This window comes from Acomys russatus, chromosome 5 (assembly GCF_903995435.1).
Source record: "Acomys russatus chromosome 5, mAcoRus1.1, whole genome shotgun sequence".
In the NCBI taxonomy this organism is placed as follows: Eukaryota; Metazoa; Chordata; class Mammalia; order Rodentia; family Muridae; genus Acomys; species Acomys russatus.
In genome coordinates this window covers 12,576,330-12,864,687 of record NC_067141.1, presented here as the reverse complement: position 1 = coordinate 12,864,687, position 288,358 = coordinate 12,576,330, and the positions used below count along the sequence as shown (strand labels likewise).

At 47.2% G+C, this 288,358-nt stretch overlaps 3 protein-coding genes across 3 annotated transcripts in view; 2 read left to right on the top strand and 1 right to left on the bottom strand.

Annotated features, from left to right (window-relative positions):
* The first annotated feature begins 4,933 nt into the window (after window positions 1–4,933).
* On the top strand, window positions 4,934–38,755 carry Chst15 (carbohydrate sulfotransferase 15). The gene is made up of 7 exons (XM_051145449.1): window positions 4,934–5,600; window positions 6,403–6,742; window positions 8,905–9,051; window positions 13,406–13,562; window positions 28,548–28,704; window positions 35,995–36,142; window positions 38,296–38,755. The coding sequence occupies exons 1-7, from the start codon at window positions 5,055–5,057 to the stop codon at window positions 38,484–38,486; spliced, it is 1,686 nt and encodes a 561-aa protein (XP_051001406.1). The 5' UTR covers window positions 4,934–5,054; the 3' UTR covers window positions 38,487–38,755.
* Window positions 38,756–118,986: 80,231 nt separating this feature from the next.
* On the top strand, window positions 118,987–230,343 carry Cpxm2 (carboxypeptidase X, M14 family member 2). Its single transcript, XM_051145448.1, has 14 exons — window positions 118,987–119,396; window positions 129,424–129,522; window positions 144,865–144,974; window positions 166,346–166,485; window positions 195,033–195,117; window positions 195,945–196,095; window positions 205,957–206,045; window positions 213,495–213,618; window positions 215,551–215,747; window positions 217,250–217,429; window positions 220,096–220,393; window positions 224,687–224,826; window positions 226,388–226,487; window positions 230,014–230,343. Exons 1-14 carry the CDS (start codon window positions 119,075–119,077, stop codon window positions 230,265–230,267), a joined length of 2,289 nt encoding a protein of 762 aa, XP_051001405.1. The 5' UTR covers window positions 118,987–119,074; the 3' UTR covers window positions 230,268–230,343.
* A 54,424-nt stretch (window positions 230,344–284,767) lies between these two features.
* Gpr26 (G protein-coupled receptor 26) overlaps window positions 284,768–288,358 on the bottom strand; it is a 21,036-nt gene continuing 17,445 nt past the window's right edge. Inside the window, exon 3 of the mRNA XM_051145446.1 lies at window positions 284,768–286,032. Coding sequence (XP_051001403.1) covers window positions 285,801–286,032 — 232 coding nt within the window. The 3' untranslated portion in view covers window positions 284,768–285,800. The remainder of the gene's footprint in view (window positions 286,033–288,358) is intronic.

Genomic DNA, 288,358 nt, shown 5'->3' with positions numbered 1-288,358 from the left:
CCCAAGTACCTTGTTTTACTACATGGAGGAGAGAGAGCATGGAAGGTCCTGTCTAACCTGAGCCGACTGGCACCAAGCCCCTGCATTCCCGCCAGGCCAAGTGCAGGTGGAATGCATTACCTGTTTCTGAAGTAAGAACGCTTGGGTGTAAAGTTTCTGAGTGGCTGCCCATGGGATCACCTGTGGTGTATGGAAAAAGCCAGTTAAGGGGGTGGAGGTGTGATATCAATCCATTTGCCTTCTCCTACAGTCACATGGGTTGGATTTCCCCCTCCCGCCTCCTAGCTGTGTCATTTAATAGCTACAGAGTTCATGGAGAGCCTTGGGAAAGAATATGTAGCGTGCCTCTCTTTATGCACTTGAGGCAGTATTACCGCTAACTCTAGCCTTCAAGACCGTATAGAATCTAATCTCTGCTCGCCCCCACCTTCTCCAAACCAGGACAAGTCCCCAAGGATCTACCCACAGGTAGTTCTCAGCAGCTTTGCCCCTGCCCCTGCCCGATCTTTCCCCCTCTATGGAACTGGTCGTTCTTCCTGTCCCTCTAGCTTTGCTCAGTGGCAACTCTGAAGTCACTCTTTGCTCATTGTATGTTGGATCCACCTGGGGGAGACTAAGGGGACCTTTGCCTATATCTATACCTGGGTTTTCTTGCCCTGTCTCAGGTGAGAGGTACTGCTAGCATCTCGCGGTTGAAGCCAAGGATGCTGCTGAACACCTTGCTGGTCCTACAGCACAGGAACAGCCTGTCCTGTGAGGAATTAGGCAGCCAGGCCCTGCATTGTGGCATGGAACAGTCCACACCCAATGCCTGGAGTCTGAGGGATCATTCCCAGGCTTTAGAGCCACTTAGACCTCTTAGATCCACTTTAGATCCCTGTCAGGAGTGCTGGGTTCCCAACATCCACACTCGCACCTGAATTGACCACATAGGCAAAGGCTCCCAGGGTTTCCTGAGTGGTTGCATCACTCTTTATCAGGAGAATGTTGTTCAGAGCTGGCTAGCACTAGCGGCCAGTCAGGCACGGGGAAGAATGCCAAGGATCCCCCTGTCATGAGCCAGCCAGATCCCTGTGGTTTTGAGTTTGGACAGAGGTCTCATGGCATAGGGGAGATGGCTTATATCCTCTGTCCCCAGGGCTTTGATGTCCAGCTTTTCTTCATCCTACCTGAGAGTTTAAGCTTTAACCCAGCCTTGGTCTTTCTGAAGCTCAGTCTCCATCCAGAAGCTCCTAGCTCCTCTAAGGGTCACCTCATTAACATAACCTCAGGTGTGGTTGAAAGGGGCAGCTCCTTGCAATCAAGAGAGATTCCAAGCTGTGTGCAGGCAGGGAGGAGGGAGGGGGCGTGGAGGCTGAGGCTAACTATCAATTGTAAATGTCTGTGTGCATGTATCGCATGTATCTACATGCTACATTTTATAATAACTTCTGGTCCCTACCCTAGGATGTACGCAGCACAAGGTCAGCCTTGAACTAGTGAATGAATGAATGAGTGAATGAATGAATGAGAACACATTGTATTAGAATGTTTTTGGAGGGTTTTTCTTAGTTTTTTTTTTTTTTTTTTTAATGAGTAGCAAGCCCATCTCAGAGTAGTTTGCCTAACAGGAGGTACAGCTGCTGGGGAGAGGAACACGGGGCATGTTGGAGCCCGTCTTCTGCCTCATCCACACCCATTAAGATTATCAGCCTCTCCAAGTCCTGAGGTTTATTTACTTTGCTTGAAATAAGATAGTTTAGCTTTTGGGTAGGAATGTTCTGCCCATTCTGTTGGGTTCAGATGATGTACATTCTTGTTCTGTGGCTTCAAAGTCCTTGTGTGTTTAAAAAAAAACACAAACAAACAAACAAAAAAACCTAACACTAGGACAGAAGAGTGTGAACACACTCCCACTGAGTCCCAGCTTGGAGCTTCATTTTTAACCCCGCCTTGGCCTTGTCTTTGACAAGTGAAAAAAAAAATATTTTCTTGGCTTCAGGGCTGATGTTTCCAAGGAGGGATCTTGCCCTTTTGTTTCTTTCATCTGGAGAAGTGTTTGTACTAAGCAATGGGTCAGGGGTGACAGAGCAAACTGGAAGCAGAAGCTCCTGATATGCCTTGCCAATTATCCTAAGGGAGGAGAGGGACCCAGCCTGGTCCCAGGGCATCTCCTCCGATACGCCTCAAGTCTGCTCCTTCAGCTCTCTCAGGCTCTGCCTGACTCTCAGCCCCTCAGACCAGTACTTCTCAATCTGGCCTCCTGGTTATAGTGAGAACTCCTTGAACTATTTTGTATGCGTGTGCGCATACACTCGTGTGTGTGTTTGTGTGTGTGTGTGTGTGTGTGTGGTGTGTCTACGTGTGATTTGGGAGCATATGCCATGGTATGCATGAGGAGGTCAGATGACCTCAGAAGTCAGCCTTTGACTTCCACGTTGTTTGAGGCAGTCTCTCTTGTTCATGAGGCATATACCAGGTTACCTAGGCGCCCAGACTTCTGGCAGTTCTGCTTCTGCCTCCCATTTTCCATAAAACAAAGGGCGGGTTAAGGTGTCTGCCTTTTACGTGGGTTCTGGGCATCTGACCTCAGGTCATCATGTTTGCACAGAAAGTGCTCTACCCACCGAGCCGTCTCCCGCAGTCCCGCACAACACAGCTTTTGTTTATTATAATTCCTGGCTGTGGAGTCGCCAGGCTCATTTTCATAGGAAAGATCCACAAAGTGCCGCTGTAATGAACTGTATAGAATTTGTCCAGTTCACCTCTCTTCTAAATATTTAAGCACAAATGCTGGCAGCAGGCAGAACACTCTGTGGGCGGAAGAAATGCTACTGGCTAACTCTTTGCCAGCATATTTCAAGAAAACACGGCTTTGTATCCAAGTGACATGAAGGTTTCCTACTGTAGGGTTGTGACTGTTTAGATCTCTAGCCAACATGTAGAGTCTGTAATGAAGGCTTAGTTACTGCCACTTCTCTGGGGACAGAGGCTTGTTTGAGGTGTACAGTGGATGGATGTGAGTCCACCACCCTTGGGCAGTTGTCAACCTAAGGAAAAAGAATGTGGTTTAGGGTCTCCCATCTGGGATTGTATATCACATGCTTTTAAAACTTGCTGCCAAGTTAAAGATTGTAGTGTGACCGATGATGACACTGTTATCCATGTTGTGTGCGTTTCCTGGGTCACTAAACACATGCCAGGCCTATACAAACTCTTTCCACACGTTAATTAATTTTGTGCCTTAAAGAAAAGTTACTGTTATTATTCTAATTTTACCAGTCCTTGAGGAAGTGAGCAGTCAGAGAAGTTGAATAGCTTAAGGTCACACAGCCAGTGGTGGGCATTGATGGCAGCTAGAAACCTAGTCAGGTTTCTTCATTAGTCATCTATCGCTCCTTTAATGACATCTCCAAAGAAGTGTCATTTGAGGGAAAAAAAAAATACACTTTAGAACCATGGCATTATGTTAATGGATTTTTAAAAATCGGGTCTTCCTTGGGGTGATGAAAGTGAAAAATGACTTGAGGGTCTGAAGTGTTACGTGGCTCGGGGGGAATACTGTACATTGGATTTAATTGCTTAATAACTTAAAGTCAGATGGTTTTTAAAAATATGATACACCTGACTGAAGAAGAGGATCATTTCATTGTTGCTAAGTGTTCATTAACTTTTGCTTCCTAAGCTGTAGCTGAGAGACTACAGAAGCTCTGAGGAGACAGCCTGGTTCCCTGGCTTTCCCTCCCCCCTCCCATCCCTCCTTACCACTCCAGATTTATCATTGAGTTAAAAAATGGTATTTTGATTCCTTCCTCAAACTGGAAGTCACTGATGGTCTTAGTTCTTCCTCCCCTCTTTCTTTCTTTTTCTTTCTTTCTTTCTTTCTTTCTTTCTTTCTTTCTTTCTTTCTTTCTTTCTTCAAACTGACAAAAGCTAAAGTTATGTGGGATGAGACACCTCCATTGAGGAAAGTTCCCCAGCAGGTTGGCCCGTGAGGCATGTCTTTAGAGCAGTTTCTTGTTTAATGATTGACAAGACCCAGCTCACCATGAGCATTGCCACCCTGGGCTGTTGGTCCTGGGTTGTGTTAAGAAAGCAGGCTGAGCAAGCCATGAGGAGCGAGCAGTAGGCAACATTTCTCCATGGCCTCCGCTTCGGTTCCTGCCCTGATTTCTTTCGATGATGGACTGTGAGGTAGAAATGTAAGATGAAATAACCCTTTCCTTGCCAAGTTGCTTTTTGGTCCTGGTGTTTCATCACAGCAGCAGAAACCTAAGTAAGATACTGACCGGGCGTGAACCTGACTGTAGTTGTGTAATCTTGAGATACTAGGGTGCCATAGCTCAGATATGTGAAAGCAGAGGTCTTGCAGGTGCAGGCGTATGCAAATTGTGGGTGTTTGGGGACACATTTGGTGACAGAGCATGAACCCCCAATCCAAGCACAAAGGCCCCAAACATCTCCATTTTGTATGATCTGTGACTTGCGTATGAACAAGTAAGTGTGGCTGAAGTGGCGAGGCGGAAGAGGGGAGATCTATCTGTGCTCTTCTCCGGGGATCAGTTCCTGTGGTACCATAGGCACCACACAAGGCAACAAGACTTACCTTTCTTTATGTTTAGGTCACCTGGAATTCATAAGAATCTCCTCCCCACGGAGAGAAAACATTACGGAGGAATGCCAGTGAGCCTGCCAGCAAGGAGCCCATGATGTCTTCTACTCTCCAGTGTGGCTCCACGCTCTCTACCGATGCCACCCCAACCTTCTTTGGTGCCATGGGAAAAACCTGAAGCTCAGGCAGAATCGCTTCCAAACCTGTGGCCGCTTCAGTGTTGCCCGGCTGGTGTGGAACCCACAGTCGGAATTTGCTTTTTTTGTGTTGTTCTTCATATCCGAACCAAAGAGTGCACCTCATTCTCTTGTGCGTTGGCGTCAGCTCTCTTCTGCACTTGCGCCTGTCGCTGGTGCCTTCCCACTGTCTTCTGTCATCCCAGGGCACCCTTAAAGTTTCTCACCAGACTACCCGAGGGCTGGCCCATGGCTCTCTAAGCCATCTGTCCAAGAGCTCTACTACCATGAGGCACTGCATTAATTGTTGCATACAGTTGTTCCCCGAGGACACACACCAACAGCAAGTTGCCTGCCAGGGAGGCCCCCACCACGGTCATCAGGCCTGTCCGACTTGCAAAGGAGAAAACAAAATTCTGTTCCGCGTGGACAGTAAGCAGATGAACTTGCTTGCTGTTCTCAAAGTAAGGACTGAGAGCAATGAGAACTGGGGTGGGTTCTTGCGCTTCAGGAAGGGGAAGCAATGTAGCCTGGTCTTTGGCTTGATCATAATGACTTTAGTGATGGCTTCTTATATCCTTTCTGGGGCTCATCAGGAGCTTCTGATTTCATCCCCTTTCCATTACGGGGGCTTTCCCAGCAACCCCAACTTAATGGACAGCGAGAACCCTAGTGACGTGAAAGATCATCACTACCAGCCTTCTGTAAATAATATCTCTTATGTGAAGGACTACCCAAGCATTAAACTAATTATCGACAGCATCGCCGCCAGGATTGAGTTCACCACCAGGCAGCTCCCAGACTTACAAGATCTCAAGAGACAAGAGTTGCACGTGAGTAGCAGCCAGTCAGCCAGTCTTGATGATTGGCTTTTTTTTTTTTTTTTTTTTTTTTTTTTGATGATTGGCTTCTTTAAAGAATGGATGCTTTCTTCCCTACCACCATCTTTGGGAACACAGGCGGAACATGACAGGTGTTTCCTAGATGCCTTACAGCAAGGATAATTTGACAAGCCCCGGGCTGAGAAAGCTCTGGAGGCCTCTGCTGTGGGAATGCCAAGGAGGGAATTTGCTGTCCCGAATGGCCCTGGAGATGTTTAAAGATCTTCTCATCTCACCATGGCATTTGGGGACTGCCTGCCTGGGGTCATGGTGGTTCCAGTTGCTTCTGTAGATCACCATCATTTCATAATTAAAAAAAAAAGAGAGAGATTTACGTTAGCCTTGTGTATGCCTGTATAGAGGTATGTGCGTATAAGGGCACATGCCCTCGGAAGCCAGAGTGGAAGTTGAATCCACTGTAGCTAGAGTCACAGGTGCTCGGGAGTTGCCTTATGTGGGTGCTGGGAGCCAAACCCTGATCTTGTGGGAGAGCAGTACGCACTCTCAGCTACTGAGCCACCCCTCCACCCCTATCATTTAGATGATGTTGTTGAGACAGAGTCTCTCTATGTAGCATTGGCTGTCCTGGAACTCAACTGTGTAGGCAAGGCTGGTCTGGAGCTCACAGAGACCCACCTGCCTCTGCTTCCCAGGTGCAAGGATTACAGCTGTGGGTCACCACTCCTGGTTCAGAATGTGTTTTTGCTAATTGCCTTCCTTTGCGCTGTCTGTCTTCTTTTTTCTTTGACTGCAGATGTTTTCGGTCATCCCCAGTAAATTCCTTCCGAGCAGCAAGAGCCCCTGTTGGTATGAGGAATTCTCCGGCAGGAACAACACTGACCCCTACCTGACTAATTCCTATGTGCTCTACTCCAAGCGGTTCCGCTCCACCTTCGACTCTCTGCGAAAGGCATTCTGGGGCCACCTGTCCCATGTGCATGGCAAGCACTTCCGCCTGCGCTGCCTGCCACACTTCTACATCATCGGGCAGCCCAAGTGCGGAACTACTGACCTCTATGACCGCCTTCGGCTGCATCCAGAAGTGAAATTCTCAGCCATCAAGGAGCCCCACTGGTGGACCCGGAAGCGCTTTGGTAAGTGTTGGGTCTCATGTTTTCCTAAGTCATTCTGTGGATGTGTGTTATTGTGTCTGGTGAGCGTTGGGCGTGAGATTCCATGGAGATAGGCAGAGAGAGCCTGGAGAGAAGATACACTGAGATTCAGAGACATGGCACTTGTCATTAGATGGGTACTTTTAGATGGGTACTTTGCTCTGTTTTTGTTTTGTTTTGTTTTGTTTTTAGCAACAACAAAACACCAGTGCTCATTTGGCTCAGGATTCTAGGGGCTAAAGGTTCCAAAAAACCTTTTGTTGATGTCCCGGTGAGAGAGTGTTGGCTACGTCACAAGATGGCAGAGAAAGGAAAGAGTGACTAGCTACACGCAGCAGAGGCCAAGTTCATGGTGGGGCCTGGCTTGTATAGTAACCCACCCTCCCAGGAACAAAGTCACTCCAAGGGACCAGCATTAAGCTTCCATAATCCAGGCTCTTTCCACTGTGCTGTGCTTTTTAAAGGGTTCCATGACCTTTAATGTCCCACTCTGGGTACCAGCCTTGCCAGGCTTCCAGCACACGAGCCTCTGGGGGATACACTCAAACCATAGCAACATTTCAAAGGCAGCGATCCACCTAGTGAGCACTGGTTGAGTGCTAGCTGAGTGCAGGGGAAGGGGGCGAGTGTATGATAGGAACTTCTTGTTGGTGTGTGTGTGTGTGTGTGTGTGTGTGTGTGTGTGTGTGTGTGTGTTACTGAGAGTTACATCCCTAGCTCTTTTAGTTGTCCAGGAGAACTTTAACACCCAACCTTAACAACAATCAATATATGCTAGAAAATGGGGTGGCTGACACCCAGCCCTGGGGTGCTTTACTGAGGTCACCACACCTGGAGGAGACACAGCTATGGGCCCCAGCTGTGTGACCTGCCCTGTCTACATCATGTGTCTCAAGTGCCATGGAAATACATATCACCCCTGGTTAACAAGGTTGGCTGTGGGCCCCGCCTGCCTTGCCCTTCCTCGTAGCCCAGTTTCTGTTCTACCCAGCCCCAGGCACCCTATGGCCCTCGGTCACTGTTTCCTGTCCGTAACCTTTTCTTTGTGCCAGGAGACATTTGGTCACTGAAGCTAATGGGTGATACGTGGCCTGTTGTCTGCCAAAGTCTGGGCGGGCCATGGAGACAGTTTCCATATAAAGGACACAGGACACTAGCAGAGAATCTTCGACGCTTTCCTTAGACTAACTTCTCCTGACAAATGTTTCAGTTCCTCCTTTTTTTTTTTTTTTTTTTTCTCAGTTCATCCTTTTGATGTGCATTCTGGAGTGCTTTAGCGTTAGCCGCTGAGTAGCCAAGGCCTAATGCATTTGGTGTACGTGTCGGAACACGTGCTCTTCCGCCACAGCCTGTGTTTCTCCTAAAGAGAACCAGCTTTCTCCTGGCAGGATGGAGGAAAGGACAGGGCAGGGCGTGCCTCAGCTGCTAAGATTCAATGTCACCTTGAATTTCCTATTATTTTGGCCAGAACTGTTCTTTCTCTACTTTGCAATAACTTTGGTAACTGTAAGTGCTGGGCAGTGTATGTTTTTAAGTGTTTACAAGCTATTTTAAGGCAGGGAGCACATCTCATTTTGTGTGTGTGTGTGTGTGTGTGTGTGTGTGTGTGTGTGTGTGTGTGTTTGATGTCAGAGTCTGTGTCCATCCAATGAGGGCACTGTCAGCTCGCCTTACTGTTCGGACAAGTAGCAGGGTGCTTGAAGGAGCACCTGCTGGCACTATGAGGGTGACAGGATGCTGCTTCCTTGCTGCCTACCTTTTGTCTTTCATATTTGGCATGCCTAGGTGCCACCACTGTGTGTCTGCTTTAATCTCTCTTAGTGAAAATGTTAATCAATTCTCAGCTCTATCCCTCCATGTTTCTCCTTTTTCTACCACTTGAGTAGACATGGCATCTTTTAAGTGGCTGCTACTGGAGGCAATGGTGATGTCTTCCACCCCGTGAGGCGTGTGTGCACTGAAGCAGGCAGGCACTGACCGAGCACTTCATCCCGCACCCACATTGCCTCCTCCAGAAGCTTAGCTGCATCAGTTTTTTGCTGCTAAAGTTCGGTCCCCTTGGACTTTCTCCCTCCTTCTCTGGTCATGGCCACCCCATCAGTGACAATGTTGTCTTCAGTAACTTCACTTCCTGGTTCCTGTAGGAATTGTCCGCCTGAGGGATGGACTACGAGACCGCTACCCTGTGGAAGATTACCTGGACCTCTTTGACTTGGCTGCACACCAGATCCATCAAGGATTGCAGGCTGCCTCTGCAGAGCAGCCAAGCAAGATGAATAAAATCATTATTGGTAGGTACGGCTTCTGGGTAACTTCAGGGGAGCTGGCTGAAGTGGCCTCTTTGGGGTGCTGGTCCATATTCTGGGTTCAGCTGTCTCACCCACAGAGTGAGTCCCTTCCCCATGTGGCTGTCACTCTTAGTCCCAGGTAAAACAGTCACACTGTTTGTACCGTTACTATGAAGTAGAAACACTTACTGAGCTTGCTTATTCTGTGCAGACTCAAAGAGGGCTGAAATGGCTTTTTAAAGAAAGTTGCCATTTCTTTGTTTTCTCCTCACAATGCCCTGATCGGAGTGAGCTTTCTGAGGAGTCACTGATGGGATGCCAGGACTGTGGATTGTTGAAGGGGCGGAGCAGCATCTCCTCTTAGTCCCTGCAGAGCACTGCACACACCCTGGGATGAGTCGCTGTGTAACCCAAGTGCCTTTCAGCATTCAAACTGAAGTTGTTTGAGCAGCACGTGCTCGGGACCTGGAGGCAGGCGAATCTTGAGTTTGAGGCTTTCTTGGGCTCACTAGCAAGACCCTGTCTCAACAAAGCAAAACTAAGCAAAGCCAAACAAGCAAGGCAAAGGAAGATGAAACAAACTGAGATCTCTTGGTTTTAAAAAAAAAACTGCAAGAACGTTTTATTGAGAATTTGAGCCAGATGGTGGTGGCAGCAGTGCACACCTTTGATCCCAGCACTTGGGGGGCAGAGGCAGGTGGATCTCAGTGAGTTGGAGGCCAGCCTGATCTACAGAGTGAGTTCCAGAACACCCAGGGTTACACAGAGAAACCCTGTCTAAAACAAACAAACAAACAAACAAACAAACAACCCCCCCCAAAACACACACACACACACACACACAAGCAACAACAAGAAAAAGGGAAATTTTAAATTTTAGTTGTTTATATTTAGATGTGCACATGTGATACACACACACACACACACACACACACACACACACACACACACACACTGAAATGATTACTTTAGCTAATCAGCTGAGCATATTGGTTTCTCTACAGCTCCTTCCCTTCATCCTTTACACTCTTTCCAATGGTGGTGAGAGGCCCTGCGCCTCTGCTTAGCAAATGACAGCACCCAGTGGGACAGAGCCATCGCTTTGCAAGCTAGACTCATCTCATCCGACAGAGCTCTTCATCAGACTCTGCTCGAGAGGAGGCGTTTATCTCCAACGCCTTCTGAAAAGGAGAAATTGAATCATACATTTCACTTAAACTGGTTCCCGAAGCAATGATCTATTTCATGTTCCTGGATCCATTACATTTTGAATCTCTAAATCAAATAAATCTCTTGGTGAGTAGGAGAGATTGTGACCAGCGAGTTGGATGAAGACCCTATCCCTGACTCAGTGAGGAGATTCTAGCATCTGCCAAAGCCTGGGCAGAGTGTTTTTTTTTAATTCTTAAGTATACTCTCTGGGATCCACTGGGAATGCACTCTACCCACCCTACACCTACAGTATGATTGCCTGTTAGACTTTTTTTTTTTTTAATTTCCAACTCAGGGGTGAAAACACCCCATTTAATAAATCTAATTAATATTTTGCTGAGACTCCCATACCATATGCCTCTGGGGAAATCTCAGAATCTTATGAAAGAGCTAAAAATATTCCACCCAAAGCCAAGAAACAGACTTAGAAAATGAATGAGAAAGGAAAGCCTTCGTTTGGGTTTCTAATTATAGTTACTGCTATATTTCAAAAAGAACAAGAAATAAAATGCCACACGGATACTTTCTCCAAGCCAAGTTTGCTGCTGTCTCTTGTGATGGCCTCTTGGTGTGACAGGCAGTGTGAAAAAGCAGATGACAAACCGGCATCTGGCTCTGCTTGTGTCACCATCCAGCTCTATGCCACACGTTGTCAGGTCATTGTTTTCATCCCAGTCCACAGGTCTATAAGATGGGATGGTTGGACCAGATCAGCACCCCGCTTCTCCCAGCCCCGGAATGGTCCTCAGCCCTTTTCAGCTCTTCCTTCCAATGAAGGCCTTGGCAGAAGTCCTAGGGTCACATGACCTTGGGGGATGGGCCATGGGTCAGAGGAGGCCTTTTCTCTCAGCAGCTGCTGGGAGAAGACACTCAGGGACTCAGGACTGAGGTAGCCAGGTTCTGTGGAGCTGGGGATGCTGACTGGCCCTGCTCCACCTGCAAGGTGCCTTGTCCCTGCCCACTTACATGGTAGCTGATGGCCTTTTGAACTTCTATTTTTGTTTTTTGTTTTTTGGGGGGGAGGGTTCAAGACAGGGTTTCTCTGTGTGTCCTTCTCTGTCTTGGACTCATTTTTGTAGACCAAGCTGGCCTCGAAGTCACAGTGATCCACCTGCCTCTGCCTCCCGAGTGCTGGGATTAAAGGCATACGCCACCGTGCCTGGCCTTCTTGAACTTCTGATTTCCTCTTAGAGGAGACTGTCTATGCCTGTGTTGTTTCCCTCATTGGTCCCCAGTGCCAAGACAATGTGGGACACAAATTAGATGTCAAATGAATGCTTTCTGGATGGATGGGGCCTGGGTGGACAGACTGATGGGAAGATGGAGCCTACATGGTTCTAGAACCATCTCCCTTTTGACATCTGACAGAATTTGTGCCAGTTTTGGTTTAGACACTCCACTTGCATTTCATATCCCGTACTTCATTGTGAGCCTATTTGCCAAAGGATGTCTGGTTGACTTGTCTTTTCTCTCCTTGCTATGTTTAACAAACAAACAAACAAACAAACAAACAAACAAAACTAAGAAAGGCAAGAAGGCTTGGACAGGAGTATTCGCCTGACAGGATCACAAACCGAGCAGGAGAAATGGGGCTGCTCCCTTCACACATAACTGGAACATGCCTATGACTGATCAGTCTCTTTTAGCTCGGCATGCCCCTGGATGAGTGGCATTAGATGTGGCACATGGTCTGTGTCCAGAAATCACCCGTAGGTCTGACAGCCATGTTCATTCCATCCTGAAGGAATAAGCTGGGGGTAGTGCAGCTATGGAAAAGACAGGAACTGTCGTCATCTCCATAGGTCTCCGGAGTCGCCTCCCTTCTACATTTCTTCAGACAGCCATAAAACAGAACAAGATAAATGCGGCCAGGAAGATGGCTTATTTGCAAAGCACTTGTTGCACAAGCCTGAGGACCCGAGTTTCGATTTCTAGTGCCCATGAGAAGGCTAGGCATGGCCATGTGCCTCTGTGGTCCCAGTGGGTACCCGTGAGAAGGCTAGGCATGGCTATGTGCCTCTGTGATCCCAGTGGGTACCCGTGAAAAGGTTAGGCATGGCTATGTGCCCCTGTGGTCCCAGTGGGTACCCGTGAGAAGGCTAGGCATGGCCATGTGCCTCTGTGGTCCCAGTGGGTACCCGTGAGAAGGCTAGGCATGGCTATGTGCCTCTGTGATCCCAGTGGGTACCCGTGAGAAGGCTAGGCATGGCTATGTGCCTCTGTGATCCCAGTGGGCTTGCTGGACAGCCTGTCTAGGGAATTGGCAAGCTCTGGGTTCAGTGAGAGACCCAGAATGAGAAAAGATAGCGCAATAGAGGGAGACATTCCTTGTTGACTTCTGGTCTTTATAAGGAGATGCACGTAGGGATGGATTTCATAGCCTCCTTCCCTACACGTACAACAACAACAACAACAATAATAATAATTAGCGCAGTTATCCAAGAGTCTGTATAGTTGAAGTGCATATGTCTTGTGCTCACCTCTCTCCCCAAAGCTCTACTTCATGCTTTTCATCCTTCTGTGGGGCGGACTCTGATTAAACAGAGTTGGGCCCTGTTCATCCATCCAGCAGGAAGTATTGGCTATATAAAGAGCAGGGGTGAGGTGTGGGTAGTACACAGCTGGCCACGCAGGAAGGTGGGGGCTGAGGCTGAGCCCCCTGTGCTCCTGGCACAGGCTTCCTCTCATTTGGCCCTAGATTGTGCCCGTGACTGAATGTTATGGTTCCAAGGAGAGATAGGCGTGGACTGCATTCAAGTTTCCACTGAGGGTCAGCTTCCCCAATGATTCCTTTCTCTTCCTGACGGCTTTGAGGGAAACCGTCTAGTCTAGCGGATTCTCAGTGGGCCCTTAAAATGCCACAGAGCGATGAGCTGCCAGAAAAGCTAAATATTGTGAAATTGAAGTCCTAGGTGTTAGCGAAGGTTATATTTTTGTTCATCCAGAAGGAAGAAGCTGGGGGTAGGGGTGGGTGACAGTTGTCCTCTCACCAGATGCCTGGAGTCCCATCTGCCAACCATGGCTGATAGGCTTGCCTGTCATGGCTGTTTGAGAGGAAGGCGCAGGAGCCAAGCTTGGCCTCTGGCTCACAGCGGGGGCGGGCCCATACTCTATGGCCTAGCATCTGCTCTGTGTCTGTTTGCAGGAGAGGCCAGCGCCTCTACCATGTGGGATAACAATGCCTGGGGCTTCTTCTATGACAATAGCACAGATGGTGAGCCACCGTTCCTGACCCAAGACTTCATCCATGCCTTTCAGCCTGAAGCCAAGCTCATCGTCATGCTCAGGGACCCTGTGGAGAGGTGAGTGTCTGTCCGGGGCGCCGGTGTGCTTTGCATTTTTGGCGAAAAGAAAAGGCTTTTCGGAGCATGGTGTTTCCATCTCATCATAGACAAGATTTGCCTGTTTAAGAAAAACAATAAACAAGCTTAGCTTGTGATATCACTGCTGTTTCTTAGGTAAATGTTGTTTTGAGGGCAATCCTCCCAAGCATTTAAACAAACTGTGGCCTATTCTCTCAGCAGTGTTGACTGTGGTCTGTGGGTGTTAGCCTCTGGGGTGTCTGACTGAGGGATGCAGGATACAGTGCTGTTGGGGCTTGGGGGATACCCTTAGTGTCAGGGGTGTTGGGATTCTCACTGTGCTCAGACTCCCAGAATTCCTTGTTTCTTTAGTTGGTGAGTCTGCCTCAGCCCTCACTCAGCTCTGAAAATGTACATCCCAGTCCCCATGCCCCGCCCCCCTGCCACCCCTCCTGCCCCCCGTAAGCCAAGGCAGAGGACATGACTGACAGGTTGCTCTGCCTCTGATAAGGCCAGGGCTTGCTCAGGTCTGCATGAAGCTGGGCTGGCGGAGTTGAACAGATAACCTAGGGTGGTGATGCCGTGTGTACTGTAGACTACCAGGACCTTTATGTCACTTAGGCTACTGTGCCTTCTGAAGGAGAGATAAACCTGTTTTTGTTGTGATCCCAAGTGTGGGATCGGAACAGCCTTGTGAGAACAGGTGAAGTTAATCCACTAGAAGACAAACCACCTCATGTGGGAGCTTGATTGTTGCCAGCTGAAAAGATTCCGTGAACAGACTCTGAGAGGAGATATATAAATGAGCCCAGAACTGGAGGCGGGGTCTTTGGAGACTTGGGATAGTTTTGACTGTTCATAGCTCCACTTCGAGATGCTCCTAGAGAGAACCACTCCAGGGAAGGCTTCGGGGCTCTGGCTCCTGCTGAGATTCCAGGTTCTGGTTACTCCAGGTTCCGGCAGAAGAAATCCTACTGGCAACACCAGGAGAATCGTTCCTTGGAACTGATATCCTTACGGTTTTGTTATTCTTTAATCCACTTTTCCTATTGTTTCGGTTAGTTGGGTTATAAGGGATGTGTGCTCGGTTAATAAGTTCGTAATAAAATATATTGGTTAAAAAAACTAAACCTACAGCCCTCCAAATATGCCACCTCAGGAACGAGGGGTCTCCACTCAAGATGGCCAGACTAGGTCAGAACAGCTCAGCTTCCTGTCTGGAGATTAGCTGTCTTTTGTCTACACCTTCTTCCCGTCTATTCTCCTGTAAGCCATACCATCCAATCTGATCATTTCAGACTATGAAAGCTACCTGATGTTTAAAGCAAGGCCTGTGCCCTTTGTGCCTTGTTTTCTATGTTTTCCTAGGGGTTGAATTATGACCCCTTTCCCAAATAAGACATGCTGGGATCCTAAGTCCTGGTAGCTTTATCTGGAAATTGGGCCTTTGGAGATGAATTAAGCAGTTTACCCTGCAAAGAAATTGAAAGATGTGGCCACAAGGCAAGGAATTCCAGGGCTTGTTGCATTCGTTTAAAGCTGGGAGACAGGCATAGAACCTTAGAAAAAGCCAGCCTTGCTAACACCGACATTTTACAAGTCTAGCCTCATGAATGATGGGTGAAGAGTTTCCTGTCATGTGCCAGTAGTGTGTGGCACTTTGTTACCACAGCCTAGGAAAAGCCTATTTGATTTTTTTCCTCAGATGGCATGGCTTCCTGGCCCCACTGTAGCAATGGCTGTGTTTCTTGTAGACATGTTAGGGACTATATCAGAGATGGGCCATGTATGATCTCCCGAGCAGAAAGCTATTAGACTTTCTTGTGTGTATCCTTCCAGACTTCTCGCCTGTCAGATGCACATATGTGCCATGTGTGTGCGTCTGTGAGTACAGGGTTGTGACTATGCAGTCTTGCCTCTAGCATGGCTTCCCGAGAGCACATCCTTGTGCCTCCTACTTGATCAGCTGGATTTCCAAACCCTCAGGAGGCTCCAGAGGGCCTCCGGCTCTTCTTTAGACGATTACTCAATAGAGGGCTGTCTCTCTGGAGCAGCCTGGGACACAGCAGCCTCCTGGGTCTACACCATGGGGCAGCCACTTCATGTGGTCCCCAAGGCAGCCATGTTTGCTTCTCTTTTAGGCAGGAAGTTGACCCCTCCCCCCTTTTTAAAATTTTTTATGGAGTGGGCTGGGTTTTCCTGGTCCAGAACAGCTGAACTGGGGGTACATTCCTGTGGACAGGACTGCATAACTCTGCAAAAGACAGGCTTGAGGAAACTGACCCTCACCACCCGCTGAGGTATTTTGACAGCTGCTTCTCCTTCATCCACCATGCCACCTCAGCCTAAGTTCCCTGCTAGAACATTCTTTCTGATCACCACGCACTTCTCTACTGTTCTTCCCGCTGCTTAATTCTTAGCAAGGACGGCCAGATAGTGGCCAGTTTCAGAGCCTGAGAACCGAGGCTTTGGCAAGCACTTGGGGCAGATGGGGATTTACTGTCTGACTTGCTTCTGTGTGTACCAGTGCTGGGAAGACAGGAACTCCCAGGCTCGCTGGGGAAGGAAACAGGCAGAGTCCCACTGTGTGTCATCATGGTCCTACTAACTACAGCTGGAAGGGAGAGAAAGGGAGCAGCTGCTCCCGGGTTGGGTTTTAAAGGATGAGTAAGGGTTTGCCATAGAGGCAAGGATGGAGGCAATCCAGGGAGATCCACCCTGAACGGGGAAGACATCACATATAGAGACCATATGTCTTCGTGCTGGAGAGCGGAGCGTCCTTTCTTGGGATCGTACCTCCACCTTTGAGGACCAGAGTACTATGTAGTTGAGCCTTGGAACAGCAGGGCAGCCATGCTAGCCAGTCTCAGACTCATGGCTAGAACTAGGACCTGCCCTACCTGCCTTCCTGGCCTGGCTGTGGACCACCCCTTTGCGGAAGGTTCAACTGGCTCACTCTGTGTTTCCTTCTTGCTTTGTTGTTTAAGGAACAAATGGCCTCTGCCAGAAACTGGAGGTGAAAGCTTTTGGCTTAACACAAATGTTTCATCTGTGAAAGTCCCTTGTTGAGCCCTCACTGCGTGCTAGGTGTTAGCTGATGAATGGCAAGCAAGCTATGACAGTGGTCCAGGGCTGTGGGTATTGACTGTGTTGTTACCAGTGTGATCCTGGTGCGGGGGTGGGGAGGGCTGGATGCCCTGCAGTAGCATGGGTTAGGCAGGTGGCTTGCAGCATTAGGTCGCTAGCGGTGTGATGAGCTGCTCCAAGAGGTCACAGCTTCTACTGCCCACTGACTGTCTCAGAGTTTCTGGGGGGAATCAGTGGCCTCAGTGCTTCATTACTGGGTTTTCTGCTTCAGGGTAAAGGTGTCTGTTAGTGTTGGGGTCTCATCCAAGAGCTTGGAAGGGAGGCCAGTCAGCTCTCACACTCACATGGTTGCCACAGAACTGGATTTCTGCGGGGCTGTGGGAGCACAAGCCTCTGTTCTTTACTGACTCAGCTAGAGGTGGCCCTCAATCCCTGGCCACTAGGCTTTTTCAACATGGCTGATGGTGTCATCAAAGCAGCAGAGGAGAGGTTGGCTAGCAGATCACTTGTGAGCAATTGCTGGTTATTTTGTGGGTCACAGACAAATCCCCTGGTTGAGTCACTCTTCTGGGTATTTATTTCCCACCTGGTGCCCATCCTGTAGCCCAGAGAAGAGTAACTTCAACTTGATGACCAGCTTTAGTGCCTGATGGGCCTATCATGTGCATACTTGTGCTGTGAGCTAGTGAGAGCAGCAGCTGTTTTCTTCTTCTTTTCTTCTTCTTCTTCTTCTTCTTCTTCTTCTTCTTCTTCTTCTTCTTCTTCTTCTTCTTCTTCTTCTTCTTCTTCTTCTTCTTCTGTTTTTCAAGACAAGGTTTCTCTGTGTAGCCTTGGCTGTCCTGGATTCACTTTGTAGACCAGGCTGGCCACGAACTGACAGTGATCTGCTTGCCTCTGCCTCCCGAGTGCTGGGATTAAATAGCACACGCCCAGCTGTTTGCTACTTCTTAAACATTACCGAGTGTATGCCACAGTAGGAGTTTCGCCTTTTGAAACCCATATCTCATGGCCTATTTGGAGTGGCCAGCTCAGCTCCTTCCCCAGCTCAGCTGGAAAGAATGATAAATATTGTGTGTTTAGGCTACTCTTGAAGAAACAAACACTACAGCCCAAGTTCCCATTAGTTGAACTGGCTCCAGGGCCTCTGGCCCACTTTAGCTGCTCCCTGGCTTTGACTTCTGCAAGTCGGAGATTCTTTGGGCCTCTCCATGCTAGCTGGATTGGCCCAAGTTGTTCATTTAATTCTACAAGTCAGCCAGGGTGGAGGAGGAGGGGGTCTTTGGAGTTTCTGATTCACAGCTAGCTTTTATTTCTGTTAATTGATTAAAGGCAGAAGGGTCGGACGTGCTAGGATTGGAGGAGGCTAATCCTAATGACTTTTAAGTTCCCAGAGAGAGACTGAAGTAATAAATCCAACCCCCACCCTGGGGGGAAGATAGAGGAATAATAAAAAGAAGTCTGTGGGGTGGTTCGAATGGCAGAAGCCAGCCACGAATTCACGTAAGAGACTGCAACAATTTAGAACTAATGGATTCCTGGCCTAAATTGTCCACTTAATTAAAAAGAAGCCACCAACAGATAAGCAGAAAATTTCTTCACTTCATCCTTCTCTGAAATGGTCCAGTCTCTTCCTCCTCTTCCTCCTCTTCCTCCTCCTCCTCCTTTTAAACTGTATCTCTCATTTGTGTGACCAAGAGAGTTTGCTCTCTAGTTCAGGGCCACTCTATATGAGGAATGGCTCATGAGGAAGATGACAGTTCCCTTGGCCTTGTCACATTTCTCTTCTGTTCAAGGGACATTAGGAGAGGGGCCTTGTACCATATGTTAAGGCTTTTATATGTCTACAGTTTTGTTTTTAACTCTGTGTAGTCATAGCATGAAGCCCAGAAATGACTGTTCAGGAACGATTGCTCTCCACATTTCATCATGGTGATGATGATGATGATGATGGTGGGTCTACAGGGAAGAAGGGCCCCTACTCAGTTAAGTAGATTTCCACCTTGGCCCCAATCCCGTGGGCCTTGAAGTCTGGAGAGCTGTGTTCTTCATCTGCTTATATAACTGATTTTTTTTTTTTTTTTAGCAACCCCCTAGACTGGTTAAGTGATTAATCTGCGTATAAACTGGGAAAGGAAGGAGGCGTTAGAGGAAGCGTGCCTGTTCCTTTGTAGTTGCTCGTGCTCAGGGGAAACACACAATAACAGTGAGGCTAAGCATTTGGATGGGGAGGTAGGCTTGATAGAGTCCCCATAGTCTGCAGACGGTGTGGAGGCGTCCAGGTGGGGAGCAGCTTCTACCACTGAGAGTGTATGCAGATGTGCAAGTGGATGGTGTGCCATAGGGACCCACTCCTGGATCCCCAAACAGCTTGCCTCAGGATCCGAGCTCTGCCACTAAAGGCTTTACCACCTGGGGCAAGTAACTTAAGCCGTCTGTGTCTTATTTCCTCATCAGCGAGACGGGGGAAGTGGGCTGTAACTCAATTAAATGTGCACTGTGAAACATTCGCTCATCAAATATTATTGAGCACCCTTGACGCGCTAAAGGCGCCGTGTACATGTGATGCTAAGCTGTCCATCTGCTTCCTGGGGCCTGTGGCTAGTGGAGGAGCGAGCACAGGCTTTAGTAAAAGCAGCATATCTGCTCTCTTGAGTGCAATGCCACGCCCTGCTCAGACTTGCCACGCCCTGCTCAGACTTGCCACACCCTGCACAAACCTTGCCTCTATGGAGCTTTGTCAGTAAGTGAGAGGGTGAGTGTGAGACGCATGCATGGATGATGTGAATGGCTCACCCGCTTTCTATTCCTTATCTCTTCATGATGAGTAAGTAGTCAGGCTGGGGTTCCATCACACCTGGGTCTCACAGAGCCAAGGACTTCTCCTTTGTGGTGGCTCATTCCTAACACGGGCACTGAAGGCGGCTATTAGATGAAGTCTGCAAACCACCCTGTGAGGAGTGTGAAGACGAGGCTGGCAGAGGAAGGGTGGGTCTCTGATGCATCCCACAGAGCATTGGCTGACTCTGTGGTTTGTTGGGGGCTGTAACAGTCCTTCTGCATTGTCCCTGGTTGGGGGGGTATTTCCCACCCATTAGCTATTGGATGTGAATTCTTTGGGGGAGTTTCCTCTGGGTGAGGTGAGTCTTTCTGTTAAAGTGGGGATGGGCAGTTCTGATGAAAAAGGAAGAGAGATTTTTGGTTTTGCAAAGTTGTGTGAGCAGTAAAGAAGAGGGGATGGGAGACTGAGCCCAGACTGGCCTTGTCCACTTGCCTCTGCTTCCAAGAGAGCCAGGTCTGAACTAGGGAAGGGGCTGGCACCAGTGGACGGGAGCTGGCCTAGGGAAGCCTCCTAGTGGCTGTGGCTGCATCTTCGACCTGAGGTAGGGATGACTTGCTGCTAAAACCCTCCTCCCAGCTGGGCCTCTCCTTGCCTGGGAGCATTGGCTCGAGACCACCGAGCTGGGAGGTGCCATTTGCAGCAGCCACACCACAGAACAGCGGGTATCTTTCAGGGTGCTGTGTGAAGACTATCTGGGGCGACCACCAGGAAATAGGAATACAGACTTTCAGACTTGAATCCTTCAGCTTCCAAGTTGTGTATCTTGAGGGTACATTTATCAGGCCATTGGCCATCCTGCTTATTTCCACAGAGACTGTTTGCAAAGGGCAATTCATGGGGGACAGTGCCGGAGACACCCCGAGGCAAGAGAGTGTTTCTCTACCTGCTGAGATGGGGAGAGAAGGGGTGTTCTAATGGGTTGAGATCTGAGCATGGACTCTGAGTAGCCTGGGGGGACTGCCCAGACTTGTCACACATAAGGCTGCTGAGGCTATGTTGTGGGAAAGGTCAGTGTGCGTCAACCATTGGCTGGATCTGATGTCATAACCATCCCTTTGAAATGAGAGCCTCTGTGCCGGAGACCTAGGCTGGCTTGGAGCCTCTTGATTTTCCCAGCTGCTCAAGCTCTCTGTCTGCCATCAGGATAACAGGTGAGTAGTGAGAGGTGTTGTGCAAGCCCTGCGTCTCAGGGATACCAGGAGTGCTTGTATTGTCACTGGAGGATTTGCCCCCATTCCGTGACCTCTGGTGTGATGGACACACTGGAAGAGGCAGAGGGAGACACAGAACCCACCAGTGTTCAAGGGACCTCAGATGCCATAGAGAGGGAGAGGAAACCCCTGGTCAGGTCCCAGCCAATAAGGCACCTTCCATCACTTAGATGTGGTATATCTCCTACCCAGATGCTCTTAATGGATAACACGAGGCTCCTCTGTGTCACTTGTCTGACTCTAGATGTTTCTCCAACTAGCCCAGCCTGGCTAGTCCTGCCTCCATGTAGCCCATGATGAAATACTCATGGTTTGTAATTCTGGAAGACAGAGGAGCTTCTTTTAAGCTACATGAAATGGCCAGGGTATTGCTTTTTCCTTGTAGGAAAGATATCTGTAATGATTATTGATGCACCAGATCAGAGTCTGGGAAAGCCATTGATCCGTGATTAGAATGTGGGTGCTGGCAAATGGAGAATAATGAGACCAGCTGCTCTGGCGTACATCTCTGTGTCCCATTTATTATGACTGTCACGTGGCCACAGCACTGGGAAATGGGAGTGGAGAGTTATTTGTAAGATACAAGTGTGTCCACCTTTCAGGGGCTCTTGGGTGAGGAGATGCAGCCATTGACATGAGAGGCTGTTGGTCAGTGGGGTGGGGTGGTGGTGGTCACGGGGGGAGAGAGAGAGAGAGAGAGAGAGAGAGAGAGAGAGAGAGAGAGAGAGAGAGAGAGAGAGAGAGAGAGAGAGAGAGAGAGAGTTTTGGGGAGAGCCAGCTTAGGAAGAATCAGTACACCCAATGGTCACTATACTAGTGCTGGCCTAAGACCCTTCCTCAAAATGTATCTCTGAGAAGTCTAGAACTTGGAACAGTCACTAGAAGGAACATACCCAGGTGACACCACCAACTGTTGCACGGTTGCGTTGCACGGTTGCATTTGAGCCTAACGTTGAAGGCTGTGAGTGACTTCTGACATGACTCTTCCTGCTTACTGGGCAATGCACATGTTCTGGAACTGGATGATGTTGATGGTTGCGCAACTCTGAACATAGCCCAAATTAACTCGTCCACTGAATCCTATAGTGCCTGGTTGTATCTGGCTATAAAAGGACTATGAACAAAAACACTGTAAAAAGAGAGAGGTTTCACCAAACCTAGGATCTGGGGCCTGAACCTGCAGAGTGCCCACGTGGAGGGAGGGGCGATGAAGAGATCTGATGTCATTAGGAGCAAACGCTGCTGACAGCTGCTGAATGATGCCAGCACCATTAGCTTGTCCAAGTGACAAGTGGCCACAGCATGTGCCGGTGTACGATGGGCTCCAGAGCACCCATTTGTTGCTGTTGTCATTTTTGTAGACGCTCCATAACACATTGGCTTTTTGTGACAATGGCCAGTACCATTTTTCGTGTCATCTCCATGTTTGTTTGTTCCTCAGTCGCCCATTGTAATTTTCATACCAGTCCCTATGACTTATCAAACAGTTCTAAAACAAAACCAGCTCCTGCCTCCAAATCACCATGCAGCTAAAGTGATAGAGACATCGAACAATATCCTCAAGCCATTGATTCAAACGGCTGGCAGCCATCTTGGTCAGCCACTGGCCTGTCTCCTACCCTAAGTTGGGAGGGGCTATGGGGCCTATGGGCTTTGGGGCTGGGCAGACCTTGGTTTGTTTGTTTCTGTGATGTGTGACCTGGAGTGAGCCTAGGAACTTGTCTTAACTCCACCTTCCTCAGCAATAGGGGTGTGGACCTCATGGGGGTGGTTGTGGGGACAGTGTGAGAACATGCATGCTTTGCCTAGCATGGAACCCTCAGGACCAGCCACAGGTTAGAAATGGAGAGAATTTCAAGGGCTAACCTGACTTGGCCTTTGCAAAGCCCAGGGACTAACAGTTGCTTTACCCTTGGCTCTTCCCGCTCCCAATCCAACCCAGCCCCCCAGCTGTGGAGTGGGCAAAACAGAAAGTTGTACAAGTAGAAGCCAATCAAGTGCTCAGACACTGAGCCACACCCATACCACTATGCTGACTTCTGATTGTGCTAACTCACAGCAGAGCCCCTTAATTGAGCAGCAGTGGCATTGAGCTACCCGTCTAGGTATTATGTGATAAGACACTGCCTGTCTCTGTGGGAATATGTGATCATTTTAAGGGGAGCACTCTTTTGCCCGCAAACACACCCTTCTACCACCTCTCCTGGAGTTCCAGGCTCCTGGGGTTCCTCCGTACTCCACAGAGCCGACAAGGCATGGCTGGCCCTCACACAGGCCCACAGTTACAGATCTGCACCAGCAGGCATCTAAAATAACCACAGCACAGAAGGCCTGGAATGTTCTTGGGCTTATATTTGGAATTGCCGTTGGAAACAGTCTCGGCCAAATGCAACACCCATCTGTTCAGAGTGGTTTGAGCCTGAGGAGATGAGGAGGATCACAGGAAGGCTGGGCAGCCCCGATGCAAGGGGCTAGGGGCGTTTGGACCCCCTGTCCCTCTTGCTACTGTAAAACCTTCATTCCTTCCAGTCTGGGTTGCTGGAGCCGCTGCCTTCACTGGAGAAAATTCCCCTTTTATGAAGCTGAGTTTTCCACCCAGTGGTCTGTCCTTTAGGGGTTCAGAAGAGCAATTGTTGCTAGAGTCTTGATTCTGCTCCGGATGCCATTCTTTTCCCCTCACCACCTGGCACCCAGCAACAGAGGTGGGTGTCTCTTTAGGTCTAGGATTGCCTGTCACTTTCCTGTACCTTCCCCAGACTTTTGTTGCTATCTTTGTTAAGGCACCCCCCAGGTGGCATCGGTGTCCTGATAGTCCTGTGATGATTCATTTCGCTCACGCTGTGTTGCTCTACGTCAACAGTGCTATCGGTGTTACAGCCGGATCTGCGGGTGTTTAGGTCTGTGTCTTTGCATTTTATGTTGCCACGTACCTGCCTGCTCTGTCTCTTTTAGGGCCTCTAGATACATATTCTTGATGTTTGCTGTCATTTACTGTGGGGCTTTAGTCATGCAAGTGGCTTGTCAGTCATCCAAGGTCATTATTAGCCTTGTTGCTGCTTTGTCCTCGCTCCTCAGAGGACTCAGCTCCTGCCTTGCTGTGACTCATCTTGTCTCCTTATGGAAATATGGCCCGTTGGCCAGTTCTTTCTGTAAGTTCAGAGCTGATGTTCAGGGTCTCTGGTGCAGAGTGACACTAAATAAAATAAGCCCTTCATTTTCCTTGGATTACAGTCTGCACCGTTTTTGTAGGGCTGTTCCAATAAATCATCCCACACTCTATGGCTTAAAGCAACAGGCTGCTATTTTTGTTTGTTTGTTTGTTTTGGTTTTGTTTTTGTCCCAGTGTGGAGGCTGGGAATCAGAAATCAGGATGTCACAGATTGGTACCCTGCTAGGTCTGAATCTGTCCTCTGCCTAGCCCTGGCTTGCAGCGTCTGGTGGCTTTCAATGATCTTTGATGTTCTATAATTGGCTACTGGGGTCCAGTCTCTGCCTGAGAAGTCTCCTCTCACCTTGCCATGAAAGTGGCCCTGCAGCTTTAAAATGGTAAAAGATAGTACTTACGAGCTTGCCTCTGGGTACCCCAAACATGTAACTCCATAGCCTCACCTGGGTGGGATGCAGGTTCCTGGAAGGAACATTGCACACATCCCAGTATCCTCCCAACGATTACTTCTCCATCTCTGAAGAAGTTCATGGAATCAGCAGGCATTTTTACTTGGTACCAAAGATTGAGACAGGTTCTAATCATTCTTGTTTTATTTATGAATCAAATGCCTCTAGGAACTGTTATTACCATGGGGGAGGGGAGGGGAAATATCAGAAGAGAGCCTTGGGTCACTGACTGGGTTTTTCTGGGGGACTGTATGTGGGTAGATCTGTGGGCATCCAGAGTAAGGGCCAGGCTTAGGCATATTACATGTGCACCGGGTAAGTCAGAGCACTTGTGATTTTTCCTCTGGCACAGTTTTTTTTTGGGGGGGTGGGGGACAAGCCATACCATTGATTGACAGAGACGCTAAAGATACATGTGAAACGGGAAGGGAACCCCATCATACAGGTTTCTAAGTGGGTCCCTCAGTCTCGGCACATGTGGTTGACCTGTGTGCTGATATCCACGCGACATCTGATTGCTAGCTGTGACCTTGAGCCTTGCAGCGCTTGTTCTGATCCTGAAGAAGGAAGGTATTGAAGTAAACTGGTACCGAGGCACCAGATGGACTAACTTGGGTGGATATATGAACTCTGGGGATCACTCTGCTCCTGTCTCATGAAAAAGCATGGAGCGTCTTGAGGCAAGTCGTTTGAAAGTAGTGTTGTTGTAGTTGTTGTTGTTTTAATTGGCATCATGGTTGTGTGTATGTATGTGTGTGTACATACATAAGACAATGTATGTATGTGAAGGTCATAGGATAATTCTCTAGAGTTGGTTCTCATCTTCTTCCATGTGGGTGGTGGGGGGGGGGGTCTCTGTAATCTCTGCGTCTGGCAGTGGAACAATCCGAGGAAAGGCAAGAATGAAACTCGGTTCAGTATGGCCTTAGTTTGCTGTCACTGATTGAAACTTCTGGAATCTGACACCAGACAGTGTAGTTTAGCCGTATTTAAGCACAGCAACATTTTAGAAAGAAGTTTCCTGATGACATTTAACTCAGTCCCCTGTGTACAGCAAAGATTAAGATGCGCTTATATTGAAGCTCTTTACAAGGTACATATGGCCTCTCCCTTAAAGATAGGTTCTGTTGGCTCAGAAACAATGCTCAAGATAAGGGTCTAGGGACGATGACTGAAGTAAACATAGTGCCTGCAAGAGTCGGATTGGCCTGGCCTAAAGCAACATAGAAGTCACTTAGGTTGTTGAAAATACAAAGGGACATCTCTTATAAGCATGGGTTTTATGAACTGAGAAGCAATGCTCGAGATTTGGTGGGAAAGTTCTGGGATAAACAAATAATATGCTGGAAGATTTCAGTAAAGCCTGGTCCTACAGAGAGCAAAGGATCACTATGTTGTAAACTGCATCCTTTCAAGCATTCCGTGTGAAGGCGGGTAAGTATCTCCTTTGTTTGAAGAGATAAACCTCTGTGTTTAATTTTCCTGGCTTCTTTGGTGCTTACCATATTTTTCAGACTATAAGACGCACCGACCATAAGACACACCCAGTTTTTAGAACAGTAAAACAAAACAAAACAGTAAGAATAACAATCAGACTATAAGGCACACCCTAATCCCCCCACTTTTGGGGGAAAAAGTGTGTCTTATGGTCCAAAAAATATGGTATCTGTGTGCACAAAGACCTCTTACCCACTATATGGGTCCCATGATTGATTGAACTTAGATGGACAGGTTAGGTGGCCATTACCTTTACCTACTGAGCCATCTTGCTGGCCCAAGACAGGGTCTTTTGAAATGTTTGGCTGGCCAAGCTGAAATTAACAAAGCACTCTATTTCAACCCATGTGCTGATTTTGGGCAACCACTGAACAACCCTAAACATCCCGAGACATCCTCTGTGGACCTTGTCTGAGAATGAATGCTCAGGGAGATCTCAAGGACATTGTACCAGGTGGTGGCTGAGGTAAATAAGATCCCTATGAAATGACACATGGAGTGTTATGGTGTTATCAGAGGTAAGAGTGGTGCAAGTGCCCTCCAGCAGTTCTGGCAGGGGTGATGACCTCTGTAGGATGCATGTAGCTCGGTGGAAGCACCGGGCTGATGCTCAGTGCAGACATCCCACCCCTAGATACACAAGGATGAGGAGACTCACTGGAGAGAGAGATATCAGGCTGGAGATTCAGGGCACAAGAAAACACAGAATCCGGAGGAGAGGGCAGCATGCCAAAGAGCCGCAGTCACTTGACAGAGGCTCAGCGTCACCCTTGGTAGAAAATACAGTTAGGGTTTCTGTGAAGGGAACCCTATAGAGCTTCGAGAGCATGGGCAGGTGTTTGCTGGAAGAGTGGAGAGAGAGAGACATCTGGAAAAACAAAACCAAGAGGGGGTGATTCTTACTTCCTCTGCAAGCAGACATGGAGGACAAACAGGGTAGTAGGAAGCACATCCCAGGAGTTCTCAACATGGAGAAATTATCCTAATATCTGCCCAAACACTCAAACAGACTTCATTCCTGCTGTTGCTGGAGGTGTGGCACCGCGGTGCTGGGGCTCTGCTGTAGAGGGGAGCGATCAAGCCCAGCTCGGAATACACCGAGAAATGTGATTTTTATATGCAAGAAGAAGGGCAAAGTGTGGAAAATCACTAAAGGGGAGCATCGAGGATAAGGGGACTCTGGGTAATCTGCTGCACCAGGAGTCTTCCCTCAGCCAATTGGGTAACTAGACATCTGCTGGGCTAGAAGGAGCCCTGTCAGGTCAGAGGTTGGTCAAGGTTTGGGATGGGTTTTATAGCTAAACCAGCTTAGCAATGTTTACAACCAAAGCTTCAACAGATTATTTAGTTGAAGGACCTAATAGCCTTCTATGATTTTTCCTTCCCTTACCCCTTCCCTTCCCCTCTCCTCCCCTCTACTGCCCCCCACTCCTCTGCTTTCCTCCCCTCCCTGCCCCTTTTCTCTTCCAAGCGTCTAGATAAACAGTCAAAAGCTGGCCTTGAACTCACTATGTAGTTCAGATTGTCCTTGAATTTAAGATCTTTCTTCCTCAGCACTCCTGAGTGCTGGGATTATAGGCCTGCACCATAGCACACACCCACCTTCTTAAATGTTCTTTTAACATCAAGATTCTTATTAAAATGGGACGTTACAAACATAACTCCTGTGGAAAATGTGGTTACACGCAAATGCATGTGTGTGGTGTCTGCACAAACATAATGGTCTGCAGGTGTTTCTGTGCAAATGCGTGGGTACTTTTATTTGGTTTTGAGACAGGGTTTTTACATTATAGCCAAAATTGGCCTAATAAGTTGCTACCTATCCCCTATGGGCCTTGAACTTCAGTGATCCACCTACTCAGCCTTATAAGTGTTGGGATTACAATCATGAGCCACCATACATAATTTTCAGTGTCTCTTTAGACATTTAATGTATATTTAGCCTATGAAATAGCAATGGGGGAAAAAGTCAGGGATTTCACAGGGGACTGTGATCCTGCATGGGTGGCAGGTGCCCTGGGTTCCCCTCAAGAGAAGGGAATGGGACAGTACCGAACAGTTTCCTGTCTCCTCTTTGCTGCTGAATGATTTTTGAAACCTGGTTGTGGAAAGAGCCTCCGTCTGAGGCATCTAGAAGGAAGTTTTACTCAGCAAGGTGGAGTAGTGAGGCGTCACAGTGTGTGCCTTCTGCCAAGGCCGACAGCCTGAGTCCAATCCCTGAACACACATGATGGACAGAGACAACGGCTACTACATGTTGTCCTCTGGCCTTCACGTGTGTGCTGTGCTGTGCACACCACCACCCCCGCCCTCCCAGTACATAACTGTTTATTTTTAAGAAGCAAGTGTAGGTGAGGAGACCTAGCAACAGGCCTGCACCCGAGTAAGGGTGGAACGAGAAAACTGACTCCGCAGAGGTGCCCTCTGACCTCCACACTTGTGCTGTGGCATTTGCATGACCTCCCTGTACCCCAGTAATAAATAAAATAAATTTAACAAAAGAGAGAAAGGGTGTTTGGGGCCAGTGTAGACATGTCTGAGTGGGAAGGGTAGGTGCTATGTTATGGGTAGGAGCAAGAAGGGAAGGAGTGAGGGGCTCAACTGAAAGAAAGGGAGGAAAACTGTGGTCTTAATACATCACCAGCTAATGTAATGGCAAGATGATTTTCATTGTCACCCACACGGTGCGATCTCACATTCTCGGTTGGTAAGATTATCCATTTATTTTATTCGCAGGTTGTACTCGGACTATCTCTACTTTGCAAGTTCAAATAAATCTGCAGATGACTTCCACGAAAAAGTGACAGAGGCTCTGCAGCTGTTTGAAAATTGCATGCTGGATTATTCACTGCGCGCCTGTGTCTACAACAACACCCTGAACAACGCTATGCCTGTGCGTATTCACCAAGCCAGCCCAGAAAGAGTGGGGCCTCTCGCGTGCTGTTACGTGCAGGGGGCATTGTGAAGAGGGTTTTAGCGCAGAGATGGGGCTGGGGCGTTTGAATGTGTGAATGATACTGAGCCAGCTGCCTTTGAGCAGTGGCTAATGCGGAAGCAAATGCTCCTGATTGAGAGCGCGAAAGCAGGTGGGGCCTTCCAGCCTGCTGTCTGTGTCCTTCCTCGCCTGTCACCCAGACACTTGGCAGCATGCTTTCCTTCCCTCTACAGTAGAGCTAAGGTGCACTTAGAGGCCCCCCATTCAGGAAGGCTCTGAACTCATGCTCTGAAAGTAGAGCTAGCAGACAGGAGACAACTCAGTCCTCAGAGTGTCTCAGAGCGTCTCTGTAGCATTGGGGTCTTCTGTTGGTTTTCAGAATTACCCACCAGAGACTCTGAATGTGGCAGCAAGGTCTTCACTGAGCAGTGTTCTCTCAACTCCTCGGTTGTTGTCCTCTGAAGGAATACACCTTAAGATCCAGCCTTAGACAAAAATACTTGCTGGTGGTGAATCCAGTCAGCTAGCGGAGGTCTCATCTCCACTCAAGGCACTTCCACAGTGGGCCTCTTGTATCAGGCAGCCACCTGCCCCATGTGTGGCCATGTCACCCATGAAGCTTGGACAGACTGCTATAGATGATTAGATAGTCCCCTGGCCCAGAGCCTAAAGGCTTGGGGGAAAGGCTTCCATCCCTCTGCCTGGCTACTAGGACCATCTTAGGTCAGGGCCAGCAAATAGGACTCTGGGCTGCCTTCCTGCAAGCACTGTAGTTTGCCAAGGAAGAGTCAACATAAATGACCACAGTTTCAGATAGGCAAGTGTTGGAGGCAGACTGTGGTGTGGGTTCCCTCTGGCTTTTTTTGGGGGGGGCTGTATGGCTCTGCATCTCTGTCTTGACCTCTCTGAAACTCAATTGCTTTATTATAGGCTGCTAGAGGGATTCGAGGTTGAGAGATATTTATGTGTGCCTGCATTCACAAATGGTTGGGGCTACATATACCCTGGTATGACCAGTTAGAGCCCATTGAGGAGTGAAAGTGTTCCCACCTGGTTGGAAAGTGATAAACTCTACCAGTGTTGCCTGTGGGCCCTTGATGCAGGCCCTCCTATTGCAGCGGCTTGCTTTTACAAATGGGGGTACCAAGGCTCTGTCTGGTTGCCTTCTGTAGATAGAGGATCAGAGGTGCAAGTCTAGGCTTTGAAACCCAGCTTTCTTTGAGGCTGTGGTGTATATCCAGAATCCCCCCTCCCTGGCTTTTTGTTGTTGTTGTTGATTTTTTTTTTTTTTTTTTTTTTTAGACAGTGTTTCTAGCCTTGGCTGTCCTAGACTCGCTTTGTAGATCAGACTGGCCTCGAACTGACAGTGATCCTCCTGCCTTTGCATCCCAAATCAGAAGTCCATTCTTTAGCAGTTGCTATGCAACAGGCTCTGGATGGTGGGAGAAGGCAAGTAGTCTTTTAGGAGAATTCAGATGTGCCTGGATGCAGCCTGCCCCAGGGTTGCTTCCACCATGGGCCTTCTGGAATTTCCCATTTGTGATGATGGTGTGACACTCTCAGCACAAGCCTGCAAAGTAGGTGGGAAGATGGACAGAGGGAGGCAGGGACAGAGGGAGGCAGGGGTAGGCCACATGAATAGTGAGGGGTGAGGGGTTTGGCTAGCGTGGCTCCCAGAAGAGGCAGGAATACTCTCATTCAAGCAGTCACTACCCAGTTTGGGAGATCTCCTGAGAATTCTGAGAGGGAGGACAGATGTAGGCTCATAACAGCCTAAGTTGGCTGGGTGTCGTGGGCAGAGAGAGGCAGGGTTTTGGGAATCCTGATACAGGCATCGTTGGGTTTAATAGCTGTGAACTGGGCTTCTCCCGCCCTGCCAAAGGGTCAGCATCTGATATAAACAGATCTGGATGTGGTGACATTTTCATTCCCCCCAGAGGAATGCCCTAGGAAGTGCAGAGCCTACACCAGCCAAGCTAGATGCATTCTGGCTGTCTCTAAATAGTCTTCCTGGAGACAGGATATCCTCAGCCACTTCCTCCCACAGAGAAGAGGGGTGTGCCTGGTGTGTTTCCTCTCCGCTTGTGCTCTGCAGGCCAACTGAGCATGGGAGCACCATTGTGACTGGGTAGGAAGTCCATGGGTAGCCGTATGATTCTCCTCACCTCTGGGTGTGCTAGGAACATAACATCCTTATCTAATGTTTGCCAAGTCCATTGGCAAGAGGCAGGAAGTATCTAACTTCAGTTCATTGCTCACTGGTTTTATGTTTAATCATAAGAAGTAAGGATATAAGAAATAAGATGATGGGCAACAGATATGATAGTAGATGAGGAGTTTATTAAATGAGCATGGGGAGAGAAGGGAAGGGGGAGGGGTACCCCAGACAGAGACAGAGACAGAGAGAAAGAGGATAAGAGGTAAGAGGGAGGGGCGAGGTAGCTCTGTCCTTTTATATACTGGGCAGGGCCACGCCCCCATGGCAGGTAGGCAATGACATCACAGGTAGGCAGACTGAAGCAGAATTCTAACATTCCTCCCTTTTCCTGTAATTAAAAAAATGGGGAACATTGGATTGTCTTTTATAGAAAGTAAGTTAAAAATATATAAATGTAGGTTCACTGAAAGCAGTGTTTGGCTGCCATGTGAGAGAGAGAAAGAGAGAGAGAGAGAGAGAGAGAGAGAGAGAGAGAGAGAGAGAGAGAGAGAGAGAGAGAGAAAGAGGAACAGAGAGAGAGACACACACACAGAGAAAGCAGTAGCAACAAAATGTCCAGATTATATAGTGAAGAGGAAGGGAAAGCTCTGCCCTGAAAGTTCAGGGTAGAGAGAGGGGTATGTCAGCATGTCCCACAGCAGATAGAGACCAAGGAGGCCGTGAGAACCTGGAGATGTTTGCCCTGGGCCTGGAGCACACCATTTCAGCCTTTTGTAAATGGACAAGGGACGAAGTAACCATCTTAACTACTTCCTGCTGACAGTAGGGCAGCGACAGGGGGTTAAAAGGCTGAAATGTTGGCCAGGTGCCTGAAGAACAGGCTGTTGATTTGCTGTCCAGGGTCTGAGAACATCTGCAGCTAGGCGGGGCACTGCAGGTCCAGCTGATGCAATCTGTGAGTTTGGACTGGAGCACTTGTGGGTAGCTGCTTTGATGATGTAGGAAATCTGGCAGGATACTGGAACAACTGGGTGCTATCCTACCCTTACGGCCTCATCTACTTCTGAAGTTGCTCCCATTTTACAGATGGGGATGCTGAGGTTCACCAAAGGCGTATTCCCTCTGCAGCTAACACCTGTTCTCCTAGCTTTTGAAGCCTGTCTTCCTTTCCTTGCTCTTCAAAGTGGTTCTGAGACAGCAGGAAGCATGCACGCTACATTTCATTTGTGACACACCAAGCAAGGCAACACCATAGCCTAGCAGGGAGGGAGAGCTCCAGGGCCATGGCAGTGCACACGGTTGCTGAAGTCCAGGAGGGACTCTGCACAGAAAGAGGAGTGGGCAGTTAGGGATTCTGAAGACACTACTTTGGGAAGTGGTTTTCCCCTTGGAATGGGGGATGCAGTCTAGTCTCCTGAGTGCTGGCACTGCAAGTGTGCCCACTACAGCTAGCTAACCCTGTATAATCTATATTAAGGCCTTTATATGGTACCTCACTGCCTGGGGAGTTCTTCCCTTCCTTATAGTCCCCTCCTTCTCCCATTGCTGTGTTATGGCTATACTCTCCCTTATTTGGGTCCTCAGATGGCCTTGGCCTTTGAGGAGGGCTCACAGAGTGAGGTCCCTGAGAACTGGTCAGATACAAGGTTCCTCCTAGATGTCATGTATCAGGTACTGCAGGAGGGCACAGGTGTGGAGGGCACAGGTATGGAGAGCACAGGTGTGGAGGGTACAGGTGTGGGATGCACAGATGTGGCAGGCACAGGTGTGGAGGGCACAGGTATGGAGGGCACAGGTGTGGAGGGTACAGGTGTGGGATGCACAGGTGTGGCGGGCACAGGTGTGGCGGGCACAGGTATGGAGGGCACAGGTGTAGACCCTCATCTAGACCATCAGGGAAGGTGCAGGTAGGAAGACCTTTTGGCCTAACTGTCCTTCTGTGCATGTGCGTGTGCTCAGGTGTGGGAACCACTGGGCTTTGGATTCTTTTCTGCTTTTCTTCTTCTCTCATGATATGCTTCCCCTGCCTGCCCAAGAACTTCTTATCCTTCAGATCTTTCTTTGATCTGACCCACTTTCTTCCCCCTGTCCCCCCTCACCCTGTAACATGTACCACCATTGGTGATGACAGGTGTCTATCCCTTTATCAATTTAGAGGCATCTCTGAGCAGTCAGGGCCATGCCTGCCTTGTGTGGTGCCTGATAAACTGTGAACTCACAGTATTTGCTGAATGAATGAAGAAATGGATGTCTGAGTGGGGAGTTGGGAGAGAGAAGGGAGGCTGGGTGGTGAGTGCCAGCTGGAACTGGGGAAACAGCGAGGATTGGGACACTGCTTGTCTGGGGGCAGAGTTGGGCCTGTGACCATGGTTAGCTCAAAACTGGATCTCCTTAGGTGATTTCTGGACCCCTACAGTGTGTCTTCTGGGATTCCCATGAAATGATCCACAGTGGTCTTTAGACTCCTCAGGGTCCTTCTTAGAACCTGCTGTGCTACTTCTTCTGCCTCCCTAAGATGTCCCTTTGGCTCCCCATAAGGTGCTCCCTGGGTCCCCTGCGGTGCTTCATGGAACCCATAGGTTGCTCACTCTTTACCAGAGCTTCTCTGTGGTGGAACAAATGTCACATCCATGAGGGACTGGACCACATCACTTGCCTTTGTCAGGAGTTAGCAACCGAGTCCCTCCTGGTCTCTGGTTCTTTGCTGGTGACTCACCAGGTAGGCATCCATAAGCTCAAAGGCTTCCCTCAGCTTTGGTGTTTTCTAATTTTAAATCTGTTGGGCCCTCGCCCTGAATATCTTCTCTACATTGGTTCTATTCTGGTCCTCATTCTATTTTGTCTCCCGTCGTATGCTGGGCAGATGTGAGGAAAATGAGACTTTGTGTGGTGCTGTCTCAGGGTCGTCATGGTTCCCACTTACAGTGGTGTTGTTGCATGCGTAGATGTGTCCCTGAAGGACACAGAGCTCTCCCGGGCTGAGGGAGAAGGTTCTGGAAGCAGTGGGTGGGAAGGAAGCTCATTCCTCGGGAGCCAGAGCACACGTTGGGATCCCATGTCCTCCCTCCTTGGGCCAGATCTGCCTGTGAGGAAGGCCTTGTGTGGGTCTTTGTCCTGAGGACAGTAGTAGTCTCTCACCATGATGGCTTCGGAGGATGTTCTGGCACCAGAGCAGATGCGGGAGCAGCATACAGCTACTCTAAAGTACCAGTGTCCTGTCACTAGCAATCACTTTCTTTCCTTCTGGAAAGTTGTCAAGTTACAAAAGGAGTTTCTCTTGAAGAGGTGAACTTATGAGACCACGCTGGTTGCAAACTGGCTGGGAAGAGATGGGAAAACCATATGGGCCCTGATTTAGCATCGTGTTCTTATGCCTATTCTATGTTGGAGGCTACGTGTGCTGTTACTGAACCTGGCCCGTGCTCATTTTTCCAGCGCAGCTTGACGTCTTTATGAGCTGGTGTGTAAGGTAGTACCAAAGCAAGGCTTAGCGATGGCTAATGAATTCTGGAGACAACTTAGCTATTTACTCTAATTGTTTTCCTTCCCCCACATCTTCCTGTCCATAGAGAAATGAAGAATGGAAAAAAGAACAGTGAGAGATGAAGTCAGTTAGCATCTGCATACACTTTGTCAAACGTTTCTTTAGTGTTTTATTAATACGGTGTTTAGCAGTTCCATCAAAGAGCCGACATGAATGCTGACACAGGGCTTTGTGAAAGGTGACTTGATGGCCCTGCCCCCAGGAATCTCAAAGTCAGGTCACTCAGGGAGAAAGATGGAGATTGTTTGCTTTAAAAGAATGAAGGCCCCAAGGAGGAGCCTAGGAGGAAGAGTGAACTGCACAGTGGAGGTAGCTCAGGGCTTTCCCTGAGGCAGGGCCAGCCAGGGTCTGCTCAGGGCTTTACAAAGCACATGCCTTCGACATGTGGAAAGACAAGTGTGCAGACAGGAAGAGACGGGAGGGCCAGCCAAAGGCCCTGTGGGTGGGTGGGTGTCTAGCAGGTGCTGATGGGCGTGGACAAAGAGAGGGGCTGTGAGCAGGGAGCTTGGAGTGATGCCACATTCTGGGGGAAAGTCACCAACCACCTTCAAGTTCGCTATTAGAGAAGGGTACACAGGAGACACCAAAGGCTCCTGTGACCCATCACCACAACTCACAGCATAGGAAGGATTCAAAGTCACATGAGGGCGGGGTGGGGTGGGGCGGTGGGGAGTGAATGGGTGGAGCCTCCAGTCTACTTCTCCTTCCAGAAGATGGTTGGGAGGTGGTTGCCAGCTCCTTCCAGCTGTGACAAATGCATGATAACGTGACCACAGCGAGGGACCTCGACACCTTGAGATGTAATGTCCAGAGTCCTTATTGGGGCTCCATCATATGCTGACCCTCCCAGTTATTCAAGAGATCAGAGCTCATCAGAAATCACCGTGTTCACATTGTAGGGAAATAAAATTGCTCCTGTTGGGCAGTGCAATCCTGGGCCTTAGCAGTCACCTCCCAGGACAGAGGGCAAAAACCAGACCTGTCTCGGAGGGGATGGGCTAGTTCTTTACTCCCAGTCTGAAGTTTGGCATGCGTGAAGGAACAGCGTAGGGACTCAAGACACGCATAGGAGGGAAGGAGGAAGGCTTTCCTGTGCATTGGTTTTATCCCCTTATGGTTACATTCGGAGGACATGACGCATTGTCATGGTCTCGGTTGTCCTTACATCTCACAGCGTCTGGGTTGTCTTCGAGGTGTCTGTGTTTGACTTTTCACAGCCTGTGGTGATTGACAGGCAGCAGGGAGACAGCCGCCCACGGTATGCAAAGAACTTGTGTGCCCTTGACATCTTTCCCATGCTTCTGTCCTCACTTGTGAGGGGAGGTGGGAGCCACCTGCCATGAAGATTAAATGCAACTCTAAGCGTGGGGGTTCTTTGCCCACGTGGCACAGAACGCCTTGGGTTAAGATTTGATTTCAGAAGGTAATCATTTGCTAAGATGAGTCTGGCAGTTTACAGAGAGGCATCCGTCCATCATGATTTGGCAAAGCACCTCCCAGGGCTGGGGGAGTTTTCCCTGCAGTAACACCTCTTCCTCCTTCCTAGGTGAGGCTCCAGGTTGGCCTGTATGCTGTGTACCTTCTAGACTGGCTCACTGTCTTTAGCAAGGAGCAGTTCCTCATTCTGCGTCTGGAAGACCACGCATCCAATGTCAAGTACACCATGCATAAGGTCTTCCAGTTTCTAAACCTCGGTATGTGTCATGCTTCAGACAGTGGGGCCCAGCATGAACTCCAGGGATATGGGTGTACATACATGTGCACATGCATGTGTGTGTGTGTGTGTGTGTGTGTGTGTGTGTGTGTGTTACACACAGGTAAAGTATTAACATCTGGTGTGTTCCTTGAGTATCTCTTTGAACTCAGCTTGCTGTTTTGGTTTAGACGGGCTAGCCAGGGAGTCTCAGGGTCTGCCTGTCTCCTCCTTCCCAGTGTTGGGGTTATAGGCACACACTGCCACACCCAGCTTTTTAGGAGGATGTTGGGGATTTAAACTCGGGTCCTCTTGCTTCCAGAACTAGGACTTACAAGCACTTTGCCCTCTGAGGCAACTCCCCTTCCCCATGGCATGTGGGCTCTTTAGGAGCACTCTAAGTTAAGCGTACAATGGGATGGGATGGGCTCTGTGAGGCCCAGGAACTCGTGAAGAGATGCTGGCTCCATTCCTGTTTACCTAGTGTCCGCTGCGTGGGGCATTGTGCATGGCATGGTGGGCAAGCTCTGCAGAGGAGGCTCCTCTGAGATCTTTGAACATAACAGGAGAAGGAAGCCCAGTCCAACTCACGAAGTGACTGTTTGCATTCCAAGGGGAAGGGAGGTACTGTCACAGTGGGCCTAGAGAAGGTGGGGACCCCCGCTGCTGAGAGACCACAGAGGCATAGGAACAGGAGGAGGATATGGATTGAATTTTGAGGTGGCTGAAGGTCACAGTAGGCGGCTAGGACAGCACTACAGGGGCATGGAATGTGGCAGTCTGGCTACTGTAGCAGTTTTCAACCTTTCTAAAGCTGCGGCCTTTTAATACTGTTCCTTATGTTGTGGTGATCCCTCAACCATAAAATGATTTTTTTTTTTTTTTTTTTTGCTGCTCCTTGGTAACTGTACTTTTGCTACTGTTACAAATCGTAATGTAAATATTTTTGGAGATTTTGCCAAAGAGGTCCCAGCCTCCAGGTTGAGAATAGTTGGGGTATGGCATCATTTAAGGTGCTGCTGGGAAATCTCTGGAGTCAGGGCCTCATGGCCTGCCTTCAGCCTGAGGACACCAGAGGAGAGGGCCGCTCTGCTAACCGGCCATGCCACAGGCTGGCTGCGGCACATACAAAGGCGTCCTTGGTCACCCACTGCCTGTGTGTGGATGAGCACTGCTGAGGCTGGAAATGCCTGGCCACACCCTGCCCCCTTGAGGGACATTTCCTGGAGTTCCATCTAATGACCTGATCTGGGAAGTTTGTTAACTGACTAACACTGGGCTGTGGTCATGATTTTGGTTGGGTCCTACAAGCTTGGGGTGCAGACCGTGAGGAGATGGTCTAGTGATCCGGGCTTGAGCCGGTGAGTAGTTAGCGAGCCAGATATTCGGGATGGAGATGTATAGCTTCATTTGCAGCCCCTGATGGCCTGCCCTGGGGTATCTCCCGACGGATGCAATTGCTACAGCTACCATTTCTCCTACCCTTACAGCCACTTCATAATAAGAAAGAGGAAATAGAATTCACTCAGGCTCAGGCCCTTTTGTGTCACTCAGGAGCCTAAAGCAGAAATGATGGTGGCAGAGTTCAAGGAAACCAAAGCTTTTATACATAGTTACCTATGACAAGTGATGGCCCTGAAAGGCAGCTCATGCAGAGTGGCTGGAGATGAACTTCTGAGGTGGGCCAAAAGGTAAAAGAGCACCATCCCATAATACCAGCAGGGCTCCCCTGAGAGCATGTGTGAGCCTGGGGATTGCTTTGCAGTGTCTAGTGGTTTTCTCCCTTCCTTGTTGTCTCCAAGCAGATCCAAGCAGATCTTAGTATTTTTAATTTTAAAAAAGATTTGTTTTGTTTTATGTGCATACGTGTGTAACACATGTGTGCTTGGTGCCCTTGGAGGTCAGAAGAGGATGTTTGAACCCCTGGATGTGGAGTTATGGATGGTTGAGAGCCCCTTGTAGGTACTAGGACTTGAATCAAGGTCCTCTGCAAGAACAAATGTCATTAACCACTAAGCCATCTTTCCAGTCCAACAGTATCTTCTTACAGGAAAGCCTTGTCTGAGCATGAAGTACAGCTGGGGCTCTTACGAAGTCCTCTTCGTCTTCAGCCACAGCTACAGTCTTACAGGACCATTTTCCTTTTCGTTATAGGGCCGCTAAGTGAGAAGCAAGAAGCTTTGATGACCAAGAGCCCTGCGTCTAACACACGGCGACCTGAGGATCGGAGCCTGGGGCCCATGTGGCCAATCACCCACAAGATTCTGCGGGATTTCTATGGGCCTTTTAACACTAGGCTGGCACAGGTTTTGGATGACGAAGCATTTGCCTGGAAGACAACGTGAGAGCCGAGTCCCTTCTACAGGAGCTAGGCTCACCGACTCTGTCATTGCCAATGACTTTAAAAGTCTCCAGGTGGAGAACTGTCACCCACAGTGTGGAGAAAACCACTGGTGGAGAGCCTCATCCTGAATCCTCCTCCCAAGGCACCTGTTAGTGGAAACTATTTTTGAAAAATGTCTTGCCATATTCAGCAACTCTGCTCTTGATTGCTGGGCTTTTCTGCCCAAAGCCTTGGAAAGTACACTTAGGCTAGTCTTCTGTCTGTTCTGGAGTGCCTTGGAGCTCAGGAGGGCAGGCTGTCACTCAGTGGGTAGAAAGGGGAGGATATGGTAGGCCACACACCAATCTTGCCCTCCTTCCTCCAGGAGAATTTGTCTGGGTATAGAGTTGGACATCTCTGGGATCCAGTTAAGCCCATGATTAAGTAAAGGCCATGCTCTGGGGCCCACCGGAACCACCCTTCGCGTGTTACTTCCAAGTGCCCCTTGGATACATCACTAACCCCATGTGGGCAGAGAACAGAGCTGCTCAGAGGATGGAGGCTCTCATTTTTATTCATATTCCAAAGTCAGCCCTTTGGCGACATCAGAAGTAAGTCCCGCGCCCTTTGCTGTGCTTGGAAGAAAACAAAAATTCAGCTTTGGCAACACGCTCATCTCTCTGGCCTCCTGTTCTGCCCCTGTAGACTTTATTTATGTCCAACATAGAAAAGGAATACTTTAAAAACAAACTGCTTCTTGCATTTGACTGGCTCTGCCTCTCTCTTCTGCTCCTTTGGATGTTTTCTCAAGGAATTCAGTTTATGTTTGGAAAAGGAAGTTTTGCTGTGAATGCTAGAACTGAGCAACCTCGTGGCATCAAACAATTGGCGGAAAAGGAAGCGAAGCCCTCACCATGTGCAGAGGGTCACCAGAGAGTTCAAGGACGCTTCACTTTTTGTTTCTGGCTGTTATGGGCTTCCTGCCCCCCACCTTCCTGTGGGAGGCATCTCTTATCCACATTCTCTGTCATATACCGCCAACATTCCGTAACACACTAAGGGTCTCGAGATACCTGTATCCTCAGAAACATGTCTCACAGACTGTGCTTGGGCTGCATGTGGTGTGTGGTGACTAGGAGATAGATTTGCTCTTTAAGAACCTTCCCTTCCCAGGCCTTTTAGCAGCTTGGTTTGCAATAGATACACTAAGGATCTTGTCATCTCTTGGAAGGCCCCAGGGAATACGAGAGAGAGAGAGAGAGAGAGAGAGAGAGAGAGAGAGAGAGAGAGAGAGAGAGAGAGAGAGAGAGAGAGAGAGAGAGAGAGAGAGAGAGAGAGAGAGAGAGAGAGAGAGCAGCTTACGCCCATTTGGCACACAGGACCAGGTGGGAGTGTCTCAGAGCTATGCGCTGGAGCATTGCTATGGATTGCTGCCTGTGAAGCTGCGTTCTCAGTCCACCCGTGTCAGAAAGTGTGCACACTACATAGACTGTCACTTGAGTGTGTGAGAAAAGCTGGGCTTCGGTGGCAGGAGGATGTGTGAGTCATTCTGCTTTCCGTCCTGGTTGGAGATGGGACTCTCATCCCATTGGAAGGTTTGGAGAGAGCTCTGGACATCAGCATGGACTGCACCAGCTCTGCTGCTCCTGAAGGGGCTGTGTGTCTTGAATTCCAGGATAATCCTCCCCCCGCCTTCTCTCACAGCCACCACTTGGCTCAGCAGCCAGTGGGGGAGTCCAAGGGGGGAGTCCAAGGGGGGGGGAGAGAGAGAGAAAGAGAGAGAGAGAGAGAGAGAGAGAGAGAGAGAGAGAGAGAGAGAGAGAGAGAGAGAGAGAGAGAGAGAGAGAGAGAGAGAGAGAGAGAGTATTTATTTGGAATACAGTGTGTGTGCGTGTGTTTGTGTGTGTGTGTGCTTACACTGAGTGGGTTTCCCTCAGCCAGCTTGCTGATGACACTTCTCCCTCCATTAGATACATGATGCCTTTATGGATTAATTTCTTTACCAGTTAACCTGTCATTTCCAGGACATACCTTACCACCCTACACCAACCATGATTATAAGAGATTTTTTTCTTGCGCACTCCTATGCATGTGAATAACATGTAGAGTAATTCTGCTTCTTACAGAAGTATCACCAAAGGTATTATTTCCAATATTATTTGGTTCATTGCTGATCTTTTGATACATGCAGCCCCTCCCTTTCTGCCACCTGAGGCTGTCCCAGACCCAGTTTTCTCTCTACTGGTCTCTCCTCAGGGGTGACCAGCACTGCCTTTGCTTTTGCTCAGTTGAAGGCCCCTCTTGTTGAGAGCACAGATAGTGTTTTGGGTGATGGCTGTCAGGTCTGTCACCATAAACCAAAGCAAAACACAGACCTGGTACTGAAGACACTCCGTATTCCCAAAGCTCTGTGCCAGGTTGTATGAAACCGTCCCTCCCCCCTTTGTCATGTACAGTATGATATGCAAGTCACATTTATTCTGTTTTTATTCCTATTTAACATAATTAAAGATGGACCCACACAGCGGGTGCTTGCCGAGAGCGGGCCCTCCATCACAAGTTTGTTGGCCGGTTCTTTCCACAGTGTCCTGTGTGTGTGAGCGAGTCCCAGGGAGAGGAGGTCAGCATTTCCCCTGCCTTACTGGAATTCTCACTGAGTACGGATGGGCTGTGAATGGTCACAGCAGAAGAAAACCCCAGAGCAGACACAGGGCCACACCTGGGGCATCACTGAGGAGGCCTGCTGTGGTTGGGGGTCAGGGCAGTCATCCAGCTCCTAGTGGGCATCATGTGGGCTTCGGACATAGGAATCTAAGATTGAGTGACCATTGGCCTTGAAAATGTGAGTTTGAGATCCTTGGTGTCCCTGAGTGTGTCTCATCACTAGGTAGGGAGGGTCCTGCTGGCACTCAAGGAGCATGGGCGAGTCTGGAGGAGGAGAGAGATTATACCCATCAGGGTTGGCCTCTATAGTCAAGTAACACAGGTAGGATGCCTTTCAAACCTTCTTTCAGTGAAACTCCACCCCTTAAAGGTTCCACAACTTCCCTGATCAGCATCAACATCTGAAAACCCAAGTGTGAGGCCACCTGAGCCAATGGGGACATTTCACGGTCAGCTACCAGTGGTCTGTCAGCGCTTGGGTGCAAGTCGGAGCTCAGAGTGCCCATACGCTGGTTTGCCTGGGGCCTCTTCCCATGGCTTCTGAATAGCTGCTCTCTTACCTCCTCTTCACGTGGCCACCGGTGAGACCGGAATGGCCTCATTTAACTTTATTACCTCTTTAAAGGGCTTCTCTTCAAATGCAGTTACACTCAGAGGCGCCACCCATTTGGGACATCAACTCATGAGTTTGGAGAGAGAAACAAATTCCAGCTTATTTCACACTTAGAAGCCTGGGTCATGCTGAGTACAGAATGGCCCATCAGTCAGTCCCACAGTGGCAGGACCTGTCACCCCAGCATTGCTCCGTACTATGGTATGTCGAAAGTGGGGGCTAGACTCAGCACACCCTGGGCCTGGCTTCACTGAGCAGGAATGCTCCTACCTGGAGAGGGTAGAGGATGGTGGGACTTGAGAAGCCAGACAGGCTGGGGCATACTTCTGAAGGGCGCTGTTCCCTCTCCCCGGAGCTCTCCCAGCCTTTGCTGCTAGGAAACAGACCTGCAGCCTCACAGCCTGGGTGGTGCTGTTCAGGATGGTATTTATCTGTTGTGGTAGAGCTGACAATCTGAGGATAGCCTTGGGCCCTGTGGGCAAGGCCAATCCTGTGGAGACTTGCAGGAAAAATTAGCTTTGAGGAGTTTGCTTTTCCTGAACGTTCGGACCAGCTCCCCTGCAGGGCACCAGAGAAGGAATGGAGTGGGGCAGGGACTGCATGACAGAGTTGAGTGATGTTTTTAGCCACTGCTGCAACAAATCATTTCAACTGGAATGCATGGCTATTCCAGAGAGCTTTGAGCAGTATCCCCCTTAGCCCAGGCCTTTGGAAGAGCGCCCTTCAGTCTTGTGAGCATCTATCTCTGTGGTGGCTACAAGCTGGCCTGTCTGCCACGACACCCACCCCTTCCCACTGATCACTAAGGTCATCTTAGTGACTTCACACAGAGTGAGTTTCTTATCATACAGTCAGTCCCCAAGGACAGCAGTCTCATGCCAGGCACCATAGGCTGAAGCGGGGTGTGAGCTAGGCTCTACCTCCTGGGCCTGTAGGGACAAGCTGTGCCCAGGATTTTCCCAGCTTTGAGAGGCTGCCAGGTGCTTTGGCTTGTAGGCTCCTTTCCAGGGTGCCGTATTTAGGCTCTATCTCTGTCTCCCTCTGCTTCCCTGGTCACATGGCCTCTGCTCACCCCCTGCCTCTCATGGGGAATCTTGGAATTACATGAACCAGTCTGTGGTTACAGCCCCATCTCAAGATCTCATCCTCAGTGTCTCCTGCCGTGTTTACAAAGGAATGATACGTCGATAGGTTCTGGACCCTGTGCTGTGGACATCTTCAGAAGACATTATGCAGCTGGCCACAGGAGAGTGGCCTTGGAGCAAGTGGGATGCAGAGGACCAGTGGCTGGTCCTCTGTGGTTTACCGTGGGGGATCTTACCATGGCTTGAGGCGACAGCAGCTTAGTAGAGCCTCTGAGGTGATACCACAATGTTCTGTCAGGGGGCAAGTGGGACAGGAGTCTCAGTTGCAAGCTCTTTGACTTGTGGCTTTTCCCAGGAAGTTCACCTGGCCAACTGCTGTGCACCCTAGACAGGACTACTTTGGCTGTGTGGGGTGTGTCTTTTGAAGCCTTATGGTTGCCTTTGCTTTTTAGTGCTTGTGAGTCTACTCTGGCCATCCTCCAGTCACAGCCACTGGGCAGCTTTGAGTTTCTAAAGTCTAGGCTATTGTAGAGTTCCTCATGCTTGTAAAAGTTACAAAAATAGAATCTTTTTGTAGTTCCCAAGAGAGCTTCAAGCTCACAACCTCCCCGGCCCCAGCTTCTGCAAGGCTGACCTCCAACCCCACTGGCATCCATCTGCATAACGGCTCAGGCTGTCCTGGCCTTCATGACCTCTGCCCCATTGCATTGGCACGGGCCCTGGCCCTGGTCCTCCCAATCTTGGCAGCATCCTTCCTCTCCTATCTCTTCCTTTGCTGCTTATCATAGCCCAGGCAGAAGGACTATCCCACGGGAAGTTGTGGGGTCCTTGGAACTGCAGGTTGCTGTTCCAGGAGGAATGACATGGGATCAGTGATGGAAGACTTTCAGGTGACTGTGCCAAGCAGGGATGTGGGCTGGAGAGGAGCAACAATGTACCTTAGTTACCACCTGTACCTGGGTATGTCCTGTTCTGGCATCTTCAGGGCAGCGGAAAGAGAAATGGACTCTGTTGGGCAGCACGTGATAGGAGCCCTGTGATGGGGCACAATCAAGGGCATGAAAGGAACCTTCTATTTCACCATGTAGAACCCCTTGGTGGGGCAGCAGCTTGGGCATGTGGAGGGGTATCAAGGCTACTTCTGGGCTTCTCAGTGAGGAGGTCACCCCAGGGCCCTACCAGCTTTCTGGAGGTGCATAAGAAGCTTAGCTTTGAAAGGCCTCAAGATAGCCAGGCCCTAGTCATGTCTAGAACCATGTGCGTCTCAGTTAAGGATGAGGTATGGGACACAAGTACACTTATGGCTTACCCAAGGCAGAATAGTGAGGTGACCATGAAGACTGAACTTGGCAGTTCCCTGGAGAATCTCTTCCTGGCTAAGCAGAGAAAGGCTGGGCCTTGGGAATGGAGGTGAGGAGGTAACACCTCCCTGGATCTTAGCTATTCTTTACCAAAAAAAATGCTCCAGTTGGCACCCTCAAATTCCACTCTCAGAGAAGGATAGCATGGAAGAAGAGGGCAAGCGGTAGCTCTAAAGGCCAGGGTTCCAGCAGATGCAGTTTATAACCCCGGAGAGACTACGGTTCTCTTGTCCTCATGAGTGGGTGTCTTTGTTAATAAGTACGAACAGTATCCGAGAAACCGCACACTTGCCTGCAGTCACAAAGTACAGGTCCCTAGAAAGAGCTTGCACAATGCCAACTTGAAGTTTTTAATCTTTTACTTCCGGGTCAACCCTTTCAGCCCCTGTACTATACTGTATGACCTCAGCAACTTGGTGCTCCTTCTACCCTGAGCTGTCTGAACTGAGTCTCAGAACTCACTTTGTCTTCAGGCTTCATTTCAAATGCCCTCAGCTGTTCCTGGGGTCACCTGGGCTCAGGGGTGGGGGGTGGGGGTCTGGATGGTGACAAACTTCTTCATGGGAACCAAAGGACATTAAATACACCTGCTCTACTTAAAGGCTTGCTGTGTTGAGCCTTGCCTGACAGAGGGGCCCTCTCTTTCCTGCCCGACACTGGCTGGCTCATGGGGCTAAGCCTCCCACACAGACAGGCTACAGGGGGTTGGCCTATGGTGGGGGAGGTGTCCCCCAAGACCTGAGTCACAGCCTGAAGAGGATGGCTCCACCCTCTGGCCTCATGCCTGCCTGGGCGGCACCAATGTACACACCCTAGCTAGAACTTGTTCAAAGAAGTAACATTTCATTTTCTCAGTAAATATTTTCTGAACATCTACTTCGGACAAGGCGCCAGGCCAGGCAATGGGGTGGGGTTGGCCTGTCGTGCATGTGCTCAATCACCCATCCTTTCTGTTTTTAGGAAGTATTGGCAGGTCATCCGTGTGTGCTTGGTATCTGAGAGGCAGCAGAGCAAACCCCAGCCCCATGGAGTCTGGTGCCGAGGACAAGGATTGATCACTTACCCAAAGTATCACAGAACTCAGGCAGCTATGAAGAGCGGTGATGGGGACAGTGAGACCTTCCAGCTGAGCCTTCCACACCCTTCTTAGCCTCTGTACTTTGTCACTTCCCTTTGTGATCGCCCCCTAGACCAAGCCTGACAGCATGGCTGGAAACAGTGACCTGGATTTCCCCAGGCAGGGTAAAATGGCTCCTCCTCCAACTCCCCCCATGCCTGGGCCCTGCTGGAGCCCATACTGACCAGGTCACTCCAGGGTCCTGGGCTCCTGCTCTGGCTTTCCACTCTTATCTTCCATGAGAGTCACTGCACACACCCCACCCACCCTCATCAGGCACCTTCTTGCTCTAAAAGGCCAATTGGTCAGGAAGTACCCAAGATACCCAAATATTACCACAGTCGTTTTGCATAGGGGGTATATCAGAGGTTGACTGGAAGGAACCAGAGGCTCCCAATGAAAGGTTGGGGGGCAAGAGGGTGGGTAAGAGAAGAGGAGCATCATCAGCTCTGGAGAGATCAGGCCCTGGCAGACTGTGGAAAGGCCATTTGAGTAGGAGAGCAGTAACCTGGTCTAGTGCGGCCCACCTGCTGCAGGCTTGAAAAGACTAGGAGGAGGCATGGTCACCATGGTGGGTGGTAGACGGCTGGCAAGGAGTTAGCATTTCAGAAGAAGAAAGCTGTTAGAGAGGCCTGTGGGGCTAAGAGGCTGAGCCAGAGAAGGCACCTGTGGGGGTGGGGCACCTGCCATCCACCTGAGAGGCTGTGCCAGCTTTGCTAGGCTAAATGTCACACACACCAGAAGGAATCCCTACCAAGCAGACATGCTGAATTCCTGCATTTTGAACCCCACCAGCGTCACTAGAGAGCATTCCTTTTTGCCCTGTTAAATTAGTACCTAATGGTTTCCTGTTTGCTTCTGGGACCTTGGCAGGCGGGGCAATCCCCAGAGTGTCTGGGCTGCACTGAGAGTCACTCATACTCAAGGAGTGCAAAGCCCAGGAAATCCCTCCTTACCGATTTTTAAGCGGCCTCTCTCTCTCTCCCTCCTCATCACCTAGGGCAGAGATGGGTGCCAGACAACCAATGCACATCCTGTACCCTGACACCCCATATAAAACTCGACTCAGTGGCACTTCACCCTCTCACTGGATTGTCCCCAGTTCTTCTCCCAGGGGAAGGACAGCCAAGGTTCTTACTTCCCTTCTCTCTCTCCCTCCTGGCACACCCTGGGTGGCATGGTGTAGGGTGGCCCAGCTGTATGGTGGAACTGTGACTGACAAGCTCTCTTTCTAAGGGACTCCTGGTGAACTGGCCTCACCAAACCTTGAGGGCTTAGGACACACTTGACTCCCTTTCCCAGTGGAGTAACCAGAGCCCCACGTGGCTCTCAGAGACCCATTGCCATCCACCCCTGCACTCCGCTAACTGTGCAGCTCTCCTCTTTGGAGGCCTGGGATCTTCAGCTCCTGCAGGATTGGAGTGTGAAGACCTGTCGCTCTCGCCATCCAGTTGTTCCTTTGAACTCAGACTTCAGCTTCTCCATCTCTTCCTCAGTTCAGCTTTAGCTGTTGCCCTCTCTGCGGCCCTCAGTGCTCCAGGCTCTCTTGCCTCACACACCTTTTCCAGGTCTTTGGGGTCCCACAGAGAGACCTGGTGGTTGCCGTGTGTGTGTGTGTGTGTGTGTGTGTGTGTGTGTGTGTGTGTGTGTGTGTGTCCTAGCCTTGGACATTGGGTTATGTTAAATGCATTTACCACATAACTGTCACCTGAAATGTGTCACCTGTATCCTGTTGCTGCTGTGGTCCCTCCAGGTACCAGAACCATCAACTACTTTAGGTGGAAGATCTTTCTGTCCATAGGCATGTCACTGGGGCCCAGACTCAGCAAATCTTAGGGCAAAGAAATGCAAAATGGTGTCCCCAGGCTGTGAACTGGAGAGGCATGGCCTTGGGGTTCTTCTGGAGTCGGGGATGAGTCCTCAGAAACTGGCCGGGAGATGGGAAGACCCAGGTCTCAGGTCTCCAAGAACCAAGGCTGGAATCAGGACACATGGACTGACCCCCATTGGGTTGTATGTGTGGCTCCACACAGGGGAACGCGCTGCCTCTGCCTTCTTCCCTGCAGGATGTTATCTGCTTACTCTCTAGCCACAGAAAGATTTATGTCTGGGCAGCTACATCCCTGTAAAGAAATGTCAGCTACGTGTTTAGGAGGTAGGCTCGATCAGAGAGGCGAGGCCTCCAAAAGCCAGAGGGCTGGGCAAATGGGTGTTGTGCTGAGCCTCCCATTTGAGACTCTCTGAGCAGGGAACCACTCCATCAGAGCAGAGCTCTGGGTCATCATTGAGGACACGTAAAAGAGCTGGAGGAGAGGCTGAGGTTACGGCCTGTGACCGTCCTGGTAACAGGTCACAGAGGTGGGGATAGAGTCGAGTGGATGTGTGAGGACCATCTCCGAAGTGTTAGTGGGATGGGACATCAACAGTGGCAGCACCAGAAAAACTGGCTGTTGTTGGGAGTGAGAATCTGTACTGAGGAGGACGCTGGGGCTCAGAGAGATCTGGTGGCTTCTTTAAAGTCATGCAGAAACCAGTGTTCAAGTCCACAAGGCTAGCTTCTGATGAATAAAGTGGCAAACAATTGGGGGAAGGGTCCAAGGCAAGGCGGAAAGGAAAAATGAACCAAGGCTTGGATGAGACTTGGAGCTGGTGTAGAGGAGGGACATTTGTCATGGTGGGAGGGGCCCTGGTTTGGTCATCATCTGTAATCAGTGTCCGTTTGGAGGTTTGGCTAGTCTTAATTGTCAACTTGACATAACCTAGCGTCATTTGAGAGAAGCCTCAACGGAGATCTTTCTTAGATCATATTGGTCTGTGTGCATGTCTGTGAGGAACTGCCGTGATTAACGACCAATGTAGGAGGGCCCAGCCACTGTGGGTACCACCTTGCCTAGGCCGGTGCTCCCAAGCTATATAACAAAAGCTGAGCACGAGGCAGGGAGCGAGACAGTGAGCATTGTCCCCCTATGCTTTCTGCTTCACTCCCTGCTTGAGTCCCTATCCTGACTTCCCTTAATGATGGGCTGTGATCTAGAAATGTAAGTCACCCCCAACACACACACACACACACACACACACACACACACCACAAGTTGCATTCAGTTGGTGCTTTACCATAGCAACTGAGTGAAACTAGAACATTAGGCAGCCTGGATAGGTTGGCAAATCCTACCTAACATACAGGTCATTTCTTAACACGTAAACTATTTTCTGGTGCTGGGAATTGAACCCAGGGCCATGCAAGGCTACTAAACACGCCATTTTTACTTAAGAAATTTAAAGTATACCTACTTGTCTGTCTCTTGGTAAAGGGCCAGAGCCTTTTCTTAGCCTAGGTCTACACATAGTGTTACCTAAGTTGCAGAAACCACACATAAAGAGTCAGTTCCAGTTTCCAGTTTCAGTTTTTCTAATGGGGCATGGGAACCAGGCGGGTGTTTGAAAGGCTATTGGGAGCAGCTACTCTTGTTTTCTATAGTGATGTTTCCCCTTCATGTCTGTGTGACTTTCTGAAGCTGTCAGCCTGGTTTTCAGCAAGCAGTTTACTTACACACTGGTATCTTTTGCCTGTGCCAAGTGTGTCAGGTTTGTGTGCACGTATGCACATGCTTGTGGAGACCCAGAGGTTGGCTTCTGGTTTCTTTCCCTTTTTGTGTGTTTTGTTTTGTTTTTCAAGAGAGGGTTTCTCTGTGTAGTTCTGGCTGTCCTGGATTTGCTTTGGAGCCCAGGCTGGCCTTGAACTGACAGAGATCCATGTGCCTCTGCCTCCCAATGCTGGGATTATAGGCGTGCACCACCACGCCCAGCTCTGGTTTCTTTCTTAATCACCACCACTTTCATTTTTCTTTTCCTATTTTTATGTGTGTGTGTGGAGGAGGGGGAGGAGGGAGACAGAGACAGAGATACAGAGATACAGAGAAACACAGACACAGACACACACACAGACACACACAGACACACACAGAGAGAGAGAGAGAGAGAGAGGGAGAGAGAGAGAGGGAGAGAGAGAGAGAGAGAGAGAGAGAGAGAGAGAGAGAGAGAGAGAGAGAGAGAGAGAATACATGTTGCTTCTTGTGATCTTGAGTGATGTTAAGACTGTAAAAGCTCCTGGGACTAGCCAGTTTGAAAACAGCTGATTTATCTAATATTTAATTAAATAGCATATTTATAATGTCCAAAACAACTGGCATAGAGAGCCTTGGGAACAGATATAATTGAATTGTGGTGACTAAAAAAAAAATTGACTGGAGCATTATGCAGAATGGCCTAAAAACTAGGGGAGCCAAAGCAAGCCCCAAGCATCATCTGGGATGTTTCCTGACATGATAAAAAGCCTGTCACCATAGAGACCAGATGTGAAGCATCTGTGGTGAGAGGGGCAAGAGCAGCCACGCTGCTCACGTGGCAGGCACCAGGGCCCCTGAAAGGGCATCTGAGTTTCTCACGGGACTCTCCCTCAACCTTTGGGGAAGGTCCTGTCTGTACTTTGGTTTCAGTATGAAGGCCAGAGAACAGATACACAGAGAGGGCCAACGAACATACCGAGGTCCTGAGGCCATCTTGAGAAGCAGAGCTGGGCCTTGCACTTAGGTTTGTTGTCCCAGAGGCAGTCCTAACTGCAGCTTCTCAAATCAGAGTCCGTGAAAATGTTCCTGCCGGGCGTGGTGGCACACGCCTTTAATCCCAGCATGCAGGAGGCAGAGGCTGGCGGGTCGCTGTGAGTTCGAGGCCAGCCTGGTCTACAAAGTCCAGGACAGCCAAGGCTACTCAAAGAAACTCTGTCTCGAAAAACCAAAAACCAAATCAAACCAAACCAAACCAAACCAAGCAAACAAAAAACCCAAAACAACAACAACAAAACAGAAAAGATTCCTAAGGAGAAGGGCTGGGAGGCCAGGTAGCTCTAAAAGTAGAGTGCTAGGCAGGCAGAGAGGGCTGAGGTCAGGCCTGGTGGCATCTTGAATGCCATCCACTATTGAAAGTCCTAGGGTCAGCCAATGGGACCCCTCTTGGCTCCAACCCAGTATTGTCCCCATGGAAGGGCCACAGTAGTCTCATGTCGCTTGCTACATCCCTTCTGCGCCCTCCCTGCACCCGGATAATGGGCTCTGTGTGTTGTGCTGTGGATCCTGTGCATGAATGACCAGACATGGCATCTGTACCTCTCAGGTGAGGCCATGGCAAAGGGTAGGGACCCTGGGCTGCCACAGCCGCCAGTTCTTACGTTAGTTTCAGGCCTTTGTGGTCAGCAGTTTGGGCTGCTGTGGGTTCGAATCATGGTGGAGGAATGAATGAGGTTGATTTCTTCCAGGGCTGCCCTCCAGCCCACAGAGGGGCCCTTGAACCTCTCCACAGTGGTCATAGCGACTGCTTGTTTACTCCTGTCTCCACATGAGATAATCTGGGGGACTGCTGCCATGGACAGCACTTTGAGCAAAATGGAATTCTGGAAATTTCCGACATGAGCCAGCAGTTATTCGAAAGGCAGAGACTCCAGCAGCCTGCAAGGGCTCAGCTTAGGTCAACGTCTGATCTCTGTTTCACCCCTACTTCCCTGCACACATGTTCCATGCTCTCTGTCTCTGTTGCTCCACAGAGTGAGTTTCTTATTTTACCCCAAGACCAACTTTAAGGGTTATTGCTTCTTCTACAAGGGCTGGCTGGATTGTCCCATCCCCAGAGACACAGCAGTGCAGCAATGTTTCTAAGAATGGGCGATTGGACAGAGTGCTAAACTCCTGTCCAGAGAGAGCTGGACATCCGTCCATCTCCTAGCTTCTGATTGGTGTGGAATCTAGAAGCTTTCAAAGGGGCCTCTTCAGATTTGCCTCTTTCCTGACTTTGAAAACAATCTACTTGCTCCAACCACTAACTTCTACAATATTATTTTGCAGAAGTGTGTGAAGGAGAGGGTGGGGGACAGAGGCAGGGATGCAGTCCCCCCCCCCCAGCGCCCCCACCCCCCTCACCCCGGCCCAGCGCCTTGGGATTCTGCAGCTAGCTACCAGAAAGACCGAAAGGCCCGAAAGGTAGCCCTGCGCTGCTCTCTTGTGGCCAACGTTGGTATCGCACCAGAAAGGCCTTCCCTAGTAAGTAACACTACCAAGGTAGGAGAACCACTTTAAACTGTAGGGATCACTTTTGACCTGGGCAAGGGCTAACCTCTCGCAAAGGGGTATTTGAAAGACATGTCTGAGACCAGCCATTGGATTGTGGTTCTAAGGAGATCCAGCAGTAATTGTGGGCCCCCACCCCCCAGTAGGGAGTCCCACATACTACTTGCTCCCAGCAGAGGTGACAGAAGGTCCTCTAAAGCATGCCAAAAAACACCCTCAGGAAAGTGAGGCTTGACAAAGGTGCACAGATGTTGGCCTGGGCTCTATCCACTGATGTCCATCTCGGGCCCAGAGCACAGCCAGGCTGAGAGATACTGCCCCTGCAAAGGCCTTTGTAGCTAGTAGTGGCCAGACCCTCCCTCCTCGACTTTCCCTTTACCCAGTCCTTCTACCTTTAGGATGACTTCCTCTTCCCATCTTTTCCCAGACACCATGTCTTGAGCCAGCCCTTCTGCATCTCTCCATGACTGTGGACACCAAAGGGATTGCCCCTCTGCCAGGGAACCATAGGAGGAGGGAGGGTCTGTGACAGCATCAGGTTCTACCTAGAGGTCAGCAAGACTCTCCTCCTCTCCCTCCCCCTCCCCCTTCTCTTCCTCCCCCTCCTCCTCTCCCATCTCCTCCCCTTCCCCCTCCTCCTCCTCAGCTCTGCCCTAATACACTCATTTCCCCCACTTCTTCCAAACTTTCCCTCTGCTCTGGATTCTCCTCTCTCCTCCCCCCTGCAGAATGGCTTTCTCGTTCCAGGCAACTTCTTCTGCACCTCTGACCCCTTAGTCTTTGCTGTTACGCTCTTTCTTTCCAGCCCTCAGACAGCTGGAGAGAGATGCAGCAGGCCCAGGGAGCTGTGACTCACCTACTCCGGCCCCCTTTCCACGTTAGTGCGTCATCCATGCAGCCGAGTTTAGATGCACAAGTCCAGGACTACCATCTCGACACTAGACTCTCTATCTGGTTTGCAGTGACCAAGTGGGGCAAGCCTGTCCATCTCTGCTGCCTGCTTTTGGGTTCTTCCATCCCATGACCCCTTGCTGCCCCTCCAGCTGTGATGAAGTTCTCTTGGCTAGACTGGGTTGGAGTGTTGGCTGGCTTTCTCATCCTTGGCCGGAATCCCTGACACAAACGACTTAAGGAGGAGTTTACTTTGGTCCACAGACTCCGAGGATTTAGTCTACCGTGGCAGGGAGGGCAGTTTGTGCCATGGTGACTAGGAAGAGGAGAGAGAGAGAGAGAGAGAGAGAGAGAGAGAGAGAGAGAGAGAGAGAGAGAGAGAGAGAGAGAGAGAACTGTGGTCTCTTTCTATGTCCTCTATTTTATTTTACTTGGGCCTCCTATTGGGACTTCTGCGGGGCACTCAGGGCAGGTCTCCCATCTGTCTCTTCCAGTTGCTCTCTGACAGACACACAGCACAGCAGAAGAATGCTGTTCCAGTCTCCTGGTTACTTCTCTAGTTACCTCAGCTTGTCTCCATTCAGGTTGACGATCAAGATTACACATTACAGATGACCTTGGCTTTGGGGTACCCCAGAGCTGAGAAGCTAGAGAAGCCACAACAGCCCAGACCCAGGGGTACCCACAGCTTCTACCAGAAGCCAAGCCAAGCCACGGCCACCCCAACCTGATCCCAGCTGCCAGGAAATTGGGTGAACACTGACTGAACTCGGAGCAGTTTTTGGAAGGTCTAGTTTGTGACCATGGACTTAAATCCTTGCGTCTGCCCGTCTAGCTATCCAGGGCCTTTCACCTTCAGCGCTGCCTCTCAGCTCAGCTCAGCATCTCACAAGAACCTGTGTAGCCTCCACTGACAAGTGCCTCAGACCGAGTTAGACATGTGCTAAGTGTCCAGAGGACAGGCTGTGCCCATCCCAGCATGGAGGAACACATATCCAGGTCCCTACTGTGGTCAGAATCCTCGTGTTCCTGATGTCCCCTCCTCCCCCCTCCCCCATGCCCATATACCTCTTGTGGTTTGTCTCCCTGCCCTCCTATCTGCACAGCCTCCACAAAGTCCCATGTACTTACCTTCCAGGTCACTAATGCCTATTATGTGTCTATACCATCGACTGAGCTACAAAACTATTAAATTTTAAATGATTTGGGGAGGAATTATATTCAGTTCCCATTTTCAAGTCTGGCTGCTATTTTGTTTTCATAGGATATTGTTCTTTCAATATACTTTTTATGCATCTAATCTTTTTAAACATTAGGTTTATAATTTGATGGGTAGCATGACTAGCAAGTGCCGCGGGACCCAATTATCCTGGCTGTTGTATCTACTTACTTCCCCTGTTTTGAGTGGGAAGCGAGGCCTATAACTTTAAAGAAATGATATGAAAATGGAATGGAGATGCTGGGAGGTAGAAGGGCCTTCGGGAGATTGGGGTATAGGAGAGGAGCAGGCAGGAAACGCTGTAAAGAAACCTATTACTTTATATGCAAACTGAAAAAAAAAAATAAGTAAATACATAATAAAGAAGTGCTGGTTTTTCTTGAATGATCTTGACATTTTCCCAAAGGCCATTCATATGTCCCTGTGGAGCTGAATTGATCCCCTGCCATAAAAACAGCAACTTCTTTGGAAGTGGGGAGCGATTTGGGGACGTTGGTGGGATGTGACGGCTAGGTTCCACTTTTGACTGAATGCTCTTGCTTGATGGAACCTGCCCATCCCCTGCCCTCGTCCCCCCAAACACACATGAGGGAAGCTCTTTCCTCTGCTATGCTGAACTGAGTCACCCCCAGGTTCTGGTGCCCAGAACCAAGTGGACATGGACTGAAATCTCAAAGACCAGGAGCCGAAATAAGCCTTTCTACCGTTAACTTATTTATTGTGGGTATTTGCCACAGAGACTAAAAGGGCAGCTAGCTCAAGGGCACAGAATTAGAGGTTAGTTTTCTTCTTTCAGGGCTCTAAGTGCACTTTCTCCGTGGAAAAGCCTGTTTCAGCATTTAGTTCCACGGGCTGGTCTCACTGTGTATTCCTATCTGGTCTGGAACTTGTAGCATAGACATGGGTGGTGTTGAACTTACAGAAATCTGCTTGTCCCTGCCTCCCCAGTGCTGGGATCAAAGGTATGCACTACCATGCCAAGCTTCTGTAGCACCTTAAAAAATATCTTTATATATGATTTTATCAGTTTAAGTATGACAAGGTCTGGTTTCTTTTGCATTTATCTTGCTTAGGTCACAGAGCAATTTTTTTTTCACACAGAGTTTCTCTGTGTAGCCTTGGCTGTCCTGGACTCACTTTGTAGACTAGGCTGTCCTCAAACTCAGAAAGATCTGCCTGCCTCTGCCTCCCCAAGTGCTGGGATTACAGGCATGCGCCACCATGTCCCATCACACACAATGGTTTTTAATTTGTGCATTTATGTTTCCAGAGTTTGGGAAGGTTGTCAGTTATTAACCTTTGTATTCGTTTATTTTAAAAATTACTGTACAAAATGCTGGTTCTATTATGACACATTTATTTGCATATATTATTATACTTGACTCACATTTATTTCCCCATCACTCCCCCCCACCCCCCGCCGCCCCTTTCCTCCTTCTATGTACCTGTGTGTGCACATTTACAGTCTAGGTATTGCATATGATAGAATATGCAATATTTGTCTTTTTGAGTTTGCCTTATTTTCCTGCAAAGAACATAGTTTTGCTCTTCTCTGTGGGTTAATGAAGCTGTGCTGGGTATATACTCCTTATCTTCTTTAGCTACTCGTCTGTTGACAGACACCTAGGCTGCTTCCACACCTTGGGTCTGTGGATAGTGTTCAGTAAACACTCATGTGCAAGTTTCTCTGTGGGGCACTGACTTTACTTCCTTTGGACATATGCCCAGGTATGGTGTATCGAGATCATATGGTAGGTCTATTTTTAGTTCTTTCTGAGGCATGTCCTTGCTGATTTCCAGAGTGGCTGGAATTCATATTCCTGTGCTCAGAGTATAAATAGTCGTCCCACCCACATCTTCACCAGCATTTGTGGAAACTTGGCCTTCCCGTCCTGGGGCCTCTCAGGCTCTCCAGAGCCTCCGAAAAGTACATTTATGCTCTTGTCCTCTCTAGGAAGGATGTTCTCTGAAAGTGGAACTCTTCCCAGCTGCATCTGGAGACGGTTTGGAATGGAGGGAGCCTAAAAGGAGACACTGGCCTTAACAACAGATGCATCCTTAGACCAGCCTATCGGAAGCTTGTCTCAACGCCTGATGCTCACCTGAGAGGCAAAGGTAGATAGAGCTCAGTGAGGACCACTCCAAGGGTTAAAGGCCCCAACAACCTTGAGCCACAGCCCCTCATCTCAGAGGAACTCAAACCTTAGGAGTAGCTCTCAGCTCACCTCCATTAACAGAAACAATGACTTTAAACAGAAGGCTTACAAAGAAGGTAGTGCAAATTGGGCCTCAAATGTGAGAACAGCAGAGCTGGCAAGAGCTAGTCAGAGCCTACAGCACCTAAGCCTGGAATTGAGTTTGCAGGGCTGAATCTGAACAGCAAAGACAAGTTTACATCATTAAGAATGAGATGGCTCAAGTCGGGCATGGTGGTGCATGCCTTTAATCCCAGCACTTGGGAGGCAGAGGCAGGTGGATCGCTGTAGAGCGAGGCCAGCCTGGTCTACAAAGCGAGTCCAGGACTGCCAAGTCTATCACAGAGAGATGCTGTCTTGAAAAAACAAAAAACAAACAAACAAAACAAAACAAAAACAAAAAGAAAAGAAAAGAAAGAATGAGATGGCTCAGAGGTTAGGAACACTGTCTGCTCTTCCAGAAGTCCTGAGTTCAATTCCCAGCTACCACATGGTGGCTTACAACCATCTATAATGAGATCTGGTGCCCTCTTTTGGCTGGAAGTCACACATGCCGGCAGAATATTTTATATATAATAAATCTTAAAAAAAAAAAAAAAAAAAAAAAAAAAAAAAGAATGGGATAGCAGCGGGGAATGGTGGTGCACACCTGTAATCCCAGCACTTGGGAGATAGAGGCAGGAGGATATATGTGAGTTCAAGGCCAGCCTGGCCTACAAAGTGAGTTCAGGACAGCCAAGGCTACACAGGGAAACCCTGTCTCCAAAAAAACAAAACAAATAAACAAACAAGAATGGGACAGCCATGCTTCCCACTGCTCCACAAAGGTCAGGGACAATTGCAGTTGATGGGGTAGGACTCATACTGTGTCATCCCACATTATGACATGTTATCATGTCATGTCAACCATATTATCTTTTATGTCATGTCATATGCCATCACATGAACACTTCTACACATTGCTCAAAGAAACATACATACAGACACAAAGTAAATGTAGCACAGACTGTATTCCTTGGAACATTCAATTAATCTCACTGTACCTCAGTTTCCTCATATGCAAAACATCTCCATATTACAGAGATGTGGTAAAAATTTAATGAGCTATATCCAAACAAAATTCTTCTTCTTCTTCTTCTTCTTCTTCTTCTTCTTCTTCTTCTTCTTCTCCTCTTCCTCCTCCTCCTCCTTTTCTGAGACAGAGTTTCTCTGTGTAGCCTTGGCTGTCCTGTAGTTGCTTTGTAGACCAGGCTGGCCTTGACCTCACAGAGATCCATCTGCCTCTGCCTCCCTGAGTGCTGTGGTACAGGCATGCACCGCCACCATGCCTAGCTTAAACAAAGTTCTTAACATCACCCCAGACACACAATTGTTCCACATACTGTGGCTTTCAGACTCACTAGCTGTAATGACCACTCTGAGATGAGACAACCCAACACAAGAAGATGTATGCAACCACCACAGACATAGCTCACTCAATAAAGCACTAGTTGTACATGCATGGGGACTTGAGTTCAATCCCCAGGACCACAATACAGAAGTTGGGCATGGTAGCAAGCTTGAATGTAATTCCAGTACTGTTGGCATATAGAGACAAGAGGATGTCTGTGGCTAGCTAGCTAGGCCATCAGTGAGCCTCAGATGAGTAAAAGACCTCCTCTCAGAAAACAAGATGGGCAGCTCCTGAGGAAGGACAGCCAGTGTTGACCTCTGACCTCCACATGTTTGTGTCCCCCTTCCCAGTACACCTGTATGCACATCTACTCAACACATGTACTCACACTAGCTCACACACCCTCAAACCTCAACACCTCCAGACAAAAACAAACAACCCTCCCACCACCGTGACATCCTAATGTCACAGTATTAACTGTAACTAGGGTCAGTGGGTGAGGGACTTGGGCAGGCTCAGCTGGGCAGTTCTCCTGGTTTTTGGTTGGGTTTCTTGGCCTGCCTGCCAGCTAGGAGGGATGTGGCAGGAAATTCTGGGGTCACCTGGCTCTGCCTCATGCTGCTTGTCCTCCAGGAACAAGAGATGGGAATATACAAGTGCTGCTTCTAGCTCTGCTGTGCCGTACTTGGCCAAAGCAAGTCACACTGGAGAGTCAAGAGAGGGAACAGAATCACACACACACACACACACACACACACACAAAGAGGGTGTTGACATCTCACAATCAGGGCAGGGTATTAGGACACTTAGTCTGTTTTGTAAGCTGGAAAGCATCCAGGACGTCAGGCCAGGCAGAGCCACCTGTGTCATCCTGCAACAGGACGTAGGAAAGACAAAAGCTACTAGCTTCCTTCTTTTTGGAGAGAGGGTCCTAGGCATCTCAGGCCAGCCTTGAACTTGCTGTGCAACCTTTGTACTTCTGATCCTCCTGCCTCTACTTTCCCAAGTGCTAGGTTCACAAGTGTTCACCATCACACCCAGTTTATGCAGTGTTGGGAACAGAGCACAGGGCTTTGTGCATGTGAGACAAGTGTTCTACCAACTGAGATTTATCCACAGCTCTGCACAGACTTTAATTTCCACGAAGACTTCAGTTGTTTTTGGAGTGGGAGAAAAATCCATACTAACTACTGTAGGATAGACCAATACTAAAACGAAAGGTTAAGGCTACCTAGCTTTCAAGTTCAAGACTCTTGTTCCAGGAACAAGCAGAGGATTCAGAAAGATAAGAAAATATTTCTCCCTTTATCAACAGTCACTACTTTTTCTGACTAGGGCCAGCAGATGGCAAGGGACACACCTGCTTCTAGAACGAAAATGGGCCAAACATCAGAGCACGGAAGAGCCCAGCACAACTCAGAGCAGTGTGGGCCCAGGAGCTCAGCACATTAGCTGCACCTGGATCGTCAGCAAAAGGCTGAAAACAAGAGGCAACCAGAGAATACTCAAGAGAAGGCAAGACCTGGAATGTTCAAAGAAGTGCAGCTCAGGGCTTGTCAAAACCCTTGGAGAAAGTGCCAGGCCTCATTGTCCTGCAGGCTCCGCAGAGCGGTGAACTCCAAGAGTTGGAGAGGGCTGGTACTCTGCTGAGCCCAGATTAGGAATTCATAAATAACTGTGGGAGTTTGAGAAAGCAAAGGCGTATTCCTGCCCCAGCTGAACATGCCAAGTCCAAGTACAGACATATGGTATAAGCAAGAGGAATAAACCTACTCGTCCTTGGGGAGGGGCAAGGACCATGGACCCTGCACATCCTTGGGGGAAGAAGCAGATGAGGGGCCTTCCTCCCAGGAGGCTTCCTCTCTTGGTTAGTACTGTTGGGTGACTATTATCACTCCAGAGTGTCTGGCCTAGGGGTGTCTGGCTTATCCTTGGTTATCTAGAAGCTCTGTGACCTCAGCACAGAAGTCCCTTATTCCAGGAAGCCTCATCAGGGCCAGTCACCTTAGTTGAAGGCCCATATAGGGATGTGAGAGCCAGGCCTCCCTCCCTCTTCCCCTGATTCCCCAAACAGGGTCTGGGAGCAGGGTCACTGGACTCTGAGAATTCTCTGCTGATGGCCATGGGCCTTTGAAATATGAGAGAGAGAGAGAGAGAGAGAGAGAAGAGAGAGAGAGAGAGAGAGAGAGAGAGAGAGAGAGAGAGAGAGAGAGAGAAAGGAATGAACTTCTTTCTTGCTGCCTGCATGCTGACATCCCATCATTGCTATACCTGAAAGAAAACCTTCATGACACTGAGTGTATTCAAAGAAGCAAGGACTTGGTGGAAATTTCTAGCACAAGTTGCGGTTCAGACTATGCACATACTTCTCTCCTAATGATGCACTTAGAAACCTAGGACATGCCTACCTGCATTGAGCTGCACAAACAACACAGGACAAGCTATTTCTTCCTAGCAACCTTTAGGAACTCCTTGATTTGTATTTGGCTTCCATATCTAGTGCAGGAGGTAGGGGCTGATGGGTCCTGAACTGGTTTGGAGTGCTTGGGCAATACGGCAAACCTAGCTTCCTGTTTGTCATTCGTGCTGCTTGGATTTTGTCAACTTGACACAGACTTTGATGCATCCAGGAAGAAGAAATCTAAATTGAGAAAGTGCTTCCAGAAGATCAATATGGGAGGGCCCAGCTCACTATGTGCAATACCCCCCCCCCCCCCCCCCCCCCCCGAGCAGGGGAGCCTAGCCTGTACAAGAAAGCAAGCTGAGGAACCCACGAAGACCAAGTCAGTAATCAGCACTTCCTATGCCCCTGCGTCAACTCCTGCCTCCAGGTTCTTGTTTTGAGTTTTTGCCTGGACTTCCCTGGATGATGGTTTGCAAGATGAACTAAATCCTTTCCTCCCATGCTTTTTGCCATGGTGTTGATCACAGGAATAGAAACCCAACTAAGACATCATCTTATGCCTGTGCACAGTTGGGTATACCTATGGTTAAAATAAAATGTATCATAGGAAAGGATGCACACAGGTAGCTAAGGGGTACAGAATTCAAATCTGCCAATCAGAACAGAGATCCACCCATGGTATGCACCTTAGTAACTAACTCTTTCTCCATCTGGAACATGTACAAGTAAAAAGTCCCGAACAATAACTAATGCGAGTGAGTACCAAAAGGCCCAGGGAGCCCGCTGCTCACTTGCATCGTATCCGATCTGCTCTATTGCTTTTCTTCTGGATCAAGTTCCCTCGCCGCCTTGAAGTCTTCCTGTTTTTTTTTTTTTTTCCTTAAATAGGCTCCAAGAACATGGCCACTCTGGGTCCAGACAGGGATCCCTGGTAACAGGGTGAAGTCACAGTGTTCATGATCCAATAATCTCTCAAAGATCAGGGGCCACCCGCGGGCGCTCATAATACTGGTAATGGGGGAATGGGAGCTTGATTTCCAAGTTAAGGCCAGCTCAAAGAGCACAGCACCCACTCTGTTTGTGACCTGGCCATTCATTCTTGCTTTAGAGAGAAGCCCAGGGTCCTGGGCAGCAGCTGGCAACATGGCACTTTCTGATGCCAGTATTTCAACACCGGAAGTCAGCAGAGAGCTAGCCTGGGATTCTGTCAGTGACTAAGTTTGGATCATTGAAGGATACATACAGTCGGCCCCATGATCCTCGGAGGAGCCTGTGGGATCATATTACTGTGAAAGGGCTTTTTATGTTTGTGGACTTGATAGTGCCAACAGAAAAGCGACGCACGTCAAGCTAAATTAGCTAAGACTGCTTGAGACTCTGTTTCTGAATTTTTAGGTAAATCTTTTAGGCATTTATGTCTTGAGAGTATACTCCAAGCACCTCTGGATCCCGAGTCCCACTCCATGTCCAAGGGCCCACATCAAGGCTCTGCTGACACAGGGCCAAGGGGCAGTGTTCTGAGGTAGTCACGGCCTTGTTTCCACGTGACTTGAACATACCTCAAGAACTCCAGAGCTGGGGCTGGAGAGATGGCTCAGAGGTTGAGAGCAGCACACACTGGCTACTCTTCCAGAGGCCCAGAGTTCAATTCTCAGTAACCACATGGTGGCTCATACTATCTATAGTGAGTCTGGTGCCCTCTTCTGGTGGTCAGGCACACATGCAGGCAGAACATTCATACATAATAAATAAATCTTAAAAGGAAGGAGAAAGAGAGAGAGAGAGAGAGAGAGAGAGAGAGAGAGAGAGAGAGAGAGGGAGGGAGGGAGGGAGGGAGGGAGGGAGAGAGAGAGAGAGAGAGAGAGAGAGAGAGAGAGAGAGAGAGAGAGAGAGAGAGAGCCTGAAGTTTAACTCATTTATCCCTGAGCTTTGACACTTGTACCCCCTGATGTGACTAGAATATTCCACACATTCAGCTCCTTCCGTGCAGTGATTTCATTGGCACATGGACAGAAAAGGAGAGTTCTCCATTCACCAAGTTGCTGGACTGCATGAGACAAGTTACGCAGCCACAGACTTTCAAACTGAGCTGGATTTGAGACCTGTTTCAGAGCCCAGTGAAGACCACCTTTTGTGGAGGCTGACTTTTCATGCCCTACTCTATGGCCAGCAGGGGGCAGGCTGGGCCTGGGAATGTGCTGGAAATGCTCCCTTTCCAGCAGCTATTTGCAGTTTCCCCAAATCCCCAAGGAAGTGGGGCTGGCGGTCCTCTGCAGGCCCACTCTCCACCAGTTAGGGCCAGAATGCTTTCCTCCCCACCAAAGACAGCTCTGGGATCCTGGGCTAGGTCTTCTGTATCCTGGCCTTCCTGTAGGGCCTGCCTGTTCCAGGGACTGGAATCTGTCTCTTAGGGGGCACTGAGCCAGCATCTACTGACAGCGCTGGATTTCTGCATCCCTCCTGCTGCCCTTTTGAGGCCTTCCTCTAGGTTCCTAAAGTGAAAGTGGCTCCCAGGGAGCCTCAGAGCCAGATCTTGCCTCTGCTGTCCAATCCCATCCTAGGCAGCAGTGCAACTTTGTCTGTGCGTTCATCTTCTCACCTGTTAACTGGACCTACATGCAGAATGCGGTGGTGCACAACTGTGATCTCAGTGCTAGAGCCTGGAAAAGCAGAAGTTCAAGGTCACCCCGGGCAACTTGATGAATTTTAGGCTGCTCTGGGTTACATAACAGTCTGTTTCAAAAAGCCACAAAGGGGGGAGGGCGGTGCTGAGGACGTAGCACACAGTTTCCCTGGTGTGCACGGAGCCCTGTGTTCAAACCCAAGCATAGGCCAGGCAAGGGTGGGCACATCTGTAGTTCTAGCACTAGGGGACCGAGGCAGAACGGTCGTGGTTTCAAGGTTATACAGCCAGCCTGGGCTATAGGAAAACCTGTCCCAGAAAGGCACGTGTATAGGGCAGGAAGGGGCTGGAGACATGGCTCAGTAGGTAAGAATGCTTGCTGGCCACCCAGAGGACCTGAGTTTGGTTCCCTGCCCCTGCATGGGGTGGTTTATAATAGCTTCACTCCAACCCCAGGGGATCCAACACTCACCTCTAGCCTCCCAGGTACCCTTCGCACACGGGGCATACACGCACGCAGAGGTGCCCCTATACACCCAGTGTTTTTTCAAAAAGGAAATGATAAAAGGGACCAAATTTCTCTCTGTGAAGTGCTTCAAAGGGATCAAATACTCTCTGTGAGAGATGTTATAGACATGGGTGCCTGTAGGTTTTAGAGACTGTGGGGCACTGTTTCCTCTGGCAATTGCCCAGTGGGCCCCACAATACTATCATAGGCTGGGGCAACTGGTGCTTGCTAACCCATCACCAGTCAGAACAATTCTGGGCCTGGTTTGCCATCCAGAGGCACAGGTCAGCCTTGGCCCCTCCTAGGTCAGCTGGCCTCAATAGCCAGCATTTGACTCGGGACTGTGAGACTCTTGTTCCCGTGTGCTGTGGAGGAAAGAGGATGAAGGTTTTCTGCTGTTGCTTTAAATGCTGAGGTTGAGTTTCAGCCCAGACTCTGGAAAAGGAAGGAAAACTTTGAAATTTAATATAAGTGGGGATCATTCCAGAAGCCCCCAGAGGCACGCCAGGCTTCTGAGAGCTCCTGAGAGCCATCAAGCCCTCCTCAATGCTCTGTGATGGGTCAGGGTGGGCACAGGCCATGGACACAGCCAAAGCTTGAGTGCCAGCCAAGAGAGGCCCAGGGCATTATGGGAAGGACAGCAACCATGCCCAGACGCAATCATACGCTGTTCTGTTGTGGGTCACCAAAGCACAGGAAACTGGGCACTGAGCTCTTCACTGCACAAGGCTCTTTTGTTGGGCCTAATCTCTGGAGACCAGGTTGGCCTTAAGATTCTGTGCAGGCCCCTCCCTGCCAGGCCTACCCCAGTTCTTTCCAGCCAAAGCCCCTGGGAAGAGCTCAGGTTCATCTTGGCTTCAATGGTAGAGATCAGATCTTGGCTGGGTCTGCGCTAATTTTAAGAGAGTCTTTACTGTGGACAGGGCCTGGGTGTGTATGTTGTGTGAATTCCAACATAATCTCTTTTGTTCTTACCCTCCTTGCTCTGTCTGGTTTCCACTGATGGCCTTACTCAGCAGAAATATTAATTACATAACGATGGCTGGACTATCAAGCTGAAGAGGATCTTGTCTCTCTCCCCCTTTAGCAGACCAGGAACAGGCCTTGGGGGGTGGGGAGCTCCTCTTGATCCTCATCCTTGGTCCTCCCTGCCTCATTCTGTCTAGTTACAGACAACTCCCATTTTGGGGTTCTGAGTTCTCTGCAAGTCACACAGCCTCTCTTAAGACCTGTGAATGATCTGGAAGGCAGGCCAGGGCTGGGCCCTCTGGGAAAGGATGTAGGGCAGGCTGGAGGACCTCTTGACCTGAATGTGAGGCAATGGGACAGGGCACAGGCTCCTCCCTCCCTTGATTGAGTCATTCATCTAAAAGAGACCCCATAACTGTCTTCAGACTAGAAAGGAAAATGGTTCTGCAGGCTCCTGTGACAAGTTGTGGAAGGCAGGATGCAGCCAGGGGTTCACAGCATGGATGTGGATGTCCCAGTGGTTCTTGGGTAGAAAGAAGCCTGTTTCCCCATCTGAAGACAAATAGAGCAGGCAAAATAAAGTTTGGGAGAGCGACACGTGTTCATGGGCAGCTGAGGGTTGGGTGTTGTGGGCCTTGCAGGAGGCAGTGGAAGGGTCGAACAGAGAGATGTCATGGCTTTCTGTGAGTAGTGGACGTGCTCCCGAGTGGAGAGGAGAGGGTTCTGGAGTTGGGTTTAACTCCCTCGCTCCAGTGACCCAGCTGGGGAACTCATGGTAATCTTCTGCAGATGGCTCCTTCTTCGGATGTTCCTCCTCTCTGATTGGTTTGTTAGAGCGAGGACTAAGTAGATTCTGTCACTAAGACGCGGTGCTATGAGCCATGGTCCACCTGGACCAGTTCCACTGACCAGGCCTCCTTGTGGGGAGAGTTGCCTCCAGGTAGAGATGGTCAGGAGCCCCTTGTGCAGGTGTGAGCCACACAGGCCACTCAGAGCAGCTAAGGTGAATTTAGATACCAGGCTTGGACTCGTGTTTCTATGGAAACCTGCTCTCGCTGATACACCTCTCCTCCTAGGCCCCTGTGAGGCTGCTGGGTTCAGGATCCAGGTGACAAGTACACTGAGGATTCACGTGTCCCTTTCTCCCAGACTCCGAACCAGTTTTCAGAGCTCTGCAGGGCTGGCTAGGGGAAAGAATGAAACTTCCTAAATATAGAGTTTTCCAGATTAGGTAAGATGGGGGCGGGGGAGGGGCACATACTTCTGATGTGAACAGAGAACAGACTTAGTGCCACGTTGAGGTTGCTTAGTAAAGTTGAGGATTTGGGTTCATAGGCCCTTCCTGAAGGTCCATTTTAATCTGGGAATTGTAAGCCCAGTGTCCACCCCACAGTCCACATTCACTTCCCTGCATTTTCTTCTGTTTCATCCAGGCAGTGAAGGGCAGATACCCCTCATTAGTAGGCGGTAGCCCTCCCTTAAATAGCTGATTCAGGTGGGTGTGATTTGCCACGGTCTCCAGAAAGAGCCCTGAAGTGGGAGGCCTATGATCCATCAGGCTCCAAAGCAGGGAAACCCCAGCTTGGATCCCAACTGCAGCCCCTTTCCTCAAGGCCTGCTCCCCGGCACTGAGTTACTAAGAGCAGTACTAGGGCTCCAGGTCCAGACTCTCACTAGGGCTTACACTCTCCTCTCTGGTCCCAGCCACCTCACTACCCAGCAGAACTGTTCTCTGGGCATGGGGAGTCCGTGTGTGTGTGTGTGTGTGTGTGTGTGTGTGTGTGTGTGTGTGTGTGTGTGTGTGTGCATTCCTGGGTGGGTGGGAGGTATCTGAGACTAGGTTTGAGGGCCATGAGACTGTTCCAAACTCAGAAATCAAATGTGTGTGGGAGGATGCAGGAGGTTGCCTGAAGGTGGGGGCTGTCCAATCTGCATCTCTTTCTGAAATTAAAGAAGAGGTCTAGTTTTAGCTCAGCTTGAGGTGGTCCTTATACCCTGGGGATGCAGCTGCTTACAGCTCCCACCGGCAATCAAAATCACTGCAGGTGGCTGGGCATGCTGCTCAAGGTAGAGTGTTTGCCTAGCCTGCACAAGAACCTAGGGCTCACGCCTATCACGCACACCACACACACATATACACGCACACACTACCACCACCACCAGCAGCAGCACCACCAGCACCACCACCACCACCACAGTTTCTTTCTATGCTTAGAGTAGATTGTAGACACTCCTCCCCAGCTGGCCAAGCATCCAGGTGGGCAGATGCCTCACACCTCTGGCTGGTACCCTGGGGCTTCACACTCAGAATCCAGCCCTCACTCACCTTGGGCATCTTGGAAGTCAAGATCACGGGCTCCTAACTCTCATATTCATGTTAATTTGGAAGTGACCCTTTTTCAAAGCTATCAGCAATCCTACTTTGGGGTTCACACAGGCAGGGAATCCATAAGGCCAAACCCTGGACAGTACTGGACAGGGCCAGCCTAGTCAGTCACCCTTTAACACTCACGTGAGGTGGAGGTTTCAGGAAGAAAGGGCACCACTTAGAAGACCCTGTCTGCGCCTGTGTACTAAGAAAAGTGACAATGGCACTCAAGGGTAGTGACACTGGATGCGAAGGGAGGGTGGCCAATTCCCACTTGTTCTGTGGCCACTTTAACTTGGGGAGCACTGGGAGCCTGTCCCTGAGGCAGCCACGGCTGCTCTGACTGAATGACAGGCAGCAGTGGGAAGGGGTGTTTTCAAAAGGAGCAGAATTTCACACTGCATCTTAATCTGTTTCACACAGAGACTCATAAAATCCCGATATAGCCCCAGACTGTTGTGTTTATAGACAGCATCAGCCAGCGTGGCAGAGGCAGTGGCTTGGAGGGAGACCAGAGTTTGCAGAATAAATGCATCATGGTGAGACTTACATTAAAATAATAGAGCAACTTCCCCCATCCAGGAGAGGCAGGGCAGCTGATGCTCTCACCTGGCTCTCGTATAATGTGCGTGGGCTGAGTTAAAGGGAAGGCTGCAACAACCTTGCTCTAGTCTAAGTTAGGCCATGCCTGCCCTGGACCTGTCCTCTTGTGCAAGTTCTAACCCCGCCCTCTCCCGCCAAGGGAGAGTGGACTCTGCTGGAACACACACAGTTGATGTGTCTATGATAGTGAGTGATGTAGGTATTCGCTGCCAATCATGGATGCACTTGGGTGGATTTAGAAATGGCTGGGAGTGGTTGAGAAACAAGTAGGGCTGAGCAAGTTATGGATCTAAGGGGACAGTGGGGAGCCTGGGGGTGTTCTGGGGCAGTCCCACACAGGGGCTATAAAACACTCGAGCATTCTAGGCATGTGCAAAAGTGTGCATGGGGGCTGGGGAGAGTCCTGGAGGCAGGGGGAGAAACAAGAAAGAGAGGTGAGCTGTCATCAGCAGGAAGAAATACAGGTCAACGTTACTGGCACCCAGCCAGAGGAAAGGAGCTCTCCTCCCCCCCAACCCCAGAATCCCCAGAGCTCCCAGTGTGCACTAGGTCCTTGAAATACACCACAGAGAATGATTTTTAGGAGGAGTCAACGTTAAAGGAAGGTTGGTGAGTTTATTGATAAAGCAGAAAGACAGGATACATTTGAAGAAGTCAATTGCATGTAAGCGCCCAGCAGTCATTGTACCTATAATTTGGGGCCTTTGAAACTATGTGATCTGCAACCAAGTTTAATTACTAGGGAAATTATGTATTAGCATATTTCTTTCACTCTTGTCAGCAGAATTTTGTCCTCTAAGAGGAAACACTTTGGGGCATGCTCTGCAGTTTTAGGGCGAAGCAGGAGAGCTAGCCAACAAAACAAAACAAAACAAAAAAAAAACAAAAACAAAACCAAAACCAAAAAAACCATGGTCAGAGGGAGGTGTACTCTATGTAAGTCACAGGGCGGGGGTTGGATGTAAGGGTGGCCTGTAGGCCATTCTCCATGGTTTTGTCTGTAGTAGTTCTTGGGAACTGAATGCAGTTCCTTTGTGGGTAGTCTGGTCAGTTACATCAAAAGCCAGGTGCCAGCCAGCTGGGGATGGAAATCAAATCAGAAGAGTGAAGGAGCCCTTTACCTCCTCCCATCCCCCGCCCCCACTTCCTAATTAGTGATTTAAACTCAAGCCAAACATCACCTAGTCTTGGTGGAGGGTAATGAGTAGAAGAAGAAGGAGGAGGAGGAGGAGGAGGAGGAGGAAGGAGAAGAAGGAGGAGGAGAAGAAGGAGGAGAAGGAGGAGGAGGAAGAAGGAGAAGAAGGAGGAGGAGAAGATGGAGGAGAAGGAGGAGGAGGAGGAGGAGGAGGAGGAGGAAGAAGAAGAAGAAGAAGAAGAAGAAGAAGAAGAAGAAGGAAAGGAAAAAGAAGAAGAAGAAGAAGAAGAAGAAGAAGAAGAAGAAGAAGAAGAAGAAGAAGAAGAAGAAGAAGAAGCAGCCCAAATCCAAATGAAAACATTGTTACTACAGAGACGCTACTACATAGGAAGGATGAGCTTGGGTACCAGAACTGCAACCAATCACTGCCAGCATCGAAGGCTGGGATGAGACAGGGGCTCACTGTCCAAGCAGCAGGGCTTGGGCCTGCTAATCTGCTTCCTCTTCCTGTATCCCTCTCCAACACACAAGGCATTGGCTTGCCTGTGAGTTAACATAATGGTTTCTCAGATTGCCCCCCACCCCGCCCCACCCGACCCTTACTCTCATTATGTATTTTAGAGAAGTAATTTCCAAATATTCTGTGTGGAAAACATGAGGAACGAGTCAAGTGTTCCCTGGTCTGAGGTTAAATGTGGAACATACAGGAAATGTAATGAGTTTTTCATAAGCTAAGTTTATTCAACTTACAGGAACATGCTTTCTACCGAGATGGCACTGAAATGCTATTTTTACTGCTGTGCTGGCTTTCTTTAATGCAGCCCAGGTCCCCAGTCTCTGCTTCTTGAAGTCCTAAAGTCCAGAAGCTACCGTTCGCATCACTAGAGTATGTGATGGTAACACGGGGGATGGATGGGATGTTGTTGGTAATAATGGGGAAATTTAATCTGAGCAGTTTCACCCTTGGCAAGAAGAAAAGCTGGGCAGCAAGAGACCAAGACTCAAGTGGACATAGCGGGGCTGTGGCATGTCCCTCCTAGGAAGACAAAAAGACCAGAGAGCCAGTAGCCTTTATTTCTGCCTCCTTGACTTTGTTGCCTCGAAAAGTGTGTTACTATGGCGGTGTGGGGGCAGCAGGCTCAGTGGTGTCTCTAAGGTCAAAAGATGTGAAAGCTTGTGTCTCTGAGCTGGTCCTGAGGCGGGAGAGACTTTCCTTTCCTTCATCCTACATGTTAATAAGATCAGAAAGCTGCCCACGACAATGATGGCAGGCCACTCTGCCACTTCGCTGTCACATCCCCCTGACTGTTCTCCAGCCGTCATCTTTCTCTTGGGTCAGAGTACAAAGGCCAAATCAGTATGGCACCTCAGAGGTTGTGCCCCTGAAGGAAGAAATGGTGATATTCTCTTGAGCCTTCATTGTTTTTTGGACAGACCCTTGAAACAAATGACAGGGTAACAAAAGATAAACAAAAAGGAGTTTAAAAACACAAATACCAGATTCCCAAATGAGAGATGCCCAGAGAGAGAAGCAAGTCTCAAAGAAGTAGCTGAGAGTGCAGACATAAACACTGGTGTCGCCTGGAGCAGGTACCCAGATAAAGCACCATAAACAAGAGCCTACGGCGACCTATGCCTCCTCTCTTCTGGGCACGGGGTTTCCTGGAGGGACATTTCTCTTACTGAGGAGCAAAGTCTACATTGTTTTCAGGGAGTCTTAAAATATTCAACTCAAAATAGTCCTTTGACCAAAGAGGCACACTCTTAGCTGGCAATTTCTCACCTATTATATGCTTTTCCCCTAGAGGATGCACCAGTTCCTAGATCTTTGGAAGTTCTTTGTCCAAAGGGCCATGAAAAGTCTGTTTTTTCCAGAGAAACAAAACCAGTACGTAGTAATATTAGTTTCTTGAACTGTTATGCATACATATATATACATGTGCATATATAACATTTAATTGCTTATAGATGTATATGTAACATTTAATTGCTTGTATATGTATATATGTATCAAGCATGGAGAGGGAATTCCATTATGTAAAAAGATTTATCTTTAGAGAGAAAGATTTTCTGTAAGGGAATGGCCCATGTGGCTAGGGAGGTGAAAACAAGTCCTAGGATCTGTAGTCCACAAGCTACCCCATAGGATGGGGCCCTGGATGGAGTTAAAAGGGAAGCCAGCTGAGCAGCAGACACCATTTGCCTCAAACTCTTCCTCTCCCTCCTACCATGAAAGGCATATTCACATGAGCCAAAACAAACTCTGTCTTCCTCTCTTCCTCAAGCTGCTTTTGTCGAGGATGCCATCACAGCAACAGGGCAGTAATAAGTCACAAATACATTGTCTACTTTCTTGCACTTGCCTGGGCTCTGTGGGCCTCTGTGTAGGTGAGGTGACCATAATGTGAGGTTGCAAGTTAGAGGCGAGTACTTAGACAAGGCTGACATTTTGCTTAAGCCTTGAAAGTGGCAGGACTCTGGGGTGGGACTGGTGTGCCCAGCTTTGCTGCTGCTGCTGCTGCTGCTGCTGCTGCTGCTGCTGATTTTGGCTTTTCAAGACAGTTTTTCTGTGTATCAGAGCCTGGCTGTCGTGGACTTGCTTTGCAGACTTCTGGAATTCACAGAGATTCACATATGCCTCCACCTTCCAAGTGCAGAAATTAAAGGTTTGAGCCACCGCACCTGGCCCCAGCTTTGATTGCTATGTGCACCTTGAAGGCAAGGTGGAATTGATTGGGTGAATTCACCTGAACTCCCGTCCACATCCCACCAAATCAATGGCAAGGGGACTGAAGAGAGCACATATCTTGGGGATGAAGAACATACAGGACCAGGTGTTTGGGTAGATTAACGAGAGTTGTGGGATTCTCCGATACTATGACTTTAATGCCACAAACGAAGCTGTTTTTTCTACCCCCAAGACACGTTTTTTCTGTGTAGCCCTGGCTATCTTAGAGTTAGCTCTGTAGACCAGGCTGGCCTGGAACTCGCTCTGTAGACCAGTATGTTCACAGAGATCTATCTGCCTCTGCCTCTCGAGTATTGGGATTAAAGGCATGCACCACCACCACCAAGTTTAGATCGAGTTATTTACAAACATGAGACACTTACATCTTACAGTTGTGGAGGTTGGAAGTTCTAGGAGTCAAGGCCCCAACAGATCCAGCATCCAGTGAAGGTCTGTTCCTTCTGGATGCATCATTCTGCGGCTAAAGAGAGCTCTCACAAGATTTCTTTCTAAGGGAGCTGATTCCATTCTAGAGGGTGACACTCTTGTGACCTCCAATCTCCAGGCCCCAGTCCCTAAGGCTCTCACAATGAGGAGTGGGCTCTAGCATGTGAATTTGAGGTGGGAAAAAACATACATTCAGAGCACAGAATGGTTAGTGGTTGAGAGGAAGCCATCAGAAAGCAGGGCCCTGTGGTCAGGTTGAGAGCCTGTCAAGAGAACAGCTGGACTCAGGTTACCTTGCTTCTCTTTTTTCTGGGTGCTTGCTCCCTGCAGCCCTACAGAAGCCTAGAGCTCTGCTTCCTGGGGAGATCTGGTGGAGGGACTGCCAGCCCCAAGATGCTGCACAGCTGGGAAAGGACTAAGAAGTGCAGGAGCCAGACAGGGGCTGGGCAGGGGCTGGGCAGGGGTGGGGCTTCTCATACCCAGACCACAGGCCTTTTTTGTTGGTGTCCAAAGCATGAAGCCCTTCCAGTGTGGAAGTCACCTCTGTAGACCAGTGATTAGCCTGAGAGCAAGACCGTCAGCTGCTGCTTGTTCCATGTTCCTTGAGGCCAGGGTCCTGAAAAGCCCTCCACGCTCGGTCCCAGAGTCCTGATAGACACGGTAGACTTTCAGCATCCCTCCTGACCATTAGCAACAGCCAAAGCCTATGGAAAGTTTGGAGAGCGTGACAGGTGACTTGAGGCACACTCCAGAGAGTGGGGGTACAGGACAAGAGCAGAGGCAATTAGGGAGCATCCATAAAGAATTAAAGGGCTTTTGAAACAACAGCAGGGTGCCCATCAGAAGGGAACGCACAGATAACAGAGGGGGCTTGGAGATTCAAAAAAAAGATAGCACCAAAATTAAAAAAAAAATCTATGGAAGAGTCAGAAATTAGGAAAAAAAAAAAAAAAAAAAAAAAAAAAAGGAGGAGGAGAGACAGTAGAAGAAAAAAGACAGGGAAACTAAAGATCCAGTTAGGAAAGACAAAGTGTGATGCCCACAACCTTCAGTTCAGGGGAAGGAAATGCAGCCCAGCTGTCCCTGAGTTGCAAAGTCCGCAGATGTCTTTAGGCCTGAGGTGTCTGAGACTGACGTCCCCAGAGCTCTTCCCACCCAGTGTGGAGGAATCTGATTATATTGTCAAGAACAAGACTCCTCACGAGGACAGTCAGTGGGCACACGATCTCCTGTGCTCTGGAATTCACACTCACCAGACTTTAGAGAGCACAGGATGGTGAAGACCAGGGCCAGTGTTGGCACCAGGAGGGGAGGAGGGGCAGAGGGCAAAGGATAGTAGTTTTCAAAGCAGAAAGTCAAACCTGGGACGCATGACCATTCCAAAACAGAACTTCTCAAGTTCTTATTATTTTTATACTCCTTTCCTCTTAACTTTGAAAGGATCTTTTTGTTCTTTTTATGTCTTGAATTTGTTTTTAATGAGCATGTTTTTTTTTAAACAACAAAAAGTTATTATTCTCCAAACATTTCATTTTGAGTTTTCTCCTCTCCATCTGGTTTGCTTCATAGAAATTAAAAGGAGAGGGCGGGGATTTATCCCGAGGCTCTCCTAATGTCTTAATTCACTGCTCTAGGACCGGAGAGCAGCTGGCTATGCTCTGGAGCCTGGCAGGGTGGAACGGGCTCCCTGCTCACTGAGGGGCACAGTGGGTACTAAGTTCCCAGGAGAGAGCTGCTGGGAGGCTGTGCAAATCCTGCTGTTTGCTGTCTTGGTGGCGATGGTGGCAGTGGTGGGGTCTGTTCTTACGACAGCATTCTTCATGTTCTGACTGATCTGACTAGAGGAAGGACAGTGTGGGGACAGGAGGATGGCTTCCAGGACTTCAGGGCAGGACCAAAGCTGAATGTGCTTGGGCACCTGCCACTAAAGATGGAATGGGCCAGGTAGGGGAACCTGGGTCCAGGCTGCAGGACCCAGCTGGCAGAGCAAGGCACCTTGAGTGTGGCTATTACACTGTAGGTGCCCAGTAAGAAATAGCTCCTGCCTTCTTGCCAAGGCCAGAGAGATGGCACAGCAGGTAAAGATATTTCCTTTGTAACCCTGTTCACCTTACTTTGGTTCCTAGAACCCATGTAAAAGTGGAAGAAGAGATCCAACTCACAAAACTGTCTTCTATTCTTTACCTATGGGCTGTGGCATGTGTGTGTATGCAAGTGTACACATGCACACACAACCTAGAATAATAATGAATACAGTCAAATGTGGGAGAGGAAATTGAGGCTAGACACCATTTTAATGGCCGACCTGGGTATTTCTAATAGCCCATCCCTTGCATTTAGCTAACGTATCCATCTGGTATTACACCTTTCCATATCAAGCCCCCCCCCCCAACCCACGCATATACACACTTTGGTGCAATTATTGGGTAACCAAATACCAAAAAGGAAATTTCACTGGGTTTGTGGGAAGGAGATGGGGAGAGAAGGAGCAGGTGAAAAGGGAGTGCTGCTGGAGCTCTGACTCCATGCAGGAAGCTCGGTAATTCCATTCCTCTTTGTGCACAGCAGACTATCGCAGCTGGCTGCTTGGAGGGGCTTGTGAGGGACGTGGCTAGAGCCCCAACCCCACAACCCAGCATCTGTCTGCTTGCTCACTGGCTTTTCCAGGGTTCCTCATCCTCAACATAATGCCCTGTTGTGATCTGGTTCTCATTTAAGGCTACAAACAGCCCCGGACCCAGAAACCCAATATAGATCAAAAAGGCTTTTCATTTAGCAATTTCACATTAAAAAAGAGAGGAAGGGAAGGAGGGAGGGAGGGAGGGAAAGAGGGAAGGGGGAAGGGGGAAGGAGAGAGAGAGAGAGAGAGAGAGAGAGAGAGAGAGAGAGAGAGAGAGAGAATTTGTCTTATGTACAGCTGCTCTTCCCAGTCACCCCGAGTAGTTATTAGAATCCCATCATCCAGCCTCTTGCTCTGAACTCTCAAGTTCAAGTTTGCCTTATTTTCAGAGGGTGAAGTTCTTCCTGCAGGGAGAATGCAGGAGTCTGATCTTGCCTATGGGAAAGACATTAAAAATATTTTTAAAATATGCATTTACTTAGTGTGTGGGCACACACACACACACACACACACATACACACACACATGTGCATGTGCATTTAAATTGACACATGTGGAGGTCAGAGGACAGCCTGCTGGGTGTAGGCTCTCTCTCTCCCCCACATGGTTCCTGGCAGTTAAGCCCAGGCTATCAGGCTTGGTGGCAAGCATCTTTAGCCACTGAGCTGTGTCAGTAGCCCAGAAGACCCTTCTTGGCAGCTGTTATAATCTTAGCTGTCTGATCCTGTGGCTGCACATTTCCACTGTTATGACTGCATGATGGTTATTTCCTGTGGATGAATAAGGGCACATGTGTGCCTTGGGAGGAGCTAGCTCCCTATAGAGAAAAAGGTTGTTCAGGAGTCACCACTCCCGTGATTAGATGAGTCGCCAATGACTGCTTCTCTGCAGAATCTTTAACATAGATGTGGTATGTGTGTGTGTTTGTATGTGTATGTGTGTGTATAATATGTGTATATGTGTGTGTGTGGCACTTCAGGTCACATGGGCCAGAGATAAGCAGGGAATGGTGACCCAGAGACGACATGGCTAGAGACGTAGAGATGAGAGATCTGAACAGCACGGGGCTGGGTGTTTAGTGAATATTCTCAACAGTAATCCACCATCATTTGACCCCATGAAGACCCCAGCTCTGAAATGTGCCTATGTGCCTCAAGCCTCTCTGTTCCTAGCCTCAGTTTCCCTCTGAACTTGTGGTCCCCTTTCTGACTTCACCTTCTATTCTGCTCCTCCAAGCAGGGTTGGCCTGAACACCACCTCGTATCAGGAACAAGGCCATCCCAGGTGAGCTCACAGGGCAGGCAGGACACAGGGCCACCAGCTCTTTGGTATAATATTAGAGCCAACAGCAGCCTGAGCTCAGTGGGGCTGGAAGGGAATGGAAGGCTGGTGTGGGGCAAGACCATTGCTGGCGGGACTCCAGGCTTAACTGAGTTTTGAAAGAGCAATCTTTGGCTGGAGAGGGAGGTGGGTGCAGGAGTTCCAGGTGGGAGGACTACCTTCACAGGCATGCATGGGGGCTTCTATGAGGACAGAAAGCATCTGTCAAGGTAGCGACTGGTGTCGGAGGGGAGAATGGCTTGCATGGCCATCGCTTCCCTGAGATTTTATACACAGTGGCTGATGGCAGAGAGACAGACTTTTTTTTCAGAGGCAAGTGCAAGTATACAAAAAGACACAAAAGTAGAAGGGTGTGGTAGTTTGAAAGAGGAAGAATCAGTAGAGTGCCTGGAGGGGGCACAGGATCAAAATAATGTTATATACATATATGAAAATGTCATAATGAAACTCATTATTTATATCAAAATGCTAGCATAAAACATTTAAAGAGATAATGACAGGTATGGCCAGAGATATTGGAAGCCAGAGATGTTGGGTTTTTCCATGTTAGGTTTGGGGTTATGATACAGACGTGTGGGTACATAAGTGCGATTCCATTCCAGGAGTGCTGCTAAACTTGTGCAGACACAGCCTGACTTGCTCAGCAGGGTGACGGAGCTCTACATAGAAAGTGAGCCTCACCCCGAGGGCAGTGGGCTGCTTTCCAAGGATCTTAAGTTAAGCGAGAGGATGCCAAGGTTATAATAACGGTGGATTTAGAAAATCAAGCTACAGAGAAAGGGTCAGAGGAGGAAAGAGCCGAGGCAGGATTAGAGGACCCCTGAGAATCTAGGGGAGGCGTGGGCAGGGTTTCTCTGAGTCAGTGCTGGGGACAAGGGTGAGAAGGCAGGTTGATGGACTCAGGGCAGATTCTGCTGTGTTTGGGGTCTGACAGCAACGGGCCAGCAATGGCATAAAGAAAAGTGACAGCGTAAACTCCTTCCATGAAGAATGGGCTCTGAAATCAGCTTCCCTCTGCCATTGCCTACGCCACAGACTTTCTAGGTTTCCTTCCTCCACGGCTCAAGTGGCGCTTGTGAAATTCTTTTCTTCACGGCTGATAACGTGCCTTCTCTGTGGTAATTCCTTGTTTCTGTATCTCCTCAGCACTAGCATTCAGTGCTCAAAGAATTGTTCTTGGCTCTCACCACCCACACACCCCGACTCGGCTCTGGGGAAGCAGACACTTGGACGCAGGAGATACAAAAGGGGGTTGTGTCACCGGACTACCTGGGACCACGTGTGCCTGCAGCCTGACCCCAGCTCATATATGGGGCAAAGGCAAGGTAGTCTCAGCTCTAGCACGGTACTTCAGAAACACACACACACACACACACACACACACACACACACACTGTCACAATGTATCACAATAATGTCAGAACTTTAATTAAATAACAATAACTTCACAAGCTATTACCGCCTACAATTTATCAAGCGGTCCCGATTTCCCTTGATAGCTGGCTGCAGGCAAACACAGGCTCTTTGATTTCAATCTCAGCTGCTAAGATTAGCACTCGGATGGCACATCCCACATGGTATAGTAAATCTGTCTATCAGGGTGTACGTATGTGGGTTACACAATCGCTTTTGTAGGGTTAAAGAGACCACAGTCGAGGTCAAAGGATTTAAAGAGGCCTTCCGGGGACAGAGATAGCGTTGTCACTGCAGCATGGAGTCATTGCTGGTAGTGAGGTACCAAGCGGCTTCCACAGACTACAGGGTCAGAGTCAATGCAGATATGACCTAGGTGCTTAGATGTAATGACATATTGACGTGTGAGCTGCTATTAATAGGTCACTGAAAATGCGTAGGACATAGCTCTTGAAACGACTTCCTTAGGAGCCTGAAGTCGCCATTCTCATGTTTCCAGGTCTCCTACAGGCAGGGTAGGATGGACTCTTCTGAACTATCACTGTAGGTGCCTCATGACAGCTCCAGGCCCACAAGCATGGATTTCAGAAGGAAAAGAGCACTTCCCCTTGAATTGCCAGAGAAGTCAGTAAAAGGAGAATGCAGTCTCTGCAGGAGAAGCAAAGGGTTGCATTCCTGGCCCTGCTGGAGGCCAATGCTGCGCCCAAAGCTGAGGGTGAAATGGCAGAGGCCAGCCTGGCGAGCTCCTTAAGGACAGGTGAAGCTCCCTTTGATTCTAGGCAATGTTTTTCACTTAGCACTTTAATCATTTGGCAGAAACACAGAGGCAAGCTTTCAGAGAAAGACTTGCATTGCTTAGAATAAGAGGCCGAGCTGCTTGCAGCTGTGGCGAGCTGGTTTCTTTGGGCCAGCCAGAGCCCTGCTCCTGCTCTGTGGAGCCCAAGACTCCCCTCTAGGATGCCGAGAACACTTTATTTATTTATTTTTTTATGGCAGTGCTGGGGATCAAAGCCAGGACCCTGCCTATGCTGGCCAAGTGCTCTTCCACGGAGCCCCAACAGAGCATTTCAGGAGAGCAGTGAGTGCAGTGTCTCTCCTCTTTGGAAACAGGTCAGGCATGCAGCTGGGATTCTGCATGTTGTCCAGAGGTCAGTGCAGGTTAAAGGAAATTCCACAAATAATTCTAAGGAGCTGTACTGTTGTGCCCCATGTGGAAATTTCATCCCAGGGTAAGCATCCACGTGGGAGCCAGGAGAAAAGGAAGAGGGGGGCATTTTATTGATGTTCTATAGCCACTTCTGGGGGTGGGGTGGGCATAGTCAACTCTCTTAGCTTCTGACAAGGGCAAGAATGGATGCTAGGGTCCCAGAGCTGCTTAAAGATCCACAGAGAAGTACGTATGTGTCTGAGCTGGAAGTAGTGTTTGAGTCTTCAGCCAACGGAGATTGGCTAAATCCTGTGCATCACTTTGAGAGCCTACAGAAGACCTTTTTTGTTGCTCTGTCAGAGGAGGAGATGCACACCTGTCTGCAGGTAGCATCCACTATGCACCAGGTGCAGCTTTCAGCATGTTCCCAGTATTCACAGGTGACCCCTACAACTCAGCAGGTGCACACTATTGCTCTCCTTTGGGGGGGCTGTCTTGGTTAGGGTTACTATGGCTGCAATGAAGCACCATGACCAAAAACAAGTTGAGGAGGAAAGGGTTTATTCTGCTTACACTTCCACGTCATTATTCATTATTAAAGGAATCCAGGACAGGAACTTAAGCAGGGCAGGAACCTGGAGACAGGAGCTGATGCAGAGGCCATGGAAGAGTGCTGCTTACTGGCTTGCTGTCATGGCTTGCTCAGACTTTTTACTTATAGAACCCAGGACTATTCGCCCAAGAGTGGTCCCACCCACAATGGACTGGACTCTCCCACATCAATGGCTAACTAAAAAAACATTGTTAAGACGGGTGTGGTGGTGCATGCCTTTAATCCCAGCACTCAGGAGGCAGAGGCAGGCGGATCACTGTGAGTTTGAGGCCAGCCTGGTCTACAAAGTGAGTCCAGGACAGCCAAGGCTACACAGAGAAATCCTGTCTCGAAAAACCAAACCAAACCAAACCAAAACCAAAACCAAAACCAAAAACAACAAACAACAAACAAACAAAAAAGACTTGCCTGTAGCCAGATCTTACAGAGGCATTTTTTTTCAGTTGAGATTCCCTCCTCTCAGATGTGTCTAGCTTGTGTCAAGTTGACCTAAAGTTATTCAGTCCGGGGACTGAGGGAAAAACTTCCTATCACGTAGCACTAGGGAAAGAGCTGGGCATGCTAACACAAGACCTTGGCATAACCTACAGTGTCTGAGACATTTCAGCTCTGCAAAGATCCTGTCTAGGATGCCTTCCAGGCAGAAACAACAGCCACTGCTATGGACAGGAATGTCTTTCCCCACCTCAACTCTGGAGATAGACATAGCTTTTCCTGGTGCCTGTAGCATACATCTTTTTCCCCTTTGGGCAGGGGATATTGTGCCTCCATCTGGGAAGGGGACTGGGAGGGTCTCATTCCTGCAGGCAGCCATACTGTACATCTTCAAGTAGGTTGGATGCTCTGCAGAGTGTCTCACTCCAGCCTTAGCCCTGGCCCTCTGTTCATGAAGGCTGTCAACAATGTGCCAGTACCCTGGCCTTAGCCAATTGGCAGGCTGGGGCCCAACTGTGCTTCCAGCGGGGATATTTTTACGGTCCTGATTCTTGTCTTTCTGATCCAGCCTCGGGCTCTGCAGGCCAGCAGTTGGAACGCAGCCCTCAGTTGGGCCTTCATGTGACCCCTGAGACTTGCCTCTTGCTGACCACTCATGTCCTGTGAAGCTGGCAAGCCCCTTCGGAGGTGTTATTTGATGCTCCAGATATTCTGTTGAGCCAATATTGCTGCGCCAATGTTGTTTGTGACCACATACCAAAAACTTCTCATAGATGGACATGTGTGTCCAAGTGTGCCAATCTGAAATTTTTGCTAGAAGATGGTGCTGTAAAATAAAACCATGACTTGTCACAGGATGAGAAGTGAACACATATCAAATTTACTTAATTCATCACTTAATGAAACAAGGGTAATTCAACCAACATATTCATTTCAAGATGCAGAAATGAGTCTGGATATAGGATGCAGGCAAGCAGGGGTCCTAAAACGAACTTAGGAACAGAGAAGAAGCTGGTTCCTCTCCACAGGACAATCAACACAACATCCCACCAGACCAGGTTTACTTGACCATCCATGGGCAGGATAAGTTTTCACAACTGTAGAACCATAGACCAGGAAAGAATCAAGCTCCTACAGACTGGCTAAATTTTCAGGGGTGCACCAGCCAGGTGCACTTTCTGCTTCTTTCTTTCTTTCTTTCTTTCTTTCTTTCTTTCTTTCTTTCTTTCTTTCTTTCTTTCTTTCTTTCTTTCTTTCTTTCTTTCTTTCTTTCTTTCTTTCTTTCTTTTACCTGACACATTCTCAAGGACCCAGGTATGTTTGGGCAGGTAAAACATCTATTTATTGAACATCTGTCTAGCTATGTTTTGGCTGCTTTCCTCCTGTGATGAGGCTCTGAACAAGCAGGTGGCTAACCCCAGGCAAGGGATAAAACCAGGCTTCTGGTCTAGATGCTGGTTTTAAGCTCATTCCTGAATTCCTCGGAGGAGGAGGAGGAAGAGGAGGTGGAAGCAGCAGGTGAGGAGCCAGCTGTGGGGTCTTCACAGTAGCAGCCTACCTCAGGTACAGGTGCCTTACCTTTGATCTTGAGAATTCTTCATGTTAGTTCACCATATGCATATGGTGAGTCAAGTGTACAATGGTCCTTTTAAATGACTCATTGGTGTCCCACCCTTCCTTCTAATCCCACAAACCCTGGATATATTTTTTTTTAATTTTCTTTTTCTTTTCTTTCTTTTTTTATTAATTTATTCTTGTTACATCTCAATGTTTATCCCATCCCTTGAGTCCTCCCATTCCTCCCTCCACCCCCCATTTTTCCATTATTCCCCTCCCCTATGACTGTTCCTGAGGGGGATTACCTCCCCCTGTATATTCTCATAGGCTATCAAGTCTCTTCTTGGCTACTTGCTGTCCTTCCTCTGAGTGCCACCAGGTCTCCCCCTCCAGGGGACATGGTCAAATGTGAGGCACCAGAGTATGTGAGAAAGTCGTATCACACTCTCCACTCAACTGTGGAGAATATTCTGACCATTGGCTAGATCTGGGAAGGGGTTTAAAGTTTACCTCCTGTATTGTCCTTGGCTGGTGCCTTAGTTTGAGCGGGACCCCTGGGCCCAAATCTGCCTATCATATTGTTCTACTTGTAGATTTCTAGGACCCTCTGTATCCTTTTATTTTGCCATTCTCCCATGCATCTCTCATTTAGAGTCCCAATAGGATGCCCTCCCCTCTGTCCCAGTTTCCTGGTAAGTGAAGGCTTTCGTGGGACATGCCCCTTGGGCTAGTATGCAGATATAAGTGAGTATATACCATTTGATTCTTTCTGCTTCTGGGTTAACTCACTCATTATGATCATTTCTAGCTCAATCCATTTATCCACAAATTTCGGGAATTCCTTGTTTTTAATAGCTGAGTAGTATTCCATAGTGTATATGTACCACAGTTTCTTTATCCACTCTTCTACTGAGGGACACTTAGGCTGTTTCCATGTTCTGGCTATTATGAATAAGGCTGCTATGAACATGGTTGAGCAAATTTTCTTGTTGTGTGCTGGAGCATCTTCTGGGTATATTCCAAGGAGTGGAATAGCTGAAATCCTGGATATTTGTGTGTGTGCCTCTCTCTCCTCCCTCCTGGTACCTTGAAATGAGGATGCTGAGGCTGGGACAGCTCCATACTGGTCCAGGGCTACCACCTAAAAGCAAGTTGCAGGGATGGAGTCTGAACCCACGTGTATATATGACTCTGAAGCTGGGCTCCTTCAATATCACTTTGCACTATTTCCTAGAAGACTGAAACCCACCAGGGCCCCTAGAGAAGGGCCTTTGTACTCATTTGCCCTTTGTCTGCAGGACAACGTCCTAAGATGCCTTTTTGGTTTTGCTTAAATATGCTAGATGTGTTTCCAGCCTTCTCTGAGCAGAGCTAGGTAGAAAACATCACCATGGCAACCCTTGCTACAGCTTCAGGAAAAAAATGGTATCTTGGATCCCCACGCTTAGTACTCTGTGGGTCTGAGGGACAGGTTTAATTGGCACCGTTCCTAGTTGGCTCAGTGGATACTCTTCTTGGCTTTGTGTCGCTGACATGGTATCCAGGATACCTGGAAACATGATGTGTTTGCCCCTGAAGCCGATGGCTGGCTAGCTGTACCCTTGGCATGAACTCCTTTGTCTGACCAGGGGTATTGACATGCCTAGAACTCTGGTAGGGCTCTAAGAGCACATGGGTTCAGATCCACCTGTGTCCTCAGATTACCTGTGTCCCCCAGAGAGGGTCAGCTGGGCTTCAGGCCACTTGCCTCCTCAGATGAGGATTGCCTGCCATTGCTGCCACCACTCATCCCACATGGAAAACATACAGCCACCGAGAAACAGGAGAGTACAGAGTAGCTTCAGGTTCCTGGGTGGCTGTGGCAGATATGGCTGCCTATCCCTTGTTCTTTCTTGCCGAAGGTATCACTGCTGTGCACTTTCCTGCTCAGGCTCACTTGCCACTCCATGTGGCAAAGTGGTACACTGACCAATGAGAGGGGGAGAAATCTTGTGAAGATTTCTGAGGACATTATCCTTTAAGCAGGAAGAGCCTCTTTGTGCCCTGCCAGGGAGGCTGTGTGTTCTGACAAGGAGCATTGACTATGCTGATATAGGCTGATGTGGCAGGGCTGCCCAAGTCTCAGTATATGCTCTCCTCTGCAGCCCCTGCTGTGTGGCATATGGGACCCCCTGCTGCCAGAGCCTTTATTACACAGGGTGTGATACTCAGCAATGACTTGGTTCACCTGGAAACTTGTGAGAAGTTCAGACTCAGCTCTCTGACCCGCAGACATACTCATCTTAACAAGGCCCTCTGGGTGACGTGTAGGAAAGAAGTGCTGACCTTGGAGAGAGAGAGAGAGAAAAAAAACAAAGACAGAGGCAGAGAGAGACGGAGGAAGACAGAAGGGCAACGATGGAGAGTGACAGAGACACAGAGGTAGAGAGAAATTAAAGAGACAGATGAGAGACATAGATGCAGAGAGACAGATACAGAAAAAGACAGACAGATAAGGTACAGACACAGAGACAGGCAGAAACAAAGAAAAAATCAGAGACAGATATATACACAGAGACAGAGACACAGAGAGAGAGAGGGAGGGGGTAGGGTGGGGTAGCAGGAGAATGCCGGCTGCAGGCTAGAGGCTGCAATCCTACCAGGTCCCCAGTCAACATGCAGGGTGCAGGGCACAGGGCACACAGATGTCAGGGTCCCGGTACCTTGGATGGGTCTTTGGTCATGTTTTCCAAACACTGGCTTTGATGTTTAAGAAGATGACATTTTTGCCTTGAAAAAGAAAACTTGAGCCAGAGGCTCTTTCTTTCCTAGGTAAGTGGTCGAGGTGATGGGAGGAGATAGGCCAAGCTCCAGCTCCATGGAATCCTCAGGAGACAGCTCACAGGAACTCCATCTCAGGCAAGGAGACACAGTTCCTGAAGCGAGCAAAAGGTTCCGATTCCACGGGAAAGGGCGTCTCTCTGCAATCCAGAGTTTAAAATATTAATGCCCACCCTCTCTGTTTTGTAGCAGTACTCAAAGTTGGTATGCATCAAGGGAGTTTTAAGGTAAGGAACTTCAAAACTGCAATGCCCTAAGACTGTTCCTCAGCTCCACTGCAGGAGCACACCTGGCTGAAGTAGACAATCTACCTCTTCCCCTAAGTGGAAGCAGACCAAGCTTCAGGGGGACTAATGACTTTTTGAGGCCTTGTAGCTGCTAGGTGGTGGAGTCAGGATTAGAACCCAAGTTTAGAGTCTTTTCTTCCCTGTTTGCCTGTCCCCATCAAAGGATACCCAAGGTGGCCCTGGTGCCTCTACTTTGTCAGGGGATGTACAGAGAGATGGATTGCAAATGTCCCTGTCAGGCCTCCATCCTAGCCCAGCTCCATCCTGAATGAGATGAGGAAAATAAAAGCATGTAGATTCTTCATCCCTCCCACTCCAGCCATCTAGGGAGCAGCCTGGAATGCTGGGTCCTCTGTGCAGAGTGACATAAAGGTCCAGGAAGGGATGAGGTCCCAAGGGGGGGGGCAGAGCTAATCTGGTACTCATAGAAAAAGACAAAGGGACCAGAGATAGGGAGGATAGAGCAGAACCAAGGACCAGAGAAGGGAACATGATCGGCATTCATTGTGCTGTTGGCTGTGAGATGTGAGAAGAAATGAGGTTTTAAAAAGACTGGGTGTGATGTGTGGCATCACTTTCCGTTAAAAGAAAACATTCAGTGGGGGACCTTCCTTCCTTCTTAAGGCTTTTAAGAGTCTGGGAACATGTAGTATTAGAGCTGTGTGGCCCTCATTGATACGTGGGACTCCCCGTGGCCTCTTCAACTTGGGAGATGTAACTCTTCTGTGCGGCCATTACCAAAGGCAACAGGACCTCTGACCCATACAGACCTACCCATACTTCTAGAAGTTGGCAAGCAGCCCAGTGGTGTGACAGACACTGTGGAATCTTCTGAGCAATCACTTAGCTCCTGCCCATCTGCCCAAACAATCTTGAGGAAGGAATGGTTTTACCCTGTAGCCCTTGCTACTCTCAGTGTCTGTTGGCTCTGGGAGGCTGGTATCTAGTCTTCAAGATCCAGTTCCCTTATCTGTGAAAACAGGATGGTGACACAACTTGAAAGAGTAATTTGGGGGGATTCCATTAAAATCATGATATAAAGCACAGTGCCAACTCCTGGTAGAATTTTGATGACGATGATAATGGTTGCCATGGCTTGCTTTCTGAGGCTGAGATAAAACATTGACCAAAAGCAACTTGGATTAATTGGAGGAAAAGGCTTACAGGTTATAGTCCATCATTGAGGGAAGCTAAGGCAGGAACTCAGCCAGGAGCTTGACAAAGAAACCACGGAGGAATGCTGCTTACTGGCTTGCTTCCAAGCTCACATTCAAGCTTTCTTATGCAGCCATGCTCACCTGCCCAGAGGTGGCATTGCCCGCAGTAGGCTTGGCCCTCCTCCATCAGTCAACAACCAAGTAAGTGCCCCACAGGATGCAGTTCCTCAGATGAGGGTTCCTCTTCCCAGGCGTCTCTAATCTGTATCAAGTTGACAAAAACTAACCGGCACAGTGGTGATGATGATGATGGCGGTGACGACAGTGGTGTTGTTGGTAATGATGGTGGTGGTGTGATGGTTCATCCTGCCAGCTTGACAGGATCTGGAACCACATAGGGAGTAAACCTTTGGGCTACTTCTGTGAGAAGATTTCTATAAAACATCAGTTGAAGTATCTTAACCGTAGGTAGCATCATCCTATGGGATGGGATCCTGGGCTGAATAAGAAGGAGACAGTGAGCTGAGCACCTCACTTCCTCTGCTTCCTCATTTCCTGTGCATTGTGACCAGCTGCCTCACACTCCTGTGGCCATGGTGTCTCTGCCATGATGCACTGTACTCTTGAACCATGAGCCAAAACAAACTTTCTCTTTCAAGTTGCTTATGTCAAAATATTGTATCTTAGCAACTGGAAGAGAAACCGATACAGGTGGGATGATATTAATGGCATTGATGCTCGTTTCTCTGGCTGGATCTTTGTTCAGAGCTCCCATTGGTGCCATTGTTTCTTTTGGCTTTTTCTTTTCCCAACTTTCAACCTTGTATTTCACCTATTAAGGTAACAAGTATTCGATGTCAACCCCGGGGTCACTTATCATCTTGGGACAAGCAAGTGGAGCATAGCCTGGGAGAAGAGAGCTGCGGAGGCCTTACTTGGTGGGTTCTTTCTTCAATTTCTACGACATTCTGAGCAGGCTTTATCTGAGCAGCATCATAACTTTTAGGTTGTGTGTTGAGTGGCAATTGCTGTCTGTCAGGTCAAAAAGAAACTCCAATTCACCAAACTCCAAAAGTCAGTCCATATGTCCAGAAATAAGCTCAAGCTGGAGCATAGAAGGGGTTCTGGTCCTTAGATACAGCCCAGCATTCCTCAGGGACTTGTGAAACTGGTTCTCGTCTGCCCAAAGGAGTCATTTCCCTTCCCTCTGGCAGAAGGGACATATGGCTATCTACAGGGTCTATCAGCATATCAAAGCCCATGCTGGCCTCCAGAGTCTCCCGTACTTGTTATGTATTTCAAAGTCCACAGTAGCTTTCTGGTCCTTCCCTCCCGCCAGTTACTCATCCTCCTTATAACCCAGTTACTCTTCTATTCTCTCCCTAGGCACTGCTCTCCTTCTCTTGCTGTTTCCACTATCTGTGCCCTCCACGCTCTCTCCTCTCTCTCAGATTACTCTGGCCATGTCCAGTCGGTATCTCTTTCTCTCTGCTCTGGACAGATATCTCTAGACATTTTCTCTCTTTTATTCACAACAAAAACCATTCCCTAATAACGGAGAGGTCATGCTGGCAGTTTCTTTATTGTGTCCCCTTGCATACACCGTCTATTCTCCTGCCCTGTGCTGAGCATGCATGGGCAGCACACCATGGTTTCTGGGGCTCCTCCAGGCAGCCCCTCTCAGGGCCTGAGGCTGGCCCCTCAATCCATTCCTCCCAGCCACAGGAAAGCTGCTGCCTTTGGCATCCCCCACCTTTGCTCTCTGGAAATACTTTCAGCCCAAGGCTTCATTTATTTAAAAGGTGCTTTCTCTGATCCAGGTCACATATTCAGTCAGGTACTGTCAACTCTTTTATGAGCTGTGATGCTTCTTTATCCCTTCTGAGTTCAGTAGCACTAACAGTTAATAGTTAGCAGGACTGAATGCTCCCCCATTGTTTCACACCATGCACCTCCCTGACTTGCAGGGAAGGAGACAGGAACATCAGTTAAGTAACTTGCTTAATGAGTGGTTCAGCTGAGGTGGAGGTAGAAATATGGGGCAGAGCAGGACTGAGCCCTGCTGTCTGGATTTTAAAACCTGGACAATTTGCCTCAGGACTGCCTTGATGCTTATGCTAGCTGAGAATATCACTGCATGACAGCATGAGAAGGCTGGGTGGTGGATCCAAGCAGAACACGAAGTAAACGTCTGCTGACACCTGCCAACAGCGTACAGAGTTGTCTCAGTCTGCCCAGCCTGCCCAAGGCCAGGTCTATGTAGGAGGTGACACATGGTCACAACAGAGATACAGAAGAACAGGAAATGTGGCTGCAGCCTCTGCTCTCACGTGTTAGGGCCGGGCAGGGAAGAAGAGCCTCATACAGGCAAAGTCAAGGCTCTCTGTGTGCTTTCAGTGGCCCCAAAAGCCTAGCTGTCTGCATGCTGTGTGTAGGAGGAAGCCCTTTACGTGGGCTTTGGAGAGCTCAATGGTGTCTCTCCAAGTCTCCATCTACCAGGAGTTGAGACTTTATTTGGAAGTAGAGCCTTTGTAAATGTAATCAAGTTCTGGGGTCAAGCTGGGTTAGTTTACAAATAAATCCCCTGTGACTAGGGTCCTTTAAGAAGGAAATGTGGGGTTTCTCAAGTGGCTGACCTCAGTCTCAGCCTTTCTACAGATACCCCTAAGATGCAGGCTCCCAAAGGCAGTATGGGCTGTGACCCCCAGGCAAACACAGATTCAGCAAGCAGGTCATTGCAAGGGCTTAAAGACTACTTGTTTGTGAGTCATGGCAAAGGCTACACCTATTATCCATCCATCCACCATCCATCCATCCACCATCCACCATCCATCCATCCATCCACCATCCATCCATCCATCCATCCATCCATCCACATACATACCCTACATAGTAGGAATGACTTTTCAAACATGAAGTTGTGAATAAGTCATTTTTGAAAAGGCCCCTTTTTGATTCCAAGGCTCCCAGACTGCCCCTCTCCCTTTGGAGGAGGTCTTTTCCCCTGGCAGGGCTCAGTCCCTTCCCTGTTTGAAACAGGGCCTTCTTTGGGACTGCCAGCTCCCGACTAAGGACCCAGAGGAAAAGCTTGTACTTATTTAGGAATGTTTAGGCCTTAAGCTAGGCTTGATCCCAACTAGCTTGTAACTCAATTATCCCGTTTATAATAGTCTCAGTTCTGCCACGTGGCTTGTTAGTTACCTCTCCTCAGTTTCAGATGTCTGACTTCCTCTACATCTGGCTGGTGAATCTCTTGCACCTCTCTCTTCCCTAGAGTTCTTTTCTCTCTGTGTGTCTGTGTCTGCGTCTGCATCTGTGTCTGTGTCTCTGTGTCTCTGTTTGTCTCTCTGTCTGTTTGTCTCTGTCTCTGTCTCTCTCTTTCTCCAGGAAGTCCCACCTTCCCTTCTTGCCTTTGCTATAGGCCATCGGCTTTTTTTTTTTCATTAAAACTAATCAGAAGATGAGGGAGCATTTATAAAACACTGAGACAGGTGATGCTTAACAATACGAAGGTCCAATCAGTACTTAGGTCTGGGCTGGCACAGGAATCAGCATTTGAATGGAGTGTAAAGACAGCCTTTACACAGTGCACAGAACCGTCACAAAACCAATGCTGTTTTCTGGCCAGTCCATGCCAAGGAGCCCCGCTCCATTCACACTCTCAGTTAGGGTTGCCTGTGGTCAAGTTGTCCCCAAGGATATGGCTAGACACAGTCTGGACCATCGATTAGGACCTTAGACAAATTCAAATGAGGACGAGTTCTCTGAGTGCCACTGCATGTGGACAGGAAAGAGGCTTCGGCTTTCTGCCCACTCTGGAGGGTGCCCAGGTGGCTTCACTATCAGTGTGGAAGGGCCATGATAGTTCCCTTCAGCTAATTAAACATTCAGCTAATTAAAATGAAGGTCAGGAAATGCCATTGTGAATTGTTTTTGGAGCATTAAAAAAAAAAATGACTCCTTGGATCGGTGCACTGGGTCTCCACCCCTACCCAGCTTTTACCGTAAGTGGGAAATTAAAAGCACATGGAGGCTCTTAGGCTTGTTTTGAAGTTTCAAATCCAGATTCCCTAATGAGAAATCTGAAGCTCAACCCGAAGTCTCTTTCCCGGCTTCCATGTGCTGCACTTTGCAGTTCCTGAGGTGGTGGATATAAGGCTGCTTTGAAGCAGCATACAGGAACTGCCCAAACACCCAGGACCCAGCAGAGGTACTGATGCCCCTGCCCTTCCCCCTTCAGCCTTGTCTCTGGCAGGATAAGGATGCTGGTCTTTGGAATGTTGCGGACAGGCCCAAGATAAGCTAAGCAGAGCCGCAAGTGGCCAGAGACAAGGACCCCTGAGGAGCCTCTGTTTAGTCAGTATCTCATATTCAGCTAGTCTTGCAAGGCAAACCCCAGGCCTCAGGGGACATCTTGACTAGCAGGTCTGGGATAGGGACCCTTGTCCCCAGGACCTTCCTGTGTGTACTCAGGCAAGGACAAAGCCATAGGCATTTTAGTGGAAAGTCTGCCTTTTCTGCCGGCTTCATTTACTGGGTGATTGATGGAGGTCCTAGGGTGGCAGCTGTGTGCAAGTGGGAAGCCTAGCTCCTCAGAGACCTGGCTTTCTTTGGAGCATAGCCCTGGTGTGTTGCTGATGGATGGGATGGAAGAATTGTCCAGGGTACTTGCTGCATCTGTTCCAGCAGACATTCTGGGTAAATGAAGGGGGCCTAGCCAGACGGGAGTGGGACCAGGTATCAGACTCTATGTCCCCAGATTTTCCAGTCTTATCTAATGATACCTGATAGGGTCTTTGGATGTGACAGGGAGCTGGTGAGGGCAGAGTGTCCACATGTATACTTCTCCCCCCCCCTTCTCCTGCTCTCCCCTCTCTGCTTTTCCCTCCCCTCTGGGCTGTGGTCCTCTGGGCTGTTGCAAGACAGGTAGGATTGGGCAACAGGACATTTTTTAGTTCTTGTGTTATATAGAAGCCACAGAAGGCACAATAACACCAATTTCCAAGAAAGTGGGTGAGGAGGCGGGGCCGTAAAAACTCTGACTGGGAGCTTCCTCCAGGGTGGCCTCCCAGCTTCCAGCTCCCAGCTCCCAGCTCCCAGCCTTGGCTTTACTTTATCCAGTCTCTGCTTAAATTCACTCACTGTCCTGCAACCTCCCTTTGGTAAGTGCCCTTGGATCTCTAAAGCCATTAGTGGATCTGGCCAGGATGCCCTCAGTTTCCAGAGCCAGCTCATCCCCTCTCACCTGGGGGCTTTGGCATGCACTAGCACCCGCCCCCTGGAGCTCTAGCCTCAAAATCCTCTCAACTAGCCAACTCTGGCCTCTTTGCAGGCTCCGCATCCCCATCCACAGACCCTTTGAGCGTAAGAGGTGGGTGGCAAAGACTTGCTAGGGAGCCTGCATGGACAGCAATCTAAAAAGCCAGCAAGTGTTCTGCAATCTCAGCCATTGTCTAGGAGGCACTTCCTGTCCCTCCCCCCATCTTCTGATAACCCAAGGTGTCTTCCGCCTTCTGGCTTAGCCGTGGACTGTGGCTTATCCCTCTATCAAGAAAGGGTAAAGTGGCCGCATTCTGTCTGCAGGGATGGCCCCAGCTCCATGCAGGGTACAGACAGCTTTTCTGGTTCCTCTGGGGAGACTACCACTCCTGCCTCCCCTTTACTGCTGTCATATCACAAGCCACCCCAAATCCCATGGCACAAAACAGGCACTTCTTATTATCAAAGGGTCTGTGGATTAGGGGGCCTGGGCAGAGGTCAGGGTTTGTGCCTCCTGCATTCTGGTATCTGAGGAGACACAGGTTCTAAAAATGATATTATGGCTGTGCTTTGGTGTCATCTGGAGGCTCATTTATTGGTGCCTAGTACCTGAGGCTGGCTGTGGCCTGGGTCCTTCTTTGGGGCTGTTGACATGAGCATTGCATGTGACAACTCCAGTGGCTGCTTCAGCTTCTTCGTAGTGTGATGGCCTTCTTCCTTCGTGGTATGTCCCAACAGAGCATAGCTGCATTTTCTGTCCACCTGCTAGTCATTGTGGCCACAGGCTCAGGACATCACTACCTGATGGAGCAGTGTCAAAGCCATGTGATCAGAACATGTGGTGGCATATAAACTATTTTTGACTGTGCTGGGGATTGAACCTAGGACCTTGTGCAAACTATATGTCATTGAGCCTTCAAAATGCATTAAAAATTCTTCTTTGTGAAGATTCAATTCACTTGGAATAAAATTGGGGGCACATTACACATACTGTATCTGAAATATAACACCATTACTCTAAGTTCTGCTCTGATTGTTTTTTTGTTTTGTTTTGCTTTTTTGAGGTAGGGTTTCCCGACGTACCTCTGGCTGTCCTGGCACTAGCTCTGTAGATGAGGCTAGTTTTGGACTCAGAGCTCCATCTGCCTCTGCTGCCTGAATGCTGGGATTAAATGCACATGCTACTACTGCCTTGCTACCCTGACTGTCTTAACAGAGGTGCTAGTGAGGTTAGAAACCAGGGATCAGGACTCTGCAGAGTCTCTCTGGAGGGAATCAAAACTCTCTCAGGATCCCTCACCCCCCGCCCCTGCCCCTTATCCTGTAACCAGAATAACCCTTGCAGGACAGCTGGAAAATGCACACAGCTAGAGGTAGTCTGTCCATAGACCCTAGGAGGCTTGGTAGATGGCATTCCTGGAGTAGTGCCCCACCATCACCCACACGAGACCTCTGTGTTTGCCTAAATTCTAAACAAAATGAGACAAAGATGCTTTGGAGGAAACCGGAGACATGTGGTTAGGGAATTCCAATAAACAGTGCTAGATGTCATTGCAGATGGATGCCCAGGCCAGAGGGGGAGCCCAGAAATAAGTACCCCATCAAGAGAGACTCTTTGTAGGTGTCAGTGGCACTGGACAGCTGAGGAAGAGGACTAGAAGTATAGCGAACAGTCTGCGAGTGGCCCTGGAAGACAGTGTCGCTTACGATGGTGACCTGGGTTGGCTGGTGACTTGCTTTGTCTAGTGGGATGTGATGGACATGGTTCTGGTTCTTTCCTATGGTTCTTCTGTGACCCACAGCGAGAAGAGCTTAGCTTGGACAGCTTCTCCGAGGGGGATGAGGCTTTGGTATGAGGTACGGGTTGGATGGAACATCTCCAGTGAATTCATGGTTTAAGGGCTTGTTCAGCAGCTGGTGGCTGTTTTGGGGAGCTGTGGATGCCTCAGGAAGTGGGGGAGCAGGTACCTCAGGACAGACTTTTGAAGATTGAAGCCGAACACCTAGTTCCAGCTACTCATCTTCCTTGTGAGAAGGAAGTCTTCACCACTTGTTCCTACCACTATGGATTTGGCCATGTGTCCTCCCTCCCCCCAGCCCCCAAGATGGCCTGCAATCTCCCGAACAGTGAGCCAAAATAAATTTTTCCTTCCATAAGTTTTTTTAACCAGACATTTTGCCACAGTGACAGGAAAGTAATCAATGTAGCTATGTATGCCCAGAGGGTTTTTGCTGCTGAGATCTTGATAGGCTTTCAATATCTTTCAGTTGGGAACCAATAAAAACAGGGTATTTTGCTCATCATTTAGATCTGTGGCGTCCAGTTTCTAGTGTGAAATCAATAGACTGTGTTATGAGCGAGTCTGGAACCTCCGTGGATGCTCACTGCCCCAGCTATAGCTTCTAACTACATTCTCGGTAGGTAGAAAGCTGTCCATAGGTACTTGTTGAGTAAATGAATGCGTGGCGTACGTGAGGAGAACTAGACAGGTAACCATAGGGGGCCAGCCCTGAGTGTGTGTATGTAGGACGTAGGGCGAGGAAGCCAAAGCCAGTATGTGGGAATGTCACACCTCATGGAGATGGAGGTGACGGTTTCCGTTGGGTGTTTGTGACTTTCCAGTACATTGGCACAGTCAGGTTTCCAAGGGGGGGGGGTGTTGCTGAATTAGAGTGTGTTTGGAATTTATGCCTTCCTATTCTGTGCACTCTATTATGGGGGCCTGTTGTGGAAGCTGCTTCTCTCTCCACCCCTCGCGCCCCCCCCACATACTAATTAGCAATCAAGATGCAGATTTAGTGAAGGCTGACGAAGATGACCTTTGATTCATTGGAAAACAAAATTAGTAAGTGTGTACAATTCTTTCTAATAATCTCTACTTCTTAATGAGGCCTGGAACTCTGCCAGGAAGCTAAGCAGGCACGCGAGCCTGCCTTCTCAGGCTTTTAAAAAAAAATGATGCTGATTTTCTTTGGTAGAGATTGCACCTAGCTGAGAAAGAAAAATAACTACTGGGGTGTTCCCTCAAGCCCCTTGCTGTTAGAACCTTATGTGTGAAACTACAAAAATAAAGGAGCTCAGTTTTAATTACAATCTGTGGCCATATTTCCTTTAGAACAAGGACCCAGGCCAGCTGGGCTTGAGGTTGCGAGTCTCACGCACAGTATTGGGCTGTTTATAACAGGTGCATGTCCTTCACGTGCTGAGGAGAAATATTAATGAGTTGCCCTGGGAAACGAACTCAATGGCCTTTAATAAAAATTGTTAAATGAACAGAGAACCGATGACCTGTACCCTTCATCTAGATTTATTTACCCAGTTTGCTTTTTTCTCTGCTTGTTAATTATATATATTCATATATATGTATATATATATATATACATATTTGTGTGTATACCATGCTGTATGTGTGTGTATGTGTGTGTGTGTACCATGTTGTATGTGTGGAGGTCAAAGAACAAATAGATTCTCATTTTCCACTATGTGAATTCCAGAGATCAAAATCAGGTTATGAAGTTTGGTGGAAAGTGATTTACCTGCTGACCATTTCACTCACCTGAATATATATATTTTAGGTGACTCATAGATACATACATATCTATGAATCATTTAAAGATAAGTCATAGCTGGTGAGTTTATTCCTTTAAATCCTCATCCTTCGGCATGTACCTCCTGGGAGCAAAGGCATTTATTTTAGGGTGTTATAATAAAAACATGTACGTACTTGCTCTCTGCTTCTGGCTTCTTCACAGAGCTCCTAAATCCCTCGGAATATTCTGAGTGTCAAGGGTGTCATTTGCCCTAGTGAGGAGAGTCTTGGGGGATTCTGGACAGCTTTCATGTAGAGTTAAAGCCAAGTCAGATGGAAGTGTGGGCAACAGGGGAGGCCCTTTGTAGTTGGTATCTGAAGTAGAGGCAGCCTTGTGGGACTCATCAGAGGGATCTTCCCTCATGACAGATGGCTAATGTCTCAGCAGAACTGGAGAAAAGGCAGTTGGTTGCTAGAGCCCTGGAGAATTGCTTGCTACGGAAACTACAATGTAGTGTCAAAACTGAAGGTGGCCTACCAACCAATCAAACCATGGCTTCACTCCAGAACTGGAAGGTATGAGGGAGGAGGGATGGGCACCGTTCCTTTCCACACACACAAATACGATTCTATTATTAAAGTTGATAAAATAATCATTTAATCTGTGTAATATTCTTTATATTCAAATACCCTTGTCTGTCCTGACTATGTTTCATAATTAGTTTTCTTTTTAAAAACAAAACAAAACTATGATTTGCTTCGAGCAAACATTTAGTAGTTGGTGGTTGGGACTAAATCTTTGAAAAGCCTAGAGTTCTCTCTCCACTTATTTTCCATGACATCAACTTTCAGAAGCACACACAGGCCAGGTCTTATCTCTCAGGATGCCTCCGAGAGCCTTGGTTCTTATCTCCAAACAACGCCATGTTGGCTTGTGTGCGACTTGTCTTTCTACGATGCCCTTGTGTCTTATCCGCTTGCCTGTTCCCTGTACTTCCTCTGAACTGGGCATGAGGTGTAGGAGTTTGCTTTGATGTCCTTGGTGAGTGTACCACAGGCGTGACACTTTGTACTGCTAGGCATCTCAGTGCCCAGCCGTGGGTGATCTGATCACTTGGATAAAGTGATAATGGCAAGATGTCTCTGTGCTGAGCCTACTCACCCCCTCCCAGGGAGCCAGGCTTGCATAGAGTGACACATTGGCATGTGCGAACATTCTGTTTCCTCCGACAGCTTGTCACCCAGAGATGACGCTGGCCTGACTCAGTCGCTACACTGTGCTTCCAGAGCGGGGCTTTTCTGGCTCTTCTACATCCTGCAGCTGGTGACATTCCACAAGGAACGCTTCTTTCTCCGTTCTACATCCCCAGCCTCTTGCGAAGGTTACCTCAGCTCTCTCAGCTTTCTTTTGTGAAGTTTAATCTTCCCTCTCAGAAATGGGGAGAGTCAATGAGGCAAAATGCAGTATGCATCCTGCATTTGTTTATGCAAATTTATAGCATGTGCACAAGGTGCCCTGCAGATGCACATGGCCAGCTAAGGGGTACTAGGACCTGGTGCTTAGTGAGTATTGCCCCAGTGAATGAACCAATGAGCAAGCGCCTAAAACATGTCCGTCTATTGGTGATGTCTGCGCACCTGATGTCCTACTATGTGTTTGGAGGTCAGAGTATAACTTTCAGGAGTCAGTTCTCTTCTTCTAACTTGTCTCTTGGGCAGGGTCTTGCTCATTCCTGCTGCCCAGTGTACTACAGGCTAGCTAGTCCCCACAAAATTTCTAGGCAATTCTCTTGTCTTTACTTCCCATTTTGCTGTAGAGGTGCTGGGATTACAGATGCCTGAAACTGTCTCTGGCTTTTTATGTGGGTTCCGAGGATTAAACTTGGGTCGCTGGGCTTGCGTGGCTGATGTTTTTACTTTCTGGGCCTCTCCGTGGCCCATCAGTTCACTATATTGCATTATACACAGAATTGATGGATTGATCAAATTTGAGGCAGGGCCTTGAATAGCCCAGGTGAGACTTGCTTTATAGCTGAGTGCTTTATAGCACTGAACTCATGATCCGTCTGCTTCCTCCTTCTAGGTGCTAGGATGGCATAGGGGTGCACCCAGCCAACCGTCTTTTCAATTCTTAGAAAAAACAAAAAACAAAACTGCATGGGTGCTGGCCCAATTGGTGAAGCACCAGCCGTGTAAGTGTGAGGACCTGAGTTCAGGTTCCAAGCATCCATGTAAAAAGCAGGCGAGATCACAGCAACTAGAACTCCAGGTGGATCCCTGGAGCTCACTGGCTGTCTGGTTTAGACAGTTGGTGAATATCAAGTTCACCGAGAGACCCTGTCTCAAAAGATAAGGTGGAAAGCAATCGAGGAAGAAGCTAACATGGACTGTTTCCACTTGTGTTTCTCTCTCTCTCTGTCTGTCTCTCTGTCTCTCTGTCTCTCTCTCGTGTGTGTGTGTGTGTGTGTGTGTGTGTGTGTGAGAGAGAGAGAGAGAGAGAGAGAGGGAGAGAAAGAGAGAGAGAGAGAGAGAGAGAGAGAGAGAGAAAGAGAGAGAGAGAGAGAGAGAATATATCTCAAAAAATAAAATCCTGCATCTTAGAGCTCTTAGGTTCTGCTGTGTCCCATATCTACAGTCAGACAGCGAAAGCCACAGCCTCCTTCTTGCTATCTTTTTAAAAAATCTTTTTAAAAACGTGTAGCCAAGGCTGTCCTCGAACTCGTGATCCTCCTGCCTCTGCTTCCTTCATCAAATCCTACTTGCGTGCACCACCACAACTGGCCACAACTTCCTTCTTTAGAATCCCCCATCCATGTAATTTCCAAAATGGCTAGGACAGTGGTTTTCATTGATGAGAGGTGACTTTGCTCCTTCCGTGCCATTTGAAGATGTGGGGGACATGTCGGGTTGTGCACAGATGCAGGGCATAGAAGCTACAGATACCTGGGGTCAGAGGTCAAGGATGTTGGTATCTGTTCTGAAAGACATTGGTCAATATTTATGGACTGACCATAAACAAATGCCTTCCACGCAGGCTGGAAATGCTCTCTGTGAGAAACCTTAGAGGAGGGCAGAGACTCTGATAGAAAGGAGAAAGGGTTAGGGCTGTGCAGGGAAGGACGAAGTGGGTGAAGAAAACTCAGTAAAGGTGCCACCTGAGGCTTCACCTCAGCTCCCCTCGCTCTGCTCTAGGAAAGATCTAAGTCAGCAAGCAGTTCACTCTCCCGCCCAGTGCTGGACACGGCCAGCAAAACGAACTGCCACATCTCCTGGGACTCTTTTCACCTTCAGGGAAGTCTGGCTTTCTCCTCTCCACTCAAGCCAACATGGCATGCCTGACTGTCTCTCTCACCAGCCAGAAGGTTCCTTGAGTGACTGGGTACCCGTGGCATCTGCAGTTTATGCCTTTGCCATATGTGCAGTGTTCAGCCTGGGCCCGGCCCCTCCTGCAAAGGTCTCCAAGTCCACTGTCTCTGGGGATGTGGCAGCTGCTCTGGTCACCTGCATGGTGTCTCTTGTACTTTTTTTTTTTTTTTTTTTTAACCTTTGCCTCTGCGGTTTAAGGTTAGATAGGTTAGATGTTTTGAGTTGATGACATTATCAGCTGTGGAGTGGACTCCTAGAGGATTTTCTTTTCTCATAAATGCCCCTTTCCTTTAAATAAACAGCATCAAAGGCTACAAGGCAGGCAAAAACTGTAACGTTGAACAATTCTTAAGCTTTAGGTGTTTTTTATTTTTGAAAAAGCCCAATTATCTTAGGCAATTGGAACCTCACAAAAATAAGTAAGCTCTGAAATAGTTGGTCCTTTTCTTCATCTGGTAGGTCCTCTCTCCTCTCTAAAAAAGAAATATTCAATTCAAAGCATCTTGCTTTTCTTATACAAAGAAATAATATTTCTTATCTTTTTTTCAACTAGCCAGTACATTTACAAGTGAATTTTAACGGTTATAAGATGGCTTATTATCCACTGAAATTTCAGAAATTGTAGAAATTAAAATAAAGAAAATTACTACTATCTCTGTACAGAAAAAAAGATCACAAGTAGAGGTTTTCTCCTGCTTAGCTTCTTTTCTCTGAATAGTATGCTTTGATAAAATTCCAACCATACTGTTTTTATTCCTAGATTCAAACTCACAAACTTTTAAAACATTAGCTCATAGGAAGTTTTCAAAGTCACCATAAATCTTTTATAAAATAACTTTGTATTGTTTTTATTTATATAATTGATTTTTGAATTGTGTACATGGGGGCTGGAGAGGTGAATCAGAGTTTAAGAGAGCATATAGCTCTTGCAGAGAACCTGAGCCAGTTCCCAGAACCCATGTTGGGTGCCTAACAACCAACTGTAACTCAACTTCCAGGGGGTCTGATGTCATCTTCTGGCCTCCATGGGGATCTGCACTCACATGCGTATTCTTTCGTGTACGTACAGTTAAAAATAAAACAAGAACCTTTAAAATTGTGCACAACTGATGATAAAAGATCTGAGTGCACCCAATTTCACTCTCCTGCCTGAGGGAAGTTTTGGTTAGGCATAGCATACTTGTCTTTGAGAACTTTAAAAACAATTTCCAACTGTCTTGTAGCATCTAGTGAGAAGTTTGCAGTCACTCAAATGATTACACCTCTGTGTGTATTGCATCATCTTTCTGCAGCAGATTTGAACGCCCAGCAGGGAAAGGCTGCCTCTCTGGTTCTGGAAGCAAGAGAAGGCTTGCCTTGGGACTTGTTCAGTCCACATGTGCTGCAAAGTTCTACAGTTTGCTATCTGGTGTCTAGCTAGGTAGTGCAAGGCCAGGGACCCAGGACACCCACTGCTGTATCTGTATTTCTCCTAGTTTTGATGTCCGTTTCCAGTTCAGATGTTATTACTTGTTTTTCAGAGTGCTCTGATGGGTTTGCTTCTATTTGGTCTCAGGCTTTAGTTGCCATCTATAAAGGTTTGGTAAGCTGTACCTCCCAGACAGAATAAAAGTCATGGCTGCTTGTTATTTCAGCAAGTACATGTTCCATGGCTTGTTGAAAGTTTCTTCTGTTAAATTGTGAGTCATTTCTATTTGTTTACCTTGTTACAAATTAACAGGGGCTTTCTGTTTTAAAATACCATTGTCTTGTAAGAAGTATGTGGGAGTAGAATGATTCTACCAAATAATATTGATGTTTTTGGATCCCTATGCTTTCTTCTGCCTAGAATACTGAACGACGGTAATTTTCCGCAAGAAAACCTTTCTGCCATTTAGCTCCCCCCAAAAACATCCAATCTTCCTATCGCCTGCTATGTACACTGACTATATCAGCCTGTTTTAATGTCTTTGCAGCTTATGTGTATGTACACATACACCACACACACACACACACACACACACACACACACACACACACAGCGTGTCTCATGCATCCTAGGGTGGTCTCAAAATTTCTATGTAGCTAAGAATGGCTTTGTTGAGCAGTAATACTGTAATGTTTAAGATGGTGTTATGTTGGTCAAGTATGTGAGCATGCTCAGCACCCATTTGAGGGATTTAGGGCTCAAGTGGAACCTTCAGCTTACTTCTTCTATAAAATGGGTCAAGGAATTCCTTTTCCTTTTTGACCCCCAGAAAGAGCACAATACTGAGAATGAACTGGCTGGTGGCTGCAAAGATGCTATTTCAACGAGAGGCAGTGCATCTAGTACTGTAACAGGAAAACGTCTAATGTCCAGTGGAACCTTTGCCAGCCTTCTGCACAGTGTGGCAGTAAAATCTTAGGCTTTTTCCAAAACCCTCTCCAACTTGCTGATGGATTTGCAATGCTCCATTTGAAAAGAAAGACTGGGTGTAAGAAGTGATTCTGTAATTTAATGATTTTTAGGGGCGCTAAAATGTCAGCCACTGTAGCTTCCTTTCTTGTGCCTCAGCCATTAGAACTGATCCTTAATTACCAATGGTTTAACAAGGCATTTGCTGTGGGCCTCTTCTGAGAGCTGCTCCAGAGATTCTAGAATGTTCTGAGTGTTGAGGGATCTGGTGACTGTGTAAATCTGTCTTCACTTCCCCTTCCCACCTTGGATGCTCTCCGAATGACCACGAGGTCAACACAGCCCCACTGAGACTCTAGAGAGCTAGATCTAATTCCCATCCGTGCCTCTTTCCTGCCCCCATATTTCCATCTGCCAAGCGGTGTCTCTGCCCACTCTACCCAGCAAGTAAGAAGGAAACGGAACGGCAGAGCCAGGAGGAGCAAGAGCTGAAGCCAGCCTTGAGCTGACTGAGTCAGATAGAGTGAGTGAGCACTCAGTTGACACCTGCTGCTTTCCAGGCTCTGAGCTTGGTGGGAGGGATTCATACCACTGGGCTTGAAAAACATCCATGGTAGAGGGATCAAAGGTACTCTGGGAAGTCATACAGCGAGAGAAAGCTCTGTCACCTTCAGGAGAGTGTGCACGTCACAACCCGAGGAAAACGGCCAGTGACAATGGACAGGACTGTCTCGGGACTGTGTTACCTGGGGGATGTGTTGGCGACCTTCTACTGTACCTAGTGGGGTGTATGTTTTCGAGGAGGGAAGTAGAGATGCTAATGGGTGACTCTGGCTGTCTCAATCATGCAGACCTGGACACAGAGTCCCTCAAACCATCCAGAGCCTTATCTAATGCACAGCTCACCCACAGAGGGCTCCGTTAGCCCTTGGCGTGTAGACGTACTCCATGGATCCTCACCGATTGGACAGGTAATAACAATTCCTTTCTAGCTCCTTGGCACACAACTGGAGCTCAGCCATAGCCAGTATGCACAACTAACTGGGCTGGAAGGCCAGCCTTGGTGCTTCTCTTCTGCAGCAGCTGGGCCTTGCATAGATAATTTTCTCACCCCAAACCTGATACAATATGAACTCCAAACCTAAGAAGAGAGCAGACTGTAAGCCCTAAGCCCTGGACTCTATCAGCCTCCAGTGATGGGGGCTTAGAAGTCCCAGCAAAGGTCCAGGGTCAGGTTCCTGCTGCCAGGAGCCAGTTTCCAGGGTAGAACACTGATGAAGGTGAGTGGAGACTTTCCTGGAAGATTCCAAGAAGGTTCAGTGAGACTCCAGGGGCAGTGGTGCATGCTAGTCTTCTAAGCAACCCAAACTAGGAGCATAGAACACTTTCTGACTCTGTGGTGTTTCGAATAAAAAACGGTTCCTATAGGCCCATAGGGAGTTGCACTATTAGGGGGTGTGGACTCGTTGGAGCGGGTACGATCTTGTTGGAGGAAGTGTGTCACGGAGGGGTGATCTTTAAAGTTTTAGAAGCTAGGCCTAGTGGCTCAATGTCTCTTCCTGCTGACTGCAGATCCAGATGTAGAACTCCCAGTCACCTCCCTAGCACCACGTCTGCCTAGGTGCTGCCATGCTCCTCACCATGATGCTAATGCGGACTAAACCTCTGAATTATAAACTAGCCCGATTAAATTCTTTTCATTATAAGAGTTGCCATGGTCATGGTGTCTCTTCACAGCAATAAAGCCCTGACTGAGACAGTCTCCCATTGTATTCTGGAGACTGGTTTTCAAAGCAATACTTTGAATGTCTGCCATGGTGGTGTTCATGGAGGGGGGGGGGTGTTCAGGGATATATGGAATGTGTGGCAGTGCATTTGACAGTGCAGGAAAGAGCTGAGCTTGACAGGCATATGAGCACACATCTATATGCATGCCATTTGAAGCCACAGGCACGGATGGAAAGAGAACAAGAGAGCCAGGCAAGGGGCTATCAATCAGCACAGATGTGTAGAGTCTCAGTGAAGGCCAGAGAGTGGCAACAAAACCCACGCACATGCCGTCCCAGATTGCAGAATAGAAGGGGGTTCAGAAAGAAGCTGGTGTTGAAGCGCTTTCCTGAGAGGCTGACCAAGACATAGACAGCCAGGCTTAGCCTCACAGATTCCACAGATGCCCTTGGCAAGTACTAGTTTGACCTGCACCATCCATAAAGCAGGCTGGAGCCCTTCCTGGTTCGCATGCATCATGCCACTGGCCAAGTCACCAGATACCAAGTGTCTGCCCTTCAGGCTGCACTCGAGATCTCCAGGGGAAGTATGCTCTTAGCCTAATGGACCAGGGCCTACTCTGGCCAAACAGATGTGGCCCAAGGTCATGATGTGGTATCTGGGCTGGAAGCAGTTTCTGGAGCATGAAGTAGGGGTGCCTCCTGAGCTGGACCCATGCCTGGAAAGACGCCCACAACATCAGGTTAACAGTCCGTCCTCAGCATCTTCCAGGGCTTTGTCTCCATGGACCTGGAGCTGCTGGTCACCATGGAAACAGAAGCTTTTGTTCAGCACTTCCTCTTCTTTTTTTCTTCTCCTCCTCCTCCCTCCCTTTCTTTCTTTCAGCCTTCCACCCACTTGCTCTCTTCCCTTTACTTCTTTTATTCTATTTTTATCCCTCATTTTCTATCTCACTTGCCCTGATTTCTCCAACCAGAAAAAAAATCCAGGAAATGTCTATTATTTAGCTTTGCCAGCCACCTTTTAATTCCCTTTGTGGGAATAAGGGATCAAACACATACATATATTCATTTAGCTGTATCCACATACCCACCTACACACATAAACACATCTATGAAGCAATAATCCTGTGCTGTTTTACTATGTCAGTGCTACTCAAGCAATTATCGGGAAAATAATAAGAAACAGAGGAAACTATGTCTTACCCTGTCACTCACCAAATGCTATTCAGAACATGGAGATTATTTTTTCTTATCTATCCTGAAACTCCACATTTAGACAAAGTGCCATTCCTTTGGCAGGTCTGTGTAGAACTTAAGACAGCAAGGGCGTAATTGCTCCTATCTTAATAAACATAGCTGTCATTCATGCTTAGCCAAAAATACACTCGTTGCCTCTTTTATTTTACGTGTACACATAAGCCATCTCGAATCTTCCAGGAAGCCTCTGCCAAACTCCATAGTCAATGCATCAAATGGAAGCAAAAGCCTAATACACACTAGGAACCTGTCTGCCCTTGTATTACATCAGGGAGGCAAAATGACTCATGAGCAAATTCTCTGGATAAAGACTGCATTCAGAAATAAATGGCTCGACACCGGGAGTCTTGAGGATGAGGGCTTAGGATAGCTCTAGGTAATTTCCTTTTGGATGCTAAAGGCATGGAGGAAATCAGGCGGCCATGTTTGGCCTCCTGTTCTTGAGTCTTCCTCGATCGGTGAACCTTGTGGGAACATCTGCTAGAGTTTCAATGTAAAATGTCCCCCAAGCTCATGTGTTGAACACTTGGTACCCAGATGGTGGGAGGTTCTAAAACTTTAAGAAGTGGGCCTAGCTGAAGGAAGTTGTCATTGGGGTTGGGTCGTTGGTGATATCTTGTCTCTGGCTGCTTCCCTTTCTTCCTCTGCTTTCGGTGTGCTGTGAGGTAAAGAAGCTCTTATCCCACAGGCTCCTGTTGCTAGGCCATGAGAGTCTGCTCAAGTGCATGGGGCCATGTGACTGGAACGGAGCCCTCTGAGACCAGGAGATGAAATGAATCTCACCTCTTTTAGGTTGTTTCTGTCAGGTGTTTTAGTTACAGTGATGCAAAGGTAGCAGTTACAGAACCAAAGAGGGCATCACATGTGAAAATAGGCTCTGGCCGTCAGGGCAGCATGGCCACCAGCCCAGACTCTCCTCTGCCTCTTGGGCAATGTCTCACGAGGGCCTGTGTGCAGGACTGGAGCTTTGATGTTTGAGCAGAACAGGACCCAGAAAGAGAGAGCTGTGAATTCAGTAGGCAAAAGCATTCCTTCTTTGTAGGCTACTGGATGTAGTGAGGAATGGTGTTTGGAGAATGAACCCTGGGTATAGGGTTCACAGTTCCCCGGGGAGGGGTTGTCTTGCGTTCCTAGTAGCACCTAAGTAAGTGCCTTATGTGACCTGCTGTTTCTGCCCATTGTGTTTATCCCTATTTCTTGCCTCTTTTGTGTCCCCTTGGCAGAACCATCTGAGCATCTCTGAAGATGGAAAACTCTCCTCCTCGGATTCTCTGAAAGATTCTTCCTGCTCGTGGCACCTTGATATTCATGACTTGGATTCAGCTGTATCACCATTGTTTCCCATGGAACCTCACTGATGTCCAAAAGCATGACAGGAGCCCCTAAGGTGGGCTCACGGTTTTCCCCGGGCATCTTTCATGGTGGTTGACTGCTCACCTGGTAGCTGTACCCGCTTCACTGGGGGCTGGAGTGCCCAGAACTTAGTAGCTGCCCCCATGTGCTTACCAAATACAGTGCCGGGAAGACAGTTACCACACTGGGAACAGCAGAAGACACTCCTGTCTGTTGCGGTTTCAGTCGTGTCCTTTTAAAAAAAGATACACTGAAGTTCTAAGCCCTGGCGCCTGCATGTGTAATGATCCTCAGAAACAGGGTCTTTGGTGATGTCATGAAATAAGGATGCAGTCCCTAGGCTTCATATGATGTCTTTATTTGAAAAGGGAAGCTGGGTATTGTCCAGTCGTGTCTGGAGAATACCATGCGGGGACATGGAAACAAAGCTGAATGGAGACTGGCCATAGCCAGGAGCATCTGTGGCCACTAGCAACATGGAGGAACAGGAAGCATCCTTTCTTAGAACCTGTGGTGGGAGTGGCCCTGGGGACCTCATGGCCTTGAATGTAAGCATTAGAGACTGCACTCTGGGAGGAGACCAGAAGAAGCAGCCCAGTGTCGGTGCATGAGATTATCTTCAGGGTGTCCCTACCTGACCTCCAAAGGCAATCCCATGGGTGCTCACACGGGGATACCTCTCACAGACCCAAGGGAAGAATCTACTGCTTGGCCTCTGCTTTCAAAGAACAGGATTGGGGGCAGGGAGAACAGTGTGGTTGCAGTTATTTGCTTGTGTTTTGCCTCCTCTGGCTTATTTTATGAAACCAGAGTGGCTTGTTGAAAGATGTCCCTTGGGGAGCTTTTATTGGTTTTCCATCTGAGTCATGCTTCAGACGTTGAAGGGCTCATTGTCAACCTCTTGCATTTGGGGAATTGTCAACAGACACTAAACAACAGAGAGAAATATTCTGGCGGCTTTGAGCAGTCTAGCAATTAGGCATCATCTGAGCTGAGCAGCCTGGGGGAGGCATTCAGAATCATATGAAGGGCAGAGAGGGGGTGACACAGGCCCAGGGCATGAGTGGACAGGATGTAACTGACACAGCATGCATGGGCATGATGCCGGTTAATGGCTTTATCTGACATAGATTCCATGCCTTGGCAAAGGCTTTTCATGAAACCTAGAGCAGTCTGCCAGCTGAGTGTATGGAAACATAGCAGGGAGTGGAGGAGCTAAGAGTAAGTCCTACCAGAGGGCTTAGGAGAACGGTGATGCTGAGGCCTAGGCTGGGCTGGGCAACATAATGATGGTATAAGGTAGAGAGGGGACAGTGGCCCAGCTGAGAGACACACACTGCACAAATCCTCTTCTCATATTGGCTTGTGTGGAGACAATAGAGTTTGAGGTTAACGGCAGAAGCAACCCAAGCTTGAATAAGAAGCTTGAATTAACAGTTTCTAAAAGAAAAAAAAGGAAGGAAGCAAGGAAGCAAGCAAGCAAGCAAGCAAGCTGCCTCCTAAGAGGTAAAGTCAAGGGACTGGGCTTGTAGCTCAGAGTGGCTGCCTGGCATGCACATGAACCAGGTGTGGCGGCACACTTTCCAATCCCAGCACTGGGAAGGTGCAGGCAGGGGGATCAGAAATACCAGGTTATCTTTGACTACATAGTGAGGTGGAAGTCAGCCTGGGTTACATAAATCCTTATTTGAGAAGAAAGAAGTTTTTAAAAAAATGTTCACTTAAATGTAGTTAGCAGTTAACGATGGGCTTCTCACATTTTTGTGTTCACTACTTTAATATTTTTAAAAATTAGGCTATGGTGTACCTGTTTTGAATTGTACATAGCAAGATAGGTTTTCAGTGTCTGCTGGGTTTCCGTGGGCTGTCACACACACAAACCACAGCGTGCAGCCTTTCTACACAACTTTTGCCAGGAATGCTTTGGAGTTAGTCATCTCAACTCTCAACCAGTTCAGAACACGTGGACAAATGCTCCCCAGAGTTGCCTTGGTAAGACTCTGCTCTGCTGCCTGGGCCCTTGAGTAGCTGCTCCTGGCACCTGAAGAAGAAGGACCAAGTGACCCTTCCCCTCAACCACATCCCTTTGACCTAGCATCTCCTTGAGTTCCCAGAAAGGTGATCTCCATTTATGAATCTGCTCCCCCTTCAGGCTGTGGCTGGAGTTCCTACCGCTAGCTTCCCCAGGCGCTCCAGCAGCCCTCCAGTGTTTGCTGAGTGAGTAAATGGAGAGATGGGCAGATGACCTGCTCATCTGTAAAGAAGATGGTTTCTATGCTTGATCTAGAGACTTTCGTTAATAGCCACTGCTCAGTCTTCAGCCTCACCTCCTTGCTTCCCTGCCTCTCTCCAGCAGAGACGCACAGCTCTACATTTCCTTCTGTACTTACAGTGAGACCAGGAAGCCCCGAATCTCGCCCCCCCCCCGCCACCTCTTTGCTTCTCCATGGTCTTCGCCCCCCTCCATCCTACCTGGATAGCAGAGCAGCCATCTGGCCTTTCTACCTGCATTCCCACTTCCCACCTAAGTCCTCGATATGTCTCCTCTCCCTCTAATGCCCTCTTTCTCTTCCTGCTTCCCTTTCCCCATGCCTCAGCTCCCCACATTCCTCCATTTCTCTCTTCTCTCCCCTCTTTTCCTTCTTCCTCCCTTCAGCTCAATTCCTCTCTTCCATTTTGCCTTTTAAAAGATTTATCAACAACACACTAATATCATTGATGTCTTACAGGCTTACTCACTTAGGAATCCTGTTCCCACTCAAACGTAAGCTCCATGGGGACAGACACCATATCCTCAGGTACCCACAGCCACAGGTCATTTGCAAGGGTCCTGTCCTTTCTTGGCACAACAGGTACTTACTGTTCAGTGATGCAGAAGTGGGAAGACATTTTCGGTTCTATGATTGAACCAATAGACAAAGGTTTCTTTGGGCTCAGAGCTGGTGAAGATATAGTCCATCCTTGTTGTGGAAGTCATGGAGGCAGGAGTTTGAGGTGGATGGTTACATTGCACCCACTCTCAGGAACCTGAGGGAAATGGATGCTGGTTTTCCATATATTTTCTTGTTTTGTTTTTTCAAGACAGGGTCTCTCTGTGTAGCTTGGCTGCCCTGGACTCACTTTGTAGACCAGGCTGGCCGCGAACTCACAGTGATCCTCCCGCCTCTGCCTCCCAAGTGCTGAGATTAAAGGCATGCACTAACATGCCTGGCCCATATTTTTTTTTAAATGTGGTCCTAGACCTCAGCCCATGGAAGTGCCACCCACATTCAGGTGTCTTCCCACATTAATTAACTCAGTTTAGAAAATCCCTCACAGACATGCCCATATCCTGGTACCCTTCTGTGACTTTACATCTTGCCAAGCTGACAATCAGCATTAGTCATCACAGATGGCAACACACTCTGAGACCACACGGTTGGTTCCCAAGAGAAAGCGCCACAGGAGGGGCCCACTTGCCTAGGTGACCCCCAGCAGGGCCGAGGTGGGACTTGGGATGGGGGGGGGCAGGGTCTGTGGTGGTGACATCATCTCCCCCTCCTGTGTGGGAAGGGGCAGGGCACTGTAGGACACTGAGCACCAGCCTGTTTCTTCCAGGGTGTTGCTTGCCCTGAGTGCTATCGGGCCCCAGGTAAATGCATTTTCATGATAGCATCAGACTAAAGCATAGAAATTTGAGGAAAAACAGTACAATATGTCGTGAATAATAGTCCCGCTTCCAATTACAGAAAGCTGTGTGGTTGAAAGGCAAAGAACTCTCCATTAGCAGGCTTTTAAAAATAGTCACTGTGAGCTGAGCCATCTCCCCTTTCAGCAGCACATTAATTATGCTAGCAAATCATCTTGGCAGCAAGAGCAGGCACCCCTGTCCTGTCCTATCTGAACACTCCTGCACAAGAGAGCCCTCCAAATTGCCCGACCTGTCTAGAAAACACACTCACGTGCCCTGCTCTGAGCTTCCTCCAAGTGCCCCTTACATGGATTTCATAGTGTTGGAGTCGAGGAACAGAAACTCCTTAGAATAGGAGAGGAACGTCACATTGAGAGTGGGCACCTGAGGAGCTATCATGCTATTGGAAATTTCACCTAGCGAAAGGCAGGAACAATCTTGCCTGTGGTTCTTTGGGCATTCCTGGGTGGGGTCACCTCCCACCCTCTGCTTCACAGAGCGAAAATTCACAGGAGTGGTTTCAATCCTGAGGAAACCTGGGAGATTTGTTCCATAGATTTCTTATCTTTGGAAGGTTTCCAGCTCTTTTGAAACCAATTTTAGGGGGCATCTAGGGGTACACAAGGCAGGCAGTAGTGCTTATTAGTGGACCCTTTGGTGGTTTGGTATTCCACAGCCAGGGATTTGCAGCTTAGTCTTTATGAAGTGGTTCAGCTTCTGGATTTAATAAGATTTGCTCTGATAGCCCAAGCACAGGCCCCTAGGAGCTGCTGAGGCTGACCTCACGACTCAGGAGTCTTTGGGACAGTGGCTCGGCAGACCTGTTAGCATCCTGTAGCTGGAGGACAAAAGGTGCTCCAGGGACAGAAGTGGGTAGGGACCGTGTGCAGCTGCATCTGCCTGACATCTGCATTGGGCTTCCAGTTTGTGATGCCGGGTGGCCAGGAAGAGCCCCCCTCTTCTGATAGGTCAGGAGACTGAAGCCTGCTAAGTTTAAATAGCGAGGTTAGCACGGAGCCTGCCTGTGGTGCTTTTCCACTTGTAGGTCTAGAACGGAAGTGCACGTGTGGCAATTCCAAGTGAGAAGAAGAGGAGAACGCCAGCAAGATGAGTTTCCTGGAGTTTTAGCAACTCCAGAAAGTAGAATATGGGGAAGAAAATCTAAGATGACTGCAAGGTGCAAGCTTGCTGCCCCAGCAGGGCAGGTGGGTTGCAAGAGGAGAGGCCGTTGTGGGAGAGAGCCCAGCAGTTCAGCAGCAGCCCAGGGTCTGAGCCTGCGGTTTAGACACTGGATGGCAGGGGAGATCCTGAGGGTTTGAATGTTCTCGTTCCCACTGGTGATACAGAAGCTTTTGTTTCTGAGCAAGGAGGATGGGTACCATTTGGAGGATAGTTTGAGGTGAAGCTGGGGATAGGAGGGAGGGAGCCAGGGAGGCAGTGAGGCAGAAATTACAGACAGAAAGGTTAGGGTTAGATAGCAGGTGCTTATTGGCCAGGATCCCCCCTCCCTCCCTGTTCCATTCATGGAGGACAGTTTGGGATAGCTCTGGTTAGCTGGGAAGAAGGAGGAGTGTGAATGTGGCCAAGGGTGGCATGTGGCATCTTGGGCATGCATCTGAAAGGCTGGACAGTAGCCTCTGTCCCTCAGCCTTCAGTATCCTCTGATCTAGCCTGGGAAGTTTGGGGTGCAGGAACTCTCTATAAAAAAATCAGCAGCTAAGGGAGGGCGAAGAAGATCAGCATCATGACCAGTCATCCTGTTTGTTATGGTTCAAGTGAGTCCCTGGAGATGCAGAGAGTGGCCTCTTTGGAACTGTGGTGGCTCTCAGTATGTGACTTGTCCCTGGGCTGATGTGAACATAGCTCTCAAAGGAGAACCATCCCAGTCAGAGCTTTAAGAGTCTGTAACGTGGGAAACACTTGGGTACAAATGGCTCACCTCTCTGGTTGTGTGGTTGTTTAGTTTTCTTTCTAGATCACCTCTGTCCCTTTTTCAAATGACCCACCTGAAAAACAGCGTTAGTGAGGGTGCATTGAGTGTTACAGCATGTACGCACCTGATTGGGGAGTTGCAAAGCCTTGCTTTGTCTTCCCCTCACCAGTTTCCTTACCCAGCCTGCCTTTTGCCACCTGCCTGGCCCCAGTGTATGTCTCCAAGTGAGCCCTTAGGGCCTGCAGCTACGCACTGTGCAGGAGGTTTATCCCTCCCTGTGTGCAGGTGTGACTTAGGGCTCTAGCCTTCAGATGGGTGGGTGGAGCAGGGAGGTCACAGAGCCTGGAAATATACCTAAGAAGGATGGGATAGGGACAGTGATGGTGGGAAGGGATTAGAACCAAATGCCAGAGAGGAGAGTTCTCAGCATGGCCAAAAGAGGGATTCTTGAGTTAAAAACAAAAACAAAAATAAAAAACAAAAAACAAAAAACCGGGCATGGTGGTGCACGACTTTAATGCCAGCACTTGGGAGGCAGAGGCTGGTGGATTGCTGTGAGTTCGAGGACAGCCTGGCCTACAAAGTGAGTCTAGGACAGCCAAGGCTACACAGAGAAACTCAGTCTTGATAAGCAAAAACAAAAACAAACAAACAAAAAGTTGGATGAGATCAGAAAGCAGTCAAGACCATATTTTGGGAAAGCCCTGTGCCTGCCTTATAGAATATCTACCCCATGCCAGGAATCATGGTGGATGTATCCTACTTTAGTTCCTGGAGCATATGAGAAGCCAGAGGTGGGGAAGACAGTACTGTGCCTCAGCCTTGATCATCGCAGGCCCTGTCCTAAGCACTCTACCTAACCCTGTTTCTGGGTGGATTTATTTATCTCCACACTTCACTTGGGAAAAAAAAAAATGCAACTATTTTATTTTCAGTTCTCTTCATTTTGGAGGAATTTTGTATTTGTATACAATGAAATATAACCGTATATACCCCCTATCTCCTCCTCTCGCCTTGGTGGGTGGTGCCCTGCTCAGAGCTGAGTACTCAGTGTCCTATTCTTAGCACCTTGCCCCACACATCTCTGCACCGACTCTTGATGCTATGGAAGCGTCTCTGTATAAGGCGGAGGGCACTCCAAGTGGGTTGGTGTTGAGAGATGGGCCGACCAAAGGGAAACTTATATTCTCTTTCTTGGGCAAGGCCACCAAGGTGCAGAGAGCCATCCTGACCTGTACCAAGAACATGGCTGGTGAGGGCCCGAGCCAGAGCTGACCACACAGCCCACTGTCTGGCAGCTTGCCTCTTACGCTCCAGCCACAGGAAGCAGAGGAGAGTGACAGTGCTAGGCTCCCCAGAGGAAAGAACAAGATACATAGAGCTAGGGAATGAGGAATGTCACCAGACAGAATCTTCTGGAAAGGGGTCCCTGAGGAAAGGACACTTAAGTTGAGACCTGAAAGATGGAATGGATTTTTATTTATGTAACTGATAACTGGGAGGTTTCGCTGGGAAAGAAACTAATTCATACTGATCTTAATTGTTGCTAGGCTGTTTTCGTCTAACATTCTCGGTGTATCACCTTAGAGGAGGCGGGGGCGCACTAAGATGTCTGTCTGCTGAGGTAGAGCCCACTCAGATCCTGGGACCCTGCAAAAACCCACAGCCTGGTGGGGCAAATGCAAGTGGGAGGCTAATGGCCTCCCTGGGAGATCTGATTTCTGTCACTCCATATCTGGGCTTGATAACTTTCTTAACTCAACTCTCTTGACTGATCCGAGACATGAGTCGGCCCGACTCTAGTTATTATTTTTTTTTTTAGAGAGAGAGACTTGTTGTTCATGTCAAGTAGCCAGCCCGAGTGGCATCACTCTGTGTCCTTACAGAGCCCCAACGTTATGTTCTATCATTGTGGGTTAAGGAAGGACTCTGCTCAGGTCATGAGAATGGCAGGAGCTTCCCTGTTCCTGAGCAGATTGCACTAGCATAGAGAGGGACACCTGGGGGTGCGCAGCAGTCAGTGGAGGTGCTTCCTCCAGATCCCCACCAGGGACACTCAGGGGGAAGTGGCCAGGAGATGTGAATTTTGCCACTCTCAGCATAGAGGGCTTTTTAATTTTTAATTTTTTGTTTGTTTGTTTTTAGTTTTTCGAGACAGGGTTTCTCTGTGTAGCCTTGGCTGTCCTGGACTCACTTTGTAGAACTCACAGAGATCTGCCTACCTCTGCCTCCCCAAGTTCTGGGATTACAAGCATACGCCACTGTGCCCAGCTATGTAATTTTTATTTTTTAATTGATCACCTATTCAGTTCAACAAACCTGAACACTGAGGCCTGGACACTTTATGCTGAGAGTTGCGTAAGATGTTTTATGCATTACTTTTATCAAATTCTCACCAAAATCCCTTATGTACTCATGAAAGGGTTGTCCCACTTTGCAGATATGTAAACTGAGGCTGGAATTGCAGCCTGATCCAGGCTGCACCACTAATGTAGTAGATTCAGGATGAAAAAAACCTCAGGCCTGTGCTGGAGAAGCCTGTAAAAGACTATTCAGGCAGTGGTGGCACACACGTGTAATGCCAGCACTCAGGGAAGCAGAGGCAGGCAGATCTCTGTGAGTTTAAGGACAGCCTGGTCTACAAAGCCAGTCCAGAACAGCCAAGGCTACACAGAGAAAACCCTGTCTTGAAAAACCAAAACCAAAACAAACAAACAAAGGCTGTCCGGGTGCTTCAGGCTGCACCAGTAGTGTGGTAGATTCAGGATGGAAAAGAAAACCTCAGGCCTGTGGAACCTGTAAAGACTGCCCAGGTGCTTCAGGCCCTCCTTAGGTCACTCACTCCCCTCCCTGGGCATCTTCTTCCACATTGGATGTCTCCATGTGGAAGCTGCTTGTTTATTAAGGCCTATACGCTTCCATATTTAACACCTTTCTAGAAGCAGGAGAGACAAAGGGCCCTCTGTCTGATGCACGGCAGTTTGGAAACAAGTTTGAGTAGGATGAGGATTACATCTAGATGATGGTAATGGGCGCCAGTTTCAGTTGCCTAAACAAAGGACTGGGTCTTAGGCCTTATGATGTCTAATCATGTACAACGTGATGGGACTTTGTGATACCATGGAAACGTGCCTCTGTCTGTGAGACACATCCGGAACAGGTTTCTGGGTTGGGTAGGAAGGCCCCCTGTAAATGTGGGTGACCTTGAGCTGGGGTCTTGGACTACGTAAAAAGGAAAAGTGAGCTGACTGTGGCTGCATTGTGGCCTGCCGCCTCAAGCTCCATCCTTTCATTGACTCCCCTGCCGTGATGAACCTTACTCTCACCCTGTGTGCTGAATTAAACCCCTTCTCTCTTAAGTTGTTCTGGTCAGGCCAGGGTGCTTTATCATAGCAAGGGGAAAAGTGATAAGTGCAGATCATGAGCTTCATCTTCATATGCATAGAAATGGATTTTCAGTGACAGTATTTATCACCGGGTGTGACAACTCACTTTCATTTGCACATGGAAGGAGGAGTAAATGTGCTTAGGTGGAAGGAAACACTGGGCCCCAGCCTTCTCCATGGAACTCCAGTCTAAGGAGCATGCTGGAGCTCAGCATATGACTCACAATCTGAGGATACATTACGGGTGAAATCTAGGTGTGGAGGGATGACGCCAAGGCTTTAAACCACATCGTGTATCTGGAAAGGTGGTGCCTTGGCTTCTTTTACTGCTGTTGTGATAAAAAAAAAAAATACCCTGACAAAAGCAATTCAGAGGAGACACCACCCAGTTTGAGGGTGCAGTCCATTACGGCAGCAGGAGCTTGCAGCAGCTGGTCACACCACACATGCAATCCTGAGTCGGAAAGGGCTGAGTGCTGTTCAGTTCCCTGTCCACATTTCTACAGACCAGGACCCAGCCAGGGAATGGCCCCTCCTCCATTGTGTGGGAGGTCTTACTACTGCAGTTAAGACAATCCAGATACCTGCCCCTCCCCCTGCTATGCCCGGAGGTTTGTCTCCCAGGTGATTCTAGATTCTGCCAAGTTAGCAATTAACACTGACTACCACAGTAGGGAAATTCAACTGGATGCAAAAATCTTTAGTGCCTCTTCTTTTGCTGTCATGATCTCTGGTAAGTGCAGTTTGAGTATTTGTCTGTCTGTCTGTCTTTCAACATATCACAGATATTGACAAAGGACGTGTTTTATGATTTTTGCATTTGCTTGCTTATCTGTATTGTACCTAGAAGTAATCATAAAGTTACAGAATAAGAAAAATTAATCTTCTTTATATAGAAACTGATTTGGACTAATTATGATTTGAATGCAAAATATCTCCCATAGGATCACATGTTTAAACACTTGGTTTCCAGTCGGTGTGATGTCTTAGGAGGTTGTGGAACCTCACTGGAGGAAAAGGTCACTGGGAATGGATCTTAAAGTCTTATAGCCCACCCCACTTCTTGTCTGACTTCTTCTTCCTTTTCTTCTGAGATTTGAAAAAGCAGCTGCTACCTGTTGCAGCCATCTCAGACAGGGCCATGTGTTCCCTATCATGCTGGACTGTATTCCCTCAAACCAGGAGCCAAACAAATCCTTTCTCTCATAAGTTCCTTTGCCAGATAATTGGTTCCTGTGTTGAGAAAAGTAACTAATTCAACACAGTAAGTGATAAAAACAAACAAACAAACAAACAAAAGCGCTGGATCTCAGAGGATGCCCAGTAGGTTCTGGCTTTTGAGTCCAGGTGGCTGTTGGAGGGCTTTCTCAACAGTGTCTTACACTGTTATTTACAAATGGAACAGCTCATGCCCAAGCACAAATTGGTGTGCCCAAAGGTCAAATTGAAAATGAAAGCACAGATTAGGGAGAAAATTGCATTCCAAGAGGGATCTGTGAACTAAGAATAAGACACCAAAAGATGCCAAATCTACAGGGTATAGGGATAAGAACAAACATGCTGAAGATTAAATATGAAATGGATAATTATGTAGTAACGAGATTGAGACGGTACAAAGGACAATGCCATTTAAATCACCACATCGCAACATAGTAATGAACAGGAAAAGCCCTCCAGCTTCGTAATTATAATCATAGTTGCCATAACAACTCAGTATCTTTCTCCCTGAGCATCCATCTCCAGACTGTATTTTTAGAAATGGGCTGTGCCCAAGTATGTATTTTTCTTTATATAGCAGCTAATTTTTCAAATTACCGAGCCTTCGAAAAAAGTTCTAAAAGAGTAACAGTCACAAGGATAATTAGGGAAATGAGCAGGTGTGAAAGTCCCTTATGAAAAAAAAATTGCTATAAACGTATTGATGTCTTGACAATATTTGTTTCAACAGAATGTTCCGTGGAACTGCACAGCCTCTTGTTCCTTGTCAAGCAGCTTAACATAAATCTCCTCTGTGGGGCTCATAAATATTTGAACAATTATTAGCTGTGTAAGGTGTTTGAGGATTATTTGGCAAGTACAGATTTATGTTGTATAACAGAAATTGGCTTAAAACAGCATTCTGCGTCTCAGGGATGGATGAGCAGACAGACATGGGCTTACCTTACTTAACAGAAATACAGTAACAGATTCTTGAGCAAAGCAAACAATGAGCCTGTGGCAAAGTCGGGAAACAGGAAGGATCCAAGCAGCCATTTTGGGTCCTCCTGTCTGTCTAGTAGCTGCCCTGTAAACTGGAAAGCCTAGTCTTATTGCATGGCTATCATCCAAGACGAACCCGGATTTTTTATCAGTTTCCTCTGATCCTCTGGAGAGATGCTCCCAGCTCTTTGTTGGGTGAGGGGCGGGTGTCTCAGACTGAACTTAGATATACACATTATTAGGTTAAGGACAGAAATGGTTCCAGAGAGAGACATTCCCTGGCTGGCTGGTGCTGTGAATGGACCTACACCAAGTGCAGTCAGTCACATGACAAGGATTTTTTTTTTTTTTTTGTCTCTCTGATGCTCTCTTTGTTTCTGCAGTGGATGTAAAAATCGACAGATTATTATAACCACTAGTATCTGAAGAGCCCATAAAGGCTGTGCCAAAAGCTACAAAGCATACTCCTTCTCACGGTCACCTGTTGGGAGTGGAGAGGACTGACTAAGCATGGTGAGCCTGAGATCTCATTTAGATGGCTCGAACTTCTGTGGGGCCCTCACTAGGAGAGTGACATCGGACCTGGAACCTCAAGTCATGATGCCCTGCAGGTCAGAGAGCTGGAAACAAGGAGAGCAAATAACTGAGTGATCTGGCACAGGTCTCTTAATGAGACATCAAGGACAGAGGAAGAGGTGAAGGAAAGAATAATGCCAGGGCTGGGATGTAGCTCACTTGATAGAGTGCCTGCTTGCATCCCTGAAGCCCTGAGTTCAGCCTCCACACTGCAGGCTTAGTTGCACAGGCCCACAACCCCAACACTTGGAAGAGTGAAGATCATCAGTTCAAGGTCATCCTTGGAAATATAGTGAGTTGAAGACTTGCCCAGGATGCACTAGACCCTGCCTCAAAACAAAATAAAGCAAAACAAAAAGCCACCACCAGCAAAACAACAACAAAACCCCAAAACCCAAAACAAAACAAAACAAAAACCCGAAAAGAAAAAAATGCACCATCTGTGGGCCTTTCGGATAGTTATCACAGGGGCAAAAGGAGAGATGGGACAGAAAATGGGTTGGAGAGACACCATCAGTGCAGCTGGGAAGGCAGAGGCCTTCCCTGCAGACAGGCAGGCTCAGCTTTGCTATCCTTTCTGTATGTTGTGACCTTCCACTGGATGTCACAGGTTTCCAAGTGAGTATCCTCCGAGAAACGGGGAGGGGGGGCCAAGGGCCCCTCCAGGAGCGCTGCTGCTGACTGTCACTCTGGAGTGCTGGCTCTGAACAACCCACCTCTGTGCTGCTTGCCCTGCTGGCTCTAATTATGCATCTCTCCAGGGAAAACAAACAAGCAAATGTTAGCAGTGAGAGCCAAGATGAGTAGCACTCGCTTCCTGATTCTAGGGATACAGAGAGCTACACGTTCAGATGGGAACATTCTCTGGGAGCCCCCAGGACATTGGCAGTGCCGGTGTGTGCTCCACTGTCGACCTGGTCGTTATGAAGTGCTTTCAGAACTGACAGGTTCAAGGCTACCAAGATTTACTATGCTCTAACTACTGGCCCTAGCGGCTTGTGCCTAGACCGTTACCTGCTTGCCATATGTCTTAGTGTGACCTCAGCCATCCTGTAGAATTCAAGGGAAGGGTAGTGTTAAATTTCAGCTCTGTCGGAATCATGTGAAAAGCACTTAAGCCTAGTGTTTAGGAAGCTTTACAGGTCTCTGTGGGCCTGCTGTCTGTCTGCAGCTACAACACCTGGCCTGGCTAACATTTTTGGCCCTTCTAACCAGGACTCTAAATGAATCTCTTGGTAGTCTTGAGCACCAGGAATGTGGCTCACTGATGGACCCTCTCTTCTCTGTACCACACAAATCCCTGTGGCTTGCTTTCTTGTCAGGGGTGGCTGGCTTCAGATAAAACAACCCCAGTTAGTGAGCTCAGGGGACGTGTAGAAGGGATCCAGCCCAAACCAATGCCTGCCTGGAATGCCAGGAGAGCAGAGGCTCTCCCTTCTGCTCTGGAAGACTCTTCTGCATCTTGGTTCTCAAGCATCATGGAGGTTTGACAACTAGACCCAAGGCCCTCTGGCCATCCATTTCCCCATGGGCCCTGTGTCAGCTGCAATTTCCTCTTGCAATACCCTTCCACCTGGGAGTTCCTAAACTGCACTCTGAAGGCTGGCTGGGTGGCCTGCATAGGAACAGCGAGGACAGAGAGTGAGGCAAAAAGTAACAGCTGACCTGCCTAGCACCCTGGCATTGGCGGGCCTCAAGCCAGTGATTCCCTCTCTTAGGTAAATGGGGAAGCCTTATCAAGGTACCCAGGTTCATCGCAGAGGCATCCTTGGACCATATGCCAGGCCCTAGGTAGGAAGACAAATAGACTTAAGGGCTAGTTGACCTTGTGGCTGGCAGGCACTGTGGCCCCCTGGAGGCATCTCTACTGAATCCTGAGACCTTGTGAGTTAAGTGTGCAGAAAGTAGACAGATGACAGTTGGGGCGGGTCCTGGGTCACTCAGAACCTCCTGTAATCCCATGAGCTCTTATACTTGGAGACGATTCTTTCCTAGCTGGAAGTAGAAAAGGCAGGGGTGGTTGGAAAGTATAGCTTGGGTTTGACCTGTGAATTCTGACTCTGTGAAGCAAGGCAGTGCATGCCCTGGAAGGCACACAAAGCAGGCTGCAAAGCAGTCTCAGTGAAAAGCCAGTGAACCTATGGAACCGTTTGGGTGGCCACTGCTAGGACCTGGCTTTAGCAGTATGCTGAGTGGGGATGAAAGCCGTTCCCCTATCCCCACCATGACTTTGCTGGCCACTACCACACACAGACTTCAGCCTGGTGTTGCTGCCTCAGACATTTAGTTTGGGCATCAGTAAGTCTCTTGTTTCAAGCCTGTCCCAATCTGTTAGAGGAGCCATAGGATATTGGTACAGACCCTGGGTCCTCAGGTCCCCAGCCCGGAGAGAAGCGGCGGTCACTGACTTCCTTCCACTCCACTAAGAGAAGACTGAGAAACAAAGAAAGAAACAAACAACTAAGATGTGTTGTCTAGAGGTGAGATACATTTTATCAAAGGGAAGTGACACGAGGATTCTCCAGACAAACCTGGTCCTAGGAAGACAAATGCCCTCTTGTAACTTAGGACACAGTGGTCTTTGGCTAGCTCCAGTCTCTCTAACAGAGCCACACTCTGAAGGATAGGCAACAAGGGTGTCCAGGCCCTTAAGCCCTGCTCTTGGAGAACTACATCCTGGAAACCTGGGGTTCCTAATTGGACTGGGGCCACAGGACTGCTTCTAGCACCTTAGCATTTCAGGCCTTTTTTTTTTTTTTCAGTTTTTTTTTTTTTTTAAATCACTTTACAGCCTGATCCCAGCCTCCCTCCTGTCCTCCTAGTCCCACCTTTATGGCCCCTCTGCCTGTCCCCCTTCCTTCTTCTCAGAGAAAGGGAAGCCCCCAAGGGGTCCCAACCCACCCTGGCATCTCAAGTCGAAGCAGGACTAAATATATCCTCTCCCATTGAGGCCAGACAAGGCAGGCCAGCTAGGGGGAGTAGATCCAAAAACAGACAACAGGGTCAGAGATAGATAGCCCCTACTCCATTGTTAGGGGACCCACATGTTGATCAGGCTGCACACCTGCTACATATGTGTAGGGGGCCTAGGTCCAGCGCATGCATGCTTTTTAGCTTACTCTGTGGGTCTTCTTGTGGTGTCTTTGACCCCTCCAGCTTCCTCTTATCTTTTCTTTCACTCTTCCACAAGATTCCACAAGCTCTGCCTATTGTTTGGTCGTGGGTCTCTGCATCTGCTTCCACCAGGTTGCTGGACGAAGCCTCTCATATAAGAGAGGGTCCTGTCTGCAAGCACAGCAGCGTTTCATTAACAGTGACAGGGGTTGGCTCTCTCCCATGGGGTGGGTCCCAAGTTGAGCTAGTCATGGTTTGCCATTCCCTCAGTCTCTGCTCCATCTTTATCCCTACACTTTCTGTAGGCAAGACAGTTTTTGAACAGGAGGTTTTATGGGTGGGTTGGTGCCCCCCCCTCCACTGGAAGTTCCATCTGCTTCCAGGAGATGGCAACTTCAGGCTCCCTAACCTCAGCTGCCAGAAGTCTCAGCTAGGATCACTCCATAGACTCCTGGGAGCCTCCCAGACCCAAGAGTCTCCCCCGCCCCATTTCCGTTTTCTCTCCAGTTTTGACCCTACCTCTGCTCTCCGCACCTGATCGCCACCCCTATTGCCCTCCCCACCTCCTCTCTCACCTAGTTCCCTCCTTCTTCAGGCCAATCTTAACTCAGACTTGTTCTGCAAAGTGAAGGAATGGAAGTTACAGCCCTGAAGTTCCCTCTCAAAATCAGTATGTCCCATGCCTGCAGAAGGAATGCCCAGAAGGACGGAACACTGGCCTTCTAGGAGGACAAGGGAGGCTGTTGATAGTCTTACAGTGAATGGGCCAACACCTGCTGGAGAGGCCTCTGGCGGTAGGAGGGAGGGCGGGTCTGCAGGCGCCTCGCCTCTCCTGGGCGCGTCTATGCCCGCCCCGCTCCAGCCCAGCCCCGCCCGTCCGGCCTGTCCCACCCGCCATCTGCACCCGCTGCAGCGCCTGTCCTGCGCTGCGGCCTGTCCTGCACCCCTGTCCTGCGCTGCGGCCATCATCTGTAGCCCGCCCGCCGCTCCCGGGGACCCAGATCCTGTCCCGGGCGCGGGTCAGAGCGGGCATGGCCCGTCTCGGGGTCTCCTTCCCTGCACTGACCCTGGCACTTGTGGCAGTGGCCTTGGCTGGGGTCAGAGCCCAGGGCGCAGCCTTCCAGGAGCCTGATTATTATGGCCAGGAGCTCTGGAGACAGGAACGCTACTATGAACAACCGGAGCCAGAGCCAGAGCCGGAGCTCTTCTCGCCTCCAATGCACGTGGACCGCAGAGTGGAGGAGCAGGGGCAACAGGAGCCGCACCAGCAGGAGCCCAGGCCGCCCAAGAAGGCTACTAAGCCCAAGAAGGCTCCCAAGAAGGAGAAGTTGGTTGCAGAGACGCCTCCACCAGGTAACTTTTTGCATCGGGCAGCCCAAGGGGGCGCCCGCGATCCTGGCACTCCAGGGGACACCTAGTTTCCCCAGTATGTTTCCCTGAGTGAGCCCAGCCAAAGCCCTGTGGTGCCCACTACTCATTAGAGACAGCATCTGAATTAAGGCCAGCTTTCTCTCCCTGCCCCCTCAGGCAGAAGCAGCTTTGGGAAGCTGTCTGGGGAGCCGACCCCAGTGTCTCAAGATTGATGCTCTGCAGGCAAAGGAGGAACCTGTTGCTTTTTCCTGCTCCGCTTAAGTCTTCAGTCTTTAGAGGCATTTTTTTTCCCTAGACTAATTTTTATCAATTTGCATGTGACTGGCTGGTGTACTTTGGCAGATGGCCTTGGCAAGATTCTATCAGTGGCCTTTATTCAGGCAGTGCCCCTTCTCAGCTTCTTCCATTTCCTTGTCAGTGGGCCCCTTGAGTCCACTATGCACAGAATGGCACAGTCCCAGCTGGAGACTTTGGACCACTCCTGGTCCCTGTAAGCAGCCAAGATTCTGCCCTGGAAAGGACAGACTACAGGAGCCCTGGAAAGCTCCAAGTCACTGGCAGCCCGGGTGCTCTACGCATCCTTTGCACCCATCTCAAATCCATCCTCACTTTTTTCTGGCCAGTCCTTCATCACTCATCCTGCGAAGAGGACTCTCTCTTAAGTTTTTCAGGTGGTGATTGCTCAGTGCAGAGCCCCGTTGCTACTATTTCAACCATGGGGCAGCCAGCACAGTGACCAAATTCTATGCCTTGCAGTGTCTGTGTGAAAGGAGTCACATGCCAGGCCACAGAGCTCTGAGTTCAGAAGCAGCTTTCATTTGGTTTAAAACAGATATCAAAGTCACCAGCCAGGATGACAAGGGAAGATGCAGATGTTCTTGAGGCGCTGGCCCCATTTGAGTGCCACCTTAAATGGCCGAGTCCCTGCCAAGTGCCATTGACAGTTCTGTGGGTTGTGAGTGCTTTGCCGCCCCCCCACAATAGTACCATAGGGACTCCCCAATGTTTTCTGTGGGAATGATGAGGATTAAGATGGAGAAAAGCTACAGTGGCTTGACATCAGGGGTGGAGTGAGACACTGGCTTTGGTGGTGTCCACTGGTCTCATTTGGTTGTCTTCCTGGCTCTGGAAGGTGGCTACCCTTGTTATGTTACAGATGAGGAGCCTTAAGGTCAAACAGGGGAAGGAACTTATTTTGCCCCAGCCCTGCTTGGGAGAACCGAAAGCCTGCCCTGCTAGCCAGGACCTGGAACTTGGGGTCTATTTTCTGAGCCCAAGCTGCTCCATCTGCAGATAGAAAGAACAGTGTCTGCCGCTGTACTTTCTTGTGTCCGATGCTGCCAAAGCCTTTCCTAGCACCCTTTAGTGTGCCCTGGATTTTGAGGTATATTTGCTGCAGGGGAGACTTTCATTCACTCTGTGCACGGTTTCCAAATTTCTGCTCAGCACCAAGCGTTAGGTGAAGCCCTAGGGACAGAGGACACAGGACAGACTGGCCCCTCCTCCAAGGACCTCACAGGAGGTGTGTGACTTCGGGGAAATAACCACAGGTGTGCTAAGAGTTGCAGAGAACATGGGAATGCCAAGAAAATAAGTAGAAGGGCTAGGCCAGTGCTTCTGAGGGGGAGCTGACTGACTAGGCCTGATTAGTGAGCCGCCCTTGTTTGAGTCCTCTCACCAGGGATGAGTTACAGTCTTTCCTGAGACTTCAGAAGTTCACATCCCAGCCCCAGCAGTGCCCCCAGCTAATATGTGCTGGGGGCTCAGCTATCACAATCCAGAAGCGATCCTTCCTCTTCTTGGAGCATCATCAGTAATTATCAGCCTTGGAATGGGGAGGCAGGGGAAATCAGGTATAATCTGATTTGCAAGCAAGCAAAGGGCCATTTTCTTTTGGAAAGGCATCTTGCAGACAAAGGTTGGCCATGGGACAGGAAGTTAAGTGTTCCTGGAGAATATTTAGCCATTTGGGTCCTGTCTACACACAGAAGACACATTCTGAAGCACCAGAATCAGGCTCAGAGGCCTTTGGGAGGTTGCTTCCTGGCTCACAGCTGTTTTAGCCATTTTCCTAGTGAATTAGGTGGGGCATTTTAGAGATTCTCCAGCTAGCATAAGAGTGACATTCATGACATTAACTAAGCTCCCTCTCGCTCCCTCCCCCTTTCCGTGTGTGTGTGTGTGTGTGTGTGTGTGTGTGTGCACTTAATAAAACTTTCAACTGTGGAGTGCAGGGGTCTGCATGTAGTAAGGGAGAGATTAGATTAAAATGGTCTTGGTTAGGGGACTCAGCAGAATTTGTGCTCTCCAATTGTTCACAGAGAGGGTAATTATACCCCCCTTTAAGTGGTGGCTTATACACTTCACTCACGATGTTCTAGAGGCATCTTCTGTGTGGCCAGCTATTTTATGAACAGGTTACCAGTCTTATGAATGTGCTTCAGAAGAAGGAAGTTGGGACTCTGGTCTGGGGTGTTAGATGCAAACTTCCGGAGTTTACTGCATGACTGTTGCATGCTGGGTTCCAGGACAGGCTAGGGCGAAGGGTGAGAGATGAATGAGAGCATAAAACAGAGAACTGATTTGGGTATCTCATGTACATCATATTTGGAGACAGTAAAATATTTCCACACAGCTCTCGGAGCCTAAAAGTTGGAATTGATAAAGGAAATATTGGAAACGTATGTGTGGTGGGCACTAAGAGGGCATTTGTGTGGATCCCTGAGGAGGCTGGTGCAAGGGCTATTTGGTCTGGCTTTGAGTTTGGCTTTGATCCTTGGCAACCAGAGAAAAACCCTGCGGATGCCATGTGCTGATATCTGTGAAATTGGCTTGGAGAACGGAATCCTTTAAAGAAACTGTGGTACTTTTACACTATGGAATACTACTCAGCTATTAAAATCAAGGAAATCCCGAAATTTGTGGACAAATGGATGGAACTAGAAACGATCATACTGAGTGAGTTAACCCAGAGGTAGAAAGACCCACATGGTATATACTCACTTATAATTGGACACTAGCCCAAAAGGGATGTCCCAAGAAAGTCTTTACTTACCAGGAGATTGAGATAGATGTGAGGACATCCTCTTGCGACCCTAGGTGAGAGAAGTATGGGAGAATGGAGAAACAGAAAGATCCAGAGGGTCCTAGAAACCTACAAGAAGAACATCATGATGGGCGGATCTGTACCCGGGGGTTCTGCTCAAACTACTGCACTAACCAAGGACAATACACGCAGTAAACATTGAACCCCTACTCAGATCTAGCCAATGGACAGGACATTCTCCATAGTTGTGTGGAGAGTGGGGTCTGACTTGAACATGAACTCTGGTGCCCCATATTTGACCATTTCCCCATAGTGGGGAGGCCTGGTGGCACTCAGAGAAAGGATAAGCAGGCTACCAAGATGAGACTTGATAGCCTAAGACCATATAGTGGGGGAGGAGGTCCCCCTCGGTCCTAGACCTAGGAAAGGCGGAATAGGGTGAAAGCGGGAGGGAGGGAGGAACAGGTGGATACAAATGAGGGGAAAACAATTGAGATGTAATCTGAATAAATTAATTAAATAATAAAAAATTAAAAACAAACAAAAAACAAAAAGAAAAGAAAAGAAAATGGAACCCTTTAGGTAATTGAGTGTACCAGTGAGCATTCCTACTGTGACACAATGGAGAAGAAGGAACCTCAATTGAAGAATCGCCTCCGTCAGATTGGCCTGTGGATATGTCTGTGGGGGGACTTTCCCAATTGCTAATTAGTGTAGGAGGGCCTGGCCCACTGTAGGTGAGGCAGACCTGGGCTGTGTAAGAACGGCAGCAAAGAAAGCCAGCAAACGGCCTTCCCCTGTGGTCTCTGCTTCAAGCTCCTGCCTTGAACTCCTTCCTTAACATCCCTTGATGGTGAACTATGACCTCAAGTTAAAATCAACCCCCTTTCCCCCCACCTTGCTTTTGATCATGGTGTTTCTTACAGCAACAGAAGGCAAACTAGAACCCCTACTCAGAAAAGCTAAAACTTGAAATGCTTCAAAATCTGAGCCCTTTGAGACCTGGCATACTCAGGGTGGTTATGCACCACGATGCTTTGCTTTAACTCCAAGTTACCTCCGGGCTATGCGTGCGCTGTATGTGAGTGACACATAGATGAAGTCCGTGGCTGTGGAAAGCCATGAAATCTGAAGTGCCTTTGTTCCTAAGGACTTGTACCAGGGATGCTAAACCAGCATTTCATTTTCCATGGAGAAGGGCCCAGCCATATTGAATGGAAGAGAATACTAAAAGGCATTTACTTAAATGTTTAGTTTGGAATAATTACAGACTCATAGGAACTTACAGAAGCATTATGGTGCGGTCCCATGATCCACTCAGTATGATCAGTCCACCAATGGGAAATCTTAGGCAACTTTAGTGTAAATTCCCCAACACTGGCATTCTCTCCATCTGGCACTGAGTATACACGTGCTTGGAGGGGGTTGGTGTTCTGTGAGTTGTAGAATATGCAGCTTTGACTCATGAGATACCAGTAGGACCTTCCTCTCAGCCCTCACAAACGAAAGTGTCTCTAGCCATTGACAGTCATGTGCAAAGGGTTGGGATCACCACTGGCATGATATTAAAAAAACACTATAAATCTATTAATTAGGTTGCAATATTACATCTCAGAAGTTTCCTTATGTGTATGTGTGCATGTGTATGTGCATGTGCACATGTGTATATATGTGTATGTACATGTGTGCTTCTCTCTCTCTCTCTCTCTCTCTCTCTCTCTCTCTCTCTGTGTGTGTGTGTGTGTGTGTGTGTGTGTGTGTGTATGGGTCCACTAAGATATGGGACTGTGGAAACCTTTTCTGAGGGTTAGGGGACTTTGGTGTCATAGTCAACCTGAAGCTTTTCTTGAAGCATCACTTTGCCCTAGAACAGTAGAACTTTTTGGAAAGTCAATGGTCACAGCGCAAACTCCTATCCTGTCCAGCCTCTCCACCCCACCCCTCCCCAGATGTGCTCTCCTCACTTCAAGGCCATCATCAACTCATAGGATGAGCAGTTCTGATTGCTAGAATATCTTCTTCATTAATGCCCTTCTTCTAACTTTATTTATCCAGCTGTTTCTGGTTGAATTCCACAGTTCTACAGTTGGAATGCTTTGTGGTCCTAGGAGTGAGCCTCAGGTCCTGAGTTTCCATTATCCAGCACAAAGAGTAAGATAGAAGACCCGTGGGGCATGCCAGTGGATTTAGGATGCGTTTGTTTTGTGGTCACCTTCTTTCTAGAGGATAAAATGTAGCCAACTGCTGGGCCATGGTGGGGCACATCTTTAATCCCAGCACTCGGCAAACACAGGCAGGTGGACTTCTGAGTTCGAGGCGAGCTTGGTCTACAGAGTGAGTCCAGGACAGCCAAAGCTACACAGAGAAACCCTGCCTCAAAAACAAAAACAAAAACAAACAAATAAAGGAAAAGAAATGTAGCTAAGTACTAGACTACAGTTACATAATACTTCTGTCTTTTCTACCCACATGGCAGAAAGAAACAGGGTAACAAACAAGACTGGGAATAAGTACATTGAGTATTGTGTTTTCTTCCTTCATTGTTCCTTAGCTTAGACGCTGGCTCTAATATGGAGGGTTTAAATGTGATTTCCCACTGACTTCTTTGTAGAGTTTCTAGGCACAGGCTAGAACGCACCGCTGTTAGGATCTGAACAAATCCACATGGACACTCCCTAGTCCTGAGCTAGTCCCCCTGGGATGTGCAGTGTGCAGACAGCCATGTTTCTTTGTAGGTCTATGCCCAGAATCATCCAGTTCGCATTGAATATGTGTTGTGGCCCAGCTGTCAGGGGAAATAAAACAGGGTGGTTATTTGAGGATATTTGCTTGTAAACAATGCCCTTTCTGTGCGAACTGTTACTGGTTGATGGAAAGAGCTCTTCTGCAAAGCCTGCTTCGTTTCTTTTTGGGCAAGAGCAGCTGGGTTTGATGGAAATGCCCTATCTTTGTGCAAAACTGGAGTGTGAAGATTTATTAGGAATGTATGTTGGTAAAATATTTCAGTAGTATTTTTTAATAAACCCAGGGCCTATCATTAGCACACTTAGATGCTGCCCCTGCACAAAGCTTCATTAGCATACTTAAAGAACAAGAAAACCTTGATGTCCTAACATGTTTTGGTATTAAACCTGAAGTATTGCATCCAAGTGAACTCCCTGCAGAGCTCCAAGGGAAAGAAAGGATGAATTAGGGGAAAAAAGCATTACCACCCTTTCCAGAACGCTTTCCAAAGTTAACTTGCTGCTGGCCTGCTCCCCCTACCTGGGCCCATGGCTCCTGAAATCAGGGTTGGGCTTGGATAATAGAGGGTGGAGACCCTACAGGGATCCAGGAAGTCAGATTGCATGCTGTGGCTCTAAAAACAGTTCTGGCATTTTCCAGTCTACCTCTTGTGTCTGTGCCGGCCAAATCCCAAGGTGATCATGCCTCATGCCAGAGACAGAACCAGTTTCAGCTCCAGAGCCTGAATTTTTGTGGTGAGGCCTCCTTTGCATGACCCAAGGGGCTGGGAAGATGAGTGCCTAGGCTTAGTGTCATCAGTAGTGACAGGCTCTGCCCTCTGACCCCCTCTCCGTGCAGCTGCCCCTTGGGCTGTGAAACCTTTCAGTTAGGTTTCTTTGACTGGCTTGGGTTTGACTGGTCAGTGTCCCTAAGTGGCTGGCCGTCATTTGGCTCCCCACTGGCTATCATGGATGGCCAACATGGCAAAGAACATTTTTACTGTTCATATGTTAATTAATCAGCTTCTGATGTCACAGGTGGAGTGCTTCCTGGTAAGCCTGTTGACGAGTTAGAGACGACTAGGGGCAGGATGCAGGTGACGCATGTGACTTTCTTAGCTCTGATTCCTCCTCCTGTGAGGTTATAGTGCAGGCTGAGGTATGAGGTTAGGTAGGTGTGGCCTTCCAGGTTCTGATGGAAAGGGGGGAGGGGCTGGGGGATTTGAGTCGGGGCAGTTTTGTGTCATCTTTCCCTGGCTCCTGGAGTACCTGCCAGATTGTGTGTCCTGTAGATCCTGACGGGCAACGCTCTTGGATTGTTGGCATCTCCTTTCTCCTCTTAGCTTCTTTCCCTCAAGCTGCTTGAATTCATCTCCAAGTATAATCCTGCAGTACAGTATGTGCCTGCTTATCTCAGCCTATTCTACATGCCCAGATGCAAGCATGTCACCAAAACACTGAGCTGATTCTCAGATTCACTCTATTTTACACCATTTCCTCTGACACTGACTATCCTCAGGATTAGAAAGGTTATAGGCTTGCATCTCCATGTGTTTTGTCATTTTCCTCCTCCTATCTGTACGGAGCAAAAACTTCTTTTTTTAATAACATTTTTTGAAATTATAATATGATTACATAATTTCCCTTCTCCCTTTCCTCCCTCCAACCCCTCCCATGTACCCCCTAGCGTTCTCTCAAATTCATGGCCCTTTTCTTTTTCTTTTTCTTTTGGCAGCAATAAAAAAATTTAATACAATTTTTTTGTTAAGTCTGGTAAGGTGGCACATGCCTATAACCCCAGCACTCAGGGAAGAAGAGGCCCTTTTCTTTAATTGTACATATACATTTATTTGCATGTATATTTATATATATGTAATTTGAATAATATGTATATTATATATACATCATATAATATATTTACACATTATAGAACACATGCTTTATAATATATAGCACCTATTATATGCACATAATGTATGTATATATTATATATACTATATACATATATATTTCTAAATACATAACTACAACCTGCCCAGTTTGCATAATGTTACCAGTATGTTTATGATCTCAGGGCTGACCAGTTGATATTGGATAACCAGTTGGGAGGCTCTTCACTGGAGAATCATTTCTCCTGCTCTCAGCACTTAGTTGCCTATAGTTCTTTCTCTAGGACTGAGGACCCCCTAGGGTCCCATTTCCAAATTAGAACATCCATTGATGATGTCCCTGTTCAGGTCTTGTTTAGGCAGCCACGTTGACAAGACCTCATGGATGTGTGCGCTCTCCGTCTCTCTCTCTCTCTGTCTCTTTCATTTCTAGGAGACACGACCACGGAAAATGCCGTGTTCTTCTGTCTCTTACAATCATTCTCTCTTCTTTACTGCAATGATCCATGAACCTTAGGTGCAGGAATTATGTTGTAGATGTATCAGTTGGGACAGGGCACCACATAGTCTCGTGTTCTCTGCATTTTGATTGGTTGTGATTGTCTGTGATAGCCTTTATCTGCTGCACAGAGCAGTTTCTTTGGTGACAGGTGAGAATTTCATTTATCTATGAGTATTACAAATGTTAAAAACATTTTTAAAAAGACTAAGGGTTTAGAATGTAGTTAGGGATTGTGCTGGTTTAATAAAGTGCTGGATGTAGGCTCTCCTTCAAGGTCAGTGTTGTCACAGTCCTGAGTAGCCAGCTGGGTCTCTAGTACTAGGCATAAGTAAGCTTTAAGTCCAATTAAGAGTTGTTAGTTACTGCCAAAGCATGTGTGCTCTGTTGTGTCTTTAGAGTATCATGCTCTGCTGGCCTTTGCTGTAGGTCATAGGCATCATTGCTGCGTAGGACTTTTGTTAGCTTCCCTCCCTTAGAAGCTTGCATGGTGTCTTCTGACACCACAAAACTAGTCCTCTGGGAGGAGGCTTTCAGGTCAGATCCAGATCAGGACTTATGTTAAAATAATCCCAGCTCTGGGGAAACAGAGGCAGGGGGATCCCTGGGCTGTTGGCCAGCATGCTTGACAAGTACCAGGAGAGCGAGGCACACTGTTCAAAATAAAAACAAAAAAAAAGGAGGGGAAGGAGAACAGGCAGAAGTGGGAGGGAGGGTGGGACCAGGAGGAGAGGAGGGAAGGGGCTATGATTGGGATGTAAAGTAAATAAAAAATAAGGAAACCAAAAAAAAAAAAAAAGAAAAAAAGAAAGAAAAGAAAAGGGTGGTGGTGGATGGTGCCTGAGGAACAACTGAGGCTGCCCTTGGAGTGCCACATTTATGTGTACAGACCAGCCTGTGTACCCCAACACGTGTACACACAAATGGCCACCCATTTCTGAGAGAGACCTTTAGGTTACATTTCTGGGGAGCTACTGAGAACATCATGTGGTGTTTTTTCCTTTCTGCCATGGGTCCCTTACCAAGAAACACACGTGAGAACTGCCAGAGTCCCCCAGGACTTCAGGGGGAGTGTAGGGCCGTGAGCCTGGAATTTCCTGGGGAAACAGCCTGCAGGGAAGCAAAAGGCTTTTCAGTTTGGGGCTGGTGGGGGGTTGCTACTGTAAGCTCCTTGTGCAGCAAGGGGAAAATAGTTTTCTATTAAGCCAGAGGAATTATATTTATCACCGTGGACCAGAATAGAACATGTGGCCAGCATTAGCGGTGCCTTTTGCTACTTTTAAGGAATTCTGCGTTGTCACGCGGTCCAGATGGAGACACTGATTTGATTCTGGCTCCTCCGAACGCTATTTCCACTTCTCTTTCTTCTTTCATCTGTACAGACCATATGGTGCCTTTCTTGTTCTGTGGGGGGAGGGGGGAGGAGGGTCTGTGGAAGAGGCCTTTGTGTGGCAGAGAAGGCCCTTCGGAGTTTGTCACTAGCACTGTTATCTCCTGGGTGGCAGTGACCTTGGGAAGCCATCTCTCTTCCTTACTCTAGGCCGGCGAGTCTCAGCCTGTGGCTTGAGACACCTCTGGGGTTCACATATCAGATCTTTACGTTACAATTCATAACACAGCAAAATCACAGTTATTAAGTAACAATGAAATAATTTTATGGTTGCAGGTCACCACAACATGACGAACTGTATTAAAGGGTCGCAGCATTAGGAAGATTGAGAACCACTGCTTGAGGTCTTTATGTCCCAAACTGTAACATGTCCTTCCTGTCCTCAGAGTGCCACACGTTCTCACATCCAGAGGCTTCTTTGATACATAGAGTAACTCTGTCTTTCTCTCTTTTTCTTTCTAGGTAAAAACAGTAACAGAAAAGGCAAAAGAAGCAAAAGTCTCGAGAAAGCTGCCCGTGATGATCATGGCGTCTCCGCGGTCCATGAGGATGTCAGAGAGAGTAAGTGGAACTCTTGGAGGGTCCCTGACCCACTCCTGTCTTCTGCCCATGGTGGGCACAGGCATCTGGCATGGCTGTCCGGTCACAGATACTCTCTAGGGAGCTTGTCCAGACCCTGCGTCTATTCTTAGCTATTATGCAGCTCAAACTTTTCTGGGGCAGGGGAGGAGCATCACTGTCTTACCAAGATTTTCCCAATTGAATTGCTCAAGTCATATCCAAATTTTCTGTCCCCTCCCTTAGACTCTCCCTCTTTGAAGTCCATGTCATTGCTGCGGTCTCTTAGGTGCCCGCAGCCTTGGTGGTGTATTTCTTGTCTCCAAACCTAGCACACGGTCTCTGGCATCAGAGATAAAAATCTTCTATTTCCAAATCTGCAATGGTATACCTGACATCCCGCAGCCGCGTGAAACTTTTGGTTGTGTAATTACTTACACTAATGTGTTCAGTGGCGGCTGGGTGAATAGTTTGATAGAGTGCTTGCCTGGCATGCATGAAGCCTTAGGTTTCATCCTAGCCCTGTGCGCACCAGATGTGATGTGCACACCTATAAGACCAGCACTAGAGAAATAGAGGCAGGAGGTTCAGGAATTTACGGTCATCCTCAGCAACATAGAAAGTTGGAGGACAGCCTGAGATAGATAAGATCCTGTCTCAAAAACCACAGAAACCAAACCCCCAAAATATAGAAAAAGAATGTTCAATGTTATTAGCTAGTTTTGACTCATTTATTGTAGTCATGAATATTCGTAACTATTTTGTCACTATTATTGTAACTTTCTTGTTCAGGATCATTTATTTCTGCTAATATTTGTACTAGTGGTGATTTATTAAGTGTATATGTAGTAGCCAGGTGTTTTGCTCAGTGTCTGACTTTTCCAGGCACCCTGCTGAGCAGAGCAGGTATCACTCCTCCTCCTCTTCCTCTTCCTCCTCCTCTTTCTCCTCCCTTTGCAGATTAAGGGAGGCTACTTTGACCAGGGTTGTGTAGCAAAACAGAGCTTGGAATGAAAGATTAAAGGATTATTAGCTTTTTGCTTAGTAATAACAGCAGATGAAAAAATCAGCAAAATAATTTACAGATTTGCGCAGAACTCGTTCTCAATCACCACATACACTCATGAGCTGTGCCACAGAGACGACTATCACCAGGGAAGTTGGATGTTCCCTTAGGCACAATGACAGGGTTTGGGACTGTGTTTCTGACCAACAACTTGTCTTCAAAGAAATCTCTTCTCTGACCAACAGTGTGGTCTAAGATAAAGAGAAATCAATATTATGAGCTTCTGCAGTCATTTATGGAGCTAAACCGAAGTTGGTGACTGAGGCGCCCACTGAAAGGGCTTTGTCCCTTGGGAGGATATATTGGTGTACAGTACATAGATAGGGCTGTGTTTCTGATCTCATCCTGGGGCTCAGGTCCTTTAGAGTCTTTGATGGTTGACTTTATTCATCAACTTGACCCCATCTAACGTTCCCTGGTTAAAAAAAAAAGTCCAAATGAGGGATTGTCTATTTTCGGTTGACCTGTGGATCTGTCTGTGGGTAATTGTTTCAATTAAGTAATTGATTTGAGAAGACCCAGCCCACTGGGAGAGGCACCAATCCCTAAGTAGTGGGTTCTGAACTAAATAAAAATGGAGAAACTGAAATAAGTATAAGTAAGCAAGAATGTGTTTCTCTCTGCTCTTACTGTAGATGTGATGTGACCTACTGTTTTAAGTGTCTGCCACCTTGACTTCCCCACTGATAACTCTAACTTAGAATTGTGAGCAGAGATAAGCCCATGCCTCCTCTAAGTTGTCTTTTGTTGAGGTATTTTCTCACAGTGACAGAAATGAACTTAGGATAGTCTTAGCTCCCTTTCTGGTGAGGGGTCTCCTTAGCTCCTGGTGAGGGGTCTCCTTAGCTCCTGGTGAGGGGTCTCCTTAGCTTCTGGGGGGGCAGCAATAGTTTCTTTTGTTCGCATATTGCCACCAGGATGAGGCCCCTTTGGGGTGCTAGCCTCGGGAGCACTTTGGGGTACTAGCCTCGGGAGCACCTTGGGGTGCTAGCCTCGGGAGCACTTTGGGGTGCTAGCCTCGGGAGCACTTTGGGGTGCTAGCCTCAGGAGCACTTTGGAGTTTTGCTGGCAAAAAAAATCTGTACTTTAGGGGGGTTTTGGTATCTGGTGAATTCTTGACTGCTTTCAAACACATTTTAAAACATATTTTCTCCAGATTTTCTCTTAGTAGCTTCAGCAGAAGGGTTGGGCTGGATTTTCTTATTTCTTGTTTCTCAGAATTGGAAGCTATTAAAATTGGGGGAGGATTTCAGAAAGAATTTTTTCAGGCCTATTTCTACACACACACACACACACACACACACACACACACACATTCACGTGCACACACACGTGTGCATGCACAGACATGCAATGCATGCATGGCTTTTCCTCTTCTCTGTCACTGTCACTAATCTGCTGGCAAGACTGTTTTCCTGAGCTGGCCTCATGGAATAGGTCACTCATCTCAAAGGGAGCCTTTGATTCGCTGAGCATCCTATCATATTAACCTGTGAAATTATTCTATGTTTCTTAAAGAAAGCATTGATAAGAACATGGGAGGGCGCGAATATGGTTCCTTGTTGCACAGCTGAAGAAAGGAGAGAGACTGTGATTGTTTACTAGAAGGTTCACACTGAAGACAAGTGACAGAGCCCTAAAAACAGTCGGAAATATCTGGGACACATCTGTGGGATGGTGTTGAGCAAGACTGGGCTGCAGACACACCACTGGAAACTCACAGGACCTAGAATGCATCTCCTCAGACCATGTCAAGAGCCTTAATGGAGATATGACAGAAAGATGAGGTAGCCCAGATGTCTACTATATCATGCCCAAAGTATTGGCCATTACATGTGCCATATGTTTTTGGAATGTGATGGACAGTATAGATGCTGTCCCCTAATGTTATATGGGTGGATGGGCAACTAACTCCTTTAGGCAAAGAAGTTGCCCTTGGAGAACATTTCCCAAGAGAAATGTGTGCTTAGCTATTATTATGTGCCTAACATGCTATACTAGTCGGGCCAGGTATCCCAGGTACACTCTGGGTGTTGTCCTATGATCAGTTAGCTGCTAGGCCAATTGAGCTCTTATCTACTTATCCACCTCTTTTTGTGTCCACACCTTTTGCCATGTGACTTCCCAGTCCCTTCTCCAAAGTTGACTTGACCTCCGCCTTCTTTCCACTTCTCCCCTTGGGGTACCCAGGCTCTCTTAGTGCACTGCCTGGTGGGTGGGTGCAATACAGGATCTTTGTCTGTGGTGAGTGTTTGATAGATAGTCTTCTTGGGAGACAGCTTCAGTGAGATAACTCATTTCATTGTGGAGGGGCAGAAGTGAGTATTTATGCTCCTGGGGAGGTGACTGGCACCTCTGGGGCGAAGCTTGTACGGCCATGTACAATTGGCCAGGGCAGGGGTGTTGGAGAATGCTTCATCTGCATATTCAGGGGTTGTAGGGTGTGTGTAAGGGCTTACAAGGTCAAACAAGGAGTGAAGCTTGGTAATTGTCAAGGTAATACTTTCTTACTAGGGTTGATGGTGGGACAGCTGACTTCATGGTGCCAGGTTGGCAAGGGGGAAGGGAGCCAACTCCTGACATCCTCATCTGAGGTGTTTGGGGTTGAAGCTTTCCTCTACCTTTTCGCCATAATCCTGGGGCACTATGGTCCTAAACTTAGCTTTTGGTTGTCCCACATGCCAGGTCAGGCTGATAGAACAAAGAGAAGTATCTGCTTTTCCTATTATCAAATGTCTGTACCCAAGCCACTGACCCAAGTTACTAAGGGTTCACCACCATTCTTCTTGTTTTCTGTTGGGATGATCTATCTCCCCATTTCTGCCCCAGTGTTTTCTGAGACTCTATGATGATAATTGTGGAAAATTAACAGGAAGGAGGTGTGTGCACCAGCCTGCTCCAGTCACATAAGAAGTTATCAGAAAGTGTCTAATTTTCAGCTTCCAGAGACCCTGGACTTAAAGCTGAGAACACACATGGGAGCTATTTTCTCCTTTTGTGCTCATCTCATGCACATGTGGTGGCTGCTCCTTCACATCTGGTGTTAGGTTTAAGTATTTTTCCTTTTTTGAGTCTTGGGCTTCTAGGGCAAGTTTGGGATCGCTTACAAAAATTTCAACCAGAATTCCCTGAAGCTAAGACACTTCTGAGCAACTGAGAGTTCTATGAGAATGCACCAGGTCATTCTGAGTTCAGGGTGAAGAATTTTTTCTTTTAAAATCTCCTTTAAGAAAAAGTTTTTGTTTTTATCTGAAATAACTGTAGATTCATAAGAAGTTGAAAAAAAAATAGTACCAGGAGAACAGTCTGATTTACCGTATTTGCCAGCGTATAAGACGACTCTTTAACGCCTGCCCCCCCCCTAAAATTCTGCGCAAAGTCAGGAGTAGTCTTATATGCTGGATATTTACCTGCAGCTTTTTTCCCCTTGCTTCATATGTGCAGCTCTTAAAGTGTGTGGGGGTGATGCCACATCTGATTCACTGCTCTGTGGGAGGAGTATGAATCAGGGAGGAGCAAGCTGTGAACACACGCGCGCACACACACACACACACACACACACACACACACACACACACACACACACACACGTTCCTTTACCTCGAGGCGGAGAATGTGAGTGTGGATTGGTTCTCCACCAGAACCCACCCATTCAACTCGGAGGGCTGAGCGTCTTGTCTTGGGGTGGAGTGTGGGGTGCACCTTAAAGGGGCAGTATAGGCTAACACTGGCTGTTTGCCTGGATTTAGCAAAGCACCTGGCTGTCTGTGTCCTACCTACAAATGGACACATGCCCGAGTCTGCTGCACAGGGTGTGCATTGGAAGAGGGGTAGTGAGTTTATTTCAAATTCTGTATTTTAACTGGAAAAGTTGAGGGTGGTCTTATACACCCAGTCATCTTATAGGCCAGAAAATTCAGCACCTTTCACTCTGCCCATACCAGTGTTGATGTATTACATGACTATTGTAAAGTAATTGAGTCCAGAAACTGACTTCGACAAAGTCAGATCATGTCCAGATATTCAGATTCAGCCAGTGATACATGTACACGTGTGTGTGTGTGTGTGTGTGTATGCGTGTGTGTGTGTGTGTGTGTGTGTGTGTGTGCAGGATTGTACAGCTGTATCATGTGTGGTTTCTGGAAACACTCCTGTCTCATCAAAGGCTCTTTGTGTTATTATACATTGCTCTCCCCATGCTCAATCCTGACTCCTGGCAATGCAGATCTATTCTCCAAAATGAGATACATGGAACCAGATCTATGAAACCTTGGAGACTGGCTCTTTTATGTTCAGCATAGATCTCTTTTATTCCTTCTGAGCTGGATACATAGATCTGGCCTGGTGTTTTTAATGATATAGTAATTAGACAAAGGTAAGCCCATTCAAATATTATTGAGGGCTAACATGTATAGAGAAAACTATGGGAATATAAGGATGTAACACACTGGAGTGTGTAATTACCACCACACATTGATTTGGGTTGTCATGGACACCGCACAGTGTGCAAGTGCATCATTGTAACTCCAGTTTACAACAAGAAGAAGATTGTGCTGGAGTCTCTGAAGTCTGCTCTGACACCCAACCAGCCAACTCCTGCTTCTCCTTAAAGAGTGCTGTAAGTCAGAGACTATCTGTGTGATTTTGAACTTGGTAATATTGTGGACTGGCATTATACACTCTTGTGTCTGATTTCCTTTGCTGGTTATCTTGTTTATGAAGTTCATCCTCCATGGCTTGTTTGTCTTCATGAGTCTGTAGTATTCCACGGAAGGACTATATATGTCACTGTCTGTGTACTCATTTTCATATTGGTGGGTATTTGGTGCAGATTTTACCTTTTGGCTATTACAGAGTGCATTTGGGATTATTTTTGTGTCAGTCTTTTGGTGTATGCCTCCAGTAGAGTTGCTTAATCATGGGGAATAAGTATCTTTGCTAAGAACTATTAGAGATGGCCTGGGGACTTGGGTCAGTTGGTAAAAAACTTGCTTCACAAACATGAGGACCTGAGCTTGGATCCCCATCTTGGAAATACAAATGCTGGGTATAGAGACACACGCCTATAATTCCAGCACAGGAAAGTAGGAGACTGGGTAGTGGCCGCTCTTGCTGGCCAGTTAGTCTAGCCAAATTGACGATCTCCAGGTTAAATGAGAGACTTTCTAAAAACAAAACAAGGCAGAGAGCAACAGAAGAAGACACCAGATCTTGACATCTGGCCTCCATAGGCAGGGCACATAAGCTTACATGCATAGACATGCATATATGAACACACACACACACACACACACACACACACACACACACACACACACAGTACTGACAGAGAAGTCTCCAAGTTGGTCACGACTATCAGCGTTCCCACCAGCAGTTCCTTCTCTTCTTAAAAGTCCACATTTGTCTCGTCTGTCTTCTCCATTTTATTCATGTTGTCGGCATGTGCTGCTCTTTTGCTGTGGTCTTACTCTGTGTTCTCATGGTGACTAAGGCTAATGCTTCCTTGCCATTAGAATGACTTATTTTGTTCAACCCTACTTGGGTCAAGTTTTTCCTTGCCATTCTTCTCATTTACAGGAGGGTTTGTTCGTTTGCATTCCTTAACAATAGCATGACAACAAGTTGGTTGCCAAAGACCCAGATTGAGGCTTGACTCCACCCACTGGCTTATCTTTTCAACAACAGATGTTCTTAAACCTAAAACCAAACTGATCATTAGGTTTTTTTTCTTTCGTGGTTAGTGCTTTTCCCATCATGTTTAATTTTGTTTTTGCCTTTTCCAAGGTCTTGAAGACATTTGTCTCCATCTTTTACTGATAGTCACTGAAATTATCTGATACAATAGAAACGTGAAGTACATAAAAGCGTAGGTGGAGCATGGATGTGGCACTATTCACAAAGGAGACAAGCAGTCTGTTTTGAACCAGTAATTATCTTCTGGGGGTCTTTATTAGCAATGTATGAGGAAAAATATGAATTTCTGATGATGATTCAGATATAGTGATTACCAGTCATAGTAGCTTCTGATATGCATCATGTCAGGGATTCTATGATCCAAACTATTTTGCCTTGTGATTGAGGCTCTCAGCCTCTTCAGCAAGGTCGACTAGTCTATCTGACACAGTGGAGCTCTCATTTGGAGTTTAGCCTCAAAGTAAGGTGTGTAGGGTGAGTTGAGAGGTTGGGAGTGGAGTGTGGTAGGCTTTTCAGGTGAGGCAACCATTGAGCTGGACATCCAAGGAGAAGATAAGTGGCCAGATCCTCTGAGGATGAAGCCTTCTGGGGCAGATTCCATGGGCTCCAGGCTTGGGCTTGCCTCCCAGTTCTCTGAGAATTTCCTTTGTTGGACTCTGAGTAACTGAGAAAGACATTCTCCAGACTTCTTTTACTGTACAGGTGAAAGGTGCCAGCCAGCATGCGAGAGCCTCAGAAGAGCTTCCTAAGAGCTGCTGTCACTAAGGCAAGTCTCTGGGTGAAATGCAGGCATCCATTCTTCTAGGTTTTTCCAGAGATTTTTGTCCTTGAGCTGAATCATTCAGTTTTCTGTCCCAGCAGTGCACTGTGGCACATCTTCAGGGTCTTTTTTGATGTGTTGGGTATTAAAGAACATTCCAAGGGTGATTAGATAAGACCAAGATTAGCTCAGACTTCCCAAGACCCAGAGAGACTCTCACGCCCTTCCAAGAAGCTCTTGGTGTCTGAGTCAGACAGTGAGCCACTGCAAACACAGTCTCAGCACGCCAGGAAGCAGCTTCCACACTCTTCATTGGTCAGAGGGAATGGCAGATTTAGAAAGGCAAAGGAAAGAATTTCATAAGTGAATCCTATTAGATTTACAGGCAGCAATGAAAACAATAATTCAAGAGAGCTAGACACTTATTACTGGGAGCCACTTGCTCTTCATATCTTCAAATATCCTCTGTTTTGTTAGTGGCAGGCAGCCACTGCAGGCCATAGCTCCTCTGTGCCAGCAAGTGATGACTTTCCCAGTTCCAGCTCTTTTCCTGGTATGACCCCAGTGCCACCAAAGCATTGGCATTTTACTTTGGAACATTCAACTCAAATGGAGGAGCATGGGATGTCCTGTCACAGTAGATTTTCAAATTGAATCTGCATGCTTAGTAATTGTTTAAGGTGGTCTGGCTGCCTCTCCAGTCCTCTGTTTGTTGATGGGAAGATGGATTCATGGACACTGTGAAGGTTAAGTGACATGATGTCCAGAGGGGGTGACTCATAGGGGGCTGATTGCACATTAGCCTGATTGCTCATAAATTTGATATACTTTTCAAGATTTGACCTTTACAACAGTACCCTGGGGATATTTGGGACACAGGGAGTGGAGTTTTGGGGTTGGTGCCCCCAAATCAAAATTCAGGTGCTATATATTATATTTTCTATAGTCTCTGGGATGCAAAGTTGCCCCTGACATTAAGGGCAATAGGTACTCTTGGAATTTGTTCAAGAATGGATATACAGAGTGTCCTAGTTTCATTTCTGTTGTTTTGATTAAACGCCCTGCCAAAAACAACTTAGGGGAGAAAGGGCTTATTGTAGCTCGCTTATAGTCCATCACTGAAGGGCTCTCACAGCAGTAGGAGCTTTAGGTAGATGCTCACATCACGCCCATAGCCAAGGACGGAGAAGATGCATGCCTGCTTCTTCAGCTTGCCCCTTTTCACTCTGATATAGTTCAGGGCCCTATCAACGAAATGGTTCCACTCACTCCAGGTTGGATCTTCCCACTTCGGTTAACTCAATTAAGAAAATCTGTTACAGCCATAGCCACCAACCCATCCAATGTAGACAACCCTTCATTGAGATTCTACCAGGTGACTATTGATAATTTGATAATTAAACTGACGATTTTATTGATAATTAATTTGATTATTTTGTGTATCAAATAAAATTGATACTTTTATTTGATAATTTGATAATTAAACTGATAATCAAGTTGGTAATTAAAAGTTACTGTCACACATTGCTTGGTGGTGGTGTCAAGGACCTCTGAGCTTGATGAAGATACACCAGGGTAGTGTCCTTCATTTTTGTACAATGGCCTCCGCAAAGAATGTTAGCAAGGTACAGAGCTAATGACGGGTGTTCTGAGCAGAGATGAGGCGAGGCTCCCATGTCCACTGTCCACGGATGGAGTGGCACTGGGAGATGGATCTTCCCTTCGCACGGGGTGTTCCGTAGCTGTATGCCTTGAGAGAAAGTGGCTTCATCTCTGGTGACTGTCAGTCTTCTCCAGATTGTGACGCATCTTGGATCTCTAATTGATATTTTCCTGAGGACTTTTTTTTTTCACACTTTTCCCCCATGTTCCTCTCACCCACATGCTTCTCAGGACTGGAGCCTGTTTTAAATAGTGGGTGAAACTCAATTTGATGGTCAAAGACATGTTCGTTTTTTATGGCAGCACGGCTTGTCCTTAGGTGTGGGTGGTGGCTGCTGGTCCAGGGCATGGGTTAGTTGGGGAATCCATCCTTGCCACAGTGTGTCATGAGCAGAGTTTACCAGAATACCGAGACACCAAGGAGGCAAGAAAGGCTGTGAGTGAGTTTCCTGTTTATTTCAAAAAACTGTTTTTAAAGCCAAATGTCATGAAGCCCTGGTTTGCACCGTATACCTGAGGTTGACCTTGAACGTCTTATCCCCCTGCCTCCTTTCTGAGTGCTGGGATTCTAAGCATGATCTATCCATAATTCTAATTTTTAAAAAATATGGTTTTATGCAGTGCTGGGGGTCAAACTCAGGGCTTCATGCCTGCTAGGTGAGCACTTGACCCTTCTACATCTGAAGCCTCAACACATAGTAATCACCTCCTGGCTCAGTGTTATAATAAAAATACATACAGTTCTAACACAGAGGTTATTATGTTTAAACTAGTTGCTACAGATACTTTGATTAAGCTTAGAAATACTTTTCCCCATCACCAGTGCAACCACATTCCTGTCTTCCTCCATAGTGTTTTCTTGAAGGATGTCGGATTGTTAAGGTAATTGAGCCTACAACACCCTCATTGTTGGAAAACAGTATTGTGATTTGCATAGCAGGTATTTCCTTGAAAGCCATGCTAACACCTTGTTCCTGCTTTGCCTCCTGTTCTGCGTCCTTTGGTTAGCAGCATCCTCAGGCTCACTGTCTTCAGGGCTATATACCCTGTGCCTCTTTACAGTCACCAGCCATGTGTTTTGGTTACAGTGGAAACAGGTCCTTTTTCCAAGTACTCATAGGTCTGAAAGTGCCCCTGACCCCCTTGGTTATTGATGGGCAATTTAGTTGGTAGCTCTGCATGCATAAGTCACCTCTGCATCATCTCACACAGCTGCAGACAGGCCAAGGATGTAGCTGAAATGCACCTGTTATCTCAGCTTTGCTCTCTGGATTCCTATCTTAAGGAGACAGAGATGTGCTTGGAGCCCCTGCATTCATGCCTTGGATGTTCCTAGGGTTCCATTGCCCCAGAGAAACTGCCTCAGGGACTACTATACTGCCTCTTCTCACTGTGGCTGGAATCTAAAACCTAGAGCCCAATCTCAGGTCCTGCAGATGTCACTTCAGGGATCAAGAGGAGCCTTGAGTGTTGGCTCCAAGGAAGTTGTCAGCTGCTCCTTTTCTTCATAGTCTTCTCTAGTTTCTGCGTGCTGTCTGGCCACAGGAGAGTGGAGCTGCCTGTGTCCCTGTGCAGGACTGAGGATCTCAGCTTGATGGCATGGGCTCCTCTCTGGCTACCATGGCTGGTCAGCCTCCGTACCCTTCTATTCATTTACATGTTCCCTCCCCACCATTTTCCTGTGTGGGAACAAATTTCGGGTGATACCTTAATTGCCTTCCTCATCATCCTCTCCCAGTACAAAGGACCCTGCAGGTACACCGGGTGGGAGGAGGAGCTCTCTGCTGATTCTGAACACCCACTAGCTCTTCTGGAAACCTTTAGAATGTTCTCAGGGAACCAAGAGGAGGAAAATGAATCGGGCAAAACTGCTGACGTTGGTGGAGGTTAAGCATGCAGTGTGGAGGACATTTTAGTACTCTATGCTTTCATTTAAAGTCTAAAATCAAAAGATAATTTTCCTAGCTCTTACCTTTTCATCTTTAGTGTGAGAAACTTCCTATTTCATATACAGTATTCCTATGTCAAGCCTTCAGTATACATAGTAAGACAGGCGCTGTAACTTTCACCAGAAAATACGTGACTATGTGGCTATAAGCTGCAATTGTTGCCTTATTGATCTTTGTATAAAAGAATATGAGAGAGTGGCTTTTCGTTAAACTACTCTAGGTTTTTAAGCTTTTCTTAATTTTAAGATGTTTAAACATTTTACATTGTGTGTGTGTGCTTGTGTGTGCATGTGTATTGTGGGGGGCATGTGCTGAAGTGCCAGTGTATGCCACAGTCCTCATAAGGGGTCCAAAGAACAACTTTGTAGCACTTGGTTCTCTTCTGCTTGCAGCATCCCTGGGACTGAGCTCAGGTTGGTAGGCGTGGTGGCAAGCGCTTTCCTGGTGAGCCAGCTCATTGGCTCTAAAGTAGGTCTCAACATGTTGTTTGGAGAAGTGGGGCCCTTACAGCTGGTTTATCAGGTGGTGTTTTCTTGAGCCCCATAGTGTCCTGCGGTGGAGAACCCACTGTCCTGTTTCAAGTGGTGAACCAGTTGTCACCAAGCTTCCCCCTGACCCCCAGGACCTCCAGGAAGGCAATTATAGAGATTAGCGATGAAAGGTAAAGAGTGAGGTACTCAGAGGAAAAAAATCAGGAGTGGATAACTGATGAAATAGAAGCTCGCTGGAAGAAGTTGACTGCCTTGTTATACCTCTGCTACCCTTGCCCTATACTTGACCTGAATTTACCCTCAGCACCGGTCAGGGACCTGCACGTGCTTGTCCCAGGCACCCCGGTGGCTGTGCACTTGTGACTAGCTTTTGCTGCTGTGAGCATCTAAATCCTGGTGATCAGGCAGGTGACTGGGTGGAGGCTCTGCTCAGGTATGGTAGGTTCTGGGGTCACCCTTAGAGGCAGTCCCTTCCTCTAGTAGCACAGAGTGGTGGCTTGTGCTACAGAGCTCTGGTTCCATCCTACCTTGGCCCTCTGTCCATCCAGTGATCCTTCCTGGCTTAAATGAGGTATTATTGGTTTCTTTCAGCCAAGCACAACCCTTCCTAGTCCATGTGGTCCATATCTGCATCTTTGCCTTTCAAGGACATGTGGTCTCCTAGGGTGGATTCATTGCTAGCTACTTCTACATGGACAATGAAAAAGGCTTCCGTACAACACAAGAGCACCTAAAGACAGCATCTTCTAGTAAAAAAAAATCCCAGCATCTGAGGGCTGGCCTATTGGAAGACACCATCTATGAGCTGGCAGAGCCCAGTGCTTATTTGAGTTTCCACCAAAGTCACTGCCCAGCAATTCTATCCATGAAGGGCGCAGAACATTTTAGGTTCTTCTGTGACACTCTTGTAGGTCTGGACAAGAGTAGATAGATGCCACTCATATGAAACTCCACTGTTGCCATGGGCACATAGTGCGCCCCCCCTCCCCAGAGGGTAACATTGAACTTTGGAGTCAGTGTGAGGTATGCATCCATGAAATACCTCACTTACATGCACTTCTTTCCATACCCTGTATCTCGTAATGGGGATTTCTCATTGGGAAGCAATTTTAATAGGTATGTAACTTTATTCAAGTTGTTCCTTCTTGAACTAAAATATTTATATACGTAGGAGAAGAAATGCTCTGAATAGCAGTCATTGTTGTGGGGAGCTATCTGTCCATCTGGCGGTCTACCTGTGCATCTGCCTGTCTGACTGACTATAAATGACAGAAATGGAGGTTGCAGGGCTAAATGAGGTAATGGAATTTTCCTCCACGTTCTGCTGAATGGTGGGTTTTAATCTCATGAATGACAGTGGATACTGTTTGCATTTCTGACCTGATTGCATGGCGATGCCATAGATCTGAGCACTAGCCTATGGAGACAGAGCTAGGGTCTTTCCCGTTGTCTGGTCTCCAATGCCCTAGTCCCTCAGCATCAGAAACTAAATTAAGAGTTTAGCTGAGCAGAGGCCATTCCCAGAAGACAAGAGGTTATCTACAGAACCCATTGCCAGTGGCCAGCTCATTTCTGGAGCCTGGAAGTATAGGGCCTCTCACGCAGGCTATGGATGCTGCCAGTGTCTGGAGCACGGCAGGTTGAGACTAGCTGACCAATAAAAGCCACAACCAAGCAGCAAGTAGGAGCAGTGGGAAAAACCAGAGGTGGGAGGCAGGCACATAAGTTTAGGGACCCTTGAACCAAAATCCAAGCCAGGGTTTAAGCAACAGGGACCATAATAAGTTAGTGAGTGTTACCCTCAGACCTTGCCTGAACTCTGAACACAGCCTGTGATGGATACAGGAGAACACTGGGTCTGAGAGACCAAGGAAATAGCTAAGGAGAGGGCCTTTCTTGTCCTGAAGCTACAGTTGAGAGGGTACAGGCCCACATTCCCAGCCCTTGTGACAGGAGAGGTATAGGTTTATCATCTGAGCTCACAGGGGCCATGCTTCATGGCTCCCAGTCCCTGAGAAGCAGGGCATTCTCCTGCTTTGGTGGCTTAAGAAGGTCCACAGTGATGTCCAGCATAGGAGGCAAACATTGCGGATGTCAAGAGGAGGTTGTGGGATGACAGCCTTGCTCGGTTCTAGGACATGAGCATTATCAGTTCCTGGTAGGTAGGATGGAGAAGGACTTACTCAACGCTTGGTACCAAAGACATGCAACCCATATGAGTCAGATCCCTGTGTCCTCCAGGCCTGAATGGTGTAGGGGCAGACCCTTGTGAAGCAGGGGTACATGATAACTGATGACTCTGAATGGCCTTGGGAAGTTCGGGGTCTGGCTTCACAGATCCCCTTTCCTGCTTAACACCCCCCCCCCACCTCAACCCCCGCTCAGTGATAGGGCCTGGCCTCAGTCATGTGCCCCGCCCCTTTTCACAGGCCCTCTGAATTCATTGCACACCCGCCATTCACCACGTGGCACCACTGGAAGTTGCTCTGCATTCCCACAATGTGTGAGGGGGAACAGGAAGACTTTTCTGCTCATGCTCCCGACTAGGGTGGAATGGTTAATGTCAGGTGCCAACCCAGGAAACTTCCCAGAGGCTGTCAACAGGCCCAAGGATGCACAGCATCCTTTAGCAGCCTGGAGTTGCAACTCTGGAGGCTAGATCCATTGCGTGGCTCTGCTGGCACTTCTCGGTGGCGTGCCTCAGGTCTCATTGTGCAAGGTCTCCACTTCTGTGACCTTAAGGGAGGCTCGTGTGGTATCTTGGTTCCTGGAGGTTCTGCACTTGTCTGTCTGCAGGGCCTGGGTGGATCTTCTCCTTCAGGTGCCTGCAGAGTCCCTGTCACCTCATGAGACCCCCCTAGGCTAGCATGGCCATTTGCTGAGTCTGCAGACATGTTCCCCGAGTGCCCTTGATTCCAAAGCACTTCCAGTTCCCCAGTGACAGTGTCCTCTGATGTTTGAGGTTGTCTGATATTTCTGGTGGAAACAGACTTGATTCACCTCTAGTTGAGAGTTGTGTTTCTTTTCCAAGTCAGATGGTAAGGAGGAGACTCCCTTTGATGCTCTGTCACCACATGCCAATGATGGGACACAATGGCAGGTCAGTGGATGAGAGAGTAGCCCAGCCTAGGAGACCTGGGGTCCAGCCCCTGCTGTCATCAGTGCTGTCATGCCTAGGGACGGAGATCTAGACTTGGGCAGTCATTGGCTGGCAGTAGTTCCAGGGTCAAGCTGTGCTCAGGAGCTGTTCTCACAGCTACACATTCTGCCAAGAAGGAAGACAATAGAAGGTTTCTATTTATGTTGCTTTTCTGCTCATTACCGTGCACAACAGAGGCCAGAGTTGCTGAAACAAAATCAACAAGTCCTGATTAATTTGCAGCGCTCAAAGCGTGGGATTGTTAGAAGACTTCTACCCAGTGTCATTGTCTGACTGAGTTCCACAGAAGGGACTTTAATTGCAAATGACATCAAACAACAGTGAGGCCGAGCAGCAGAGAAGGCATCTGAGAGCCCAGGTATTCAGGAAGCAGATACTAGTGATAAAAAACTGGGGAGCTGCTAATGGTTGCATTGATCTAATCTGTCTGAAACACGGTGGCCAGGCAAGGGTTCACGTTGGTGGCTTGGGAACTAATTGGGGGAAGAAAGCACATGACCCTTTCTGTAAACCAGACACCCGTTTCTTCCGCCTTTGTTTCTAACAAGCCCTGTCCTTCCTAGGTTGTCCACCTCTCGGTCTGGAAACATTAAAAGTCACGGACTTCCAGCTGCATGCCTCCACGACAAAGCGCTATGGCCTGGGAGCACATCGCGGAAGACTCAACATCCAGGTACTAGCTTCTCGGATGCAGATGTGTTGTGGTCACACTGCTGGCTTCTCTGGTCACAGATGCAAGGCGGGGGTGGGGGCCTTCCCTTGAGCTTGGGTTGGTGAGTGCATGACAGTTGATGGGTGTTAGCTAGTTCTCAAGGTGAGGTGGTCACTGCAGAGCAGGCTTGTGTGCAGAGGATGGGGCTTCCCCAGAGACAGAAGCCAGGACCAATGAGACAATGGTTTCCTTTGGGTGCCCTCTGTCTAGAAATGGCAAGAACAGAATGAAAAGCACTCACAGCATGGACGTGGCTGAGATGTCCATCACACAGCAGGGAGGTGACTCCTCCTTGGTGATCACCAGGCCCACCCGCCTCATCCAGGCTGTTCTGGTTTTCAGGGCTGGCCAGATCCCACGTGGCCTCTTCGAGGTTCTGTTGTGATCTTGGTCCTTGGCCCCGTCTTGTTCTTTGCTGAGCTTCCTCTGCACACTAGTCAAGCTACTCAGTTTGTGACCACAGGCTTTTCCTCCAGCGGTTTCCTTGCCTGAAGGGAAGGCCCTGTGGCACCCAAAGCAAGATCATACTCCCACTAAGGCATGGGAAGGGCTCCCCCTCCCTGCTGTAGGAATCAGCTTCTGTGACAACGCATGGCTGTGCTCTTAGGTTCAGGTGTATGTACCATCACATTTGGCTTAGTCCAGGTGTAGGCAGGATTGTCTTTTTGGAGGCTTGAGGGGAAGCCAGGTATATGGCAGTCACCACCTGGCTCTTGGCCTTTCCTTCTATGAAGCCCTGGCTTGGTGGTCTGGGCCCTTCTTATGTGCAACCCTGGATATCCCTCTTCTGAGCCCATTCTTTTCTTCTAGAGGGCTCTCTAATGACCAGGTCTTCTAAAGCAGCTTTTGGACGTGACAGCTGCTAAGAAACATCTGGATGGGGCAATGAGAAAGTGGAGGGGAAAACAAATACCAAAACAAGACAAAGCTCCCTTGTGGGTTTTAAGAGGGTAAAGGTGAACTCTCGGTAATTGACCAGGGAGACCACTGTTGATCTCCAAGGGTCCTAGGTCCCCTAGGATGAATGCCAGACCTCTGAGGGAGCACCTGTAACCTTTTCTTGGTGCAGTAGTTACTTTTCTTTTTGCTCTGACCAAATACCTGGTAAAAGCAACTTAAGGGAGTTATTTTGTTTTTTTTTTTTTTTCCTCAGGGTTCAAGGGCAGACTCCACCATGGTGGGAAAGTTATGGGCATGAGAGCTTGAGGGAGCTGGTAAACAATCTGTTCACAATCCAGAAGCAAAGAGGGGAATGCCAGAGCTCAGTTCAGCTCAGGCTCGAGTCTGCAGAATTGTGTCTACATTTAGGGCGCATCTTTCTGCCATAATCCATCCTCCACAGGCATGCCCAGAGGCCTGCTCCTAAGTGATTATAGATCCCATCAAAGTGTCAAACAAATTAGCACCATACTTTTGTTTCTTATGAGCCCACTCCTTGAGCATGAGCCTCACATGAGAGGGACCTAGTCTGCTTGTGAGCCCTTCAAAGTCCAGAAATGTACCCATGAAACATGAGGGGTACACAGAGGATGTCACCAGAGACTTGGTGAAATGTGACCCTATCTTGCCATCTCTGGGCCATGCACCAAGCCCCTTTGGAGGACAGTTTTTACTTTCTGGTCTTTCTGTCTACTTTGTCTTTCGTGCATGGGAAATGTAGCCCAGGAAATGTAGCCAAACTCTTCTCCATAAGTGCCTGGGGCAGAGGCTCACCCAGCTGTCTGTGGTGAGGATGGAGAAAGGAGGGGCCTGGAGATCACCCCAGTGTTTGTCTCCATGGGGATTTTTCTCTGAGAGGGTAAATTGTTTACTCTGGAGCCTTCTTGTGAGGGAGTCTCTAGAAAGGGTGTTGGAGAGCAGAGCTGTTGCTCTGACCTCTAAAGGAGAATAGATTTATTTTGTCGCATTGTTTGGAACACACAGTTCATCGCGGTGAGGGTCGCGGATGCAGCTGGAGTGACTTGGTCCATGGCAGTGGATGCTTGAGTGTGCATCTTCACATCCCGGTGGATTCAGGAGTAAGAACAGGACTGGAAACTGGATTGCCCTCAGAGGCTTCCATAACCTCCTCTCCCCAGCACTAGCTAGAGATCAAATCTTCAAATACACGAACCCACAGGGGACAATTGACAGTCAGGCCATGATGCAACCTCTTTCTAGGGTTCCCAGGGAGGGTAGAACACAGCTCACAGCACACAAGCATGCTTTGTATATGTGTTATATGTATGCATATGTATGTAGTGGTACCTGTGCACATGTGTGTGGAGGTCAGCACTGAGTGTCTTCCCCGGTCACCCTTTGCCTTACACATAGTTTTTGAGATGGTGTATTTCATTGGATGTAGAGCTCATTAGTTGGCTAGGGTGTGTGGCCATCAAGCCCCAGAGATCTCCCTGTTCCTACCTTCCTAGCACTTAAAAAGTATGGTATTGGGGACCACTCAGGTCCTCATGCTCCTGTGGTAAGCGCTTTACAGACTGAGCTGTCTCCCTAGCCCACTGTGGGTGGGCTTTGATAAGGTCTGAACAGGCAAATGCTGGCTAGGTCAGGGCGATCCTTTCAGTTGTTACCTTCCGGAGCTAGCAGCGCAGGCATCACGATTTGACAGATCCAGGTGCACAATTAAAGCCTGCGCTCCAAGAATACACCGCCCCCACACAGCGATTAGAACCGCGATTTAAAAATAACCACATCTTGTCTCCCATATGAGTATTTTGTAGGCGTGTCGGGCTAATGGGGTTTTTAAGTGTGAGAACCACCGAGGTGTCAGAATTAGAAGCTGAGTTTCAATCCATCTTCTCTTGTGCCAGGATTAGAGCAGGTTGAGTCTAGTCCTTCCCTGGCACAGGTCTCTGCAGGGACACACTGGCCCACCACCTGGGCGCCCGTACATGAAGCTTACAGACTGGGGCCCTCAGACTGGCTGTGAGGCTGTAGGTAGGGTGTCCATCCTCATGGAAGCTTAGTGTCATCACAGGCAAGTCCTAGCTCTGCTTTGGTCGCAGCGTGGTGGTGACTAAAGGGGGATAAAAGTGGAGAATTAGCCCTGGTGATTCTCAGAGGCCTCATCCACATGCCTCAGAATGAATGGGTTCCTTTGTGGAGGGCTGTCTGCTCTAGCCTGGTACAAAAATAGCATGAGGAAAGGCCCTGTTCACTCACTGCATTCATGCTCTCTAATGCTCAGCAGAGGGAGAGGTGCATTGCTACGAAGAGCTGTCAGCACCTTGTTCGATGATTTTCAGGCATTATTTACTCTAACACCAACAGCACAGACAAGTCCCGTTATTGGCTCTCTTGACTTATACAAAGCAAATACCCAGAATTTGGAGGGACACAGCTAAGATTTCCCAGGAGCATCAGCTCATGAAGATAAGCTGCTTGAAACCTCAAATGGTTGCTTTTCATGATGCCATGAAATTGTCTCAGCAGCTGGGGGTAGTCTAGGTGTGACATCTTCAGGGATGAGTCAGCCTCATCCCTATCTTCCGTCCCTGCTTTTTGTGTGACACTCTTGCGCTGTTCCTGTTGTGCCTAAGGAGCATGTCCTGATTGCCAGGGTGCTCCCTGGACACGTTTGCTGGCTGCAATAGGAGTGAGGTCACTATGAAGTGACATCACTTGGTACTGACATAGCTTTGTCTCCCACTTGATTTTTGTTTTCCTTCTTTGGCATCCATGGGGGATTATTTCAAGGGACCAAAGGCCACGGGGGACCCAAGTTCTTCACGTATTTTTACATACCCTTCCATATAATCCCAAATATGTCAAACTACCTCTAGGTTACTCTTAGTACTGAATTCAAGCTAAATAAGTATGGCCTTGTATCCAGGGGGCAATGACAAGAAGTCTACACCCAGTCAGCATAGTCACAGAGTCTGTGTTTGATTGTCTCTGCTTCATGGCTATTGGAATGCACAGATGGGGAATAGTGAGTCTGAGGGCTGTCTGTGTCCTAAGGGTTTACTGGACTGTGTAACAGCACCTGATGAAACTGTAAGCAGCAGGGGTAGGCACAGGCTGTGTACACTACAGTCCCTGGCTTCCTATTCCTTTGGCTTAGGGTAGTCAAATCTTCATTTTTGCTCACCTCCTTTATGCGTTTTCTTCTTCTTGCCTCCATGAATCTGAAGTACTCCACCTTCTATAATATATTGTAAGGGATTCTTTTAAAAGTTCAAACCTATAGGTATAGCTCATGTGCATGAGCCTGTGTGTGCATGCACAAGTGTGTGTGTGTGTGTGTGTGTGTGTGTGTGTGTGTGTGTGTGTGTTGGTATGAGTGTGGAAGCCAGAACTTCCAGGTGCTGTCTGCCTTTTTTGAGGCATGGTTTCTCACTGGCCTGGAACTCAGTGATTTGATCAGTTGACTAGCCAGCTATTCCCTGGAGATCCCACCAGTCTCTTCCTTCCCAGTGCTGGAGTTACAGGCATGTACCCAGTGTCTCAATGAGTTCAGGGAATCAAACTCAAATCCTTACGTGTGCACAATGAACGCCTCACCAGCTGAGCTGTCTCTCCAGCCCTGCATCAATTGCCTACAGCAAATTGCTGTGTCTCTGCTAATATTTTTCATTGTTTTCAGTCTTGTGATTACAGACATTAATGGCCAATACACAATTTTCACTTGAATGAAAGAGATGTTCTGGAGCCAAATGCCAATGCCAATGGTTGTGGAGCAGGGATTCAAGTTCTTTACAATGCTACGCTACAACATGGTAACAGTTTCATGAAGTTTTTTTTTTTTATAGTAACAGAACAAAGGAAGGAAGGAAGGAATAGGGCACCTTTTCAATGCATCATTGACGGGAAAGCTCTGCTATAGGCTTCAGATGTTCTCTGAGGGCATCCTTAGCCTTTGGCTTGGCAGAAGCTAAAGGTCTATTGGAGCATCCCGTCGGGATTTTCATCATAGTCCCAGGGATGTTAGGTCAAATACAGAGGTGGCCAGTGAGTTGCTGTTAAGATAGCCCAAGATAATTTGACCTGCAACATTCCAACTCTTCACAATCACTGGAAATTTGAATCAATTAATCAGCATTGCAGAATCCTTAACATAGCTTTGGCTTTTGTTCTGGCAACTTCAGTGCACAGAGTATCAGAATGGCTTCACTGGAATGGCATTTTCCCCAAGAACTTGGGTTTTGCAGAACACAGGAGTTTGCAAACAATGAACATTCACTGGGATGCACCCATTGCAGTGTGGCAGAAACAACTGTCTCATTTTAAGCAGAGGACTTTGAAAGTATCCCTGTGGCCCAACTTAAGACTCTTCTTTTTTTGGCACATTTTTTCCCCTGTGAATTTCGTAGTCTAACTTTGGCGAAGAAACAGGACTTGCCTTGAATCAGTACATAGGGACCAGATTTTCCAAAGACGTGAAAAAGAGAAGCAGTTAGCAGCACGCGGAAAGTTTGGCCACTCAGTGTCACAGTGATTGCTCCTCCAGGCACTCAGGACTTCCACTGACTTCTCAGGAGGCTGTGACCTCACTGACACAGTTATTGGTTTTCTCTGCCCCAAATGAGCCCCCAGGTTGCCTGGAAATGAACAGTGCAAGTCTCAAAGAGATCCTGTGGACAGTCTCTAAATATGTTCCACACCTTGTTTGAGGTTAGTCTTACATATAACCTTATGTTGTAAGGATTCTCCTCCTGGGGAAGTGTAAACACTGTCTACCTCCTCTTCTTAAGATCCCAGTGACAAACCTAAGTATGATTCCACTAAAATTTGCCCTGTGGAACCAACGAGCTTGTTAGGCTTACTTACATAATTGTCAGCATTCATATTTTGTCCACTTGGCACAAGCCTAGACATAGCTGAGCATTGAGCAATTGCTTCCATCACATTTGCCTGGGGGCATTTTTTTTTTTTTTTGATTGCTGATTGATGTGAGAGGGTCCAGCTCACTGTGGACAGTGATGACACCTCTGGGCAGGTGGGCCTGGGCTATATTAGGAAAGGCTCCTGAGAAAGCCAGGGAAGCAAGCTAGTAAGTAGCATTTCTCTGCTGGTTCTGCTTCAAGCGCCTGCCTTGAGCACCTGCCTAAGCTTCCCTCAGCAATGAAATATAACCTGCAAGATAAAAGGGATTCCTTTCACCATAAGTTGGTTTCGGTTGTAGTATTTTATCACAGAAAGCAAACTAGGACAATGGATGAGAGGATACTTGCAGGGGTGTGGGGTACCTTTACCCCATCAGGGACTATGGCTTCGTCATGGCCACAGAGATGGGTATCCCTCTATTAACCCTCCCCGGACTTTATAACTGTGATGCCACTGAGGTCCCATGAAATTAGGGCAGGAATGCATGAGTGGCTCAGAGAGTGGCTGGCACCTCAGGTGAGGGTCCTGTGATCCACCTCACACAATTCCCCTCTTCAGTCTCCCCCTTCTCTGAGGGAATGCCAAGAGTCACTGGCCTGGTTGAGGTAGTCTCTTGTAAGTGAGCATTGCTGCTCTGATAAAGATAGTGACTGTTTTATTCAGAGACTCCCACTGTGGCTGTTTTATTCAGAGACTCCCACTGTGTGATACCGGTTACTCAGCAGCTCACCACCTGCCTCATTCCCAAAGCATCCTTTTAAAAGTCTCTAAAGGCTGGGCGTGGGGGCACACGCCTTTAATCCCAGCACTCTGAAGGCAGAGGCAGGCAGATCACTGTGAGTTCGAGACCAGCCTGGTCTACAAAATGAGTCTAGGACAGCCAAGACTACACAGAGAAACCCTGTCTCAAAAAACAAAACAAAACAAAACAAAACAAAGTCTTTAAGAGCTTTACTGGGTCAGGTAAACTTTGGTCCCCCTGCCTAAGTGACTTGTCCCACTGTTGACATGTCAGGCATTTCTAGAGCAGGAGAGACCTGAGCAAGTTAACACATGATCATCTGCAGATGCTGCATTTCTGTCTTACTCTTTAGACTTTAAGGAGGGGTTGCCTAACCCATGGCCTGCAGCCCACAGGCAGCCCAGCAGAGCTCTACACAGGGACCAACACAAAATCGTCAACTCACTTAAAACACAAGATTTTCTTTTTTGCAGTTTTGTTTGTAACTCATTTATTTGCATGGTTCTTGGGTGTTACCATTGTAGATGACACTACCCTATTGTAGTGTCTTGCATGTGGGCCACAGGTTAGACACCACTGGATTTAATATGTGCCCCAAGACAATTCTTTGTCCAGTGTGTGCCAGAGAAGCCAAAAGGTTGGAGGTTGCTGTTTTAAAGTTACAGTTAAGAAGTGTTAACAAATGCATGTGAACAGACGAAAAGAACATCTGAACGCATGTGGCTTGGGCTCAGGGCATCATTGCAACTCCTGCAATGCTTGGAGATCTGGCCTCAGATCAGAGCTTGCACGAAAGGGGCAGTGTTCTGAGGTCACAGGAAAAGCTTGGTTATGTTGCAGTTGCCTGCCCTCTACATTGTGATGGCTTGGTCATAGTGCTTGGCACTTGGTGGCCTCAGCCTTGTCATGCAGGTTAGAGCCGCTGAGTCACATTGGCCCTCAAGTGACCATTTATATCCCTTTCATGTAAAAGAGTGCCTGTAGGTGTTGGGCCCAGCATTGTCCAGTGCTACAGTATAGCTTTCAAGGACTTTACAGAGCATCTTCGAGCTCATATTAGGGTCCAGTGGTGGGAATCTGATCTTCTTTTTGCTGAAGTGGTAAGTGAGCTAAGGCACACAGTATGTGTGTGCACTTTGGTCAGGAAGTCGGGTGTGGATTACTGAAATGAATCTCCCTCCCTCCCTCCCTTGCTCTCTCTCTCTCTCTCTGTCTCTCTCCTTCCCTCCCTCCCTCCTCCCCTCTCATATTACATTCATTTATCTGTGTATGTGTGAGGTAAGGGACAACTTTCAGAGTTGCTGCTCTCCTTCTACCATGTGGGTCCTGAGGATTGAACTTGGGTCGGCAGGCTTGGCATTAAGCACCTTTACCCACTGAACCATCTTGCCAGGCCGGAAGTGAGTTGTATCCTGGGGTGGTGATCACATGGCTGGCCTCATCTCTCATGCTGTGCTTCTACAGCTCCACACATTTTGGTGCCAATGTACCTGGAGCCTCACTTCTCCCAGCTAGGGGGACCACATTTTTCTCCCATGCCTGCCGTGGATGGACCTTTGACCCTGAAGCCTGCCTGATCCCCCAGCCCTGCCTCGGTCTCATGCTGCTCAGCCTCTGTTGGTTTCTGGGTATGGGCTGCCACGTGAGATTTACTCTGACCCAACAAGCCCTTCCTGAGGGCTGCTGTGTACTGGGGGCTGCAGAGTCAAAAATAATGCCAGGGAGGATCAATTCCCAGTCAGTCAAGGAATGCCATCCTGTCTAGTCCTATAAAGGGATTTTCTTGTGCATCTGGCTTCAAGCAGTAGTCTGGGACACAGCTCTTAGGTGCCAAAACACTGGAATTTGGGGAATTTGGAATTTTTGTGGTAATAAGAGAACTGAGTATTTGAAATGATGAATCCCTTGAAAAGTTCAAAATGAGTATTTATCATAATGATGGCCACACACTTCTTCCAAAGAAGTGTCTATTGTGGTTGGGCATTGTAGCGCACACATGGGATCCCAGATCTTGGAGGTGGAGGCAGGAGGATCAGGGGTTTGAGGTCATCTTTGGTTACACAGTGAGTTTGAGGCTAACTTTCACTATATAGGGAGGGGAGGAAGGGGATAAATAGGAGGAAGCAGAATAGGAGGTTGGAGAAGTGCTCAGTGTACCTAGCTGCTACTGTGGGGGACCTGAGTTTGGCTCCCAGAATCCACGTTAGATAGTTTATAATCACTTTTAATTTCAGTTCCAGGGGATCTGATGCCCCCTTCTGGGCTCTGAGGGCATCTGCATGTACATGGTACATATACACTCAGGAGCACACATACACATAAAATAAAATTTAAAAATGCAGTAGCCGAACCAACTTCCATTATAAATACAGGAGCGGCTAGAGGCCAACCTGGGCCACACGAGACCCTGTCAGAGGAAGAAGAGGAGGAGAAGGAGGAAGAAGAGGAGGAAAAGTGGAGGAGGAAGAGGAGGAAGGAAGGGAGGAGAAGGAGGAGGAAGGAGAAGGGAAGGAAGGACCCAGCTTCCCTTGTGAACACATTCTACAGTACAGTAGGGTGACCAAGGTCATCAACAATTAATTGGATATCTTAAAAAATAGCTCATAGAAAGGGTTTGAAAGTGTCTCTGATAAAACCAGTGACTTGTGAGGTTTTAGCTAAGCCATTTGCTCAGATGCAACCCTCACACATTATATTTACCTTGGACAGTTGTGCCGCACCCCATAGCTGCCCACTGTTTACTGTGTCAGTTAAAAGTGAAAGCCAATATAAACACAGATGCTAAGAAGAATGTAATGGATGAAATCAGACAATGCCGGGACAAGAGGAGAGGTAGAGAGAAATAGGAATAATGATTTCATCACTACCCACAGGATAGGGACATTCTAAACAATACAGAGAACTAAGTAAGTTACATCAGCTTACCTGGAAAAAAAATGTGGGTCTTTGAAATGTATAAGAAAGATGAACTTCAAGCAGAGAAATGGGTTGGTAGTTAAAGGAAAAACAAAAATCCAAAAATAGGACATCTAAGCCATGTGCCTGTCAATAGGCTAGATGGACCAAGCTCTCCTGTTGACAGGACAGCTGGGTGTATCATAAAGTAAATTTAGTCACAGGTTGCAACTGGTCCAGGCATAAAATGGAGTGAATTTTGTTCACTCCCCTAGTAGCTCTCCTTCTGTGATGGACAGTCTATAGATTATTTAACCCAAGGAATACGTAGCCATCCAACAGTCCACTCCTGGGGATTGCATTCCAATCCCATTTTACAGACAGACTACAACTGTGCTGCCAGGGATGAAGGCATCCCTAAGGAGACCCTTGTACCACTCTCTTTGGATGTCAAACCCATTGAGAGAATGGATCCAAAGAAACTGGCTGTTTTCCAGGAGAACAGTGCTAGGAGAAGGAAAAGGCTGAGGCACGGTGCCAGCTAGAGGGGAACTTTGTCTCCCAGGAAGAGATTTCACAAAGTCATGACAACTTGTCAGAACACCTTGAGGTAAAAGGCTGGAGACAGCTATGTGTCAAGGACGGTTGAGACCACACCTTGACCAAAACTGCTTAGGTATGGATAGCTCTTGCCCTCTGCTTAAACCTTAAACATCATGTCAGAACCCCAAAGATAGAAGTGGAGGGTTATGGTTGTGGTTAGCTTTATTTGTCAACTCAACACAAACTAGGACCACCTGAAGGAAGGTCTAAATGAGGGATTGTTTACATAGGTTTGGCCAGCCTATATAACGTCTGTGGATGTTTAGGTTAAATTAACTAATATGAGAAAGCCCAGCCCACTGTAGGTGGCACCATTTCCTAGGCAGAGATTCCTGGACCTTATGAGAGTGGAGAAAGAGCTGAGCACAAGCAATCAAGCCAGGGAGCGTGCGTGTGTGCTTCTGTTTCTCTCTGCTCTTGACTGTGGAAGCGCCGGGACTGGCTGTTTGAAGTTCCTGCCTTCACTTCCCCACAATGATGGACTCTAACCTGGAATTGTAAATTGAAGTAAATCCCTTCTTCTTTTAAGTTTTTTTTTTTTCAACCAGGATATTTTATCACAACAATAGAAATGAAACTAGGACAGTGGACCTCCTTATTTGTCTCCCTTCCCAATGTGACCACATTGAGTGACTCACCTTTCTCTGCATTTCTACGTGTCTTGTCTCCTTAGTCAAGTTGTTGGGAGTGGCTGGTTGAGCCTATGTTGGTAGGGCTGCCAGGACCCAGGGTCTGATGTTGACAGTTCCAGTATTAGGACTACTCTACTTGGTGATGGAGCGCATGGGGAAGTAGAGCAAGGACTTAAGGTTGGGCTGTGCGGACCCTGGAGGCTCTTCAAGCTCTGCTACCTCGATGACTGCTGTTTTTGAGAATTAAACTTATGTCATGCACATGCAACTATAGTGGCTAAGGAAGGTCTGTGATTTTGGTTGAGTTGAATTAGAAAAAGAACAGCTTTTCTGTTTTTCAATGAACATCTTTATTCATTTAATGAAACAATTTAGGCTTACAAGTGCATTTGCTAAGTTTTCTTCTGCCATGTTTTCAGGTTCAGGCGTGGCTGTTCACTGACTTCCTTGACTGCTCAGGGGAATAATTCAGGCATTGGTTTTGGGTTCTAAAAGTGGCTTCAAATTCAATGAGCACTTTTTTTCTTTTCTAGCCGACTTTAGACACCAAGGTTCGGACTGTGCAGCGTGCTTTGCTTGTAGACACCTGAAAATATTTTGGTTTATTTTTTTGAGGTTTATGTTTAATTTTTAATCTGTATTTCTGTGCATGCTACATGTGTGAAGGTGACCTCAAAGGCTAGAAGGGGCATTGCATCCCCCAGAGCTGGAGTTACAGCAGTCGCAAGGCGATAACGAGATGGGTGCTGGGAACTGAACTCGGATACTCTGCGAGAGCAGCAAGTGATCTTAGCTGCGGAGCATCTCCCCAGCCGCAGGCCCCTGTCACACCTAACATTATGGCTTCAGATGAACTAATTAGCTACACTGATCAGAGAGCCCACTGATACTTTCAGGCTATCTCCACCCACCACCAAAGGTCGTAAATTGTTGGGAACCTGCAAGTCGCCGTTCCTTTCCAATTTCATTACTCTCCAAACTACTTTAAAATGTAACTGTCATTTTGCTCCCTTTTGTGTATAAATAGCCCTGGGCTGTGTCTGCTGAATAGCAGCTCTAAGTCTATTATCTGAGAATTGCTAAGTGGTTACCGTCATTCGGCTATGACTTCTTAACTTGGTTCCAGATGTTTCCGCACAGAGGTGGCTGAGGATTGTGAGGGATGCGGCTCAGTGATTTCATTCTGCAGAGGGAGCAGCTTTTCCATAAAGGCCAACCAAGCAAAGCACCTCACACAATGCCTAGCCTGCTGGAGGTGTTCTGTAGACCCTGGGAGCGAAGGAAAGTGATGTGGGAGCCACTCTATCTTTTTAAAAAATAGTTATTTATTTAATTTTACATCCTGATCACAGCCTCCTCTCCTTTCCTCCCAGTCCTCCTTCACACAGCCTACCTTATTCTCCCCCTCTCTTTCTCCTCAGAGAAGGAGGAGGCCCTCCATGGGTACCAACCCACCCTGGCACATTAAGTAGCTGCAGGACTAGGTGCATCCTTTCTCAATGAGGCCAGACAAGACAGCCCAGCTAGGGGAATGGGATTCAGAGGCAGGCAACAGAGTCAGAGAGGGCTCCTGCTCCAGTTGCTGGGGGACCCACATAAAGAGCAAGTTACATATGTACAGGGGGACTAGGACCAGTCCATTCATGTTTTTTGCTTGGTGGCTCAGTCTCTGTGAGCCCCCATGGGCCCAAGTTAGTTGACTCTGTAGATCTTCTTGTGGAGTCCTTGACCCTCTCCAGCTCCCTCAATCATTTCCCCAACTCTTCTTCCATAGGACTCCCTGAGCTCTGTCTAATGTTTGGCTGTGGGTCTCTGCATCTGTTTCCATCAGCTGCTGAGTGAAGCCTCTCAGAGGAGTTATCTAGGCTCCTGTCTGCAAGCATAGCAAAATAACATTAATAGTGTCAGGGATTGGTTCTCTCCCACGGAATGGGTGTCAAGTAGGGCTAGTCTTTGGTTGGCCATTCCCTCAATATTTGCTCCATCTTTGTCCTTGCATATCTTGTAGACAGGACAGATTTTGGGTTGAAAGTTTAGTGGGTGAGTTGGTGTGCTTATCCCTCCACTGGGAGTCCTGCCTGGCTGTAGGAGGTGGCCATTTCAGGCAAAAATCAGACACCAACAAAACAAATAACCCAATTAAAAATGGGGTTTGGGGAGCCAAACAGAGAATTCTCAACAGAGGAATATTGAATGGCTGAGAAGCATTTAAAGAAATGTTCAACATCTTTAGTCATCAGGGAAATGCAAACCAAAACCTCTCTGAGATTCCATCTTAAAACCCATAAGAATGGCTAAGATCAAAAACTCAAGTGACCAAATATGCTGGTGAAGATGTGGAGCAAGGGGAACACTCCTCCATTACTGATGGAAGTATAAACTTGTTCAACCACTGTGGAAGTCAATCTGGTGCTTTCTCAGAAAACTGAGACTAGACCTCAAGACCCAGCTAAGGGCTGGAGAGATGGTCCAGTAGTTAAGAGCACTGTCTGCTCTTCCAGAGGTCCTGAGTTCAATTCCCAGCAACCACATGGTGGCTCACAACCATCTATAATGAAATCTGGTATCCTCTTCTGATGTGCAGGTGTATATGGAGGCAGAACATTGTGTATGTAATAAATAAATAATTTTTTAAAGACCCAGCTAAACCACTCCTGGGCATATACCCAGAAGATGCTCCACCATACCACAAGAACACTTGCCCAACTATGTTCATAGCAGCTTTATTCATAAGAGCCAGAGCCTGGAAACAACCTAGATGTCCCTCAATCAAAGGATAAATAAAGAAATTGTGCTACATTTACACAATAGAATACTACTCAGCTATGAAAAAACAAAGACATCATGCAATTAATTTACAGGCAAATGGAACTAGAAAAGATCATTCTGAATGAAAGACATACATAGTGTGTTCTCACTTTGGATATTAGCCAAAAAGTACAGAATAACCATTCTACACCCCAAAGACCCAAGAAGTTAAGTAACAACAAGGGCTCAAGGGAGGATGCTTGGCTATCACCCAGAAGGGGAAATAAAATAGGTATTAGAAGTGGATAGAAGGAAGGAACTGTGTCAGGGAGGAGATAGGGAGGGGAGCTGGGTTGAGATGAGGAATAGGGAGAGGCAGGGAGAAAGGGCCAGGTGAAAGGAAATCTAAGGGGAGGGCATCTCTGGAACATGACAGGGCTGGGGAGGCCCCGGGAAGTCTTTTACACTCAACTTGTGTGTACCTTTTGTGCTTTTAAACATCAGTTTCAGAAGCAAGTTGGAAAAATTAATTGTTGAGGAGGTGATAACAGGAATAGAAAAGCCGGCTTCTCTCAGCACACATCCCAAGCTTCACCCCACCCCTGGCTGCCACCAGCATTTTCATATGCTTTTAAACGCTCTTTGGGAGGAATTTAAGTATTAATAAATAATGTGTACATATTGATAAGTATTGGTTTAGAAACTTTTGGCTATGCCTTTGGAATTCTGGCTATGGGGCATGAGGCTATCAACTTATTTTTATCCCTTAGATGCTGCTGTGTACGGGCGCGTACCTATCCACACCCCCACACATACCCACACACACGTTTGTGTGTACAGACACTCTGGGTCATGTGTGGCTGTCAGAGGAAAACTATTGGGGCTTGGTTCTCTCCTTTCACTGAGGGTTGCAGGTATGAAACCCAGGACATCAGAGCACTAGCCTTCGGAACCATCTTGCTGGCCTCAGTGTGCCATTTTTCAAAAAAGTAGATCTATATTAAAAGTATTCCTTTTTACGGTTATTTAAATGTTATTTCCTACAGAGCCAATAAATATGGTAATTATGAGCCATGGAAGTTCATTTTATGCATTTCTTGACCTTTGTCTTCTTAGAATTGCTTACCTTACTGAGACGGTCCCTCCACCTTGAGCCAGGGCTGAGTCTGCAAAACAGCTTCTGCACACTTTTCCATAGAGCTGAGGTTATGAGTACCTTTTTAGCTGGCCTTTGCTTTCTGTGATGCTGAGGGACATCTTTTGAGGAGCCCTGCATTGCTCACTGACTCATCTGTACAGCTACTATCTCGAAACGTCATCAGTCTGAGAATTCTCTTCTGCGCTGGGAACCCGAAGGGGCCTGAAATCCCTTCTGTGGAAGCTCTGGACCTAGAGGCTTTCTCCTTCAGCCCCCATCATGCTGCTGCCGGCAAGGGGCTAGTAACTGCCCAGCGCAGCTCTCTGATGCGCCACGGGCTTCATCTCCTTCTCCAAGCCCTGTGATAGCTTTCCAATTTTTGTCTAACAACACTCTCTAGTAATTTCATGGAAACGGTGCACAAGTAATAATTTTTTGCGGGGGAGATGGTTGTGAGGATCAAACAATACCCCCCACACTCATAATAACAAGCAGCGGAAATCCAAGGTAACAAGCACGAAGCAGTTTATTTTACAAGGTTGAGTGCCAAACCTAGATGGAGTGACAGGTGCACTGACTGAGTGCAGAGATGACTTTTTTCTCTCCATCATCCTGAATACTGGTCCCTGCCTCCTTTTCCTCCTTGGCTGAGTTATGGAACTGTCACCTTTGTCTATTTCTTGACAAAGATCAGACCTGGGTTTATATATTTCACATCCTGTCTATTTTAAAGCGTTTTTGGGTGTATGACTTGTCACATCTGCAAGCTGTTAGCTGAATGATGACACCTAACATTCTGGAATAATCTTTTAGGCCAAATTTCTAGTTTGGGTGGGAGCAGCCAGACTATCAGGGTCCAGAGTTTTTTTGTTCATCTGTAATTGACCCTAAGTTTAAGGCAATTTTGTTTTGAAAATGGGTGATGATATTTTTATTTCTGATAAATCTAAATGCGTGCTTCATTCCATCATAATGGATCGATTGTTAGGCAAAGCCTAAAATTCTAGGAGGAGAAATCTTCAGAGTATTCCAATTTTTAAAGTTATATTCTCTTCATTTTTTTTTTTTTTTGTAAATGCTGCTGTTGATAATTCTGGCAGTGTCTTTGTTCTTTATTCTTTGTTTTTGTTCATGTGTGTGCACAGGCGAGTGTGTATCCGTGTGCACACACATGTGTGCATACATGTAGAAGCCCGCGGTCAATGTCTGATGGCTTCCTCAGCTGCTTTCTACCTTATTTTCTGAGACAAGGTCTCTCACTGACCCTGGGGCTTGCTGATTGATCCAGCCTGGCCTGGGATCCACCTGTCCCCACCTCTCCAGAGCTGGGGTTTCGACCTCACAACACCATGCCTTGCTTTTTATATGGAGTTCTATGGCTGGAACCCAGGTCACAGTGCATGCCTGACAAATGTTTTATTCACTGACCCTCTCCCCAGCCTTTCTTTGATTTTTTTTATGCATTTGTTTCCTGTTCTTGCTTTATGCAGGGGAGGTCTCCTTCTAGAGACATCCATTACAGTTTCCTAAAGCCCCTTTCTGCCCACTATGGCGTTTGCATTGGTGTTTGACAGGTCCCAAGTCTAGCTGCATGATGTTCGCTAGCCCGCTCAAGGCAGAGAAGAATGGAGCTGACTGTCTCACTCCTCTGTGTGATGACATTCCCTGAGACCTGTCACAATTTTCTTCCTGGACCTTGGGGTCCACATATCAGGGCTTCATGACTTTTTTTTCTCATGGAAACAATTTTCCAGTCCTCTGTGGACCAAGCTGATTCCTCAGGCCCACTTCAGTCCTGCCCACCTCACCTTCAAGACTCCTACCCGAACTTGTCTGGGGCTGAGTTCTCAGTGGGGTGCTCACAGGGAGTTGTACTTCTGTCACCTGTCACTAAGGACCCCTGCCCCTGGTTCTGTCTCCATGTGTGGTGATCTAAGGAGCACAAATGTCTTTGAATTTTACCAGAGGCTGAAGCTGTGTTTTGTATGTATGTTGTTTTGTTCAGAGGACTTTTGAGGGAAGGATGAAGGAAACCCAGGGTGTTTTGTCTAGCACCTTGAGGTAGATGCTGCAACTGACATCTTAAGAGGATTCTGCCAGGTGGTGTCTTTGTTACAGACCTCCAGCCACGTCTAACCTCCACGAAATTGAGTCTGTTGGGAGCCTTGCAAATGTCTCATATGACTTGATTGCCTTGAGAAAATTATGTTAGTTCTCTGCCTATTTTCTGTCATAGTCGAAAGAATCACACCGTGTTAATGGTATTTTCAGGATTGGCTCATCCTTGAAGGAATCAAATCTTTTATTTCAATGATTTCAAACGAGAAAATTTCAAAATGTATCCCCAACTTCTTTTTTTTAGCTTTATTTTTAAAGTTACATTTATTAGTTCATGCACAGGGAGGTAAAAATAATATCAGAGGACAACTTATAGGAGTCAGGGTTTTTTTTTCACCTTTACAGTGTTGGGACTGGAGATGAAACTTGGGTCATCAGGCTTGGGGGCAGGTGCCTTTACCCCGTGCCCCCCCCCCCCAGCCCTCTTGTCAGCTCTCCTTGGCATCTTAAACACAGGGATGGATATTCTCATTTTCTGCTTTCTCGGGGGCATTTCACTAACGCTGTTTACTGCCCTGTGGAATAATTTGGTGACCTCTCTGGATGCTTGCTTTTGAAATTCCTAATTGATTTTGCAGAGATAGCTGTAATTTCCTAGTGAGTCATCTCCACCAGCTCTATTTAATTGACTGGCTGCTGTGCCTAGAATGAACCGAGACTGGCAGCAGTAGCAACATCTCTAGGCTGGTAGAGCTAGGCACTTTAAATGCAATTCCAAGCCCTAGTCAGTTGATGCTAGGGAGAAGCAGCCAGAGAGCCTAGGGTTCTACAGTGTGGGCACCTAAGCCACCAGCCACTTAGTGCTCACTAGCCTTGTCTTAGACCAGAGTTCAAGGTCTGTGGCTTCACTTGACTCAGACAGCTCTGTGTGTAGCAGTGTTCTGTGCATTGTAGGTGCTGAGTAACATCTTTTCCCTAGACGTAACAGCCCCGTGACACCAGACATTGCCATATTACCTTTAGAAGGGTAGTGTGGACTCCTGTTGAGAACCTTAGATCATGAATCTCCTTTCTTTTGAGTTCATAGTGATTTCCTGGACGTTTAAAGTTGGATAAAAAGGGGATAGCAGAGAACTGGAGGAGTGACACAATTTATTGGAGCCTGTAAACCCTGAAAGACTTCATAAAGCACTGACATTTCTACCTGTTGTCAGTGCTAGCCAGAATCTTCCTTCTTTACATCTTCTGACAATATTAGTTATGGAGCACTGTTTTGTTTTGACGTGTGTGTGCGTGTGCGTGTGCATGTGTGTGTGCATGCATTTGTGGGTGTGGGTGTGTCTCTGTGTGTGTGCGTGTGTGTGTGTGTGTATATATATGTGTGCATGCATTTGTGGGGTATGTGTGTGTTTGTGGAATGTATGTGTGTTTGTGTGTGTGTGTGTGTGTGTGTGTGTGTGTGTGTGTGTGTGTGTGTGTGTGTAGAGGCCAGTAGTTAACTGGGTGGGTGTCTTCTACCATTCTCCACATTACATTTAAAGACAGAGTCTCTCACTGAACCCAGAATTGACTAATTGTCTAATTGGGATGGCCATTGTTTTCCAGGGATCTGCCTGCCTCCACCTCTACCCTAAAACTAGAGTTACATACACGCACACCATGCTCAGCTCCTACATGGCTGCTGGGGATGGGACTCAGGCCCTTATACTTTACTAACTGAGCCATTTCCTCAGCCCTGAGTGAATGCCCGTTATTTGAACCCACACTTGGTGACAGACACTGAGGGAGAAAGGATTATCGCCTCCACACTGACAGACACCTGAAAACCAAGGCTAGGAACATGTATACAAATCTTGGTATACCAGCTGGGACTCAGGGCCTCTGGTGTGTCCTTGGAGCGCTTTTTCTGTCAGCATCTGTGTGGCGTTTGTCACCACAGTGCCAGGTGTGGACTTCAGCCTTCAGTCTGCACTAGTGTTTGGGGATGAGGTGCCTGCGCCTTTTACCTCTTATACTTTACACTTGCTGCACAGCCGAGCTTCAGTGCAGGTTGAGCTACTGCATGAACGGCGGCACTCTACACGGCAGTCTCTAGTCTCTACTGCTTTTACGAGAACAGGGAGACCACAACAAAAACGTAAGTGAGTGTTCTGGTTCCTTGAGAGGGCACAAGTTGTGACATTGTAGGTCATTAATGGGCTGCAAATCTCTGTCATTAGGAGGATAATTGCCTTCCACTGTAGAGAGGAAGTGACTGTATAATTATAGCCCGCAGGCTGGCATCTCGCCTCCCTGCTGTCTGTCGGAGCTAGGAGCTAGAAGCTGACATGCTCTGCGGCAGGCACCAGGTTTCTTAAGGCTTAACCTACATCAGTACCTGGAGCCACTGGAAACACAGTGAAGCACAAACTTTTCCTGATGATTTTAGGAAACAGATCCTACATAGGAACCACCAGGCAGATGTCACCAAGGCCGCCTGGACCTTGATACCTTGGCTAGTTTAAAGCTTGCTTTCTAAGGAGGACTGACTAGAAGTTTCTGAACTGACCTCCACTTGAGGTGGCAGTGCTCATTGAAGATGGTGTGTTGTCCATAGTCTGCTGTTTCCCTAAGAGGTCACTGAAGGTGGTGTTGAGAATCACTCAGGATGTGTAGACCAAGTTTGGTCCTGACAGGAGGCTGCCCTGATGGCTGGTTTTTGTCAGCTTGTCACAAACCTAGACACATCTGCGAAGAGGAAATCTTAACAGAGAACATCCCTTCCGGAGATTAGCCTGTAGGGAAACATGTAGGGCATTTTGTCCATTAACAATTAATGTAGAATAGCCCAGCCTACTGAGGATGCCATCAACTATGGGCAGGTCAGCCTGAGTTGTACAAGAGATTGAGCCGAGCCAGCTATGAGATGCATACCAGTAAGCAGCACTCCTTCATGACCGCTGCGTCGGTGCCTGCCTCCAGGTTCCTGCCTTGACTTCCTGCCCTGACTTCCCTCAGTGATGGAGTGTGACCCGAGAGCTGTAAGCTGAAGTGAACTCTTTCTTCCCCAACTTGTTTTTGGTCATGGTGTTTTATTATAATGGTAGAAACCCTAAGTAAGACAGCTGTACTGACTCATGTGGTGATGGGTGTAGGGTTCTGCTCATAGGACTTTTGGCCCAGGAGTGTACATAGCTATACCTTGAGCTTCATGTTCCTTTGCTCATTAAAAGCCAGACTGTCCCTCAAGTTCACTCAAAAGTACTCAGTGATAAAGAGGATGGGAGAGACAGAGATGATGGGCTCACCTATTTATTATTCTTTTTAAAAGATTAATTCTATTCTTGTTTATGTATGTGCCTGTGGATGACATGTGCACATGGCTGTAGGTCCTTGAGGAAGCCAGAAGAAGGCATCAGATCCTTCCGAGCAAGAGTTACAGGAAGTTGTAGGTTACCTAACCAGGGTTGTGGGAAACCAATTTGGTCCTCTGCAAGAGCAACTGGTACTTCTAATTACTGAACTGTCTCTTCAGCCCGAGATGACCTGTCATGCTAAGATTCTTACTTTCTCTCATCTGGCTGTAGCTATAGAAAGTAGTCACATAAAAATAAAGCAAAACTCATGAAGACTTAGTCTTAGTAAACTGGAAGGCTTCGCCTGATTCAAAAGTCTTCAATTTAAAAAAAAATATGTCAAGGAATCATCTCTTTAAATAGTGAGAATGCAGGGAATTTTTCAGAGCGAAAATTTGACCTACCTTCGAAATGCAAATACAAAATGTTTTATTCATATTAGTGAGTAATAATGAACACACCAAGCAAGTTAAACAGTTGTGGACAGATATTCACTAGTCAGTATTCACATTTGGGGGCCAGCTCCATGCTGCTCTTGTCTTTGGGGGAGTCTCTTTATGATCTCAGGAACTCAGTCGAACTGTCCTTAAATGCTCCCATGGCAGTTTGCTCGGAGTCCCTGAATAGCACCTGCCTCATCTTGCTCCAGTTCTGCTTGCCATGTATTTCCTGCTGCCTGGGTGGTGAGGTTCCTCAGCACCTGGTGTGTGGGCGAGCACATGAGCTACTTTCCTCATTGCTGGGGCAAAATACCTGACAAAGCCAACTTAAAGAAGAAAGGGTTTATTTTGTCCCACAGTTTGAGGGTTCAGTCCATCAAGGTGGGAAGGCACGGTGGCAGGAGTGTGAGGCAGCAGGTCCACAGTCAGGAAGAAGGGAGTGATGAATTCTGGTGCTCCATACTTTTCCCTTTCCATTCTGTCTGGGACCCTAAGCCAGAAATGGCACTGCCCACATTCAGGGTGAATCTTCTGGTCCCAGTAAACCCAATCTGAAAATTCCTCACCTGAGTTTTGTCTAGTAGTTGGTTCCAGGCCTTGCCAAGCTGACCGTGCTGAGTATATATAGGAGCTCGGTTTCGTGACTATTAAATAAGCAAGTAATAGGAGCTCAATACATTTAGTCTTTCACACACGCCAAGAAGACAACATGCCATACCAAGATACTCCCAACTTGTCAATACTCGACAACTCCCTCCCAGTTTAGAATAAAGGAGTTCATGGTGCGGAGTGGTGTTTCTTCTTTCCCTTCCTCATTTCCTTCTCTTGTTCTCTCTTCTTCCCAGTATGAAGAAAAGATCTGTTGTAGTCATCTTCAATCCGAGGACTTTCTGAACACTAATTTCTTCTTTTCAGGCAGGCATCAATGAAAACGACTTCTATGATGGGGCTTGGTGTGCGGGCAGGAACGACCTGCATCAGTGGATCGAAGTGGACGCCCGGCGCCTCACCAAGTTCACGGGGGTCATTACGCAAGGAAGGAACTCTCTCTGGCTGTAAGTGAGGCTGGACCTCTGCCTGCCACTTCCATTTAGCATTTGAGTGGAAATTGCAGAGCAGTATCTGATGATGGGTGACTGGGATGTGGTCAAGACCGAAAGCAAACCTTCCCCTCTGCAGGGACAGAGCAGGGTCTACCGGGAAGGGAGGGTGAAGTGGACAAAGGGACAGTCATAGTTAAGCCCTGAGGCAGGTGGCTACTATCTTAGATCCTGACAAGATACTGATATCTGGACAGGTGGGTTATACTCAGCCCAAGGGACTCAAGCAGTGGGTCTTGGGAGGTGAGAGGAAGACCCATCGAGACTTAGGAAAAAGGACTAGAAGCCTTGGTGGTTTCCCAGACAGGTGGCCACTTGAGATGTGCTATAAGTGAGGGATGAACAAGCTCGAGACCTGGGAAGGAGGCCACTTCTCAGACTTGAGTTTGGGGTTAGAGCTGGGACAGTAACAAGGGTGGTCTGATGATGATCCCGAAAGATGGCGATAAACTCGCAAACCCTCCGTCTTGGCTCGGATGTAGCTCAGTTGGTAGAATGTGTGCTTACCATGTGTGGATCCCTGGGTCCCATCCCCAGGCCTGAGTAAAGCTGGGAGAAGTAATTCACTCCTGTAATCTCAGAAGCTGAGAGGTACAGGCAGAAGATCAGTTCAAGGCCATCTTTAGCTCCTGTATTTGTTACTTTTTTATTGCTGTGCTAAAACATAGGCCAAGTCAACTTGTAGAAGAAAAGGGTTTACTTGGGTTTACAGTTCCAAGGGAAAAGGACCATCATAGCTGGGAGACAGGAGGCATGGCAACTGGAGCATCAAGTGGAGAGCCCATATTTTAATCCATAGGCAGAAAGCAGAGAGATTGAAGTGAGAATGGTGTGAGGCTTTGAAACCTCAAATCCAGTGTCTAGTACCATACCTCCTCCCGGAAGGTCACATCTTCTACACCTTCCCAGGAAGCAGCACCACCTACTGGGAACCAAGTGTGCAAATGTCAGAGGCTATGGGGGTACTCTCATTCAGTCCACCACAGCTAAGAGTTCAAGGCCAAGTTGAGTTACAGGAGACTGTCTCAAAACAAGGAGCAGAAGAAAAGAGAAGAGAAGAGAACATCTGCCTCACAGTGTTTTTCTACTACGGAGTACCATTCTGCTTAAAGAGGAAGGGCATTCTGGAACATGCTGTATGAACCTTGCGGGGGGGGGGGGGGGGCGCATAGTGCGAAGTACAAAATAACAGCAGTAGCAGAAACAACCACAACAGCAAAACCTAAGGGTGGATACCAGGTGATTCTGCTCACACAAGGACCTCGAGTAATCAGATTCATAGAGACAGAAAAGAGGATGGCGATGGGAAGTTAATATTTGTTAAGTAAAGAGCTAAGGTTCAGGATGATTACACCTTCTGGGTGTGGATGCTGGTGATCATGACAAGTCAGGGTGGATGGACGTAGAGCCACAGGGCTGCACATGTACCAATGCAGTATGGGAAATCCTGTGGCACGAGTATCTTGTAAACATAAATATGCGTATTTATTCTTATCCTAAATACAATCCTGTAACATCTAGATGCATTAACACACACACACACACACACACACACACACACACACACACACACACACACCAGAGTAGTTATGAAAATGAGTGGCTTGAGTCCTGTGCATTCAGTGGGGCCTTAGCAGGCCTCAGTGTGGTCAATGGGACACTAGCAATTTCTGAATTTAAATGGGAAGTCTTCAGTTTCCTCTATATCTACACGCAGATGTCATGGACATGCAGGCTTCAACATTAGAGAAGTGGTTGTATGCCTCCATTAAGACCCCTTCCTTTTGGTAGCTTCTTCATGCTACTGAAGTCCAAAGTTCCATTTCTTGGCATCTTTCAATATTGACCAGTCATTTAAAATCAGAGTGTGGCTTGCTGTTGAGACGGTCAGTGTCAGAAGGGCAAGGGCCAGAAATACAGCTCCGCATGCTACCTATCAGCAGCCCAAGGGAGTCTTTCCAGAGACTTCTATTCTGGTGAAGACATGATTAATGCTGTTTCTGCAGAAAAACAAAGGTCAAGAGTCTCCGCAAAGTAGAATTGGAGTTTATTAGAAAGAGATGTAAATATAGGCTTAACATAAAGCACTTAGATTTAGAGAGGGGTACTCAGAGAAAGGCCAAGTGTTGGGTGTGAGCTTCTCAAGACAGAGTCACATATGTGTGTATTTACAATAGCCATATAACATGGTTTTGGTTATTTCTCAAGTAGTTCAATTTCCAACGATGAGACTTTAAGGTTGTTCCTGGTGTATACTGGATGATTACGTTGTATCCACAGTCAAGAAGCAAAGAGTTATGAGCTCAGCTGCTGCCTAGCTCCCTTTCTCCACTTATACAGTCTAGGATCCCAGGCAGGGAATGGTGCCACCCATAGTGGGTGGGTCTTCCCACTTCAATTAATATAGTCCAGACAACCCCCCAGAAGCATGCCCAAAGGCCCATCTCCCAGATGTGTCTAGATTCTGTCAAGTTGACAATTAACACTAGCCATTGCAGAGATAAGTTTTCATTTTGAAAGTGGTCAACCAGCTGGGCTAAGACTTGACATCTGCACTCACAGTTAACGACTTTTCATTGTCCCTGGCCCTGTATTGTTTCTGGTACAGACACATTTCAGTTTCTCTATTATTGGTTTCTGTCTTCATGCCCAACAGTTACTGAGATCCTTGCTGTTAGAGGCCATGCCCTGGCATTTGGGGAACCTGTCCAGAACATGTACCTGTTCGATGCCCAACAAATGACTCCCTAATATATGAACAGCATTAAATCACTAATGACCATACTCTTCTATGGCGACAATTGTCTGGCAGTGACTCATGTCCTGCTTTCCTATGTAATTTTTTTTTTAGTATAAAGACAACATTGTAACATCTAATAGTGTCTTAAAACATTACCCATGATCCCACTGTCTTTATACCAACAGATTTTTTTCTTAAATACTGCATATCGAATTATGTTATTTTTGACTTAATATATCCATAACATTTTCATGCTGTGACTCAGGTTTCATAATGATTATTTTTAATGGCCTGTGTTTTTCTCAGCCATGCCTCCATCACTGTCCCAATTTCTGGTTATCTTGTTCATATTGAGAGAAGAATTTTGTGCTTTTTCCTTTATTTGAATTATATCCTCCAAGTAAATAATTTTCAGAGCTGGGATATTTCATATAGCTTGACAACATTTGATTACTTTTTTTTGCTATTTTAAGAATTACATTTTATTGACTTTGCTTTTCAATAGCATTTATGCATATATTCATGCATGCAAATGTTTGCTCTGTATTATGCCTTTTGCCCTCCTTGATGGCATATTATATATAACAGTCACTTTTACTGCTTACCTTATGAAGGGCTTTGGGGGAGGAGGGATTGGAATCTGAGTTGCTCAAGGGAAAATAGGAAGTTAGGAAGAAAAGACTGGTGTGAGGTAATCAATAAGAAATGGGAGCAGGGAAATTGATGATCACGCTTGGCTATTAACCTGTCTGACCACTGTCATTAGAGGTGAAGTCAGTGGGTTCTTATAGGACTAGAGAGTAAGAGTGAAGTAAGTACAATGTTCCCATTTCATTTAAACTACAAACACCAGGGATATGAGGATAAGCAAAAAATCACAGTGCAGCACTCTCTCTCTCTCTGTAGCTTAGGATGGCATCTCTTTAAGAAGGGATGCAAGTGATAAAATTACTCCTAAGAGTCAGATGTCTCTTAATGACTAAATGTATTTCAAGTCAAATTATTGCTCAGGGATAATGAAGAAATCTGACGAGCTTCGGTGTGTGTACCTTCCCTCCTGAAATAGTTCTGTCTCCACTGTGGGAAGGGTGGAAAGGCGACATTCTTCACTGCCTGGCCTTTCCTTTCACCAATGGGTGAATAGTGCTGAAGGCAGTAGGATCTGCTGCGAAGGGTAAAACAAACGCAGACAAACAAACAAACGCATCCACATTAGACACCGTAAACACTTGCAATGATAACAGTACCCATCCCTTTCTCTCTCCCCTGACTCTTGGCTGCATATTGTTTCTGGTACAGACACATTTTAGGTTTCTGTCTTTCTCTTCAACAGTGACTGAGAGCCTCGCTGATAGAGGCCATGCCCTGGTATTTGGGGAACCTGTCCAGAACCGGGAACCTGTTCAATGCTCAAAAAATGACTCCCTAATAAATGAATATCATGACATCAACAAAGGTTCATTCACCCTGACTGATAGTGGGTTAATTGACCTGTCACTGTACATGCCTGAGAGGGGATTTAAAGTAGAACGAGGAAATGGAAAGGGAAGTAGGAGAGAGAAGGCTGGGGTATGGCAGACTTCTGGAGATGGACAGTTCCCACTGTAAAATCATGGCGTGTCTCTAGCCCCTGCTGGTTGTGCAGACTCCCTTCTTTGGACCTTAGTTTTCTGTCCTCTAAAATGGACTGACTACTCTTTATCTCATACAGGTGTGTGTGTGTGTGTGTGTGTGTGTGTGTGTGTGTGTGTGTGTGTGTGTTGGAGGTTATAAGCAATTACATTAGGATATTTAAAACTTAAACAGCACACAGTAAACGCTTAATAGATAGGGATTTTCTACTTATTCTCTGGGTTTATCTAGAGTAGTATATTTCTAGTTCTATTTTTAGCCATGGGTCCTTCTCCCAAATGCAATATTTTTTGGAAGCATTTGGAAATGATTAGCAGGTGAGACCACTCTGTGTAGTTTCGGAGGAAGGAGTATTGCCTGCCTGCTTCTCCATTCTTCCTGTCACAGATCCCCCTTTCGGACAGAATCCTCAAGTGTCTGTATTAGGCACTCTGGCTACATGACATGCCCGGTACAGGTTATAGTCTACCCACTTCCCCACATGCCAACTGCTGTTCCCTAGATCCTAGGCCAACATGGGATTCAGACAAAAACAAGCAGAGCTAGAGCTGGCAACAGAGTTTGCCTTTTCCAATCAAGTGTGAGTGTTGCACTTGGGTGGGCAAGATTTTAGACCCAGAGAAGAAAGGAGTTGCCAGATCTTAGGGTTTGCCAAGATGTTGCTGTTTAAAACAGCTTTTTGCACAAAGGGAGGTGGCTAATTTGGTAGAGTGCTTGCCTAGTGTGAAGGAAGCCTTGTGTTGGATCCCCAACAGTGCGGTAAAAACTGGGTGCGCGGGCTCACACCTGTTATCTGAGCACTCAGAGAGTGGAGACAAGAGAGTTTAGAGCCTACCTACTGAGCTGAACCATCCTGGACTATATGGTACCTTGTCCCCAAAATGAAAACAAAACCAAACCGGCTAGCCAGCCAACCAAATAATCAAAAGATCCAGCTTCTTGCTATGTGTTAAAAAGAACTTTACAAATGTATATTTAAGAATATTATAGTGAGGGCCAAAAAAGAATCAACAACAACAAAAATAATTTGAAAAATGCCATAATGAAACCTAATACTTTGTATGCTAATACACAAAAGTTGTTTAAATAGTAGGAAAATACTTTTCAAAATGCCTTTCTTTATAGGACTGCCATACTTGGTATTTTAAAATGAACATCTGTAGTATCATTTGTTTCCGGTGTTATCTGTGTATTTATTAGTTAATTCATATGGCATTTATTGAGTGCTCTGTACTACGGGTAAGGTGGTAAATGTAAGAATTTGTCCCACCTTTAGAGAACAGTCTTGTGGGAGGCTCCAGTATGCTGTGGGGGCTTCAAGAAAGGGCAGAAGCTGAACTGACCTGAGGTGGGTGGAGCTCCTGTTAGCCCTGTGACAGGAATGAGGGTGCTTCCCTGAGGTCCTGAGGCATGGCTGCTACATCCCCCAGTAATTCACAGTCAAGCTGATGACAAAGTCTGCAATTTCAGGTTTAATAATTCTTTCAACTAATTTGTGCTATCTGGAAGTTATAAAATATAATTGTAATGATTTTGAGTAATTTATATTTTTCCTCAATATAAATTATCATTCTTCACTGCGTTGCCATTTAGTGGAATGTTAGTGCCCCAATACAAACCAGTCTTTCATTTCCCTAATGACAGAAAGTATATTAGACATATGAGTGTTGCAATTGTAACCAGCACGATGACTGAAAAGTTAATTACTCTGCTTGAGGTGAGTCAGTGCTTCTAAGGACTTGGAAGAAATGCAGACAATTTTTAAAAACCAAATGTTTTGCACTTTAACTGTTTAATAGGGAAAACCATCTGTTTTTCTTTTTAAAGTAAGGCAGTAATTTGAGCACTGGGTTTGTGTTTGTCAGGTGTTGTGTGGAGGGGATGAAGAGGCCTAAAGAAGGTTGACCAGTTGGCTGAGTTTGGAACAAGTAGTCAGGATGCTTAGCAAGACAAATAGAACTCTAGTCATAAGCTAGGCGTTGTGCCCAAGAATACAAACATTTGACATGGTTGGGCACAGCCCCAAGAAGTTAGCATGGCATTTGGAGTGGGATGTCTTAGCAGAGATTCAGGACACTAGCTTCTTTGAGAAATGTGAAATACTGAAGTCACAAGAAAGTAGGATGACAAAGACAAGTTATTATTTCCTTTATTGCTGTACTTGACATGAGTAGGATTTGTGACAGAGAGATACACCGGTGCACAAAGGGTTCTGGGATGCTATGAGGCTGACAAAGAGATAGAGAGATCACCTCAGAAGGGAGGAAGGTTTCCTGAGAGGATCCATGTGAAGGAGCAACTGGCTTTACTGTTTTGGGGATGGGTTCTCTACAGAGTGGGTGAGGACAGGTTTATGGACAGAAACTTAGAAAATGCAAGATCAATGTTGGGTAAAAGCATAGGGAGTTTTTCCATCCAGTCTCAGAGAGGGCTTAGTGGGTGCTGGGAACCTACAGACTTCTCTCTATTCCTTGGGATGTCTTGGTGGTTTGTGTACAGGGAGTGGTGGAGCCGATGGCAGCTCCACTGCAGGAGCTCAAGGGCACTGGGGCACTGCTAGCACAGCTGGGAAATTGGGATCCAATGTTAATAGTATAGGGGTTAGAGTCAGAGGTCAGGTTCAAGGGGTCCTTGAGGGATGTCAGGCTTGAGAAATGGTAGAGGCTTGTCTGGGGACGACAATCCCAAGGAGCAGTGGCTTAGGGAGTGATCAGAGGAAAGGACAGAGTGGGGAATCCTGAACCTCAATGCTGGATACTTCTATGCTCCCTGCTAACAAAGGGTGTTAGGGGTAAGATGGACAAGGAGAGTTGAGGGGACAACTAAAGGGCAGTATGGTCACAGAAGAAGGAAAAGGGACAGGGCAGTTAAAGAGTGACCAGAATAAGATGAGTTCCAATGGGGCAGGAGAGACCTGAAACCCCAACACCTGCTCAGGGTCTCGTTTCCATAGTGCTGTGTGCTGGTGCCTCTCTCTTCCTCCACTAGTACCTGGATTTCTGCACTTCTGGGGACCCATCCTTAATCGCTGTCATCTTACCCCCACTCAATGGCTGTGGGATGCACAGGACAGTTTGCCAGGGATCAGAGGGAGGAGACACTAGGGTTCAGCCCTCAAGAAGGAGGAAGGGAGCCTGGAGGTGCCAGAAGGGAAGAGCTGTGGGAGGCTTCATCAATCCTCACCTGTCTCTTCAGGAGGAAAAGAGGGTGGTATGTTTTCAGAATCTATCATGCCGTGTCTTGCCCTTGCTTAATGGGGAAATGAGATGTCAGGTGCCTGTGGGGTCCTGGGGAGAGAATTTCTATACTCCTTTCTAGTTTCTTGGAGAACTGTCAGTTTCTGAACAGGAGAAGTTGGCATGATCTTGAAGGGTTTTAATGAAAACACTGTCAAGTTCAAGTTCAAGGCGAGGCCATCTTTTCTTCACCCAGCGCTCTGTCTGTTTTACCTATGCAGAGGTAGCTGTTTAAAACCAAACAGATTTCACGGATGCCTCCCACGCATCCTACATGGGTTTCTGGGTGTCGGTGCCTGAGGAATGAGCTCTTGGATGGTGACATGTCTGAAGCAGAGCAACTGTAGAGCTGGCTTTAAGATAGAAACTTCACCCTGTGTTTTTTCAAGGTCTTTGTGCCTTGGACAGCCCTCTGGGTGACTGCTGATAGCCTGGCCTCCTCTCACTTTTGTTTTTTTTTTTTTGGTGGGAAAGACCTCTCTGCAGCAGATACTTGTTTTTATTGCTGTGACAAAACCAGAGGCAACTTAAGAAAGGAAAGGTCTTTTGTAGTTCAAGCATACTGCCCATCCTGGTGGGGGAAGAGAGAGCAACAGGAGGTCAGGCATGGTCTTGTTTATGCAGTCTAAGACCCCAGTCCATGGAATGCTGCCACCCCCATGTAAGATGGCTCTTCTCACCTCAGTTAACCTAATCTAGATAACTCCCCGTTAGGATTGCACAGGCTTGTCTCCTAGGCTACTTTGGGTTCTATCAAGTTGATCATCAGGATTAATGATCACATCTGATGAGCTGATGTTCTGTCCCACAAGGCCCTGTTGGACTAACTCCCACTGCCCATGTGTGATTACTTCACTTCACTCACTCTACACATAGACCAGAAGTTTCATTGGTGTTTTTTCTTTTTCCTTTTCTTTCTTTCTTTCTTTCTTTCTTTCTTTCTTTCTTTCTTTCTTTCTTTCTTTCTTTTTTTTTTTTTTTTTTCTTCCCAGATACCTGAAGCATACTGCTGCCTCAGGGCCTGAGCACTCGGGGCCCTCTCTGGTGGAAGAGTCAGACTGATTTGCTTTTTTCTGTCACCTTTGGAAACCAATCCCAGTCTCTCTGTGTCCTCACTTGACTTTCTTCGTGTATCCACTCATGTGTCTGCGCTGTACTGATGGTGCTCCTGGGATTACAGCAGGCTCATTTGCCCTGAAATCTCCAGTGTTGGGTCCGGGGTGGGCTTCTGCAACCGGCCTTTCTCATCCCTCTCTTCTCCAGACGCTAGAGGGGCCAGAGTCTGCCTAACACAGCGCACTGAGCCCCCAGGGTGGAGACAGGTTGCACTCACTTGGAAAGAAGCTTTGATCCTTTGCTGCTGTCTTGATTCGGATTAGAAATGACGACCAAAGGCTCAGGCATTGCAAGTTTAATGTTCAGTACAGAAGTGTTCAGAGGTGGGGGGCGGGGGCAGCACAGTGGCTTTGGGACGTGACTGGCTCATGAGGACTTTGACCTCATCAACAGATTGCTCCATTGATGTGTTTATGACTTAGGAGAGGATTGGGATCAATAAAGGGATTGTCGAATGTCTGCTCCTAGGAGCTATACTTTGTTCCTGCCCCATCCCTGCTTTGCATCTTGCAGGACGTGAGTGGCTCTGCTCCACCACACCCTCTCAGCTGCCAGGATGCATTGCACTACCCTAGGCCCGGAAACACCAGAACCAACACACATAGGCTGAGCCCTCTGAAATCATGAGCTAAAATAAGTCTCTACTCTTTATGGACACAGATCTACCCCAGATTCCAGAGTGAGACTAGTATTCCTGGCTACATGTCCTTGGACACATTTCTGAGCCTTTCTGTGCCACCTCCATTTCTCTACTCATAAAGTGTGATAATAGGACACATCACTTAGGCTGGTGTGGTGACTGAAGGAGCAAGCCGGTGAGATTATTCTGGGCATACCGTAAGCAGCCTGCTGCTGCTGTTGCTTTCTTAGGACTCTGTCCCACTTGTGGAGGGCTCTCCTCACACCACAGCAGCCCCACCCGTCACTCTCTCGGCCCATGCACTTTGCTCAGTTGGCTGTGTGTTCCATGCAATGCAGTAGGAAGCCCAGTCACGCTCGCAACAAGTAGCAGAGACCTCACGAGTTGGCATTGCTCTTGATGCAGCGGCCTCTTCTCACCCGCCCTGCTTCTGGGTCCCTTCCTCACCCACTTGGAGCCAGAGCCTCCAGTATCCCAGCTCCTACACACAGCGCCTAGAAAAGACGCAACGGGTAGCAAAGAAGTCGAGCCTGACATTTTGTTATGTCTGCCTTTGGCTGGGGATGGATACATTTGGCAGTTTGGGAATTTCTTTAAATAAAGGCATGCAGGCACTTAAACTGGGACTGGTGAGCACTTTGCCTGTGCCCTCTCATGTGGTGCCTCGTGGCCCACGGCATGGAAGAGAAGACCAGGGTATTGAAGGCCAGAGGAGGGGGTCTGACCTGCCTGTCTTGTAGGAGAATGCTGGCCCTCTTTTTTCTGCTCCCTCCACCTCTCATGTCCACACTGGTGCACCTCATTTGCTTTTGTGTCGTGAGACAGAGGGACTGTAACATATATTTCACTGAAGTGTTCTGAGGCTGGGCCAGGGACCTTGCCAACAACAACAACAACAAAATGGCCATTACTTAATCTATTTTAAAATCATAAGGAAGAAATACTAGGGTAGAGGAAACACTTGGTTGTGCCATGTTAATATAGCTGGCTTTTATATGAACTGGCTTGAAAGATGCCAGTTTTACAGAGGAGGGGAAATCTATCCATAGGTAGCCCCCCTCTTCCTCCAAACCATCCATCTCCTGATCCATGGAACCTGTGACTAAGAGTTTCCAGGACAAAGATGAAGGGCGGTGCCAGGTGGGAATGAGACTGTCAGTGAACTCTGCTTAAGATGGGGCACTACCCTGGGTTGTCTGTTTGGGCCCAGTATATAATTGTTGCGGTCTGTATCTGTCCAACAGGGAAGCAGAAGCCAAAACCAGAGATAGAGCACTCTGGCAAAGAAGTCCTTGCTGCCAGATATGGAGGATGGGGCCATGAGCAAGCATGGGGGTGGGTTAGCAAGGACACAAAGACCACCTTCCCTCCGGACCTACAAAAGGAACTCAGCCCCACTGACACCATGCTTTCAGGACGTCTGGCCTCCAGAACTGTGAGCAGATACGCTGGTCATTTAAATCAATTGTTTTGCACCATCAACAGAAAACAAAACAGTGCTACAACTCAGAGGCTCAGGGCCAGCAGAGGTTCTTCAGTGGCCAGCCCAGCTCTGGTAGTTTGCTGTCTGCTGCAGGCTGTGCCATGGTGGAGCCTCCAGCTGTGGGTGGAGATGACCACTCACCAGCCTGAGTTTCCATCCTCTAGCATCCACAAGGGCTGCTTCTTTCCCTCTGATCCCTCAAGTGGAGATTCCAGATTTGGGGGGGTCCTTACCAACTTTCTTCTTGTGCTTTTAGCTCTTGGCTGTGGCTCTTGCTGTGTCACCATCTACCCAAATGTATTGCTTCCTGGCCCCCAACATGGCATTTATCCATTGTCTCCCTGTGGACAAGTTAACTGAAGGCTACAGAAAGTGGACAAAACTTGGGAGTTTCCAACATTCTTCCTACATTCTCAAAAAGCCATGGTAACCAGTCTGAAGTTAAAAATCCAATAAATCAATGAGTTTGGTATTTCACACAGGCTTCAACCTTTGGCTGTTCTGAGAATGTGGTGGAACCATTTGGCTGGGTTATTACAGTTCTAGCAGAGAGGGAGGGCCAGAGGGGAGCGGGAGAATAAAAAGTGTGTACTTTTTTTTTTTTTTCTAGCTACCGAGCATGTTTACTGCAAACAAGATAAAATTTTCTTTTTCATATTTTGTTTGCAGCAGCTGTGGAAGGCAGGTGTAGACCTCTTGGGATCAGCAATTCTGCCCCAAGTTCCAACTCGGCCTTGGGCAGGATTTGGGCCATTAGACTGCTGGAATGTGTCTCAACAGAGAGGGGATAGGCAAGCAGAGGAGCAGCCAGCTTCCTTGTGATTCCAATAGTAAATTGGCTTCAAATGCTTCCCTTTTTCAACTGAAGAAGATGCAGCTGTGCTTTCCCTATTTCTGTATGGAGGTGGGGGATGCCTAGCACTGGTCACTTCACACAGGCTTCTCATAGGCCTATGACAGGCTGAGTGTCACTTTGTGTACTTTGATTTTTTTTTAAACATTCACATGTGTACCATGAGACATCTTAGGTGTAAAACCAAAGGCTAAACATTAAACCAGTTTGCAATCTTATGCTTTTTGTACATGGAGCCCGAAGGTGACTTTATCCAACATTTCTAGAGCACCTGTAGGCTGACCGTGACCCACCACATGAGTTCAGGTGTAGAATTTTCCATTTACAGTGTCATACAAGTTCTCAGAAAGCTTCAGAGTCTAGGTTTCCAGATTGGGGGTGGTCAACTTGAATTTGGCTACCCTGATCTAGTTGTGATAGGATTTAGTGAGGTTCTAACCTGGAGAGACTGAGGCTGTGGGGGTGGGAGTGTGTCCAGTGTGGTAGACTCCCAGTGTGTGCCTGAGGTCTTGCCAAATAGCTCTTTGATTGGGACTTAAGATACATACATTTTCCTCAAGTTATTTCTTTTCATAACTGTGGAGGAATGCTAAGTGAATGTATCAACCATCAATAAAGTGCTGTTTAGCCAATCAGCTGGGCAGAAGGACAGGAAGTGGAAGGCGGGACTTCCTGGAGGAGAGGAGGAGAAAAGGGATGGTTGGAGGAGGACGGTAGGAACTGGACGCGGACTGGCCCAGGGGATCATAGTGGCAAGTGTTTGGAATATATGTATGTTATAAGGTTTAGAGTAGTTTGTTTAGTTTACGAGTAGATTAGAATCAGTTCAGGCTCTGCCCGGTGAAGTGCTGGCAGCTTTAAAGGACATTTTAATCTCTCCGTGTCAGTTATTTGCTTTGTAGGCCGAATGGATACAAAATACTGCAACACATAACATGTTGCTTAGGTTAGTTTTGGTGGCGTGAAACTTTTGACTGTTTCGTGGTTGGCGTACCCATTCTTTTAAGGTGGATGCTACACTTAGAAAGGACTGCTGAGAACACCGTCTTGTTCCCTGTTGAACCTCTGGACCCTTTGTTAATTATCAGGCCGCCACAGCTGGGTGAACTTACGTCTGGTCTCTGTTCTGCTTCACCCATCCGTGTGTCTATCCCTCCACACATACCACACAGTTCCTGTGTGCCTCCTCCTCTCCCTTCCTACTTCCTGTGTATTCTCTAACCCTGGGGGTTAAACCCTGGCACCATAGTCATGATTTCTGCAGTTCTATAATGTTTATAGTTGAGTAGATCAATTTGTCCCACTTTGTTTATTTGGTTTCAAATTGTTTTAGGCTTTTTTTACTTTTTTTTTTTTTTTTTTTGCCTTAGTATGTGTGTGTGTGTGTGTGTGTGTGTGTGTGTGTGTGTGTGTGTATATATATATATATATATATATATATATATATATATATATATATACATATATATTTTAAATAATAGTCTTGTCTATATCTACAAAATCTTGTTTATATAATAATCTTGTTTACATCTTACTGGGATTTTGCCAGGCATTGTGTTAAACCTGGGACTTAATTTGCTGGAAGGCTGATGTTTTTGTGTTGAATCTTCCAATACAGGGCCTCACAGCTGGTTTCCCATTAAAATTATTTAGTTTCCTTCATGTTCAGCTATGAGTCCTATGTGTATCCTGCTAAACTCACATGTAAAAAGCTAATGTTTTTTGTAGAGTGTGTTCCAGTGAGTTAACATGGCTCTCCTTGGCTGCCAAAAGAGTGGGGCTGACATTGAAGGGGCTGTGAGCTGTCATGTAGGAATCAAGATGACTTTGACCTCCTTAGGGACTTTTCTGTATGCTCCCCTCTTTGCCCTGATTTACACACACAGTAAGCCCAGTCCTTCCTCGGATGAGCACGCACACACAAACAGTATGTCCTGCTATTTCCTCTGATAAACATACACAATACGCCCAGAGTCTCTAATGATAGGCCTACACAAAATCTGGCCAGTGGAGTCTCCATATTATGAAGTCTATTCTGAACTGCCAACGCATGGTTTTGGTCTAAAAGATGACAGGTTCTTAGTGTCTGTGTCTCTCTACATCGCTTTGTTTCTCTGTCTCTGTCTGTCTTTCTCTCTGTCTCTCTTTCTCTCTAACGGTCTGAGAGTTGAACCTAGTTCCTTGTACATGTTAAGCAAATGCTCTACCGCTGAATTCTAACCACAGTCAAGTTTTATCTCTCAAATTTAAAGCCATCTCTGAAAAATTTCAAACATCTGTAATTATTTTCATTTGTGAACTAAGAAGACTTTAAAATAGGAAATGGTAAGGCTCCACTGCCTGGATTTTGTAACACTCCAAGGAGGCTATGAAATGGCAGCCAGTTGAATGCCTACATGTCATTTGGGCCAAGAAGATGCCATCAAAAAACATCGAGTGATGACTTTTACGTGTGTATATATGTGTGTTCCTATGGTTAGTTTCTGTGCATCATATCTAGGTTGTAGTTATGCCTGCAGGAACCTGTACGCCAGAAAAGGTGTCAAATACTTGTAAGAGTTATAGCCAATTGTGAGCCACCATGTGTGTATTGGGAACTGAACCAATGTCCTTTGTCCCAGACCCCATTATATAACAGTCTGAGGGAAACAACTAATATGTACTGAGCTACTGTCCTAGCAAGTACTGTTAATGCTGAACCGTATGGTACCTGGGAACCTTACAAAGCCCACCACAGACTGTCTCTGCTAGAGACATATGATTAGCATACACAGAACCCCACTTTGAGCCCAGTTCTTTTAGCTTTGGGGGCCCCTGACCTTTGCAGGGGCTATCAGCTCTGCATCCTGGCTTAAGAACAGACAGCTGTCAGGGTGTGGATTTCACCCCCCCCATACCAACTTATTCGCATGCCCACCAGGAAGCTTCCAATTTTGACCAAATGGATGCTTTCTAGGGGGAAGTTTTTTTATGCTGTGCCAGCTTTGAGCCAGGCTGAGGAGGGTAATTCCCATGTTTTTCCCCTAAGCATTCTGAAAGTTAAAATATTTGCTAAGTTATACAGAAGCTTATTGTTTTGCTTCTTTTTGAATAGCCTTCTGATCCCTAGTTTTTCTTCCAAATCTATCTAAAACTATAACATTAGTGCAGCCGGCAGAGTCCTCTGTTGGCAGTGCCTTCAGAGCCCAGGCAGGCAACGGGAGGGAGGGCCACGTGCTTTCCAGCACTACTAAGAAAATTCCATTGGCTTTTTCTCCAGAGCATCACAGCAAAGTGTGGACTCTTAAAGGAGGAGGGGAAAGAAATTCTTCTCCCCGGTGCTGTGCTGAATTCATAAGCAAGATACAAACTGGCCTTGATTTCTCCTGCAAGTGCTGGAGAAAATGTCATTGGAATGAGAAGAAAAAAACTGAAAGGGGGTGAAATGGAAATGAAAAGAGACGGATGTAGGGGGTTATTTTTAATTAATCATTTTAATATCATTTCATTGTTGAAACAGCCAAGAAACATCTCTGATCTTTAAAAATAGTACACATTTCAGGTCATCTGGTCCATTTCCTGGTTGCCTGGGCAACTACCGCAAACCCCTTAGCAGATATTTTTTTCTGCTTGTCTCCTTCCTTTCTTCCTCCTTCCTTCCTTCCTTCTTCCATCCTTCCATCCTTCCTCCTTCCTTCCTTCCTCCTTCCTTCCTTCCTTCTTCCATCTTTCCTTCCTTCCTTCCTTCCTTCTTTCCCATTTCTTTCTAAATTCTTGTTTGTTTCTTTGTTTATTATACACACATGACTTAACTCCCCAGATCAGTCAGTCTAGTCAGTCTCTTCCTTCCTCCCTCCCTCCCCTGTCCCCGCCTTTCTCTGTCTTTCTATCTCTCTTCCTGTTCTCCCCTCCTTTTGTCCTTTTCCCTCCCTCTCCCTTCTCATGCTCCCCAAAATGTTACATTATAAATCATGGTGAACTCAGCACTCAACTTTTACAGCCAGTTACTACTAAACTATCATTTTTTGTATGTCTGGGTCCCAGAGCACCACAGGGTCATTTTTGTTCACAGACAGCTAGTTATCAGAAGCTAGTAATCATTTCCTTTTTCAGTTTTCTTGGTTGTCCTCTGTCATTCCAAAGCTTTGTGATAGACCTGCAGCTCTCCTCTGAGATAATATGTGTGTACATTCTTCAGAGGGGTGTGTGTGTGTGTGTGTGTGTGTGTGTGTGTGTGTGTGTGTGTGTATACACATGTGTGCACATATGCCAACAATTCATTGTTTTGTTTTCCTCCTGGGGCCATGTGGCCCGTGTTGGCCTTTGAGCTGCTTTAGTTCCCAGGCCACCTGTCAGGCGTCGTCCTTTACTTTCCTCTTTCTGCTTAGGCCTCACTCTTCTCAGTTACGCTCCACTTTAGACCACACGTCTCTGTTTGCTCCTTTGTTTTCGAGTTGCGCGCCTTCTGGAAATGACCTTGGAAGATAATGTTTTGAGCTCCTTGAGTGAAATGTATTTTGTTGATCTCACCCTGGATGGGCAGCTGGGAAGCAGTTCTCCGTAAGAACTGCTGGCATCTTTACTGAGGTGTAATTCCCCGCCACACACCTCGCTCATTTGAAACATGCAGTTCTGCGGGATTTTATACATTTGTGGGATTGTGCAGTCAAAACAAGTAATTTTAGAACATTTTCATTTTACCAGCGGGAAACCCCACCCCACAGCTCCCAGAACTTCCAGTGTCCCCCATGCCTCCTTACCTGAAGTGTCACACTGAGTGACCTGAGGACATTCGCTTTTGCAACACTTTGGATTTTACTTCCTCTGTACAGTTTTCTGTGCTAGATACTGTCACTTTATGAGACCTTAAATTATAACAATTTGTGGCTTTTAGTTCTTGGAAATTTTATTATGTTGCTATTATTAATGTCAAATCTGTTTTCTCCCTCCTTCTTTATCCATTCTGTCATCTCTTTTCTCCCTCCCTCCTCTCACCTTCCTTCTTATCGCCTTCATTTCAACCATCTATCTACCCATCTATCCCTCCCTCCCTCCCTCCCTCCCTCCTTTCCTTCCATCCCTCCCTTTACCCTGACCCACAGACTCTCTGTATAGCTGAGGTGGGCTTGAATTCACGACTGGCCTCAGACTTGCAATCCTCCTGTCTTAGCCTTCCCAAGTCTATACCATGCCTTGCTTCAGTCTATATTTTTGGAATTATTGTTTTTTGCTTATTAGCTTAGCTTAACTTCTGTTGCTGTGATAAAATCCACCAACAAAAACTACTTAAAGGGAGAAGGATTCATTTGGTTTATGATTCCAAGTTATAGTCTGTCGTTGTTGAGGGTCAAGGTGTCAAGAACTTGAAGCAACTAGTCACATCACATCCACAGTAATGAGTAAAGAGCAATAAATTAACCCAGGCATAATTCCCTCCCTCTTTCTCTCTCTCCTCCCCCCCCTCTGCCTAAGGAATGACACCACCCACAATGAGCAAGTCTTTCTACCTCAATTAGCATAATAAAGTTAATTCCCTATTTTTATGACAGGCCAAGCTTATTATTTCATTGTCGAGACTTTCCCAGCTGATTCTAGACTTCATCAACTTGCCAATTATATATATATATATATATAATTTGCCAAGTTTCCTCCTAAGCATTCTGAAAGTTAAAATGTTTTCTAAGTTATACAGAGGCTTATTGTTTTTCTTCTTTTTGAATAGTTTTTTGAGCCCTAGTTTTTCTTGCAAGTCTATATAAAACTATAACATTAGTGCAGCCAGCAGAGTCCTCCATTGGCAGTGCCTTCAGAGCCCAGGCATTAATGCTTTTGTATTAATGCTTTTCTTTATGGCCTAAAGACAAAATTGGTAACCAATTTTCCCCTAGTTACTTCTCCTCTGTTCACTATCTCTCAGCTCAAACACTGCCCTTCTAGAAGCCATTCTTTATGACACTTGCTGGCGTCAAGTCCTCCATGTCTTCTTTTTTGAACAGTATCACAACAGTATGCCAATCACTAACTGAATAATTATTGACGTGGTTCCTGCCCTCTACTAGACTATGGTCTCATAGGTGAATCAGGTCAACATGCAGGGACATCTTGAGACGCCTGTATCATCAAGCGTCCATTCTGGCATTCAGAATGTCATGGCCTCTGTGGTCTCAAGTGGGCTGGACTTGAGAGCCACTGCCCTGGAGCTTGGCACCCTCCCTCCCCCCTGATATGGACAAGTATTTGATCCTGTGTCAACAAACGTGGCTTCGACCATAGCATTGGCAAGGTCTGAGGTACAGTTCACACTGTGAACAACAGCTTTGGAATTAGGCACAGCAATGAATACCTCTAATCCAGCACTCAGGAGGTGGAGGCAGGAGCATTCAAAATATCATTCACAGGGGCATAGTGAGTTCTAAGCCAGCCTGTTCACATGAAACCCTGTTTCGAAGGAAAAAGAAAAGAAAAAGAAACAATGCAACAATTTCTGGTAAGCTTACAAAACAGGTTAACGTTCATAGATGTCTAAAACTTTTGAAAATAAATTGTATTCAAAGATTATTTTAAAAGAAAAAATCTCTACACACATTATGCTACCAGCGGCTGTTGGCAATGCGTGTCTGTTAGTAACCAATCCACATTCTGCAAATTGCATTGGCTCTTGCCTTTCTCACCAGTCTTATGCCTGCTTCCAATTCCTGCCTGTTCTTTTACGGAAAAGCACAGGAACATCTTGACGAAACCTGTATTATCCAATATCTATTCTGGTATTCAGAATGTCATGGCCCCTGACAATTTTGTGCCATGGTCTCTTTACTGATAAATCGACGCTGACAATTTCCCTGGCCTTAAAATGGTTTTGAGCAGATCCAGTGGAGAATTCCACTTCATTATCTGAATTGCTTGGAGTGGGATGGGTTATTCTGTGCTATAGAAAGCTTTCCTATGCACTTAGCAGATTTAGTGGCATCCTTGTCCCCTATCCACCAGGTGCCCCACCCCTCAGGTGTCACACTCTTCCCAACCTCCACACTCATGACAACCAGAGATGTCTCTAGACATTGTCAATTGTCCCCCGAGGGAAAGAACCTGCAACCCCCAACCCTCACCCCAGGCAGAGCACCATTGCTGTGTGTATAGGCAGGGTCTCTTCCTGGTGAATGCAGTTGGCAGTAGTACCTGCCCACACTCATGCTGTCACAGAGGGGAAGTGGACATTCCGTACAGTGTGGGAATGCACTCTTGTGCCTGGCAGAAGAGCATACTGAACCTTGGTCTTGAACTTGGAAGAGATTTTAGACATCTCCAGTGTCTGGCCTTACGACCTCTTGGTTCTTGCCAGTTGAGCTGACTCTGGGTAAAAAATAGATCATGCCTCTTCCAGGAACCCAGCTTCTGAGTGTGTGAAGGAGCCAAGTGTTTTTGAGAAATACCAGGAAATTTTGATCACAGTAAGTGGGTCATGAAGGCAGGCACTGGTTTGTCAGGTGGGGATGAATTTTCTCAGTGTCTGTTGTTTATTAATGCTCTGTTTAAGAGAGAGGCTGGGGCATAGGATGGGGTGGGGAGGGTGGAGTGACCTAGTTTTCCCTGGCTGTCGTTTCTTAGTTGAGGCTTCAGCTTTCTATTTATTGACTGGATTTAGGGAACTATTGCTTTATCCTATCGTGGCCAGGCTGGTAAGGTGTGCCTAGACCTCAGGTCTGTGCCAGCAAAGAGAAGGTTCTGGGATGATGGAGAGTGAAGGCACTCAGAGTGAAGTTCCCGTGGCAGCAGCTAATCCTCCTATAGGACATGGTATGCTAATCTTTGGAGTCTGGATATGCTGCCGTGTTAGTTACTCTTGTCATTGCTGCCATGAAATGCCTACAGAAGCCCCTTAAGGACCTGTGAGTTTCTTACGGTTCACAGTTCCAGAGACTGTGCCTTGGTGGGGAAGGTATGGGTGCAGCAGTGTGAGGCAGCATCCCAGTGATGAAACAGCGATGGATGTTGCTTGCTTCTTCTTTTTATTCAGTCCATGACCACAGCTAATGAAATGAGCTACTCAGAGTTAGGCTGGGCTTTCTTATCTCAGTTGACTCAGGTCTAGAACCTTCTTCACAGACATGCCTAGAGGTTTGTTTTCTAGGTGGCTCTAGATTCCACCGAGCTGATAAAAGCCACTCTGACCATCACAGTTGCCTTAGGTGACAAAGGAGATTTTGATGAGGAACTTAATACAAGGACTATGTGTTAGGATTCTGCTCCAGTAGGTCTTCCTGTGATGTCACTGCTTAACTGCCACGGGGTGTGGCCCTGCCCAGGGCTACATAAAAGGACAAATGCTCCTCCTCATGGTCTCTCTCTACACTCCCTTACTCTTTCTTTCTTCACTCTCTCCCTCTCACTCTTCTGTCTCTGTCTCTGTTTCTGTCTCTGTCTCTCTGTCCCTCTGTATCTCTCTCTCAGATACCCCTCCCCCTCCCCCCTCTCCCCATGCTCACTTAACAAACTCCCCTATAACATAACACCTGCTGTCTGGCACCTTATTACCTTATTATCTGCTATCATTCTCTTTATATTAATCATAAACCTACGAGTGGAGAGGACACCCCAAGTTATCCAGCTGAACCCATATGGGTTTGGTGGGAGAACCATCTTCAGCTGTGAAAAGGGGGAGCCGTGTGTACTGATTGTGCTCAGAGAGATCCTATGGTGCTGCTTTTAATAAAGAGAAAGGGGCCTGCCAAGGGATTCAGAAAGCTGGTGGGAGCTGGCAAAGAATGGAGGGGTGCTCCTCTGGAGTACTCAGAAGGAGACAACACTTCAGGCAGTGGCACAGGAGTGTAATCTCCCATTCATCAGAACTCTGAGATAAGTCTGTGTTGCTTTAAGCTTCCGTGTTTAGGGTAGTTTGTTACAGTAGCGGTAGGGTGCTCATACAGCTCTCAGACGTCTTCATAGGTCATGACAAGCAAGCAGAAGTCCTAAAGTTGGGCATTCACAAACAAACATGGCGGATAATGCACCACTTCCTCATTTTAGATGGTAACTCTGGTGCTATAAGAGGTGAACACGTACAGAGCCATGTTTGTGCCAGCCTTACACTCTGAGGCTTATATTTCTGATCTGAAACTTACATTTGCGCTCACTTGGAAGGACTAACACTCTGCTCCTTATAACACCACGATCCACACATGGATACTCCAGTTTGTTCTTTAATGGAAAAAAAAAAAAGGAATATAAGAAATTATAAGAGCAATTTCATTTCCCATGACCTTAAGTACCAGAGTTGAGACAAGTGTGCATATTTCCTGATCTTTGCAAGCAGCCCAGTTAGGGTAGGGTACTATGGCTGCTCTGCTCTCAAAATAGCCTTGAGACCTGCCAGTAAGCACAGTGAAACATGTGGAAGGGAGTCGGGAAGCAGACTTCCCTGGTTCTCTTGATTCACCCCAGACATCCCCATTATAATGGCAGCTACCTCCACTCTCTAATCTTCACCCTTGTCTCAAGCTTCAGCAGAAGCTTGCTGCCTTTGTTAGTGTTCCTCAGGATGTTCTGATAACATGGCCAAGGGCCACAGAGCAGGCTAACAACTTCATGCTTGCCTCCTGTGCCTCACTAGTTCCAATAACATCACCCTGGACTGGAGATAGCCACCCTTATAATAAGTGCTTAGTTGATAGTGCAAGATGTAGTCAACCTGTTCCTATCTTGGCCTTCGCTGTGTTGCTCCACCTCTTTGGACCTCTGATCAGACTCACAGACACCGTTGGTAATGGCTTGGTTGCTTTGCTCCTATGGGACCACAGTGCCCAGCCTCTCTCAGGCTTAGCAAGAACCACACTTGATACAGGCCTCTGCTTAAATTATGAGCAGGATTTCCTTAGCTGGATATAGAAGTCCTTTCTTGACGTACACTAGGTATGCGAGGCAGGAAGAGAGGTGGAGCCTGGCTTTTCTGCTGGAAGGCCTGTGTATCTTTCCACTCACTTTTTCTTTCTCTTACTCTTCTCTCCCTAGAAGATCTCTGCCTCTCCAGCTTTGTGATGACAAATAGAATGGTCATGGGTACCCATGGATTCTGACTCATGACTGAAGCTGCCTTGTTCTCAAAGCCAGATTCTCAGGGAAGAATGTTTTGTTCCTGTCTGGGACAAACGTTCACTGTCAGTCAGACAGTCAACTATGATTGCCACGGTTTCTGTCAAGGGCCCACCTTCAGCATGTTTGTCCTTGCCCAAGGAGCAGGGCCACCCAACCTTAAATATCTGCAAGAAAAATAATCATGTGGAAGGATGACTTTGAATGGATGGGGCTGACCGCCCAGGGTCTCCATCCTCCTCCAACTAGGGCGCGTTTTATCTGGGGCCACTCTTACTTCCTGCACATCTCTGGGTGTTTGGCGTTCCCATCCGTAGTCCAGGACCCAACGGATGTCAGAGTTGGAGAAAACTTAAGATTTAAGTTTCATGATTATTCTATACGCTTCTGTAAATTCTGACAACTATTTTGAGGTGCTCCATCAGCCTCTCCTGGTGTTTCGAGGAAGGTGGGTGACTGTCAAGTGACTGAGGAATGCTGAGTATGACTTTAAGATGGAAGCATTTTTGACCTGGAACTGCTTCTTAGTAATGCCTCGCCTCATAATACAGTAAGGACAATTAGATTGCTCTTTGCAGTTTGCTGATTCTCTCTTTGGCTGTTTCTATCCAGTACTTCCAATGTATCTGCATATTTAATTTCAATGGCATTTTTGCTTTTAATAGTTGTGTATGTTCTTCTTACCTAGTTGCTTATTTTATGCTAATCTGTTTCCTTTCGGTGTTTTTATTTCATACTTTATTTCTTTAAAAAAAAGTTCATGTATAACAATAGCTAAAACCAAGAATTCTACAACCAGACTGTTGAGGTTTGAGTCTCACATTCAACAACCTTGACTTCCTGTTGCATCTGTAGTTCAGAGTAGTTACACCTGTGCCATTTGGTTGTCACAGAGAAAAGAGAGTTAATATTTGCAAGGTGCTTAGGAAGCCACCTTCCGCGTGCTAGGCACAGATAAACGGCTTTAGAATTGGCTCATGCACTAGAAAATTCATACTTTGTGTCTTGACTTTCCCATGGGGCAGTGACAATGTGTGGTGGGACACTCTCATTATGCTGGCTGCAGCAGTGAGCTATCCAGGCTTGTCAGCAACACATACATGCCCAGGCAACTGTAAGGTCCTATCGTGTGCTGTGCTGTTAAGATCTGATGCTCAGCAGGGCAGGGCTGTACACTTTCAGCTTGTGGCGCATTCAACTCAAGATAGGTGTTGCAAGGACACAGCCCTACTGGAGGTTGAGAAGGATTTGTACTTAGCAAACCCATGACTCAGAAGACTTAGATGTATACTGTGACAGCTCCAAGCTCTCAAGCCCTCTTGGGTCTGAATTTGTTATGTTCTAATTCTGCTTCCTCTTTTCTCTCAGGGAGTGCTTTCTCGGTGATGAGTGACATCCTTACATACCCCTCTCTCACCTAGAGAAACCTCCCATGGCCTCAGAGAAAGACTCCTCGGCAGAGACAGTTTGTGTGCACCACTGCTGGGAGCCATGTCCATGCTGATGCTTTAAGACCCTCTAACGTATTTTTTTGTTCTCTTCAAGAGTCTTGGGGGCAAGGTTTCAAGTTCAGCATTCCTAGCTTTTGATGGTTGGCAGGGCTTAAGCTTTCGATCCTATCATTAAATGCATTTCCCTAAAACAATGTTGGCTTGTTAACTTATACTATGCCTATTTTTTCCCCCTTTTAGCTCCTATCCCCTAGCTCCCTGGAGATTTCTCTTATTTACTTACTTGCAAACTCACTGGTAACATAAAACCTTTGTTTACCTTACTGTGAGGAGACTCCAGCCAACCTGTAGGGAAGACTCCAGTAGAATGTTAGCCTGCGTTCTGTCTCCCTGCTCTGTGCACCTCTGTCCTGAGCCTGGTCTGACAGAAGGGAATACTGGAGGAAAGTGAGCTTGTGCCTTTCAGGGTATTTTGTATTGTTTCATATTTACAAATGAGGGCGCTGCAAGAGCCTGGGAGGGTCAGCGCAGCCTCTGCCTCCTCCCATGGTGGTTAAGAGGCCTCTGACCCTGTACTTTCTTGCTTGAACTGCATGGCTTTGAGGCAAGACTGAATGTCAAGGTGGAAGTGGAAATAAGCCACAAAGGTGCTGTGATTGTCAAGCCATCCCTGGAGATTAGAAGACCAGGAAATGGGGATATCGCCGCTTCCAGCTTCCGTGAGGCTGGCTTATGACAGTGGATGTGCCTGGCACAAAGGGGAAAATATGTAGCATTTTATGTTAGGTAAGGACCGTGTTTACTCACTCACCTGCATCCTCATTCGGGTGGCCTCTTCTTCCGTCCCTCCGCCCCCTATAGGTGCCTCGTCAGAGCAGTCTGGCACACTCTGGAACATTCTGTCCACCTTTCTGTTTTCCTTGTTAACCTTCAGAATGAAAAGATCATATGTAATTTAGCTGTGCACCCTTAGAGGCTGGGACACTTCTATCATAGCGGCTGAGAGGTCTGGGGAGCATGTACTACGTTCCACATGGCTTTAGCCTTTAAAACGCTCTATATACAAACTTGATTAGTCACCAAGTCGAAATAAGAGTGACATGTGATGAAATAAGTGTAAGAATTCTTGATGTTTAGTTAACAGTTAGGCAGGAGGTACCCTGGTCATGTGACTCTAGCAAAAGTCAGCTTCTTTTAGCAGCACGGCCTGAGGGGAGGGGAGTTTAGATACCAGTAGACCACGTGGGGACAACTGTCCCAGCTGGAGGAAATAGGATGGGCTGCTGTTGGTGGAGCTAGAGAGAGTCTGATACATTTTTTTGAAAGATATAGGAAGCAAATTGGCTAAATGTGAGGGTTGAGCTGTGGGAGGTAGGGAGAGTTGTCATCTGTTGTTTCATTTCCTGGTGGATGACAGGGCTCTGCTAGGTCACCCTGTTGTGGTGTCTCCTGCAAGATAAGACTGTGCATGTTGGTAAGCGCGCTACCACCAAGTCATACGATATACAACCCTGGTGAGTTTTTTCCCTTCATTTATTTATTTAATCTCTTTACAGCCTGATCCCAGCCTCCTCTCCTCCCAGTCCTGCCCTCTTGCCCTCCTTCCCTCATTCCCTCTCTCTTTCTCAGAGAAGGGGAGGCTTCCAAGGGTTATTAACCCCCCTAGCACCTCAATTTGCAGCAGGACTAAGTACATCCTCTCTCACTGGGGCCTGAGGAGGCAGCCAAGCTAGGCGGGAAGGGATTCAGTGGCGGGCAACAGAGTCAGAGACAGACTCTACTCCCATCGTTAGGGGATCCACGTGTTGATCACTCTGCACATCTGTTACATATGTGTAGGGGGTTTAGGTCCAGTCCATACAAGCTCTTGGTTGGTGTTTCAGTCTCTGTGAGCTCCCATGGGCCCAGGTTACTTGACTCTGTAGGTCTTTTTGTGGTGTCTTTGACCCTTCCTGCTCCCTGTCTTCCACAGACTCCTTGAGCTCCACCTATTGTTTGGGTGTGGGTCTCTGCATCCGTTTACATCAACTGCTACATGAAGCCTCTCAGAAGGCAGTTATTCTAGGCTTCTGTCTGCAGTCATAGCAGAATACCACTAATAGTGACAGGGGTTGGCTCTCTCCCATGGGGTGGGTCTCAAGTTGGGCCAGTCATTGGTTTGGTATTCTCTCAATCTCTGCTCCATCTTTATCCCTACACTTCTTGTAGGTAGGACAATTTTTGGACTAAGGTTTTAGGGGTAGTATTCCCCTTCCTCCAATGGAAATCTGACCTGGCTACAGGAGGTAGCTACTTCAGGCTCCTTAAGCCCCATTGCTACAAGTCTCAGCTAAGCCACCTCCATGTACTCCCTCCTGGGAGCCTTCTGTGTCCCAGAGATGCCCCCCACCAATTTCCGTTCTCTTTCTGGGTCTTCCTTCCATCCCCACCCCTGTTCTCCACACACCGGATCCCCACCCCGTTATCCTCCTGACCCCATCTCCCACCCAGTTCCCTCCATCCATCTTCTGCTTTAAATACTTTTTCTTTTAGGACAGGGTCTCACTAGAGTGCCCATGTTGGCCCAAAACTTCTGGTTTTTCTGTTTTCCGCCTCTTGAGTGAGCTGGGATTACAGGACCAGACCAGGGGCCCATCTCTACTGGAAAACAATCTCCTTTCTACCTGCATTCTGTTTGTATACTTCGACTAGGACAGACAGAGCCCTGCCTCTATAGCCTGCCGTGCTGGTTTGGGTAGGCATGATCTGCTGCGAAGCAGTCGGCAGGCAGAAGGGACTTGCTGTTGAAAATGATTAAAATCAGGAGCCGATTGCTGTTTGGAGTGAGGGTAATTTTGCAGGCAGATGTGAGCTGTCACTGAATGCCTTGCTTACTGTGTCCTGTGTCCTTTGTCCCTGGGCCCCAGCCTGGAATGCTTGGTGATGTGGTCACCTGGGTGCTGGGGGTGGGGACTGTTGCTTGGTGGATTCTGGCTTCTAGCATGGTGTATTAGATTACAGGATGGCGGGGAGGGCACGGCAGGAGAAAGTGTAGGACGAGTCTGCTTCTGACCATGGAGAGAGTCCCCTAAAAACAAGCTGCTCCTAAGCAAATTCTCTAAGCAATCAGACTCAGACTGGAAGCTTATCCAGCAGTTCTCCACCTTCCTGATGCTGTGGCCCTTTAATAAGTTCCTCATGTTGTGGTGACCTCCCCCCCCCCCACCCCGCCCCAACCATAAAACTATTTCACTGCTACTTCATAACTGTACTTTTCCTACTGTTGTGAGTCGTAATGTAAATATTTGATATGTAATTCCCAAAGGAGTCTCAAGCACAGGCTGAGAACCACTGGCTTAGACCCTTGGGTCAGCAGGACCTGAGAGCAGGCCAACTTACAGGAGGGACAGACAGAAAGAGCTGGAACCTGGTGCTGCTGCCAGGATTCTAGGCTTTGGGAAGGGGCGTGCATAGAACGGCCTTCCCATATTGCCTAGCAATTAACAAAATAAAAATCCTGTTTGGGTTTTGTTTTGGTTTTACCACGCCTGTCAGATTGTCCTTTGCTCTGCTGAGTCAAATTATGGCTGCTTTGTCCCCAGTAGAGTGGGACATGGTGACGGGCTCTGGCTTTGGGTCCAGCCCACTGGATCCTTGTTGGGGTAGGGAGTGTCTACTTGGCTGTGACGGACGAGGAGGAGCCCACGGTCTCATAGACTCGAGCTGTTGCTTTTCTGGCTGGTTGGATCTAGTCTGCTGTACTCCCCAAGTCAGTTTACCAGCTGAAATGTCTAGGTCAATCTGCAGCATTTCACCAAGATTATTTTTTTTCCTGCTGGACTCTGCTAAGCTTCTGAAGTACGCTGTATTCCTTCAATACAAACAAAAATGGTCTTGTTTGAGTATCTTTATGTGTGTGACCTTGCCAGTGGCTCGGGATAGTCCTAAGTGTTTAAGGGGCTTTAGACCCTTCAAAGCTCACATTGTTACTTCTTGTGTAGAGGGACACAGATGGGTCAGTTACCTGGACAAGATTATATAGCTAGTAAGTATTGTGAAACCAGGGTTATTTTTAATTTTTTTTTAGTAATAATTATTTATCTTTTGAGAATCCATATATGTATATAATGTATTTTGATCATATCTCCCCTTATTTCCCCCTTCAACTCCTCCCACAACTCCCTAACATATCTTCTTTCCAACTTCATGTCCTTTTTTTCATCTTTTGTATAGCTGAGCCCTGTCAGTGCTGCACATGTGTGCATGGGTGTGGACTTTCTACTGAAGAGCGGGCAAACTACCAGGGGCCAGAACCTCAAAGAAAAATGACTACTCCTCCCACAGCAGCCGTCAACTGCTAATAGCTCTTTAGCTAGAGGCGGGCTGCATGAGCCCTTCCCCCATCCATGCCGGATTTTGACTGGTTTATCCTGTGCTAGTAACCGTGCGTACTCTAGCACAACAGCTGTGAGCTATGTATGCCCTGTGCAGAAGGCACTTCCAGCTCTCTTTCTCTGGCTCCTGCATTCCATTTTGCTTGCTCTTGGTTGACACAGATGTCCCATTCAGGGCTGAGCACTCGGAGCAACTGATTCTGGGCGCGCTGACTAGTAATGGGTTTGTATAAACCTTTGCCCACTGCAAAAAAAAAAAAAAAAAAAAAAAAAAAAAAAAAAAAGTTTCTCTACCATAGTTGAGAGCAGCATAGACTAATGGGCTGAGATATACATCTCTAGAAGCCAAGAGCACAGCTTCTTAACAGAACAACAACAGTAGGTTTCTCCCCACCCATGTCCTTATGAGCTGGTTTAGAGTGCCAGGCATGGATGCCCTCCTATAGAGGAGGTCTCAAGTGCAACCAGAAAGCAGCTGGTTAGCCCCATAAACAGTCTTGCCGCTGTTACACTCGAGAGCACATCTTGCCTGGAAAGTTGGTATTTTAGCATGCATGGTCCCGTGCTAGGTAAGACCGCTGACGTCTTTTCTCCCTAAGTGGCTCACATAACACCTTCTAGCACTATGAAAACTAGCCAGCTGGGAAGAAGTTTTTCAATAGGCTCAAGCTTGCTTTCTGTATGTTCTGCAATCAAACTGTGTGGCATCTTCAACACTAGGGTCTTATTATCTAGTTGTAATGGGCAACTGAGAGCAATGACAAGGGTTTACGTTGTCCTCCAGGACCTCCCTGGGAATCAAGGTTTGATCCAGTCCTGGGAAAAGCATACCTGCCGTTACTTCCGCACCTCTGAATGGAAAGGGTAAGTATTTTAAAGCATGTAACCCCAGTGATGTTTTATTTTCTCACAGGAGTGACTGGGTGACGTCCTACAAAGTCATGGTGAGCAATGACAGCCACACATGGGTTACTGTGAAGAATGGATCTGGTGACATGGTGAGTTCCCTCTCCCCTCTCCCCACTCCCTTAGAGGCTGGCTATGGGGCTTTGTTCTTCCTTGGGGAGGGGTCTCAAACCGACCAGGGGAGTCTGCTGGAGAGTGACCTTCTATTTATGCTCTGAAGGCCAACCTCCAGTAGCCCACAGCCAGGGTTGATGCAGAATGCTGCATTCATTCCAATTAAAGTGCCTCTGGGATCCAGCCTCTGACCCAGGTCACAAGTTAGCACACTGCAGCTGGGACCCTTGCATCTGTCACCCTCACTCCCAACAGCCCTAACTTTTCTAGCCACCTTGCCTGATTAGCTTCAGCACGGGATTTTTGTCACTCTCAAACTCAGATTCTCAAGTGCCACTTCCAATGTGGCACCCAGCATCCTAGCCACTGACTGCAGGCTCCATCTGTCTCGTTCTTACTTACACCAACAGTCCTGTGTGCAGTAGCAGCATGGAACCAGTTGGTCTTCAACCTATGAAACCCACTATGGGGCTTCTCTATTTTTGCCCCCACCCTGCCTGCCAAACTCCACCCCATTCCTACCAGTCTAAGTAGCTCTCTTTGACTGTCAGACCAAACAGAACCTTTCTCTGCTCCAAAGCTTGGTCTGCTCCCCTTCCTTATAAAACTCTGAGCTTTGGAGCATCCTTTTTGTCCTCATGAAAGATGGAGAGACAGGGGTTTCCTGGGACAGAGTGCAGGGGTGATTCCCAGCATGCATATGTACTGCTTGATAGGATCCCAAGGGATGAGTGGATTTCTGGCAGTCTTACCTTTGGTAATGAAGGTCCTCAAATGCTTCCTTTTACCCCTTGAGTGTCAATAGATATTTGAAGGAAACAGTGAGAAGGAGATCCCAGTGCTCAGCGAGCTGCCGGTCCCCATGGTGGCCCGCTACATTCGTGTAAACCCGCAGTCGTGGTTTGAAAACGGAAACATCTGCATGAGGCTGGAGATACTGGGCTGCCCCTTGCCAGGTGAGTTCGCCCCCTGCACTTCCTGCAAGGCTACTGCTCTCTAGTGGGAGACAGCTGCCTCCCCAAGAGGAGTCCAAATAAAGCCGAGCCGTCCTGTCCCTGTGTCCGTGGTTAACACGTAGGTTATTCAAAAAGAAGAAGAAAAACAACTTTTCATAATCCCAACTCCAGAAACATGAACGTTGCTGGCCCTGAGTTCTCTTGCCAAGTGTGATTTCGCCTGTTGTATTTTAAGATGATGTTTATGCATCTAATGCTGTCCCTCAGAAGTGAGGGGAAAAAAACACCTAGCAGTCAACTGGGGATGTAACTTAGAGGTAAAGCATGTGCAAATGTGCAAAGCTCTGGGTGGGTTCAGTTCTCCGCGCTACAGAGTTTGTTTGCCCTGGAGACGTACAGCTGTCCTTAGCATGGTTACTGTATTGGGTGCAGAGGCAGGGCAGAAGTGGGAGAAACTTAGCGGTGAGCATTTGAAGATGCTGTCTGGAGAGCTTCCCTGGGGATGCCCGTGTCTTCATGGGAAGCTTCTTTCTTCTACTCTTATGGCCTGATATTCACATGATTGGTTTGAGTCTAACTTCCGACACAAGTGGGAATTTACACGCACCTTCTAGATTCTGTCAGTTGGTTTAGGGTGGCTTTTCAGAAGGTATTGGCTTGTGTCACTGGGGAGCCATGAAAAGGGCTTCTTCCTCCCAATCAGACATCTGGAAAGCAGCTGGTCCCAAACCCCATCCATGTAGCACCTGTCAGAGCCTGCAGGAATGTCGCATTCTTGTCCTCCCCAGTCAGGTCACAAGGAATAGGAGCAGAAACATGGGCCATCTTGTCTAGATTTCTCCCCAGAGTCTGCTTACTCATAGGCACATAGAATAGAATAAACCGAAGTGTCACTGCCTGTGGGTCCCCAGTCTTGCCCAGCATGGCTAGAGGCAGGCTACCACCAGCTCTGATGCTATTTCATCAGTCACCCCAGCTCCACCATGAGCTTGCATTTGCTGTGTTTTCAAAGCATGTTTAATGCCACATTCTATTTTTCTCACAGTCCTGTAATATGCATGAGCTGGTTTTGCCAACTGTAGGTTTTTAGAACTTGAACCCTCCATGGGTGAGAAAGTCAACCCAATCTGCCTACATAACGATCCTCATAGCAGGCAGGCACACACAGACACACACACACACACACACACACACACACACACACACACACACACACACACACTGCATTTTATGTTTGTTTGCATTTACTAGCTTGCCGTTTTTTTTAAATGTCGAAAATGATTGTAGCCTGTCCTGGTTAGCTGTGACTGTCAACTTGACACAACATAGAGACACCTGAGGAGAGAGTCTCCATTGAGAGGTTACCCAGGTGAAGCTGGCCCATGGGCCTGTATGTGGGGGATTTTCTTGGTTTTTAACTGGTGTAGGAGGGCCCCGCCCTCTGTGGTCAGCATCATTCCCTGGGCTGCTTAAGAAAGGTAGGTAAGCACAGCCAGAGAGTGGGGAAACATGTAGCATCCTCTGTAGTTTCTGCTATATTTATTTGGCTATGAGTGGGCTCCTGCCCAGAGATAGTATTGCATAGAATAGCAAGACCTGCCTTCAAAGTTCTGCCTCAAATTTCCTTAATGGACTGTGACCTGTAAGCTGTAGTAAGCCCTTTGCTCCCCTAAATTGCTTTTGGTCACATTGACAGTATGAAACCAGGAAAGAGGGCATCTTTCTCTCCTAGTCTATGAACAAAATCTCACTCCTTTAAGCAGCTTGTGGTAGGTGAAAATTAAGAAGTTTAGAATATTTTGATCCTATAAACAATGTTGCAATTACTCTTCTTATTTCTCTGTCAGTGGGGTGTGTGTGTGTGTGTGTGTGTGTGTGTGTGTGTGTGTGTGTGTGTGTGTGTGTGTATTCATCCCTGTGTCTACAGTTGCTGCTTGAACTTGGTTGTAACAAGTAGAATTGCTGGGACAAAGGTTGTGTACATTTCCACGGTTGATAAGGAAAGCTCATCAGAGCAACCTGTTTGGGATTTGAGCCTCCTTTCATAACTTGTTCCTGCTTCAGTCCCACATCCAGCCTGCTGGCATCCGAAGCCTTCTGGGATCATGGGGCTCAGGATATCTGCTGGCACAGATCTTGGCCAGCATCTGTAGGGAGGCTCTGTCTCCTTTCCTCCAGGCCAGGACCCTTGCTTAGCACTCCTGCATTTCTGTAAAGAGTGGAGCCATGGCTTCCATCCTAGGCCAGGAATCCATGTGTCATTAGGAAAAGGCACAGGTACCCTGTGTGAGTGTCTTGATGTGATTTTTTTCTCTATTAGGTTGTTCTTGGTGGGTATTTGAAACACTCACGGAGATAGATGAACTGTGAGATCTGGATTTAGTGTGGTTCTGGTTTCTACTTGACAAATATGTAGGTTCATTTTTAAAATCCAAATTTATTTTTTAAAAAGTTTTAATATAAAACAATACACAGGCATAGTTAGGTGGATAGATAAATGATAGATAGGTAGATAATAGATAGATAAGATAGATGATAGGTAGATGGATGACAGATAGATAGATAGATATGAAAAAGGGGGTTATGCACATCCCTGTAGACATAGTCTCCTGCATTCTGATGTCTTAACAATAGGTATATATGTCGTTTGGGTGGCATCTGGTGTTATACTGGCCAAAATATTTGAGATAAAGTAAGAATGTTTTGGTATATTAATTTTTTTGTTTTTGTTGAAAAGAAGAGGACATTTATTTTTTATATCATAGGAAGATCTGCTTCTTGAACTTACTTCATTAGATCAAGTGATCAAGTCATCAACTGTCTGCTCTGCCTGAAACCAGACAGGACAGTCCTAGGAAAACCAGAACAGGTTGGCCACTTGCTGTGTAGAATGTTACCAGGAGCACAGGATCCTCCTGAAGCTTTCTTTTTCCATTGAGTAAAAAAAGCAAAAGCAAAAACAAAACAAAACAAAACAAAAACCCCAGAAGCTAGACACGGGAGGTAATACCTGCCTATGACCTTAGTATTCCAGACACAGCATCAAGGGAATTACCGAGTAATTAAATCCAACCTGGTCTACATAGTAAATTCTAGAACAGCCTAAGCTATAGAGGGAGACTCTGTCTTAAATAAACATAAGGAATATATGGTACATTTGCACAATGGAATACTACTCAACTATTAAAAACAAAGACATCATGAAATTTGCAGGCAAATGAATCGAACTAGAAAAGATCATCCTGAGTGAGGTAACCCAGACCCAGAAAGACACACTTGGTATGTACTCACTTATAAGTGGATTTTAGCCATAAAGTACAGGATAATCATGCTACAATCCACAGACCCAAAGAGGCTAAGTAACAAGGAGGGTCCAAGGAAGGATGCTTGAATCTCACTCAGAAGAGGAAATAAAATAAACATTGGAGGTGGATACTGGGAGTGGACTGGGTAGGGAAGGGCATGGGAAGGGGAGCAGAAGTAGGGCTTAGGAGCAGGGAGAATGGCGCAGGGATACAACTGAGTGAGAGAATGGAAATCAGAGATGGGGGCATCTCTGGGATTTTCCAGAGACCTGGAATAGGGGAGGCCCCAGGAAATCTAGGGGTCACCCTAGCAGAGACTCCTAGCAGTGGGGGCTGGAGGGTGTATGGATCCTGAAGTGGTCACCTCCTGTAGCCAGGCAGGACTTCAAGTGAAGGGATGAAGGACCCCCAACCCACCCACAAAACCTTCAACCCCAAAATTTGTCCTGCCTACAAGATGTGCAGGGACAAAGATGGACGAGAGATTGAGGAAATGTCCCTGCTTGAGACCTATCCCATGGAAGAGAACCAATGCCTGACATTATTTATGTTACTCTGCTATGCTTGGAGACTGGAGCCTAGTATAACTCCTCCGAGAGGCTTCACTCAGTGGCTGATGGAAACAGATGCAGAGACCCACAACCAAATATTAGGCAGAGCTTGGGGAGTCATATGGAAAAGTTGGGGGAATGGTTGAGGCAGCTGGAGGGGTCAAAGACACCACAAGAAGATCTACAGAGTCAACTAATCTGGGCCCATGGGGGCTCACAGAGCCTGAAGCACCAACCAAAGAGCAAGCAAGGCATATGGAGCAGATGCTCAGCTTGGTCTTCATGTGAATCCTGTAACAACTGGAATGGGGCCCTCTCTGACTCCGATGCTTCCCTTTGGATCTCATTCCCTTAACTGGGCAGCCTTGTCTGGCCTCAGTGGGAGAGGATGAGCCTAATTCTGCAGCAACTTAAGTGTCAGGTTGGGTTGGTACCCATGGGGGCATCTCCCCTTCTCTGAGACGAAGAAGAGGGGAGAATGGAGGGAGGGGTGTATGAGGGAGAACTTGGAGAACAGGAGGGGCTGCAATCAGTATGTAAAATGAATAAGCAAATAAATAAACATTTGAAATAATAATTTAAAGAAATAGAAGCTTTAAAAAATCAGAAGTTAGACATGGTAGCACCTGCCTGCGATCCCAGTGTTCCAGAGTGAGGCAGGAGGATTCCCGAGGAATTAAAGGCAATCTGGCCTACATAAATCCTAGGACAGCCTCAACTTATAGAAGGAGACCCTGTCTTAAATAAACAAAACAAGGTAAAACAAAAACGAATTTAAGGATGGACACAGAAGAGCCTTTAGGGACAACTTATTGCATCTAGAAGGAGGGAAAGTGCCCTGAGCATCAAGGTGTCCGGGAGGGGAGTGGAAAGTCACTCTTAACAGAACACAGGTGAAAGATAGCCTTGGAGAGGCAAGACAGCACCCTCGGAGGGAGAGGACCTGTGTTCTTAGTAGTTTTTACTGAAGAAAATGTAAAATGGCCTCTCGAGGTACATGAGGTTTGGGTTTGACAACAGAGTTCCACCCTTTCTGGCCTATCAAGGAGGAAGTAAGTGTGTGTGTGTGTGTGTGTGTGTGTGTGTGTGTGTGTGTGTATGTGTGTGTGTGTGTGTGTGTGTGTATGTGTGTGTGTATGCATATGTGCATATGTGCATGTGTGCAAGTTGGATGTATTCAGAATAGACTCAGAGGAGGATGCTGAGTGTAGTATCCTATCAAACTCTGTTCCCTGGAGACAGAGTCTAGCTCAGATCCTGGAGTGAGGTTGGTGTCAGGCAAGCCTGTTGCCCTAAGGAGGAAATATTCAACTTTAATGTTATTTGGGCTTAATCTTGTCCATCAACTAAGACCTGGTCTATATCTTAAATTCCGGAAGGAATAATAACTAACTACTGTCACCTACAGCAACAGCAACCTGTACTTACTATTGTTAGTTTATCTGATAGCATCGTGGCCAGTTTAAAGCCCTGTAAGTTGGCTCATCTTTAACTTTGGGAGTAGCTACTCATAGCCTGTGGCTCTTCCTCACTTCCCCGGACCAGTGCTGGTTCATTTAAATCAAGCTATGGAAGGCCAGTACATTAACGGGAGCTACAGCTGCTTGGAGATCTTCATTACAGGGCTGTAAACCTGTCTCCTTTGCAACTTTCCGGTTCCCTGTGACCTGGAGCAGGCTCTGCAGGTAGCTGCCTTTGGGGCCTGGGAGTCTGCATCTCATTAAGGGGGAAATGTCGTCCCCCCTCTTAGCTTTTCAAGACAGGGTTTCTTGTATAAAAGAACCCTGGTGTGCTGGACTCACTTTATAAACCATGCTAGCCTTGACTCAGAGATTTGACTGCCTCTGTCTCGTGAGTGTTGGGATTGAAGACAAGTGCCACCACACACACACACACCCTTTTAAATTTTATTTACCTTTATTTTATGTGCATTGGTGTTCTGCTTGCCTGTGTGTCTGTGTGAGAGTGTCAGATATAGACAGCTGTGAGCAGCCATATGGGTGCTGGGATTTGAAACCAGGTCCTCTGGAAAAGCAGTCAGTGCTCTTAACCACCGAACCACTGAACCACTGAACCACTGAACCAAGCCCCATTCTCATTTTCTTATCTCATCCTCTGTTAAGTCCTTTTCTCCTTTTGGCTTCACTTTGCCTCTTTCTTAGGACACAAAACAAAATGTTCTCTTTAGAGGAAAAAAAGGGTGCTGCCTCAGTGGAGTCCAACATGGGAGGCACCTGGTGACCATGTCATGAGTAAAAGGCACTGTCTACCAGGGAGCAAATGACCACAGACAACACACATTGCTCCCAGAGCAATGTGAATATTGACTTTCATACGTCCCCAGTGGTGCTGGGGCAGCAGGCGACTACAGAGTCCTTCAGAGTCCTTCCTCTTCCCTTCTCTTTCTTCTTGCCTAATACCTCTGTGAGACAGTGACAGTGACTCAGGCAACAGACTTAGCAGGCCGGTACGTTGAGAACAGAAGGTTGGACTAGGTTAATGAAGCGAGTGGGCTGCAGGCTTTTAGGTGCTGCGCCTGGAGTTTTCTCTCCCTGGAGGTAAGGAGTCCCCCCAAGGAATCACTGGGTTTTAGTACAAAGGATTTTAAAGACTAACCATGTGGAAAGAGGCAAGAAGCTGGCTTGCCAGAGCTCCATCTGTGATAATAAAGGCACTGAGATGGAAGCAGCCATTCGGGACTACTGCTTCAAATGCCAGAAATCCTACTCAGAATCATTTAAGGAGAAAAAAAAATTGGCTGACAGATGAAAATTGCAGAGGTGGGTGTGACAGGCTTTAGGCAGGAGTGGGGCTGACATCTCAGGGCCTTCTTGCTGCAGTCAGATCTCTGAGTCTTTTGCAGACTGACCAGAGATTTTCAGAGTTTTGTGTAACTCCCACCCTCTATTTAAACCTAAGCCTCAAACCCCAAGCCAGGACCCATAATATGGATGTGGGGGCTCACTGAACCTCATTATCTGTTTTTTCCAGTGAAACTCTGAAAATTCCTGGTCAAGGTGCAAGCTCGGCTTCCATCAACCCATCATTTGTCTAGGCTCCAGTTTCTGCCATGAGGTGCTTGGAACTGGGTGCTCTATTTGGGAGGAGAACGCCTCCTCTGGCTGGCACTGGCCTTCAGCCTTGTCCCTTCCCTAGTGTTGAGATTGCTGGAGGAAGTTCAGTTCCTTGAGGACCATCGCTGCAATGTCCTGACAGCCAAGGGCAGGGGCACAGGTTACTTCCTTTTGAAGATCTTGGCACCAGTGAGAGTGGCTGCACTGAGCATGACCCTTGTCCCGGGATCATCTCGGAGCTAGCTACTGGCCAGGGCAAATGGATTCATGGCCTGGACCTGGGTCACAGGCTGGCACTTGGGCATATGAGGCAAGACAGTTCCCCTGAGCCATGTGAAATAGGTGCTGATGAGAGGAAGGGACTGTTTTGTAAGATAAGGAAGCCAGGGTTAGCAGTAGATAGCTGACAGGCTGTGTCAAAAAGACAAGTGAAGGAGTATTGGTTAACTATGGAAGACTCTGTATCGAGAGAGATACTGGTATTTTGATACACTTCTGCGTCTTGTCCTAGATCCTTCAGCACAGACTAGTCTCCAGGAAGGGAGGATGTTTCCTGATCAATGATTATTTTGTACCTAGAGCTCTGAGCTTTTTCTTCAACCCCTTTTCACAGCATTGAAGGCATAACTGGTATTTGACAAAACAAGGCTTTCAAATCCTTTGGAAAGATGTTCTTGAGGCAGGGGCTGAGTACTGGATAGCTCTCAGAAAATGGCTTGTTGAAGTCAGTGTCAATAAACGGCAAAACCAAACCCCAAACTGTTGCTCTTTACTTTTACTTTGGAAGCCATGGGCCTGGAAAGCTCTTCCCCAAAGGCATGGGCAGCCCTTGTGCCAAGCAGGCATTTGAGAAAATAACTGGGGTCTTGGATGAGCCTAGCTAGCCTTAACTTTCTTGCCTGGACAAAAATGCCTGTCTTCCTCCTGCAGCCTTCCATGGCTGTTACTTGTTTCTGGCAGTATTGCTAGACATTTTATGAAGATTTAACACTATGTTTTGTGACTCCTAATTTATTGTGTATGGCCTCAGTTCCCAAGGCTAAGGCCGTTTATTAGTTAGGGGCACCAACAGGGCTAGCTGCTATGGGTGTGTGAAGCTAGCACTGATGCCTCCTTCCTGCCTCTGTGATGTAGTCATGGCTTGGTGCTTCTCACACAGAGCCTGTGGAGTCAGCTGGGATTCTGTTCTGATATGGAATCTGATTTGGCAGGACTGAGAAAGGTCTATTAAATGGCTGGTGCTCCTTGGCTGGGGACTTTGGTGGCACAGATGGCTCCTCGCTGATCCTGACATCTCAGGGGATCATCTGCTACCAAACATTGCCCCCTGCTTCTGTAGCCCTAGGGGCTCTTCATGCGGGGTTTGCGTGGGAGCTCCATGCTGACCAAGACTTTGTGATTGAATCCTCTAGTGGGCATGTCAGCATGATTACAAGGGCCTGAGAACCTCTGACATCCTTCCTCAGAAGAAGGAATGGACATCAGGAAGATCCAGGCTCCCTTCTTGTCAGTCTTCATCGTGCTTTTCCTCCTCTCCACCTTTCCTCTTCTGCAGGGGCTTTATTTTGGAAAAATATGCGCAACACGATCGGAACCAAAAAGTCAGGTTAAATGGAAAGGGAACCAGGGAGAGCAGGTTCTGCTCCCCTGAGCCAGAGCCTCAATCCTTAGGATCAGTGTTGTTACCATCCTCTAATCATACCTGTGCAGCTGCTGTGTCAGTACGACCTTCATCTCTGTGACAAAATATTTGTCATAAAACAAAACAAAACAACAACAAAAACAAAACAAAACAAAACAAAAAAACCCCAAAAACCTCACAAGGAGGAAAGATTGACTTTCGGGAACGTAGTCCTTGGCCCTGCTGACTGGGCCTGTGGTGAGGCAGAACACTGTGGCTTTGTGTGTGTGTGTGTGTGTGTGTGTGTGTGTGTGTGTGTGTGTGTGTGTGTGTGTGAGAGAGAGAGAGAGAGAGAGAGAGAGAGAGAGGGAAGGTGGGGGGACTAGGGACCAGACAGAACCTTCAAAGGCACCCCCTAGTTCCCATAGCTAGGCCCTGCCTACTAAGTATTCTACTGCATCTTAAAATATGTCCCTAACTGGGGACATGAGCCTGTGAGGACACTTCATATGGAAATTACAGCAGGTGCTTCTGGTTCTAAATGTCATAGAAGGATGGCTTCAGGGCTCACTGCCGAAGAACTTTTGATGCCATTGGGCTTCTGTGTCCTGCTGGTCCCTGAGGTTATACTAGAATCAGTTCCTTCATGGTCTGGTGGCCACCACAGCAAGAGGGCAGTGTTCCAGCCCCCGTTTGCCTGGAAGGGGATTTGTCACTGTCTTTTCCTTTGTGCCAAAGAGCTTCGCTTCCACTGGCACAGTCAGAGCAACTGGGTGCCGTGACAGATTTGGCCTGGCCCTGGAATCATGGGAGTTCTGAGAGGTGGGAAGAAGGGATTCCCACATGCAGGGCTTCCCTTTGGAAGAATGAAAGGGAGTGTATCTAGGAAAGAAAGGATGGGCACGTGTTCCTCAATGTCGTTTTCACGTCCATAGCTACTTGTTTAGTACTGACAGAGGCCCAGGCACATGTGCTGTCTCTTCTATCTCTTCTAGTGCTCACTGTACGCCAACAAAGAAGATAGTATTCGTTCCCTGCATACAGGTGAAAAGGTGAGGCACAGACTGCTCAAGCGGTTTGTCCAAGGTCACACAGCATTAAGTAGAGATTCAAGCTCAGGCCTTGTGACTGTAACAGTCTTAATCACCAAACAGTTCTGACACCCACGCACCTCCTGGAGACTTGGCGTTCTTGCCTCTGAACCAATGGTAGAAGTTCAGCTTTCTGTCTCTGCTGTCCTCACATAAACCAGGCTCCTGGCAGGGCTGTCCCAACTGTGAATGAATTTGAAACCGTCTTTCTGTCCCTAGATCCTAATAATTATTATCACCGACGCAATGAGATGACCACCACCGACGACCTGGACTTTAAGCACCACAACTATAAGGAAATGCGCCAGGTAAGACCAGGGTATGGGGACTCAACATGACTTTTCAAAGAGCAACACAGGGCATGAGCAGACAGGCACTATGTGTGATTCCTCTGCGCAGCCAAATGCGGCCTCCTTTGCTAGGAAATGGCTAACATGGGGCTCAAAGCTGGACTTTTCTCATTAAAGTCTTTAGTTCCTAAAGGTTCCATGTGTTTGAGTTGGGGTCACTGGTGGAAGGCTATTGATGAATTGGGCTTGAAGGTGAGAGGGTGTTCTCAGTAGGACAGCAAGCCTTCCGTCCCGTGGGTCTACATGTTGTGTTCCATGATTGACTTCCATGAACATGTTCAGTCCTTCTAAGAGCCCAGGAGGGGAGGGACTGTCATCACCTTCTCTTATTGATGGGGAAACTGAGTCACTGTGACACTGTACAACGCTATTACCCCATACCATAGTATTCAGATGCTTAGCTCAACCTTAGTTGTCTACCAGAGTGACCTGGTATTTATAGAATATTAACATGTGAGCCACCCCAGGCACAGTGAAGTCGAAATCTCAGCAGATGTGGTCTAGAAGTTTCCCTGTGTGTTTGTTTGTGCAGCCAGGCCTCAGAACTTATGTTGGCATTTTCAGGGATCTGAATACAGGTAGCAGGTGTTGGTGATCAAGTTTCCTCAGATTGGCCCAGGGTCTTAGTAACTCGGAGCTGGGTCAGCCTGTGTGTGCTGGCTGCAACGCACCGATGAGCATGGTGAAAGGGCAGCACTTGAACTTGGCTCACTTTCTCTGAAGCCCTGTTCCTTGTTAACATCCAGCGTGTGTATCGCGCATTTCTCGGGGAAACATAAGCAAATGTCTGTTCACCTTAGATAGGGCAGCAATGACAGAGCATAGGTTAGGAATGGAGGTGGCGCTAAAGTAGCTGCACTGACAAGTTTCAGCCTGGAATGAGTTAACAATTTCTCCATAGCTGCATAGGCAGAATCTTCCCACAGCTTCACTGTACCCTTCTCCTTTCTACCCACTCCAGCATCTCAGGACCACAAGGCCACTTGCAGCTAGAACAGAATTACATTCAGCTAACAGGGACATGTAGGAGGGAATGGCTGGGCTCTCGGGTGACAGCCCAATGGCCATGCTCCTTCCTTCTGTGAGGGGAGGTCAACGGTCAATGGGCTGGATTGTGAGAGTCTCTTGTAAGTAGTCACAGCTGAGCATTCTACAACAATTTGCTAGAAAGCATGAAAAGGCATTGGGGAAACAGAAGATCCCTAGTTAGTCTAGAATCTCCTTGAAGAATGAGCCATGGAAGTAACCTCAGGATTACACTGACAAGTAAGGACTCGCCAAAGGCTAGTTAATGCGGCTCAGAGGGAGGGGGCTTGTGGGCTTAGGGAAGGAGCCAGCTGCCCAGGATGAAGGCAGGAGATGTTTCCGAAGTCAGAGTCATTAGGCTGAGCTTCAGTTCCATGGAATGAACATGCCTGGCTTGTCGCAGTGTCATTTAACTTGAGTTATGCACGGATTCCAGACACCTGTCAGCACAGACGTGGAGGTGGGATGTGCTAAAGAGCTCCTCTTACTGTCTTGCTCTTCAGAAACAGAGGTAATGTGCTCGGACTTGGGGCTTGTGACTCATGCCTGCTGCTCCACTTTCCCAGGGTATTTTTGTGGCTCTGCCCACCATCCTGTCTTGGGGAGCTCTGTCGGGTTAACCCAGCCTTGCTTGATGGGTGTCTTAAGGCATCTCTTCAAGCCCAGAAGTGGGACAAATATCAATTCAGTAGGCACAAGGAACTTCTTCAAGTGTACATAAAGTGAGCTGACTGCTCAGAGTCCCTCGCTACTGAAACCTTGCAACAGCTATCCCACACTCGTCCTTGGGGGCCTCTAGGGAGAGCTGGTTGTATGAGGTGGCTATGATGACCACCCCTCAGGAGATGCCAGAGCTAAGAGGACTCAGGGTCACCAGTACAGCCACCTTGGAGCCCTCCCTGAAGTCCCACTGGCCCCAAAGCACTGAGCTGAAAACTGTCCAGGGACGGCGTTTTTCAGTCCCAGTTAAGTTAGCAGGCAGAAGCTGTTGCCATGTAGGCTGCTAGTTCCTGGGGTTGGGTGAAAAGACGGAATTGCTATCCCTCTCCCTAGATGGAGTCTTCTAGGTGGCCTGTAGAAATATTTCTACCTTGGGGAAAACAGTTGGCTTAGCCTACTACTGAAAGAGACATTTATAGCCAACAATAAAATGAGAGGCAGCAAGGAGAAGGAAGCAAAACAAATGGGGATGCTTATTCCACTCTGAGAGGATAGCGGTGAGACTGTACATGACTCCTATCCAGCATATGACTTTTGAGCACCGAGTTACATGGCTCGTGTTCTAGGCAGAGGGAGGGGGCAAGAGGTGGGGAAGGCAGAGAGGAAGGGGAAGTCAACCCAAACATTCGTACTTCGAGGCAGAGAGAATTGTGCCAAGAGAACATTATGTCTTTCCTGGTATGTATATATAGTTATAAATTCCTGGTTACTGGTTTAAATATACATTTCTCACCTCCTAGCTTGGAATGATGGGAGCAATGTCCCTATCACTCATCATATGTGTATAATGTGAAATTTAACATACATATGCTTAATGTCCTTGTTACAGTCATGACAAACGGGACAGGGACAGGTGAGTTTGCTTGCTCGTGGCTAGGAGAAGCTTTGGATGTAGCTGGGACCAGTTGATATCTGGATCATTGGCAGGCTTTAGCAGGTAGGAAGGGAAGAAGACTCAGGGTCTGGGGGGTCTATACAAAGAGGCCAGCAAGGATAAAGGGGCAGAAGTAGGAGTTTTGGTTGGGTGCTGGGAAAAGATAGGTCCCAAGTAAGCTGTGCTCCTTCCCCATGTGGAGGGAAGGCTGGTGAGCCCTGCCACAGCTCCTGGAAAAGGAGCTTTTGGGTGGGGAAGGGTGAGTGGAGAGGCGCTTCTGAGGGAGATAGTTGACCTGAGCCATCTGTCAGAGGATATTTGAGGTAGGGTGTGGCATGCTCTCGCTGGGAATGGCTTGCCTTTCCCAGGTAGGAATGGAGTTGGTTTCCCAGGAAGGTGTCTTTGATTTGAGCCGTGATAGAGCTGGGCCCCAGGTGTTTGTTCAGGAGACACATGCAGCTTGGCTGCTATTTAATACAGTGCAGGTAGATAGCAGTTAGGGAGTGAGACAGAAGTTGGCGGGCAGCTGGCTGGCAGGACTGATGTGGCGGGTGGCTGAGGATAGCCAGGGACATTGGGTTGTGAGGGAAATTAGCTGAGTCTGCCAATATGCTCTGTGACAGGTCAGCCTGAGTGTGAGGAAATGTGATGATGGCAGGGAAACAGGACAAAACAGTGCCCTGGGAGTCCAGATAGCTAACGTTCTGACCCATGGACGCCCCTCACTGGGGATTCCCTCGTCCTTCCTTTGGGAATTCCTTTTTCACTGGATTAGAGGTAGGCTCTCGAGAAAGATGATAGAAGAAAACTTTTTATCTGCTGCTTTGAACAAGTTTTTAAGAAACAGTTCCATTCACTGGACAAGCATTCATATATCAACAGAGAAACCTAAGTCTAAAGAGCTCTCCATAGCCTCACTGTACTGGTGATTCAGCAATTTTCACATCTCCCTTGTCTTGGTCTATTCACAGATTAATAAAGGCCCAGAGAACGAGTGATTTCTAAACAACAGGAGTTGGTTTTGCATAGTTCTTGGCACTGGTGTGTTAGAATCAGGTGTGTTAGAATCTGGTGTGTTAGAATCTGTGTCTAGCGAGGGCTACTCTACTCTCAATATGGTGCCTTGTTTCTGGGTTGTTGTGCAGAAGATTCAAAGACAAAATGGCCTGCCTAGTTTCCTTTACTCTTTCATAAGGATACTGATTCCACTGGTAAGGGCATACCCTCTGTGAGTTAATCATCCCCCCCCCCCCGGAAAAGTCCCCACCCCTGCACATTATAGAATTGACTCTTGAATTCCATCGTGTGAATTTGGGAAACACGCACACTCAAGCTACAGCTGCAGGTTTCCATCCCGATGGTGCATGGACTCCTAGTCACAGGGTCTGCATGGCTGTGATGAGAACAGAGCTCTGCCTTTGCCCATATCTCACAGCATTGGTCCTGTGAGATCCCCTCCTCCCCTGCTGTCTCCAGAGCTGCCACACGGGCTGGTGAACGAATGCACTGTGGTTTAGCAGCTTTCCCCCTGCTCTGAAGCATTTGGAAACCTCCCAATTTTTAATGACTGTGCCAAAGTAGGAAACATGCTACAACGAGTGTCATCATGTGTATAATTTTAGCATTCTTCGCGAACAGCCTCCTTCAGATACATTACCGAAATTTGGATTACTAGAAAAGCATCTTGTTATTCTATCTTCTTCAGCGGGCAGGGGTGGGGGGGGGCGGGGAGAAGCCCAGACTTCAACAGATACTCAGATGGGCATGTACTTTCCTATTTCAGAGGTGAATGAGTCCAGCAAACCGCTGCTGTTCTCTATTGTGCCACTTCCCCTCCCCATACAAGGAGCCATCTCAACATTCTTCCCTTAGTTGCTTTCTTCTCCATTGTATCAAATTTTAATAACTAAGATTTTTTTCCAGTGGGGTTGAGCTTTAAGGAGCCAGATGCACCATGATATTTAAGATGTTTTAGACTCTCAGAACCAGTTTCCTTAGCCCTGTTGAGGATGTGTGCTCTGGGTCCCAAGGAAACCCTACTCCTTACTCTGTTTACCATCAGGACTCAAAGACCTTATCCTGACTTGGTTTTTGTTGCTGAGATAAATATCACAACCATAAGCAACTTGGAGAGGAAACATCCAGAGAAGTCAGGGCAAAAACCCGGAGGCAGCAACTATAGCAGAAAATAAGGAGGAACTGCTTGCTTACTGGCCTGCTCTCCTGGCTTGCCCAGCTACTTTATACACCCCTGGATCATCTGCCCAGGGATAGCCAGGCCATCCTACATAAACTAGCACTCAGGAAAGGGCCTCATATATATGTTCACAGACCAGTTTGATGGAGGCAGTTCCGAGGTATGTCCCTTGGACGGGGAGGCCTGGTGGCACTCAGAGGAAGGATAGCAGGCTACCAAGAAGAGACTTGATACCCTATGAGCATATAAAGGGGGAGGAAGTCCCCCTCAGTCACAGTCATATGGGAGGGGAGTAAGGGGGAAATGGGAGGGAGGGTGGAATGTGAGGATACAAGGGATGGGATAACCATTGAGATGTAATAAGAATAAATTAATTGAAAAAAAAAAAAAGGTTAGCCATCACTGACCAGGACACCATAAACAGAATGTCTCACCCTTTTCGGGACCAGTTACATTCTCTCACATGAAGGAGTTATATTTAAGTAAGGGGATTCCTCCCTGATGATGCTCAGGGAAAATTGATGTTGGTACAATAATCCAGCGACATGCAGTTTATTGAACACCAGTCATTGCAGAGAAAGCAGGGTTGGGAGAAAAATACTGCAGTGGAGGGCAGAATACAGAGGAAAGGGGATTCTAAAGATTTGTAGCCCATGTGGCTTCTTGTAGCCATTGTTAAATGTGCATCCAGGGGAGGATGCTATTAGTCTTCCTCCTGTGTGTAGGCTGAGCTCTTTAGTGCTGGCTGCACTGAAGATAAAGGGTAACAGAAAAGGAGAGCCGGGTCTGTGCTTGAAGCTTATAGCTGTTGCTGGGTAGCAGTGACCTACCTAGGTCTTCCTGAAAGCTGATCTTTAGTCTGAACCTGAGACAGTGGCTTACCTGCCAATCAGGACCTGTGGGATCCTTGTCTGCATGGGAGGGCCTCCAGGCAAGTGTACCGTGGCCATCTTTCAGGCTGCAGAAGGAGAAATAGGCACATGCACTTCTGACTCGTACTTCAGAGTGGCAGTGCCCTTCTAATGGGTACTGCCTGCCCATCACCCTTGCCAGGATCATCTTCCTCTGCTCTGAAAGTGCCTGAGCATCCCTTCTGTTCTTGACACATGGTCCTGGGTTCTCCAGCATTCACTCTCTGTATGGTGCCTGGTGGAGAGTGGAATCCTCAGTGGATAGAGAGGGGAAACAGTGTTCTTCAACTCAGGGCATGGTGCCCTGGGGATTGCAAAACACCTTTCACCCCACAAGGCAGTGCTCACAGGATCCAGTCAGGGATGGGAGGCAAGGCAACCCTGGGAAGAGAATGTCTCTGGTCCTCCACACACCACTATCCACCAGAAGCCTTGTCTCCTCGTGGAGCCCTCACTATCTTTCCCGATAGCTCACGTCACTCTCACATCCCAGAGCTGATCTTAAAATCTAGACCACTGCAGGCAGCGTCATTGCCCACTGCAGCCTGCTTTGCTCACCATTTGGCCCTGTGAGGTTTGTATCCACAGCCCTTCCAGGTGGTCCTCACTTAGCACTCACGAACTGGATCATCCCGTGCCTCCTTCACGCTGCTCTGTACTTCAGGTGTGCAGTGATGATAAAAACCTTAACATCCAATACTCTGTATTTGTGCAACTTGGCCTCCAAAGAGACTGATTTTCAGAGCGATGGAAACTACGGTGAGAACCAGGAAGGTGCTGACTGTAGCCGAGGATGTGGTGACAACAGCCTGGGGGCAATAACCACACATCACATCTGAGACAAGTGAAAATCCCAACCTAGGAAGATGCCTTGCTCTGTTGAAGATATCGGAGCAGAAACGCCATCAAGTCGCTGATGAGTGGACATGGAAGTGCTTTGTTTGTAGTTCTAGAGGCTGACAACAGGCTCCAGGTGCTGGCAGCTGTAATGTCTGCCGAGGCCTCACCCACTAGTTCATATGCATGTGTGGCCTTTCCACAGCTCTATGCATATGGCAAGCACACGTCCTTTGTCTTTTATAAAGGGTCCTAATCTGTTTCCAAAGTCTCCACCCATGTGGCATAATCACTATCCAGTGCTTCACATAGTTTTATAAAAGAACATTTTATTACATTTATATCTATTAGGTGTGCTGGGATATGGGCACATGTGTGCATCTGTGTGCACACTTCCATTGGACGACTCCTTCCATTACGTGGGTCCCAGGGACAGAACTCAGGCCATCAGGTTTTCAGGGTTTCTTACCCACTGAGCGATCTTGCTGAACTCGACACTTCCGCTTTTGATACTATTGCCTTGATTAGATTTCAGCTGCAGGACAGACATTCAGTCTGTTGCAAGAGACTGTAACTTTAATAATCAAGTATGTTGTGAGTACAGGGCCAGGGCAGGCAATGGCCAAGAGCTTCTGCTTACAGAAGATGGCCAAGGATTGGTTCTGGCTGGAAAGGTGGGTATTATCCTAGGAAATAAGGGACCAGAGAAGGTGTTCTAGACAGAGGTAAGAGGAGAGGATCCCTGGAGTGGGAGGCTGTGGAGACAGATTTCTTTTGGGGAGCACTGCCTTCTTAGTGTGCAGCATCCAGACTCACAATCTTTCATTCACTCTGTCTTTCAGTTGATGAAGCTCGTGAATGAAATGTGCCCCAACATCACCAGGATTTACAACATCGGCAAGAGCCACCAGGGCCTGAAGTTGTATGCTGTGGAAATCTCTGACCATCCTGGGGAGCACGAAGTTGGTGAGAAAGGTTTCCGTCTCCGTTGGCTCTCTGTTGCTGTAACAAACACCATAACCAAAAGCGGCTTGGAAGGAAAGGGTCGATTTCAGCTTATAAATAATAAGCCATCACCATCAAAGGAAACCAGGGAGGGAGCTCAGGCAGGAGTCAGAGGCAGGAACTGAAGCCGAGGCCCTGGAAGAATTCTGCTTATCGCCTTTCTCAGTTGTCTTTTTAACCCGGCCCAGCACCACCAGCCTAGGGGTGGTGCATCACAGTGGGCTGTGCCCTCCGTTATCAATCAACAAATAAGAAAATAACCTCCCAGCTACAGCCACCACCACAGGCCAATATGATGTGGCACTTCTTTGGCTGAGGTTCCTTCCTCTCAGGTGACTGGGCTTGTGTCCTGTTGACAGCTGGTGATAACTATGTCAGCTCCCCCAAGCAAGGAGATGGTGCCCCATCTTCAGTAGCTTCTTACCAAACTTGAAGGCATCTCCTCACACCCCACATGACAGTGCTTATGATTCTGGGCATGAGCCATTTCACACAGACAAGTGGATTTTGGTTCTGTGCCCCTCATATCTTAGAAGAGCTGTGCTCTCTGCTTCTGAAGCCAATCACAAGAGAGACGAAGGAGAAAATGGCTGGAGAGAAGACTGATTCTGTACCCTCTGATTCACAAATGGCTCAGATGACAGGGGCTCCCTCCTTTCTGGAGAACGTCTGCATTGTCTTTAAATTCTGCTGTCGTTACTTATTTTCTCTCTACTTGTCACCACTCCAAGTCCCTGCAGGCTGTGTGGCCTCTGGTTTTCTTGTTGGTCAGACTGGCCAAAGTCCACTGAAATTTAGGTGCAAAGCTATGTCTGACTCATTCAACTTTATGGTTCTTCCGTGCCTCGTGTCTCAGGAGTTTCTCTCAGGGGGCAAAGGCCTTAGCTGCGGATAAAATCATGTTTCCTCACACACAGTGGCTTGACAAGGAGCAGAAGAAGTATGATAAGCCACACCCAGCAGGGTGGTCTGAGTCTGTCAGCTGCTATAACAAAATAGCCAAGACTACATCATTCATGTACAACAGCAATTTATTTCCTGTGGTGGTGGAGGTCAAGATCAAGATGCCAGCACATCTGGAGTCTGGCAAGGGCCTGTTTTCTGCCCTACCCTTGCACGATACAGGGAGATGGAAAGGCTACATTCTCATAAACCATTCTACGAGGATGCTAATCCTTCATCCCCTTTGAAGGCCCCACCTCTTCATATTTTCCCAGAGTCTTGACTTCAACATGAATTTTACACACACACATACTCACTACACACACATTCAGACACACACACAGACACATACGCACACACATACACACGTACACACACTCACACACATACAGACACACATGCGCATACGCTCACACACACACACTCACTGCACATACATACAGACACAGACACACAGACACACAAACACACACACACATCCATAGCACCTCTCAGTAGGGAGCTAAATTTTGGAGGAGAGGAAACATTCAGACCATGAACCAAAGTGTGTCCTTGCTGATTCCCTTTGAGACTATTTTCTTCATGTATTCACTCATCTTTGGCTCCTTGCAAAATACGACAAGAAGTTCCCAGAGAAAGCCTGCACTGTAGACGAGAAAAGCAATGGCTGTCCATTGGTGTAGTTTGCAATCGTAAGCACTGAAATATTTGGTCTGTCCTTGCCAAGAACACATACTCCATGGCTCTAGTTGTTTACGCTTGCTGTCTATGGTTTTTGTTTTCCTTTTACCTGCTTGAGCAGTTGGGTCTAAAATAAATTATCCCAACGTAAATTTGGAGGCTTATTGGGAAGAAAAAAAAAGTATGGCTGTAAGGTTGTTTGTGTCCTTCCAAACCTCGCCAGGCCCCATGTGGATGCCTGCAGGAGCCTGTGTGTCTGTCTCTGTCAAGGTGAGCCTGAGTTCCATTACATTGCGGGGGCCCACGGCAACGAGGTCCTGGGCCGAGAGCTGCTGCTGCTGCTGCTGCAGTTCCTCTGCCAGGAGTATTTGGCACAGAACACGCGCATCGTCCGCTTGGTGGAAGAGACACGGATCCACATTCTGCCCTCCCTCAACCCAGATGGCTATGAGAAGGCCTCCGAAGGAGTAAGTGTCTCCTGGCCCTTCATCTGAAACAAACACCGCATCCTAATTCCAGGGTGTGCTTAGCCCAGTTTCACGGGAGCCTTATTTTCTCCCTCTCTTAGTTTTTGAAGTGGGTGATGGGTGTGTGTAGGTATTTACGTGTGCGTGTGAATGTGGGGGGTACATGTACATGTGTGTATGCGTGCATGTGGGGGGCCCTGAGGTTGACATGGTGGATCTTTCTCAATAGCTTCTGCACTTGAATTCTTGACATAAGGTCTCTTGCTGAACTTCTAACTCGCTGATTCAGCTAGACCAGCAGCAGGCCATGGCGTGCTAGGGATCTGTCTACCCGGGTCTCCCTCCCTAGTCCTGGGATTACAGGCACACACTGTTGCACCTAGCTTTTTACCTGGGTGCTGGGGATCGAAGTTCATGTTTGCTCAGCAAGTACTTTATCAACCGAGCCATCTCCCCAGCCACTTCTGCCTTCTTCCTGAGTGCCTCTTTGCTGAAGCTGCAGCCTTTGCCTATAGGAGCTGTTTGTTTCTTTGCATCCCCAAGGTGTCTGAGGGATACAACACAGGAATTGAAACTGATGGTAACCATGAGAGAGGTATATGTTCACAAGTTGGAGAGTGTCCATATGAGCAGTGCTATTGTTACATACCCATGGCAGTAGAACCTCCGGTTGGCTGAGCACTTTTGGGGCATGATATATATATATCTCCATAATCTAACACTCTCACCTGGCCCCTAGTGATAACTGTTTTGACTATTTTGATACAGTGCTTATATTTTGTATTCTAAATATCATACGGAATTTGTATATGTGTCATAGGTGTGTATAAAATACACACCTGTGTATAATTGCATTAAACCACTTCTTGAATCAATAGTGATATTTCATAATATTTGTAATAAAATAGAGCACCATCTAAATAGAGCTGTCTGCCAAATACAAGCTTTAAAGTACAGCATTTAGTTGTGTTTGTTGGTTCTGGTACAAATACTTGGTTAGTCATAACGATAAGTCCCGTCCAAGTACTAACCAGCCATGCTTAGCCAAGATTAGACAAGACTGGGCACCTTCAGGGTGTATGGTCACAGACACAACACTAAGATCAGGATTCCGGGCGAGGTGTTGGGGGTGGGGTTACATTGGTACTGCACTGGCAGTAGGTGATACCACAGTGCTCCTGTCCAAGACTTCTTCCTTTTCATTGGTCCAGCCAAGCAATGGAGGGAGGGCCAAGGGCGAGGTATGAGAAGAGATCTAAGACTTTTGAGCTTGGCCATATGTCACGAGTGGTCCTCTGGGTGACTGTCTTTGGAGTGAGGTGACTGTGTTGTCTATGGCTTATCGGATGTTAGTAGCAGCTTTTTCTATATTCTCCTGTGATGTTATTTCTGGGACCAAGAGCATTCAGAGGCCCAGAGAAGCACACAGGGTGCACAGACACGTTACTCGTCCCTAATTCTCTTGCAATCTGAGAGTTCTTCCCACTCTGACTCTTCTCCAGGGTTCCGAGTTGGGAGGCTGGTCCCTGGGACGCTGGACCCACGATGGGATTGATATCAACAACAACTTTCCAGATTTGAACACGCTGCTCTGGGAGGCAGAGGACCGGCAGACCGCTCCAAGAAAAGCTCCCAATCACTTCATTACCATCCCCGAGTGGTTCCTGTCTGAGAATGCCACAGTGAGTGAAAAAAAAAAATTCTCTCTCATTTGTGGGGCAGAGGCGGGCCAAAGGATGTCTGTTGGTACCTTCAGAGGATGTGACATAGAATAACAAGACAAAGACATCTTTCTTTTCTTATCTTCTCTGATAGTAGGGGACAGGGCTAGGTCCTCACTACCTTTCAAGATGGTATCAGGTCTTTATAACTACAGAGTTATAAAGAAACAAAATAATTGCACCCAGAATGCATGTTTTTTTTTTTTTAAACTATCATTACCCTCATCCATGTCAATCATGCTCTCTTGACATTGTCTTCAGCTTTCACTAATTGCTAGGTACGTAGGCAGTGCCACTTCTGATGACATACACAAGGTGAGTTCTGGTCACATGCGGCCATTTCCCTTTTGGAGATGTGCATACCAGCACACAGTACAAGAGAGTTCAAAGCACATGGCTCCTTATAGGGAAAGACTGATTGCTTAATGTCATCATCACATGTGTAGATAAACGATCTCTTCGCCTTAAAGTGGAAAAGACGGAACCACAGAGCTCATCAAAGTCAGGAATGAGTCTCAGGAGCATGAACTGGGTCCAAAAAATTGAGACAAGTAAAAACAAACTATATTTTCATGTGCAGTTAAAACAATACAGAGGTGAAATGAGACCTGCCCCCTTTAGGCTAGGGAGCTTTTTCTGATGGGAAGCAATGGGGTGTGTGAGGGGGCTGAAATCACACAGGTGCATAGCAACTGCTTCTGAGACTTGGGTCTTGGGTTGAAACGTGGGTTCCCAGAATGGCCTGTGTGGGGAGCTGCGTTCCATGATTAACCTGACCCAGGGCCTATGCTGTACTTAAAAGCCAGAATCAAGTTTAATGAAGCGCATTGCACCCCGAGTCAGCATCTGCATAGTAACTGGTTCCCAGAGTTTCCCTGTTGTCATCAACTTTGTCTTGCTGAAATTATCTTCATGTGACAATCAGTCATTTATTATAATTGATCTATAATTATTATTATAATCTGGTGTAACCATGTCTACCTTTTAATTTAATCCTTTTTTTTTTTTTTTTTTTGGTTTTTGTTTTTTTGAGACAGGGTTTCTCTGTGTAGCCTTGCATTCGCAGTTTTCATTTTTAAAACTTTTTCCCCAGAAAAAGTCAAATGCGCACAAGTGAAGGAAGCCGTAGAGGACTCTGAGGCACACATGTCAGCACTAGCATGTGCCAATCCATGCCTCTTCTTCTTCCCTCTTACTAAAGTAGACATGCCATCGTGTCACTTTATTTGCAAACGTTTGAAGACGCATCTCTAAACTACAGGGAACTGTCCTTTAAATCCACAGATTCTACTATTCTTATATTACGGTGTCATTTCTCTTCCAGTTTTTTTTTTTTTTCCTGTGTGTGAGCTCCAGTACATGTGTGAGCATGGGGGCATGCATGCTGTGGTACACCTCTGGGGGTCAGATGGCAGCTTTCGGGAGTCAGTTCTCTCCTCCCACTTTATTTAGACTGGATCTTTCTTGCTGTCCATCACACTGGCACACCCCAGGCTCACTGGCCAGTGAGTTTCTCAGTAAGTCTCTTGTCCCTGCCTCCTATCGCTATGTAAGCTGACGACAGATGTGTGTTACCACATCTGGGTTTTAAGTAGGTTCTGAGAATTGAACTCCAGTCATCAGGCTTGTGAGGCAAGCAGTTTTTCCCACCGAGTCCTCCTTGGCCCCAAATTTGCTTCCCCCCGACTTTGATATTGCAAAGTATCCAGTCAAAGTTCCCATTTCATTTCTTATACCAGTCTCCCCACTCAATTCCCTTTTCCTACTTCACCCCCAAAACCCCATTTGCTTAAACCTAGGTTCAAATGAAGCCCAGTCCTTTCTACTGCTTTATACGTTATTTTATGTCTCCTTTAACAGGCTGCCCGCCATCACTTCCTCTTCTTCCCTGCCTTGCTCATCTTCTTGCATCGCCCTTAGTTGTGCACGAACAGCTCAGTTTGTTGTCTCTGGGAGCTGGAGATATGTTCCTGTGATGTCACAGCCTTCTCTATCTTCCGGAAACTGAGAGTGACTTTGTGACTGACTCAGACTAGACAGAGCAGAGTTCCACAAACTACAGCCCATGCAGGCCCGCTTTCCCGAGTGGCATGGACTGGTGCACGTTTGCATTTTGTACGCAGTGTTTCTTTGCTACCGAAACACAGTTGGGTAGCTGTGGCAGAGCCTGCCTGGCCTGCAAAGCCCCAGGTATTCACTGTCTGGCAATTTTCAGGAAAAGTCAGCTGACGCCTTGGCTAGAAGCATGGTCCAGCTGAGGCTTCTGGTTTTGGACTGTGTACCTTTCATCTGGAGACATGCTACTGGCTGTGTGTCTTCCTCAGGCTGTCTGTAGTTGGTGGTGAACACTCCTAACCCAGGAGTTCAATGGAATCACAGGATGATGTTACCATAATGCCTCTTCAGTATTTACTAGAATGTCCTGCTGTGGAAACTGGACATTTCTCTGGCTTTCCTTTTTTTATCCATTGCTTTAAAGAAGTCCAGTTTCCCAGGGCACAGTTTGAGATTTGGAATACTGCTGAGATTGCTTCATAAAGTTCCCAATTTTTCAAACATTTCCCTTTTTTTGAAAGCTAGGGCATTGAAACAACTTCCTTCTCTTTGTTAAATATGTACGCCCTTAGGTGGCCATGGAGACCAGAGCTGTCATTGCCTGGATGGATAAGATCCCCTTTGTGCTGGGAGGCAACCTACAGGGAGGTGAGCTGGTGGTGGCATACCCCTACGACATGGTGCGGTCTCTGTGGAAGACCCAGGAGCACACCCCAACCCCTGATGACCACGTGTTCCGCTGGCTGGCATACTCCTACGCCTCCACTCATCGCCTCATGACAGATGCCAGGAGGCGAGTGTGCCACACAGAAGATTTTCAGAAGGAGGATGGCACCGTCAATGGGGCTTCCTGGCACACCGTAGCTGGAAGTAAGTCTCAAATCAGGTCCCCAGTGACCACGGATGATGCATTAGTTACTTTGCCTGTTGCTGTGATGAAATATCTGACAAAAGCAACTTAACGTATGTGGGGTGTGTGTGTGTGTGTGTGTGTGTGTGTGTGTGTTGTGGGGGGTATGTTGGCTCATAGTTGAGGGTGCAGTCCAGTATGGCAGGAATATGAGCCATCTGGTCACACTGCATGCATAGTCAGGAAGTAGAGAGAGATGGATACCGATGTTCAGTTAGCTTTTTCCTTCTTCTTCAGTCCAGCAATCCAGCCTGTGACATGGTGGTATCCATAGTTAGGTCTTCTCACCATAGTTAACTCAGTCTAGAAGTCTCTCACAGACATTCCCAGGGGTGATTGCAGGTCCTGTCAAGTTGGCAATACTAACAATCATAGATTTTTAGTCCAGAGTTGACCCCAGGGCTCTCTTCCATATGCCCACTGCTGCCCGTTAGTGAGGGTTCTCTAAGAGAGCAGAACCAATAGGATGAATATATATATATATATATATATATAATAAAGTGTACATATATATATATATATGTACATTCGCACATGTGCAGCACACACACACGCGAATTTATTAGAGTGGCTTACAGGCTGTGGTCTGAGTAGCTCTTTCTCCCGACAGAAAGGCCAAGAATCTGGGGGTAGTTGAGTCCCAGTCTGGTGCTGTAGTCCTGGGGTATGCCCAGAGAGCCTCTGGTCTTCAGTCTATGTTGAAATCCTGAAGAAGTAGGTTCTAGTACCAGCAGGAATGCTTCTGCAACAGGACAGCTGCACTTGCCAGTGAGAGCGAGGGCAAACCAGCCAAAAGCAAAGGTTTCCTCTTCCATGTCCTTTTATGTGGGCTCCTATCAGAAGATGCGGCTCAGATTTAGGGTAAGCCTTCATAGCTCAAATGATTCAGTGGAGAAAATCCCTCACAGGTGTGCCCAGTTGTTTGGGCTTTAGATGAGGCCAGCTGTGGTAGAGTTAACTAAGATTGGCCATCACACTTCTTATCATTATGTGCAGTATAGTGGTCATCAATCGATCCCAGTGAATTGGCACTCAGCTCTCCCCGAAGACTAACCTTTAACCCCTCTACTGTGTTCTCAGTGGTGGGTGGGCCTTGCTCGTTTTTATGAATGAGGGAGCCTGGAGATGTCTGGGACTCTACCCTATGAAGAAACTGGGAGACCTGGAATGTGTTAGGTCTTGCCCTTAGCCACAGAGACACTCAGATCTCACAGGACCATGGATGGGAGAAAGTCATAGGGCATGCTGGGACCAAAGCTAGGGCTCTTTGCTTAGAGCCACTGGGATCTTGGGGGATGTCCGAGACCATGAGCCTGCATCCCAGATCAGGTGTCCTGAGATCTCCATATCATGGAAACAGTTACATACATCTGCTGCCCATTGGCTAGTCACCCAGTGTCCACCAGCGCCAGATGGCAGAGCCAGCTGTGTACAGCCTCCACATGAGCCTGGAGAAACGTGTTTTATCTTCAAGCGTCAAAGGTCCCAGCATCATGCAAATCAGCGTTTCCCTTGATTGTGGGAAGACTGCCAAGACAGTAATGGAATTGAGAAGTCTTTCCCATCTATTAGTTCAAATTTGGCTTTATCATTCAGATAATTTATGACCCTGGATAATTTTTCCCTCAATTCCTATACTTTTCTATTAGAAAATTGAACCCCAAAATGTGGTGCTGATGTTTCCCTCTAGGATATAGTAGAATCACACAGATAGTGTATGCGGATGTAATTCACATCTGGCTGATCAGAAACATTCAGCCTAAGGTTCCATCTCCAATGGCCTCCCCTTTGTCAGGCATGCTAACCATGAAATCCTGCGTAATGCCTGGCTTTAATTGTCAACTTGACACAACTTAGGAGACTGAGGCATTGTCTACAATGGGTGTGTTTGGGGAATGGATTGGTAATTAATGTGGGAAAGACCCAGCCCACTGTGGGCAGCACCCCACCCCTAGGTAGATGTCTCTGAGCTAAATAAAAATGAAGAAATAGAGCTGAGCATAGCCAAGCAAGTAGATATGCACGCATATGCATTTATTTCTCTCTGCTCTTGACTGTGGATATGACTAGTCACTCCAAGCTCCCTGCTGTGTTGGACTATGACCTGGAATCCTAAGCCAGATAATGCCCTCCCAGTTGCTCTTTGTCAGAATATTTTACCACAGCAAGTTCAATGAAAACTAGGAAACCCTATGATGTCAAGATCCTGTCCTGTTCTCCATTCCACTGCATTAGTTAATCTCAATAGTATTTTACCATAAACTCAGTGTTAATATACTTTTCAAGTATGCTCATCTCTTGGAGATGAAAAGAAACGTAAGCATTTGTTCCCATAGTCACTTTAAAACACATCAGAAAGGATACCATTTTTGTCTTGGCAACAATCCAGGTATAGATACTGCCTCTACTTTTTTCAACGACTTTACACTATATAAATTGCAAAATAAACACTGGTTTGAATTTATCAAGAACATTTTCTATTGTTTAAAAAAATTAAAAATTCAAGTTTAGCCCTAAAGACATACCTATAAGAATCTCTGAGTAAAATCTGTTCGTTTGGCTATTTGTTTGGCTCTTGTGACTAAATTACAAACAGACACGGTTGACTTCCACAGTGTCGGGACGATAGTGACACCATGGGAAGCAGGCTATTGCATACTGATGTAGGCAACATTGCGTGTTGTCACTCTCCCAACTCTGCTTGCCCTTATTTTGGGGACTTTGTGGCAAAGCCACATGGTAGCTTGAGTCTTTTCCATCATTCTTCTGTGATGGTCTCTTTTATGTTTAATAAATAAGATATGAGGCAAAAAGGTAATAAGGTACCAGGTACCAGAGATTAGATTATATGAGGTTTATTAAATGAGCATGGGGGGGAGAAGGAAAAGGAGGAGGGGTACCCCAGAGAGAGGGGGGGGGAGACTAAGAGAAGAGTAAGAGGGAGGGGTGAGGTAGGATTGTCCTTTTATATAGCCCTGGGCAGGGCCACGCCCCCATGGCAGGTAGGCAGTGACATCACAGGTAGGCTGACTGAAGCAGAATCCTAACAGTCTCTGCAGACATCCTGTTGAGAGGGGGAGATGCTTCGAAGGGCGGCGGTGGGGGTGAGTGAGGGGGCAGTAGCGAGGAAGCTCAGTAGTAGAGGGACTCAGTGCTGAACATGAGTAATGCCTTGGGCCCAGTGCTTGGCACCCCAACATGCCCCAAGTGTTAGGTCATTTTATGCCATGTGACCCCCATCATAATAATTTGTTCCTTTCACAAATACTAGCTAGTGCAGTGGCTTGAGAAAGACCCCAAAACAACACGTCTGTTTTGTAACTTCTTTGAACCTGTAATGGTTACTTTACTGGGACGACAGTCTTTGAAAGTATAATTAAGGGCCTGGAGATATTTCTTCTCTATTATTGAATGTGCCTTACAGCAGAGAGATGTGTCCTTAAATGAACCCAAAAAGAAAAAGCAAAGACAGAAAACTGGGCAGTCAAGCGATTGACATAAGAAGTGCCCAGACCAGCCTAAAGCCAGGCAGGCAGGCAGGCCGGCAGGGAGGGTGCTCCTGTGCTCCCACAAGGCTTTTTAGGGAGCACACACACACACACCTGAGGACTTCTGCCCTCTCCGCACATGGCAAGGAGTGTGTGCTTTAAGCCAGGGTGTCGTCATTTGTAACAGCAGCTCCAGAAAACTCATATGGAGACAGCTGCTTGCCGTCTGCACATCAGGATGCAAGTCTGCTGCTTTGGGGCTCCCTGGGTGTGTGTGATAGCCAGGCAGCTGCCAACCACGCACATGGTCTAGGCTCCAACCTAGACACACAAATCCTGCATCAGATTCTTGCTGACCACAGGCCTCACTCATCTTATCTGTGAGTCTGAGCTATGGCTAAGCTTGTGGGCTCAATGGAAGGACCTGCAGGATGCAGCTTATGGACATGCCCAGAAGAGGCAGGTGAAGAAAGAGACAGAGAGATCATGCAGACAGGACAGAGGTCAGCTGTTTTAATGAGTTGAAACAGGCGAATATTCAAGCTCTCATTTGAGACCAGTATGGCTACCAAACACAGTGAATTAAACACTCAGTCCATTATGGTAGTTAATGATGGCTTTCCAGGCACATTTGCTCTTCTCTGTTTATCTATAGTAGATTCTTGTTGCTTCGCTGTTCAGTTGAAGACCTCTAAAGGCTCTTGCCACCTCCTCCCCATGCTACTTGAAGCATAAGTCAGTTAAAATGTCTCGTTGGCTTGGCAGGTCTAAACGATTTCAGCTACCTCCACACAAACTGCTTTGAGCTGTCCATCTACGTGGGCTGTGACAAATACCCACACGAGAGCGAGCTGCCCGAGGAATGGGAGAATAACCGGGAGTCTCTGATAGTGTTCATGGAACAGGTATGCTGGACATGTGGCCGGGAGGAGAGGAAATAGCTAAGAAATGGCTTGTGGGTGTGAAAACTACGGTCATGGGAGAGTCAGCTTGGGCACCCCAGCTTCTTGGTGCTGTGGCTGCATCTCTGCAAGATGTCTGCAGTTGGTGTCTGGGTCTCACCCTGAGTCTGCCCTGCACGAGTCCTAGGAGGATTCCCAGAACAAAGTGTAGGAGCCAGTTTCTTCCTCTTGGGAAGCTGCGAGTACACTCTTTGCTAGGCTGGAACCTACTTCCTGGAGCCTCATGGGAAAGGCTCGTTTTCCTTTGAGTACGGAAACAGCGGTTTTGAAGCTGTGGTCTGAGTTAGCCAAAATTGCCCCTAGGGATAACATATCCAGAGTATCATTGAGAAGTTCCTGGGCCATCATGGAGTGTCACGTTATCCCACAGACAGGGAGACTGAGGTACAGGTTCCGGCTGGTTTTGATGGCCTCTGGTTCCTTTGTCCCTAGCTCCTATGTCACCAAGTCCATGGAACCCAGGAAAGTCCAAATAAGCATATCTGATAAAAACTAAGTTTTAAACTGGTGATGCAAGCCTTTAATCCTAGCACTTGGGCACCAGGTATAGGAGGATGTCTTGAGTTCAAGGCCAGCTGAGTCTCTATAGCAAATTCCAGAACAGCTAGGGCTACATATTGAGATCTTGTCTCAAGATAAAAATTTAAAAACTAAGAGTAAAATTAATAAAAAAAATTAAGTTCTAGTTTCCAGAGAATTTATGTTTTATTTTTCAGTGCTGGGGAGGGAGCCCAGGGCCTCATGCATGGTAGACAGGCATTCTACCTCTGCATGACATCCCTAGCCCTAGTGGGTGTGTTATTTTTTTTTTAATTTGTTCACTTTACATCCTGATTGTAGCCCCCTCCCTAGTTGCCTCCTGGCCCCACTCTCCCTTCCTCATCCCCCCTCCTGCCTCCCCTAGTCCTCAGAAAGGGAAACCCCTCCTCCTCTATCATCTGACCTCAGCCTATCAAGTCTCACCTGCACTGCCTGTATCCTTTTCCTCTGTGGCCTTGCCAAGCTGCCCTGGCATGGGGAGGTGATCAATAAATGGGCACCAGAGTCCATGCCAGAAGTAGTCCCTACTTCCCGTATTATGGGACCCACACGGAAGCTGTGCTGCCTATCAACTACATCTGAGCAGAGGGTCTAGGTCCACACCATTGCTTGCTGCATCAGTCTCTGTAGCAGCATCCCTACCCCACCTCAGGAGCTCCTTGTGGAGCTCCTGTCCCCTCCAGGTCCCCTTATCCCTGTGCTCCACCCTGAAGTTTGGCAGCAAGCATTAGTCTCTGCTTCTCTCCCCTGCTGCGTGGAGTCGGTTAGACGACCTCTATGGTGGGTTCCCATCCTGTTCCTTCTCTTCAGCCACTTCTGATGTTTATCCTATTTGTCCTTCTGAATGAGAATTAAGCATCCCTTCCCCCTCCCCTAAGGTTCTCCTTGTTTTTTAGCTTCTTTATGTCTGTGTATTCTAATGCGGTTATCCTGGATTATGTGGTTAATATCCTGTTTGCTGCAGGTTCATCGAGGCATCAAAGGCCTAGTGAGAGATTTACATGGGAAAGGGATCCCGAATGCCATCATCTCTGTGGAAGGTGTTAACCATGACATCCGGACAGGTATCCGCAAATGTGTATAAACTGCCTCAGTGCGAACAACCTGCCCCTTGCTGTGTGTCGCTCCGGTTTCAGTCATCATTGGAGTTTCAGGAACTTAACCACTGGCATGCCAGTGGCACAGCTGGTTAGCTATATTCATCTAGAAAATTCTTACTCAGCACTAAGTCAGCATCTCCTCTCTCCAGTTTCCCAAGAGACCTCTGCAATTGTTTTGTTGTTGTTGTTTTGCTTTTTTTTGTTTTTGTTTGGTTTGGTTTTTTAAAAGCCAGGCTTATTGGCTCTCCTTGCCCCTTCCCAGAGACAGTTTGGAGCAACTATTAAAACTCCAGTTGCAATGGAAGCTTCTTAGAAGTTAGGGGCTGCTGTGTGGCATCACTCTTCTGTGGAATTTCTACCACTTGTCCTAGATACTACAGCCACTGGCCACAAAGTTTTACTTAGTATTAAATGGAAATTTATATCCAGCAGCACCTTATGAATATGTATGTATTCACTCAATCATTCATTCATTCATCAACTCATTACACATGGACCAAGTCCTCACAATTAGCCAGAGACCAAGCAGGATGCTAGTGATTTCTATGAATGAAAGATGGGGCCATTTGTTCTAGTTCTGCGTAGGATCTGTGTTTTAAATACTGCTTAAATACTCCTTTCAAAGAGTGCTTCTTAAAGAAGGCCTGGCCATTCCTTGCTCTACTTAGTGCCTGGTGGGCAATGTAGGAAAACACAAGGGCTCTGCTTAGTAGGAGGTAAAAAGGCCCCGGGGCCCTATAAGCCTAGGTGAGAATGCTTTGCCTAATCGGCTCTGACTTCCAAGCCCTGTAATCAAGCCAGCAGTTTGGATGAACTAATGGGAAATGCATCTTATCCCCTCCACGTCCTTCTGTAAATAATTTCCCAGCACGTGCTCTGGGCAGATGCCTCCCATAGTACACACACACACACACACACACACAAACACACACACACACACACACACACACACAAACGGCTCTTTATGAGCACCCTCTGCGCTCACCGGAAGTGCTGAACTTGCCTTGGGTTTGTCTGAGGCTTTATGTGATCCAACAAGTTTCATTTAAGGAGAAGTTTGCATAATGTCAGCAGAGGCGTTAGACAGAATCCCACAGAGAGGGAGCTAGAAGGAGGATTTTAAGAAGCACATTTGGGTTAGAATCTTATATGCGGTCCACTGCTTAGAAGACACCAGTTTGAACTGCTAGCAAATGAACACTCACTGGGCTTGGGGTGCCCCTTTCATCCCATAAGTGACAAGCAGTGTCCACAGTGTTAATCTGGCACGGTGGCTACATGGAGCATTTACTCTAGAACACTAGCTCAATTGTTCAGTGGGACAGGACTCAATGTGGGGGCTCCCTCTATGTCCTCCAGTGTATAGTTCTAGGATAGGTGTCATTTGGGGAAGAAGCAGAAGTAACAAGGGCCCTAGGTATAAAGTGGAAAAACTTTGTCTGTGATCTGAGAGACCCGGCCGGCAGAGGGGAAATCCAGGCTGCCTCGTTTTTAGGTTATAGAACCAACATCTCCTGTTCTGACCCCATCGTTTCCTCCCTCTTTTTAGCTTGGTTTATTCGGCACCGATTGCAAGCCAAGAACTACTGCTGCAAACAGCAAGGATGTCCCTGACCACTGAGTGTGTTTTCTGGTGGAGGAGACATACAATTAATTACTAGAAAGAATAGCAATTTTACAGATGGCAACCAGTGCTAAGAGAGAAATGCAACAAGTAGATACAGAGACAGGCAAAAAAAAAAAAAAAAAAAAAAAAAAAAAAAAAAAAGCAGCCAGGTGGGGTTCCCTCACTAAGGCATAAATGGAGGCTAGCTCTTAGAAAAGCAAAGGATAGATGGTTCAGTGGATAAAGCACTTGCCATACAACCATGAGAGGACCAGAGTTCCAATCCTCAGCACCCATGTAAAAACTGGGCTAGTTTAGCAGAGTTTCCTATAATCCTAGTGCTCAGGAATAAGAAGAGACAGGGGATAGCTGGGGTGGGCTGGCTAGCTGAAATAGCCAAATTTATGAGCTCCAGATGCAGCAAGAGACTGTGATTCAGGAAGCAAAGTAAAAGAGCAATGAAGGAAAACAATATGCTCAACCTCTGGCCTCTGCACGTACACACATGAATGTGCACACACACACACACACACACACAGAGAGAGAGAGAGAGAGAGAGAGAGAGAAAGAGAGAGAGAGAGAGAGAGAGAGAGAGAGAGAGAGAGAGAGAGAGAGAGAGAGCGAGCGCTCCCCCCAAAGGTCCTCAGCTCTTGCTTTATGTCTTTCTTTAGTGAGAATGCAGATTTTCTACCAAATAAAAGATTTTCCATAAGGTTGGAGGTGTAGCTCAGTGATAGAGTTTGTCTGGCATATAGAAATCTGGGATACACACACACACACACACACACACACACACACACACACACACAATTTCACAGCTTTTCACTTGGCTGTTCTGGGTGAAATGTTGGTCAGTCTGGCTGGTGTGTAATTCTCCTTTTAAGGATCTCTGCATCCCAGAGTTTCTTGAGCCATGCTGAGCAAGCAGTGCTCTTCACGTGTCCCTTCGTCCTCTTCAACTTTCCTTCTACAAGATGGTGTTTCTGAGAGTGGGGATGGCTCCCTGCTCTTATCATAACCTCGGTGTGAAGATATGACATCCTTTAGAGCTCAGGCCCTGTGCTGTAGTCCGTCCATACTTGATCTCAGCATCACTGCTTTGAGTGTGTGTCCAGGTGAATAGAGCGGCTGAAAGGAAATGAGTAGACTGGAGGCCAGTGCTCCTGCCTGCATGAGAAAGTGAACTTAGTCGGTCTCAGTGGACAATTAGTAAAGCCCCAGAGTCCATTGCCTAAGGCTGTTCTGACCCACTTGAAGCTAAGTAAAGAGCCCACTGGGTAAGTGACCAGTGCTGAAACTGGATATCAGGGTTCCTCCTTGGCCCTGCCTGCCACTTGCCAGTTTTCATGGGTCTTTCCCTGCTTTGTTGAGTCCCTGCCCCGCCTTGAGTGTAAAACTGTTCCTGCAGCTCCCATCTCTGTCCAAGGCCATGGAATGAGGGCTCAGGTCATGTGTGGGGAGTCCATTCCTGAACTTCTTAGAAGCCAAAAACCTTCCCCTTTTAGAAATGATTCCTCTGTATTCATAGCTATGCAATAGGAAGCTATGAGCTGTCGACTTTCCAAAATGCCATTTTGTGGCAAGGGCATAATGTTTGTGAGTTTACATCTATAGTGAATGCCCTGTATTGTCACGTAGGAAAGACTTTGGGAGATCTTGTCTCCAACTCGGCTCAGGCACTGTGGGGAGTCCATACCCTAAACCCCTTCCTGTTGAAACATTAAAGCAGCTGCCAAAGAGAAAAACATTTTGGCTTCCAGAGTGCTGCAAGCACTCAGTCACGGGAAATTCAGGGCCCTCTCTGCTGGGCTGGTCATGCAATAGGTCTGGGAATACTTATGCTAGCAAGGACCTGTTCTGAGGCCTCCTGCTCTCTTTTTTCAGCTAGCGATGGGGATTACTGGCGCCTACTGAACCCTGGAGAATATGTGGTCACAGCCAAGGCAGAAGGCTTCGTCCCCTCCACCAAGAACTGCATGGTTGGCTACGACATGGGTGCTACTCGATGTGACTTCACACTCAGCAAGACCAACCTGGCTAGGATAAGAGAAATCATGGAGACGTTTGGGAAGCAGCCTGTCAGCCTACCAGCCAGGCGCCTGAGGCTGCGGGGACGGAAAAGGCGGCAGCGTGGGTGACCTGCTCGGACACTTGAAACATACCCCAGACTGTGCAAATGAAATCCACTCCAGCAGTAACTCTGTAGCATGCTCTCACTGTTGTTTTGCCTGTAATTCAAAAGACACCCAGGAACGTGCCTGCTTGGCTTGGCTGGTCCCAAAGTGGGGGAGGGCTGCGGCTCACAGTGTTTTGTTTTGTTTTTCTTTTGTTCTCACTTATCCAAATACTGTTGGACAGAGCAGCAAAGAAAGGCTGGTGGCAGTGAGGGAATTTAGCGAGTCAATCTGGGAATCTGAAAAAGGCACTTGCCCACTTGCTGTCCAGGAAAGGGAACCAGGGCTTTCCCCATTTGCGTGACATCCAAGTTTGCCAGTACATTTACAAATGGCACAGTTGACATTGCAGCACCCAGGGAACCCTTTGTCCCAGATGTTATCATTTGAGATGCTCTTAGGCAGCCTAAGAAAATCCATCCTCTCTGGCCCCGGGCGACAATCTAAGCTGCTATACACACACTCTGCTTTCTATTGACAATAGAGGCATTTATTACCAAGTGAGCATCACTGAGTCCTGAGTCAGCTCTCTTCCCTTTTCCAACAAAGCTTGTCTTCCTAAGAGGGGACAGAAGTGGGCGGCATCCAAGAGTGATTGTTGGGTAGCAGACCTTGAGGGTCTTGTCGCATGCAAGCTGGATCCCCAGAGAGCCCCTAAACCCTTTGCTACTCCATTAGCCCTGGGGTGGAGAGAGCCAGGCTTGCTAAGGAGGCCAGAGCAGCCAGTCAGCCTAGGCATCATGGGAAAGAGCTTGAAGGAGGCAAACCCAGAGTTTCTCTGTGCTGCAGGATATGAGAGCTCCAAGTTGGTCCCCATCAGGAGGGGAGTTATGACGAGCAAACAGGAGGCCACATCTTTCTAATCAAGTATCATCTGATGAAAAAAAAAAGTGATCTTAGAATTTCCTGGGACATGTCAGTTTGGGAGAGATTGTTGAGTCATTGTATGAGGGAACAGTGTGTCTCATGTCTGCTCATCCTGCTGCCTCCTTGACCTTGTTTATTCGGGGAATGAACAAAATAAATAAAGGCAAATGGAAAGACCCTCTGGTGTGGTTTCTCCAGGTGCACATGCAGCTCACAGTGCCTCTGCCACCACAGTCATTAGGTCAGACTCTGAGCTCTTCCAGCCCCAACCATCTGAGTTTTGCTACTTGACCTCTGTACTCGAGGGGAAAAGACAGATAGTGGTGAAAAGCAAAGAGAGAAAGAAGTATTCAACGTGGCTATGCTGGGGAGAAGAACAAATAAAGAACGCAGTGATCCTCCCCACAAAGCCATCTGTGCGTCTGTAAATAGAGGGTAAGAGGAGACATGGAGAGTCCTGGGCAAGGGGTAGCCCCACCCACCATTGGTTATCATCTCTGCTCCAGTCTGTCCTCTGTGAAATCTCTTCCTAGGAGAAAGAAGTTCCTTGTCTGATTCACCCTAGTAAGAGATCCCTGGGGGAAATCTCTGTTCCTGGGGGGACCATTCTTTCAATAGTCTGATAGCCAAAGGGAGAGACACAAGTGTCTTTTGAATATGTTTATTCCTGACAAAATGGTTCCCACACAGATCTCCCTGAATCTGGTCACCTAAGCCTCTGTAAAACTGAGTTCCAGCTGCTGACAGCTATAAGCCCTCTGCTTCTTCCTGGGAGAGACATATGTTTGGACATACTGGACATGCCAATGACTGTCTTTACACAAATATACTCACCAGCATTCTGTCTGTGAGCATGGGGTTGGGGCAGCAAGCTTTTCTGATAAAGGTCTGCTTGTCAATATTTCACAGTTGACAAACTGTAACCATCCATGTTGAGATAGCTCAGGTTGAGCAGTGGTCACACAAATGGATGAACACAGCTGTGGTTCAGAAAACTGCTTAAACAGGCAGGTAGCTGGATAAGTCCCTCAGGTCAGGACATAGTTAACTCATATTGTAACCCTGTGTTGTCCAACAGAACTTTCTATAGTGATGGGAATAGCTTATTCTGTGCCGTTGAATGCAGTGGTCATTAGCTTTGTATAGTTGGTATACCTTAGGAACCAGTCTTCTAGTATTGTATAGGTGCATTTAATTGAAATTTGACTTCCAGCAGCCATTGGTGACTGGAGCCTGTCACTAAGCAAAACACAGAAAGACTTACAGCACCAGATATGGCGGGCAGTGCTACAAAGCATTTAAGGTTCTGGATTATCTTTTGTGGTTCAGAAGCGTGAAGATTTGCATGTCTGCTCAGGAGACTTTAGACTTTTGGGGTGCCTGACCTGGAAGCCAAAGCTTTGGTGTTCCATTCTGATATCTATAGGCTGCACTGCCCCAGCTTCGTGCACTTCTCAGCCCACTCCTCACCTCCCAGCAGAGTCAGGCACTGGGCTGAGCCTCTGGCAGGCTTCACCTCCCCAGCTCTGCTCTGTAGGAGGCCTTTCTCTCTTGGCTCATCAGGCACAAGCAGGCTGTCACTCTGAAGCTCAGAACACTACCCTTGACTCAGCTTCTCGTTGCATTATTCCTTGTTTCAGAAAAAATGGCTCCTGGATCTTGTCTAAGGCCTTAGCATGGACCTCTGCATTCACACCTCTTCCCTTGGCTGTAAACGTTCCTGATCTCTCTCTAGGCCCATCTCAAATGCCACCTCCTCTAGCACCCTCCTCCTCATTCTCTCTCACAATCTCTTTGTCTGGGATTCAGCAATCTGTGCGTCTCATTGCTCTTGGTCCTTCAGAATAGGGCTGACAGCGCAGGAGGAACTCCAACTTCAAAACTAAGAGATCTGGCTTCCCAAGGGGGAGGCACAGTGTCTTGTTAGTATCCATTGTCCCTGGCCTCACACCTTCCCTATAGCACAGGCTCAGTGGTCATGTGGCCAGCCCTTGCCACGTGGCATTCCATTTTTCACTTAACTAGTTAAGAAAATGTGACTTCAGAAGATGAAAATCTGTTCTTTGGTTTTATTTAATGCCTTTATACCTCTTCAGGAGTCTTCACTTGTGGACCGTCAAGATGGCACAGCTAGGGAAGGTGCCTGCTGCCAAGCCTGATGATAGGAGTTTAATTCTAGTGACTGTACGGTGGAAGGGGGAGAAGTGACCCTTGCAAGTTGTCTTCTGACCTCCACAAGTGTGCATGGTATATGCGCCATGTCATCCTCCCTCCCCCAGAATGCACAGCAGTTCTTGGGTGTTAGCCAAGGAACTGCCATGGGATCCAGCAGTCACTCACAGGTGTGAACCCGGTGGAACTGAAAGTATTGTTGGCCCAAAGCCCATCCATGAGTATTCACAGCAGTGTGATTTTAAAAGGGGGTGGGAGGGGGGAACAAAAGAGTAAACAACCAAGTGCTCATCATGGTAAAGAGAAAAACAAAATGTGGTCTAACCACAGTAGAATATTATATACTGATGAAAAAGGATGCTCTGACACCTTTCACAGTATGGATGAACCTTGAAAAAAATCATACTAGTGAAAGAAATAGGCTACAAGAGGCCACATATTGCCTGGTTCTGTTTCTGTGAAGTATTGTATGGCGATGAGCAATTGCCTAGGGATGAGGAACAGGGGGACCGGGTTGGGCACAAGCTAGGGAGGATACATGCTAATTTGGGAGGTATATATTTAAAAAAATGATTGTGATAATTAAAAAAAAAGTACTGACTTTTTACAACTTAAATAAGTGGTTCCTACAGCTCACAAACATCTCAATAAAGCTTTAGAAATGAATGGTTGTGGTGATGACTAATCCCAGTTGTCACCTTCACACGGGCTGGGATCAACTAAGAGATGAGCTCAGTACAGGACCAGGGGGGTATTTCTAGAAAGGAGCCTCCCTCCAAGAGTAACCTGAGACTTCTGATGGTTCAGAGACCCAAGGAGACCCTCTTCCCTCATCTTTCCTTTTTGCTGGTGAGCTAGCCTGGAGCCTGTGGCTGATGCTGTTGTCCGCTGACACCAGACCCCAGCTTCTTTGGCTTTCCAAGGTAGACTGAAAAGCAGGCATTCTCCAGGAAGTCTTCAGGCCTGCAGCACCAGATCAGGACTAACAAGGCATCCAGCTTTGTGTGTGCACTGACTTGCTACCAGGTTCTCAGCTTCTCCAGCATGCAGATGGCCATTGCTGGACAAATCATGGACTCTTTTTTTTTTTTTTTTTTTTTTTAAATTAATTAATTAAAAAAAATTTTTTTTTTATTTATTTATTTTATTTATTTATTTTTATTTATTATGTACACAGTACTCTGCTCCCATGTGTGCCTGCCTGCCAGAAGAGGGCACCAGATCTCATAGATGGTTGTGAGCCACCACGTGGTTGCCGGCCGGGACTTGAACTCGGGACCTCTGGAAGAGCAGACAGTGCTCTTACCCTCTGAGCCATCTCTCCAGCCCATTTTTTTTATTTTTATTTATTTTTTGTTTTTTTATTTTTACAGTTTATGTGCGTTCTATCAGTTCTGTTCCTCTAGAGAACCTTGTCTAACGCAAGGGTCATACTCAATCGTGCATTCCAAGCAAGGCCGTGCATAACCATTTAAACAATGATTCCTTAGTAAAGCCAAGCACAGTCTTGCTGTGCCTATGCAAACAGCCACACGGAGTCACACCAAGCAGGGGGGCCTAGGGAAAGGCCCTGGAATCTGAAATAAAAATCCAAAACAAACAGTTCACTGTGTAACCTGGTCCTCCATTGGTGCCATTGTGGTGTAGGAGAAGCTAGCATTTTGCTTGAGCGCAGGTCTCAGGGGTCTGCTGGGCCAGGGCTGATTTAATACCAATGGTAAAATGCCATCACTACAGGGATCGCTCACTCTTGCTCTGCCCGTTGCTGTTTAAAATGAAGCCTTCTCTTTCAGTGTCCAAGATGATATTTGTGTGTGTCCCATCCACTGCCCCAAAGCAAAATTTTGTTGGGATCTACCCACTATGGATTTTAAGTTGAAGGGCGTCTTTTGTTTTGTTGTTGTTGTTTTGGTTTGGTTTGGTTTGGTTTGGGTTGGGTTGGGTTTGGTTTTTTCGAGACAGGGTTTCTCTGTGTACCGTTGGGTTGTCCTGGACTCACTTTGTAGACCAGGCTGGCCTTAACCTCACAGAGAGTCACCTGCCTCTGCCTCCCTGAGTGCTGGGATTACAGGTATGCGCCACTGTGACCAGTGACGGGTATCTTTATTATTATTATTATTATTATTATTATTATTATTATTATTAGTAGTAGTAGTAGTAGTAGTATTAGTATTATTATTAGTATTATTATTATTATTATTATTATTAGTATTTTATGTATATGAGTGTTTTGCCTGCATGTATGTGTGTGTACCACATGTGTGCCTAGTGTGAAAGAAGGTCAGAAGAGGCCATCCTATCCCCTGGCACTGGAGTTACAGATAGTTGCAAGACACCATGTTGGTGCTGGGAATTGAACCTGGATCCCTTTCAAGAGAAGGAAGTGCTCTTAATCATTGAATACCCTCTCCAGGGTCTTAATTTTTTTTTTAAGTTGAGAAAAGTTAAAAAAAAAAAAAAAAAAAAAAGCAGTGGTGTGGTACACACCTTTAATCCCAGCAAGAGGCTGGCTGGTCTCTGAGTTAAAGGCCAGCCTCGTCTACAGAGCGAATTCCAGGATAATCAGGGCTACACAGCAAAACCCTATCTCAAAAACACAGGGGGGAAAAAAACAGAAAAGAAAAGAACCCCTGAGAAATGTTGCTTTGGGAGGGAAGAACTCTTTCCCGTGGAAAAGGGAAGTATGAACAATGCTGTGTTTCTCTGCTGCTGCGGCTGCTTCTGCTGCTGCTTCTGTGTGGTCTCAACCTCAACATCAAACACACAGTTGTGGCTTGGGTGTGGAATGTGTCTAACAGGTGTTTGAACATCTGGTCCTTTGCAGGTGCTTCTGTTCTCAAGGTCTGTAGAACCTTTGGAGGTAGAGCTGCTAGGGGTGGGCCTTGAGGTTTTGTAGCCTAGATCTACTTCCTAACTACAGAGACAATGTGACCAGCAAACACACACACACACACACACACACACACACACACACACACACACACACACACACGCACATCTTTTTGAAGTGTTGGGGATTGAACCCAGAGTCTCATGCGTGCTGGCAAGTGCTCTATCACTGAGCTCTAACCAGCCATTTTCAACTTTATTTTGAGATAGGCTCTCATAAATTGCCCAGTCTAGCCGCAAACTCTTGATCCTAACTCCTGAACTCCCAAGGTTACAAGTGTTTGTCACCCTACCGGGGTTTAATTATGTGTTAAGCAAAGTAAACCTCCCCTTTCATGAACTTCAGAATGGCTTGTGGTGAACTTTGTGTGGCATACCAGCCACTTACTAAGAGAACCCGCTTTTTACTTAGCCATTAGCTAAAGGTATATTCCCTTCATCCTTATAGACCATCTCATAGCAAGACTCTCATTAATAAGAAACAACACATATAAAGTTGGAAGTAAATTCAAAGCTACATATAATAGTCAACATTTCCCATTGTTCTAAGGAGAGACCTTGATACTTAATGCTTCTACTTGATAGAATCTAGAACCACCCGGAGATGTGCCTCCGGCCACGTCTGTCAGGGATTAGCTTGATTACAGTAATTGCTATGGGGAAATAAGTGTTAGCTGTTGGTGGGACTATTTGCTCCCTGGGCAGGGAACACTGGGCCATGGAAGATGGAGAAGGGGAAGCCAGCAGTAGCATGCATTCGTTTATTTCTCCACTTCCTGAATGTTTTTGGATGTGATAGGACCAGCTCCTTCAAGCTCCTGCCACCCTGACTTGTCCTAATAACAGAGGCACTATCCTCCGGAACCAACCTTTTCCCTTGTAAGTTTGTCAGAGTAGTTTATCACAGCAACAAGCAAGTAACTGAGGCAGCAATACTGGTCACCCAGTGCATTGTGCAATTTAAATATCAACCCAAGGATTTGAATCAAGATCTTAGAAGTAACGTTCAATCCAACATACTAAAAGACATAACTCTTGGAATATAGAGTTTCTTGGAATAACGATTCAATTTGCTTAAACACAAATTTATATATTTTTTTACAGCCTTCAACATTTACTATGGATAACAATATATTATATAGTGAGTAAGCCTAAGTATAGAGAAAGCACGTATAGTATAAACACATAGTTCATATTATTTATAGCATTAATTAGAGAAGATGTGGCTGTTTTTATTAAATCCAAATGATTAAACTACCTTAATTATATGCACTCCTAAAACACTTGTAAATTAGCCAACCTGTTCAAAAGTTAATGCCCTTCTTTCCATGAAAATTTAATCTCTATAAGTATGTGCCTATATACCAATCAGAATCTAGCTTCTCAAATTTAAGTGAGTTTTTAAAAAGTAATTTCTTAATAGCCTCTGACTTTAGGGAAGCATTCAGTACAGAATGAGGGGTCTGGGGGAAGGGCTTGGTGGTAAAGCACTTGCCTAGCACATATGCACCAGGTCCCTGTGTTCAATCCTCAGCCACAAAAGCAAATAAGCAATAAAAGGTGATGGTGCTCCTGGGGTGCAAGCACCCAGAGGTACGGCCATGCTCTGACAGAGAGTTAATAGCTCCAATGCTACAGTCTTAGTTGCTATTCACAAACTGCCACAGGTCCGCATAGCAGATCGGTTATTCTTCCCAGGAGGCACAGAACGCTTGTTTTGGCTCAGCTGACAGAGGGACAGATAGAAGTCTTTTAAATGTGAGACCTCATTTCCATGGTTAGCTCTGCCTCTCCAGTTTTGAGGGGGACCCTCACTGTGGGGTTCATAGGCTCAAGATCAGAAGGCACCGTTGCCTGGAGCATTGGAATTGAGGAGGGGTGACAGTGAAGGAGGACTATTTCACCGTCCATTGCTTCCAGGTCAGGATTCACACCTTGTGCTGCTTCCAGAACTCCAGAGAGACTGAGTCAATGTCACCTTTGGTGGGACTCATTTAGCATTATTGCTTGTTGGCATCTTTCTTCCCTGATCCACAGCCTGCACGACTCACTTCCCAGTGAACCCCTTCCATGCAAATCCTTAGTCTCGTCGAGATCTCCTTCCAAGGAGCCCCCGCCAATGTTCAACCTCACGTGACCCTCGTCCATTAAAACAGGTGCATCAGGGAAGCAGAAAGGGTCTCTGTCCTTGGATCCTGTCCTAATTTTTTGAAACTTTCTGGATGGTAAAAGCCATTTATTCTGATGAGGTAGTCCCTGGATGGTGCTGGTCACCACAAAGGCAAATACTTTATAGGAGCTTAGGACTCTCACCTCCAGCCCATCCCAGGGAAGAACAAGGTACTGCACGCTGAGTTAATATGCATCCTAGCTCCACATTGAATATTTGTAACTGAGAATACTAGACCCTGTACATACAATGGCATTTTTATAAATACACACTTATAATGTGAATTAATTTAAATTAAGCATGGGAAAATTAATGACAACAATAGAAAAATTATGACAGGGCAAGTGTAATAAAACTTACTTAAAATGCATAAATGGTCTGTGTCTAGAGTGTTAATAGAATATTTATAAACTCTAGTTGGCCACAGTAACAGACCATGGCACGAGAACTGTAGATAAGGAAGAATGTTGTAACACAGGTCACTCGGACATGGGGAAGCCCCTCCTTAGTCCCTAAAATACAGGGTGAGTGAGCTTCTGGGCTGGTGAGCACCCTGGGCAGCATGTCCCAGCACTTGGGACCTTTCCAGACCCCGTCCTTCATGCTTCTTTATCTAGCTGTTCATCTGGTCCTTTCAGTCCTATAAAGGAGACAATATACCAGGAGTTGGAAGCATTTCCTCCAGATCTGGGCACCACCACCAAGGATGCAGTCACACCAACAAGGCACTGTGTTTGGAACCAGCCCGGGGTCATTCAAGGCTAAAAGTCTACTGGCTATGAAAAAATACTGATGCCCCGTTCCAAAGCTAACTTTCTTCTTTCAGCCTCTGCATAACTTCCTTCCACCTCTGCATAACTTCCTTTCAGCTTATGCAGATGTTGTTTAGCAGGTTAGCTTGGGACTTCCTGAGAGATAGTTAGCTAGACATTCTTGGGCCCCTCCTACTGCTTAGTTCCTGCCCCCACCCCATATAAGCTTTTGCTTTTGGTTCAATAAACGGACCTTGATAGGAACGCTTCTTGGTCTCGCCTCTTTCTTTTCTGTCCCATCATTTCAGGTATGGCTCCCCTCGCGACCCCGTAATTACTGGTCCTGCTGGACGGGACAGCACTGGACTTATTACTATGACAGGATGCTTTAACAGAAACAATTTAAGGAAAGAAAGCCTTATTCTGATTCATAGTCAGAGCAGTCCACCAAAGGTACCATCCATTGTGGCAGACAGGCTATAGGGGCAGAAGCTTGAGGCAGCTGTCACACTGCACCTGTCACCGTCGTCCCCAGAGGCTTGTCTCCTAGGGGAGTCTAAATATTTATATTTTGAATTTTAAAAGTGTGTGTGTGTGTGTGTGTGTGTGTGTGTGTGTGTGTGTTTGTGTGTAGACTCATGTTACATTATGTGTGGAGGTCAGAGACCAAGAGATTATCACTTCTTGTTTTGAAACAGGGTCTCTTGTTTGTGTTTCTATGTACATCGGGCTAGCTACTGTGTTACACTAGTTTCCAAGGACTCAGCTGTCTCTGCCTCCCATTGCACTAGAGGAGCGCTGAGACTGCAGATGCATCTTACTACTTTTGGTGGCCTGTGGGTTGTAGGGAATCCAAACTCAGGTCCTGTCACTTGTGCAAGTACCTCACCCAGTGAGCCATCTACTTGGCTACCTCCTAAGTGATTCCCTAGTTCTCAAGCCAACAATGGAGATTATCCGCACACTAGCAAATTAACTGAACCCAGGAAGAGAGCCACAGAGCTTTGGAATTTGTAGTCCGGCTGAACAGATGTTGTGAGTAACCTACAACTTTGATTAGAGTCTGAACTGGGGCAGCCCTCTAGGACTGAGCTCTTACCCGTGGGAGCTGGCATTGTCTTCAGGCAGAGAGCACACGGGAGTGGAATAGAATTCTACGATGTTGTCTTAGTTAAAGTTCCCTAAAGGAACAGAGCTGAGGTTAAAGGGAATTTGTCAGACTGACTTACTTTCTATAACCCGGTGTCTGCCTCACAGTGGAAATGCTGAGGGTCCTGCAGTTGTTCAGCTGAGACTGGATGTCTGTGCGATTCCGATCTGGTGCTGGAATTTGGAAGGATTCCTAGAGAGTTGCTGGCTTTTAGTTTATGTTATGGAGTCCTACAGCAACAGTGTGGACAAACTTGCAGGTGAGAGTGAGGACAAGCAGGCAAAGTTTCCTTCTTCTGTGTCCTTTTGTGTGGGCTGCCACTAGGAGGCGTGGTCCAATTTACTGTGGGTCTTCCCACTTTAGAAAACTGGATTAACCCCTGAAAGTCTTGACTTGGCAGATTTGGATAGATGCTGGGACTTCCTATTGGGACTCCATGTGAGAGAGGTAAGGGAGAATGGGGAACTAGAAGGATCCAGAGGGCTCTAGAAATCTACAAGAAGACCATCAAGGCTGGCAGATCTGGACCCAGGGGGTTCTGCTCAAAACAATGTATCAACCAAGGACAATGCATTCTGTAGGCTCTGTTTCTTAACAATTAAACTTTATTATACAACCCAACTAATTTACACAAGAGGGAAAAAAGGTTAAATGGAAAAAAGAGTGAACCTTCTGGTATCCGTTCCATGGGGCGGGTCCCTAGGTGTCTCTGGCCTGTGTGCTGGTCCGGCCTGTGTGCTGGTCCAGCCTGTTCGCTGATCCACGTGGGCTCAAGCTTGGTCTGAATCTGCTACTGCTCTCTCCTCTCTGCCTGCCTGTGTCCTGTCTCCTTCTCCCATTGAGGGTCGATTAGAAAAACAATAATAGTCCAGGTGGAGTCCCCAGGTCTGTTTCCTGAATTCTAGGCCTAGGATGGCTCCACTCGGTCTATCTCAAGGTATCCATGGGGTGTCCAAGGGTAAAGCCCACCAAGACTGCTTTCACCTGTGACAAAGCTTACAGTCCTTCCCACAGCATGCAACCTAGAACCTCTACCCAGATCTAGCCAATGGACAGCACAGTTTTGTGGAGAGCGGGGACTGACTCTGACATTAACTCTAGTGCCCCCTTATTTGACCACTTCTCCTTGGTGGGGAGACCTGGTGGCACTTAGAGGGAGGATAAGCAGGCTACCAGGATGAGACCTGATAGGCTGTGATCATATGGTGGGGGAGGAGGTCCCCTTTTGTCACAGACCTAGGGAAGGGGAATAGGGTGAAAGAGGGAAGGAGAGGGGAACTAGAAGATACAAGTGAGGGGATAGCAATCGAGATGTAATCTGAATAAATTGCTTAAATAAAAAAATTGGATTAGAAAGAAAGAAAGAAAACTGGATTAAGAAAATCCCTCACAGGTATGGGCAACAGGCCTCACAGGGCTTTAGCTGAATCTAGATGTAGTCAGGTAGACAACCAAGATGAGTCATCACAAATGCCCAACTAGTATCATGGAATTACTTTGGTTGGAAGGAGGGGCTGGTTCCCACACATCTGGAGGCTGCAGAAATGGTTCAGTGGTTAAAACTTCTTAGCTTTAACTGCTCTTCCAGAAGATCCAAGTTCTGATTCCAGAACCCAAATCAGGCAGCTCACCACTGCCTGTAGGTCCACTTGCAGGGGATTTGACACATTGTTCTGGCTTTCACAGGCACCTGCACACAGGTGCCATTCTCTGTCTCTGTCTCTGTCTCTGTCTCTGTCTCTCTCTCTCTCTCTCTCTCTCTCTCTCTCTCTCTCTCTCTCTCTCACACACACACACACACACACACACACACACACAGAGAGAGAGAGACAGAGACACAGAGAGAACACAGACACTCACGTAAATGCTCATGCACACACACATACATTTAAAATACTGTCTGGGGCTAGAGAGATGGCTCAGTGGCTAAGAGCACACACTGCTGTTTCAGCCAGCACTGGGGTTTGATTCTCAGCCCTCTTATCCGGCTGCTCACAACCACCTCTATCTTCACCTCCAGAGAAAGACATCACCTCTGACACGTGTGACACTTCACTCATATCCACACACATACACACATAATATAGTTTTTAAAAATCCCCACGTATCAAGTCACAGAAATGTTCTGTTTTGAGTGTTGAGAGGTGGTAGGAAAAGCCTGTTGGTTTGGTTTTTTTCTCTGTACCAAATATGGACAGAAAAAAAGGCTTTATGTCCCAACTACCCTTGTGGGTACTGGTGGCACCATGTTTAATCTCTGGACAAGGGACTATGGATGACAGTTCTAGAAAGGCTCTGAAAGGAGTGTCTCCTTTGTTTTCTCCTTTCTCCAGACAGCTTGAAACCGAGGCACAGAGCCTGACCCTCCTGAAGCCATCTTTGATGTCTAATTTAGAGGGAAACCAAGCCTTAAGATGGCAGATCCCGGAACCTGGAGACACTGGAATGTTGCTGCATCAGTCCCCAGCAGCCTTCCTCTGGACACATCAACTATCTGCCAAATGCTGTAAGAATGTCTGAAGTCACGTGCCGCAGAGCGTCTGTGTCTCAGTGACCGTGAGGCAGAAGTCAACGTGTCCAGTGCTAAGCAGCATTGAACCTGAGAGCAGGCTAGCCCATTTTCTAATTTTTTGTTTGTTTGGGTTTTTTGTTTTTTGTTTTTTGTTTTTTTGGTTTTTCGAGACAGGGTCTCTCTGTGTAGCCTTGGCTGTCCTGGACTCACTTTGTAGACCAGGCTGGCCTCGAACTCACAGTGATCCGCCTGCCTCTGCCTCCCGAGTGCTGGGATTAAAGGCGTGCGCCACCACCGCCTGGCCCATTTTCCAATTTTATCCTCCTCAGAGATTTGAAATCTGAAGCCACAATGTTAGGCTGTGATAGAAACTTCACGCTTACTGGGTCATTCACAACCAGGGTTTTTATATTCTGTCCTGCATGGCGGCCCTTTGCTCTGTCTCATCCTTATTGCTCCTGGACTGACAAAAGACACAGCACAGAGGTCATTGTTAAATAGTACGGAGGCAGCATTCACTGTTCCTGCATGCTGCCTTCGTTGCCTTGGCTGCAGCGCTGAATACCATCATCCTCACGCATTTGCAAAGGGAGCACTGAGCCTGTGAAACCAGAGTCTACCTTACAGGCCTGCACAAACCTGCGTTCGTAGAGAACGAAAACCCACATACTGGCCTGCACCATTCTGTATTTACAGAGAATGGAAACTCACAGCCTCTGAACATTGCTCATCCTTTCTAGTTGCTCAGCACACAAAGAGCTTTACAAAAACACTTCTGTGAATTTAGAACCAATCAGAGGCAGTCAGATATTCCCTAAGGATGCTCTGCTTAGCTCTCTGCACCTTCCCATACCCGGGCACCTGCAGCCTGCTCTGTGACCTAGCTGCCCATCCTCCTTTGGCCTTTGAGAAGCCTCCAGAACGGAAGTGATGCTCAATGATCGCCCCCCCCCCCCACTCCTTCCTCCTTGCTCAAATAAGCCCTGGGTGAGTGGCTTATTCTCCTATAGCTGCGGATAGATTTGAGACTACCCTCTGTCTCAACCCAATCATAGCTGGCTGTGAAGGAGCCTGCAGCTAGGAGGGACCCTTCTGCTTTGGCAAACTCATCTCCGTTTATTTCAGGCCTGCTGGGTAAATGCGTTCTTTGCATTTACAGCACTTTGCCCACCGTCATTTTATTTGTCCCTCTCCACGATTCCTCCCTTCCTGCTGTGCAAATGAGGAGATGGTTGGAGAAGGCCACAGTGGCTAACTCACTGCCGGGAGGGCTGCACAGGAGGGGCTGTGCCGCTCAGAGCCCTTTTGTCCTGCAGCAGACAAACCGAATTAGCTCAGCTGTGGCTCCTGACTCTGTTTGCTTAGGGTTCACAGCTCCAGATAATAGCATAGGGCTCATTCTATACAGAGAGGTTTCCCTCTGGGTGTCCCATCTCTCTGTCTTTCTCACTCTGTATCCAAAAAAAGCGGGAATCCGATGGGACATTGATTAGGCAAAACCCTAGTTCTCTAATTCGTTCATTTAATGAGCTATTTAGTGAGCCTCTGCTGCTTACCAAACATTATGCTGCGGTCAGTAGATACAGCAGGGGAAGGAGAGGGAGATAACGCTGTCCTTATGGACATGGAATTTTTTAAGGGGTTGCTCTCTTCCACCCTTAGTTTCAGTCCCAGTAAGCACGCCATGGGTGTGTAAAAGACATTATTTCCAAAATATCAGAGCTGGCACTGCTTGTACCCACAGAGACCAGTAAGCAGAGACAAGGATTGTCTTTTTAGGATACTCTTCAGTCAGGGAGCCAGCAGTGTGAGAACGCAGCAGATTAACACCCCAGCTGCCTTATTCCTCATCTATAGCTAGCAGATGCTATGGAGTGGAAGTAGGCGGGCGAAAATAATCAGTCGCCATGCACCTCAGCCCCACCCCACCGAGCTTTGGGATGGCTGCACTTGTCTTGCATGCACTCTTCCCTCTTTCTGCGGATGTCTGGGCTCAACCACTTCTTGCAGCGCCGAGAGTCTAGTTAGTTTGTGCTGGTACAAGCTTTCATGTTCCAGGGGTACCGGGGCTCAGGGAGTGGGGTGGTAACTCAGACAAGCAAACCATTTAACAATGTGGACATACTAAACTGCTAAAGACATGTGGGTCTTTTTATTTTATTTTATTTTTTATTATAGAACATGGAGTGGAGATGTGTCTTTTTAATATAGACTATGTAAGCGCCCTTGTCTATCCCTCCTGCCACCTATCATTCCTCACTGCCAGTGGTAACTCCAACATCTGTAAGGTCTGTGTCATATGAAGGATTGCAGCCTGTCTCCCATGTACCTGGTTGATTGACAGCGTGGCGCTTTCCTGGTAAGAGAATTCTTCAGCACATGGTTAAATGCATAAGAGCACATCTTACGCAACAGCAAGCAGTTAAGACTTGATGCCAAGTTTTTCTGAAATATGCCCATTCTAGAACAAATACCATAGACGGAACACAAGCAGGGACAGCTACGAGAAAACATGTAAGTGGTATCAGGTGGCCATGTGTAAGAACCATTTCTTGTTTTGTTTTTTGGAATCTCTTCATTTTAGTACAGGTGGTAAGGCTTGGCACAAGTACTGTTGGCTTTGAGACAGGTTCTTGTCATGTAGCCCAGAGTGTTCTCAAACTCATTATCCTCCTGTGTTGTAGGATTTTTGATAACACTGTGAACCTCAAGCTTGTGTACTGGAAAAGACTGTTTCTAGTTGTGATGTGGCCCAGCTCCAGCACACACCTTTAATCCAAGAACTTTCTGTAAACAGTATTCAATAAAGTTAACCCTAGGTTAAGAGGCAGAACAAGCAACCAATCGACAGGAAGTGAACATAGGAAAAAACCATGGAGAGTGAGAGGAAGTCCAGAGGATGGATAGAGAGACGCACAGGAAGCAGAAAGAAAGGGCAGTCTGTTTGAAGGGTTTTAAGACATTTTGGAGAAGGAGCTCTTTCTTTCCGGGATGTTGGCTGAGTAGGACAGTCATCTGGGTCTTTCTCAGCCTCTCTGAGCTAGCAGGCTTTCATGCCAGCATCTGGAATGGCTGGGATTTTGTTTAACAACACTTCCGCTTCAGTCTCCCTAGTGCTGAGATTAAGAGCACGCATCATCATTCCAAACATGAGTTTGTCTCAACTCTAACAATTCCCTTATCCCCAAACCTGAAAACTTTTCTCTGAGGACATTTTTGATTCTGTCTTAATTACCCTGGTTACTCAGGGTGAGATCTGTCTGTGTGGCCTGATCTGATTCCATTGTTGAGAGAGTAAATGGCAAATGTCAAGGCTCTTGTTTGATTTTTAAGCAACTGAGAGATAGTCAGAATGTCAGCAGGCAACAATGTTTTACAAGGAGGATATGAAACACAGTCAACGAGGTCACAAATTCTTTAGGGAAGTACCCAAACCACGCAAGGCAGAGACCTAGAGCAGCCATAGTTAGGATGGTGTAGCAGTTTAGCATTTGACCTTTTTGTAAGCACATACTTCAATGAACCTTGATTTGGTGACTCCATTTCCTGAGCAGTTAAAAATCCTGACAACTAAACAGAAAACTAAGCAATCATCTTGACCAAACTTATTTTTAAACCCTTTTTTGTAAATGTGACCAAGAGTAAGTCAATATCTTCAGATAATCTATTTGTTTTAAATAGAGAAGTGGATTCTAGCTTTCTCTCAGTATACTGAATTTTGACCTTAAGGATTTTAAGGGCCTTTAATTATGATTAATATAGCACTGTTAATGTTTGTCTTCCACAAACTCTCTGTGGCGCACACATTCTGCAGGATGCTTATGCTTTCTGGCTCTTCCTTCAGTTTTCCTTTTCCACTTTGGAAAAATCCAGTCTTTAAGTCTTACCACAAACTTGTTTTATTACACAGATCCTTCTAAAAATAATTCCTCTCTTCCCCTTTACTTCCCTTATAAAAGGTTTCCTTGTATTTATGTCATTTTTACATCTATTCCTCTCCCACAAGTTAGTTCCTTTTTACTTTATTTCCTTTCCTAACACCATAATTCAGAGAAACAGACAAACACTTCTATCCACTTATTAAGAGAGAGTTGTACCCAAATAACATTTACAACGTAATGTGATAAATTAAAGTCACCTGTCAGCATACTGACAAACCAGAAAGGTTTTTGTGTGATGCAAGGCTTGGGCAGACTTTATGGCCACTTGGAATTTTTTTAAAAGACAGCTTCACACATTTCTTCCTGAGTCTCACAAAAGTCTGAGAGTTACAGAACATTATATTCTAGCAAAATCTAAGCAACACAACAGAGGTTCTAGTGACCTTGGACCTTTTTAGTTTAGACACAAAGGAAAGAAGAGACAGAGGACTGGAAGTCTTCAAATGCTAACTCTGCAATTATAGTTTTTTGATACAAAAGGCACCCACTCCTCTGAGGAACTAGAGAGGACAGAAAACCGGTACCCTTTCTTTCAACATGGTATATGTTTGTCTAACCAATATATATATTGGTTTTTTGAGACAGGGTTTTTCTGTGTAGCCTTGGATGTCGTGGACTCACTTTGTAGACCAGGCTGGCCTTGAACTCACAGCAATCTGCCTGCCTCTGCCTCCCGAGTGCTGGGATTAAAGGCATGCCCCACCATGCCCAGCCCCAACCAATATTTCAGAATGCACCCAAAGGTGCTGTTCCAGGGAAGCAGACCGTGCCACTCATTCTAAAAGCTTTAGCTCTGAGACAAATCAGACAGGGCAGGACAAAGCACGAAAGCATTTTTACTTCTGTAGCTACACTACCCAGGAAGGAGAACCAGGTAGAATGGAGGCCAAACAAGTCTTTGCCCAGGAACCAAATCAGGATTCACAGCCATTGAGTTTGTTAGGCATGAGTGACAGTTGCTTAGGAATTTCCCGGCAAAAATGCCAATATCCCTCTGCCTGCCCAGGCAGCCTCTGAATCTGTAAGTTACCAGAGAGCCCCAAAGCTGCTACGCATGGCATCCTGAAGCCAGTGGTGGCCATCACCACAGGGGCCAATGAGTAGACCAGGAGATGGAACCTTCAGGTTGTGATTTATTCAGAGATCTAGCTATCTGAGGAGGCAGAGACTTGACACCTAAAAGCTACTTTGCATCTCACCTCAGACAGGAGTATCCACAGGGAAAAGGGCAAAGGGGGAATCAAAGTGACTAATCACTGTAAAGCTCAGTCTTGCCCCTCTGATCAGAAGGTCAGCCACATTTCTGAGACTTGTGTTTCCCATGTTCCCTTTGCTCTCATTTTCTGCCTTCCTCCAGTCACTGTGTGCATGTCTGGTACCAGACTCTTCTGGAGACTCTGAGTCTAATTAGTATCTGTAGTGTCTGCTGGTATCAACTTTGTCTTCCTGTAGGGGCATCTAGGCTTGTGGGGGTGGGTTTGTTAACTGAGAACTGCAAGACAAGAACCATGTGTATGTGCTATGGATTGCACGCGTGTATGTATTCCTTTCTACAACATGGTTATAAATGTAGACTATAGGGGGCTCCTATCACTGCATCTTGCCTCTATCGAACATTGGCCAGCAAGCAGAGGCTATCAAGAGAGGGGACTTCTCGTCAAATGTAGGAACATGACCAGTTGCTCTGGGTAACAATTATTCAGAAAGGATATATGGAGGAAGCTCAAGAGAGAGCGGCTTTCAAGAGGGAGATAAGAGGCAAGGGGATGAGCCTCAAACATTCACAATGTCTGGAAGATGGTGGGATCAGGAGCTGAGGGGTCATCTCACTGAAGGGGAATGAGATGTCCCAGGGGGAAAGTACACCCCTTTGCTAAGCCTGCAAAAGCCAGGTCCCACTGTTCACATGGTCTTAAGTGCCACTTAGCTAAATTAACTTCTGCAAACACACAGGTGTGGCGTATCAGCAAGGTTGCTGCTAAGCCGAGGGTGGATGGGTAGCCATTCTCCAACTTGTTTGTTCCACGTTTGAAGAAACCCTAACGTGGGAGTAATGGAATTGACAGGAGAAAGGCTGAGGCAAGGAGGGACTATTGGAGGTGACAGTTGATGGTGCAGACCTGAACAGGGCAGTGGGGACAGTGAGGCATCATGTTGTAACTTGCTCATGGGGACCCCAAGTTATGGGTTTCTGTGGAGATGCTGAGTCTCAGGTTAACTGTGTTTAGCTCCCGCAGCCTGTGTTCCATAACCTGAAAGCTAGATGCAGACTCGAGTGCTTCCATCTGATCCTTCCTCCCTCCCATCCGACAGGACCCAGGCCAATGTCACAATGCTCAAAAGCCCAGGAATGAGTGAGTGCCTCGGATCTTCCCCACTCATCTCATCCTTATTTGAGGCCATGTGTCTTTGAACTTTAACCAGACACACCAAGGTACTGCTCTCTGCCGCACCACAGAATCTCATCTTTAGACAAGGCTTTCCTCGACTCTCAGATGTCTTCAGCTCCTTCTGAGTCTGCGCAAACAGAAGTCAGCAGCAGCAGCAGCAGCAGCAGCTCCACAGGAGCATATGCTTCCATCCCATTCATCGCTTAGACTGCTTGCAGACGAGCCTGCTATTTTTCCATATGTTGCAAGAGGATTTGAAGGAGCACCGAGTTTTCTAAACGGTGCCTCCTAGTACCAAAAGCACAGAGGGTTTGTCCTACATTGGTGAACAATTGGTAGAGCATAATTAGCTGATCGTTGCAACCCTTGCCTGCTCAGCCTCATACACCGTGTGTCATGCTCCCTACACAGAAGAACTGCTATCTTTTTTTTTTTTTTTTTCTGGAGCAGAAATGCACCTTCTGTGAGAAAGAAAACAGTTATTGACAATATCTGCGTCCTGTGAGGAAATTATGTGGAGATGTGTCACTCTCCTGAAAAACTGACAGGATCAGATTACACATTTATAAGGGCTGTCAATCATCACTTGGCATAAGTGCCAGAAGCTGCTCTTTATTCTCCTTCTCAATACGGATTCTGTACTTAACACTTCCTAGGCAATAGCTAGATAGTTGTAGGCAGGAGTCTGTGAGGTTCCTCCAGGGACTCCCTTCCTTAAGAGCACTTTCCTGCTGGAAGTCCTCTGCTTGTGATGTTAATTTCCTCCATTAACTTGATTGGATTAAGAAACACCCAGGGCATTCATGAAGAGCACTTTTCCAGTAGAGGTTTAACCAAGGAGAGAGAGAGAAAAAAAAAAAAAAAAAAAAAAAAAACCTGCCTTGACATGGATGAGATCCTGGGCTGAAAAAAGTAGAAAGTCAGCATTCGACTTCTCCATCACCATCTGGTACCCAGCACCAAAGGCAGGTGTCCCTTTGGGTCTGGGATTGTCTGTCACTTTCCTGTGCCCTCCCCAGACTTTTGTTGCTAAGCTGCCCCCCCCCACCTCCCACTGCTAAGCTTCTTTGCATTGATGGAAATGAGGAAAATTGAAAATACTTGGCAAACACCACCCAATTAAACTGATGTAGGCTGTGAAATGATTGCTATTGAGCCAGCCCCTCTGCACCATGTCTGCATGGCTTTGGACTTGACCTGACTGAGGCAAGAAGAGAATGAAGAAAGAACAGACACGCTGAGAGCAGGTGGGCTATGCTGGCTCCGACGGAGTACCTCTACCGTGCAGCAAGCCAGCAACCTCAGCACATTGAGTATACAGTACAGCACAGGTTAGCTAGTCTCAGGGGTAGGGTTCTGGAAGGGAGCAGTGGTAGGCTGTAAGAAAAGGAAGCTGTGGTCAAGGCTTTCTGTGCACTCTGTCAATATTTATACAGGGGCCAGCAGGAGGCTTTGCCAGTTCCCTGAGCCTGAGCTGGGGAAGGCTTCATCAATTCCCACGGCTCTGAGGCATTAGGGCCCTTGACATGACTGTGCTCATGCAAATACACGCTCACCTGGGATTTTATTAGCTTCTTATGCTTTCATTCTGTATGTCCTCTGCTCTCCATACCTGTGTGTCTAGCAAACCAAACTCACAATACAGTGTCAAGGTCAGCTGAATTCTCCAGAAAAGCTGCCACTCAGGATTTGGGGTGGTGTGTGTGTGTGTGTGTGTGTGTGTGTGACATGTATGCTAGCCACTAATTTGAATTCAAACAATGTCTCTGTCTGGATTCAGCTTGTGAATGAGGCTCTGTGACCTCTGGGTACATGACATTGTTATTGTTTCATTCCTTTGCCCTCCTCCACCACCACGAGAAGCAGGAAGCACTCACCGATGCAGAGAGGACCACAAACACACACACACACACACAGCGCATCCGAGCTCTGGGATGCCTCATTGTTTAAACTTCTGCAATCTGATGAATTCTTATGAAATCATTGTAACCCAGTGACTGGCCGAGCCAGCCTCCAACACATCAGCACAGAGAAATAGGGGTGCTAGGGGATTAGAGCCTGGCCTACCCTTATAATGACATCTTAAATTAGCCTTTGGAGGAATAAGTCACATTTGTCTCAAAGTAATTCAAATAAAAGTCTCATTATGTTCACCCTTGTTCATCACCCCTGCTGTTTGCTGAGCCTAAGTAGGAAGAATGGTATTCTGCATAGCCTGAGGATTTTTTTTTTTTCTTCAGCTCAATAAAAGGGAGGATAAAACACAGATGCTGATAAGAGACTGCTTGTTGCTTATTCTAATTCTTCTCTTCTGGCAGGGAGACCAGTGGGATGACAGTGCTGCACTACCTGGCACCAGAAAGATTCTGAGGGAAAAGGGCACACTGGGGGATGGTGACTCAGACAGTGCACTGGTTAGTTTTATGTCAACTTCACACAAGCTAGAGTCACCCGAGAGGAAGCAGCCTCAATTGAGGGAAAAAAAAAAAAAATGTCTCCATGAGACCAGGCTGTAAGCAAGCCTGTAGGGTATTTTCTTAATTAGTGATTGATGGAGGAGGGCCCAGCTCATTATGGGTGGTGCCGTTCCTGGGCAGGTGGTCCTGGGTTCTGTAAGAAAGCGGGTTGATCAAACAGTGATGAGCAAGCCGGTAAGCAGCACATCTCCATGGCCTCTGCATCAGCTCCTGCCTCTAGGTTTCTTCCCTGTTTGAATTCCTGTTCTGGCTCCCTTCAACAATGACTACAATGCAGGAGTGTAAGCCAAATAAACCCTTTCCTCCTCAGCTTTCTTTTTGGTCATGGTGTTCCATCGTAGCAGTAGAAAACCTAAGACAGATGGGCTGACAGAGATGGGGGGCTTGGGATATTGAAAGTAGAAGAGAGGTGCCCGTGGGGAAGGGAAAATGGCACCAAAGAGGCATGGCTAACATGTTCTGCAGGTGAGAAGGAATGATTTGTTCCTTGGCTTGGCTGTGGAGGGCAGCTTTTAAGGGAGTACAGAAAAATCACCTCACGGCTGAGGTTGACCTTCTCTCCACTGACTGGAAAGCAGCTAAAACAAACTTCAGCCATAGACATTCACTGGCTGATGTAACTGATCTTCAAGGAATATGTGCTCGTTAGGTATGGCTGGACCTGGGAGCAGAGGATGCTTCAGGAGCATCTCTCGAAGCCTTGACTCTGATCCCTTTGCAAGTGGCTTCATAGCAGGACTGTTTTCAGATACTAGAGATAGGTTATAGTGACCATCCATTCATCTCATGGTCTTAACACTGGGGGCAAGAGCACCTCTACTTAAGACCCTCATACAGAGCCTTTGGGCATCCAACCCAGCTCATTTAGTGCATTGATTACAGTTATCCACATATCCAGGTCCTGGGTACTGGGTCAGGGGCTAGTGAAGGAGATGCGTTCCATCCTAAGAACATGGGTGCCAGAGCTGAGGAGGTGGCTCCACTGGTGAAGAAAGCGCTTGCTTCACAAGCATGAAGACCTGAGCCCCCAGGACCCATGGAAAAGAAGTGCAGCACAGCAGTACACACCACCTGCCGTCCCAGTACTGGGAGGCAGAGCCCAGAGGATTTCCCAGAGCACAGTGGCCAACCAGAATAACTCAGCTGGCAATGAGCTTCAGGTTCAGTGGGAGACCTTGCCCCAGACATAGTGAGCAATTGAGAAAGCTACCTGACAAGAATTCTAGCTGTTCAGCTGACTGCTGTGTCACTGGCAGCATATGGTTAAGTGAGTGTGCCCTTTACTAGGAGCAGAAGCACAGTGATCGGGGCATGGATGCACCGAGCTCTTGTAAGCTAACCACATGAAAACACAGCACATTAGATGCCCCCGTGTCTTTTCCCACAGAGTCTCTGAGTCTGGTGAGTTTGATCCCACAAGGCCTGGACGAGATGAGTCTCCCTCCCTGATGAGAGCACCTCGTGCCTGTACTCAATGTCCGGGGGCTGCTACTCCATTTCAGAGAATATTAACTTCACTCTGAAGTGAAACAGCCCTGGAGCAGAGAGGCCCTACCTATCTCTGTTGACTCCCATGACCCTGGGGACGATCTTTTAACTCTTACTATTTCATAGCCTCAAAGGAAATGCTATGATGACAGGGTAAGGGCAACGGGCCTTAGGGACTGATGTGTGAATGAAACATACTCAGAGGACACAGCTATTGCAAACATGACTTCAGGCCACAGGGTATGTCCTATTAGGATTTGTTTTCCAATCCCATTAAGACTCTCTGTGCTGTTGGCTTGGTGACTCTCCCCAAGCCTGGAAAGATGAGAGGACACACAGTGACCCTGGAACGTACAGCAGTGTGGGTCTGCCCTCAGAACACAGGCCATGGGTTTTCTTGCCTAATTAGGAATCTCTCAGCAAAACTGCACTTTGCAATGTCAAAATGACTGGGTTCATTGAGAAAATTGGGTTATTTATTTGGGTCTCAATGAGCTTGAACTTGAGACTCTAGGAAGAAAAACTGTATGGTCCTGTAAACAAGGTGGGTCGCTCTCTTCTCTCCTGACTGTGATTCTGATCAAACATGGGGTTCAGGCTCTGCATTGAAGACATATTCCTCGTGGTCCCCATGGAAATATTGGGAAATTCAGGGCAAGGACATCTGATGCTCCTTTTCCTTTCAAACCTCTGTATCCTGGGTGGCAGTTTTGATGGTGAAAAGCAGTCTGGCTTTGCAAACATTTGTTTGCCACAGAGAGCTGATGCTGATGGGATCCTGTGAAGAGGATGCCGGTAGTCCGGGCACACTGGTTTACCCTGGAGTGCATGCTATGAGCTTTTCTGAGCAGCAGGATAGAGCTGTTTCTGAGCACATAGGTGGCCTCATGACCTGGGCTGGCCTTTAGGCAAGTGGGATCCAGCAAGGCTCTATTGCCATCAGCCTCTCAAGACAGATGCCTGCAGCACAACCAGGGACTGGAGCCCCCAATGCTGCATCCCTGAATTCCTTCCCCATCCACACCCAGCCATCATACTCCTCATCTGCATTCCTACCCTGCACCCTTCTTTGGTCCCCGCCCCGCTTTTTTAGTGCTAACTAGAGCTGTGTAGCCAGGACCTTGGGGACCACTTGGTATGTCAGCCACATTTTTCCCATTATGTAAACCTCCCTGTGGTGCACGGAATGGCTTGGTTTGAATCTGGACTCGACACTTAGTTAGCCTGCAGTCCCAAACCCCATGAGCCTAAATGTTTTCATCTTTCAACAGGAGGGAGCACTACTACACTCCAGGGATGTTACAGTGTTAAATATGACAGTGTTTGCAAAGGGTTTGACATGCAAAACGCTTATTAACTGCTGTGAATTATTTTCTGTGCAAAGCACATCTACAGGAAGTTTAACAGAGCTGGTGCAGCAGTCATTTCAATCTCTGTGGTCCAAGAAGGCAGGGGAGTATAAATTAATGGCTCCCTCACAGCCTTAATGACTATTCCATTTATTCGCTGCACTCTCGAGTTTACAGACAATATTTGATTTTCCTTGTTTTCTTCCACCTTCTCCCGACCCCCAAATTGTTCCTCCTTTTCCTTTTAGACTCTCCCTAGTTCTAAACTAAACCTTGTCTTCCCTTCCTCTGCCACTGTATTCTCCTCATTCTCCCCTTTCTCTTCCTGCCCTTCTTCTTCTTTCCCCCTTATTCACCTTCTATTTCCCTCTGCTCTCATCTCTCCTCCTCTTCCTCTTCTTCCTCCTATTCCTTCCCTTCTCTTCTCACCCCCTTTTTTCCTCCCCCTTTCCCTTTCTCCTCTTCCCTCTCCCCTCTCCCTTTTCCCTTCTCATTTCCTTCTTTCCCTCTTCCTCCTCCCCCTCCCCTCCTTCTCCTCCCTCCCCTCCTCCTCCCCCCTCCTCCTCCCCTCTTCCTCCTCCCCCTCCCCTCCCCTCCTCCTCCCTCTTCTCCCCCCCCTCTTCCTCCTCCCCCTCCCCTCCTCCTCCTCCCCCTCCTCCCCTTCCTCCTCCTTCTCTTCCTCATCTTTCTTCCTTTGCAGCAGCCATGTGGAGAAGCTCCTAAGTGGAGTACACTCTATGGTTTGTTCTGGCCAGCCTACCTCCCCAGTGGCTGAGCTGAAGACACTGATGGCGACCGAACAGAAGTTCCTGAACCTTGTCCTGACCGAATGTGGACTCTGTGTCTGGCACAGGGCACACTCTTCTCACAGACACTTTGGAAGATTCCAACAGTCCTGGAGCAGATATTTTGGGGCCAGTGGACTCCAGGTGGTTCTGGGGCTCTGAAGAAAAAGGCCAGCGAATGGACAGAGGAGACCCAGTCACCTGACCTAGCTTCAGGACCGTGTTCATCTCCTTCACTTGTTCTCAAGCCCACACCCCATTCAGCCTGTCCTGACCCCAGCCCAGGGCAGAACCATCCTGGCACGGCAAAGGGCAGTTTTATACAGAGATTCCTAATTAAATAAGGAGATTCTGACAGTTCTGTTCCGAGGAGTTAGAGAGAAGGAAACAGAACATGGGGAAATGGTGCTGATTTTTCCCAAACCCCAGTCCTGGCAGCCTTACCTTGGGCCATCATGAACAAAGTCTATCCCACCAAGTCTTACCTGGTGGTGTTCACAGCCTGGTGCTTTGAGCAGCTCCAGCCGCTGACATGGTGAAGCTTTGGTGCCTGGAGGGGAAGGATTCTCTTTGGAGGGTTGTGCTAGGAACATTTCTCCAAATATAACCCATCACTTCCTTCTCAGGGGTGAAGATGGGTTAATTCTTCCCAGACCTCAGATGACAGACCTTTGAGCAGACCGATGCAGTTTGCTGAAATTGTGTCTCCTTTTTCTACTCTTTCTGGGTTTCAGAAACACTCCAGAGTATTCTCCTCTCTGCACTGCTGGAGCTGCATTAATAGATGCCTCCTATTTTTTTTTTTACTTTATTTTTATTTTTAATTTTTATTCCCAGTGTATGTTGTTGTGCCCACATATAAGCATATGCACCACCTGTGTGCCTGGTGCCCTGGGAGACAGAAGAGGCCATTACAGTTACAGGCAGCTGTGAGCCACCACGTGGGTGCCAGAAACCGAATCTGGCACTCTTGACCACTGAGCCATCTCTCCAGCTCCCTTGTTCCTGTTTTCAGGAAGACTGGGCATCAGGACACTGTGGGAAACACTAGAACACTAGTGTGAGCGTGTTGATGGGCACGTGATTCAGAATGCCTCAGTTTCAGGCCTCAAGCTTGAATCTCTGCTTCCTCCTGAAGGCATCTCAAGATCTGTTGATGTGGCGCTTTATGGGTTGTGTCTTTGAGTTTTTATCAATGACATATTTGTCTCGCCTGAGGTCACAAACATTTTCTACTTTATCTTTTATGCATTTAGATTTTTAATCATTGTGTCTATGATGCGTTGCTGTGAGGGAACCCATGCAAAGGACTGATCTGATTAAGGATTTGTATTTAGAATGAAAAGAAATTTATTAAAAAGAACTAAAGAAGAAACCAAAGATCATTAAGGAAACTCAGGGGAGGGTCCTGGCTGATCCCGGTTAAACTTTTGAAAAACCATGACGCTGTTCTGAGCCATTGACTCTTGAAGTGACTGTGATTAGTTCAATAGGTAGCTCCAGTGAGTGACTCGCAGTCTGACAAACACGTTTTAATCCAGGTATAGTGGTGTAGCCCTGTAACCCTAGTCACTAGGAGGCTGTGGTGCAATGTTTTTATGATCCAAATTAAACAATGAACAGATTCTTGATTGAGCTCTGTGGAGGAAAATCCATGAAGACAAAGAGACATGTGAAAATATAGACAGCATCATTAGTCATGAGGGGAATGGAAACTAAAGCCACAACAGGATGCACAGAACACCTATGAGAAGAGTCACACTAAGACCAAGCAACTGAACCAAGTGTTGGTAAGCACAAGAGTCAGGGCTCTTCAGAAGGACAGAACTGACTCTGTCAATCATCTATCTATCTATCGATCTGTCTATCTATCTATCTATCTATCTATCTATCTATCTATCTATCTATCATCTGTCTACTATCTATAGTACTCTGACATATATGTTAAAAGGGGATTTATTAGGTTGGCCCACATGATATGGTCCTAGTAGTTGGACAATGACTACTTCATACTGGAGGGGCTTAGAGTCCAGTCAGCTGTTCCAATCTGGTGCTGACAGCCTGGAGGATTCTGGGAGATCTGGGAATCTTCTATCTACACTTAAAGGCCCAAAGAAGCTGATTCTAATAATAAAAGCATACAACAGCCACAGGGTAGATGAACTTGCCAACGAGCGTGAGAGCAAGCAGGCAAGAAGCAAAGCTCTCCTTCTGTGTTATTTCTTCAGTATTAAAGACCAGACTTACTTTACTAAATGACTTAGCCTTTCCATTCACAGCGGGTTACACTAAAGAAGTGAACAGCAACTCTACTCATGAGCTTTACACTAAAGACTTTTGCCCATGGATGAATATATTTACGGAAGCTTCATTTGTATCCCACCCCAACTGGAAAGCAACTGAATGCTCACCAACAAGTGGATGGATTTAAAAAACACTGCACTAAACATGCAGTATTCCCATACAATTTTATACTTTCAGGAATCAGTTAAAAATACGGTTGATTTTTAAAACTGGGGTGCACCCAAAACATGGAATACTACTCAGAGACAGAGACAGAGGAACTGCGGCTATGCACATGTGCTAGGGGACCTCCAGCGTCATATGAGTGACAAAGCCAAGCGCCATAAAATTCTGTGTGTGTAACATTTCTGGCTGCTAAGTCTTGTTTTTGGAGCTCACTGGCCATGTTGAGAAGTCCTATAGAAGGCAAAGACCTTTCCAGTTGCTCATCCAACATCCAGCATCAGGTGCTAGCTCTACTGGGCTGGGCTGTTGCTCTACCATCATCCCAGGAAGTAGGGAATGTCTTGCTCCATCCCAATTAAAGTACAAAAGTCATAAGAAATCATGGCAGGAGCCAGACAATGGCGGTGCATGACTCTCAGCACTTGGGAGGCTAAGGCAGGCAGCTCTCTGAGTAGGAGGTCAGCCTGGTCTACAGAGTGGGTTCCAGGACAGCCAGGGCTACACAGAGAAACCCTGTCTCAAAAAAAAAAAAAAAATCAAAAAGAGAGAAAGAGAGAAAGGGAAGGAAGGAAGGGAGAAGGAAAGAAAGAGTGACATTGGTTTTGCTTTAAGCCACCATGTCCTGGAGAGGTTGGCAATTGCCAACCCCAGTGAGTTATTGTCAGACTGGAAACTACATCATCAGTTAATATACCTACATATGCCTAGAGTCCCAGATACTTGGGAGGCTGAGGCAGGATGCTCTCATAAGTTCATAAGATGAACACCAGTAGTGAGACTCCATTTCTCAGAGTGAACAAGCAAAAGAAACTGTCTTCCTACTCAATGACTCTGGTGTGAACTCTGCCTGTTTGTGCCAATGCTCTGGGGTGGCTCTGCAAAGGACTAAGTTGGTCTAAGTATCCATCTGCGAGACAGAATGACTACAGTGGAAGAGAGCACCTGTGAGCACTTGGGCCACCTGTTTGGGCCACCCTGGGGCTGGGATAGAGTCAGGCTTCATAGACTACTTCACCCACACTGTGAGTGAAAGAGGAGATGAAATCTCATTTACCAGCAAAAAGGGCAAAGAAGGTCAGAGTAACTGCTGCAGGGCAGCTGACACAGGATTCTATGTCAAAAAGAATTGAGTGGTGGGTTCAGGGAGCTCAGGGTCTTTACGTCCCTGCAAAGAGATGGGTCGGTTCTGCACAGCACAGCGATGATATGAAGAAGGTTCTTTTCCCAGTTCCAAAGTAAGTGCTCAGTTACTGGTGGTCACTGCTATCTTATTTCTATCGTTATCATCAGAGAGTGGCATGCAGAATTCATAGATAGTCCTCTCTCTGCAGACATTGGCCCATAGTTGGCCCCAACATGGTTATCATTTTATAGAAGCACATTTGGCCACGTGAAGGGAGTTGCCCCTTGTATACCTGAGCACAGTATCTGGCAGAGAAGTGTGTAAGTGCCTACTCGAAAAGTACTTGTCTTATTAACTCATAGCCCTGGGGACTTGCTTCTTTTGTGACTGTTCATTGAGGAGACAAATAACTCAGCTGGGCTTCAGGTCTGGTTTCAAGGTTTCCATGGAGACCTGGATGAAGACAGATGCAGCTTTCAAAGCCTTCACACTTTCCCTTTGCAGTTGGGGAGTAAGGGTCTCTTCTGTGATCTCTCTCTCTCTCTCTCTCTCTCTCTCTCTCTCTCTCTCTCTCTCTCTCTCTCTCTCTCCCTCCCTCCCTCTCTCTCTCCTCCCTGTCTTTCTCTCCTTCTCTTCTTTCTTCTCTCTCCCCCTCACTCTCTCTTTCTCTCTTTCTCTGTCTCTCCCTCTCTCTCTCTCTGTTAGAAGCTTTGTATTGAATATACACATGTGCAAGCTTATCCTTTCTGATGAGAGACAATTTACTCCTGTAATAAGAAAAGAAAAGCCACCACAAATACCTGGTTCCATGTAAAAGCACCTGCCAGACAATCAGGGTGCCATTAGACTTCTGGTCCTCCCCATGGGCTTTGCTGCAAAGCTGACTGGGCCACTTGGCAGCTGGCAGGGAGTGACAGACAATCTCAGAGGCTACAGATCACATTTTCAATCATATTATTACAAATAATTCAGGTGCAAGGACTGGATCTTGTGGTTAGAAGAAGAGGAAAAAGTGAGCCAAGTCTTTGTGTCTCTTTCGTACATTCTCTACCTAAAGATTATTCTTCTATTGTTTATGAAGATTTTAGCTAAGTACCTACTTACTTTCTGGTACAGTTGTATATGCTGCTGTTTAAGATGTGGTGCCTTGTGCCTCACGATACAAGGTGACAGTCCAGGGGAAGGGAGACACTTAGTCCAGGGGCTGCAGCACATGACCCTGAGGCGCGGGGAAGTCTATGCTCAGGAGGCCACTTAGCTGTCTTGCCAAGGCCACCACGTCTACCTCCAATGCCTCACTTTTGTCACTTTTCTGTTAGCACCAAGGGCAGAGGCCATCCTCACTCAAGAAGAAGGAAAATAACTCTAGAAAGAAGGTAGAAGAGAAAAATAATAATAAAAATAAAAAACCCATAATGAATTAAGCAAATAGAAAATACTCAGATGAGTCTAGAAACTTGGAATGTCTGAAAAGTCAAGCAGGCTTACAATATGGGATGGAAAGGATGGGGTTATGTACCAGATGCCAGGAGCAGGTGCGCTGGGAGGGGCGTTTCACAACAGCAGAGATTCCTGCAGTGTTCCTCGTCCTCTGACTTGCCCAAGCAGGGATGCTTCCCTGTGACCAGTGATCACTGTCTACACCCTGGTGACACTTGGTTCTTCTCCTGCTGAGTTCAGTGAGCTCACCACGGCAAAGGCCATGTGGAGTTTGCCTTCCAGTCCTCCTCAGGGTCCATGAAAGCATCGTACACCTAAAAAATCTGTGCTTCACATCCTAGATGTGTGTTCTCGCCAAAAATGTCAAAAAGTCTTTCGTTCGTTAGACTGAGAGCTTCTTGAGGTTACACTGATCTATGCAATTCCATCAGGCTCACTCTGCAGCCCTGAGCAGGCACTTAGCCTTTATAGTCATTTTTAATGGAGATATGTATCATGCTTTCTCTAGTGCAGAGGTATTTGATGGTCACCTATTAACTTTAAACATTGCCATAAGTACTAGAGAGAAAAGCAAAATATAGATAGCATGTTCCATTCTGATACACCTGGCTGCCTAGGACTGTGACTAAATGTCTCAAGCAAAGCCTGCTGAGAAATGGATCGTGATCGCCTGCCCCCCCTCAACTCGGCCGAGAACCACCGTTCACAGACCACACAACCGTACGAGTTTAATGCACTCACAGCACATCAGACCTGCTCTTGCATTTTCTACTTTATTCATTTTTCCTTAAAGCAAAGTAGCACTCACAGCCTGTTCAATTGATTTTGTGACCCACGGATAGCGGGGCCATTCTGGCAATTTGAAAAGCATTGATCCAGGGCAGGGGTTCAGAATCTCTCTTCTGCCGTGGATTCCTCAGGATCGTTTACTACCCCACAGAAAGCGATGGAAGTAAGATTGTGAAGGAACTCTATCAGGGACACAGTCGTGGATAGGCCTCATTATCAGTGCATTAAATGCAAACTCAAGCAGCTGTCTCATGGCAAAAATCTTCTGAAGCAGCAACGAGCAGAAATGCTATATTTAGAATTCTGCCACTATGATTCAGTTCCAAAGCACCTGATTATTAGAAGCAACTTTCACAGTTGCTGTTGACACTACTTTGAAGTGTCACCTACACCATAGATGGCGGGAACGCTAACTTTCAGAAGCTGATGAAGACAAAGGAACATCTGAATTCATTGAGCCTGGAGGGCTGTGAGATCACACAGCGGAGCCCTGGCCTTTCATCTCAAAAAGCACAAACCAAGGGTTTGATCTTAACAGCCAGATTCGCTCAGAGAGACAGGAAGATGTAGGCAAAACCAGGCATGTTGGTGCATGTCTGTTACCCTAGCACTCATAGGAGGCAAAGCAGGAGGGTTGTAAGTTCAAGGCCAGCTCGGGCTACAGAGCAAGCTACTTCCCACACAAACGAAACAGGATGAAGCAGGTGAATTGGATCCACCCACTGGTTGTCAGAATAAGTGAGAAGAGTCTTCAGCTGCCCATGGCTTGTCAATTTTCCATGCCATGAAGGCTCACCTTTTGGGTTTAGAAGCATAGGCTAATATCCCAGGTAGAGCCATAAAGCACACGTTCTTTGGGTGCTGATCACCACAGATCTACCAATTTTAAAAGCTGGGTAAAGAGTCACTGCTATGGGGAGCTGGGGTAGCAAGCCCACTGCCAAGGTACCGCTCCCCCTCCCCAGCCCCTCAGTCCTCAACTGCAGCAGGAGACTTCACAGCAGGGAGTCGTCCCCATGCAGTTGGCTGGGAAGAAGAGTATCTTCCAGTTGACCATGTGGTTGACTCAGCAGCCTCTCCCTTTGGCTGTGCTGACTGATGTGTAGCCCTGGAGAAACATCTATTTAAGCTGCTAAGGTGGAGGATGCCCTAGCAGCCTGGACCAATTTAGCCTTGTTAAATCCACCCTAAGAACCGAGTGTGGGAGAGAGCACTTTATCAGCTCCCTGACTGTTTGTCGTTGAAAAGGCGCCTGCTTGCTAACACGTTGTGGAGAAAGTCACTCCAGGACTACAATTGTTAGATAAATAATACGACACTTCTTTGGAAGACATTTTATAGGACAAATGGGGGTGAATTCCTAAGCAGCTGAAACCATCTGAGAAGTGAGGCACCTTTGCTGCTTCTTCCTGACTTACTGAGGAACAAGCAAAGGAGGGCTCCCAAGTCCTTCCTCTATTTCCAATAGTGTGTGCGTGTGCATGTGTGTGCTGGTTGCATGCACATGTGTATGCATGCATGTGAGGACATGAGGGTCAGAGGACAATGTCAGCTGTTCTTCCTCAGACACTGTCCAATCACTGACTTGGGATTTACCCAGCACGCCGAAGCTAGCCTGCCAGTGAGCTTCAACTATCTGCTCGTGTCTCCCTCCTTAGCACTGGGATTAGGAATGCATGTCACCACACCTAGCTTTTTTTTTTTTTTGGATTCAGGGGTTGGATTAACGGGGTTTTTTTTGTGTGTGCTTGCTTATTAACTGCATTTCATCAGACACGTCTGATGCAGCCTGTCTACTTGCCCAGCTCGAGCAGAACACTAGTCATTTTCATCATTTAGTGTGCATGATAGTTTATGTGTCAACTTTTCTAGGCCAGAGCTACCAGCTGTTCACTCAAACGCCAGTCTAAGCACTGCTGGGAAGGTGTGTGCAGATGCAGTTAACATCTGCTACCAGATGGCTTGCAGTCAAAGAGATGTCACCCACAAGAATGGGATGGGGATGGGCGGGGAGCAAGGATGAGGGCATCTAAGGAGCCAAGGGCTTAAAAAAAAAATCAACGGTCTCCTGGATCAAAAGTGCAGTCTGGGTTTCTATCTTAATTCACCACAAGCTCACATGCCGCATTTCTTAAAATAAACGCTATAATATATAGGTTCTATTTCTCCGAAGAACCCCAACTGACAAGGAATACATTAAGTTTTTCTCATTTAGATCATTCAAGACACAACCTAAAAGCAAAAGGATTTACACAATGTACAGAGACAGGCACACATGTGCGCGCGTGTGCGCGCGCACAAACACACACATGGGGGGTGGGTAAGGATGCTAGAAGAAGATTCTTTGTCTGTGAAACTTGGGATTTAAAAAAATTCTCTTTTTAAGCCTTGCTTAATATTCAATGAGCCTCCGGGTCTCGTGAGCCTGGTGACGGTGTCTTTTTCTCACCTCCCAAGCTCTCTAGCCAAGGTCATCCTGGTGGCCTCACCAGACTGCCTATTTCTGCCTCGTCTTCTCTTTCTTGAAACTTCTGCACAGGCCGAGGAGCTAATGTGCTTCCTGGTTCTTGTCCTATGTCTTCGGTCTCTAGCCTTCTCTTCTCGCCTGCTCCCAGGACCTGCCCGCTTGATTGACGGGCGGTTTCTCACCTGAATGCTCCCCACCACTCACCTAAATCTTCATGATTCACAGATCCTTGTCTTCAACCTCAATCTCTCTTTCCTTTATCAAAACCACGCAGCCAACATCTCACTGGACGTCCCCAACTCGAGTGTCCTACAGCTGTTCCAACCTAGTGAATCCCTGCATGACCCCCATGATGCCCAACACCACATTCTGGGTCGTAGTTAATGAGATTCCCACTCAGAATCCATCCAAGTTCAAATATCCCCTACTGATAAGTCAGTCACCCATTCCATGTCTGATCTTTAAAGAAAAATATTTATTTATTTATTTATTTGTATTGCATCTGTAATCGTCTCAAGGTGTGTATGTGCTCTGCGTATATGCAAGTGTCAGGGGTGCCAGAAAAGGTGTCAGATCCCCCCAAAACAAGAACTATAAGTCATTGTGAGTCATGCAATATGGATATTGGAAACCAAACCCAAGTCCTCTGCAAGTGCGGCAAGTGCTCCTAACCACTGTGGCAGCTCTCTGGGCCCTCGTGCCTGATTTTAACAGCATGTAAATGCTTTTCATAAACGCTCATGTGAGTAAAGTTACCTCACTCTGAAGCATAATCACTATTCTGAGTATAGCACACCTGATGGGATAGCTGACTGCCTGGAGCCCAGATGACCCCTGCAATGAGTAACCCGCGCACCTGTGTTGTAAATCAAAGAAAACAAACGATAGCGGGACCAGCAATATGCACAGTGTGCGTGTGCGTGTGTGTGTGTGTGTGTGTGTGTGTGTGTGTTAGGTGAGTGTGCCCAATAAGGCCATAGCAATAGCACGTAGGATGGGCATTTGTGCCTCTGTAATGAGATTCCTCCAAAACGGATCACCTGTATAACACAGAAATAATCTCTCTCACAGGCTGGGGTCTGAGAAGTCCAAGGCCTTGCCTGGCAGACATGGCGTCTGTTGAAGGCTGGCTTTCTGGTTCGTCAGTGACCATCCCCTGTGTTGTCAGCTGTTGGAAGAGGACAGGGAGCTCTCTAGTATCTCTTTTACAAAGGTGCTAATATCACCCACAAGAAACCCACCCTCGTGACCCATTCACCCCCTAACGGCTCTGTCTCCTGTGGCAAGTGTTTTATAAGGGAGGGCCTTCAGACATTCTGCTCCTGGCCATATTCCCATAGAACTTCACATCCTACCACATAGATACTCACACATCCATGCTGATTGCTGTTCTGTTTATAATAATGAGGAAATGGAATCAGTCAAGACATCCATGAACAAATGACTGAATAGTGGAAGTGTGCTACATATGCAAAATGGCACACTGTTCAGCTGTAAAGAAAAACTGAACTGGAAATTTGCATGACAACAGATGGTTTTGGGAAGTGTAGCACTAAGCAAGGCAACCTGAACTCAGGAAGAAAAAAAAAAGCCTGTACATTTTCCTTCATAGGTGGATCCTAATCTAAAATGTACCCGTGTACATATGTAAAAAGGTGTGAGTAAACTGCTTTTTACAAAGGAAACCAAGAGAAGATAATGTCAGCTGATTAAGAAGTAATGAGTGCAGGCAAGAGATCTCATGAGTCATGCAAGGGGATAGAAAGCTAGCATTTTACCAGTTTCAACTCAGTCACATTTATTTTCTTTCTGTGGTATCTAAGTGCATAAAAACATACTTGGTAGTGAGAGTATAAAACTGTAAACAAAGCTCTATGGCTTCAGAACTGCCTAGAGGTTCCCTGAGATGGACGGAGTTTAGGACTGGGCGGGTGCGCGAGTGCCCTCATTAAGCTAGCAGTGAGCCGATTTATGTGTGAGTTAATTAGAAAGAAGTGATATTTTTAAAGAAAGGGGGAGGGTAAGGAAGAGAAAGACGCAGGGAAAGGTGAAGAAGGAAGAAAGAGGAGTGAGAAGAGGAGGAGGAAGAAAGAAGAAGCAAAGGGGGAAAAGGAGGAGGAAGAGGAGGAGGAGAAGGAGGAGGGGGAAGAGGCAGAAAGAGGAGGAAGAGGAGGAGGAGGGGAATAGGAAGAAAGAGGGGGAGGAGGAGGAGAAGGAGGAGGGGAAGAGGAAGAAAGAGGGAGGAGGAGGAAGAGAAGGAGGAGGGGAAGAGGTGGTGGTGGTGGAGGAAGGACCCGGAACTCAGTAAACGGACTAGGCTGGCTGGCCTGTTACCTTCAAGGACCTGCCTGTCTCCACCCCCTAGCCCTGAGATTATAAGCAAGCGCCACCATGACTAGGTTTTTGTTTTTGCTTTTTTGTCTGTGATTTTCTTTTATTTTACATGTATATTTTAATTATTATAATTTATTCACATTACGTCCCAATTGTTAGTCCCTCACTCTTATCTTCCCTCCCTTTTCTGTCTATTCCCCTCCCTTAGACCTCTGATGGGGGGGTGACCCTCCTACCCCCAACTGCCTATTAGGTCTCATCAGGATAGCCTGCATTCCCTTCCACTGTGTGCCTGCTGGCAAGGGCGTCTTGCTAAGGGGCAGTGACCAAATCATGGGCACCAGAGTGCGTGTCAGAGGTTCAGCAGCAGTTCCCCTGCCCCCACCCCCAATGTGGAGCACCAGCTGTTCATCAGCTGCATCTGAACAGGGGTCTTGAATTGTCCTTGGTTGATGCATCAGTTTGTGCAGGCCATCCTGTGTCCAGATCCACAGGCCTTGATGGTCTCCCTGTGGAGCTCTTGCTCCCTCCTGGACCTTCCATCCCCCCAACTCCTCCCTACAACTCTTAGTGTTGTCCAGAGTCCAGCTTCAAGTCCCAGTATCTGTCCTGATCCCCCACTGGCTGGAGTCTCTCAGAGTTGGTCTATTTTGGACTAGTATCCACTTATAAGTGAGTATATATCATGTGTGTCTGGGTCTGGGTTACCTCACTTAGGATGATCGTTTCTAGTTCCATCCATTTGCCTGAAATTTTCAATATTTCCTTCTTTTTAATAGCTGAATAGTATTCCATTATGTAAATGTACCAGTTTCTTTATCCAATCTTTGGTTGAGGGATATCTAAGTTGTTTTCCAGATTTTGGCTATTATAAATAAAGCTGCTATGAACATAGTTAAGCAAATGTCCCTGTTGTCTGGTGGAGCAACTTCCTAAACAGAACACCAATAGCTCAGGCTCTAAGATCAGCAATTAATAAATGGAACCTCATAAAACCAAAAAGCCTCTGTAAAGCAAAGGACACTGTCAATAGAACCAAGTGGCAGCCTACAGGTTGGGAAAAGGTCTTCACCAACTGTACATCCAACAAAGGGCTAATATTTAAATTATATAAAGAATTCAAAAAATTAAGCACCAAAACCCCCCCCAAATAATCCAATTTTTAAAATGAGGTGCAGAACTAAACAGAGAGCTCTCAACAGAGGAACATCTAATGGCTGAGAAACACTTAAAGAAATGCTCAGCATCCCTAGTTATCAGGGAAATGTAAATCAAAAGGACTCTGAGATGCCATCTTACACCTATCAGAATGTCTAAGATTAAAAAAAAACCAAGTGATAGCACATGCTGGTGAGGATGTGGAGAAAGGGGAACACTCCTTCATTGCTGGTGGGAATGCACACTTGTACAATCACTCTGGAAATCAATCTGGCACTTTCTCAGAAAACTGGCAATAGTGCTACCTCAAGACCCAGCTATACCATCCCTGGGCATATACCCATGACTGGGTTTTTACATGGGAATAGAACTCATGTCCTCACGTTGTACAGCAAGCCCTTTGCTCACAAAACCATCTCTTCAACCCATGCACACATGTTTTATTTTGTTTCATCAAAAAAATTGTCTATAAATTGTAGAGTTGGAGTTACCGATTACTTACCAGACCATTAGACCCGACCTGGCAAGCTCCATGTCCTTTCAGCATCCAGACGTACCACTGTGTTCAAGCAGGCCCCTAGAGTCCCAAGCACTTACTACGATGAACGAGACAGGCACTGGCTCCTTGCACTGCTTACACCATTTGGCATGGGTTCTCATTATGTTTTGGTGCCATGCAGGCTGGGCAGAAAGAGATATACATCCTTTGCAAGTCTTGAGACCTATTGCCAACTTGCATGCAACAAAGTGGTGCCAGCTCCCTGCGTGTGTTCAGCTCAGCGACTCTGTGTGTTTTTCTCTCATCCTGGAACACAGAGCAGTGCATGTTGCTCTCCTGGGACTTCTTGGCACTGGAGTACATCAGCAATCTCTGTGTGACTTGATGGCCCCAGGGTCACTCTCAACTCTCCCTCTAGTTGTGTCATCTCCTCACAAAAACCCATCTCTGAACCCTCCATTTGACCTCCACCATGTTGCAGCTGTACAGTCTCTGAGCTCTTTGCTGGACCAGTTCTCTTCCGTTTTCTGACTGGGCTACTAGATTTCTGTACCAAGACAGAGAAACATCCGTTTATCTCTACCCTAATGCCTGTGCTGCTGCAGCACACCACTTTGAATCAACACAGGCCTGTCATCCTCTGGTCCTGTTGCTCAGAAGTCCAAACTGAGCTTCTCTGAACTAAAACCAGGTTTTCTGAGGGCTGTGCTCTTTAGGGGGCTCTGGAGGTGTGGCCCAGTTACCACCCTTAGCAGCTTTTATAGGCCACTTGTGTCTTCTTGGCTTCTGTCCCTCCTCTATGCCCCTGCCAGCATTTAGCACCACCAGGTCCCTTCTGACTGGCTCCTGTTGTTACATCTTCTCTGACTATCCTGCTCCTCTGTCCATATTTCTTTTAAAAATAATTTTATAATATTGTCATTGTCCTCTGTGTGTGCACGTGTGTGCATGCATGTGTGGGAGCATGTGTGTGCATGTGGGCACACATGCCATGAGTGTGGAGATCAAAGGATGTCTGATTCTCTCCTTCTACCATGTAGGGTCCTGGCATGCAACTCCACCAGCTGAGACACACTACCCACCCACCCTGTTCCTCTTTCAGGAGCTCTAAGTGGCAATGACACCACACAGGATGCTCTCCCATCTCCAGTTGATTAACTTAGTCGTACCTACAAAGTCCTCCAGCCTGACATATGCGGTGGTGTTACAAGACATCTTTAGCAACTTTATGCACCCCACTTCCAGTCTTCAGCAAACATCCCTCCCATTCCCAGTCCTGTGGTTTTCCTCTCTCCCATACTAGATTGGTTCCTAGAAATGAATTTATATTTGAATCAGCCAAACCCAGCACCTGCCACAGGACAGTGTAGCACTCAGAGCCTCATGTGTCAAGGACAGGTTTGCAGATGGCAGGACAGGGGTCGGAAAGTAGAGGGAAGCTGTCCACTGGCTGGTGTTCACTAACCTTCATCCCAGAGAGAAGTTTCAAGTATTTCTTTCCCACTCAGAGGAGAAGGAAGCAGGTGAATTCTGTCAGGGTTGATGGGGGGGCGAGGGGCAGGGAATGAAGGCAATTATCAAGTAAAGTCACCAAAAGAGTAACTAGCTAGAGGCTTGTCCACACATGTCGCCCTGGCTTGTTTTGCCCACCATTTGTCTGAGGGGAACATCATTTAATCCTTCCCTTCGCTTCAGATCCCATATGCCGCTCTGTGTGCCTGAGCCCACTGCTGGAGACACAGGCGTGCAATTACCCAGCTCCTACGCATTTTCTTGTTCTCTTGCTCTTTGAGCTTAATTTCCCTTAGAGGCTGTGCCTTGAGTTTGCTTTCAAACCCATAATTACGAGGAGGCACCTAATGAGTCCAGGAACAAACTTCTGCACCTCACAGCTATTTGGTTTTAATGGGATAAACAGGGGGAAACGTCAAACATGGGGATCTTCGTTTTGCTTTGTTGTTGGTGTGCCTGAAGAGTGCCCAGTTTCCCAAACCGCTGGACGCAGTCCGCACATATCTTGGGGATTGTCTCTCCTGGGGTCCTGGAGTTTCCTGCACCCACCTTGATGCCATCTAGGCTGCTGACCCCAGCTGCTAGAGCAGACCTGGAAAGCTTCCTGTTTGAGATCTGCAGAGAAGTACACCACCAGGTCCCAAGGCTCTGACCCCAGCCGCCACACCATGGCACTCTCAGAAGACTGATTTGCTCCCAAAGACACACGACAGGGCAATGACTCACATGGAGGAGGAAACTACAAACAGCATGGATCATAATGAATATTTTGATTTGGAGAACAGCATTCTCCGTGACACCTAATGTCTACAGGAACTTGAGAGGTGACAAGAAAATCTATTATCAAAATACCGCTCCCACGGTGTTGTTATTAACAGGAATTTGCTGAGAGAGGCACCTGCTGAGTGCCTGGTACTGTGCCTGGCACTTAGGACATGGGGTGGAGAGTGGGGGTGGGGTGGGAGAGAAGACAGAAGAAGGAACACGTAAGCATGTAAGTCAATGGCTCCGAGCCTTCCTAACGCGGTGACCCTGTGTTGTGGTGACTCCGCCAACCATAAAATCATGTCATTGTTATTTCATAACTATAATTCTGCCATTGTTTTGAATCTTAACCTAAGTATCTGCTATGCAAGATATCTGATATATGACCCCCCCCAAAGGGATCACCCACAGGTTGAGAACCAGCGATGTAAGTAAATGCCGGTCCCTCTGCACAGGACGGTGTGGAAGGGAGACAGCAGGATACGTACAGTCTGTGGGGAAAAGAGATAAGGCCAGGACTCAGTGTTCTGAGGAGCATCAGCCAACATGGATGTCAGTGGTCAGTCAGCCCCATCAGTCACACTCCACCCTCCCTGTGGTCAGACTGACTCTTCCTAGAGTGACACAGCCCCTAAGAGTGCAAGCGTCCCCAGTAATTGTATTTCTTGCTTGCTGAAAGGGGAAAACCAAAAAGGTGAGGAGTCGGATGGGGTGAGAGGGGACAGAAGGAACACTCTCTGTAGACCTTGAAAGCAGGGTCCCAGCACAACTGAATCAGGAAGCAGACCGATGTGGGAGAGCACCAGCAGCCAGCTTCTGTGTTTGCTAAGTCCTGAGGTCATTGATCTGAGAGCCCAGCATTGACCCTTGGCCACCTGGGCGCCAGTGGTGCAGACACTCAGAAGGAGATAGGAGGTCCCCACATGACCCCAATTCTCACTCTCCACCTCCCACTTTCCGGCCCCTGATCCTGGCTTGTGGCAATCTGCAGGTCACCTTTGGCTTGGCCACAGCTCAGGTAAGACTCCCCTCCTCTCCCCACCACCCATCCCCATCTTCCTTTCCAGATGGAATCAACACAAAGAGTGAAAGACAGATATATAATCGCTGCAAAGAAGACATTCAGCCTCATTTCTGGTTCTTCCGCCTCCCATCTGATCATAGCTCAGAGTCCAGGGCAGCATCTGAGGTCCCCATCCATCCTCTACTGAGACACATGAGAATTGTTCTCTTAAGTTGTATTCAGCCCAACATATGCCAGGCCCCTCTGCAGGGACACTGACCTCAAAGGCGTAAGAGAAGTGTCATATTCTGTTTGACTGAGTTGTCTAGGTGGCTCTGTGGTAGGGTCAGACTGGAAACTGCTATCTGCAAAGCTGGTGCATGGTTCAAGCATCTACCGGCTTGAGGTAATTACCAGAGTCCATTATTTGTCTGGGCCACATTTTCCTGCCTATTAAAATACGTTTGGGTCTGGAGATATGCCTAGTAATCACTAAGTCTTGGGTTTGCCCCTCAGTACTGCATAAACTGTGTGTGTGTGTGTGTGTGTGTGTGTGTGTGTGTGTGTGTGTGTGTGTGTGTGTGTGTGTGTGTGCGTGTGTGTGTGCGTGCGCGCGTGTGTGCATGTGTTCCATTTCCCAGCAAGACTGGCTTTTGGTACCTTCTTGTCCCCAAGACCCCTGGCTTCAATCTTCAGCTTCCTTCACCACCTTCATGTGGGTGAGGGTCCAACCTCAGGGTGAACTGGGAGACATCTGCCGGGCAAGTGACCCAGTAAATCAGCGTGTTTCCTAATGGGGTTCTATAGACATAGCTAAGTCTGTGAGGTCAGATAGAAGGTCACATCTTAATTTCACTCATCTTGGCTGGAGATGTGGCAATCTCCTCTGTCACACTAAGGAGCGGGCTGTCTGGATATCAGCTCAGCTGTGACCTTAATACCAATTGAAACCACAGCTGTCGTGTTGTCATCTTACTCTTCCTGCAGGTATTTGAAATATAGCTTAAGGTCACAACAGTGTTTATAGTGTCCCTGGGTCTTGTCATTTAGTGCAACAATCTATATCACTTTACTGTAACCTTCAAGAACATTTTAGCAAGTATATTTTAACACAAATTAGTTTTCTTTGAATTTTGAAATATTTTACTTTCAAAAATGCTATTTGAAGGAATCCATTGGTATTATAGATTGCTAAAAGCCTATGGCCCATGGCCCATACAAGGCTACAGATCCCGCCCACCCTACTTCAAAGGAAGACATGTTAGCATGAAGGATTCATCTTTGAGGGAAATTTTCAGTAGTTCTTAATGAAATGAAGACATTTTGATAAGAGAAGGTAATTCTGAGAATTTGTCAAGATTTCCTGGAGCTGAAAAAACCATTTCTGAGACAGGTAGCTTCCCTCATGAGGCTCTCTGTTTGGTGGAAATGTGTCTATCAGCAATAAACGCCATCCTACATCTAATCAGCAATAAACACCATGCTAAGTGTGATCGAAAGGGTTCCTGCAGACGGTCCACACCACACAAGCAACAGGGCTGTTAAGCAAGCATGTTTGTATTGAACACCCAAATATTGCAATGTACCTCTGAGCTGTCTATCACCCCAACACCACAGACCACTTCTTGTCATTTTAGATTAGTCTTTAAAATTATTTTCATGTAAATGGGAAAAAAGAGAGACTCTATAGCAAGTGTTTACTTAGCTATCAGCTCCTGTGAAGATGCAGGCAGAGGTCTCCAGATACATCTTTGTTTCTCTTGCGAGAAGACTTGTGGTTGCATTCATGTAAGTATGTGCTTACTGTCCCGAGAACTTGCTGACAAGAGAGATGGCTCAGTGGGTAAAAGTGCTTACTGTGCAAGCATGAGGACCTAAGATTGGATACTCAGCACCCACATATAAGCTGGGCATGGAATCCCAGCTCCCAGGTGGAGGGAAACCGAGACAGGAAAATCCCCCAGAGCTGACTGGCTAGCCAGTCTAACCAATTGGTAAGCTTCAGGTTAGTGAGTGACCCTGTCTCAAAATGGAGGTGGAGAGCCAGTGAGATGGTTCAGTGGGTAAAGTACTTACCCATCACCAAGGATGACCTGAGTTTGATCCCCTGAGATTCACATAGTGGAGGGAGAGACTCATAAGTAGCGCAGGCCCATGTGCTCACAGAATAAATGAAAATGTAATAAGAAAATGTAACAGAAACTTTTTCAAGGGGAGGGGTTTGAAACAGGGTTTCTCTGTGTAGCCTTGGCTGTGCTGAACTCACTCTGTAGACGAGGCTGGCCTCGAACTCACAGAGATCCACCTGCCTCTGCCTCCCGAGTGCTGGGATTAAAGGCGTGTGCCACCACGCCTGGCATAACAGAAACTTTTTAAAGCAGTGGAGAATGACTGAGGAGACACTCTGCACCAGTCTGTGTCCTTCACATACATGCGTATGTGCAATCCCAGCCACCTGTGCACTCCTAGCCACACATGTACCCCGGCTACAAGTGGACCCTTAGCCACATGTACACCCACAGCCACACACATGCACACAAACAAAGCATATCGCTTTGCATCTCTGAGAACGTGTGACTTTCTATGGTTCCACATTCTTGGCCGAGCTGTCCCAGGTGTGTGTGGTGGAGTGGTGCTTCACTGTCGCTTTAATTTCCATTGGCCTGGTGGCTCTTGATATTAAGACCCTTCTGTAGGCCATTGCTCATTTGCATACCTTTCTTTGGCCATGCTTGTTTCGTCTATCCATTTCTGTGAAGTTCTCTCTCTTATGTATTATGAATGCAGTTCTTCTGCCAGACATGGGAATTGCAAATGCCCCATTTTGCCCCCGCTCTTTCGATTTCCTTAATGCTGTTTCAGGAACAGATATTTTCCATTGCAATGAAGTCCAGTCCCTCAGTTACCATCACTTATTTTTTTTTCAAAGGCATATTTTATATACGTCAAAGTTGTAGAGATTTCCTGCAGTGTTTTCTTCTGGGAAGTTTAGATCTTTAGCCTTTTATCTGTGTCTGTGAGAGTTTCAAGAGAAGCTAGTGTGTGGGATAGACTGGGTCAGGTTTGCTTTATTTGGGGGCATGGATGTGCAGCTGGTTCAGTACCACTCGATGAAAGACTCTCCCTTCCCCCACTGGCTTGGCTTAGCACCTCTGCGGAGTCAATGGACCATCTAGGTGTTGGTCTAGTTCTGAATGCTATTCTTTTTTTTTTTTTTTTTAATTGATTTCCATGTCTCAAATGTCTCCACAGCTTTATATTTAAAGATGGGAAAACTGGAGCTGAGAAACAGAAAAGTCTTGTACAAAGACAAATAAAGTCAGGCAGCAGCCAGGCTAGAGCCCAGCCCTTCTAAACACGCATCTCGAAGGAGGGAGGGTGGAGGATGGGTAGGATGCAAATGCATTCATGCTTGTATGAAATCGTCAAAGAATATGAAAATACATATAAGACTTACCAGAAATTGGAAAAATTAAAAAGACATTGATCTATCCTTCTCTTGGGAAGTCTACTCCAAGACACCCCCAATAGATGCCCAAGCCACAGAGAGTACAGAGAAGTTAAGACACTCTTCGTCTGCACCACGCCCACCATTTCTGCAGTTTTATGTGCAGAATTAGCATACATTTCTTTTTCCTTCCTTTGCCTTTTCACCAGGAAGAGATTCTTTCCTTTTTCCAACTAGATCTTAGGAACACAGACAAATGATTTTTTCCTTCCCTTAAGTTGAGATGTTTATCTTTTTTTCTTAAGCAAGACACTCCATGGCTTTTCTTAGCCATATCCACATGGCCAGAATCACTCTTCCTGCACTTTGGGGTTGGTACTAAGTAACAGGGCTTACCTGAACGTAGGCACTCATAGGTACTGTGACAGTCATTGAGGCTACTAAGTAGCTGTGAGCAGGTAGCATATGGGCAGTGAGGGACAGTGCACATGTAAAGGTCTCAGTCATATCCTGGTGTGACAGAGTAAGGTGGCATGAGATTTCATCATTCTTTTTAGAAGCATATACATTTGAAACCAGGTGAATTGTTTATCTCTAGAATTTTCCACTTACTATTTTTGGACCATGGCTGATTAAAGATGACCAAAAGCCTGGAAAGGAAAACCAAGGTTAAAGGGAGATCACAAAAATAAAGAATAGTGGGGATTTGGAGCCCACTAGCATTCCTGGAGGGTAACCTCAAAAGGGACAGGCCAGTCCAGAGTCTTCAGAGAGCACCTCTGTTACCTTGTGTATGTTGTTCCATTCCAGCATGATCTCCACTAAAGATGAGGCTGGGGATAACGACATCTTCACATGCGCAATGAATGCAGGGCTACAGAGGCAATGCTGCTCATGTGTGCCCTGCAGCATCCGGGACACAGCAGGGCCCAGGACACAGGGTGCTGTGGTGATCCATACCCTCACCCAGCACCTTGCTACTGAAGTGACTCAACCCTTCCTTGGTGTTGAGGACGGGCACTGTTGGCCAGGGCATCCCATTTGCAGGCACAGTCTCCTTCCTGATTCATGCTTCCGGTTCCAAGTTGCTTCACCTCTCTGAGGTCCGTCTCTGTAGCATGAAAGGGAGGGAAAAATCTCACAGCTGAATCTCTTAGGAAGGACACCTGGCTGAAACTCCAGGACAGCACCAAGAATATGGCAGCAAGAGGGTGGCTTCTTCCCCTCCCAGAACTCTGTCTCTGGAATCCAGCTCATAGATCACCTGGCAAAGCCTAGAGAACCCGCCCAAAGGCTAAAGATTGCATGGTGCTGCACTTTGAATCTGTTCCCCTGATGCAAGGGATCAAAACTGTATTCCCTATTCAGGAGTGTCTTGAGGTGGGGTGTCTAATGAGAAGTATTTACATAAAGAGGCTCCACCTTCAAGCCTGGGTTAGCACCAACTACATGGGGATCTGGAAGCCTCATGTTCAGTTTCTTACATTCTCTCCCTCTCTCTTTCTTGCCATATGATGCCTTCCACCATGACAAACACCAGCCCCTCAGGCTTGGGCTTCCCAGTGTTCAGTGATGTTCTTTATACATTACCCAGTCTCAAGGATTCTGTTACAGCAATATAGATGGCTTGAAACACATTGTACTTGGAAGTAGTAGGCGACAGACCTCTCCCATGGTAGGTGTGTTTGGGAGACAGGTGGCAACTGTATTTGCACAAATTAAGAGACAGTCTCATAGGATGAATTCATCAAAGTCAGAGCTGGCTGAGGCCAGAGGCAGTGAACAGGGTCTAAAAATGGGAAGATAGCCACAGGAGGAGAGAGAGAAAATAATTTTGGTGCCACCGTGAAATTACAAAAGGCCCGCATTTCTGGCAATTAGCTAATACACAAAAATGTGTCCACACTAGGTCAGCCAAGTACAGGTGAGATTTTATAACAGGAATATTTATTGGGCAGAATCACAATATATATATTTCCCTTGTATTAACCATCAATTCTATCATAAAAATATATTACAACATTTGACATATGTTCACAAAACACAAGCCGTTGTAAACAGAGCAGGCAGCATTGGCCTTGGATTCAAATCTCTTGAGTCCTGTTTCAGCGGAACACAGCTGTTGGCAGGTGTGTCACAGGGAAGGTTGTGTTGCCGCACTAAGAGAGCTAGTGGTGATGTTTTATTTAAGAATAAATGGAGCCATAGTTCTGTTCATCAAATTAGAAAGCAAAGTTAAAACTACAATGACATAAGACACTGGATTTTTGCTTCCTTTGTCTGGTGCATGGTGTTCAGCTGTTTATGTTGAACGTTTGCCATATGTAGTGTGCACTCTTGGACATGCACACCCATGGGAGGAGCACTGGCTCCACAAACACATACATTGCCGTTCATTTCCCCAAGAATCTGCTAGCGAGGAGCTATATATCACTATAGAAACCAATCAAGTGTAACCAGAAATAGCTTTTATTTTCCTAAATCTTAGTTTTCTTGAAATGTTAAGATATAAAGTGCATTTCCTTATAAAGTTCTAGCCTTAGCCGTGCTGGGCACGCTTGACGTTTCCTTGCCGTGAGGGACCTTTATGTCATCTACGCACCACTTTCTGGATGCCTCCAGCTGGGACAGCATGAGTCTCCTCACCTCCCTTTACAGACAGCAAAAAGAATATGAAAATTCAGAAGTATAAAAGTGTTGGTTGTTGGGGCCTTAGTGACCTGAGCCCTCCAGGATGGCATGCTAGGGGTGGCCTTCAGCCTCCAACCAACTCTCCTCTCACCTACAGGTAATGGAGCTTCTTGTGCTGGATATGGGGCAAAGTAAATCCACTATGCTTCCTCCATGAGGGAGGGAGGATGGTCATGGCTGATAAGGTTTGTTGTCATCCACACAACACCAGAGGGAGATTTACATCCACCCAAAAGCATCCTCACCAAACAAGAGGTTCACATTCAGAAGACAAGGTTTCAATCCCTTCTCTCAGAAGTGCCTTAGCAATGAATGCGATCCAATCCAACAGCGACTTAACTGCCCCAGGTGGCAAGAGGGCACAAAGCAAGGTACCTTTTGATTACTGTTTGCAACTCAGAGCAACTGGGTTTCCTGATGAGGTTGGCGGGGCACCAGATCCCATGAGAATGCCCCTGTGCTCCAGGAGGGATTGTGTTTACACATTTCTTGTACAATGGGATGGCTGAGGTTTGGAACGAGTTCAGTTTGCAAGGAAACTTGGCATCCAAAGCTTTCTCGAGCAGGGCGGGTTGGTTACTATTAATAATTCACGCAAAGGTTTGGCAACAGAGCAGCTGAAGGAATGCAATGGGAAGCTGGGTATTTGGGGATGGGGTGTTGGGGGTTTTAGCCAGCCCTGAGCAACTGGCTCCTGTCACCCAGACACACATCCTTGTGATGGCCTCCAGTGTGCTCTCCGTCCCAAACCTGTTCTCTTTGGGTGTTATGGAGGTAGCTGGAGCCTGAGACTGCCTGTCTCCAAATAGGGATTCTGGGCCCATTGAAGCCAGCAGACCATGTGCTCTACTTCCATACTAGGGAATAAATATAACGGTGACTATGCAGACTTACTGGGCATGTTGTGTGGGGGGGGGGGGGGCATGGAAAATGCCACGTGTCCTAAGAGCACACTCATCCAAGGTGTACACATAAGCCTTTGATACTAAAATATCAGTTGGTTTTAAAAAAAAGTCCTTAAATGTGGCTGTGCATGATAAAACAGAACATTTGACCTTTAAATGTGAAGTATGTATTTACATGTCACATTGCAAGAATGAACTGTGCACCTCCCCTCCAAGGGAGGCGTGGGATCCCTAAACAGGATGAGGACAACTTTTGTACCATGGCAGCCCCTGCTGTGTTAATTCTTCCATTTGCCACTGGGGGGTTGGTAGCAGTACCCCTCAGATCCTGCATGGATATTAACTCTTTAATGCTCCCTATTGAAAACACAAACACATATTTGTTCCCACTCAGGATATAATCAGAAGAAGTACCCTGGGAAAACGTGCCCGAATTTGATTTCTTGAGACTGAATTATAGCTGTGTGTGATGGTTCATGCCTGCGATATCAGCACCAGGAAGCTGAGGCAGGGGGAATGCTTATCATTATAAGATCTGCTGCAAATCTGAGCCCAGTGTGAGCTATATGGTGAGTTAAAGCAAATAGTAAGTAAATAAATAGATCAACAAACAAAAACAAATAAAGGAATGAACACCATCATTAAGAATAAATGTTGTCTTGGTTGTATGCCTGAACTTGATGATATGAGCCTATTGCTGAAGATATTATGTATGTTAGAAATAGGATGTGGTAAAATCAATATGGACCAGGAAGCTTCCTCCCTTGATGGCTAACTCTCATGCTACTGGAAGGTGCTATGTGCGCTGCTGAGGGAAATGTCATTAACAGTCTTAGCCACCTGTGAGCCTTGAAAACTACAGCAAAGACCAACATGACAAAATTTGCCCATGGGTACAATAGTGGCACATATGTTATGGAGTAACCAATTATTTTCTGATTGCATTTAAGGATGACTACACAAGAGGAAACACATGCCTATTACTGCAAATCTACCCAAGAGTCCATGGTTAGGGAGCTAACAGTCTCTGGAGGTGAACATGTTAGTTTATATATTTAAACTACTACTTTGATAAATGGAGATAGCATTAAACTGCTCTCTAAATTTATGTCTCTCTGCCCATAGATTGGTGCAGCTTTTAAACCTCATCAGAGAAGTTTCTTTGTACAGTAGATAGTGGTTAGTGGAGAAACTCACAGGCCGGTGTGCTCAGCCACAAATAGGACATCTATGTCACACATGCACACGTGCACTCTTGTGCACAGCAAGGCTCATGGACCATTGTGGAAGAGGAGGCAGGAATGTTTAACAGCCAGAAGTTGGGGAGGATCAGTCTGAAACCTTTGTGTCCTCTGGACATGACAGAACCACTGTGCTCATGAACTCGCAGCAGCTGTGACAAGGCTGCACAAGACCAAGCCAGTCAACAACATTCTAGCATGAAGGGGGAAGGGGCTCGTGAGTCCCCCAGCCCTCACTGAGGAGGCTTCTAGAAAAGGGAGAGTCTGCCAGATAAGTTGATCAAGCTCCAGCAAATGGCCTCACACCTAAAAGTATATGAACAGCCCATGTTGGAGTTGATAGGATTTTTTTTTTAATTTAAGTGGACTCAAAATTGGGGGTTAGGGTGGTGGAGGTGGATTTAGGAGAAGCTGATGAGAGGAGCTGTGGGTGATTATGATCAAAATAGATTATATATTTCAAAGAATTAAATATATATGATGTGACTAAACATTGATCTCTAGGACCTCACTTCCCTGCACCTTCAGATTGGGCTGTTCTCAACCCACTGAGGAGTTTGTTTTGCAGTAAATTGACTTTAATACAGCGATCTACCAGACTGCAGTAAGAGATGCTAGAGTATTCAGCCCTAAGTGAGACATCTATATTATGCCTCCTTCACCAAGCCTTAGGGATCATCCCTGAAGAGGCGGGAGAAAGACTGTCAGAGCCAGAGATTGGGAGGACTGCAGCAAAAAGATGTCTTCTGGATGCGGCACTCACCAACAGTATAATGTGGACTCAGTGGCTGTGGCTGCATTACTAAACCTGCATTAGACCAAGCCAGTCAAAATTCCAACTTGGAAGGGAGAGAGGATCACAAAGCCCCACTCTGGCTGAGGAGCTTTTGGCAGTGATGGCTGTTGGAGAAGGAGTAGCAGTTTTCTTCTGAGCTCTGGCCTTGGGTAGATTGCCTATGCCCTGGTAGGTAGCCCTATACCCAGCGGCACCAATTGAACTTGGTGGGATTTTTCAAAAAAAAGTACATGAAGTTGGAAAGGAGAGCTTGTGTTGGGAGAGGGATAGAGGACATTGGAAAGAAGGAACGGATGGTAAGTAAACAAAGCATTTAACTAAAAATGAACATGTGTCAATCCCCTCAAAATGAGTGCAATTCCTTTTGTCTTCCCCTCCCTATTCTTTTCCCGTTCTTCCTTTCTTTTCGCTAGCTTTTTCTTTTCTTTTTCTCTTCTCTTTTTTTGGCTAGTTAAATACATGTGGATTTTCCTCCCTGTCATCTTTTCCCAGTTTTGTTCTGACTTCACAAATATCCACACCATTGGACACAGACTGCACTCACTTTGTCTCAGGAGGTACTTCCCACTTCTGAGTCCACACTGTTTAGTGTTCCTGGGTGTACATTAAGCCCTACCCTGTTGGACCCTTTTACCAGGCTTGTCCACATCTATGTCATACCCCAGGCTGTACCAGCAGTTCTAGACCAAAGCCCACTACCTCTGCAAAGTCTTTCAGGGCCTCCAGTTAACAGCACTGAGCAACACCCTTTACCTAAGCCCACCTAGACACTCCTCTACCCTGGCGCCTGGCACGGGGGGGGGGGGGGGCTCAGGGTTACAGAACAATGGAGTGACAGGAGAGAATTCCCACAGCTCTTGGTAAATTCCCGTTATGTCACTGACACTCAGCATGCCATTGCAGAAGTCCATTCTCTGGGCCTCTGGCACACCACAGTCCCTGACTTGATACATGGGTCAGGATTATGAAAACCACCTTAAAATCCAACTGTGTCCTCTCTATACTATGCTGGATCATTGATGTTTGACAGTTTCATCCCTTGGGTCCCGTGGCTCCTCTCTCCTGGGAAACTGACTGCCTAAAGTGCCCATCTCCTGCTCTTCACTCTGTCTGGGGGAAAGAGCTGAGGAGGCCTTCAAGCCCACAGCAACTTCTGAAGAAAAGCAAGAGGGCTGGAGAGATGGCTCAGCCATTAAAGGCTAGGCTCACAACCATAAATATAAGAAAGGCAAGAAGGGCCAGTGGTTCCTGATACCTTCCTTAGTTCAGACCAGGAACAGAGACGGAAAACAAGCAAGCTCCCTAGAACACAGAGGCCACTTGAGCTTTGAGAGGCCATGGGAGCTAGCAGGTCATGTGGGGAACTTAGAAAAGCAGTCTCCTTCCAAGCAAGCTCTTCCGGAGCCCCTCCACCCTCTCCCCACAACAGGCTCCACTCCTCATCTCTATGTAAATCCTTCTGCTTCAGGGAACGAGGAGCCTCCCTTGGGTCTCAGAAGAATGCTGCTTGTTAGTGATGCTCACTGAGATGATGGCCCAAAGTCTCCTTTAATAAGGTGACAAGAAGCCATCAACACCAACCAGCCACTGTCCCAGCAGGTGAGTTATCACTGCTGGGGACAGAGGCAGCTGTTGAGCCCTGCCCCTCAGGATTCTTACAGGCAACAGGAGAAAGATGATGGGGAGGTGAGGTGAGGGGTACATATTGATGGAGACTGACAGCTACCAAGCCTACTACCTTGCTTGGCTTCTTCCCTCAAGTCTCTGTGTGTCCAGGACTCAAAAACAAACAAACAAATGAACAACCCTCCCAAATCAAAACAACAGCAATAACAACAACAACCAATAAACCTTCTTTATATAGTGACGATGCTTACTGGGATCTATTTCCTAGATCATCATAGAGGTCAAAGGAAATACTGTCCCAGCCTGACATCTGGGTTTCTAGACATTTAATCCAGACATTTAGGACCATCTTCCCATAGTTGGAAGATCATCTGAGTCAGCTGCCTGGACACCAATATATACATCATAGAATTCCACGTTGTGCCAGCTTGCCTGAATTCACCTCTGAAGGGGGAAACTCTGGAGTTCATATTGAATACCTCTCTTGGTGGCACTTGGGGATGGGCAAGTTGAAGTGCCACTGTCTCCATTCAAACTCTCAGACTCTCAGGAAGGCAATGGGAACCCCACAGCCTCCAGATCTTTCCCCATGGGCTGAAGGCTATGAACTGATCAATGAGATCTCTAGCACCTTATAGAATCTCCACAGGAAAATCAAACAGCTTACTTAACCCTGTGCTGGGGTCAAACCTGACAACACACAGCCTTCGGTTCACAGTGCCTGTATCACAGCCAGACACAGCTTGCTGGGTGTCGAAGCCTGGAAACAGGCTTGGCTCTGTTCTGTCTACCTTATCTCAGGGAGAAAGATACATGAAAAAGAAAACTCATCTCTCACAAACACAAGGTGAGAGGTTTATTGCTCAGAGTGACTGGGGACTGAGCTGAGTCCTGGAGGAAAATCCAGTGGGAAACAAGCCAAGGAGGTCACCAAGCCATGCTCACCTCCTAAGTTAACACAGACAAGTGTCTATGAGAAGTGAGCTAGCCATGAAAATCCCAGACACCGAATCTTTGCCATTCAGCAAGCATCCTATGTTCCCAGGGGCCCTGAGATCCTGATCTCCTGAAAGGGATCCAAGGAAAATATACACTGGGGCAAAGAGATTATAAAAGGTAAATAGTGTGTATAAGACTGGAACTGAGCCCTCTGACTAGATTTGGGATCTGGAAGGCCTCTCCTCTGTAGGCACTACTCTCAAGCTTCACAGAATGGTTTCACCTGCCCAGCGACTGACTCTCAAGTCCAAGTGCGGTCAATGTGACTCCTTAAACTAGCAGGAGTCAAGGAAGTCAATGAGGCCCTTTGCCTTGGGGGACAGAATCTTGCTTTTAAAATGCCTCATACCTGAGAAAACCACACGTTGTTTGATGAATTAAATTACCAGAATGAGGTAGATTGCTCAAGTGGGAACAGTAACCATAGGGGGCACATTTCAGAGACGTGCAGAACTGATTATAAACATTTATGGGAAGGCAGGTGCCACGGCATTGGCCAGTGCCCATTGCCAATGGAGCTGCTTCGCCCTCCTTTCCCTTGGGTTTTTAAGCCTGTGTCTAAGCAATAATGAAAATGCTCCATCAGTGGGCTTGTCTGGGGTTCCCATTCGTAGCATGATGCCAGCGTAATGGGCTTTATTAGATGGTGAGCCGTTTTAGAGGCATAGTGAACATTATAGCATACATCCTTCCAGATATGTGGTGGCATGGGGGACAGATCCTGCTTCTTGGCTAAAGAAGGGACAAAGAGATCTCACTGCAACCCGGGCAACAGATCAATCAGAGAAAGGGTTTGTAGGATTACTTTCTCTCTGTACCTACACCGGGGAAGCGGGTGCCACCATTCACCTTTGCTTGTCTCCCGGACCTCACCCTCTGGGTCACCACTCCTCGTTTCCCCAACTTCAGCAGTATTTGTGTGAAAAGGGAAATTATCTAGTGCCTGCTGCCTCAGCTCCCTACTAGCTTTGCACTCCCCTAGCACTTTGAGTGTTGGAACAACAGAAGGCAGGCACCTGCTTCTGACTAGGAAAGCTCTAGAAGTAATTGTGATTTGGGATACATGGGACCCAAGGGACTCTGAACCAGGACACTTTTATTCCAGAAACAAGTGTGTGGCAGTGACATGCCTGTAGATGGGTGAGAGCCAGCTCTATGGAGAAAATACCTGATTTATAACCTGAGCTATTCTGAGTATATAAGGACTTCTACCATGTCTAATTTCAGGCAACCTGTGTGACATTCCTCATCATAGGAGGGAGGGATGTACCTCACCAACTCCCACCGAAGACTGGCTGGGGAAAGCTGGGTTCAAAGTCCAAACAAGTGTCTTGGGGTGTCCCCCTCTGGCACCCAGGTTCTTTACTCTAACAAGACACATGTGAGCATACCTCTCCCAGCAATGGGAAGATAGATGTTACAATTGGCTCCCTTTCTGGTCTCCATGGAAACTCTGAAGCCTGACAACACTAGGCCTGGCGGAGCTGTTTTCTAAATGGATTGTCAAGAGTTAATGATAGGGCATCTTTTTAAATAGACAAGAAGACGTTTCTCTGCTTTTCACTACTGGGGGTGTCTGGCAGGGAAAATCAACATTCTTTATGTTGGTCCCAGGTGGATAGTTCCCACTATACTTCAGAGGCGAGGATGTGTGGAGCTGTGAGGAGCGAATGATATTTCTGACTCAATGGCACTCTACCCTTCTCACCTAGAGGAGTCACTGAGGAGCCTAAGAAACAGTTGCTTAAGTCATTTTGATGATAATGAGATGGGAAGGAGGCATGGGCCGTGCATGGGTGTGTGTGTGCGCGCGCGCGCGCGCGCGCGCGTGTGTGTGTGTGTGTGTGTGTGTGTCTGTGTGTGTGTGTGTGTGCATGTGCGCATGCACACTGGCATGTGGAGGCCAGAGGTCAACCTCAGGTGTTGTTTCTCAGTCACCATCCACATTTTTCTTATCTTTTTTGAGGCCCGATACTGGTCTGTAACTCACCTGCTCAGCTAAGTCTTGGCTGAGGGGTGGGTCCTGTGGAGCCTCCTCTCTTGACTCTCTGGCGCTAGGACTACAGGCACGTGCCACCATGTGCAGTTCGATTTTAGTGTGGATTCTTAGGGTTAGACTCAGGCCCTCACGCTTGTGCAGTAAGCACATTACTGGCTAAGCTATTTTCCCAGTCCTTGTCTTAGTTTTTAATGAGACTAAAGACAATGGCTCCCAGTGGATTGGCGTTTATATGATAGGAACAACACTCTGTACTAATTGCACTCTCTCATCAGTGGCACAGAACACTTTTGTGGTGACCTTGCATGGCCCCTGCTTTCTCAGGACAAAACTGCAGAATGATCATAATGAGCCACCAGGATAATGGAAGCCGGTACGTGAGAATCTGAGCCCGCATCTCCGTTCAGGTCAGCTCCTGTGCCCCCACCTCCCAGGATACAATGGCAAGATGTCTAAGCCGAGAGGAAGTACTTCCTAGCAACTCACATCCCAGATGGGGAGGTAGGAAAGACCAGCCACCATCTTCCTGCTTTCCTGGGCTCCCATAGCTGTGGCATGGAAATCAGAAGAAGGTGACTTCTTGCTCAGAGGTTGTAGAATCTAACATTATCTATGACCTGACTATTGCGACCACTTTCATGCTAAGATTGTCAACACACGCAAACATTAGTTTGTTTGATGAAAGAGGGACAAAAGTTGAATCAAATTCATTGTTCCTAAGACAACCGGTAGGCAGCAAACTCATGTTAAACATGTTCCCATTGAGTGCAGAGCCCAAGGGTGCCAGCTGGTCATTAGATAGTTGGTACCAGCTGCCTAATATTTGGGTTGCAGCAGCAAAAACTACCAAGTAGAAAAGAGATGTCATATTAGATCTGGGGCCAGATGGCCAAAGCCACCCTCACTGAAATGTCCTTTGGAGCATGGAGCGCCACAACCAGTAGTTAGCAAACAGGTGGGTGTCATGTCCCATACCTGCCACCAGTACTCTGTGTCCTGGACAATGACTGGCCTTCCATCCTTTGGGAGGCCTTTGGTGAGTGCAAGCACTCAAAACACACTCTTAGGAAGAAAGGCCAGGGCATGGACTATGGCCATCCTTTGGTGACAAATGAGGCAGTTTGACATCTACCCTGGAAGGGCCAAGAAGCAGGGACCAGGACTCGTTCAGACATCAGCATCACTGCAGTCGCCAGGCAATGGTAGCAGTGACTGTCCACCCAGGAATCCCAGACCACCTCCCTCTGCTCTGGCCATCGCATCCTGAACCACCCAACAGGAGAGCCGTCCTTCATTCCGACACTGGCAGAATGTTCTGGCTGTGAGAGTCACCTGTGAGGCCCACAGAGCGAATGGAGCGCCTGTTGAAGAGCCTGTTCAGAAGCTCCTTGCAGCTCCGGCGGTACTGGTGTCGCAGCAAGGAGTATACGAAGGGGTCAGATGCAGCCTTGCTGTAGGCCAAGCACTTGGACAGCACACCCCAGTGGGAGCCAATGGGTGCCGTGGAGAACAGTTCCACCAGCCTGTGGAGAGATGGGAGTGTGTTACCTGAGGGTGCTGAGGGCATGTGCTAGGGGCATGTAACCATGTCAACTGACCATGGAAGCAGTCATAATTCCACCAGTGACAATGAGGGCAGTTAGCATGGATGAGCCACCTACTTGAAGGACCATGTCAATTATGCACACTGCACACTGCAGTGAAGCTGACTGACATGACTACCTCATATCCTCAAGCTTACAGGGAAGATCAATTGAAAAGACAGGATTTAGAGGCAGCTCCTCCCCTGCACCCCAGGCTTGATGATGAAGTGGGTGGATAGCTAATGGCCTTCTGATTTCAGCTCCAACTCTGGGTCTGAACCTTGGACAAGTCTTTACACTCCTTGGGGCTGCATGTCTTATCTGCAGAGTAAGGATGTTGAATTGGGGGTGGTTTCTATGATCTTTTAATCCTTGAGAGTCTGGTTTGGCTCTGCGTCAAACCCAGTTCTGCCTTCCTGAGGAGTCTCTGTGGGAGGGAGAGCTAAGAAAAAAAAAACTTGGTAAACACTCTCCAAAGCTCCAGACATATCCTGCTGCAGTGGAGCATCTGCCGGTGAGGAAGTGCTCTTCCTAGGACTGGGGTCCTGGTGGCCTCTGACAAGAGCAGCAGTCAGGAGAACCGAAAGTGACCTTCTCCTACTGAAGGACGGCAAGGGAAGATATATCCTGTGTGTTTAAGAGTTCAGTCCTTAGAGTTCTCCTGGTATACCTGGAACTTTCCGAGTGGTACAAATTCCAGGCATCAAGGGCAGAGTTCCTGGGTCCCCACTCCTACCTAGAAGCATGATCTCTCTCTGTCTCTCTGTCTCTGTCTCTGTCTCTCTGTCTCTGTCTCTGTCTCTCTCTCTCTCTGTCTCTCTCTGTGTGTGTCTGTCTGTCTGTCTCTCTCTCTCTCTCTCTCTCTCTCTCTCTCTCTCTCTCTCTCTCTCTCTGTGTGTGTGTGTGTGTGTGTGTGTGTGTGTGTGTGTGAAGTGTTCCCAGATCCATTGGCCAGACTTGGAGAAGTATCCAGCATTAGCATAAGGTCAAAAAGACACAGGGCTTGAAGAGCTTAAACTTCCTAAATCACCTCTCCTCCTTCCCATCGCCAAATGAGGAATTGGAATTCAGAGAGAAGAAGGGTCTGCCTGTATCCAGCTGGATTCTGGCTGCTGGCACCACCTGGGCGATCTCCAGGAGAGCTGGCAGTGGTGGCTCTCAGCTTGGTGGGTTGCCTGGGTGAAGGCTCAGGGACAAGAGGAACAGAGTGTCAGCCGTAACTCTGCTGCCAACTTAGTTTGCCTGGAGTCTTCTTTGAGCTGAGGTTGGGTAGTGGTTAGAGTTGGTGGAAGGAAAGGACAGTGATTGTATGCTACTCCCCACTAAAACACCTCTGTCTTGAATGGATCTCCAGTGTATCAACTCTGCAGCCACTGTCTTCACATCACCCATTTCAGAATCACTCCATGCCCTTGCTCTTCAACCCTGTGGAGAGGAACCAGGGCTACCTTTTGCCTCATTTCATTGTCAGAGTCAGGGAGGACCTGAGGAACTGGAGCTATGAACATCATGGGAATATTCACTTTTTAAAGACTTCTGCTTTAGAAGTGATGAATTAAAAGAGATAAAAGCCCCAAACTTAGAATCCACACTTAATGACAATGAAATGTCTGAACGCAGGCACGTGTCTTAGGGTTTCTATTGCTGCAATGAAACACCATGACCAACAAGAAAGTTGAAGAGGAGAGGGTTTATTTGGCTTACACTTCCAGATCACTCTGTTCATTATCAAAGGAAGTCAGGACGGGAACTCAAACAGGGCAGCAACCTGGAGGCAGGAGCTGATGAAGAGGCCATGAAAGTGTACTGCTTACCCATGGCTTGCTCAGCCTGCTTTCTTATAGAACCAGGACCACCTGCCTAGGCATGGCGCCACCCACAACGGTCTGGGCCTTCCTCCATCAATCACTAATTAAGAAAATGTCTTACCGGCTTGCCTACAGCCTGGTCTTATGGAGACATTTTCTTAATTGGAGTTACCTCCTCTCAGATGACTTTAGCTTATGTCAAGTTGATGTAAAGCTAGCCAGCACAGCATGGGATGGTAAGTCATGTTTCCCAAATGGTCTGTATTCTTGGCTGATCCTAGCATCTTGGTGCTCCGAAAAAGATAGGTGTGTGTGTGTGTGTGTGTGTGTGTGTGTGTGTGTGTGTGTGTGTTCATGTGTCCATGTAGGTATACACATTCATGTGTGAATACGTTCATGGAGATCAGATAACAAGCTTAGTGTGTTCCTTTTTCAGACACCTTCCACATTTTGTTTAG

Coding starts and splice junctions, on each gene's coding strand:
- Chst15 (XM_051145449.1), top strand. CDS start 5,055: ATGAGGCACTGCATTAATTGTTGCATACAGTTGTTCCCCGAGGACACA. Junction 9,052..13,405: donor GATGAATAAAATCATTATTG/GTAGGTACGGCT, acceptor GTCTGTTTGCAG/GAGAGGCCAGCGCCTCTACC. Junction 28,705..35,994: donor CCCTGAACAACGCTATGCCT/GTGCGTATTCAC, acceptor CCTCCTTCCTAG/GTGAGGCTCCAGGTTGGCCT.
- Cpxm2 (XM_051145448.1), top strand. CDS start 119,075: ATGGCCCGTCTCGGGGTCTCCTTCCCTGCACTGACCCTGGCACTTGTG. Junction 224,827..226,387: donor TGATAGTGTTCATGGAACAG/GTATGCTGGACA, acceptor TGTTTGCTGCAG/GTTCATCGAGGCATCAAAGG. Junction 226,488..230,013: donor TAACCATGACATCCGGACAG/GTATCCGCAAAT, acceptor CTCTTTTTTCAG/CTAGCGATGGGGATTACTGG.